General features: G+C 39.8%; 2 protein-coding genes, 3 long non-coding RNA genes and 1 pseudogene across 13 annotated transcripts; 4 read left to right on the plus strand and 2 right to left on the minus strand.

Moving 5' to 3' along the window:
• Positions 1 to 362: 362 nt before the first annotated feature.
• Positions 363 to 152,018, minus strand: LOC105492971 (uncharacterized). Of its 4 annotated transcripts, XR_011610763.1 has the most exons (7): positions 150,595 to 152,018; positions 149,489 to 149,605; positions 135,525 to 135,639; positions 134,694 to 134,800; positions 8,445 to 8,651; positions 5,734 to 5,818; positions 363 to 3,504 (listed from the first exon to the last, which is right to left on the minus strand). It is a non-coding gene; the product is annotated as an uncharacterized lncRNA (long non-coding RNA). The 4 variants fall into 4 exon arrangements; XR_011610768.1 differs by lacking the exons at positions 363 to 3,504; positions 5,734 to 5,818 and adding an exon at positions 6,539 to 7,859; XR_011610761.1 differs by lacking the exons at positions 363 to 3,504; positions 5,734 to 5,818 and having other exon boundaries at positions 6,539 to 8,651.
• On the plus strand, positions 12,856 to 25,685 carry LOC105492973 (uncharacterized). The gene is made up of 3 exons (XR_011610738.1): positions 12,856 to 13,029; positions 15,872 to 16,016; positions 25,501 to 25,685. It is a non-coding gene; the product is annotated as an uncharacterized lncRNA (long non-coding RNA).
• On the plus strand, positions 74,006 to 81,409 carry LOC105492976 (uncharacterized). The gene is made up of 3 exons (XR_003020738.2): positions 74,006 to 74,157; positions 79,252 to 79,643; positions 80,918 to 81,409. It is a non-coding gene; the product is annotated as an uncharacterized lncRNA (long non-coding RNA).
• Positions 103,141 to 104,456, plus strand: LOC105492975 (large ribosomal subunit protein uL4 pseudogene; annotated as a pseudogene).
• Positions 152,019 to 153,117: 1,099 nt separating the features above from the next.
• On the plus strand, positions 153,118 to 168,275 carry LOC105492978 (pogo transposable element derived with KRAB domain). 4 transcript variants are annotated; one of them, XM_071074948.1, is made up of 6 exons: positions 153,118 to 153,288; positions 154,627 to 154,760; positions 160,406 to 160,532; positions 161,285 to 161,383; positions 162,713 to 164,116; positions 166,386 to 166,607. In XM_071074948.1, exons 2-6 carry the CDS (start codon positions 154,629 to 154,631, stop codon positions 166,442 to 166,444), a joined length of 1,821 nt encoding a protein of 606 aa, XP_070931049.1. In that variant the 5' UTR covers positions 153,118 to 153,288; positions 154,627 to 154,628; the 3' UTR covers positions 166,445 to 166,607. The 4 variants fall into 4 exon arrangements, with proteins under 4 accessions (XP_070931049.1, XP_070931054.1, XP_011758670.1 ...); XM_071074953.1 differs by having other exon boundaries at positions 153,133 to 153,288; positions 162,713 to 164,198; positions 166,386 to 168,275; XM_011760368.3 differs by lacking the exon at positions 153,118 to 153,288 and adding an exon at positions 153,326 to 153,450 and having other exon boundaries at positions 162,713 to 164,198.
• On the minus strand, positions 161,249 to 190,013 carry LOC105492977 (transcriptional adaptor 1). 3 transcript variants are annotated; one of them, XR_011610753.1, is made up of 11 exons: positions 189,881 to 190,013; positions 183,474 to 183,565; positions 183,152 to 183,217; positions 177,825 to 177,922; positions 176,203 to 176,412; positions 174,163 to 174,314; positions 172,067 to 172,229; positions 169,980 to 170,116; positions 164,978 to 165,123; positions 163,381 to 164,100; positions 161,249 to 162,484 (listed from the first exon to the last, which is right to left on the minus strand). XR_011610753.1 is itself a non-coding variant. In XM_071074957.1 (9 exons), exons 1-8 carry the CDS (start codon positions 189,952 to 189,954, stop codon positions 170,012 to 170,014), a joined length of 960 nt encoding a protein of 319 aa, XP_070931058.1. In that variant the 5' UTR covers positions 189,955 to 190,013; the 3' UTR covers positions 164,086 to 164,100; positions 169,980 to 170,011. The 3 variants fall into 3 exon arrangements, 2 of the variants coding, with proteins under 2 accessions (XP_070931058.1, XP_011758666.1); XM_071074957.1 differs by lacking the exons at positions 161,249 to 162,484; positions 164,978 to 165,123 and having other exon boundaries at positions 164,086 to 164,100; XM_011760364.2 differs by lacking the exons at positions 161,249 to 162,484; positions 163,381 to 164,100; positions 164,978 to 165,123; positions 169,980 to 170,116 and adding an exon at positions 170,599 to 171,664.
• Positions 190,014 to 225,978: the final 35,965 nt, after the last annotated feature.

The raw sequence follows: 225,978 nt of genomic DNA on the forward strand, positions 1-225,978 counted from the left end.
ACGCTCGGCTAATTTTTTGTATTTTTAGTAGAGATGGGGTTTCACCATGTTAACCAAGATGGCCTCGATCTTCTGACCTTGTGATCCTCCCGCCTTGTCCTCTCAAAGTGCTGGGATTACAGGTGTGTGCCACCGCGCCTGGCCAGTACAATGTCATTTTTAATCTCAAACAGTTACAATCTATTTTAGTCTAGGCAGATGGCTCTTTTGTCAGTACAACTCTGTCACAACTTCAGCTATCTATTTCGTTCCAGACAACTCCAAGTACCAATAGCCATAGCCACAGCCTTCTTTTTACATGCTTCCTAAAGTTGCTGCATTTCTTTGGCTTCTCATAACTGTGCTTCTCCACCTTGACACACACACACACAAACACACACACACACACACACACACACACACACACACCCCTACCTCCTGTTTTGCTACTTTTCTCCCTGAATCCTGCCTTGAATCAATTGCATGTTCTTTGGCCTTTTCAGATATTAGTGGGAGAGAACACCTTGAGTTATTTTGCTCAACCAAAAGGATTTCCTGGCATCGCTGCCTTCTCTAGACTTGGACACCTTAGTCTACTCTAAGGCTTTAACAATGAGTAGGTTGGCTGTACCCTTAGTTTGATTCTGTTCCTAAGGCTAAATTTTAATCAACCATTGTCACTGAAAGGTCTTCCCAGTTTCATATTTTACTTATTGGGTTCAGAAGCCGTTGCCTCTTCCAATCCTGTAAGCTCGCGAAGTTTTAAATTATCTTTATTTCTTTTGTTCTTGCTTGCAAACTGGCCAACTCTCATTTGTGCTTATTTCTTTCTTACAGTATTGAACCAACTAACAGCAACCAACATACACTCCTCACATTGTTTTCCAACCTCTTTCTCTAGAGTCTAGAGCAAGGGTCAGCAAACTTTGCGTGCAAAGGTTGAGACAGTGAATATTTTTGCTTTGTGGGCTATATAGTCCTGCAGCAAGTATTCAACTCTGCCAATGTAGCACAAAAGCAGCCATAGACCATGTTTTTTTTAAATGAACATGGCTGGGTTCTAGTACAATCTTATTTATGATCACTGTAATTTGAATTTCATATAATTTGTTCATGTCATGAAATAGCATTCTTTTGATTTTTTCAAGCATTGAAAAATTTAAAAATCATTCTATGATGCAGAATTATTTGAACTCCCTGATGATGATGACATAGGGTAGCTTACAGAATACTTCTGAAAACTTCAACCAATAAAACCAAAACCAATATATACAACTTTCTAAATGCCAGATAAGAGGTAAGCAAAGAAAGCCCTGTTCATTTAGCTAAGGAAAAAGATGGATACATTAAAATATGGAAACAATAAAACACAATGACAGAAATGAAGTCCAAACATCACTTATGAAAATAATTGCCAACTAGTAAAGCTCTCTAATGGGTTGAATACGACAAAGTCTATGTAGAAGAAAAAACAAAGTGGCACAAATGGTTATACCAGAGATTGGCAAACTATAGCCCACAGACCAAATCCAGCCCAGCCTGTTTCTTGATTCTATAAATCAAGTTTTATTGGAACATGGCCATGCCCATTTGTTCACAGATTTTTTGTGGCTGTTTTCAACCTATAGCAGCAGATTTGAGCAGTTGAGACAAAGACTATATGGCCCACAGAGCCTGAAATATTTATTTGGCTTTAAAAAAAAAAAGTTTACTGATCCCTAGGTTGGACAATAAAAAATAAACTAAGATATGTAATAGAAACAGGAATTAAATATTTTTAATAAAGTGGAATGAATTGTCAACCTTCATTAAGTGGATAGAAAATTGCTGAGTGTTAAGGGTAAAATGAGCTCAGAGTAGAACAACCCACATTTTTCAATTTTATTGTAAGCTGCACTATAAACTCCTCAAGGTACAGATTTATTTAATTTCCCAAATCATAATTCTTTCTTTACCAACAATAAAGGTTAAATATCAGTCTTTCTTTCCATCCAAACTAATTTTTCAGTCTCTAATTTACTTCTTTTCAGAGAGTGGTGTTTGAGTGAAACCAGCAACACAACTGAGGGCATATGAAAAATTTTAGGAAATTATTTATAGTACACATTTACAACATACATGAGAACTCTTAACAATTTCATTAAGCAAAATGCTTTCAATATAATGTATTCAAAAATAGGCAAATGTACTGTTTCTCTATATTGATTCTTATGTTGGATTAAACTTTTTAAACTGCAATCTGAAAACATCCCAGCTCACCTATGTGCAATGTGTACTCATCTCTTTGAATGGCCTGGGGGATTCTATCCCAGTTTGAAAGGAATTCTCCACCTGAGCTGGGGTGGGCTTATTTGCCAGGAGCCAAGCCACTCCTGCTGTAGAAGAAACCCATTCCTTCAACTCTTCTGCTTTTTTTAAATCAAAACAAAGAGCCCATGTCTCCATTACATATCTCTTAATTCACTAATTTATTTTGGACCACCTATAAAAGACAATGTATACTTCCATGAGTCCTCCAGGCAACTGATGTCATGGAATAGTATCTTAATGCAGAATATACTATCCCAACACTCCTAGGACAATTTATTTACTTGGAATAGGCATGACTGTGCCACATCCCCATTCTCCTTCCTATTCATTTATCTCACAGATAATTATTGCGTGCCCACTGTGTTAGGGTTCTTTGGAGAAACAGAACCAATAGGAGATACATAGATAGATATTATACAATATTGTGGGGACTACCAAGTCTTAAATTTGCAGGTCGGGCTGGTTGGCTAGAGACACAGAGAAGAACTGATGTTGCAGTCTTGAGTCTGGAGGCAAATGCCTTCCTTCTCAGGCCGCTCTGTCTTTTTCCCTTAAGGCCTTCAACTTATTGGATGAGGCCCACTCATTTTATGAAGAGTTATCCGCTTTATTCAAAGTCACTGATTTAAATGTTAACGACCTTTTTAAAAAATACCTTCACAGCAACCTCAAAATTGGTATTTGACCATAGACACCCCAGCCTAGGCAAATTGACATATAAAATTAACTATGACACCCAACTGTGTTCCAGGCACTGAGGATACAGTGGTAGATAAGGCTGCCAGACCCATGGTCTCAAGTAACACACACAATACAAGTTCATAGAGCAAAACTGAATTAGTATAAAATACACAGAGGAATAATACATGTGCAGACATTAAATGTGGGGAGAGCATAACAACCTGGTGAGTGCAGTTAGGCAAACTTGGCCTTGTTGTCGGTCACTGATGGGGGACAGGTGTGCTCTCCCAGGGCTCAGCTCTTACATCTCCCCCAGGAAGTACATCACCGTAGGACTCAGCAACATTCCCCATGGGTCATCTTTACTGTGTGTGCTGCTCATTTGGACAAGCAAGGGTTGGCTCTCCCACACAGAGTACATGCAGCCTTAGAAGCACGTAGGGGAAAAATGTTCAGCAGAGGAGCTTTTATGTTCTTTCTGCTTCTACTGATGCTCTTCACTTTTCTCCTACTTTAATCTTTTTGCAAGACTCACTGAGAAAATAGACCAAAATATACACCCCTGTGAATGTGTCATTCAATTTAGTTACCAAGACTTGACTGACATTTCCCCGATGACAGGCCCAGAAAATTTCAATTTTGCCCTGAGTTGCATATTGTCTATTTTTCTTCACCACGGTCAACCTTAAGACTTTGCATCACTACCAGTCCCTTTTACAAAACACGTTGGTCCCATTTGACCCAAAAGTGTTCTTTGTAATGATATAATCTCCTCAAGCCCTTCCTGGATATATCATAATATGCTTATGATCTAGAAGGAGATAGGAATGCTATGTTAACCAACAGTTGAACAACTGTTAAGAAATTACTCAAATATCGAGAGTAACAGGCTACTGGGAGGTTTGAGAGAAAGGGTTTGTCAGGATAATCTGATTTTATTGGAACTCTACAAGCTCCGCAGCTGGGAAGAGGTGACTCACCAAACGGGGTCAGCTGTTTTAAATTCCAGGCACTTTAAGCTGAGCTTTGCTTTCTGTCTTCTATTGTTTCTCCTATAATCATATACTTTCTCTTCTAATGTTAAATTATTGGGTTTTAAACTTTATTCCATATTGATTTTGCCTGCTGTCCCTCAGTTCCAGTCTCTAGTCTCCAACCCCAACCTGGTAACTTCTCTCTGACCCCTAATGTCTTCCATTGTTTCAATTTTGTTTTTCTTCACTAGGGACCATATCTGACTCACTTAAATACAGTAGTTCAACACAAAGAACCCAAGTTCCTGCTGTTGCCAAATATCTTTCAAGGACAAAACCCCAGTCATTGTAGATAAATGAGAAGAAAGAGAGATCATTTATAATGAGTTTAAAATAAAAGATCTGATTCTGTCTCATACCATATGCTTGTCATTACATTAGGCAAACTCTATTTAAATCATAAAATTGTTTTATGTGCTTAATTCTGTAACATTTCCCTCCTCATATGACCATCATCTTAATGATATTTAATTAGCATGATACTTTGGCACCTTTGTAAATTTGGGCATTACACATTATTATCCAAGTAATGAAGAAGTCAGGGGAAAAGTCAACAGAGAAAAATTGCACAGGAGTCCCTAAAGAAATTCTCACATCATGTTACAGGTCAGACTGTATTATAAAGGTACATGGCTTGCAACTAGCTGCAGTATTCAGTATACAGAGGTACTTTTAAAAGGACAGATAGACATTATTGGAATTAAATCTTAAAAAAAAAAACTGAAATTATAAGAGCTACCTATCTCCAAGGACCAGGTTACTGAAAGAGCTCACTAGTAGAAAGTTTCAATTTACTTTTTCTTTTTTTTTTTTTTTTTTTTTTGAGACGGAGTCTTGCTCTGTCACCCAGGCTGGAGTGCAGTGGCCGGATCTCAGCTCACTGCAAGCTCCTCCTCTCGGGTTCACGCCATTCTCCTGCCTCAGCCTCCCCAGTAGCTGGGACTACAGGCACCCGCCACTTCGCCCGGCTAGTTTTTTGTATTTTTTTAGTAGAGACGGGGTTTCACCGTGTTAGCCAGGATGGTCTCGATCTCCCGACCTCATGATCCGCCCGTCTCGGCCTCACAAAGTGCTGGGATTACAGGCTTGAGCCACCGCGCCCGGCCTCAATTTACTTTTTCTCAGCAAGATAAAAGCACCTATTTAAACTATTAAATTGGGGGATCAAAATAGAAAGAAAGATTCCTGGATGGATCATTTCTAATGCTGAGAACATAGCGTTTTAAGTTGTTTCTTCCATAATGAAAATTGTTCAAACATTGGGATTATATCGTCTGCTTCTTTCTTTCTTGCAGTTTTCTTTATATTGTTCATTTGTATCCTTCTTTGTATTGATTAATTTCTATTTTTCATGGTACTTTGTTGCTAGCCCCCTGTCAGAAGGCATTCATTAAACAATGAATGAATGGGTATAAAAATGAGGAGAGACGGTGACTTCAAGGAGTGGAGCAGACCTTTCCAGCCAGCCTTGAACTAGACACAGATGACCATAGTCATGTTGTCATCACGTGTTTCCTTGTTTGCTAATGAGATAAGAAGGAGCTCTAAAGAATGTTCTCATATGCATTGTCCATAGGATTAAAATAAAGGAAGTAATGTTGGTTGTGATCGAGAGCCAGAAGAGTAGCTTAGCTGTTTGTTCAGCTACTGTTGCTGATATATAATACAATTGGATGTTGTGGAAAACATTGCTTGTTTCTATAGAATCTTATTGAAAAAAACTGCTGACCTGTGACCAGGCTTCATTTCAGAGGATTATGTGCATTATCTGCCACGAAATTTCCTCAGGCATCCTTATAACTGAGTTTCTGTTACTGGAAAGTAGACGTACAAAGGATTAGAACATTTTATCTGTATTTTCTCCTTTTCCCAGGTATTCAGAGGAACACATAAGCTTTGCAGACCATTAACTTATTTTGTTTTTTATAACATAAGTTTGGAGTGAAAAATGGTAATAAGTAATGAAGATTAAGAAAACAAATTAACTTACTTGACTATAGTAACCATTTCACTATGTATGTGTACTTCAAAACATCATGTTGTAGGCCTTAAATATATTTTTAAAAGGAAAAAAAATTTAATAATAAGGCAGACATACTTCACACCCACCGGTTACACTCTCAATCTCCCTTACTTTTTCTTTTTTTTCACCTTTCTACATGCTATTTACTTTAATCTTTCTTTTTTCTTTCTTTTTTTTTTTTTTTGAGATGGAGTCTTGCTCTATTGTCCAGGCTGGAGTGCAGTGGTGCAGTCTCAGCTCACCACAACCTCGGCCTCCCAGGTTCAAGCGATTCTCCTGCCTCAGCCTCCCTAGTAGCTGGAATTACAGGTGCTCACCACTGCATCCAGCTAATTTTTGTATTTTTTTAGTAGAGACGGGGTATCACCATATTGGCCAGGCTGGTGTTGAACTGCTGACCTCAGGTGATCCGCCCACCTTGGCCTCCCAAAGTGCTGGGATTACAGGTGTGAGCCACAATGCCTGGCCAATCATTGTTATAACGATTGACAGTCCATCTCCTTCTGCTAGAATGTAAGCTGCAAAAGGGCACGCCCCTTTGCTTGCATTACTGATTGTATTCCAGGTGCCTACAATATACACCATTTACTCATGTAATCGATTTCACATAGTAATTCTGCAATGAACACAAAGAATTTTTAAATTGGGATTTTTATTTTACATAATATATGAGTTCTACAAACAGTTCTCATAACCAAGGGGTGGCAGACTTTTTCTGTAAAGGACCAGGCAATAAGTATTTCAGGCTTTGCAAGCTCTAAGGTTTCTGTCACAAATATTCAGCTCTGCTGTTGTAGTGCAAAAGCAGTCATAGGTGACACGTAAAAATATGAACATTGCTGTGTTCCAATACAACTTATCTATAGGTGCTGACATTTGAATTTCATTTAATTTTCAGTGTCATGAAATATTCTTCCCCACCCCATCTATTTAGAATGTAAAAACCATTCTTAGCTTGTGGGCTAGATTCGGCTCATGGGCCTTAGTTTGACAACTTCTGATATAAACCATCCTTCACAAATCAAATCATCCTGTAAGTGAAAAGGGGAGGCTTTAGGAGGAGTTGTTGAGGGTAGGGCATCGTGGAATATGCCTCATTGCCTCTCCACGCTGACCTAACAGGAGAACTTGGCAAATCTGATGAGCTCACATTTTTTTTTCACTCCTTAATGGGGAAGATGAAGGGCTCATAATAGGAACCACAGAAATGTCAACAAGGACTTCCTTGTAACTTGTGCTTGCATTATTATTATCATCAATCAAGGGTTTCTTGGCAATAATCTTTTTTAAGCCACATGTCCTTGTGAAGTTTAGTTTCGATGAACTGGAATGATATAATCTATAAACCCATAGAACTCAGCCCAGGCAAGCTGCCACAGGCCACAATATGCCGAGAACAAATGAGCTAGTGAGAGTGCCATAGCCAAGCCCTCCACATCCCTTAGGGTGACCACAAATGTCCTGTGACCTTTTGACACAGGACCTATGTCAACATTAACCCATATATTAAATACAGTAAAGCTGAATGCAATTCTTGCATTTCAAACAAAAATATGGCAGAAGGGTAATATTTTCTTCCTGCACCTCAATGGAAGGTTTAGTCCCTGACCTCCCTTATAAGATCACTAATCTGGTATATGACTAGCTAACGGAGCATAAGTAAAGCCACACCTACATAAAACCAGAGACAATACCCTATTTCAAACTACAGTAATTATTTAGAACATGCTAGATCCACTTTCTTGTTTCACCTCCTTCCTCCCTTCCCTGCTCAGCAGTAGCATTGAATGGTGTCACTCACAGAGCAGCTCTTCTCAGGTCCTCAGTTGATCCTGGTGGGGAAGAAGTGCACTAAAGCCTCACTGTCATCAATGGGTGACATATGGAATGGGTCAGTTTTCCATCTTTACTGTGCCAAACTTTCGTCATCTCCATGCTCTCCTAGTCCCATTCACATCCTTACTTCTCTAAGATCAATGAGATCCCTGCTCTTCTGCAGCATCAGCTTAGCAATATATTTACTCCAGATCCAGACCAATCTTTACTCCCCTCTTAAGTACTGCTGGAGAGAAACTACATCTATGGGATATTGATGCATCTGCAATGCTCCAGTTTCCACCTTCAATGCTGCATGGCAATTCATGCATTCATTCAATAAACATGTACCAGTGCCTACTCCTTGCCAGTCCTGCCTACTGGGAATACATCAGCAGGCAAAATGGACAACCATGGAGTTTACATTATAGTAATAAGAGGCCAACATGGAACTGAATAAAATAATAAAATATAGAGTATTTTTAAAGCTGACAATGGTATAGGGACAGATCGAGTGAATTAAGGAGGATCAGAAGTGATAGAGCAGGCAGGATGAGCAGGGATGCTACAGTTTTAGACAGGGCCCTCATGATGGGACTCACCAGGGATTTTGTATTATCCCATTTTCAGGCCCCTCTCACATTCCTCTCAGTGGTTGCCTCCAGTCTTCTAGCTTTCCTGAAATCCCACAATGAGCTGGGCATGGTGGTTCGTGCCTGTAATCCTAGCATTTTTGGAGGCCAAGGCTGGAGGATCACTTCAGCCCAGGAGTTTGAGATCAACCTTGGCAGCATAGCAAGATGCCGTCTCTACAAAAAAAAAAAAAGAAAAATTAGTTATGCATAGGGGTGCACACCTGTAGTCCTACCTACTCAGAAGGCTGAGGTAGGAGGACTGCTTGAGCCCAGAAGTTTGAGGTTACAGTGAGCTATGATCATGCTACTGCTCGCCAGCCTGGGTGACAGAGCCAGACCTTGTCTGTAAAAAACAAACAAGCAAACAAGCAAACAAACAAATACCCTTGCTGAGAACCCATCCACAGCTCCCATCTCTTTCAGAACACCACTTTGCCTCCTACATCATTAAGAAAATTGAGGCAATCAACTATGAGCCGACTCAAACTCCTGTATCATCTACCGTTGCATCAAACTTCCCTCCAGTTTGGGAGGAGACCCTTCTCAAGGTCAAGGCCAGCATCCCCATTAGGAGCCTTGGAATCCATTTCCTCCTCCTCCTTCTCTGGGTTCCACCACAATTATGCCTCCTCCCTAATATCTTCAACGTGACCCGCTTTCTTAATAATTCTCCCTCAGGCTGTGAAGAAAATCAAGCAAGAATCAACCATTCTGTCTTTACCTTGCAAACCTTTTTGCCTGTTATCTGATTTCACCCTTTTCTATTCAAACAAGCTTTTGTATTCCCAGAACCTTGGTCTCACTTTTCTTTCACACTTAAAAACAACCACAGAAACTTGACTTCTCTTGCCCATTTCTTTGTTTGAACTACTTATGCTAGCGTTTAAATGAAACCAAAAAGCTATTTCCCTAATTCAGACCCTGGACTGGCTACATAATTTGCAGGATTCAGTGCAAAATAGAAATGAAGGACTTTTTGCCTAAAACTCATTAAGAATTTAAAGACGTTAATGGCAGAGCAGTGCCAAGTGCCAGGTCCTGAGAGCAGGGCCCTGGGACAGCACACGTCACACACCCATGGAGCAGATTCTGGTCAGACCTTTCTACTGGACTCCTTGCTGTTTATAACAACACAGACCACCACTGCAATACAATTTTTTCCCTTCTGACTCCCAGAGGCAGAACAGTGCATTATTTAGAGCAGGGGTCTCCAGCCTTTTTGGCACTAGGGACCAGTCTCGTGGAAGACAACTTTTCCACTGACTGGTGGGGATTGGGGGATGGTTTTGGGATGATTCAAGAACATTGCATTTATTGTGCACTTTATTTCTATTATTATTACATTGTAATATATTATCAAATAATTATACAACTCGCCATAATGTAGAATCAGTGGGAGCCCTGAGCTTGTTTTCCTGCAACTAGATGGTCCCATCTAGGGGTGATGACAGACAGTGACAGATCATCAGGCATTAGATTCTCATAAGGAACATGCAACCTAGATCCCTCACATGTACAGTTCACAATAGGGTTCAAGCTCTTAGGAGAATCTAATGCTGCTGCTGATCTGACAGGAGGCGGAGCTCAGGAGGTAAGGTGAGTGATAAGGAGTGGCTGTAAATACTGACAAAGCTTTGCCAGCTTGCCCGCCACTCACCTCCTGCTGGCCCAGGGGCGTGAGGAACCCTGCTGTATGAGAGGATGTAAATATATAAGAAATATAAAAATACAGAAAATTATTTACAAAATACAGGGAAATAAAACGTGCCCCAGATACAGATATAGCACAGAGGAGAGTGCTGAGCAAGTGATCTTGGAGAAGACTTTCCTAAGTGGGGAGGCACAAGTGGTGGCGGTGGTAGTGAAGGTGAACTGGGGCCAGAGAGAAGGAATCAGGATAGCGCAGCAGATGTGGCAACAGTTCTCAAATCTGCACTACGTCACTATTTCTTTGAATGTTTCCTGTGAGATTAAGTGCTTAATTCATAGTTTATTTTCCTTAATACAAACCTTTAGCCCGATTCTGCCCTGTGAAGTCAACCATGATACTGCGTTTAGAAAATATTGACAGCTTCCAAATTTCCACAACTGTGTCGGACTCACTAATACCAAGCAGTCAGGAAAGATAAACAAGGATCCCTGTTTGTCTATGAACCATCACAAAAAGATAAACTTCATTCAACTGAGAGCAGAGTCGACGGTGCATTTACTCTTAGCATTTCAGACATAGAGAAATACATTTCTCTGCCAAACCAAGGACTTTAAAGTCAAATTTGACTTCTCTTCCAACTTAAAGTTAGTTTTATTGCATTGCATATTTCAGAAACAAGAGTTTTTGTAAATGCTTTCAGGAAAAAAAAAAAAAAGTTTATCAGTAGTAACTGCATGGTTCTCTCTTTTTCCATACCTACATCCAAAAGAATAGTGTGAGGTATCAGGATAAGAAAAGCAGGTATGAGAGATGATGTTTACTTTCAATAGGACGGGGGGCCAGGGAGAAGCCATAGGTGTAAGATTCCATGCTTTTCTGTGATTTATAATTTAGGTGTAGATATGGCTCAAAGGCATGAAGAGAGAGTTCGCTCCATGGATCTTTTTGGAAGGAGAAAAACAACACTGAGAAGAAAATGAAACATTTTAGATGTACAGGAAACTGTCGTTTGAAAATTTCTGTGAATTGAATAAACCAGTGATGTCCTTCATCTCCCACAAATTCTGAAGCACAGAACAGAAATATAGTTTAAGAAAGCATGTAGTCAGACGCTTGCAGCAATGGAATGCTAAGTTTTACATTACTTGGTAAAATTAGAATATATGTTCAAAGAGCTTCTGTTCATTTGAATTTTTTTCTGTTTGCTTTCACATTTCTGATTTTATCAGTTAATCATATGTTGAGATTTTTTTCCCATTACAAAATTTTCATTCTGCTGTTGTATGTCATAGAGTGTTGACTGATAAAAGGATATCCTGTTATATGATGCTGTTACAAAATGCCTCTATACAGAACCAGTGAAGATTAGCAGGAAGGAAGAGAAGGTTATAGTGATAGGCAGAATTCTAAGATGACCCTAGTGACCCCTGCCCTTTATTTCCCTTCTCTGGAGTGTGGGTGGAGCTTGTGGCTATGATAGGAGCTCACTTCCAAGGGCAATTCAACAAATATTTATTTAGCACGCAGAATAGGTACCATGTCACAACTTGTATTAAGAGAACAGTTAGGCAGGGCTCAGTGACTCACACCTGTAATTCCAGTTCTTTGGGAGGCCAAGGCAGGCGGATCACTTGAGGTCAGGAGCTCCAGACCAGCCTGGCCAACATGGTGATACCCCATCTCTCCTAAAAATACAAAAATTAGCCGGGCATGGTGGCGAGTGCCTGTAATCCTAGCTACTCGGGAGACTAAGGCAGGAGAATCACTTGAACCCAGGAGGCGGAAGTTGCAGTGAGCCAAGATCGCACCACTGCACTCCAGTCTGGGTGGCAGAGTGAGACTCTATCTCAAAAACAACAACAGCAACAACAACAACAAATAAAAACCAGTTAAATGAATTGAGGAAATTTCTTTGGTGAAAGAGAAGGCTAGATAAGATGACAATTGTCTCAAAGTCATCATACGGAAAACAGAGTAGAAGCACAGAACAAGGACTATTGTATATAAGATAAGTAGGTATTCATGTAAGGTAAGAAATAACTTTCTAATGGCCAGAGCTTTTTGAAAATGAAATATACTGTCTATGAAATAGCAGCAGCCTCATCATTGTGTGTGGTCAAGACTTGATAAACAGAAGTGAGCTGTACTGTAAAGAGGATTCCTAAGTTTGTTAAAAAGTTGGACTAGATGACTTTTAAATTTCCCTTTCAACTCAAAGATGTGGGTCTAAAATTCTTCCTACGTTATAAGTGACAGCCCAAAAGCCAGTTATTTAATAACAATCATTTTATTTGTTTTATATATATGTATTTTGTATAGAAAGGTATAAAGATTAAAAACACCATCACCCATAGTTGTATCACCCAAGTGTTATTAGTAACAATCTGATATATTTCTTTCTGTAATTTTTATCTTATTTTGTTTTCTCATAAAAGTTATATGCATTAAATGGACATTTTCATTGTCTACACTATAATTTTTCTTAATATTAAATTATCTAAAATGATACAAAGGTTTTGACTTCTGACTAGTGAATTAATGACATTGTTTATTTCCCAGAATATTTGTTATACTTTTCCCAGCCAATGAAAATGATTTCATTTCAAAGGTCTTTAAAATGTGTCAATTAGCATTAAAATGTATTGCAGACCAATATTAGTAGGTGAATTATAAATACCATCACATTAGACATGGTCCCAGCCCATCCCTAAAAGGCTCATGGCAATTTTAAATCCAAATTGTAAGACTTATGGGAAGGGATTATACATTAACTAATCTGATAACTTATAAATATCTTCAAGTTGCTGTGGAATGACTCTGTTTTCAAGAAGACAGAGGGAGCCAATACATCTACTTTCATTAAGAAGCTGAAATTAAATTTGAATTTCCTTCTTTCCAAAGGTTGGTCTCTTATGTTTGCCTTATACTATATATTGTCTTGTTGGGGGGAACCATGGGGATAGGCATTAACATATTTTATCTAATTATAATTACTTGGTGTAGTATTCTGATTGCCCAACTACGTTAGCAAGTAAAAGAAAAGTAGGGAAGTTTAGAAATTAATTAATTCTCTCAAATTGTATTCTGTAGATATTTGTTAGCTATAAGTCTCAAATTTCTAGGTGCTTATTACTCAATCAAGATAAGACAGGATAATAACTAATAAAATGATGTGTGAAATGCAGTGATAGAGATGTATGCAAAGCACTGTATGGTCATGAAGATGGTTGGGCTTAATGATGCCTGAGAAGTTTGGGGAAGGTTTTACATAGGAGATAACTAATAGAAATGGGAGGTCCTTTCTGCAGTGTAAATAGCATTTTCAACAAATGACATTTTCATGAAGAAAGGGCACGAGTTTACAAAGTCACTACAAATGATTCAGCAAGGTTGAAACACTGTTTACCTGTTGAAGGGGGCTAGCCCCTCCACACTTGTGGGTATTTCTAGTCAGGCGGGACGAGAAACTGAGAAAAGAAATAAGACACAGAGACAAAGTATAGAGAAAAAAAAGTAGGCCCAGGGGACCGGCGCTCAGCATACAGAGGACCCGCACTGGCACCGGTCTCTGAGTTCCCTCAGTATTTATTGATTACTATTTTCACTATCCCAGCAAGAGGAATTCGGCAGGAGAACAGGGAGACAGTGGGAAGAAGGTCAGCAAGAAAACATGTGAGCAAAGGAATCTGTGTCACAAATAAGTTCAAGGGAAGGTACTATGCCTGGATGTGCACCTAGGCCAGATTTGTGCTTCTCTCCACCCAAACATCTCAGTGGAGTGAAGAGTAACAGAGGAGCACTGCTGCCAGCATGTTTCACCTCCCGCCACAGGGCGGTTTTTCTCCTATCTCAGAACTGAACAAATGTACAATCGGGTTTTATACCAAGACATTCCGTTCCCAGGGACAGGCAGGAGACAGAGGCCTTCCTCTTATCTCAACTGCAAGAGGCCTTCCTCTTTTACTAGTCCTCCTCAGCACAGACCCTTCACAGTTGTCGGGCTAGGGGACGGTACCCCTGGTTTATTGAGAATGGAGAATGGCGATGACTTTTACCAAGCATACTGCCTGTAAACATATGGTTAATAAGGCACATCCTGCACAGCCATAGATCCCTTAAACCTTGATGCCATACAACACATGGTTCTGTGAGCTCAAGGTTGGGGCAAAGTTACAGATTAACAGCATCTCAGGGCAAAACAATTGTTCAGGGTACAGATCAAAATGGAGTTTCTTATGTCTTCCTTTTCTCAATAGACACAGTAACGGTCTGATCTCTGCTTCTTTTCCCTACAGCATGTATCTTAAACTCAGCAGTTACAGTGTAGTGTCTTCAACTTTATCTGCACCACCCTCTTCTCCCCTTAGATTGAGGCCTTGAAGTCTAGAACCCCGTCATATTCTTCTCTGTGGCCTGAGCAACAAGCTAGTACCTGGTCCACAGTTAAGAATCAATAAGTGTTTGTTGAACAAATAAATAAGGAGTAAATGAATGAATGTACAATCTATGGCTTAGAAATACTAAGTTTTGGTATTTTTATAATAATTTTGAGTTTATATTTATAGTTTTTAAGAAATTTCTTTTATTTTAGTCAGTTTTTATCAGATCATTAAATAAGAGAGAAAAAATCAATATGTTGGATTTACTTTACTTTCATAGGCTTTTCTACAGTGTAATTAATAGTCATTGTGTCTACTTTCTCTGGTCTTATTTTCTTCTCAAACTATTGTAAGATGACTTCTACCCTCCTACTCCACTGAAACTTCTCTCTCTCTCCCTCTGTCTCTTTCTTTTTAGAGACAGGGTCTCATTCTATTGCCCAGGCTGGAGTGCAGTGGTACAATCATGGTTCAATGTAGCCTCAAACTCCTGGGCTCAAGCTATCCTACCACCTCAACCTCCCAAGCAGCTAGGACTACAGATGTGCACCACTAGGCCCAGCTAAATTTAAAAATGTTTTTGAGAGATGGGGTCTCTCTATGTTGCTCAGGCTGGTCTTGAACACCTGGCCTCAAGTGATCCTCTCACCTAGGCCTCCAAAAGTATTGAAATTATAGGCATGAGCCACCACACTGAGCCCACTGAAACTTCTCTAGCAAGGATCACAAATGGACACAACCTTGGTACATCTAATGGATGTCCTTATCTCATTGAACTTCTTATGTTCCTCCACATTTCTCTGCATTTATCACTTCTGCCTTCACTCATGCTGTCTCTGCTGTCTGGAATGTTACACGATCCATACACATGCACATACACGCACACGTGCGAGCATACACACACAGACGCGCGAAAGTGTGCACACGCGTGCGCGCACGCACACGCACACACCCCTCCCTTCCTGGCCTCTTACCTAGCTGATTCCTAGTCATTCATCCTTAGGTTTTTGTGCCTGTGTCACTTCCGCAGCAGGTCAGGTATTCCTTCCTTGTGCTGCCTGCTCATAGCACACAGGGTATGATGCTACTATTACATTTATCACGTAGCCTGGGAATTATATGTTTGCATTTCTCTCTGTGACTATACTGAGAAATTTGGTGGGGGGAAGGAATATTTCTTTCTGTATACTTTTGTATCCCTTATACCTCTCATAGTCCCTGATTGGTAATCAACATACTGGTGTTCTCATTGTTAATAAGAATAGTGAAAACTTAGGGCAACAGACTGAAGGTCTTTGTGACAAGTAATTTTTGTTTAAATGGGATGGATGACAGTGACAGAGCTCTAAATTTCTACTAACCAGCTGAGACACGATGGCAAAGAAGCAGATTGCTGTGATTGGAGCTGTAATTAGCGAACTGGGTGCCATTAAGTGCTGCTTAGATGAAGATCTGGAGCCCACCTGCTTTGAAAGATATGATGATATTGGAGGTCTCTGGAAATTTCAAGTAAGTTTAGATTTCATTTGGTTTTAATCATGTAACTTTAAAAAAAAAAGCTAGAACAATTTGATGCTGGTTTCCTCAGAGGAAACATATAGCACATCACATTTTAGGAATTACGTAATGACTCTAATATTCTTGCTTATATTACGGATTAACGGAGGAATTATATGAATATATGTCAATTTCAGATTAAGCCATGAAATTTATCAGATTCTCTTCAGGGTAGCTGAGATTCCATGTGGTCATCAAAAATATTAGAAAGATATAGTGGTTGAGGATCCTTTCAACTGATCAGATGATATTGTGCCCAAAGTTAGAGATGTCACACCATTTTTTCCCCTGACTTAGCATGGGTATACAGTAGGGTAGGATGGTCTATTGCTGGGCTTCTCCCACGTAATCTCATATTCTCTTCTGTGGTCACACCTGCTGACTGGCCATTGCATGGTATCTTCTCTTGTCAATCAGAGGGCAATGACTTTTTATTTCTCTCAGTTCTTGGTAGCAGGAGATTTATTGCCGTGAGGAATTCAAACTTGGTGCCAAACGTTGAATAGGCTTAAGTTCCTGGGTGGTCTCATCTTCTTTTGGTGCTTCATTCTGCCATCCTTGGAAGTGCCCTTGAAGTCCAACACTTCTGATCAGTATTTTCCAGTTCTGATAATCCCAGAGAGCCACTCTGCTCACCAGTCATGGCTTGCTTTCTCATGGGTGTGCGTGAATGAGCAGATTTCCTTCTCTTGCTCCTGGCTCTTGTGCCCACCCAGACCATGTTTCAAGAGCCAGAACCCTCTCCATCCAGAATATGGAGAGTGGGCTTGAGGCAAAGTTATCAACAATGCTGCCCCACAGGGACTTTCCTCAGGTGCCACTGGAGCAAATCAGTGCCCAATCAGCATTCAGATAGACCCTCCAACCTGCTGTTAGGGTCATTCAGATATTCTTCCATAACCTGTGGATTTTCCTGTGTACAGTTTTAATTGACCTTCAGTTCTAAATGTCCTATAATACCCATTTTGTTTCTTCTTTAAGAGTGCATTCATTCAACAAATATTTTTGGGGCCCTACTCTGTGTCAGGAACTTTTCTAGGAGCCAGGAAATATATTAGTAAACATGAATACAAAAATCCTTGCCCTTAAAAAGTTTACATTCTAATAGGAAAGGATAATTAAATTAAAAAGTAGTATGGTTAATGCTGGTAAGGATAATAGAGAAAAATAAACCAGGAAATGAGAGTTTGATGAATATAAATTAAATATGTGCTCATGAAAAGCCTCAAAATGATTTTTGACAAGGAATTGAAATGTAAGAAAGAAAGCTGAGAAGAGATCTGGGGGAAGGGATTGAGAGGAATCTTTAAGTGCAGAGCTGTGAGGTGGGAGCATGCCTTGCATGTTAGGGAAGAACCAGAGAGCCGATGGGGCTAGACTGTAGTGGCCCAGAGGAAGAAGTCTAGGAGGTGGTCAGAGGGGAATGGGAGCCCAGATCATATTAGCATTTAGACGCCATGATAAGGACTTTGACTTCCATATAGATTAAAACCATGAGATGGTTTTAAACAAAGGAGTAATGTTCTATGGCTTGTGTATTAACTATAAAAGGCAACCCTGATTGCTCTATTGAGAATAGAACAAAGAAATGCTAAGAAATTTGTCCAGTTTGAAAGCTACTCAGTAATGTTCCAGTGGGAGATCACAGCAAACTGCACCAGGTTTCTAGATACACAGATTTTTAAAAAATATGTTATAATTTCTTATATGTTGACTTTTTCTATTTCTTTTTGAATTCACGTCATATATTTAAAAAGGTTTGTGTCTATTTTATCTTCTTAGTGGATAGTTCCTTTTATCCATACAAAACACCTTTTTGTTCCTTTTACCTTTAATTATGTTGTGTTGGTATTAATCATGTATGCATGAATTTAAAATTAAAATATTACTAAAGTAGATATCTTTTTGTTATACCTTGATAAGCATATTTTTTCCATCACTTAATTTTCTGTTTTTTGTTTGTTTGTTTGTTTGTTTGTTTTTTGAGACAGAGTCTCGCTCTGTTGCCCAGGCTGGAGTGCAGTGGTGTGATCTCAGCTCACTGCAAGCTCTGCCTCCTGGGCTCACGCCATTCTCCTGCCTCAGCCTCCTGAGCAGCTGGGACCACAGGCGCTTGCCACCATGCCTGGCCAATTTTTTTGTATTTTTAGTAGAGACAGAGTTTCACCGTGTTCTCGATTTCCTGACCTTGTGATCCACTCACCTCGACCTCCCAAAGTGCTGGGATTACAGGCGTGAGCCATTGTGCCCGGCCAATTCCATCACTTAATTTTCAATTTTACTTCATTTTATTTTAGGTTTGCCTGCATAAAACCTGGTTTTACTTTATTGTTCAATGTAAAACCTTCTATTTTTCTTATTTTAAAAATTGTGCTGAGGTGTAATGTATGCATTAAAATACATAAAGTAAGCTGATCTTATGTGTACAGCTTGATAATTGTTATATATTTATATATCTATACAACTACTGCTTAAGCAAGATATAGACTATGTTCAGAATCTTAAAATAGTCCCGTGTGTTTCTTCACTATTTTGATGCTTATCACCATTAATTACTCCTGATTATCTTTGAAACAATGCATTTATATTATTTTTTGTATTTTTTGACTTTTAATTTATGTAGTTGAGATTTATTCAAATCATGGATGTAGCAGTAGTTTATTTTTTATTTACCATTAATGTGTAGTATTCCAGTATATGAAAATACTGCAATTTATTCACTTAGTCTCCTGTTGATAAAATTTTGTGTCTGGTTTCTTTCACCCATCATTTGTGTATGTCAAATGCATTCATTATATGAGAATAGCTTTAATTCGTCTAAAAATTTTAATTGTTGCACAGTATTCCATTGTTTGAATATACCACAATGTATTTAGTCTTTCTTTTTTTGTCGAAATTTGGGTTGTTTTTACTATTTGGCAATTGTGAAAATTCTTGCACATGCCTTTTGGTGGATATAAATTTATTTCTTTTGGGAACATTCCTAGCAGTAAAATACCGATTCAAAGTTTAAGCATCAGTAGATATTGCCAAGCAGTGTTCTAAAATGAATGTATCAATTCACATTTCCACCAATAATGTATGAGAGTTCCACTTGCTCTACATCCTTCCAAATGCTTAGTATTATTAGTCTTTTTATTTTGACCATTCTGGTGGATATGGAGTGGTATTGATTATAGTTTTGCTTTGTGTTTCCCTCATGGGTACAGATGCTGAACATCTTGTAATATGCTTATTGGCATAGATATTCTCATTTGTTAAAAATTTGTTCAAGTCTTCTGTCCATTGTCAATCTAGTTTGTCTATCTTTTTTCTTTAGTAAGAATTTTTTTTATATATTTTGTATATGAGTCTTTTGTTGCATACATTTGTTGTGAGTATATTCTGGTATGTGGTATGTGTTTTTACTATCATAAAGATAGCATACCTTTCGACAGAGACTCATGATTTTAATGAAGCCCACTTTATCAAGGTTTTTAATGGTTTGTAATTCTTTGTGTCACAGATAAGAAACTTTTATTTATCCCAAAGTCCTGAAGATGGTTCCTTGTATTTTCTTCAGAACCTTTATTGCTGTACCTTTAATGTTTAGATTTATGATCCATTTTGATTTACATTTTGTGTATGGTGAGATATAAGGATCCTGTTCATTTTTCTCATATACAGATATCCAGTGGATATAGCACCATTTATTGAAAAGATCATTATTTCCCCCATTGAGTTACAATAGTGCCTTTTATTTATTCATTCATTTTTGGAAATTTGGTGACTATTTATGTGGAGTTTTTTCTTAGTGTGTATCACTGGTCCATATTTCTATCCATACATCATTGCTGTATCTTTATAGTAAAGTTTGGCATTTTTGTTTTTCTTCCTAAGTATTTTCTTTAATTTTCAAGGATGTCTACATTTTAATGTAAGTTTTAGAATTAGCTGTCAATTTTCGCAAAAATATCTGCCAGAATATTATTTGGGATTGCATTGGCTTTATGGCTATAGTTGGAAAGGATTAAATTTTTAATAATACTGAGTCATCTCATTTATGTAATAGTATGTCTATTTATTTATTACTTTTTCACTTCTCTCAGCAATCATGTAGAAGCCTTGCATATCTTTTCTTAGATTATTCTTAAGTATTTGATGTTTTTTATGCTGTTGTAAATAATAGCTGTTGTGAAAGTTCCACTTTTCAATTTGTTGCTAGTAGATAAAACCATTAATTTTTATGTGAGCTTTGTATCCAGCAACACTGCTAAATTTTGTAATGCTTTGAATGTAGATTATTTTGGATTTGCTATGTACATAATCATGACTTCTATGCTTAATAACAGTTTTACTTCTCACTTTCCAATATTTATGACTTTTGTTTCTTTTTGTTCCTTATTGCATTAGCTGGGTCCTTAAGAATAATGTTGCATAAAAGTGCTAATAGAAGATATCTTTTTATTCTTCCCAACCTCACCTAAAAGAAAAACTGCTCAATATTTTACCAGTAAGCACGATGTTAGCTAAGATTTTTTGTAGATTAAGAAAATTTCCATCTATAAATAGTTTGTGGAGAGTTTTTTAAAGTCACAAACATACGTTAACATTTATAAAATGATTTTTCTGCATCACCTGAGATCAACATCTCAATAATTAGCATTGCTATGTTAGTGCAACACATTTTATAGATTAATATTCAGATGATAAAATAAATTTTTGTTTTCAGAAAAACCTACTTGGTCATTTGAAAATATTTTTAGTCATTGCTAGATTAGATTCACAATTTTTTTCTGATATTTTTAACTTGCTAAAATATAATTTTCATCAATGTTTGTGAGACCTTATATTATAATTTTCCCCTCTTATAATGTCTATCTCAGGTTTGATATCAAGGTTATTCTAACTCAAGATTATGAAATGAGTTCAGTAGTGTTTCTGTTTCTTCTATTTTCTTAAATAATTTCTGTGCAATTGGTATTATTTTATTTTCTTTAAATGTTCAGAAGAATTCAACAGTGAAACCATCTGAGCCAGTTTTCTTTGTAAGAAGCTTTTTAATGACAAATTCAACAGATATAAGGATTTCAATTTTTCTTTTTCTTTTCATGTCAGATTGGTAAGTATTGTTTTTCAAGGAATTTGTCCTTTTTTCTAAGTCAACAGTTTAAGGGGTATTATTCATAATAACCTCTTTAAATATTTTTTACTATGTTTAGATTCTATAGTGTTATTTTATTTTTATTCCTAATATTGACAATTTATGTTTTCTCTTTTTGGGGATAATCTTGCTAGGGATTTATTAATTTTCTTAATCCTCTAAAATAACAAACATTATCATGCTGTGTACTGTTCATTTAATTTGTATTTCAATGATTTCAGCTTATATTTTTATTATTTTCTTTTTCTTCATTTTTGTGTTTATTTTATTGTTCATCTAGGTTGTTTTTTAAAAAAAATATTTTGGATTCAGCAGTACATGTGCATGTTTGTTACAGAGGTAAATTGCATGTCACAGGGATTTGGTAGACAGATTATTTCTTTTACTCATGGCAAAGGGTGAAGCAGGAGCAAGCCTCCCACATGGTGGGAGCGGGAGCAAGAGAGAGAAGGAGGTTCCACACACTTTTAAACAGCCAGATCTCCTTAGAACTTACTCACTATTGCAAGGACAGCACCAGGGAGATGGTGCTCAACCATTCATAAGAAATCTACCCTCATGGTCCTGGACCCCACTTCCAATACTGGGGATTGCAATTCAACATGAGATTTGTGTGGGGACAGATATACAAACTATAGTAGATTTTTCTCCATCCCTTTACTTTGAGCCTATGGGTGTCATTGCTTATGAAATGGATGAAGACAGCATACAATTGGGTCTTGCTTCTTTATCCAAGATGCATGCCACTCTGTGCCTTTTAATTGGAGCATTTAATCCACTTACATTCAAGGTTAACATTGATACGTACAGATTTGGTCCTGTTGTCAATGAGCTATTAGATGATTATTATGCAGACTTGATTGTATTGTTGCTTTATAGTATCAATGGTCTATGTACTTAAGTGTGTTTTGTGGTAACCATTAACAGTATCTCCTTTCCATAATTAACACTCCCTAAAGGATCTCTTGTAAGAGAAGTCTGGTGGTAACAAAATCCCCTGGCATTTACTTCTCTGAAAAAGATCTCATTTCTCATTCACTTATGAAGCTTAATTTGGCTAGATATGAAATTCTTGGTTGGAATTTGTTTTCTTTTCTTTAAGAACGCTGAATATAAGGCCAGGCACGGTGGCTCACTCCTGTAATCCCAGCGCTTTGGGAGGCTGAGGCAGGTGGATCACCTGAGGTCAGGAGTTTGAGACAAGCCTGGCCAACATGGTGAAGCCCCATCTCTACTAAAAATCTAAAACTTAGCTGGGCATGATTGCACATACTTGTAATCCCAGCTACTCATGAGGCTAAGGCAGGAGAATCACTTGAACCTGGGAGGTGGAAATTGCACTCCAGCCTGGGCAACAGAGCAAGGTTCTGTCTCAAAAAAAAAAAAAAAAAAAAAAAAAAAAAAAGAATGCTGTATACAGGCCTCCAATCTCTTCTGGATTGTAGGGTTTCTGCTGAAGTGTCCACTGTTAGCTTGATAAGGTTTCCTTTGTAGGTGACCTATCCCTTCTCTCTAGCTGCCTTTAACATTTTTTTCTTTCATTTCATCCTTTGAGAATCTAATGACTATGTGTCTTTGGGATGGTGGTCTTGTATAGTATCTTACAGGGACTCTCTGCATTTCCTGAATTTGAATGTTAGCCTCTCTAGCAAGGTTGGAGAAATTTTCATGAAGGATATCCTCAAATGCTTTCTAAGTTGCTTGTTTTCTCTCCCTCTCTTTCAGGGATTCCAGTGAGTCATAGATTTGGTCTGTTTACATAATCCCATATTTCTAGAAGGTTTTGTTCTTTTATTTTTGTTCTTTTTTCTTTATTTTTTTCTGACTGTGTTCATTGATCTTCAAGCTCCGAGATTCTTTCCTTAGCTTGGTCTATCTGTTAATACTTGCAATTGTATTATGAAATTCTTGAAGTGAGTTTTCAGCTCTGTCCAAACAGTTTTGTTCTTTCTTAAAATGACCATTTTGTCTTTCAGCTCCTGTATCATTTTATTGTATTTCTTAGATTTCTTAGATTGGGTTTTGACTTTCTTCTGAATCTCAATGATTTTTGTTTCTTCCACATTCTGAATTCTAGGTCTGTCATTTTTACCTATTTTAGCTTGGTTAAGAACCATTGCTGGGAAACTAATGTGGTTCTTTGGAGGAAAGAAGGCACACTGCTTTTTGAGTTGCCAAAATTCTTGTGCTGGTCTTTTCTTATCTGTGTGGGTTGATATTGCTTCAGTCTTTGAAGCTGCTGTCCTTTGGGTGAGGTTTTTTGCTTTAATCTTCTTTGATGCCCTTGGGAATTTGATTGTGGGATAAGATGGGTTCAGTTGACTGGCTTCATTTCTAAAAGATTTTAGGGACCCAAAACTCAGCTCAGTATTCCAGACTGTGTCCTCTAACTGGGGGACTGGTACCAGCCCCAGCTTTGTTCTCTGATGTTAGGATCCTGCTGCACTGGAGGGGCCAAGGTGCTCCTGGTCCACTGGCCATAACACTCCAATGGGGGAGTGTGGGTCAAAGTACCTCTTCAAGGTGGGGCAGTAGGATCCATGCTCACTTGCATGTGCTAGCCAGCTGCAGCAGCGCATCAGCTGGGGAGGGTGCTGGAAGGGGAGCGGTTGCCGTCATCTGTGCTAGCACTACCTACTACCAGCAGCGGTCGCAGCAGTAGAGGCGTGGCACTCATAAAAACAGGATTGCCAGTGCCCATGAGCACATCCATCCTGCAGGGGTGACCTGGTGGGGTGTCAGCGAGGAGGGGGATGGGAGGTGTGGCCTGGCATCATGGGGTGGGGTGTTAGCAGGGATGGGGTAGTGGGGTGCACTTGTGTGTTGGTGGGGGAAGGCTGGCTCTCTGCTGGAATTCTTCTATAGTTAAATGCAGGCAGCCCAAGAAGGAGCTATGATTAAAGCACTGGGAAGCACCCCAGCTGGGCATCCATGGTTGCACTGCCAGCGGGTGTAGCCAGGCTGGGGCCCCAGGTGAGGCCAGCAGACAGGGGTACACAGATCAGACTGTCTTCATCCCACAGGCAAGACCACCCTGCTTTGTCCAGGTCCAAAGTCACCCTAAAGCTAAAGTCTCCTAGAGGAACATAGTTGAGCCTTGGGAGATGGGTGCTCCAGCCATGCTCCACTATACCTAACCCTCTGAGCTCCACATGTGCTTGAGTCCTGCCCCACCAACTCTGTATATGAGTTTCTTCATGAGTTTCTCCTAGAAAAACTTTGTATATTAGTTTCTCCATTTGATTCTGTTAATTTTTACTTTACATATTTTGAAATTATGTTATTAGGTGCATTTGAATTTAAGATTTTAATATCTTCCTGTAGAATTGACATTTATATTATTATTTCTTTCTCTTTATGTCTAATAGTTCCACGATATCTAATTTGTCTAATGTAGCCACTCCAGTTGCCTTTTGTCTCTTGTAAATAAAATAAAGAGGTTTTGTCTGGTATTTTATTTTTTGTTTTAATTGGAGTGCTTACATATAATAAAGCATGAATATATTGGGTTTTAATTTACTATCTGGTATGCTTTTGATTTGTTTTATATCCTTCTTGTTTCTTTACTCTTGATTTCCTTCTTTCTTTTGGTTTTACTCATTTTTTATTTTTTTGTACATTAATTATTTAGATATCCATTTTTGAATTATCCTTTTTAATTTTAATGCATATCCTTGTCTTATTGCTTTCTACCTGAAGAAGGCAAAGATCTTATAACAGTTTAGCCCCGTTTTCTGACCCTTGTGTTATTATGTATTTTACTTGAATATTTTATAAACTCTACAAGATATTACTATTACTAATGTTTTAGTCAATATTTTTATGTTTATCCACATATTCATGATTCCTAGGGTTTTCATTTCTTCCAGTATTTCATGGTTCCATCTTTGTTTATTCCCATTTAGCCTGAGGAACTTCCTTGCATGTGTCTCATAGTGTGGGATTGCTGGCAACAAATTCTCTCAGTTTTTGTTTGTCTGAATGCAGGTTTATTTCACTTTCATTTTTGATGGGTATTTTCACTGGTATTGAAGTTTATTTCAGTATTTTAAAGATAACATTCCAGTCTTCCTGACTTCTGTCATTTCTATTGAGCAATCAGACATAAGCCTATTGTTGACTCAGAGTAACTTCTTTCTCTAGTAGATATGGACAGAAGAGAGAAAATGTTCATGGAAAAGTAAAAGGCAATGTTCTTTATTATTCCCAATTACTTTTCTTCTCTAAAATATTTCATTTAGATTCTCTTGTTATTGTAAAGTTTATTTTATTAAGAGAATCTTTCTCCTGTAGAAAAATACTTCAGAGAAAATGCCTAGTATTTACAAGTAATCTGTGACCATCAATACTTCCAAGGAGATGATGTGCTTCAGTGACTTCCGTGTCCCTGATAATTTTCCCAAGTACATGCACAGCTCCAAACTCAGGACTACTTCAGGATGCATGCCACACACTTTGGCCTCCTCGATTACATTGGTTTTAAGGTAAAATCTAAGTAAATCATTGCATAGTCAATGTGTGTGTGTGTGTGTGTGTGTGTGTCTGCGTGTGCATGTATGTGTGCAGACACACTCAATTGTACACACATGAGCTATATTTGGCATCTTCTGGTACGATCAGAGAAAGAGATCATCAGTGAGCTTCCACCCTAGAAAATCACCCCTTATAAAGAAGTAATGTTTTGAATATTTCACTTGAATATAAGGTTGAAGAATTTTGCCCAACAGAACCTATTCTAATAAGACTTTGGTGTGGCATTGTAAGGGTCCTTTCTGTCAGCCTTAAATTCAACTGTTGAAGGACTTAGAATAGTGGCAGTAGTAATTGAGCCATATTATATTGTGTGTATGTAGAATAAGAATGAAGGGAAGGTCATATAAGCAACACAAGGAAGACTTTTTTCAGATCCATGTAGTTCCCATAATCTACCACCATGACCCCCAACTCACACTTAAAAATCCATCTCTATAGTCATGGTGGAATATTAATTCCTATCTGAAACTCAAAAGCCAAGTGCAGGGAAACTGAATAAGTTTGTGCTAAAATATGAAAAATATAAGGAATATTAGTCTCTTGCATGTGGAAGTCATCCTGGAAGGATATTTCTCTTGCAGCTTCAGTCACTCCTCTGTTTTTTCACTGTTAAGTATTAACTATTTCTATTTCTATGGAAAATTGGATTTTTAAATAAAATACCTGTAATATCTTGAAAATGCACACACGGCAAAGGCAGTCACTGTGGGAGTGGGAACTAAAGTGAGAGCAAATGCCTCTGATGAAGATAGAAGAGTCTCAGATAAGTTGTATTACTCAGACTCATGGGGTTTGGGGGAGGAGGGATTAAAACTGAGAACTGTGATAGTGATTCACCTATGTTTTGCCCTTGTTCTCAGACCAAAGTGCAAAGTGTGAGGAAGCACCCAGATTTTTCTGTCAATGGACAATGAGATGTTGTTGTGGAGACTGAAGAGAAGCAAGAGACTTTGGTCTTTGATGGGGTCTTAGTCTGCAGTGTACACCACACAGATCCCTACTTACCACTTCAGTCCTTCCCAGGTATGTTACTAAGAATCTGTTTGGTAAAAGAGTACTTTCCAGATATCCCACAGAGCAAAATGATTGAGCACGAACTTTATTACTAGTCTCTGGTCACATTCAATAACAAACAACTAAATACCCAATATTTATGTTAACAGGACAATACTAGACAACAAAAATAGGCAAACACACATCTGTTTTTTACTTTCTATAGTTTTAAATAGCTTCTAATTAATGATAACAATTAGCCCTGGCCCACTTTCAACTGGTTTTAGTTTTGTGTCCATTCATCTGATCTCACTTCCTTTCAGAGAAAGTGGAATTACTAAAAATAAGGGGCAAATGGCAAGCAAAGCAAGCAAAAAGCTGGCAAATCCACAAACTTAAAAATTTTAGAGTATGGGACAAAATTTTAAATAACATTCATTTATCACTGGTTTTCATTGCTTGATAAAAACACACTAGCAGCTTACTGTTTGGTAAATTCCTTTGAATTCCGTTTGGTAAAATGGTGCCCATCTCAAATGAGACTATTACTTGAAAACAAAACAAAACAAAAAAGCTTCCCTATCCCCTCTAACTAAAGCCTCTCCCTTTACTTCTGATCCTTTTCCCCTCCCTTTACATCAATTGCTATCAGAAGTCAATCAAGAAATACTCGATATCTCAGTGCCTTTCCATGATGTCTAACAAGCCATCATAAGAAATTCTTTGGTGGTTGAGGCAAACTGAAAATAGAAGAGTCCTAGATGAAAATCAAAGGACTTAAACTTGAATTTTGGTTGTCCAACTGACTAGCTGAGTCATGTATGACAAATACCTGACCTTTCTGTGTTTGCACACCAACACAAACATTTGTAAAATAAAAAGACCTGATTTTCTAAAGGTTAAAATGCAATGTAGTCTGGAAATTATTATATAATTATAACAAAATATATAGATTATATTAATAACTGTAATATACGTATCAGCTTCTTTTTGACTTGCTTCCTGGCTGAGAGACACACCCTACAGAGACACTTTTGGGACATATATATATTTTAATAAGTGTCAGGGGACAGAGATACAAACATGCCTAGAGCGAGACAATGTATGAGAATGCCAGACACAGATTACGGCTGTTCTGAAGCTCTCAGCAGAGCCAGGGACCACATGAGGGCATTAGGCACTTGGAAGGAAGAGAAGATGTCAAGTTGATGAAGAAAGGCCCTATACTTCCTCAGAAAATAATGAAACAAAACAAAACAACAACCAGTTTCCAGCTTCATCATTTTGCCTAAGAATGCAGAGGACAATGTAATCATGAATAAATTAGATCATAGTGAAATTGTTGTGAAACTTTCAATTTGGAATAGGTCCAAGACAGATAGATCTACTATTTGCTAAATACTTTATATGGCCACTAGTCTATATTTAGCGTGTGTGGGTTGTAAGTCTGAGTTTACTCCCTGCTTTCCTAAGCTCTGTGAAATATAAAATTACATTTTTAGGACATAGGGTGATGTTCCATATAGCTAACCCAGACTCAAAGTCTTGCTCTTCCAGATGAACCAGAATATAACTTTCTATGTGTTGAGTTAGCAATGTGAAAAATACCCCTAATAATGAGAAATGTTCTTCCGTCACAGGCATTGAGAAGTTTGAAGGCTGTTATTTCCATAGTCGGGAATACAAAAGTCCTGAGGACTTTTCAGGGGAAAGAATCATAGTGATTGGCACCGGAAATTCTGGAGTGGATGTTGTGGTGGAGCTCAGTTGTGTAGCAAAACAGGTTTGTTTGTTTTGAACAACTTCACTAATGGAAACACAACTTTCACTAATGGAAATCTCTGCATTTATAGGTGCCATTCAGAATGTAGGTTTAGTCTGTGAAGGACCAGAGAAGAAAGTGAAATCTATGGACCCTGGCCTCAAGGTGTTTACATTCATGGGGCGCAGAGGATAAATGCAAAATAAATCCTTCATATTCACAGTGGAAAAATACATGTAAACAAATTACTATTAATTGAGCCAATTCAGTAAAATATTAGCATAGATTAAAGAAAATGTTAGATAATTAATCTGACTGTTTTACTACCACAGCAGTGCTTTGGTCCTGAAACAGACTTCAAATAGTAGTAAAGATAAGAAATTGCAAATCTATCTGGAATCAGTAGATTTTGGTGGTAGAATTAAATAATAGAAAACAGAGAAGAGTTAATGATGATGATAAATATATAATTCTCTTTAACTAAAGTGTTATACTCTAATGATGAGGAAAGATAAAATATTAAATTTTGCTTTAGACATAGTTTATTTCATGCAAAACCAAGTTATCTAAGACTTTCATTTATGCTTGATTATTCAATATTATTTCTTCTCTTAAAAAATTAATAACACTCAGAGTTTGTTAAAAAAATGAGATAACTTTCACATTCAGGATCATTGGCCACATTTAATAAAGCCTTAATTAATAAAGCACCCTACCTATGAGGATATTCAGATATCCTGATTTTCATTACTTATTTGTCTTTATTTGTTATCATTAATCATTAGTTTTTAGAAGAAATTACTAAGTGAATTACTAAAAGTTTAGTTTATTTTTAAAAATTTAATAAGCATTTAAAAAGGTAAATGTTTGGTCACTAGCGCCCATCTAATCTATTTTGTACTTCACAGATTTGACCAGGAGGAACTGAGATTCAACATCCTCAAGACTGCAAAAGCACCTATAATCAAACAACTTAATATATTTCCTAATTTTATCAGCATGCAGACAAGTTTACAAATACATTATAGAAAGATTTGAAGAGTGATTCTGGTTACGTTCAGTTAAGCAGGATGCTAATCCTGAACGATCTGATGTATTAAAGTTTTTAATGTTTGTATCTTTGTTTTGATGCATACAATATAGTGGAAGTCTATAGTAGTTAATATGATGATAATCGCTTCTAAATTTAAATCCTTATTTATATATGAAGCATAGCTATGTCTATGTCCAAGAAAGAATTTTAAAATAGTAAATCAGAAACTTGTAAACTAGTGAATACAATTTTCTATTTTTCATTCAGAAATTTGTTGTCATAGACACAGCCTTTAACTGGAAATCAGTAGACAGGTCTGGTCAAGCACAGCATAGCAACCACTGTGTAGTATTTTACTACCTAATCCTTAGTAGCCAACACTGTTAAATCTGCGCAATGAGTAGCATACGAATAAAAATAATATCATGTAAAATGTTCTCTCTCTCTCTCTCCTTCACTGGTTTGCTCTATCTCTGCCTCCCTCAGGTATTCTTCAGTACTAGACGTGGATCATGGATTTTATACCATGTTTGGGATAATGGGTATCCCATGGATAATTCACTTTTCACTCGGTTCAATAGTTTTCTCCAGAAAATATTAACTACAACACAAATAAATAACCAGCTAGAGAATGACTACACTGAACTGGAAGTTAAGACTGCCACCCAGTCATTTTGGCTTCTCATATATCTATGCCAACAGGCTACAAAGCGAGTTAAAGTGTTGGCTGGAGTGATTGATCCAAACCTCCAAAAAGAAATTGGAGTTAAGAAAGAGTATGTCTGGATTATAGGAGATCCCTTAGGGAATCTCTTAGTATTACTATGCCCTGTGATTAAAGTGAAAGGAAAATCACAACAACCCAATCCAGGCAAGACTACAAATGGTCCAAATTCTTCAGGAAAGGTTTGGGTCACCCTACCAGGTAAAGAACCATGGCCAGCTGAGGTGCTTGCTGAAGGCAAAGGAAATACAGAACGGGTTGCAGAAGATAGCTGTAAATACTACCTATGACCACACAACCAGTTACAGAAATGAGAACTGTAATTGTCATGAGCATTTTCTCCCTCTTTTGTTAAGAATACATTTTTATGTATTGCATATATACATATTTTAAGCAAATATCTTTGTTTCATTCGTCTTTTGTCTTTATGATATGATTTATTGATTTTATATCAGTATTTAAGCATTGTTAATTTTACTTCATAGTATTTAAGTTATGTGATATCAGAAGAAGAGTAAATACACCCAGGAACTTTACTTCCTCTTTTGGCAAAGGTATTAGGACATTTTTGGCTGTGCACAGGATAGTTGTATCATGTTAGGCTGAAATATTACTTTTTTATTGCCTTTTTTGGAGATTAAATATGGTTTAAGGAGATCTGTATAGGTGCCAAGTGGACAATGGAAGGACTTGTAATGATTGATTTCAAATGTGAACTTGACTAAATTAAGTAATACCTAGAGAGCTGATAAAGCATTGTTTCTGGATGTGTCTGTGGAAATGTTTCCATAGAGGCTTGGTATGTGAGTCGGTGGCCTGAGTGGGGAAGATCCACCCTCAGTGAGGGTGGCCCCCACCCAATTGCCTATAGCTCAACTAGACAAAAGGCAGAGGAAAGGCGAATTCTTTTCTCTCTCTCTCCTAGAGCCGGAACACACTTCTTATGCCCTTGGATATCAGAAGTCCAGGTTCTCCAGCTTTTGGACTCCAGGACTTACACGAGCAGACCCTCACCAGGTTCGCAGGCCTTAGAGTAATACCATTGGTTTTTTGGGTTTTGAGGCTTTCAGACTTACACTGAACAATGCTACCAGCATCCCAGGGTCTCCATCTTGCAGATGGCCTGTTGTGGAACTTCTCAGCCTCCACAGTCAGGTGAGCCAATTTCCCTAATAAATATCCTCTCATACACCTATCTATACCTATATCTACCTATATCTATATATGTGCATATCTCCTGTTGGTTCTGTCTCTTTGGAGAATCCTAATAAACAGAGAAAGGAACACGTCACCTAGGTAATGAGAGCAGTGCTTTGTCATCACAGATTCCTGACAAAATTTGTCAAGGGAGCTTCTCTTATGCTAAAGAACCCCAAAGGGTGGAATTGGAGACAGATCTCCTTCAGAAATGATTTATAACAGTTAAGTAGAAACAGTCTACCTTTATCTGTTGTGATCATGTTCCAAGAAAAAAGGTTGGGTTCTTCTAGGAGCAGGTACAAAGATCCTACCCTTCCATAAAAAAACAGTGGCTGGTTAAGTAAAAAAGAGGACTGAGGATGGGAAGGCACTGGCAACACCAAGGTTCCTCAGGATGTCGAGAGGGCACCTTGGGGGCATCACAGAGAAGAGGCCAGAAAAGAGAGGAGACTGTCTCCTGCAACATAATCACTTGGTACATAAGCAACCCAACCTGAGGGGCTTGGGACAGGAAAATCCACAGCAGCACAGCTGCACCCCACAAGAATCCAGGAAGGGGATGATTCCCCCTCCTCAAAGACAGTAAGTTAGATGACCCTTCCTCTGTGACATTAGAAGACTGTGGTTAGTCAGCTGGGTCTATTGAATTTTCCGCCTTCTTCCATCTTCTGCTCCATAAACACTTATTGCATTGGTTTAACCACTCTTCCAACAGCAACAATATATCCTGAAATTTCAGTAAAAGCTTTGGGAAAGTAAGAATTTTTTACTAATAGTAGAAATCTGGAAAAATCTAAAATGTGCAATATAATATAAATTTTTCCACCATTAAAATGTATTAATTCATTTAATAAATATTTTTTAGTACCTGTATACAGTTGTCCTTCAGTATTCTCAGGAGGTTGGTTCTAGAACTCTCTCAGATACCAAAATTCTGGGATGCTCAAGTTTCTTATACAAAATGGCATGGTATTTGTATATAACGTATATACATCCTCCCATGTACATCCTTCCGTATATTTTAAATCATCTCTAGATTGCTTATAATACCTAATACAGGGTAAATGCAATGTAAATAGTTGTACTGTATTGTGTATTATTTGTATTATTTTTTATTGTTGTATTGTTATTTTCATTTTTTTCTGAATATTTTTGATCCATTGTTTATCGAATCCACAGATGTGGTACCCATGGTTACAGAAAGCCAACTGTGTATGGAAATATATTCACAAAATTGTTAGATGAAAAAGTAGGTTAGATGCTATAAGTAGTACATTAAATTTTAAAATACATATAGATTGATAGATATAAGTAGGTATACAGAGAAAGAGAGAGAAGGAGAGAGAGATGAAATCCAAAACTATGTATACTGTATAATCTCTGGGTTGATGAAAGAAGCAATTTTTATTTTTTTTCAATTTGACATTTTATGATTTTCTAAATTTGCAAGTATGTATTAACTGTGGGATAGAAAAAAAATGGAAAACATTCCTGAGTCCATTGTAATAGTTCATGAGCTATAATAACTGTGTGTGAATAGGTAGTGTTCTAGATATCAAATGGATATAAAATTTAAGACAGTAGGAGTTTGTTTTACACCGATTAAATTACTTATTAGCTCCTTTTATAAATAAACATAGAATATCTACATTAGAAAAGAAAATAAAACTTCCTTGAAGAAAATGTGTGTAAAACTGCTATGGATGTGAAGGTACCAGCAATATAAATATATATTTCTCACTGTTTCTAACTAAGTACAAAATGGGCACAGAAGAAAGGTGAACATTAAAACATAGCATCAGTTTTATTGCCAAAAGGACAAGGCCTTCCCAATCAAGCTGGATTGGAGAATGTGACTCATCCCCATAACTAGAATAAGATTCCTATTTCTTCTCCCCCAAACCCAGACTTTGGAAGCTGCCTGGAAGAATAAATTCTTTAGAGTGCTCATCTCTAGCCAGGTGCATGGAGGACCACAAGTGTACTTCACACCCTTGAAGGGCAGAAGAAAGAGGCTAGGTGAGAGGGGGCAGTGCTTCAGCTTTGCTTCAGGTCATCCAACAGACAGCAAATCCTGCCACCTTGCCCATCAGAGAAGCCATTCGTCCTCCCACTAAGAGAAGTGAATCAGGGTACAGAGGAAGGAAAAACCAGAAATAATACCTCCAAAATGCACCCCTGCTGGGGGCTAAAGCAGGAATCCCTTCATTAAAACAACACTGAGTTAAGAGGGGCTTGACCTTACGAGTACCAAGGCCATGTCTCTGTCATTGAGTTTCTGTGCTATCCTTTGGCACTATGATGAGGACTCAAAGATAATGATGATGTCCTTATCTTCACAACGTCACTATCAAGTTGAAGAAGAAATATGGCACACCTGAAAGAATGCAATATTATAGAAAACTATGGTAAGTTTTAAATTGTGTGCTGCCAAGTATGAATAGGTAAAAGAAGGTCAAAAAGAGTTAAAATGGTCAAGAAAAACTTCAGAGACAATAGAAAATCTGACCTTCAGCAACATTTCTCTCAATTGACAGAAATGAGTCTTGACAAATAGATGTAATTGGGTATATGTGGAAAAGAAAAGACTTTCTGAACAGAAGGAATAACAGGGAGGAAGATACTAAAATGCAAAGGTCACATTGTGTTGGGTAGTATAAGGGTGACATGCAAGATGGCAGGGTGATGTCAAAGAATGAGCACTAAGATCAAGTAATAGGGTGAATCCAGATTTACCAAGAGCCTTGAAAGCCAGGTAGAGATGTTTAGCTTTGATGCAACAAGAAATGAGTACACTCTCTAAGAAACTGCTCCCTACAGTCATCAAAACCAAGAGCCCTAAAATATTTCTGTCAATATACTAAATGGGAAGACAAGAGAAATTGTTGTTTAACAAGTCTGATATTTTCCGTTTCTGGACTGCCATACAGCAGTGATAAAATATAATTAATCTAATTTAATTAGGTTGAAATAGAGTATGCCTTATAGAGGCCAGCTTCTATTCTGATTTTGAATTAGGACCCAACACAACATTCCTATGTACATTTCTGGCCAACCTTGAGCATTTCTTAGTTATTAGTAAGCAGGCTATACTAGAGATGCTTTTATTATATAAAAATTATATTCTAATAAAATTTAATAGAGTGTAAAAAATCTGAGATATAGCTGCAATAAAAGATTTTGGATCAGCTGAAATTCATGCAAATTTCGTCTTGATTAAACGAGGCAAATATTTTAGGATTTTAATAAAATGACCAAAGGCCTGGTCTCTAAATATATGCATTCCAAAATAATATAAGCTAGACTAGAAGCCAGCAAACCTCCATCAAGGGAAATAATGATCATGCTAAAATAAATGGGGGCACTGACAGGGCAATAAACCTTGATCTTGTCTGCCAAAACAAAACTGAATGTCTTCTTTATTCAAGCGACCATGCAAGACAAAAAAAAAATTGCAGTGATTGGCGCTGGGGTCAGCGGATTAGGTGCCATTAAGAGCTGCTTTGAGGAGGGACTCGAGCCTGTATGTTCTGAAAAAAACAATGACATTGGAGGACTGTGGAGATACAAGGTAATTAATAAACATTCTCATAAACTCTGATGTATCTGTGTACTATGAGAGAAGTGTTTTCTTTCTAACTAGGAAATGGAACTCTGATGATATATAACTTAGATATTCTTTAAGTGTTCTTTTCGAAGTGGTGCTATCTTATGTTCATATAAACCTGGAATTTTTTGAAGTGCTTACACAAACCTATTCACTTTTATCCCCCCAACAACCCCATATGGAATACTTGGGGTATCAGTATGCAAATTTTACAGATGAGGAAGTTGACACTCAGAAAGTCTGTGTAGTTATCCAGCCTCTGGTACACTTGGTAATAAGACCAGATCTGAATTCTGGTTCTGACATTTTCCTCTCTACCATAGAATCATCCTCTTTATGTTGCTTTGTGTTGTTTAATGTATGCTGAAAAACTACCTTTACCAAGAAAGGTGTGTGTAATCATGATTACACTCATGCATAGCTTAAAGCAATAGGTTTTTATATCACGGATAGCATCCAAGATGAATAGAAGTAAGTGTACTCTTAAAAATAATATCTTCATCGTTTATGCAGCCAACAGACACATGAAAAAATGCTCATCATCAATGGTCATCAGAGAAATACAAATCAAAACCACAAGGAGAGAGCATCTCACGCCAGTTAGAATGGCGATCATTAAAAAGTCAGGAAACAACAGATGCTGGAGAGGATGTGGAGAAATAGGGACACTTTTACACTGTTGGTGGGAGTGTAAACTAGTTCAACCATTGTGGAAGACAGTGTGGTGATTCCTCAAGTATCTAGAACTAGAAATACCATTTGACCCAGCCATCCCATTACTGGGTATATACCCAAAGGATTATAAATCATGCTACTCTAAAGACATATGCACTTGTATGTTTATTGCGGTACTATTCACAATAGCAAAGACTTGGAACCAACCCAAATGTCCACCAGTGATAGACGGGATTAAGAAAATGTGGTACATATACACCATGGAATACTATATAGCCATAAAAAAGGATGAGTTCACGTCCTTTGCAGGGACATGGATGAAGCTGGAAACCATCATTCTCAGCAAACTATTACAAGGACAGAAAACCAAACACCACATGTTCTCACTCATAGGTGGGAATTGAACAATGAGAACACTTGGACACAGGAAGGGGAACATCACACACCAGGTCCTATTGTTGGGAGGGGGAGGGGGGAGGGATAGCATTAGGAGAAATACCTAATGTAAATGACGAGTTGATGGGTGCAGCAAACCAACATGGCACATGTATACCTATGTATTAAACCTGCACATTGTGCACATGTACCCTAGAACTTAAAGTATAATAATAATAATAAAAGAAAGTAAGTCTTCTTGAAGTATAATTCATCTTTTTTAAAAAGCAGCCTTTTTTCTCTTAAGTATTCAACATATTTATCTAATACTTTTTGTTTTTAATCCCTTAACATTTTAATATACATCACATTTGCATGATTTTTTTTCTCTCAGCTCTCATAATGCTTTTTTCCAGGGGGCTTCTCTTAATCCAAATTCTTTTAGTTGTGATGTCTTTTTTACCCTTTGGAAATTTCTCTTCTCAACCCCTTTTGGTCTGTTTTAATTTTGTTTGTTATGCTGCATTTTAGTATCTATAATCTTCCTTCCATTATAATATAATTACTGGTATTAATTTGGGTCTGTCATTATAAGCAAAATTCTGAACGATAAAGAGTTCCCTTTATAGAGAAATGAGTCCAATGCCTCCGTCCTTCCCATTGGGCAATATTACAGTAAACTGACTGTCAAGTACATTTTTTCAAGGAAAAATAAGCCTAAAACCACCTGTCTGATCATACCTAACACATTCTTTGTTGTGCTGCTGAATCCTGACAGCCATGGGTTTGTTGATTCCCACAGGAAACACCTGAAAGCGGAAGACCTGGGATATACAAATCTATGACCTGCAACACTTCCAAGGAGATGACAACCTTCAGCGACTACCCTTTCCCTGATCCTTATCCCAACTATTTGCACAATTCCAAAATGATGGAGTATCTCAGGATGTACACCAGGCACTTTCACCTTATTAAGCACATCCAGTTTCTGGTAAAGAATGAAAAGCATGCTCATCACCTACAGATTGTTGAAGGCAAATCTTGTGTAAGCCAGAGAAAGCTAAGGCGTATTTTCAATTTGCATTTTCCATTACGATTCAGAGAGAAATAGCATGTTTTCTATTAGTCTCAAGACTAGTGAATCTAATATTAGTTTTGCCCACCAGAGGAAAAGCATTGTCTCATTATTTGAACCTGAAATCTCGTTTTCAATTAATTTTATTAAAGAGAGAACATAAATTATAGGGGAAGATTACCGTGTTTTGTTCTCTAAGGTACCTTGATGTCTGGAAAGGGATCATTTTAGGACATTTATGTGAACAAAATTCCTAAAGATCCGGAAACTCTGAATATAAAAGGCACCACCTATTTTATTTGTTAAGACAGAGAATTGGGGGAAAAAAAATGGAAGACTGAGAACAATGCTCTAAAACCAAGGCTATCTTTCTTTGTTCCCAGTCAAAGGTGTGCAGAGTGAGGAAGCACCCTGATTTTTCATCCTGTGGCCAGTGGGATGTTGTGGTAGAAACTGATGGAAAGCAAACCTGTGTCTTTGATGGGATCGTGATTTGCAGTGGCTATTACAATTAAAAGTGTTTGCCCTTAAAGGATTTCCCAGGTATTTAAAGGATCAGTGTACAAGAAAAATATGTGCATTCTAATCATAATATCTGCAGTATTACAGCATTGGACAGAACTGTTTACATGGTACAGTGGGGATATAAAAAAAAAGAGGGTGTAGCAACTTTCTGGAATAGCCAGGAAAGATCTGATAATAGAAATATAACACTTGAACTAGAAACTAAGAGTTCCTCAGGCAAGCCAAGGTCTCAGAGCAGGCATTCCGGGGAAAGGAAGCGGTACATGAAGAGTAATACCCTGTGAAATAGTCACAGGAACTCGGGGAACGACACCCACCTGATGCTCCTGGAGCAGGTGAGTGTGCAGGGAGAGACATGTAGGAGTCAATAAAAGACCACTGAAGTGTGTGTGTTTGTGTGTTTGTGTTTATGTTTGGAGGGGCGGGTACGTGATCGTACTTTTATTTTGTAAAGATCAGTCTTGCAGTGATGTGGAATATTAATTGATACGGAAGAGGGAGGCAAAGCAGGAACATCAATAAAGAGGGTTTTGTAATAGTCCATTAAAGAGATGGTGAAAGCCTGTAGTAAAGTAAGGGTAGTAGGACTCAAAAAGGAGGAGAAAAATTCAGGAAATATTTTGGAGGTCATTACAAGACTCAATGGATGTTAAAATATGCCGCAAATAATTTTTTATTTAATATTTTTGAGATTTGGCTTTATTTTTGAAATATTACTTAATATTTTCAAAAAATAATCAATTTTTTTAGATTGAGTCTTGCTCTCTCGCCCAGGCTGGAGTGCAATGGGGCAATCTCAGCTCACTGCAACCTCTGCCTCCTCGGTTCAAGCGATTGTCCTGCCTCAGCCTCCTGAGTAGCTGGAATTACAGGCACGTGCCACCACACCTGGCCAATTTTTGTATTTTTAGTACAGACAGGGTTTCATCATGTTGATCAGGCTGGTCTCGAACTCCTGATCTCATGATCTGCCCCCCTCAGCCTCCCAAAGTGTTGGGATTACAAGCGTAAGCCACCACACCCAGCCAAATTTTTAAAAGATGTTTTGAAATTTCTGTTACTCTAGACTTGCACCATCTTAGTCACTGCTAGCAAGATATTGCTACTGAGCATTTGCAATGTGGCTAATATGAACTGAGAAGTAATTTTAGTGTAAAATACACACCAGCTTTTGAAGACATAGTAAAAATGTATAAAGTATGTCAATAATGCCCTTGTAAGCAGGACAATGGCCATGGAAGTTCGAATCCACTAAAAAGTGTGTAACTACTCACCTGCCTAAAAATATTAATTGGTAATAAAATATAAAAATTTTAAAATTAAAAAAACCTTTTTATATTGATTATATACTGATAACAGATTATGTTGGGTTAAAAAAATATATTATTAAAGTTAATATTTTTTCTACTTTTTTCATATTACTACTAGAAAATTTAAAACTGCATACATGGTTGAATTATATTTCTTTTAGACAACACTGCTCTATGTTACTCAGTATCTTTAGATATTTTTGACATCTATTTATGGAGTCACAAAAATAGAAGAACAGTTCCTCATGAATCAGTAGAGAGTAAGAAAAAGACAAACCCTCCTAAAGTGACAAGTCATCATATTGAGCAAATTTAAAACTGGATTTTTAAAAGGAAACATTAATATGCTTTGATTTTTTGTCTTAGCCATATCATCACTGCCATTAGATATTTCTTTCCTTAGATAATCACATCTTGCAACATTGGCAGCAACTGACCAACCAACACAGAAGAGGATTTAAGTAACATATACTTCAAGTTTAGAAATAAATTTTCTAAAACAGCCTTTCCTATTTCTGTTTGTGATTTGAGAGATTCTACCCTTTCCTTATAGGGATCAAGAACTTCCAAGGTCCATATCTCCACACCTGAGCATACAAGCATCACAACAATTTTGTGTGGAAGACAGCAGTTGTGGTTGGCATCGGGAATTCTGGAGCAGATGTGGCTGGCGAGATCAGTTACATTGCTGAACAGGTTTGACATTCTAAACTGATTCTGTTCTTTGGTGTAACCTTATACCTGCAAAGCATGGACCATGGTGAGTCTAGGCTTTTGTTATTGCTTTAGCAGTAGCATCCCAACCTTGACTGCTGCTCTCCAACCTGGTAATAGCACTTTCTTCTTCTGATTATATATGAGTGAAAGAATGGAGAAAACCAAAATAATAGTACCCTCCCATGCCATAATGCACTGAAATCATGAAAGATATCTATCAAACTAGAGTCAGATAGCTTTGGAATTATCGAGGTATAGCTACGCTATGCTAGTGAGATGGAAGCTTTCAAACTGAAATGAATTTTACAGAAAATTCCAAAATTTTCACACTGGAAATAAAGTTTAAACAGAGAAAAATATACACAAGCGCGAGTAAAAATACACTGCTGATACATGAGAAAGTTGCTAGAAATAGGGTGGAAATTTTGTGAATTTCCTAAAAAAAATTTCTAAAAAAAATGAAGAGTAGGAAAAAATGAACTATTTTTTTCTCTACAGGGAATGTTTTTGACCCCTAAAGAGCATGGAGAGATTACTTTTCAAAACTCAAAATTAAGTTTCATTTTTGATTTAAGATTTTCAGGAAGAAGACACAAGATTTCCACTACTTAGAGTCTTCTGTATGGATGAAATTCAGTCAACCATTCTGAGTGCTATCTTACCCCTGCCAAGCATTGTATGCAAGATACAACGATAAATGAGTTATAATCTCTGAGATTAAAGACCTCACAAGCTAGTGATTTTATTTTCATTAAAAACTCTATAGACTTTTAAAATCTCAGTTAAATAATTCAAAATAGAGAATTTACAAAATGGATCTTCTATTTTTCATGGACTTCATACTTTTCATGTTAAATTTTCCATTTGTAAATGTGAAAAAAATTCAAGATGTGCATTTTCACATTGCATTTTTGGTTTTTGTGTGTGTGGTTTTGTTGTTGTTGTTTGTTTGTTTTCTTAATAGAGGCATGATCGCTCTCTGTCACCCAGGCTAGAATGCAGTGGCACTATTGTAGCTCACTGCAATCTTGAACTCCTGGGCTCAGGCGATCCTACTGCCTCAGCCCCACGAAGCGCTAAGATTACAGGCATGAGCCACCATGCCCAGCCTGTATTTTTGTTGTTATCCCAGTCTTTGCATTCATATATTTTCCATCAGTCTAAATTGTAGAATGATAGAAATGAGAAGGAGCCTGGATACTAACTTGTAGCTCTCAACATAATAAATCATTCATGTTAACCTTTTTTTCCACATTCTGAGACCTACGAAATTCCAGACATCTAGCAGGGCCATAAGTAAACATTAAAATAGAAACAAAAAATAAACAGATGAATTAAAATGACTTTAAATAATTGGACCTGGACCTGAGAAATGTATAAAGTGAGAGAGAAGGAAGAGAATCCGGAAGGGGGGATGAGATGATATGGGAAGTTAACCATATTCCCTTGACAGTTTAGAAAAAAATGCATCTGAGCTTCTGAGATAAAAGTAATAAGAAATAAAATGGTAATTTGGCAAGAACTTCTTTCCTACAGGTCTTCCTCAGTACAAGACGAGGTGCATGGATATGGAACTGGGTTTGGGATAATGGAAATCCTTTGATATCACAGTCTTCACTTGTTACAATACAATAATGGAAAAAATTTTCCCCACATTCATGATCAACAAATGGGTAGAAAATAAATTAAATGCAAGGTTTAACCATGACAATTATGGACTACAGCCTCAACACAGGTAAGGTGTAGGGTTTAAAACAAATAAATAATATTTTAAAGCTACTAGACCAAGCAGAATCTATAAGCTATATTTAAGAAATAAGAATTAAAAGGTACCATTCTAATACTTGGTAGCATTTAGTTGGATAGAGAGTATTCAAGTTATTTCCTTCCTACTAATAGCTCATGGTCATTCTACTAAGGTTCTGCTAAGAAACAGATGTGGGGGGTTGGTGGTAGGGGAGTAGAAACAAACTTTAATACTTGTTTTATTTGAGACTCACACCATCTAACTCTGCCACCCTCTATTTCCTCTTTTGCTATCATCTATTAACCACTTCCTGTTCACTCCCAGATTCAAAACTGTGATTGCTCTGGAGGCCCTGACTGTCACCCTCAAACCTACTGTCAACCAGGACAATTTCAATGCCTGTATGTATGACTACCCAATACCCATGCAGTGCAGCCCCTTGACTTCCTCAATTGCCCTGGTCTCCTGTCGTACTTCACTTGAGCCATCCATACCCATGGCCATCCTGGAACGTATCACCCAGAACTGCAGTGCATCCGGATGCCATTCCAGGGCCCATTCTGTGATTGCAGCCTCTTCCTTTTACGCTGTCACCCCACTACATGCTAGCTAGTTCTCTGACCTTATCCAGTCCTCTCATCTCATGTCTTCCTCCTCTTGTTCTTTCATTTCTGTTACCATTTTTCTTCTATTTTCTTTCTTGCTCCCTTTTCCCCACTTGCCCCTCAAAACTTGGTGTTATCCATGTATCTATTCTTGGTCCTCTTCCCTTTTCTTCCTACACAGCTTCCTTTATTTAAAAAAAAAAAAAAACCTAGAGATAAAAGATAAAAGCTTGAAGTAAAGCAGTGAAAATTAAAAAATAATAGTATTAAGAAGTATCTGGATGAAAAAGCATACATAGCTTTATGACTAACTGATGTAGGATGTGTGACTCCAGGTTCTTCCCTGAGGAAAAAGTATTCAGAAGATGAAAGATGTGTATTAATAGTAAAGTAGAACTGAAAATATGGCTTCCTACTACTAATTTATAGTTCAAGTACTAAATTACAATTACCAAAGGTCTGTGTGTCACTGAACGTAAGTTTTTCCAATGAAGATTCACTCTTAAAATCATGCGGCTGCACCGTGTAGGCCCTTGAAAAATATTAATGACTGACTGGTGTTGATATTTACATTATATTGAGTGAAACTACATATATTAAGAATCAAAAAGCTTTATTCCTGGAAAAAAATACTATTAGTTAAAAATATATTTAGCTAAAAATAATCGGGTGTATTATCACCTGATTATCACAATCTGATCTGATTGTTATATTATTATTATTACCATTTTATAGATTAGGAAACTGAGACTGAAATGTTATGAGACTTTTCCAAGTTCTCACAACTCGTAAGTGACAGGACCAGTATTAGTCTAGTTCTGACTCTGAAAATCAAGTTTGTAACCAATAAACTATATCACCTTTTCAGGAATGCCAATATAGAATATAAAAAATTGGGAGGCTGAGGTGGGAGAATTACTTGAACCCAGGGGGTGTAAAACGAAAAAGAAGAAGAAAAATCAGGATCAAGTTTGATAGAATTGCATTGTAGTTTCTGATAACCAGAGTAAATTGATTAAGTCATCTGGAGAAGTTTCCCACAGATTCCTAAATAATTTTTATCAAGTTCTCCATGATCTGATTAATGAGAAGTCAGAATTGTATCTAATCAGGATACATCACCAGACAGTTCTTTCCTGATGAGTCAAAATGTGATAGAAAATAGTAGATACCTTCACTGAATCCTCTACATTTGAGACACAAAATTGTCAATTAGACAAGTCAAGAAGTTAAAAGATGTACTGCTGTACACTGAGGCCAGAGTTCATATCCAAGTGGCTTATGTTGTTTCTACATCTTACATCGTTCACATTCTAAAGCCATGTGGTTATTCCCTTAGTGAAGTCATTTCTAATAATAACACATTTTATTCTCATTTAAAAATATCTACAGTGTATCACTACTTTAGGTAGATATGTTGGTTTCCATATATATATATATATATATATATATATATATACACACACACACACACACACACACACATATACACATATTGCCCCTCTTTCTTCTAGCCACTCTGACTAGTGTAAGATGGAATCTCATTGTGGTTCTGATGTACATTTCACTAATGATTAATAATGATGAGCATTTTTTCATACATTTGTTGGCTGCATGTATGTCTTTTTAACTTTTATTTTAAGTTCAGGAGTACATATGCAGGTTTGTTACATAGGCAAACTTGTGTCATGGGTGTTTGTTTTACAGATTATTCCATCACCCAGGTATTAAGCCTCATACTCATTCGTTATTTCTCCTGATCCTCTCCCTCCTCCCACCCTCCACCCTTTTATCAGCCCAAGTGTGTGTTGTTCCCCTCTACATGTCCATGTGTTCTCATCATTTAACTCCCACTTATAAGTGAGAACATGAAGGATTTGGTTTTCTGTTCTTGTATCAGTTTGCTGAGGATGATGGACTCCAGCTCCAACCATGTCTCTGCGAAGGACATGATTTCATTCTTTTTAATGGCTGCATAGCATTTCATGGTGTATATATACCACATTTTCTTTATCCAGTCCATCATTGATGGCATTTCCGTTGATTCAATGTCTTTGCTATTGTGAACAGTGCTGCAATGAACATATGCATACATGTGTCTTTAAAACAGAATGATTCACATTCCTTTGGGTATATGCTCAGTAATGGGATTGCTGGATCAAATGGTATTTCTTTCTTAAGGTCTTTGAGGAATCACCACATTTCTTCCACAATGGTTGAACTAATTTACACTCCCACCAACAGTGTATAAGCCTTCCTTTTTCTCCACAACCTTGCCAGCATGTTATTTTTTGATAACATGTGATATGGTGGCTGATTGTGGTTTTGATTTGCATTTCACTAATTATCAGTGATGCTGAAGTTTTTTTCATATGATTGTTGGCCACGTGTATGTCTTCTTTTGAAAAGTGTCTGTTCATGTCCTTTGCCCATTTTTATGAGGTTGTTGGATTTTTCCCCTGTAAATTTGAGGGCATTATATAATGATAAAGGGTTCAATTCAATAAGAATATCTAATTATTCTAAATATATGTGATATATGCAGAACTTTCCACCCAAAAACAACAGAATATACATTCTTCTTATTACTACATGGCACATAATCTAAAATCAATCACATAATCAATAATAAAACACTTCTCAGCAAATATCTTATTTGCTCATATCCTTTGCCTTCATTTTAATGGGGTTGCTTTTTGCTTGTTGATTTGTTTAAGTTCCTTATAGACTCTGGTTATTAGACTTTTGTCAGATGCATAGTTTTTGAAAATTTTCTCTCATTCTGTAGATTGTCTGTTTACTTATTGATAGTTTATCTTGCTGTGCAGAAGCTCTTTAGTTTAAGTAGGTCCTACTAGTCAATTTTTTGTTTTTGTTAAAATTGCTTTTGAGGACTTAGCCACAAATATTTTGCCAAGGCCGATATTGAGAAGGGTATTTCTTGGGTTTTCTTCTAGGACTTTTAGTTTGAGGTCTTACATTTAAGTCTTTAATCCATCTTGAGTTAATTTTTGTACATAATGATAGGTAGGTTTAAATCTTCTCCATATGGCTAGCCAGCTATCCCAGCACCATTTGTTAAATAGGAAGTTCTTTCCCCATTACTTATTTTTGTAACTTTGTCAAAGATCAGATGGCTGTAGGTGTGTGGCTTTATTTCTGGGTTCTCTATGCTGTTCCATTGGTCTATGTGTCTGTTTTTGTACCCGTACCATGCTGTTTTGGTTACTGTAGCCTTGTAGTATAGTTTCAAGTCAGGTAATGTAATGTCTCCAGCTTTGTTCTTTTTGCTTAGGTAATATGTCTTTAAAACCATATTATCTTTTTAAAATAAACAGGCAATATATTTTAAAACATGTTTTAAAACATTTTAAAACAAAATGTTTTAAATATTTTAAAGATATAAGTTTAAGGAGGAGGAAGAGATATAGAGGAAGAGGGAGCATGAAATGTTCCAGTTATTCTAGGTTAAAACTCCAGAATTACATTTTTGAAAAATCTATAACTTTGCTGTGGTGCTATCACTTTGATCTTTGACTTCTGTGTCCAAAGGGCCAGTGGTTTGAAATTGGACTAGTCCCACTTTTTCTTCTAAGGTAGAACCCACTTTTAAAAAGCAGCTCCAAATAATTAGAACCATTTAATAGTAAACTGAATAGTTTCACAGTGGCAGCCATAGATGGAGATAGAACAATGTCAAAAGAAACCATGCATGATGCTGGTCTACTGCACCATGAGGAAGCCTCCACTAGAGGCATGCTTCCACCTTTGCATTCTATTTGGGAGTGTTGATTTTGACTTTCACTGGGGTCTCTCCTCTCTTCATCAAGCAGAGTAAAGGTTCTTCATGCATCTGATGTCTCTTTCATTCCCTGACTATTGGTTCCCACATGTGTGACAGCAGTTTTGGGTAAATGCATCTGCTCTGCAAACCTAAAGTCTCCCTTGGTGGGTCTCCTTAGGTTCAAGACTTAGGAAGAAGTATTAAAAAGCCCAACTGCAGCTGCATATCAAAGCCACAATCTATCTTAAACTTTATCAGAAATAAAGTTGGTGTTTTCATTACCATACGCCTGACTTCTGTGTCTTAATTCTGACTTGTTTCTGAACTCAGAAGGGATTTAAGGGCTGTGAGCAATTATTACCCCAAATGCCAAAACAAAACACTGTTATGAGAAATTTTGGAGATGGAAGAACAAGGCTACGAACACGGGGGAAATCAGGACTATTGTGGAACCAAAAGAGGTAGAAAAAAAGAAAATCTATGGGGGAGAAAAGTGAAATACCAAATGAAGAGCTATAAGAACACCAAGTAAGATCCTACAACCTCACCCTCGCTTCCACTCTGATCCACAGCACCTTAATAGTCTCTCATGAAGAATGGGAAGAATTGGAGACTCCTCACTACTAGATAACAACTTAGAGGATCTTGATGCAGAAGCATTAAATTCTAACTTTATTTCTGTAGGAGTTCTACCAGCATCCCCTTTTTGAGGATAGGGGATAAAGTTTACAAGACCGAAGTTTACATAATATCTCAGCTACCCTTAAGGATTTCTAGGTGAGAAAAAGTGAGATTCTGTTCATTATTCCTAAACACTTTATAAATTAAGATTTATGAAACTATGTTTTTCCTATTCGCTAGAATGTTTTCACTAGAAATCTGTGACTATGACAATATTTCAAGATCTGTATTACTAAATTTCAACCTCAGTGGGAGATTGGCATCCACAATCTCCAAATAATGGAAGGTGTGAAGATGTTAACAGAATTTAATTATCAATTTTTCTCAAAGCAAGACAAAGCTATCTACACAAAGCCAGGTCATAGTACAGATATCCCAAGAGTCAGCACTCTAAACTGTAAGCCCACTGAGGAACAAGACTGTCACCTGTATCTTAAGCTTCTCTTCTAAGTAAAGCTGTGGACTGGAGTTCTTGCTTGTCTCCTTGTTCCATTACCTAAGTACATTCATTTTCACACTTCTATTCCAACTGGGGCCTCTTTTACTTTTTCCCTGACCTCTCCAGTAAAAGTCCCCTCCTTTTCCTTTTCATTCACTTCCATTAATTATAGCCTAGGCAAAAATTTCAAAGAGTTTTAGATTGACTACTTATCCAATCAACTAACACACACACTCTGTTGCTAAGTTATAATTTAAGAAATAGGTCAGAAACTGATTCAGAATAACAGAACACCTTTTTTTATGACTTTGATGTGGTTAACCTCATAAAAGAAAATTCAGCAGAGACTTAGCAGCCTAAGCCTAAGGCATTTCCGTCTTAAGTATATATTAGTATATATTACATTTATATTAGCTTCCTAAGTATACGTGTTTATTAGCAACTATTTTTCAGAAATTATCCTTTTATTAAAAGTTCACATCATTCTAAATACTTTTTTTCTAAACTTTCTTCAGAAAATAAATTTAAACTGTTGAAAATTCTAAAAATTCAAATTTTAACAGCTGCCCCAGGATTTGCTTCTTTAATAGTATTAATGATTCTCATCATTTTGGAGATAATTAACTATCAAAATTTATGCTCATGGGCTTGAGGCAATTTGAGTCTATAACAATATTACTATAACTTTGTTACAAGGTGAAATATGAGAAAAATAATGTGGTATAATGCAGCAAATAACAATTTGTGGAAATTTTTCACTGAATTAGCTGATCATTTCACCATTCTGCACATTCAGTTGGCAGGTTCTTTAGTGTATGCATTGGTTGGTTGTATAGGTACTCAATGATGAAAACTACTTAAGAAGTGGCAGAATCTAAGTATCTATAAAATACTTGATCTACCAAGATCTTAAGAGACTCTTGGAGATTTATTCTAGGGTTTGGGGTGGTCCTCTATTTTCATATTTGTATAAACTTGACGTAACTACCTGGATGCTTCCTGTTTTTTATTTATACAAAAGGCAGGACAGTTTTGTTTCTAAGAGCTTGTGTTCTAGAGCCAGGCAGCTTGAGTTCAAATCCTGGCTCTCCCATTTGCCAGCTCTGTGATTGTAGGCAAGTTATTCGCTCTTGTTATGTTCAGTTTCCTCGTCTATAAAATGTGAGTGATAATATAGTCCCTACCTCACATTAAATAAGTTGAAGATGTTTAAAATAGTACCTGCCACAGCATGAGCACTCAAAAAGGTGGTTATGTTAATAAATGTTAGCTGTTAACATGTCAAGCTGTTAGGTGTCAATCACATTTATGTGGCTCATTTGTGATCCTGATTCCATATTCTCTAGTGTAAAGAAAATGTATAAGAAACCAAGATAGCTTTGGGAGGCCGAGACGGGCGGATCACAAGGTCAGGAGATCGAGACCATCCTGGCTAACACAGTGAAACCCCGTCTCTACTAAAAAATACAAAAAGCTAGCCAGGCTAGGTGGCGGGTGCCTGTAGTCCCAGCTACTCAGGAGGCTGAGGCAGGAGAATGGCGTAAACCTGGGAGGCGGAGCTTGCAGTGAGCCGAGATCCGGCCACTGCACGCCAGCCTGGGCGACAGAGCGAGACTCCGTCTCAAAAAAAAAAAAAAAAAAAAGAAAGAAAGAAACCAAGATAGATATCTTTGCAGTTGGCAAGCTCATTTGTGTTTCCAACTGATATTATGTCATAATACCTTGAGAATGTCTACATTATTTCTTCTTCCAATGTGGTATTATACCATACATACTCTTGTGATTTGCTTATAAATTATTTAAGCAAACCACCAATATTGGACATTTCTGTGGTTCTGAAAAATCGCCTATTATTTTCCTGACATTAGACCATGTTTTTCTTCATTTGATGGTGTCAGATTCTCTTCTAAGAACAGAAGATGAAGGGCAGATTGATTTACTCAGCTTTTAATTAATTTCCTAGTTTCTAGTTATCATTCATGTATTTCAGCTCTATTTTGTCACATTTTTCCTACTTCTAACACCTGATCCTTTGATAAACTGAATCTGTAAAGCACATAAAAAACTACACTGTCAATACTTCTTCCTAGTTTTGCTGAACCTGCGGAGCTTTATTTGTGGATACAACACCTCTCAGAATGCCATCCTCATTCCCAAACACTCCCTTCCTTCAACACCCCACCACCACTAGACTGAGTCCACCATTCTCTGAGAACTGTTATTTATGAATCCGTGTAGAAAAAGGAGAAGGCTGCCCCAAAAAGCATCACAAAGTTATGGCCGGTAGAGCTTCAGGGTCTCCAAGCCAGGAGAGCAAATGGGAAAAGGGCTGCATACTAGCCAGCCAAATGTCTTCTTTTTTTTTTTTTTTTTGAGACTGAGTCTCACTCTGTTGCCCTGGCAGGCTGGAGTGCAGTGATGCAATCTCAGCTCACTGCAACGCCCACCTCCTGGGTTCAAGTGATTCTCATGCCTCAGCTTCCAAAGTAGCTGGGATTACAGGCATGTGTCACGACACCCAGCTAATTTTTGTATTTTTCATAGAAACGAGGTTTCACCATGTTGACCAGGCTGATCCCAGCACTTTGGGAAGCAAGGCAGGCAGATCACAGGAGGTCAGGAGTTCAAGACCAAATGCCATCTTTAAAATAAAAACCTACCATGCTATTTGATTAACCATTAGTATCCCTTCTTCCTTCATATTTTTTATTTTAAATTCCTTTTGGATGTCTTTATTCATCCAAAAAAGGTGATATTTAATATTTAAATGTTGTAGCAAAAATACATGCAGTATATGATATATCCTAAATCACTTTCAGCTGCCCTATTTGGACCTTCTAGGATAAAGTTTTAATATCATCATACTTAACTCTTCGTTCAAATTCAGTCCCCAAAAATGTAAGCAGTGGGAGAGGTCTAGACACATACTGTTGCTGAAAGCCTCAGGCTCCAAAGTCAGACTGACATGGGTTCAAATCCCAGTCCTTCCTCTTACTGCTAAGTAACGAGGGACAAATTGCCTCACCCAAATGAGTCTCTGTGTCTCATCTGTGACATGGATAATAGTCCCTACCCCACAGAGGAGTTGCAAAGAGTAAATGAATAAAGCATGAGTGGTATGTCTCAGCACTGCACCTTATAAGTGCTAGATATCATGATTACTATCATTCTCTGTTGCATTCTCATTCTCCTAAGGAAGTCAAAGTGCAAGTTAGAGCCGGGTGCTGTGGCTTTTTCCTGTAGTCCCAGTGATACGGGAGGCTGAGGTGACAGATCTCTGGAGCCCAAGAGATTGAGGCTTTAGTGAGTCATGATTGCGTCACTGCACTCCAGCCTGGGTAACAAAGAGAGACCCTGTCAAAAAAAATAGTGCAAGTTGGATCTCAATCTTTGAAAAATGGCAGGCACAGAGATATTGAGCCAGCCCAGGCAACAAAAGCCCCCCCGCAGTCATGTAATGTGCCTGAATGTTTATTCAAGCCAAGACCAGGAAATCTCCAAAGCAAATATTTCTAAACTTCCTAAACTCTCTACATTTTCAACTCTTAGAGAAATTAGTGTATGTACACATTAGCGTATACAATATTCTGAATTGAAGTGCCCCTCAGTATTTGTAGCTCTCCAGCACACTAAATATGCCCACCAAGAAAATGTTAATTTTGATGATAAATTAATTTATAAAAGTGAAACAAAATTTGTCAAACTGACCCTAGAAATAAAAATTGTATTAGAAATGAGGATGTGGCTCAAAGTCCTCAAACATCTTTTTTATTCCAAAGGCACTTGGGCAGCTGCAACCTGTGAAGATGGACTAAAGAATATTCTGCTGTACTTGGTTTTCTCGATGTCTCTGACACTATAGGGTGAGGAAGTGACCCAAGGTATTTGTAGAGCCAGGGCTAGATGTGAATTCTAGGATCTGTCCTTTCTGGATGAATAAACTATTTGACTCTATCAGAAACCCCCAAATAAGTACACACAATAAGATTAGCATTTCTGAGCATGGTTTGGTCCACTTCAGAGAGACCCCCTCAGAACAAATGAATCCTTTTACAGGGAATAAAAAAGCCTTGACAGTCTCTCTTTTCTCAGACAACACCCAGCAAAGAAATGCACCCATTGAAGTCTTGACTAACATTCCTGATTAAATCACTCCCAATGGGCAGGCCGATCCCCGAGGGGAATAAATAAGTAAGAAAACACATTACAAGCTTAGTGTTTTTGACATGTGGCTTTTCCCGAATCTTTAAAGGAATCGATTTCAAAATAATGACACCTATAAATGTGAAACTATTTGAAACACGAACTAATTATTCTATATAATGCCTTTAGATGCCAGGAAGCATTAATATCGCTACTTGTTTGAGAGATGAACACATATACACATATGTGAAGCTGGCTGCCCTAAGGCACCACAGTGAATAGGGATTAAGACCCAGGAACATCCAGAGTAGATTGTACGGGTCAAATTACACAGCTGTTACAGAAAAGGAGTCCCTATCCAGACCCCCAGAGAGAGTTCTCGGATCTCATGCAAGAAAGAATTCAGGGCGAGGCCATGGAGAAAAGTGAAAGCAAGTTTATTAAGAAAGTAAAGGAATAAAAGAATGGCTACTCCATAGAGCAGCCCCGTCGCCTGCTGGTTGCCCATTTTTATGGTTATTTCTTGATGATATGCTAAACAAGGGGTGGATTATTCTTGCCTCCCCTTTTTAGACCATGTATCGTAACTTCCTGACGTTGCCATGGCATCTGTAAACTGTCATGGCATAAACTGTTATGGTGGGAGTATAGCAGTGAGGACAACCAGAGAGGTCACTCTCGCGGCTATTTTGGTTTTGGTAGGATTTAGCCAGCTTCTTTACTGCAACATGTTTTATCAGCAAGGTCTTTACGACCTGTATCTTGTGCTGACCTCCTGTCTCATCCTGTGACTTACAATGCCTTAACTGCCTGAGAATGCAGCCCAGTAGGTCTCAGCCTCATTTTAACCAGTGCCTATTCAAGATGGAGTTGCTCTGGTTCACACACCTCTGACACAGCTGCCCTATCTCTGTTTCCAAAGGCTTGAAGGAAACTCCAGTCAATCAGGAAATGTGTCTATGTAGCCCTAGTGCTGCAGGAGATGGGAGACCTGCTGGCCCGCACTGTTCACCATACAGTCGCTTCCCACTCATACGATGACCCTTCAAAGACTGGGAGTCACAGGTTTAGTTTTTCCAGTTTTTCGGAATTCAAGTGGGTATCACAATGGCTTATCACCTTGGTACCCCTGCTGTGTAAAATTCAAAACATAACAGATCCTTATATTCTCAGAAAATCCTCCCCTTAGGGAATCCTTCCCTATCGGTTAGACATGCTGTTTAATCAGCAGACAAAACCAGTTGAACCATGAACCTATTCTGACCCCCAAGGAAGCACCACTTTTCTAATACTGTGCTAGCAGTATTTTCCACTTACACAATTTCCTTCATTTATTTATTTACTCATCACTGCAGCAAGCATTTCCTGAGCTCCAGACACTGTTCTAGGCACTAGAGATATAGCGGTAAACAAGAAAGTCAAAATCTCTTCCTGTGAGCTACACACTCCAGGGGGAGAAAATTACTCAACAGATAAAGAAACAATATCATGGAGGACGAAAGACTAATAAGAAAAATAAAGCAAGATAAGAGACTAGAAGGTGACCTGGAATGGGGATAAAGAGGACTTCTTTTTTAAAAAGATTGGTTAGGGAAAAACTTTGAGGGAGAACATTTGAGCAGAGACCTTAATGAAGTGAGGGAGATAATGACTGTCAGCAACTTGGTGGAAAGCTTTTCTGATTCTTTTTTATGCATATGAATACACAAACTGTTTTCTCACAAAAATTGGATCATATTATAACAATTTTGTTGTAAACTTCCATAATTTATTTCAGTAATCCACCAACTGTTGGGGATTTAGTTTGTCTCAACATACTTGAATTTGTAAGAAGAATCAACTGAAAATTAATAATAGATAATAAAGACTTTAATAACTGAAGAGGCTGAAGGCTGGAAAAATAGATGATACATCCAAAGATGACTGTCATGTTGACTAGTAATTGTAGCCAATTACTGTACTTCATCCAGAACACTAATTTACAGTAACTGTGGATTCTGCTACTGTTTCCCACACCTGTAAGTGCCACCATCACCTCTATCATCTCTCATTAATGGAGAACCTACGATCCACTCCAACATGCATGAAGTAATTCAAAGCCTATTGTTCTCAGAACCAGGAAACAAGAAAGAACATATGAGCAGAAAACATTATCTGGCTTCTCTCCTTGAGCAGACAAATTCCTTGCTGATAATGAAAGACACCTGGAAACTTCCTAACCTTATGAGATTCCACCACCATCTGATTTCTGCCTTCATGGGTTATCCCATGTTCCATCTACTCTCTTCCAAACAATTAACTGCTTATCTGCATCCCAGACTTAAGATTTTAAGAAGATGAACTAGACACATGGCACAAGAAGTTCTGAATTTCCAAGGGGACACAATCTGCTCTCCTGCTTAGTACAATGATGAGGATATGAGTTGGAAGAAGAGTCATGGGGCCCAGCCACTGTATTCTCCCTTAAGGAATCAGGTCTTTTAAAGAAAGCCTAGGCTCTACTGCTCCCACTATAGAAAGCCTACAGAAAGAGGAATAGTACTTCCTGCTCAGAGCTTTAAGTGAACCAACTCACTAGGCAATTGACCTAACCTCTCACCTCCCCCCACTTGCCAGTCCTTACTACTATACTTATTTTTTTGACCTGTATTTAAGGACCCTAGCCCACTTCTGTGATTGCCTTTTGTCCCCTCTTATTTGAGCCTAAACTGGCTGCCCAGGACTTGGCTGGCTCAATGCTGGTAAAATCTGGCAGTCTGCCAAGTCAACAGTGGCAGGGTAATAGCTACTATTGGGCTTCCCTGCCTCAAGATGGGAGGCAAAATATAGGAAGACTGCAGGAAGCAACAGGTCCTTCTGCAAGCAGGAGACCTCTAAAAGACAGAGGCACAGAAGTCAGGATAGGGGCTGTTGGGGCTTGGGGGCAGGGCCACGATACATCTAGTTTTACTAGATGCCACAGCAATGTGTCATTATGATAAAAAAACAAAACAAAACAAAACAAAAAACCAGTACTGAGGAAAGTTCTTGCTTAGGGTCTAGTAAAGAGCTCACATGGATGGGCACTGACATGATTCTCACCATATAGTAATCCATCAGTTAGTGCTTCTCTATGAGAATATATGACTTTTCTCTAAAAGAATTGACACACTACTCTCAAAAAGTAATATAAGCGCATTCTATATCAGCTAGATGACCAGAGACCAAATTTGTTTATGTTAATGACTGCATCACTGCTAACAGGCGTAGGTTTTTAATTGTCTCAGAACAAATGATAAGAATTTAATATGTAAGTGGTGAGCAACAAAGAGAAGGCTAAACAAAGTGTTCGTAACAGTGCAAAGAGAGAAAAGTTGTCAAGACAGAGATGACCTCTCTCACCACTTCTATTCAACATAGTGTTGGAAGTTCCAGCTAGGGCAATCAGGCAAGAGAAAGAAACAAAGGGTATTCAAATAGGAAGAGAGGAAGTCAAATTCTCCCTGTTTGCAGATGACATGATTGTATATTTAGAAAATCCCATTTTCTCAACCCAAAATCTCCTTCAACTGATAAGCAACTTCAGCAAAGTCTCAGGATTCAAAATCAATGTGCAAAAATCACAAGCATTCTTACACACCAATAACAAACAAAGAGCCAAATCATGAGTGAACTCCCATTCACAATTGCTACAAAGAGAATAAAATACCTAGGAATCCAACTTACAAGGCATGTGAAGGAACTCTTCAAAGAGAACTACAAACCACTGCTCAATGAAATAAAAGAGGACACAAACAAATGGAAGAATAGTCCATGTTCATGGATAGGAAGAATCAATATCATGAAAATGGCCATACTGCCCGAGGTAATTTATACATTCAATGCCATCCCCATCAAGTTACCAATGACATTCTTCACAGAATTGGAAAAAACTACTTTAAAGTTCATATGGAACCAAAAAAGAGTCTGTATTGCCAAGACAATCCCAAGCAAAAAGAACAAAGCTTGAGTCATCACACTACCTGACTTCAAACTATACTACAAGGCTACAGTAACCAAAACAGCATGGTACTGGTACCAAAACAGAGATAAAGACCAATGGAACAGAACAGAGCCCTCAGAAATAACACCACACATCTACAACCATCTGATCTTTGACAAACCTGACAAAAAGAAATGGGGAAAGGATTCCGTATTTAATAAATGGTGCTGGGAAACTGGCTAGCCATATGTAGAAAGCTGAAACTGGATCCCTTCCTTATAGCTTATACAAAAATAAATTCAAGATGGATTAAAGACTTAAATGTTAGACCTAAAATCATAAAAACCGTAGAAGAAAACCTAGGTAATACCATTCAGGACATAGGCATGGGCAAAGGCCTCATGACTAAAACACCAAAAGCAATGGCAACAAAAGCCAAAATAGACAAATAGGATCTCATTAAATGAAAGAGCTTCTGCATCACAAAAGAAACTACCATCAGAGTGAACAGGCAACCTACAGAATGGGAGAAAAATTTTGCAATCTACCCATCTGACAAAGGGCTCATATCCAGAATCTACAAAGAACTTAAACAAATTTACAAGAAAAAATCAAACAACCCCATCAAAAAGTGGGCAAAGGATATGAACGGACACTTCTCAAAAGAAGACATTCATACAGCCAACAGACACATGAAAAAATGCTCATCATCACTGGCCATCAGAGAAATGCAAATCAAAACCACAATGAGATACCATCTCACACCAGTTAGAATGGCGATCATTAAAAAGTCAGGAAACAACAAGTGCTGGAGAGGATGTGGAGAAATAGGAACGCTCTTACACTGTTGGCGGGAGTGTAAATTAGTTCAACCATTGTGGAAGACAGTGTGGTGATTCCTCAAGGATCTAGAACTAGTAATACCATTTGACCCAGCCATCCCATTACTGGATATATACCCAAAGGATTATAAACCATGCTACTACAAAGACACATGCACACATATGTTTATTGCACACTATTCACAATAGCAAAGACTTGGAACCAACCCAAATGTCCATCAGAGAGAGACTGGATTAAGAAAATGTGGCACATATACACCATGGAATACTATGCAGCCATAAAAAAGGATGAGTTCATGTCCTTTTTAGGGACATGGATGAAGCTGGAAACCAATGTTCTGAGCAAACTATCGCAAGGACAGAAAACCAAACACTGTGTGTTCTCACTCATAGGTGGGAACTGAACAATGAGAACACTTGGATGCAGGGCGGGGAACATCACACACCGGGGCCTGTCGTGGAGTGGGAGGAGGGGGGAGGGATAGCATTAGGAGAAATACCTAATGTACATACTGAGTTAATGGGTGCAGCACATCAACATGGCACATGTGTACATATGTAACAAACCTGCACATTGTGCACATGTACCCTAAAACTTGAAGTATAATAATAAAAAATGAGAGAGAGAAAGAAAAGTTGTGTAAAAAAAGAAAATCAACTCATCACACAGCACATATTCATGAAGTCACATTGATGCCAAGAGAACAGGAGTAGTTTGATACCATGGTCATATTGCGAGCAGCTTTATACTTTCATCAAACTGGCATCTATTAGTTAAATTAATGTTAGGAGTTTGTTTTCACTTAAATTTAAAATTTGTTATGTAAGAGTTATCATTATAAGAAATTTTAACTGGTTTTAATGTCCGTACATAAGTAACCGGATAATTAAAATAATTTAAGTAAACATCAGAGATTCTCAAGAATTATTTTTCACTTACAGAAAGCTCATTAATATTATTTATTGCAGCACTGTTTATAATTGCAAAGCATCAGACATATGCCAAATTCCAAATATCTATCTATAGCATACTGATTAAATAACTATGGTGCAGCCACACAGTGGAATATGATACAACTGCCAAAAAAAAAAAATAAGATAACATGAAGCAATCTCTAAGATATTTGTTCAGTAGAAAAAAGTACAGAATAGTGTAAATAGTATACTGCCTTAGGAGTAGAAAAGGTAAGAATAAGAGTCTACGTTTATTTTTGTTTGCATTTACATTTTTAAAAAGCACTACAAGGACACTCAATAAACTATTAAAAGTGGATATCAATGAAACCAGACAGGAGGACTTCTCACTGTGTTTCTGGTTATATCATGTCCATTTTTGAACCATACAAAATTGATATACTGAAAAACTAAAACTAAATCTATAAACAAAAAATAAAACTAGTGCATCTATTTGTTAGCCAAGATTAAGAAACACTCAGTAAATTGTTGGAGTGAGTATGTAGATTAAGGTGTTTTAGAAGTTCAAGAAAAAAGCACATTTATAGATTCACATATTAAAGCCACCAAAGTCTATTGAGGATCCTGGGCTGTCTCATTCATGAATAGCTCATTCATGACCCTGGATGAAGTTTAAACTCCGGTTTGAATGCACTGGTTTCAGTGCAACATGCTGCCTGACAAGTTACCTCAGTAGGGTCCATTTCAGCCACTAGGTAAACTGCGTTAATGCTAGATACTGTGATAGACATCGCCTGCGACTGTTTTGGGGAGTTACGCAGACTGCATTCAAGTATTTCCTTTGTTGTATCTTGATGTCTTTAGTTTCGGATTTTAGGAGCAAACTTCAAAGAGCAGGTTTTTTTGTTTCGTTTTGTTTTGTTTTTTGTCTTTCTCCAGATATCCAAGGAGTGCCCTTGCATCTCTGCAGTAATGACCCCACACAACTCAGGAGAAGAGTAACAACGACAGCCAATCATTGGGAAAAGAAAGTTAGTGGTAGAAAGGAAGAGAAGATAACCACTGGAGTGGCTTTGACCCCAAAGCAAAGCTTCCACTGGAAACTTGAAGACATCCTCTCAGCATACTCCCCACCCCAGCTGTGGAGAGCAAGGAAGGCTATTCAGGGCAATAGAACATTAGTAGGTGAGATCAGAGTCTGAGGGGAGTAGGTTTGCATCGTGGCTCTACTACTTTCTAGCAGAGTAACATTGTGCTACTCATTTAACTTCTCTGGGCTTATGTTTGCTTACTAGGAGAACAGGGACTATCACCATACAGTCCTCATAAGGCTGTTGTGGGAATAAATCATCTGCGTCAAATACTGAGCACAGCAATAACCAGCACAGATAAATGTCAGCAGCTGTTAATGTGTGATTGACAAAATCATTAGTAGAATTATTCTTTAAACACCTAAATTAAGACAAAGTTGTTTAAAATATGTGTATTACTTTGCAAAACCCAGCATACTCTGACTGAAAGCCAGAATATAGCAGCATTCTGTAGAGGGTGTTCCATACCTACCCCAAACTCCAGACCATGACTGTGGTCATCAAGTCGGTGTTCACTGGCCCAGGTATTTGACTGCATCAATGTCACATGAGTTCTTTGTGAGACAACAGAGGGGTTAGCTGCAACTGATAGAATCTTCACTTTGGGATAAGAACTATCTATGGTTTATTATACAGTTAAACCAAGCATGAATGCCATATTTTCCAGGTCGGCTGTTGTACAGAGCTAAATTCAGCAAAAAAGAGGGCATTTCTGATGAGTATGCAGGACTAATATGCCAGGCACAATCTAGCCTCAAGGACTGGCTCCAGAAACTGGAAAACTGCTTGAAACCCAGGCAGGACCCTCTCCCTCTCAGGTCTCTGTTCTGACAGCTGCTTCCTTCTCTGCTTTCTGCATAGAGCAGCTTCCTCTGCTCCCAGCCTACAAGGTAGAATATGGTTGCTCATAGCTTCCCAGCATAAGTGCATAAGTTGCAGGTCCAACACATGAGGGAAGTTAAATGTTCCTCAGTTTCTGTTCTAAATTCCCAGTGAAGGGTCTGTAATTGACTCACCTGGGTCAAATTCTCATCTCTAAAGCAAGCAACTATGGCTTTCTGCAGAGGGCAGACTTGTTTCATACTTACATGGCTGCTGGAAACCCACTCCTTGACCTGAGAGGGGCCAGTTAAGATAATTGCTAAGATCTGAACAGATGTCTCCAAAAATGCTCACAGTAAATCATCTAGAGGGGCTCTGATTTTCATGCAGCACAGAGAGACAAAAACCAAGTTTCTTCTGTGAAATCTTAGAAATATTACTTCTTTATAAACAGATTACAATACATTCTTGGTCTATTTTTGTTTTCTCAAAAGATAAGTGCTGAGTCTTCTTTAACTCCATTTATAATCATCTTACTTGAAAGTTTTCTGCTATTCCACGTATTTCCTTGGGGATGGCTTTCTCTTCCCCTGCATGGCCCTGAGGCTACCTCTATCTCCCCTGAGCTCTGTCCCAGCTACCTCTGCCTTCTCCAGATACCACTTTGTTCTCTCTTCTGCCCCTGGCTCCCAGGGTAGCTTCCTGATTGGACCTGAAATACAAATGATGCCTTTTCACTTCCTCTGTAACACCCACACATGGTACAGTTAGTCCACTCCTCACTCCATTACCTATGTGTACTGCAGATGCTTCAAATTAAAGAAATGATGGTCCTCATCTTAAAATCTTCTCAATCACCTTCATGTCAGGATGACAGCAAACACAACAAAGAACATGATGTTGGAAGCATATTCTTAGGCTTATGGAATTTTTGAATTTGGCTATTTCTATGCCATGGACTAAAGAAACTTAAAAACTGAGAACAGGGGCAAGGTGATGTTTTACACAGCAATTTCAGAATATTTTACTATATTTTCCAATTTGAACTACTGTAGGAGTGATAGGTTCTGACCAAGTAGCAGTGATTCACTAGATGACAACTAGATGGGCAAACTCCATACTTAGCATAGGTGTCCCCTCCCCTTGGCATTACTGCACATACCATCTTTAGAATTCTAGAACAGTATCTTGCAGTGTATTGTCATTGTCTGTTTGCTACTATCCATTAAAGGGCAGAGACCATGTCTTTTCCTCTTTTTATCTTCACCACCTAGAAAAATAAGCGTCATACAGTAGGAGCTCTATAAACATTTATTTGATGAATGAAAAAAAAAAGCAATAAGAATTCCAAACACAAAGGAATTTTGTAAGAAGCAGATTACAACTAATACGCAGATGAAAGTAAAGTGAATCCCACTGAGGAAAATAAGGTACATTTGAGATACATTTTTTAAAATGCTACCTCAGCCATGTATAATTGATGAATATTGAGTGCTCTCTGACAGATAGGTAGGGCCATGTAACTGCTTCAAAACAATGAAGTCACGTAGGTGTTTTTATAATGTGACAAGAATATTTATTTTCATTGCTGACAAGTATTTACATTTTTCCACCATGAGGTTAACCTAATCTTGTACCTTGTCATTTTCTCTCTCCTACAGAGGTAAATCCTCTGTCTATAAATGTATACAACCATAATCCCTTGAGCCATGCAAAGACAGCGTGCCAGTTTTCACTGTGTAACATCTACTTAGTAGCTCAAGGGGTAGCTGACAAAGAAGTAATTAAGAAAAAACAGATTTCACAAGCCAATAAAAATTCTCCCCTTAGCGCAGCTTGAGAACTACAAAGGTAGGACTTAAATCTAGAGATAAACATTAGATAATTAGCTCCTAAGCCCTTTCAAAATGAAGATTTCTCTAAAAATTGAGCTTAAAGCCACTCTATATAATTAATGTCAGTTAAATCTAGCAACCTTTTTCTAAGCTTTTGTAATTTTAGAAAAGCTGGCATTAGATGACCAAAAAATACAAAATATATTTACTTTTAAGGAAAGAAAAATAGAGCAATTTGAGCTATGTGAACTATACAAAATGTACCAGGCCTAGAGAAACATGAGTATGGGACTTCATTCGGGCATCCCCCCACCCATGTCCAGAGGCAAATGTTAAAAGGCATTTTTGTTCCTGACTAGTAACGACGACGATAAAAAAAAAGCATTTTTGTTCCTCACTCATTATCATCATGTTTCTAGAATTTGTGATAGAAAGAACAATGTATAGCCAATTGATAGCTTATGTTATTTTAACGTAAATTCCTGGTAAACAATGTAGAAACTGCTTTTTCTTTTTTCCTTAAAAGCCCACTGTGACTGCTGCTAATCAAAGAATGGACTAAGGGCAACTTGAATGTATGCTCTTGGGTGACCATCCTCAAGCTTTGGCCTCAAATAAACTCTGCTTAATTATATTTTCTGAATTTCATTATTTAAGGTTGACACCTTTAAAGTACTGAATTCTTTCAATATATGTGATTGTGAGCCTACATTCCAGACACTATCCTTAGCCCTGGAGTTACAAAGGTGAATAAGACATGGCCTCTGCTCTCAAGAAGCTTGCAGTCTAGGGCAAATGAGCTTGTAATTCCATTTTTATAATAATTATTCAAAATTGAGGAACCCTGGATTGTCATAAACCTCTGGAAGTGTATTCCCTAGATCCTAACAGGTCTCATCTAAACTAGTTCCGATGACTGCACATGCTTATTTCTCTTGTTGAGAACTTAGAAAAATATAGTAAATCCCTACTGTTAATGATAGAGACAGGAGATAGCCAAGGGTCCCCAGTGAAACCCCACCTTCAAGCCTAAAACAGCCTGAAGGCTGAAAAACTGGACTGCTGGTCCTGGATGAAGCCCGTCCTTTCAGAAGGCTTCTTTCTGAATAATGCCCACCTGTGCACTGGGAGAATGGGGTGGAGCCTCAGCAAGTTCATGCCGTTTGCAGTGAGGAGGAGCCTGGCCTCCCCAGTTCCTGAGTGGGATGACCTGGGATTCAATCTGTAAGGCAGGAGACCTGCTAGCAGGAATTTCTCTCACTTTGCTGAGAGTTACTTTTCCTTTTTCCTTTTTGCCCAATAAATTCCACTCCTCACCCTTCTGTGTGTCTGTGAGCCTAATCTATCCCAGTCATGTGACAAGAACTTGGTTTTAGCTGAACTAAGGAGAAAGTTCTGCAACATTAATTTTATGTGCCTTTAATAATCAATAAAAGCCATCAAAAAGAAAAATAGCATCTAGTAGATGTTCAGTATAAACATAATCAAACATTCACTAGTCTGTTAGCAAATGATTAAAAGTGTTTATATTAGTAGTCAAATGATAACTTTTCTCTAAAATTTTCTCAGAAAGCTTACAAAATCTGTGGGATCTTTGAAGCCTAGATCCCACATCCCATCATGGGAAGATGATTTGCGATCTGAATCATTTTTCTTTGCAGGATGTTTTGTGTCTGTAGCCATATTTTGGTATTCAGAGACAAATCAAATGCCTAGCTCATAGTTTCTTTATTAACTGCAATGTCCCACTGCCTAATGAAAGATTCAGGTAACTTTAGCAGATGAGAGTTTATTTTTAAGCCACTTCTGCTGTTTTCTTACTCTCAAAGTGAAAAGTATTCCCCTCAAATAAACAAGATGAAAAGAGAGTCTTTCTTAACAGTACAAACGCACAGTTGCACTAGTTTTGGAACTTTAGTAAAGTTGAAGACTACCTATTTCGACGATTTCTCTCAATATAACAGAAGACCAGCAGTTCCGCTGCTTTGACAGGCAAAGCAAAATGGTGCTGTCTAAGCAGTACTTACACTTCATCTTCTGGTCTTTCTCCTTTTCCCAAGTCCTGGCTTTCCCTGAGAGAGAGAACTGACAGTGCAGTAATTTAAAGGTTACAAAGTGAAGAAAGAGCTTGAAAGTGCAATTTTACTCTTTTTTTAAAATTTTTATTTATTTTTATTATTATACTTTAAGATCTGGGGTACATGTGCACAACGTGCAGGCTTGTTACATATGTATACATGTGCCATGTTGGTGTGCTGCACCCATTAACTCGTCATTTACATGAGGTATATCTCCTAATGCTATCCCTCTCCCCTACCCCCTCCCCACAACAGGCCCCGGTGTGTGATGTTCCCCTTCCTGTGTCCAAGTGATCTCATTGTTCAATTCCCACCTATGAGTGAGAACATGCGGTATTTAGTTTTCTGTTCTTGCAATAGTTTGCTGAGAATGATGGTTTCCAGCTGCATCCATGTCCCTACAAAGGACACAAACGCATCCTTTTTTTATGGCTGCATAGTATTCCATGGTGTATATGCACCACATTTTCTTAATGCAGTCTGTCACTGATGGACATTTGGGTTGATTCCAAGTCTTTGCTATTGTGAATAGTGCTGCAATAAACATATGTGTGCATGTGTCTTTATAGAAGCATGACTTATAATCCTTTGGGTATATCCCCAGTAATGGGATGGTTGGGTCAAATGGTATTTCTAGTTCTAGATCCTTGAGGAATCACCACACTGTTTTCCACAACGGTTGAACTAGTTTACAGTCCCATCAACAGCGTAAAAGTGTTCCTATTTCTCCACATCCTCTCCAGCACTTGTTGTTTCCTGATTTTTTAATGATTGCCATTCTAACTGGTGTGAGATGGTACCTCATTGTGGTTTTGATTTGCATTTCTCTGATGGCCAGTGATGATGAGCATTTTTTCATGTGTCTGTTGGCTGTATGAATGTCTTCTTTTGAGAAGTGTCTGTTCATATCCTTTGCCCACTTTTTGATGGGGTTGTATTTTTCTTGTAAATTTGTTTGAGTTCTTTATAGGTTCTGGATATGAGCCCTTTGTCAGATGAGTAGATTGCAAAAATTTTCTCCCATTCTGTAGGTTGCCTGTTCACTCTGATGGTAGTTTCTTTTGCTGTGCAGAAGCTCTTTAGTTTAATGAGATCCCATTTGTCTATTTTGGCTTTTGTTGCCATTGCTTTTGGTGTTTTAGACATGAAGTCCTTGCCCATGCCTATGTCCTGAATGGTATTACCTAGGTTTTCTTCTACGGTTTTTATGGTTTTAGGTCTAACATTTAAGTCTCGAATCCATGTTGAATTAATTTTTGGTCTTGACTCTTTATGCAATTTGCCAATGTGTGTCTTTTAATTGGACATTTTAGTCCATTTACATTTAAGGTTAATATTGTTATGTGTGAACTTGATCCTGTCATTATGATATTAGCTGGTTATTTTGCTCATTAGTTGATGCAGTTTCTTCCTAGCATCGATGGACTTTACATTTTGGCATGTTTTTGCAATGGCTGGTACCGGTTGTTCCTTTCCATGTTTAGTGCTTCCTTCAGGATCTCTTGTAGGGCAGGCCTGGTGGTGACAAAATCTCTAAGCATTTGCTTGTCTGTAAAGGATTTTATTTCTCCTTCACTTATGAAACTTAGTTTGGTTGGATATGAAATTCTGGGTTTAAAATTCTTTTCTTTAAGAATGTTGAATATTGGCCCCCACTCTCTTCTGGCTTGTAGAGTTTCTGCCAAGAGATCTGCTGTTAGTCTGATGGGCTTCCCTTTGTGGGTAACCTGACCTTTCTCTCTGGCTGCCCTTAACATTTTTTCCTTCATTTCAACTTTGGTGAATCCGACAATTATGTGTCTTGGAGTTGCTCTTCTCGAGGAGTATCTTTGTGGTGTTCTCCGTATTTCCTGAATTTGAATGTTGGCCTGCCTTACTAGGTTGGGGAAGTTCTCCTGGATGATATCCTGCAGAGTGTTTTCCAACTTGGTTCCATTTTCCCCGTCACTTTCAGTCACACCAATCAGACGTAGATTTGGTCTTTTCACATAATCTCATATTTCTTGGAGGCTTTGTTCATTTATTTTTACTCTTTTTTCTCTACACTTCTCTCCTCACTTCATTTCATTCATTTGATCTTCAATCATTGATACTCTTTCTTCCAGTTGGTCAAGTCGGTTACTGAAGCTTGTGCATTTGTCACGTAGTTCTCGTGTCATGGTTTTCATCTCTATCAGTTCTTTTAAGGTCTTCTCTGCATTGATTATTCTAGTTATCCATTCATCCACTCTTTTTTCAAGGTTTTTAGTTTCTTTGTGCTAGTTAAGTAGTTCCTCCTTTAGCTCTGAGAAGTTTGATCGACTGAAGCCTTCTTCTCTCAACTCGTCAAAGTCATTCTCCGTCCAGCTTTGTTCCATTGCTGGCGATGAGTTGCGTTCCTTTGGAGGGGGAGATGCGCTCTGATTTTTTGAATTTCCAACTTTTCTGCACTGCTTTTTCCCCATGTTTGTGGTTTTATCTGCCTTTGGTCTTTGATGATGGTGACGTACTGATGGGGTTTTGGTGTGGGTGTCCTTTCTGTTTGTTATTTTTCCTTCTAACAGTCAGAACCCTCAGCTGCAGGTCTGCTGGAGTTTGCTTGAGGTCCACTCCAGACCCTGTTTGCCTGGGTATCAGCAGCGGAGGCTGCAGAAGATAGAATATTGCTGAACTGAAAGTGTTGCTGTCTGATTCTTGCTCTGGATGCTTCATCTCAGGGTGTACGCAGCCTGTGTGAGGTGTGATGTGTCAGTCTGCACCTCAGTTGAAAATGCAGAAATCACCCATCTTCTGTGTAACTCACTCTGGGAGCTGGAGACTGGAGCTATTCCTACTCGGCCATCTTGGGTGTCACCTCGCAATTTCACTCCTGACTCTTAAGAAACTTAGGAAAATACAGGTTAAAAAAAATTTTGGAAACGTTTCAATGTGGCCACTAGTAGATCTACGACTTCCTCCTAAATGACATCATATATTGGCAAGGATGCGAAGAAGGGGGAACACATACACTGTTGCTGAAAATGTAAATTAGCACGATCATTATGGAAAACAATTCCTCAACAAACTTCAAATAGAACAACCATATGATCCAGCAATCTCACTACTGGGTATATATCCAAAGGAAAGGAAATCAGTATGTCAAAGAGATATCTGCATTCCGTGTTTACTGCAGCACTATTCACAAGAGCCAAGACATGCAATCAACCAAAGTGTCCATCAACAGATGAATGTCTAATGAAAACATGGTGTATACATATATATGTATAATTGTGTGTATACATATGTGTATATATGTGTGTGTTTCATATATATAATGTATATGTATATGGGGTGGAGAATAGGTATATACGGGGTGGAAAGGAAAAAGAAGCCAATGTGAGTGTATTAGTACTGCCAAAGGAAACAGGTTTGATTTGTCTGAATAAGGACAAGAATTCATGTATTCATAGGTGAGGTTTATAGATACAAAGATACAGCTAAATAGGAGGATTATTGTTTACATATGTCAAAATATTATACTGTACCCCATAAATAAGTACAATTATTATGTATCGGTTAAAAATAATAAAATCAAAACATAGAATATAAAGCAAAATAAGAAAAATTATTACACAAGGGAAGAAATATAAAATGATACAAGAAACACAAATTATGTAAATTAGAGAAATTAATTAAGCTTCCATCCACATAAAAAAAGTCTCTCATCTTGAGTTATAATACAAAATCTAACCTCAGACTGTTTAAAGGAAACATACATAAAATAAACTGTCCATGATCTATCAAACAAGTGTCAAAAATATCAAGGTTTACTCTATTAAATCAGACAAAGAATTTAAGGCAAAATATTAAACAGTTTCTATGGACTAAATAGTATAATCCAAATCGATTGAGTTGGAGTTTACTCAAAAGCAGAGCCTGAGAAAAGAATGTGTATGCAGGTAATTAATTTGGGAGGTGATTCTAGGGAACAAAAGTAATAGAACAGAAAAAGTGGGTGAGGAAGGAGAAAGAAGCCAATGTAACTATGTATTATTGCTGCCAAGGGAAATAGTGGTTCGATTTGTCCATATAAGGACGAGAAACGGGAAATTTATTCATCGGCTCCCAATTGTTATTAGCGGAGGGTTGCCCGTAACGGTTTTTATTCCTAAGTACTTCCAAACTGCATGTGTGTATGGGCTGAGTGGGCTCACACAAGAGTCCTAAGCTTTGAAGAAGTCCCTGAACATAAAGTGAAAGACTTGATGGATGAGCTTAAGGCACACACTGTTAGCCTGAGATAAGATGAAGCCCTCACAAAACTGTCCATTACAGCTGTGACTGGAATTAGAGATAAAGCATAGAGGTTATGATTCAGAGCAACAGAGAAGTCTGATAGGACAGGGTTCTCTGAATAGGTGATGTTTGAGCGGGGACTTAAAGAAATGGAGGAATTGAGTTGTGTGAATATTTAGGGGAAGAAAAACCCAGGCAGAAGGAACACAAGGATGAATTTTTAATGATGATGAAAAGCCTTTAAAGAGTTTGAACAGAAGAATGCACTGACTCTCATTTTGAAACAATCATTTTTGCATTTTTGTATAGGTAATGGAGAGAGTGGGAAAAGAATGGAGGTGAAAAAGAATCATAGAGAGCCTAAAATAACTATACTTAAAATGAGTAAAGAGAAAAAAGGAGACAGGAATCTGTATAAAAGAATGAGATACTATTTTTAAAAAATCACACATTTGAAAACTCATCAAAAAATAAGATTATGGTAATTGAAATTGAGAAATTGGCTTAAATAGCAATTTGACACACTGACAGACAGAAATAGAAAACTGAAAGATATGTCTGAGGAAATAATTCAAAATGCAGTATGAGAACATACAGATTTAAAAAACAGGAAAGAGAAACTAAAGGACAGAATGAGTGAAATGAAAAGGTCCAATATAGAGTTCTAGAGAGAAAAAGAGAACAAAAATATCTGAGAAGAAAATGACTGAGAATATTCCATACTTGATAAATGATGTCAGACTAGACTCAAATTGTGTGCCATATGCAAATTAATTAAATTCATATAATTCATTGTATTACCCAAATAAAACAGAAAACCTCCTAATTATTTCAATAGATGCAGAAAAATCATTTCCTAAAATTCAACATCCATTTATTAATTTTAAAAAACCTTGGCAAACAAAAAGTAAAAGGGAATCTCCTCTAAAATGGGCAATAAATGAGAAAAATATCCAGCTAAGTTTTTGTTAAATAATGCAATATGGAACATTTTCTTCTTGGCTTGGTAATAATGCAAGAATTGACACTAACCCACCTCTGTTCAGCATTGCACTAGAGATCCTAGCAAGTTAAACAAGGCAAGGAAAAATAAGAAAGACATAAATATCTGAGACAAGGAAAAATACTTTTATTATCAAATATAATTGTATTAATAAAAAATCCAAAAAACATTTAAACTACTGGAAATAATAAGTGATTTTAGGAATATTGCTCGCTTGAAGATTATGTTACTCAGGGTTCCTCAGAGAGACAGAACCAATAGGAGAAGGATAGATAGACACACAGACAGATAAGATTTATAAGGGAATTGACTCATGTAATCATGTAGAGTCTCAGAAGTCCCACAAGAGACCATCTGCAAGCTAGAGACCTTGAAGTATGGGTAGACTGGCTAAGTTCAATTCCAAAAGCTTCATACTAAGGGAGCTGGTTGTGTATGTTCAGTACAAAGCCAAAGGACTAGAACCTGGGGGGCCACTGGTGTAAGTCTTTAATCTAAAGGCCAGACAGCTTGAAGTTCTAATGTCTAAGAATAGGTGAAGAAGAGTGTTTCAGCTTCAGGAAAAAGAGAGAGAAAAAAGAAATCACCTTTCCTCTGAATTTTTGCTCTATTCAGGCCCCCCAACCTATTGGATGATGCCTGCCCAACTGAGGGAGGAGAATTCTATAATGAGAGAATTCTATAAACAGTAAGGGAAAAGCATCAAGTAACATAAAGGGAATCTCCATTAGACTATCAGCAGATTTCCCAGCAGAAGCTTTGCAGACTGGAAGGGAATGGACTGTATTCAAAGTGTCAGTCAAGAACACTATACCCGGCAAAGCCATCCCTCAGAAATGGAGGAGAAAGAAAGTCCTTCATAGACAAGCAAAGGCTGAGGGAAATTATCATCACTAGAGCAGCCTTACAGAAATACTTAAAGGAGCACTGCAACTGAAATTAAAAGAGTAATAATTGCTATCATAAATACACACACATGACACTATAAAACTCACTAGTAGAGGCTGGGAATGGTGGTTCATGCCTGTAATCCCAACACTTTGGCAGGCTAAGGCAGGCAGATCACAAGGTCAGGAGTTCGAGACCAGCCTGGCCAGCATGGTGAAACCCTATCTCTACTAAAAATACAAAAAATTAGCTGGGCACAGTGGCGCATGCCTGTAGTCCCAGCTACTCAGGACAATTGCTTGAACCCAGCAGGCAGAGGTTGCAGTGAGCTGAGATCATGCCACTGCACTCTAGCCTGGGTGACAGAGTAAGACTCCATCTCAAAAAAAAAAAAAAAAAGAAAAGAAAAAAAAACTCACTATTAGAGGTAAATTCATAATCAAAATCAGAATACTCCAAAACTGTACATGTGCTCTGTAAATATTTCTAATCCCTAGCATAAAGGCCAAAAGTAAAAACAGAAAAAAAAAAAATAAATAAATAAGTAAATAACTACACCTACGGTTAGTTGTTAAGTAACTCGCAATATACAAAGATGTAAATTAAGGCAACAAAAATATAAATTGTGGGGCAAGATAATAAAAGTCTACAGTATTTTTATGCAACCAAAGTTAAGTTGTTGTCAGCTTAAAATAGTCTATTAAAACCACAATTTTTTTATATTAGCCCCATGCTAACCACAAAGAAAGAAATTGCAGCTGACACACAAACAAAAGTAAGAAAGAAATTAAAGCTTAGCACCACAGAAAACCACCATACCACAAAGGTAAATAAGAGAGGAGGGAAAGAACAAAGGATCTACAAATCAACAAGAAAACAATTAATAAAATGGCAGGAGTAAGTCCTTGCCTATCAGTAATCATCTTATATGTAAATGAATTCAATTCTCCAATTAAAATATATAAACCACATGAATCGATCAAAAATAAGACCCAACCATATGCTGCCTACAAGAGACTCCACTTTATCTGTAAGGACATGTAGTTATTTACTGTAAACCAAAACTAGATTGTAAGGTTTAATGAATAGGAAGATATTCCATGCAAACTGAAATCAAAAGTGAGTAGAAGTAGCTATGCTTATGTCAGATTAAAAAAGGATCTTACAATCTATTTTTGGTTTACAGTCAAAAATTATTTTAAAACCCCAAAAGGTCACTATACAATGTTAAAGGGAAATAACAAGAGAAAATAATAAGAGAAATAATTCAGGAAGAGGATGTAATAAATAAATAAATAAATGTATATATATATACACACACACACACACACACACACACATACACACATCTAATATAGGAGCACCCAAATATATACAGCAAATATTATTAGATCTAAAGGAAGAGATAGACTTCAATGCAATAGTAGGGAACTTCAACAACCCACTTTTAGCAATGAACAGATCATCCAGACAAAATAAACAAACATCACATTTAAACTAGACCAGGCCAGGTGCAGTGGCTCACACCTGTAATCCCACCACATTGGGAGACCAAGGCGAGTGAATCGCTTGAGCTCAGGAGTTTGAGACCAGCCAGGCCAACATGGTGAAACTCCATCTCTACTAAAAATACAAAAATTAGCCAGACGTGGTGGCACACCCCTGTAGTCTCAGCTACTTGGGAGGCTGAGGCAGGAGGATCACTTGAACCTGGAAGGTGGAGGTTGCAGTGAGCCAAGATCCTGCCACTGCACTCCAACCTGGGTGACAAAGCGAGACTGTCTAATAAGTAAATAAATATAAAAAGATAAACTAGACCAAATGAACCTTACAGACATTTACAAAACATTAAATCCAACAGTTGCAGAATGTACCTTCTTCTCAAATGCACATGGAGTGTTCTTCGGGACAGATCATATGTTAAGCCTCAAAGCAAATCTTAATAAGTGTAAGAAGATAGGGATCTTATCACATGTGTTTTCTGATCACATTGGTATAAAACTAGAAATCAATTAAAAGAGGAACATCAGAAACTGTACAAATACATGGAAATTCAACAACATGTTCTCAATAATCAAAAGATCAATAACAATATTAAAATGGAAAGTTTTTAATTTCTTGAGGTAAACAAGAAAGGAAAAATAACATACCAAAACCTATGGAATACAGCAAAAATAGTTATTAGAGGAGGGTTTATTGCAATAAATGCCTACATCAAAAAAGGAAAAATACCTCAATTTAAAAACCTAATGTAGGCCATGATAAAGACTTCATGATAAAAGCTTCAAAAGCAATTGCAAAAAAAAACCCCAAAAACTGATAAGTAGGAACTAAGTAAACTGAAGAGCTTCTGCACAGCAAAAAATAAAATAAAAATAAACAGACAACCTACAGAATGGGAGAAAATATTTGCAAACTCTGCATCTCACAATGGTCTAATATCCAGAATCTTTAAGGAACTTAAACAGATTTACAAGCAGAGAACTAATAACTCCATTTAAAAAAGGGATAAATGACACGAACAGACACTTCTCAAAAAAAGACATACATACAACATAAAACCAATAAGGATCCCATTTTTTTTCTACAAATGCTTTCGTTTTAACAGCAGACATCTCACAAGCTGAGAATTCAACTTTAGTTGTAATTCTCAGGAAATATCTCCTTCATTTACATAAAGCGTACACCAAGTAACCAATGGAAACCTCTAGAGTGTATTTAAACCCCAGAAAATTCAGTAATGGAATTCTTGAGCCCCTATGCTTGGGCCCGCTCCCACACTGTGGAATGGTTTGTGTTTGACTTAGCAATTTCAGCCTTATGGCTACAGGAGAGATTCTTCTCTAGGGCATACGTAGAAGCTCTTACACTGTCTATATGGAGATGAAGACAGGAATTCGAATCCCTGAACTCAAACTTTTCTTTCATTGCTTTGTCCAGCAACATTAGAAGAAACCAACCAACATCATTATATTCCCTGGTTTTACACAAATGTTTGAAAGTGTCATATACAGAATTACCAAGTTCCTTGCCTTTTGTAAATAACTGATTTACATATCCAATGCAAATATTTTGTGTATTTCTATAAACATTTCACACCATGGACTATGAGAGTACAGAGTGCTTTCTATATATTAGAAGTAGTGGCCGGGCAGTGGCTCATGCCCGTAATCGTAGCACTTTGGAAAGCTGAGTCAGGTGGATTGCTTGAGCTCAGGAGTTCAAAACCAGCTTGAGCAATGTGATGAAACCTCATCTCTACCAAAAACACAAAAATTAGCCAGGCATGGTGGTGCATGCCTGTGGTCCCAGCTACGTGGGAGGCTGAGGTGGGAGGATCACTTGAGCTTAGGAAGTTGAGGCTGCAGTGAGCTGAGACTGTGCCACTGCACTCCAGCCTGGGCAACAGAGACATTGCTTCAAAAAGAAAGGTAGTGTTCTGAGCATTTTCAGGTCTAATCAGATTAGAAAGAAAATTCCAGAAACCCCAAAACCAATTATGAAAATGCATCTTCAAAATTCTTTTCCCCAAGAGCCATTCCTGGTACCAAAATCTTTATTAGTCAGGGTTCTTCAGAGAGACAGAGCTAATAGGATATAGATAGATGGATGGATGAATAGTAGGTAGGTAGGTAGACAGATAGATAGATAGATAGATAGATAGATAGATAGATAGATAGATAGGCACATAGATACATAGATAGATACATAGTTACATAGATAGATGAGAGGATTTATTAGAGAAATTGGTTCATGCAATTATGAAGGATTAGAAGTCCCACAACAGGTTGTCCGTAAGCTGGAGATCCTGAGATGCTGGTAGTGTGTCTCAGCTCAAGTTCCAAAACCTCAGAGACAGGGGAGCTGATGGTGTAACTCTCAGCCCAAGGCCCAAAACCTGAGAACACAAGGTGTTACTGTGAAACCATCCTCAGAAAATTAATAAAAAGAAATTGTTAGGACTTTAACAAAGGCAACAGCTTTGCATAGAAGCATTGCGAAGCATTAACCAGCTTGCCCTATAGCCCCTTCCCCGACAGGAGAATAGGACCTGGAGACAGGAAACCTAAGGACTTCCTAGAACTAAATCAAATGGAAACACTTCAGCTATGACAGGAAATATCCCCTGTATTTACACAGCGTGCACACCAAGTAACCAATGGAAATCTCTAGAGGGTATTTAAATCCCAGAAAATTCAGTAATGGGACCCTTGAGGCTCCATGCTTGGGTCCACTCCCACCCTGTGGAATGTATGTTTGTTTTAAATAAATCTTTGCTTCTGTTGCTTCATTCTCTCCTGCTTTGTTTGTAGGTTTTGTCCAATTCTTTGTTCAAGATGCCAAGAACCTGGACACACCTGCACCAGTAATGTATTTTGGCAAACCAGCCAGGAGGTAAGCCCAAAGTTTAGGATTTGTTTTTCTCATTTTCCTTTCTGCTTCATACAGGAGAATCTCTCCCTCTCTCTCTCCTTTGCTTTCAAACTTAGGACCCTTGGTGGGCAGCAGCTAAATACAGAGGGAATGGCAGATTTCTGGCCAGGGCCACTCTGAAGGACTATTTTTAATGTTTTCCGTTTGTGGTCCCTGATCCCTACATGTGGCACAGCTCAGAGTGAACTCACACGTTTTAAGTGATGTAAACCTTTTCTTATGCTAAATTCTTCCCTTAACCAACTCAATTGGCTAAGGACAAAGGAAACCTACCCAGCCTCCAGTTCCTATCATTAGTTCATGGCTATCACTAGTGGAATGGGAAGCATGGGAAAGCATGGTCTTATCAAATTATAAGGATGCTGGAAGTTGAGGCCTTCGTCCAGGGACAAAACGAAAGCTCATAGTAGGTCATTGCCTCTGGAAGGAAAGTGGCACTGGTGCCCACTTAAAGTCAGATTGGACCGCAAAGGGGGACACCCCAGTGGATCCTCTGGACCTCAACCTTTCCAAAGGGGATGCCCTTGACAGATGTTCTGTGGTCTAGTACTAAACCGTTCTTAGAGTTTTCTCTCACAGTTGCAATACTGTTTGGCTCCAATATTGTTTGGAATCTGGAGTTTGCTGTTAAATGAGAAAGTGGAATGGAGTTGTATGCATTCAGGCTTTTGTGCTGCTGTTCTCAGCAGGGGGCCTGGTTAATGTGTGATGCTCTCCTTTGGTGCTGTTTGGCTCCAGTGTTCTTTGGAGTCTGGGGAGGTTTGTCCTTTAAAAATCAAACTGCCATGGAAACTGCTTTACCTGAAATTTTGGTTCACAGCCTTCCTTGCATAATCTATTGGGGCAAACAAAGTAAAACCAGCAAAATGGCATTGCTATCTCATGGCTAGGATTCCAAGGTAAAAGTTATTGAATCTTCATTCGTGTGTGTATATACATGTCTACATGTGTTTATTTGTATGGATACTTATTGTTATATGTTGTGTCTACCAAATTGGCTTATAAGTAAGAGTGCTCATAAATTAAGTAAATTAAGCAATTTTCAAGTTCACATGACTTAAGTATAACTTTACTAAACAAGCTGATTTTAAAATTATTGGTAAAATAAAAATGGAAATGCTTTCAGAATTGTCAGCATACATTTTTGTCTGGATTTTATATTTGTCTCTGCTAGATATTTTAAGATATCAGGGTTTGGCAAAGAAGGTTATAAAACTACAAACCCAGCCAAAACAAAATGATCTTGGTTTGCATGCCTCTTTTTGACAAATGAGAATAATTTAATGTTTGCTAAATCTTCTGAGTTATTGGCAAAATTACCCATGTATTTAACTTTGAGACTGTTACTTAGGTTTAGGTGAGCACCTGATGTTCATTGGTATTAAAAACGTGGTTAACAAGGAAATAACTAATTTTAAATTCTAGTGTCTAATGTCTCAGTTTACAGAAGTAATCTAGATAAACTGCTAAAAGTAAAAGAATTGAGTACAGTGAATGGAACAAATATTTTATGTAAATTTTTTGTGTAAATTAAAATCTTAAAATTATTTTTGATGCTCATTTAATATCTGGATCATTTCCAATTAAAAAAGAGTTATGATATGAGGAAATATGTTTCTAAAAATTGTGGAATTGTTCTTATCTATACATGCCCATATGTGATAGTTCAGGACTTCTGGCTTCTTATGGTTTCATTAAAGTTTTAGGTTACTAAGGATAAGAATTCTAGCTTATGCATAATTCTGTATACAAAATGTGTCAGAAAGTGTTGTGTTATTAGTGAGAAAAAGAATACTTTTGCCTAATTCAGAAGTTACCTAAAAGTTAGTTCAAATCACAGATTTGAAAAGGTTATTTTTGAACAATGTAGTAAGGAACCAGTAAGTAGGGGATGACAATGTGGAAAAGTTTAGATAATAAAATATTCTTTAAAACCTGATAGAGAATTGAATATATTTGCTTAATTAACATTTTCATAGTTAAGGGTTTTAGTCTTGATTAAAGTAAAATGAGAAATATTATAAAGAAATGTATTGGCAGTTTGGCAATCCTTTTTTTAAATGTAGTTAAGCATGAATCCAGATTTAGTGTGGAGCCAAATTTCACATACATGCTCGCATTACTTTACACTATGTTCATAGTTTCGTGTGGATAGTGCTGGCACCAGCATGCTTATTGGTCATGTGCCCAGAGTGAATTTCTTGATTGTACAAGATGTATGGTAATATTGGTAGGCTTAAGGCTATTGAATTGTGTATCAGGAATGAAACATTCACTCTGTGGATTTTTGGGATAACACTCTAACCTCCAGTGTAGATTGACTAGGAAAAGCTTAAGGTTGGTTTCCTGTTTGTTTTTGTTTTTAATTTTCATTCATTTGCTGTTTATTCTCCTTTGGGCTTTGCATATGTATGTATATATACAAAACCATGATTTTTTTTTTTAGGTTCTAATGGAAGGCTTTTATTTGGTTCTGTGAATAGTTATTTTGTCTCCTATGCATTTCTAGCAGGTCACCATTTGTTCTATTTATTAGGAATCCTTAGGCTACCTTTGTCAGGCCTGCAGGAATTAATGGAGCATGGAGCACACCAGCTTTTTAACTTTTTGGAGTTTAAGCTTCCTGATATGTTAGGTGTGTTGAGTATACTTTTGTAAATAGAATTTGAGTCATCTCTCTCTCTCTCTCTCTCTCTCTCTCTCTAATTTCTCCAAAATTTGTAAACTATTTGTGAACGTTCTTAATTCATAGTAATGTGTTTGTTTGCATACAGCCAAGCAAGGCTGCTAGGTCTGCTCAGGAGGAAAGAACCCAGAAATGCAACATGCTGGCAAAAGGGTAAAAATTTCTTACCATTCAGACTCTGGCCTCTCTCTCTCTCTGTGTAAACTTGTTAAATGAATGGTAAAAGTCACTGTTTACCTCCTCTGTAAAATTTGTATTAATACAAAAAAGAATTCTGAGGCTAGTCTTAAACTGTAGTGAATCTGGTGTGCTTTGTGTGTCTTTCTGTATTATTCTGTCAGACAGGGGGTACCTTAGGATGAAATGTGTACCTAGGACCCCATAGGTCCCCTGTTCAAGACAGCTCAGCAAACTTGTCAGTCATGTCCTTGGGGGCTTGACCTTGTAACCATGTGGCCATTCTTTCTCTTTTCACAATGGTGTCCCAGGTTTAGGGTTTAATTCCTGGCTTAGGGAATGAGTCCTTTGTCATCTGTCTGTCTGTGTTTTTATATGTGTTGTATATATAATATAAAAGAGGTTTAATTAATTGGTTTAAAAATAAGAGCTTAAATCAAATATTTTGTCAGAAAAGTAAAAAGTGTAATGTCTTTTAATTAGTTCATGTTACTTAAATAATCTTTGGGAAATAAGACAGTTTTAAAGATTATTGGTAAAATAAAAATATCTTCAAAATGCAAACATTTGGTCTAAATTATGCAGGTCAGATATTAGGTTTGTTAAATGCTTTAAGGTCATATACTGCTTCTTTGACTTTTAAAATTTGTTCAGTTTATTTGAGCAATTGATTCTAGATAAGACCTGGGGACATGTGAAATTAGCCACATCCCCTAACTATGCAAAGAAAGTTATAAAGAAAAGATATTTTATATAAGATAGGATTTTGTATGGTAAATTATTGTCCTAAAGTAAAATAACTGGATGTTTCAAATGGGAGATGTTTAGGACAACCCAGAAAGTCCAAGCATGTTATAGATGGTCTGTGTAAGTTGTGAAATTATTTATAAAAGAGAATTTATGCAAGAAATGCTGTACAATTTAAAGGAGATTAGGCCTCCTAAATGCTTCATAAAATGTCACTACTTGCCTGCTTTACAGCTGAGTAAGGCCTGGGACACATGGAGTTAGATACTGGAAAGAGATAGACCTTATCTGAACTTCTGTCTGGGTCCTAGGCTCCACACCTAGCACATAATTAAAATCCTGAACTTACCAAGGTTTTCACCCAAAGTAAAAGTCGCTAAGAGTTAACATTGTAACATGTAACTGAGATTACTGAAGAAACAGTTTTACATGAACAGTGTGTTAGCATAGTCAAATATGTTTTTGGTAAAAGATTATAAGATTGGGAATATGGATTTATTTTTTGCCTAAATGGTTAAAGGATTGTTTTAAGTTAGGCTAAAGCTAAATGTTTGAACAAACTGTGGAAGGTTTGTAAAAAAAAAATAAAATCTCATGAAAAATTCTGTGTGTGAACATATTGACTAAATTTAAGGGGGCATTTGCTGGTTTTTCCATAAATTAAACATTGAAATAAAAGCACAAGCAGGGTTTTCTTAAAGCATTGATGTGCTCTTTAACAAATATTTGCAAAGGGTTATAAAAGGTTTATGAGAATCTCACCTTGTGGTCAAACTGATTAAGATTGGAAAGATTTGTCTATAAAGTTTTATTTAAAAATTGGGGTTAACATTAATAGTATACTAATGCAAGAGCAAAATTTAGTTTTCTCTCTTAAACAAGATTTTCATGTAATATTAAAAGATAATGGCTGAGTGTGGTGGCTCACACCTGTCATCCCAACATTTTGGGAGGCCAAGGTGGGAGGATCAACTGAGGTCAGGAGTTTGAGACCAGCCTGGCCAACATGGTGAAATCCTCTCTCTACTGTACCAAAATTAGCCAGGTGTGGTGGTACGTGCCTGCAATCCCAGCTACATGGGAATCTGAGGCAGGAGAATTGCTGGAACCTGGGAGGCAGAGGTTGCAGTGAGCCAAGATTGCGCCACTGTACTCCATTTTGAGCAACAAGAGTGAGACTGTCTCAAAAAAAAAAAAGATAATTAAAGATTTTTGTTTGCCCTTTGAATAAAACTACTGAAATAAAGAAGGGAAAGACAAGAGACAGATTGTTTGGAAAGCCTTCCATTTATCAATGAGTAAAGGTTTTTGCCTTTAAAAAAATTTTTTTTGAGTCATTATTTGGCTAAATGAATGACTTGTAACCTGGAATTTTATTTCATAATATCAAGTGTTTTAAACCTTTAACATATTTGATAGGCTTCCCAAAATCAAAATTGCCTTTTTCTGACTTCTACCTTTGAGATGCTACAGAAGGCCCCTGAAGCTTCCAAAAGAGAGGTAAACAGAATTATTTGACATGTTGAGTTACATGAGAAGCACTGTCAAAAGTAGTTTTTAAAAACGTTTAATCTTCAGGTTAGGTTTTAGTGAATGATATTAATATATGTTACAAAATTGTATAGAATTTCTAAAATTTTAATATGTCTGATTATATGCTATCAATCATAATTATGGATATTATGTTAAATTATTGTAAACCACAGAAATAACCAAATTTCCTTGTCAATTGTATTTTTAACTATTTAAAGTCATTTCTACAGTTAATTACTTAATACTGATGCAGTTTCTGAAAATTTCACAAGCACAAAAATCCTAGAATATGGTGTCTTTGAGAAGGTTCAGTAAAGGAAGAAAAGAACCCTAAAAAGCACTCTTGAATACAAGTTTCTAATAACTTTTTAATCATATCATTTGAACTGGGTAAGAATTCCTGGAACCTTAATGAAAAGAGTAACTGGGTTATAAAGCTGCTAACCTAAGTAGAGCAAAAATTAATTAAATAACAAGAAAATACTTTGCCAGATTTTCATGCTAAATCAGCTGATACTTAAATTGTTTAGATACACAATTTGAATGAACTTCATGGTCTAAGAGTCAAATTACCTTTTTTAACCCATCAGTTACCAGTACTATGCACCTAATTTGGAGAAACGACTGGTATTCAAGAGGATGTAAGTCTAATGTTAATTAAGCATTGACTCATGAAGAACCATGTTGGCCACCTTGTCCTTCCTGAGTCCTTAAAGCTTTTATTATTAAAAGTTCTGCATTCTGTCACTCATTATGGAAAAGATAAAATGATACAAATTGAATATATTGGTGTGGTGACTTATAAATTGCTAAAATAGTTTATAACCAATGTTTCATCCCATATTCCTAGGAAAACAATTAAAGCTTCAGATATATGTGATCACCTGATGGACCACTCAAATATTTTATAAAGGGATTTTATTCAATTTTTACCTTCAATGCATGTTTTCTGGTTATATAAATGCTCTCCCACACAAGAGGGCTGATGTTATAACACTAAGTTATTATGCCACAGTGCATTTTCATCTGGTAAAGAAAGCTTTTTATGATTCACTGAAGACAATCAAGCCTTTCACAATCTAGAACCCAAAAATTGGATCTTCTGAGAACATCAGAGAAAGACTGTCCTTGCCATCCACATTGCAGCCAAAGTTTGGAAACTTGAACTTTGGGTTCATAATCTCACAACTGAGAAGTGTCCCTCCACACTCATGGAACTGTACACCCGTTGGAACCCTTAAGGTAAAACTAACCAGGGAAGTCCCTCCTCAGAAGAAAACATCCTTGATGTGAACAGCTTTTCCCAAGATCATGGATCAAGGCTTCTACTATCATGAGACACTTACCTATGAATATTTTTTCTTGTTTATGTTTCTATGAACAATAGAAATGAAAAAGAGATCTGTTGTGTGCACTTACGAGGTATATTTTTTATTTGTGAAGGATTTTGCAGGCAGCCTTATACATGGATAAACTTATACTTTGATAGATAAAAGATGAAGGTCCAGTATAAGTCAGAAACTTCAATGGTGCATATGTTGCTTCATAATCAGTTAGAAACAGAACATTGGTTCACCCCTCTTAACCCACATTATGGGTTAAAGAGAACATTGCCAGGAGGCCTTCACTCTTATAGAAGGGCATCATTTGTTAGGACCTTTTTCCATGGTTTGGAGTAAACAAGTCAATGATTAGAATGTATCCCTCATAATGGGCTCTATAGCAGATTCTACTGTAAAGGCTATGGTTACACAACAGACTTTAAAGTTCTTTTGAAAGTTATGCTAAATAATAGAACTGGCTAAACAGAAAAGTGTCTGGAGAAAACAGCAGATATTATAGAGATTCAGTTGTAGCAGATTAACAAAGAGACTGCTTAGTTAAGCAAGTAGACTCTTTAGCTCATTCTTTGATCTCTTTGATTTTAGGATGTTTGGTTTATGGGGGCCCTGGGTAAGGAGCATACTATCTCCAAGAGGACAGTCATTATATAGTCATATTATAGTCATAATAATAGTCTCCCTGGCATGCTGTATTCTCCCAAAGGCTTTAAATGTTTGCATGCAGCCATCTCTAAGATGTCAAATGGTCTCTCTTCAACTGGAGTGACAAGAGCTGAAAGAAGTGTGAGACCATGAGAACACTGTAACCTATGAATGACATACTGAGACCAGAAACCCAAAATGATGGTAACTGAGAGTAGTGCTAAGGCTCTAAGTTTTGGTCATACTCTCCCTATATGAGGACCTGATCAAAAAGGGAGAATTAAATATATATATATATATATGGTAGGCCATTGTTTTGGACTGAGCTCATGCACTAGCCCCAACAGACCAAACCAAACCAAAATGGAGTTGCTTGTGCTAAGACTTTAAGGAAACACACAGCTCCTAGAACAGACCAGGTTTTCTTTTTCTTTTGCAAATCTCTATAATAAACATTCCTGATAGCATAGGTATCCACACCCTGAAATTCCATTAAATCTTTTAACCAAATTCATTTTATCTCATCTAGAGACCGTCAAGCTTCATATGATCATGCGACAGGGGTTCCAGCCAGTTCCAGGTAAAGACACCACCCCTGGCCATCATGGAGCTACCCTGCCTTCACTAGACAGAGCATGGCAAGAGTTCTGTGATCTCCAATAGGTAGTGACTATGCCCCAAGCCAGCATGAAGCAGTCACAGAAGAAAGAGCACCAGATCCGCCACCTCCCATAAAGATTTATGGAGATTACATCTTTCAGGGGGGAAATGAGGAAGGAGAATAGGGCCTGGAGACAGGGAACCTAAAGACTTCCTAGAATGAAATCAAATGGAAACACATCAGCTATTTCAGGAAATATCCTCTTTATTTACATAGGGCATATACCAAGTTACCAATGGAAATGTCTAGAGGGTATTTAAACCCCAGAAAATACAGTAACAGAGCTCTTGAGCCCCTATGCTCAGGCCCATTCCCACCCTATGGAATGTACTTTCATTTACAATAAATCTCTGTTTTTGTTGCTTTATTCTTTTCTTGCCTTTTTTGTGCATGTGGTACAATTCTTTGTCAAGATGTCAAGAACTTGGACACACTCTACTGGTGGCACTTCTTTATCATTTCTTACTGCTTAAAAGTCACATACTCCTTGTCACTAGGTTCTAACTTCCCTTAAATGTTTCCACAGATAGCATCTTTAATGTTAAGAAACCTCAACTTTTCCATGTGAGATATTTTTCAGATTCTGTATTCCAATGGGTCCACCAACACCAGCCAGTTTGAAAATCCTCTCTGAGGAACTGACTCAGTGCAAGAATGCAGTTTCTATATCTTTATGATTTCCTCCCCCATTCCCCAACCAATCACCTCCTTTGCCCTCTACCCATTGAAATTATCTTAAAAACTCCAGTTCAAAACCCCTCAGGGTGGCAGATTTGAGGTTTCCTCTCATATCCTCATTTGGCTTCCCTATGATTATTAAACTCTTTCTCTGCTTCAACCCCTGCTATTTCAGTGTAATGGTATGTTATTGTGCAATGGGTAATCGAACCTGGTGATCTTATAACAGCTGGCATACGACTTGGAGTTCAAAGGCTAAACAGCCTGGAGTTTGGATGTGCAAGGGCAGAAGAAATGTGTTCCAGCACCAGGAGAATGAGCGAGAGGAAACTGTCTTTCCTTTTCTGTTCTATTCAGGCCCCCAACTGATTAGATGGTGCCCACCCACATTGAGAACAGATCTTCCCCACTCAAACCCCAACTCACTAATCAATCTCCTTGAGAGACACCATTACATGTGCACCAAAAAATAATGCTTTGCCAGTTCTCTAGGTCTTCTTTAATCCAGTCAAGTTGACACCTGAAACTAACCATCACAAAGGTCAAAAATTAAAAGTTTATTGTATTAAAATTATATATCATATATATTTTAAATTGTCAATAGGCAAGTTAAAAATCACGTATTAAACATCTCATTTACCTTTACCTTAAAAAACTTATGTATAAATGTAGAAGGATTAATAGTATTCAAAATTCACTACTTCCTAACCACCATAGTAATAATTTATTCAGGCAAGAATCAAAGTCGAGGAATGAAAGTACAATAAAGAATGATATATTCACGAAGTAAATGTATTGTTTCAAAGTATTTCTCCACAAAATACTTACCAGTTACAAAGGGAGAAATGGTAACTCTACAGTGGGGAATCTTTGTAGATATCAAAGCAACCTAGTTATCAAATTAATATGTGATAATAATAGAACCAATTGGTATGTTTTGCCTCCTGATGTGATATGCTCAAAAATAATCTAAAATTATTTTGATGGTATTTGCAAGTATGCATAATCTGAATCTAATCACGCTAAACATCAGGGAACTCAAATGGAGGGACAATATACACATAACTACACAGTGTTCTTTAAAAATGGAAAGGTCATAAAAGGGAAAGACTAAGGAATTGTTCCAGAGTAAAGGAACAGATTAAAGGCAATTGTTAAAGACAATGAGTCATCCCTTTAAAAAGGACTAATAAAAATTTAAAATATTAGCAAACTGCTTAAGAAGAGAAAGCACAAATAGCTAACATGAAGAATGAAAAATTGGACTTAAATCAGAAAAAGACAAAACACTTTACAAGAGAAGATATCCAAAATGGTACTTAACATCATTAGTCAGCAGGTATACGCAAATTAAAGCCAAATAAAATACTATTATACATCCTGAATGGCTATTATGGAAAAATGAAAAATGACAAGTGCTGATGAAAATATAGAACAATGAGAACTCCCAAATACTGCCACTGGGAAGATAAATTGATACAGCCACTTTGAAAAACTGGCAGTATTTCTAAACATGAAGAAATATATACTTGCAAATCAGAAATTTTACTCATAGGCATATAGCCAAAAGAAGTATATAAATCACATATTGACCAAAGACATGTAGTAGAATGTTCAGAGAAACTTTTCATAACATTTGTCATTTAAAAATTCAATGTAGAACAAATAATAAAATTGTCACATAGTCACGTACTGCCAATACTATACTACAGCAATAATAATTGATGATCTACAATTACACACACACAAAACAAAATGTTGAATGAAAGAAGTGTGAAACAAAATTAAATTTTGGGGCCCCAAACTCATTTAGCTAAAAGGAAGAGTCAAGCTAGGAGCTGGGTTATGCAAACCTGCATCCCGCTTTTGCTTCCTAAATAAGACAACTACAAGATGAAAGGCTACACACCTCCCCCATATTTTGCTCAAAATGAAATTCCTAGCGAGCTGTCAAAATTTCACCAAGGCAATGCAAATCGACAGCTTATCTTTATAGGTGCAGTCACCCATGGGCCACCAAAATAAATTCTTATCTGATTGTTCCCCTGCCCCATTATGTCTATATCTTTTTTTTTTTTTTTAATTGAGACAGAGTCTTGCTCTGTCACCCAGGCTGGAGTGCAGTGGTGCAATCTTGGCTCACTGCATCCTCCACCTCTGGGTCAAGCAGTTCTCCCACCTCAGCCTCCCGAGTATCTGGGATTACAGGTGTCCACCAACACATCCAGCTAATTTTTTGTATTTTTAGTAGAGATGGGGTTTCGCCATGTTGGTCAGGCTGGTCTTGAACTCCTGACCTCAAGTGATCCACCCGCCTTGGTTTTCCAAAGTGTTGGGGTTACAGATGTGAGCCACCACACCCAACCTGATCTATGTTATCTTATGTAAACTGTAGATTCACTGAGCCAGAACAAAGGCATAAATGACATTTTTCCCTACCTGACTCTTGCATGAAAATTGTGTGCTTCTCAATATCCCACCCTTTCCTCTTTAAATTTGGAGCCCTCAAAATCATCTGCAGAGAAAGGCATAGACCTGTCTCTGGGTTTGTCCTTAACTTTGGCAAATAAATCTCCTAAAATGATTAAGATTTGTCTCATTATTTTTCTAGATTGACAGAAGCTAGACACAAGTGTATATATATCACACACACACACACATATATATATCATTTTTACATTTCTATACACAGCTTAAACTGATCTACATTGTTGGAAGTCCAGATATTAGTTATCCTTGATGAAAGGTGGTAATTGCAAGGGAGGACATGGAATATTATTAACGTTCTGCTTCTTGATCTGGGTTTTGGTAACACAGGTATGTTTCTTTACAAAAATTTATTGAGTTATGTATATTTTTTCTGCATGTATATTTTACTTCAATTGAAGTTTTTAAAATTATATTTATTTTACTTATCAGATTTTCAAGATAAAAAATTTAATAATACACTGGTCTACCAAGGATACAGAAAAATAAGCATCCTTATGCTTGTCGGCATGGGGGTAATGTGGTACAACTTTGGTATAAAGAGTGTTAACAGGGGGGTGCCAAGATGGCTGACTAGAAGCAGCTAGTGCATACCTCTCTCAGGGGGTAATGTGGTACAACTTTGGTATAAAGAGTGTTAACAGAGAGGAGTGCCAAGATGGCTGACTAGAAGCAGCTAGTGCATACCACTTGACACAGTGGCAAGTAAACACTAGTTCTTCAAGTGGTTCATCCAGAAGGTCACATTGGGATTCATCCGGGAAGCATGGCAAACCATGGAAAGCAGAGAGGAGTGAAGCAGGACAGCCACCCCTGCTGGATTGGCACAGAACCAGAGGAGGCGCCCTACCATGGGAAAAGGGTGAGTGAGAGCCCCTGAGGAACTACATCTCCACCATGGACCTTTTCAATCATGAACACAGGAGATCTCCCTTGACCCTCCTGGACCTCCACACCAACATGGAGAGCTGCCTGGAGTCTGGACAGAGCCATGACTCAGGCCCATGTTGAGCCCCACAGGCCTTGGATCCCTGAATACCTAAATGCCAGCTGCTGTAGCCTCACCAACAAGGGAGGCCAGACTCCTTTGTACACCCCTAGTATAGGGGCCACATCCACAGTGCTGAGGAGTAAATGGACTTTAGGCCCCGCCTCTGCTGTACCTTACTGGGCAACGCCCTCTGGCCTGGTTCCCCAGCACAGCCACCCTACCCTAGCCTGATCACTGTGGCAAATCAAGGCTCTCCATTTCTCTAGGACATAGGTCCCAGAGGAAACAAACAGGCCCACTGTAATTTCCACTATCACAATTCCTGTCCCTGCTGCCCTCAGGATGGGGAGGAAGCGAAGAGCCTGAGAACTTTCATGGACCTCCAACATGCCACAGCTGCCATACAAAAAGGCAGCCAAACTGTCTTCCATGTAGGTCCCTCCTCTACTACCCCTCCCAGCTTGGGACCCCAGCACAGCCACCCCACCACTGCCTATTCACTTCAGTTGGTGGTGGCTTGTCATTTCCCCAGGATGGAGCTTTCAGAGAGCACTGACTGGACTTCTGCCATTGCCACCGTTGTGGTACCAACCCTTGCTTCCCTGGGCTGGAGAGGGAATAAAGAGCCTGATTGCTTTGCTTGCATGTCCAACAAGCCACAGCTGCCCTATGGAGAGCCAGCCAGATGTCTTCCTCACAGGCCCCTACTCCCTCTGCTTTTCATCAAGCAAGGCCAGCTTAGGCCTGCAGTGCTGTTGCTCCACGCCCAGTTTATCATTCCAGTTGGTTATGGCTCTGTGTTTCTCTGGAGTGGAGCCCCCAAAGGCAATTAACAGCCCTCTGACATCACCACCACTGTGGGTCCCACTCCTGCTATCCCCAAGCTGGTGAGGGAACTAAAAAAACCTGAACTTGTCCCAGAGCTGTGGTGTATAGCTTGGGAGTGCTAAGCAGGGATCTGTGATTAGCACTGAAGCAGGAGAGGAGCCCACACTCTCAGGCACTGAGAGAGGTGAGTCACGCAGGCTTGTAGGATAATACAGGAGCAAGACAAGCCTCCCTCTGCAGGGCCAGCCTGGAAAGTGTTGGCCTGTCTCCCTGCTGTGTCTTCTGCTTGAGGGAGCCCCATGGCCTGGAACATCTAAAATAGAAATGCAGACACAGTGCCAAAGACCAGAAGGGGCTTCTCGAAGGCCCAGCAGCAGACCTGGTGAGGGGGTCACCTTTCTCCCCACTGCACTGTGCAGAAGGGCTGCAAATGCCAGGAAATACAAAGGAGCCATGCAGCTAAGTAAGAGCCTCTCTCTCGCCATTACTGTTAAGCACCATCTACTGGACCACAGGCCAAACTACAACACCAAAAATATTTTGCTAACGTATCCTGTGAAACCAAGGGCAAGAATTCAGTCACAACTAAAGATCCTGCACAGAGCCTTGACCCTCTGAAAACATCCAGAAACAAAGCCAACTGACTATATTCAACTTATTCCACAGTTAAGGAAACACCCACCAACCCTCCCAGATGAGAAAGGATTAGTGCAAGAACTCTGGCAATCCAAAAAGCCACAGCATCCTCTTACTTCCAAACAATCCACTAGCTCCCCAGCAATGATTCTTAGCCAGTTGGAAATTACTGAAATAACAAGCAGAATTCAGAATCTAGATGGTAAGACAGCTCATGGAGATTCAGGAGAAAGTGGAAACTCAATCTAAGGAATTCAAGGAATCGAGGAAAATTATTCAAGAGCTGAAAGATGAAATCATCATTTTAACAAAGAACAAAACTGAACTTTTAGAGATCAAAAATTTACTACAAGGACATTATAATACAATTGGAAATATAAAGAGGAGAATAGACCAAGCTGAGGAAAGAATCTCAGAGCTCAAAGACCAGTTTTTCTAATCAACTCAGTTAGATAAAAATAAAGAAAAAAGAATTTTTTAAATGAACAAACGTCCAATAAATATGGAATTATGCAGAGACAAAATTTATGACTCATTGACATTCCCGAGAGACAAGAAGAGAGAATAAACAATTTGGAAAATATATTTGAGGATATAGTCCATAAAAATTTCCCTAATCTTTCTATAAAGGTTGACATGCAAATCCAAGAAATACAGAGAACCCTGGCTAGATTCTATACAATATGACCATCCCCAAGGCACTTAGTCATCAGATTCACCAAACTCAATGCAAAACAAAAAACAAAACAAACAAACAAACAAAAATCTTAAAGGCAGATAGATGGATCAAGACACATATGGAAGGAGCCCCATCTGTAGCAGTCTGTATACTAACAGCAGACTTCTCACCAGAAACCTTACAAGCCAGAAGAGGTTTCCTTCTATTTTTAGTTTCCTTAAAGAAAAGAAATCCCAACCAAGAATTTCATATCCCACCAAACTAAGCTTCATAAGTGAAGGAGAAATAAAATCCTTCTCAGACAAGCAAATGCCCAGGGAATTCATTTCAACTAGACCAGCCTTACAAGAGGTCCTTAAGGGAGTGCTAAACATGGAATTGAAAGGACAGCACCTGCTAGCACATAAACACACTTAAGCACACACCCCAAGGAGACTATAAAGCAATCACAATCAAATATATACAACAACCAGCTAACATAATGATGACAGGATTAAAATCTCACATATCAATACTAACACTAAATATAAATGGGCTAAGCACCACACTTAAAAGGCATAAAGTAGCAAGCTGGATAAAAATATAAAATGCAACCATCTGTTGTTTTCAAGAGACCCATCTCACATGCAATGCCACGCACATATAATCTCAGCCCACAGACTTAAACTAAAGGGATGGAGAAAGATATATCACGTAAATGAAAAACAAAAACGAGCAGGAGTCACTATTCTTATATCAGATAAAACAAATTTTAAACCAATAAAAATTAAAAAGGACAAAGAAGGGCATTACATAATGGTAAAGAGTACAATCCAACAAGAAGACTTAACTATCATAAGTACACACCCAACATTCGTGCACCAAGATTTGTAAAACAAGTTATTCTTGGCCTACAAACAGACTTAGTCAACCACACAGTAATAGTGGGCCACTTCGATACTTCACTGACAGCATTAGACCAAGCACTGAAGCAGAAAGCTAACAAAGAAACTCTGGACTTAAACTCAACACTTGATTAACTGGACCTATAAACATCTATAGACCACTCCACACAGCAATCACAGAAAATGCATTCTTTTTATCTGCACATGGAACATATTCTAAGATCAACAACTTGATTGGTCATAAAGCAAGTCTCAATACATTTTAAAAAATTGAAATCATACTAAGCACATTCTCAGACAGCAGTGCAAATAAAAATAGAAATTCATACCAAGAATATCTCTCAAAACTACACAAAAACATGGAAATTAAACATCATGGTCTTGACTAACTCCTGGGTGAAAATAAAAATTAAGGCAGAAATCAAAAAATTATATGAAATTAATAAAAATAGGAATACAACATGTCAAAATCTCTGAGATACAACTAAAGCAATGTTTAGAGGAAAGTTTATAACATTTAACTCCTTCATCAAGAAGGCAGGAAGTTGGATTAACATTAAACTCCTTCATCAAGAAGGCAGGAAGTTGGATTAACATTAAACTCCTTCATCAAGAAGGCAGGAAGTTGAATTAACAATCTAACTTTGCACCTAAAGGAAGAAAGAAAAAAGGAACAAACCAACCCCAAAAGATCAAGGAAACCGAGAGTTTCTTCTTAAAAAAAAAAAAAAAAAAGATTAATACACCCCCCAGCTAGATTAACAAACAAAAAAAGAGAGATCTAAGTAAGTTCAATCAGAAATGACAAAGATGCCATTCCAACCGATCCCACAGAATTTACAAAAGAACCTCAAAGAATACTCTGAACAACTCTATGCATAAAAATTAGAAAATCTAGAGGAGATGGATAAATTTCTGGAAATACACAATCTCTCAAAATTGAATCAAGAAGGGATTGAGACCTGAATACACCAATATCAAGCTCTGAAATGAAATCAGTAATTTAAAAATCCTACCAACTATAAAAAGCCCTGGACCAGATGAATTCACAGCTGAATTCTACCAGACACACAAAGAGAAACTGGTATCACTCCTACTGAAAGTATGCCAAAGAATTTAAGAGGGGTGGGGTTCCTTCCTAATTCATTCTATGAAGCCAGCATCAGCCTAATACTAAAATCTGGCAGAGACACAGTGAAAAAAGAAAACTTCCAGCCAATATGCCTGATGAACATAGATGCAAAATTTCTCAACAAAATACTAGCAAATGGAATTCAACAGTACATCAAAAGTTGCTACGCCACAATCAAGTAGGCTTTATTCATGGGATTCAAGATTGGTTCAACATATGCAAATCAACAAATGTGATTCACCACAGCAACAGAATTAGAATAAAAAACCATATGATTATCTCAATACATGCAGAAAACGCTTTTGATAAAATTGAATATCCCTTCATGATAAAAACCCTCAACAGATTAGACATCAAAGAAACATGACTCAAAATAATAAGAACCATCTATGATGAACTCACAGCCAACATCACACTGAATGGGCAAAAGCTGGAACCATTCCCCTCGAGAATTAAAACAAAACAAGGATGGCCATTCTCACCATTCCTATTCAACATGGTACTGAAAGTCCTAGCCAGAGCAATCAGGTGAGAGAAAGAAATAAAAGGATCTAAATAGGAAAAGAAGAAGTCAAACTACCTCTCTTTGCTGAAATATAATTCTATACCTAGAAAACCCTAAAGACTGCCAAAAGACTACTAGAACTGATAAACAATTTCAATAAGATTTCAGTATACAAAATCAATGTACAAAAATCAGTGGCATTTCTATACACCAATAATGTCTAAGCTGAGAGTCAAATAAAAAATGCAATCCCATTTACAATAGCCACAATGAAAATGAAATACCCTTGAATATAGCTATCCAAGGAGGTGAAAGATCTCTACAAGAAGAACCATATAACATTGCTAAAAGAAATCAGAGATGACAAAAATAAATGGAAAAACCTTTCATGTTCAGGGATTGGAACAGTCAAAATCATTAAAATGGCCATATTACCCAAAGCAATTTACAGATTCAGCAGTATTCCTCTCAAACCACCAATGCCATTCTTCAAAGAATCGGTAAAAACGATACTAAAATTCATATGTAACCAACAAAGAGCCTGAATAGCCAAAGCAATTCTAAGCAAAAAGAAAAAAAAAAAAGAAGAAGTATCACATTACCTGACTTTAAACTATACTATAAAACTATGGTAACTTAAACAGCATGATACTGGTACAAAAACAGACACATAGAGCAATGGAACAGAATAGAAAACCCAGAAATAAAGCCACACACAACCATCTGATCTTCAACAAGACCAACAAGAATAAGCAATGAGAAAAGGAGTCCCTTTTCAATACACGATGCTCGGATAACTGGCTAGCCATATGCAGAAGAATAAAACTGGACCTTACCTTTCACCATATACAAAAATTTAACTCAAGATGGATTAAAAATTTAAATGTAAGATCTCAAACTCTAAGAATCCTAGAAGAAAATTCAGGAAATACCCTTAGCAATACTGGCCTTGGCAAAGAATTTATGACTAAGTCCCTAAAAGCAATTGCAACAAAAACAAAAATTGAAAAGTGGGACCTAATTAAACTAAAGAGCTTTTGCACAGCAAAAAAAAAAAAAAAAACTATCAATAGAATAAGTAGACAATATACAGAATGGGAGGAAATATTTACAAACTGTGGATGACAAAGGTCTAATATCCATCTATAAAGAACTTAAGTAAACAAGCATAAAACAAAGAATCTCATTTAAAAATAGTCAAGAGATGTGAACAGGCACTTCTCAAAAGACAGACACTTTGTGGTTGGACACGGTGCTTCACACCTATAATCCCAGAACTTTGGGAGGCTGAGGTGGATGGATCACTTGAGGTCAAGAGTTCAAGAATAGCCTGGCCCGCCGGGCGCGGTGGCTCAAGCCTGTAATCCCAGCACTTTGGGAGGCCGAGGCGGGCGGATCACAAGGTCAGGAGATCGAGACCACAGTGAAACCCCGTCTCTACTAAAAATACAAAAAATTAGCCGGGCGCGGTGGCGGGCGCCTGTAGTCCTAGCTACTCAGGAGGCTGAGGCAGGAGAATGGCGTGAACCCAGGAGGCGGAGCTTGCAGTGAGCCGAGATCGCGCCACTGCACTCCAGCCTGGGCAACAGCGTGAGACTCCGTCTCAAAAAAAAAAAAAAGAATAGCCTGGCCAACATAGCAAAACCCCATCTCTACTAAAAATACAAACATTAGCTGGGTGTGGTGGCATGCACCTGTAATCCCACCTACTGGGGAGGCTGAGGCAGAAAAATCCCTCGAAGCTGGGAGGCAGAGGTTGTAGTGAGCCAAGCTCATGCCACTGCACTCCAGCCTGGGTGACAGAGTAAAACTCCATCTAAAAACAAAACAAAATAAAAAACAGACAGACACTTCTCAAAAACATACATGCAGCCAACAAACATGAAAAAATGCTCATCATCACTAATCATCAGAGAATGCACAGTGAGATACCATCTCACACCAGTCAGAATGGCTATTATTAAAAAGTCAAAAAACAACAGATGCTGGTGAGGCTGTGGAGAAAAGGAAACACTTATACACTGTTGGTGGGAATGTAAATTAGTTCAGCCACTGTGGAAAGCGATTTGGAGATTTCTCAAATAACTCAAAACAGAACTAGTATTCGATCCAGAAATCCCATTACTGGGTATATATCTGAAGGACAATAGATCCTTAGACCAAAAAGACACATGCACACTGATGTTCATCACCATGCTATTCACAATAGCAAAAACATGGAATCAACCTAGGTGCCCATCAATGGTCAATTGAATAAAGAAAATGTGTTACATATACACTATGGAATACTATACAGCCATAAAAAGAATGAAATCATGTCCTTTGCATCAATATGAATGGAGCTGGAGGCCATTATCCTAAGTAAACTAATGCAAGAACAGAAAACCAAATACCACATATTCTCACTTATAAATGGGAGCTCAACATTGAGCACACGTGGACATAAAAATGGTAGCAACAGACACTGCAAACTATTATGGCAGGGCAGAGGAGAAGGATCCATTTGGTTTGAAAAACTACCTATTCAGTACTATGCTTACTATCTGGGTGCAATATATCCATGTAACAAACATGCATATGTTTCCCCTGTATGTAAAATAAAAGTTGAAATTAAAAAAAAAAAAAATTTTAGCAAGATTTGTTCAGAAAAATGCCCTTCAACCCAGTAATCTAATTCTAGGAATTTACCTGAAAATACACTTTGGCAAAATTGTTCCCTAAAAGGGTAGTTACCTATGCATTGTTTGTGAGAGTAAAAATCTGGAAACAAATAGTCCATAACAAAGAATTTATTGACAAATGAAACTATCTCTTTAGCTGGCTATTGTATGGTACGAGTAGAAATCAGGTTGTTCTTTTGCACCAACGACCCTTCAAATACATCCTGTCAGCTAGAACTTAGATAAAAATCTCAGACAACTCTCAGAGATTTTCTAGTCACTCTCAAGTATTCATACACAGATTTATTCTCCAGGTGCTACAAACTTCCAGACCAGTCTAATATGAAAGCTTTAAGCAATCACTCAGTTTTAAGTTCTCCAAGGTGAGCTTCTTTCTGAAGTCTACCACATTTGTCTAGAAGAGTGAAACTCCCTCACATTTTCAACTCCAAAAGATATCAATAAGTGAAAACAGTAATACGCTATGTGTATAGTATGCTAAAATGTGTAAGGAACAAAAGGAATACATCAACTTATATATGCATATTCATTACCCAAGAAACAAATCACAATGATTGTCTCGGAATAAAAGAACCAGGTGGCTTACTTTTAAAGTGATGTAATTCTATACCTTCTAAATTTTTATCATGTTTTTCCAGTGCCTATTCAAATAATAATAATGAAATAAAAAGGAGGTCCAAAAAACATTGTCAGGTGAAAACAACATAACACTGTAACCTCATTTTTATAAGCCATATTTGAGCTGGTGATAAACAGGATTTTGATTTTAGTTTTATGTAGTTTTATGTTTTATAAATTATTGTATTATTTTAGTTTTTCAATTACATTTACATGTACTGCTTAAAAGTTCTGTAAGGATATTAGAAAATAAGTAACCTCTAAGGTCACAGCCCTTGGCTTGCTCTGATCTAATGAAGAAAGAAAAACCACTCAAGCAAATAGATACATATTTAGGAGAAACAACACAAAATGTAAATATCCACAGCTGATAATGTATATAACGTGTATTTGTTAAATAATTTAGTGTAAGGAAGCCTATCTTAGGTTTTAGCTAATGAGATGCAGATATTGAATGAGCAAGGGGGCCTGATCATAAGCAACAGATGTAGTTATTGTATTTTAATTTAATGAGCCTTAGAATGGCTGTGATGAAGACTAGAGAAGGGTGATCCTTTACAGGAGTCATGACTTCGGAGTCCTAAAATAGCATTTGTAAAAGGCAAACCCTTGCTCTAACCTATAGTACTTTAGGAAACATTGTCCTTGTACAGCCACGAGATTCTTTGGCATGACAGTATTTCAAGTCTGCCTCAATTTTTTTACCTAAACTTAACAAAGTCATAAGAAATACCTTTCTACAGCAGATCACTGCACAAACTTTTTCCAATTCTAGCCCCTCCTACACAGCCCCGAGCAACTCACAACCAATTCCAAAGGGTGTAGGTGTAGGCAAGACAGGAAAAGAACATAATCAGCAAAGACTAGTCAGCACCATTATATCATTACATCCATCACTCTTAAAGGGTTTGGTTGTTGTTGTTGCTTCTCAGAATAATATGTTAGCATTATAAATTAATTCTACTTTTTTCTACTATTTTCTAATTCACTATTTTCATGATTAGTACATTATTTCTTTAAAAACTTACAGTCTTTTGTTCACTAATATATTAGTCATATTAATTGTAGATAAATTTCATTTCATTCTTGCTTCTGTATTGTCTGTTTTTAAATTTTTCTTGTTTTAATCAGTTTAAGTCCACTGATTATGGCCTCCTTGCTTATTTTAAATCTGCAAGCTCAAACCATGTGTATAAACAGGCCTATGGGCTGAGTCCTGGCCCTGTTCTGGGGAGTTAGATGCCGGGCACTGTCCTGTGCACTCTAGTATCACAGTGAGCAAGCCAGAGTGGCTCCCACTTCTACAAAGTCACAATCTGGAGGGAGAAAAGAAACTAAATACAGAAATCTTTACAAATGCCAAAGCTGCAAAACACAAACATTCCTATTTATGGAAAATATAAATGTAGACTCTAAATGAGACATTAAATAAAGTATTGGATGTTCAATAATGAAGTTCCTCTACACGAAGTAGGAGAAAACATAAACACAATTGAGAGAAAAAGATGTAAGAACATATACAGAAAAGATCAAAAAGCTGTCCGACTACCCTTTCATATTAATGTACTTAAAATTTAAGTTTTAAAAGTTATCGCAAGAAAAACTAAAACATGTGACAAGGTAAGTAACCAAAAATTAAATTGGAAAAGGTGTCAAATAATTTTTTTTTAAAAATCTCTGGGTTCAGATGACCGTACAGCTGTTAAACTCTTTTAAACACTTGGAGATGCTGATTTCAATATTAATTGTGACCAAATGTATTTTAAATGTACAAATATTTGACTTCTACATAAAGAAAATGATATAACTTCTTCAAGAAACCTAAAGGAAGGTAAGAATATGAATGCTACAAAGTAAGAATATCTTTTAATAGATGTTCCAAACCCAAGATTTGTTCCACTTGCCCTCCTAGGCAGGCTGAAGAAGTGAAACATTCAACCTCTTCCCCACCAACCTGCTGTGCTTTCTGTTAGAAATAGCATAGATTTTAGCTGTGGTAGATTTATAGCATCGTTGTGGTTCTGAGCAGTATTCTTGCTGCAAGTAAAGGAAGTTATTGGTGCCTTCTCTGAGATCAGCAGCTCAGGAGTGGACCACGGAATCACCTTTTGTGAGAGCACCCCTCTTGTCCTTCCACCCCGCACTCTTAAGGCTGCGCTGGCCTGGGTTGACTTGTAGCCTCTGGAAAGGATGGGAAGTTGGCTGGCAGTTCTCAGTCATGCTAAGGGCAAGGAAGATAAATAATTTTTAATAGGACTGTAGTATATTCAGAGTATGGAATATTATCCAGTGCTAAAGAGGAGCTATCAAGCTATGAAAGGCATAGAAAAACTTAAATGAATACTACTAAATAACGGAAGCCAATATAAAAAGGCTACATACTGCATGATTACAACTATATGACATTCTAGACAAAGCAAAACTATGAATACGTAAAAACATCAGTGGTTGCCAGGGGTTAAGGGCCAGGGAGGGATGAATAGTCAGAGCACAGAGGATTTTTAGAGCAATGAAACTATTTTATACGATACTATAATGATGGACACATGTCATTATGACTTTGTGCAAACCCATTGAATGTACAATATCAAGAGTGAATCCTAATGTAAACTATGAACTTTGGGTAATAATATGTCAATATAGGTTCATCAATTATAACAAATATACCACTCTGATGGGAATAAGGGAAGCTATGCCTGTGTGGGGGCAGAAGAGCTACAGAAATTCTCTGTTTCTCCTACTCAGTTTTGCTGTGAACCTAAAACTATTCTTAAAAATAGTCTATTTAATTATATGTATATTATATATAATATGTATTATTTAAATAATAAATATATATTATTTATATTTAAATATTTGATATGAATATTATTTAAATATATAATGTATTGTTATATAGGAAGTAAATGTATCTTAATATAATTACATTAAATATAAGTACATTAAATATAATATAAATTTTAAATATAAATATGCACATTAATATAAATATGTAATATATGTAAATTATATATATATTTGTTGAATGAATGAACCTGAGAAAATGTGGTCAACCAAAAACTATAAAATTAGTATGCTTACTAACCACAATTTGTTTTTACTTTTTGCCTTTTCACTATTGCTGCTCCCGTCAATAAAGACCAGAGTCTTTGTAGGAGCAGATTTGGCCCTGAAATCCAAGTCACAAAATCATGTCTGCAGGACTGGTCCTCTCTTTTTTTATAAATAATCCCACAGAGCTTTAATTCAATTATCTGTTCAAGTACTCTTACACATACCAATTAACATTGTTCTTCTATGTTAATGGTGGTCCCTGCTAAGTGCCGGTAATTATTTTTTGTCCCCAGATACCAATTATTATTTTAAATCTAAAAATTCATAAGAATTTGGGACATGAGTGCCCCAAGAAAACTTTATTTCCTCTAGTTCTGATGCTCTTTCCTTGAGTCATAGTATCCTTGAATGATTTTACATACACACAGGCGCACATACACACACACACACACACACCCCCCCCCAACATGTGACAACCAGCACTTGGGTCATTTCTGCCCTCCTTAGTTTCAGAGGAGGGTAAAGTTGTGATAGCTGCTTGTTCATTTTCCACATTGGCAGTACTGTTGAAGTTTATCCTGAAGAAACAAATTGCATCACAGTCCTATCAAAATCCTTTTCCTTCCCTGCCGTTAGCATCACAGAACTGCCAGCCAATTTCCCATGCTTCCCAGGGGTTACAAGCCAACTCAGGCCAGTCTAGTCTTTAGAGCATGAGGTGAAAGGACAAGGGGATACTCTCACAAAAAGTGATTCCATGGTCCACTCCTGAGCTGCTGTACTCAGAGAAGGCACCAATGACTTGTTTTTCTATTCTTGTGGCAAGAATACTGCTCAGGACCACACTGATGCTACAATCTATGCTCATTCTAACAGAAAACACAGCACGCTGGTGGGAAAGAGGTGGAATGTTTCATCTCTTCAGCATGCCTAGGAGGGAAAATAGAACAAAGTCCACCTTATTACTAGAAATAAATATTTTGCAAACACACAATAAAACTTATGGGGAGTAAAGCATTAAAATTCTATGGAGGGAAGATTCTCCCTTTCCTTGGAAGCAATCCAATCAGTGTGGAATGACAGAAATAAACACGAATTATATTTCCAGCCCTGCCTGTCAGCCACAAAATCCTGTGACTTTAGGCAAGAGCAAGGTGACCAGGACTTGTGAGGGCCTATATACACCAGGCAAACTGTGAGGCAGATGTTATGCACATTCCCCAGAATGATAAACTGTGACTCAAAGAAGTTCATTCACTTACCTAACATCGCATAGCTAGTGGGTGGTTTAAAAAAAAAAAGAAATCAAATTCAGTTCTATCTACCTTCAAGCCTATGGTTTTTTAGTGCAACACACTAAACTTCCCAAGGCTTCAGTCGCCTCACCTAAGCTCTCTTCCACCTCAAAAGTTCTACGTAAAGAAGATATAATATAAATTCTCAGTAACAGTACTTTTTATACAAAATAGAGATTTACGTTATTTAAAAATCCTTATTACTCCTCTGAATAAACTGTAAATATTTTTTAATTCCATACTTTTATTTTATCTTAGATGCAAAAGTATACATATCATAAAATACGAGTAGATTCTCTCAGGTGCTAGGTTTACCCAGAATAGAGTTGAAACCAAGATGACAATTTCTTTTTTTGAAATCAGTGTTAACCATTAGCTTCTTTGCTTGGGACATCCCTATAAAGCATTGTTACCATTCACAGCAAAAATGGAATGGAATTTGGAAAGTCATCCACACTCAGAGAAATTGCATCATCAGACCTGTGCAACTATTCTCAGAACTTTCTTAAGTCAAAATTGCCACTGTTTCCATCTTTCTCTGCCACCCTATCCTCCTGCCATTGTGTTAGTTATTGAATTAGAAAGGTAAATGAAAGTGAAAAGCTTCTATTCACTGTAAGATTTATAATTTTGTTCTTTATTCATGTAATAAGTTTCATGTAAAAATCCTGTAACTGAAAACCATACACCACATGTTCCCACTTATAAGAGGGAGCTAAACATTGAGTACACATGGTCACAAAGAACGGAACAATAAACACCAGGGCCTAATTGAGAGAGGAGGGTCAGAGGAGGATGAGGTTCGAAAAACTGCCTATGGGGTACTATGCTCAAAACTGTCTACCATGATGAAATAATCTGTACACCAAAACCACATGATGCACAATTTACTGATGTAACAAAACTGCACATGCACCCTTGAACCTAAAATAACATTTGGAGATAAATTATTTTAATCTTGTAATTATAATTTTAAAATTTACATCAAAGCTGGATGTGGTGGCTCATACCTGTAATCCTAGCACTTTGAGAGGCTGAAGCAGGTGGATCACTTGAGCTCAGGAGTTTAAGACTAGCTTGGGCAACATGGCGAAACCCCATTCCTACAAAAAATACAAAAATTAGCTGTGTGGCATGCACCTGTAGTCCCAACTACTTGGGAGGCTAATGTGGGTGGATCCCTTGAACCTGGGAGGCAGAGGTTGCAGTGAAACAAGATTGCACCGTTGCACTCCAGCCTGAGCAACAGAGCATGACTCTGTCTCAAAAATGTACATATTGAGATAATTTATTTTTATAATATTTAAGTTTATAATAGATATGTATAAATCACCCTTCACAAATCAAATTATACTATAAATGAAATTGGATAGCCACTGATGGACTTAGGAGACGTCTGCTGAGGGTAGGGTATACAGGTATATAGCATCCCAGTGCCTCCCTGTGCTGTCCAAACTGTGCAAATATGATGAACTTATCATTATTTTTCAAGCCTTAATGGCATGATTGAAGAGCTCGTAATAAGGAATTAGAGAAGTATCAGCTCAGACTTTCTTGTTAACTTGTGTTTGCATTATTAATATTATCATCAATCAAGGATTTCCTGGCAGTGATCTTTTTTAAGCCACATGTCCTTTTTGTGAAGGTTAGTTTCATTGAATTGAAATGATATAATCTGTAAACCCATGGAACCCAGCCTAGGCAGGCTGCCATAGGCCACAGTATGCCAAGAGCAAATAACATAAGTGAGGGTGCCACAGCCAAGCCTTCCACATCCTTTGGGGTCACCACAAATGGCCTGTGCCTCAGACCTTCTGCCACAGGACTTATGTCAATATCAACTCACATATTAAACACAATAAAGTTTAATGCAAGTCTTACATTTAGAACAAAAATATGGTAGAAGGATAATATTTTCTTCTTGCTCCTCAGTGGATGGTTTAACTCACTGACTCCTCTTATAAGATCACTAATCTGGTATATGACTAGCTAACGGAGCATAAGTAAAACCATTCCTACATAAAACCAGAGACAATTATTCATTTCAAACTACCCTAATTACTTAGAATGTGCTAGATCCACTTTCCTGTTTCACCTCATTCCTCCCTTCCCTGCTCAGCGGTAGTCACCCACAGAGCAACTCTTCTCAGGTCTTCAGTTGATCACGATGGGGAAGAAGTGTACCAAAGCCCCACTGGCATCAGTGGGTGGTGTCTGGAATGTATTGTTTATGCATCTGGACTGCAATGGCTTTTAGTCATCTCTATGCTCTCCCAGTTCCATTCACCCCCATACCTGCCTAAGATCAATGAGTGCGTGTAGATATCCACACCTCTTGCAGCCTGCTCTTTGGCAGCATCCACTTTGCAACATATTTGTCCAAGATTTAGATCGATCTCCACCTCCCATCTTAAATACTGCTGGAGTAAAACCACACCTCTGGGATACTGATGCATCTGCAAATCTCCAGTTTCCACCTTCAATGTTGCTTGGCAATTCATACATTCATTCAATAATGTATGTAGGAAGGTATGTATGAATGTATGAACCAGTGTTGTAATGTCATCAAGATGGCTGACTAGAGGTGCCCAATGCATATCTCCTCTACAAAGAAGAACCAAAACAACAAATAAATAACTGTACTTCGAGTAGAGTGTCTAAGGGAGAGCACTGGAATTCTGCAAGGAAAAGATGAAAACCCTCTGAAACATGGGAATTTGAGATAGCAGCATGAAGAAGGAAGTAAAGTGACAAGGTGGGATTGGCTTGGAACTAAGAGACACTTCCTATTATAGGGGAAAGGTAAGCAGGCAGTCCCAGAAGTCCCCATTACTAACATGAATGCCTGCAATTCTAACTACAGGAGAACTTCACAATTCTCTTAGGCCTTGAGCCAGTTTAGGGAACTGCATGGAAGCAACACAGCTATATTACTTCAGTGAAGGAACTCACACTGGATCGCTTTGGGACCAGTGCTGCTGTGCCATGGTGCCATTTTGAAAACAGAGCCATTGCTTGAGTGCATCCTGCCTTGATGCTCAAATCTCCTGCACCTCCACATCATGGGACCTGCTGTCATCCTACCATATCCATACAAAAAGATGCAATGCCATGACCCCAGCTTCACCCAGCAGTACAGATGTGACACTAGCACCTAAACTCACACAGTGCCCTAAACCTCATGGGACAGCCAGTCCAGCACAGTGGGGAGGCTGTCTGTCCCCAAGACCAGGGGAGCCAATGCATACACTCCCCAGGGCCTGAAACCTACTTGCCTAGTGCCCATCACTGTAAGCAACCTTGTCCCCTTCACCACCAGAGCCACTGCGTACTGCATGTGCCCCAGAAACCAGGGACCAGGCTGCCCAGCTCCTGCCACCACCAGTGACGCCACACCCTTGACTTAAGGAGCTGCTACACCTAGCAACACTCACTCCCCTCAAGGCGTGAGAAATAGCCTTTCCAGTGGCTCCCATCTGCAGTAAAGGCATACCACTGCCTCCACAAACACCCAGTCTTGGCCACTGAGGCACTCACAGATACTGCTGGCATTGATTACAGTCAAAAAAAAATTACATGATTACAGTACTGTGCTCACCCATAAGCAAAGCCAAAATACTTCACCCAACTGATACTATAGGATGCATTTACAGGAAAAAAAAAAAAAAAGTCTTTCCTTATGAAATCTACTAGATAAAATTGGAAGAGGTAACTGTTTCAGCAGACACCATGATTTCAATGTAGGGACCCATAAAACATGGGAACATGACACCTCCAAAGGAACACAATAATTCTCCAGTAACAGACTTCAAAGCAAAGAAAATCTATGAAATGCATGAAAAGGAATTCAAAATAGTAATCTTAGGAAAACTAAGCAAGATACAAGAGAATAAAGATAAAAAATTCAATGAAATCAGGAAAACAATTCATGATTTTAATGACAAATTCAGCAAAGAACTAGATATGAAAAGACCCAAACAAAAATTTTGGAGTTGAAGAATTCAATGAATAAAATAAAAAATACAGTTGAGTGCAACAACAAAGTCAAGCAGAAGAAAGATTTAGGATGTGAAGACAGGTCTTCTGAAATAAGCCAGTCAGACAAAAAATAAAGGATAAAAAATAATGAAGGAAGTCTATGAGACTAACCGAACACGATTAAGTGAACAAATACTTGCATTATAAGAATTCTAGAAAAAGAAGAAATGAAAAAAGGCATAGAAAATCTATTTAATGAATTAATAAGTGACGACTTTTCAAGTTTTGGGAAAGGTATGGGTATCCAGATTCAGGAAGCTTAAAGGTCCCAAATAGATTCAACCCAAAAAAGATCCTGTCCAAGAAACATTACAGTCAAACTGTCAAAAGTCAAAGACAACAAGGGAATTGTAAAATTTATCACAAGGAAAAGATGTCAAGTTCCATAGGAGGGAATCCTCATTAGACTAACATCAGATTTTTCAGCAGAAATCTTAAAGACCAGGAGAGAATGAGATGATATTTTCAAAGTGCTAAAAGAGAAACAACAGCAAAGAATACTATACCCAGCAAAGTTTGTCTTTCCTAGACAAAAACAAAAAAAAAACCCAGGAAATTCATCACCACTAGACTGGCCCCACAAGAAATACTTAAGGGAGGCCTACATCTAGAAGTAAAAGGATGATGACTACCATTATAAAACATGCAAAAGTATAAAACTCGGTAGCAGAAAGATACAGAAATTTGAAAAAAAGAAAAAGGAGTAGACTTTTGTCACTACAAAAATACCACCAAACTATAAAAATAAACAATAAAAGAGGAAGAAACAAAGGATATGCAAGATATCCTGAAACAACTAAGAAAATGACTGGAGTAAGTTCTCATGTATCAATAACCTTCAATGAAAACTGATTAAATTCCCCAATTAAAAGATATAAACTGGCCGAATAGATAAAAAAGCAAGACCCGAATATATGCTGCCTATAAGAAACTCACTTTGTCTAAAAAGATATACACAGACTGAAAGTGGAGGAATGGAAAAAGATATTCCACCCAAACAAAAATCAAAAATGAGCAGGGGTAGCTATTCTTATATCAGATAAAATAGACTTTAAGTAAAAAACTGTAAAAAGAGACAAAGATGTTATTACATAGTGATAAAAGGATCTATTCAGCAAGAGGATATAACAATTATAAGTTTGTATCCATCCAACACTGAAGCACCCAAATATGTAAAGCAAATATTATTAGTTCTAAATGGAGATATAAACTTCAGTACAAAAATACTTGGAGAGTTTGACATTGCACTCTTGGCATTGGACAAATCATCCAGACAGAAAGTCAGCAAAGAAATATGAGATTTAAATTGCACTATAGACCACATGGACCAAATAGCATTTACAAAACATTTTATCCAATACCTGTAGAATACACATTCCTCTCATCAACACATGGTACATTCTTCATGAAAATCCATGTGTTAGGCCACAAAGCAAGTGTCAAAAAAATTTTTAATCAAAATCATATCAAGTATGTTTTCTGACAACATTTGTATAAAACTAGAAATCAATAACAAGAGTAATTTTGGAAACTGTACAAATATTTGGAAATTAAACAACAGGTAGTCCTTTTCCTGTGGCAGCTGCTGGGCTGAGAGGAACATGACTGTCTCCTCTCTCCGCCATGACGTGTGCTCACTCACTGATGTCGGTGTACTCCAAAAAGTGGGAGTCATCTGGCAAAAATGTTACTTTGCCTGTTGTATTCAAGGCTCCTATTTGACAAGATATTGTGAACTTTGTTCACACCGACTTGCACAAAAACAACAGACAGCTCTATGCTGTCAGTGAATTAGCAGGTCATCAGACCAGTGCTGAGTCTTGGGGTACTGGCAGAGCTGTGGCTCAAATTCCCAGAGTTCAAGGTGGTGGGACTCACCAATCTGGCCAGGGTGCTTCTGGAAACATGTGTTGTGGAGGCAGAATGTTTGCACCAACCAAAACCTGATGCCATTAGCATCATAGAGTGAACACAACCCAAAAACTATATGCCATCTGTTCTGCCCTGGCTGCCTCAGCCTTACCAGTATGGTCATGTCTAAAGGTTATCATATTGAGGAAGTTCATGAACTTCCTTTGGTAGTCGAAGATAAAGTTGAAGGCTACAAGAAGATCAAGGAGGCTGTTTTGCTTCTTAAGAAACTTAAAGCCTGGAATGATATCAAAAAGGTCTATGCCTCTCAGCAAATGAGAGCTGGCAACAGCAAAATGAGAAACCGTCACCAAATCCAGAGCAGGGACCCCTGCATCATCTATAATGAGGATAATGGTATCATCAAGGCCTTCAGAAGCATCCCTGGAATTACTTTGCTTAATGTAAGCAAACTGAACATTTTGAAGCTTGCTCCTGGTGGGCATATGGGACATTTCTGCATTTGGACCAAAAGTGCTTTCCAGAAGTTAGATGAATTATATGGCACTTGGCATTAAGCTGCTTTCCTCAAGAGTAACTACAATCTTCCCATGCACAAGATGATCAATACAGATGTTAGCAGAATCTTGAAAAGCCCAGAGATCCAAAGAGCCCTTTGAGCACCACACAACGAGATTCATCAGAGTCCTAAAGAAGAACTTAACTGAAAAACCTGAGAACCACATTGAAGCTATACTCATACACAAAGACCATGAGCCAGAAAGCCATTCTTCACCAGGCCAGGAATCACAAGCTCTGGGTGGATAAGGCAGTAGCAGCAGCTACAGCATTAGAAGCCAAATCAGATGAGAAGCAGGTTGCAGGAAAGAAGCCTGTGGTAGGTAAGAAAAGAAAGAAGGCTGCTGTTGGTGTTAAGAAGCAGAAGAAGCCACTGGTGGGGAAAAAGGGCAGCAGCTACCAAGAAACCAGCCCCTGAAAAGAAGCCAGGAGAAAAGAAACCTACTACAGAGGAAAAGAAGCCTGCTGCATAAACTCTTTAAATTTGATTATTCCATAAAGGTCAAATGATTTTCGACAACTTCTTTTGAATAAAGATCTGATCAAAGAGGCAGTGAGAAAACAAAAAGGTATATAAATAAATTAAAAAGAAAATCCAAAAATGTATTGAAAGAAGTGAAAATAGAAACACAATATACTAAAACATATGGGATACAGCAAAAGCAGTTATTCTAAGAGGAAAGTTTATAGCAATGAACACCTACATGAAAAATATATATTTCAAATAAAAAATCTAACTATGTATCTCAAGGAAGCAGAAAGGCAAAACAGACTGAACCCAAAATTAACAGAAGGAAAGAAAGTATAAAGATCAAGTCAGAAATAAACAATATAGAAACAAAAAACATACAATCAACAAAATGAAGGGCTTTTTTTTGAAAAGATAAATCAATTTGCAAACCACTAGCTACACTGATGAAGAAAAAAGATACAAGACCAAAATAAATAAAATCAAAAGTGAAAAAGGATACATTACAGCTGATACCACAGAAACATAAAGAATTATTAGAGATTATTACAAATAACTATATGCCAGGAAACTGGAAAAGCTAGAGGAAATGGATAAATTCCTCGACATATACAACCTACCAAAATTGAACTAGGAAGAAATAGAAAACCCGAACAGACCAATAACAAACAATAAGATTGAATCACTAATAAAAAGCTTCCAAACAAATAAAAGCCCAAGATCTGATAACTTCACTGACGAAGTCCATCAAAATTTTAAAGGACACAAATTTCAAAAACTTGAAAAACTGGGAATTCTTCTAAATTCGTTGTACCAGGCCAGCATGATTCTGATACTAAAACCAAATAAAAACACAGAAAAAAATCACAGGTCAATATCCCTGATGAACATAGATGAAACATCGTCAACAAAATACTAGCAAGCTGAATCCAGTGGCATACTGTGGGACTCAACAAATGACCTTTAACTAAATGGAAAGCCTAGCAGTTTCCATAGTGTCTGGTATACTTAGACATGAAATAATAATACTTTCCTTTCTTTGTTAAGACCTCAGCTTGAATACAAAGTAATAGATAAATCAAAGTGATCTATCATTTACATGTTAGCATAAAGAATAATGTGACCATAGGGTGTACTAGAAGGAATTATTATTAAAGAAAGAAGGATACAAGAAGGGGACATTAAAAACAAACTAAGCATATGTGTCCTTGCTCTATTAGAGTGTTATAGCAGCCAGCACACATCAGAGCCTGTCTTGAGTGTCTGTCTGCATCCTAGCCATTTAGTTTGCTAAATATCATATGGTAGACATTTTTTATATATCAAAGGCTCCTAAGGGTCCTGACATTTATATTACTCAAAGTAATGGATTGTCCCTATGACTTCTATATGTTTCTGGGCTCCAGCTGGCTGGTGCAGGAACAGCTGGCCTGCACAGTGCAGGAGCTGCCCTCATTTGTGTGCTTTTCTATGTCTGTACAAACCCAATGACTGAAAGCCTCAACCAGTGGCTTTTCAGAAAGGGGAAAGATCAACATAATTAAATACAAACACACACACACACACACAAATATACATATATAATTCTCATAAGGTGTGCATAAATGTATATATGTGATTAAGTATATCTTAATTTCTAATGCATAAGTGAAAGACTATCTGTAGAGATTATTAAAAGGCTCTGGGTTCTAAAAATTAATAAGATCTAGAGATTTCTATTTCTAACAACTGTAGACTGAGCTAAGATGAGTAACCACTCACTCCCTTCAAAAAATAAAAATAAAAAGGGAATTCAAATGCAGATGAGAAATTTCTAGTTCAGAAATGAAGAGGGAACTTAAAGCCAGAGCAGCCCATTCATGATCCAATATCGAGAAGACCAGAGGAGATACAGGGCTGAACAGATCCTACAGACCATCGGTTGGAGTTTTACAACCAAACTAGATGCAAGTACCACATGACATGAAGATGTCAGAGTATGACCACTGCCTACATCCAGAGTATTAAGAAAGATACCCTCTGAGTAAAACAGCAACTAGAATAATTCTGCCCTGTGCCCTAAAGAAGCACCAGAGGAGGCCTATATTTTCTTAGGTCTCTGAGTGATAGGCTTCCATGAAAGATAGAAACACCAGGCATATGGCACACATGGGTTTGGAGTTTAAATTTATACCATGTGCATGTTGTATAAATTCCTAAAACAAAAAATTAAAAGACCACAAACATGCTAGAGTACATAGCAAAAGCAGATGTAAAACTGCTCTTCTGTACTTCAGGTTGCAGTATAGACTCCCACAGGTAAGGAAAAATAATTACTGAAGATGAGATCATAACAAATAAATTACAAACCACATACATGAAAATGATACAAAATGAGACAGCATCAGCAGTCACACACACACACACACACACACAAAACAGGATGAATAGCTCTCCAAATATTGGGTTAACAGACAAATCTCTAATGCAAGAAAATTGAATAAAAAGAGCATTCTCAAAGAATATATAAAGTTTTTAATTATTAAAGATATAGAAGAAACCTAAGTCATAAGGAAATGACTGTGAAAAAAAGAATCTCTACATATGAAAAAGATAGTCATAAAAATTAGACTAAATGTAGCTGAAAAAAGATATAGAGGACTGGAAGATACATCAGCAGAGATTACACAGAATGAAACATATAGAGATAAAATAATGAAAAATACTTTTTGTAAGATGTTAGCATTTAAACACACAGACCAGTGTCACTATAAAGCAACCACACAAACAAGCCAACATATTAACCAGCTAACAACACAATGACAGGATCAAATCCACACATATCAGTACCAACCTTGAACATAAATAGGCTAAATGCCCCCACTTAAAAGGCACAGAGTGGTAAGCTGGATAAAAAAGCAAGACCCAATGGTATGCTGTCTTCAAGAGACCTATCTCACATGCAATAACACATATAGGCTCAGAATAAAGGGATGGAGGAAAAGCTACCAAGCAAATGGAAAACAGAAAAAAGCAGGGTTTGCAATCCTAATTTCAGACAAAACAGACTTCAAACCAACAAATATAAAAAAAGACAAAGAAGGGCAATACCTAATGGTAAAAGATTCAATTCAGCAAGAAGACCAACTATCTTAAATATATATGATCCCAACATAGGAACACCCAGATTCATAAAGCAACTTCTTAGAGACAAAGAGACATTGACTTCCATGCAATAATAGTGGGAGACTTCAACATTTCACTGGCAGTATTAGACAGATCACTGAGGCAAAAAATTACAAAGATATTCAGGACCTGAACTGAACATTAGACCAAATGGATCTGATAGACCTCTACAGAAATCTCCATCTGAAAACAATAGAATATACATTATTCTCATCACCACATGGCACATACTCTAAAATTGATCACATAATTGGACATAAAACAATCCTCAACAAATGCAAAAGAACTGGAATCATACCAAACACACTCTCAGACCACAGCACAATAAAAACAGAAGTGAAGGCTAAGAAAAATTGCTGAAAACCATATAATTGCTTGGAAATATAAACAGCATGCTCATGCAGGACTTTTGGGTAAATAATGAAATTAAGGTAGAAGTCAAGAAGTTCTTTGAAACTAATGAGAACAAAGATAAAACATAACAGAATATCTGGAACACAGACAAGGCAGTGTTGAAAGGGAAATTCATAGCACTAAATGCCCATATCAAAAAGTTAGAAAGATCTCAAACTAATAACCTAACATCACAACTGAAAGAATTGGAGAAGCAAGAACAAATCAACTCCAGAGCTAGCAAAAGACAGGATATAAGCAAAATCAGGGCTGAGCTGAATGAAGGAGATTGAGACATGAAAAACTATTCAAAAGATCAACGAATCTAGTTGTTTTTTTTAAAAAAAAATAATAAGCTGCTAGCTAGCCTACTAAAGAAGAAAAGAGAGAAGATCCAAATAATCACAATTAGAAATGACAAAGGGAGTGTTACCATTGACCCCACAGAAATAAAAATAAACAACAGAAATAAATACAAATACTTCTATGCACACAAAATAGAAAACCTAGCAGGGATGGCTGAATTCCTGGACATATCCACCCTCCCAAAACTGAACCAGGAAGAAACTAATTCCCTGAACAGACCCCTATAATAAGCTCTGAAACTGAAACAGTAATAAATAGCCTATGAACCAAAAAAGCTCAGGAACTGATGGATTCACAGCCAAATTCTACCAGATTTACAAAAAAGAGCTGGTGCCACTCCTATCGAAACTATTCCCAAAAATTGAGGAGAAGAGATTCCACCCCAACTCACTCTGCATCATACTGATACCAAAACCTAGCAGAGACACAACAAAAAAAGAAAACTTCAAGCCAATATCCTTGATGAACATTGATGTAAAAGTCCTCAACAAATACTTCCAAACTGAATCCAGCAGCACATCAAAAAGCTAATCCACCACAATTGAGTAGGCTTCATCCTCAGGACACAGGTTAGTTCAACATACGCAAATCAGAAAATGTGATTCATCACATAAATAGAACTAAAGATAAATACCACATGATTATCTCAATAGACACAGAAAAAGTTTTCAATAAAAATTCAACACCACTTCATGTTAAAATCTCTGAATAAACTAGGAATTGAAGGAACATGCCTCAAAATAATAAGAGCCATCTATGAGAAACCCACCACCACCATTATACTGAATGGGCAAAAGCTGGAAGCATTCTCCTTGAAAACCAGCATAATACAAGGATACCCTCTCTCCACTCCTATTCAACATAGTATTGGAAGTCTTTGACAGAGCAATCAGGCAAGAGAAAGAAATAAAGGGAATTCAAATAGGAAGAGAGGAAGTCAAACCATCTTTGCTTGCAGGCAACAGGATTCTATATCTAGAAAATCATAGTAGCACTCCCAAAACTTCTTCACCTGATAAACAACTTCAGCAAAGTTTTAGGATACAAAATCAATGTACAAAAATCACTAGCTTTCCTATACACCAAAAACAGCCAGTCAAGAGCCAAATCAGAAAGACAATCACATTCCCAATTGCCACAAAAAGAATAAAATACCTAGGAATACAGATAACCAGGGAAGTGAAAGATCTTTACAACAAAAATTACAAAATGCTGCTCAAATAAATCAGAGAAGACACAAACAAATGGAAAAACATCCCATGATCATGAATAGGAAGAATTGATATCATTAAAATGGCCATACTGCCCAAAGCAATTTACAGATTTAATGCTATTCCTATGAAACTACCAAGAACATTCTTCACAGAACTAAAGAAAACTATTTTAAAATTCATATGGAACCAAAATAGCGCCCAAATAGCCAAGACAATCCTAAGCAAAAAGAACAAAGCTGAAGGAATCATGTTACCAAACTTTAAAGTATACTACAGGGCTACAGTAACCAAAACAGCATGGTACTGGTACAAAAGCAGACACGTAGACCAATAGAACAGAATGGGGAGCCCAGAAACAAGGTTGCCCACCTATGATCATCTTATCCACAACAAAACTGACAAAAACAAGCAATAGGAAAAAAAACTCCCTATTTAATAAATGGTGCTGGGATAACTGGCTAGCCATATACAGAAAAATGAAGCCGGATACCTTCCATGCATATACAAAAATCAACTCAAGATGGATTAAAGTCTTAAATGTAAAACACAAAACTATAGAAACCCTGGAAGACAACCTAGGCAATACCATCTACACATAAGGGCAGGCAAAGATTTTGTGACAAAGACACCAAAAGCAATTGCAACAAAAGCAAAAATTGACAACTAATTAAACTTAAGAGCTTCTGCAAAGCAAAAGAAACTATCAACAGAGTAAACACACAACCTACAGAATGTGAGAAAATATTTTCAAAGTATGCAAATGATGTTGCGGAAAGTCAGGGACCCCGAAGGGGGGGACCAGCTGAAGCCATGGCAGAAGAACATAAATTGTGAAGATTTCATGAACATTTATTAGTTCCCCAAATTAATACTTTTATAATTTCTTATGCCTATCTTTACTGCAATCTCTGAACATAAATTGTGAAGACTTCATGGACATTTATCACTTCCCCAATCAATACTCTTGTGATTTCCTATGCCTGTCTTTACTTTAATCTCTTAATCCTGTCATCTTAAGCTGAGGATGTATGTCGCCTCAGGACCCTGTTATGACTGCATTAACTGCACAAAATTGTTTGTAGAGCATGTGTGTTTGAACAATATGAAATATGGGCACCTTAAGAACAGGATAACAGCAATTTTCAGGGAACAAGGGAGATAACCTTAAAGTCTGGCTGCCTGAGGGCCGGCCAGGACAGAGTCATATTTCTCTTATTACCAAAAACGGGTAAGAGAAGTATCGCTGAATTCTTTCCCTAGTAAGGAATATTAATAATTAACAGCCCTGGGAAAAGAATGCATTCCCAGGGGAGGCCTCTGAAATGACCACCCTGGGAGTGTCTGCCTTTATGCAGATGTAGATAGGGATGAAACACACCCTAGTCTCCTGCAGCGCCCCCAGGCTTCCTAGGATCAGGAAATTCCAGGCTGGCAAATTCTAGTCAGACTGGTTCTCTGCTCTTGAACCCTGACAATGCGTGCACAGCAAGACATGGAAGTTCGTTCATTAGTGATTTAACTTTTGCCCTGACCTTCTGCCTTGTGATCTTTTGTCACCCTTGAAGCATGTGATCTCTGTGACCCACACCCTATTCGTGCACTCCATCCCCCTTGAAAATTGCCAATAAAAACTTGCTGGTTTTACGGCTGGGTGCTCCTGTATTGGGTGCATATATATTTAGGATAGTTAGCTCTTCCTGTTGAATTGATCCCTTTACCATTATGTAATGGCCTTCTTTGTCTCTTTTGATCTTTGATGGCTTAAAGTCTTTTTTATCAGAGACTAGTATTGCAACCCCTGCTTTTTTTTGTTCTCCATTTGCTTGGTAGATCTTCCTCCATCCCTTTATTTTGAGCCTATGTATGTCTCTGCATGTGAGATGGGTCTCCTGAATACAGCAGACTGATGGGTCTTGACTCTTTATCCAGTTTGCCAGTCTGTGTCTTTTAATTGGAGCATTTAGTCCATTTACATTTAAGGTTAATATTGTTATGTGTGAACTTGATCCTGCCATTATGACACTAACTGGTTATTTTGCTCATCAGTTGATGCAGTTTCTTCCTAGCCTCGATGGTCTTTACATTTTGGCGTGTTTTTGCAGTGGCTGGTACCAGTTGTTCCTTTCCATGTTTAGTGCTTCCTTCAGGCAAGGAAGGCAGGCCTGGTGGTGACAAAATCTCTAAGCATTTGCTTATCTGTAAAGTATTTTATTTCTCCTTCACTTATGAAACTTAGTTTAGTCGGATATGAAATTCTGGGTTTAAAATTCTTTTCTTTAAGAATGTTGAGGCCGGGCGCGGTGGCTCACGCCTGTAATCCCAGCACTTTGGGAGGCCGAGGCGGGCGGATCACAAGGTCAGGAGATCGAGACCACGGTGAAACCCCGTCTCTACTAAAAATACAAAAAATTAGCCGGGCGCGGTTGTGGGCGCCTGTAGTCCCAGCGACTCGGGAGGCTGAGGCAGGAGAATGGCATGAACCCAGGAGGCGGAGCTTGCAGTGAGCCAAGATCGCGCCACTGCACTCCAGCCTGGGCTGGGCGACAGAGCGAGACTCCGTCTCAAAAAAAAAAAAAAGAATATTGAATATTGGCCCCCACTCTCTTCTGGCTTGTAGAGTTTCTGCCGAGAGATCTGCTGTTAGTCTGATGGGCTTCCCTTTGTGGGTAATCCGACCTTTCTCTCTGGCTGCCCTTAAGATTTTTTCCTTCATTTCAACTTTGGTGAATCTGGCAATTATGTGTCTTGGAGTTGCTCTTCTCGAGGAGTATCTTTGTGGCGTTCTCTGTATTTCCTGAATTTGAATGTTGGCCTGCCTTACTAGGTTGGAGAAGTTCTCCTGGATGATATCCTGAAGAGTGTTTTCCAACTTGGTTCCATTTTCCCCCTCACTTTCAGGCACCCCAATCAGATGTAGATTTGGTCTTTTTACATAATCCCATACTTCTTGCAGGCTTTGTTCATTTCTTTTTCTTCTTTTTTCTTTAGATTTCTCTCCTCGCTTCATTTCATTCACTTGATCCTCAATCGCTGATACTCTTTCTTCCAGTTGATCAAGTCGGTTACTGAAGCTTGTGCATTTGTCACGTATTTCTCATGTCATGGTTTTCATCTCTGTCAGTTCGTTTATGGCCTTCTCTGCATTAATTATACTGGTTGTCAATTCTTCCACTCTTTTTTCAAGATTTTTAGTTTCTTTGCGCTGGGTACGTAATTCTTCCTTTAGCTCTGAGAAGTTTGATGGACTGAAGCCTTCTTCTCTCATCTCATCAAAGTCATTCTCTGTCCAGCTTTGCTGGCAATGAGCTGTGTTCCTTTGTAGGGGAAGATGTGCTCTTATTTTTTGAATTTCCAGCTTTTCTGCCCTGCTTTTTCCCCATCTTTGTGGTTTTATCTGCCTCTGGTCTTTGATGATGGTGACGTACTGATGGAGTTTTGGTGTGGGTGTCCTTCCTGTTTGTTAGTTTTCCTTCTAACAGTCAGGACCCTCAGCTGTAGGTCTGTTGGAGATTGCTTGAAGTCCACTCCAGACCCTGTTTGCCTGGGTGTCGGCAGCAGAGGCTGCAGAAGATAGAATACTGCTGAACAGTGAGTGTACCTGTCTGATTCTTGCTTTGGAAGCTTCCTCTCAGGGGTGTACTCCACCGTGTGAGGTGTGGGGTGTCGGTCTGCCCCTAGTGGAGGATGTCTCACAGTTAGGCTACTCAGGGGTCAGGGACCCACTTGAGCAGGCAGTCTGTCCATTCTCAGATCTCAACCTCCGTGTTGGGAGATCCACTGCTCTCTTCAAAGCTGTCAGACAGAGTCGTTTGCATCTGCAGAGGTTTCTGCTGCTTTTTGTTGTTGTTGTTGTTTAGCTGTGCCCTGTCCCCAGAAGTGAAGTCTACAGAGACTGGCAGGCCTCCTTGAGCTGCTGTGAGCTCCACCCAGTTGGATCTTCCCAGGGCTTTGTTTACCTACTTAAGCCTCAGCAATGACGGGCGCCCCTCCCCCAGCCTCGTTGCTGCCTTGTCCTTAGATTGCAGACTGCTGTGCTAGCAATGAGGAAGGCTCCGTGGGCATGGGACCCTCCCGGCCAGGTGTGGGATATAATCTCCTGGTGTGCCCGTTTGCTTCAAGCGCAGTATTGGAGTGGGAGTTACCCGATTTTCCAGGTGTTGTGTGTCTCAGTTCCCCTGGCTAGGAAAAGGGATTCCCTTCCCCCTTGCACTTCCCAGGTGAGGTGATGCCTCGCCCTGCTTCAGCTCTCACTGGTCGTGCTGCAGCAGCTGACCAGCACCGATTGTCCGGCACTCCCTAGTGAGATGAACCCAGTACCTCAGTTGAAAATGCAGAAATCACCTGTCTTCTGTGTCGCTCGCGCTGGGAGTTGGAGACTGGAGCTGTTCCTATTCAGCCATCTTGCTCCGCCCCCCCATCTCATAAAGGACCTCTTCAAGGAGAACTACAAACCACTGCTCAGTGAAATAAAAGAGGACATAAACAAATGGAAGAACATACTATGCTCATGGATAGGAAGAATCAATATCATGAAAATGGCCATACTGCCCAAGGTAATTTATAGATTCAATGCCATCCCCATCAAGCTACCAATGACTTTCTTCACAGAATTGGAAAAAACTGCTTTAAAGTTCATATGGAACCAAAAAAGAGCCCGCATTTCCAAGACAATCCTAAGTCAAAAGAACAAAGCTGGAGGCATCACGCTACCTGACTTCAAACTATACTACAAGGCTACAGTAACCAAAACAGCATGGTACTGGTACCAAAACAGAGATATAGACCAATGGAACAGAACAGAGTCCTCAGAAATAATACCACACATCTACAGCCATCTGATCTTTGACAAACCTGAGAGAAACAAGAAATGGGGAAAGGATTCCCTATTTAATAAATGGTGCTGGGAAAATTGGCTAGCCATAAGTAGAAAACTGAAACTGGATCCTTTCCTTACTCCTTATACGAAAATTAATTCAAGATGGATTAGAGACTTAAATGTTAGACCTAATACCATAAAAACCCTAGAAGAAAACCTAGGTAATACCATTCAGGACATAGGCATGGGCAAGGACTTCATGTCTAAAACACCAAAAGCAACGGCAACAAAAGCCAAAATTGACAAATGGGATCTAATTAAACTAAAGAGCTTCTGCACAGCAAAAGAAACTACCATCAGAGTGAACAGGCAACCTACAGAATGGGAGAAAATTTTTGCAATCTACTCATCTGACAAAGGGCTAATATCCAGAACTTACAAAGAACTCAAACAAATTTACAAGAAAAAAACAACCCCATCAAAAAGTGGGCAAAGGATATGAACAGACATTTCCCAAAAGGAGACATTCATACAGCCAACAGACACATGAAAAAATGCTCATCATCACTGGCCATCAGAGAAATGCAAATCAAAACCACAATGAGATACCATCTCACACCAGTTAGAATGGCAATCATTAAAAAGTCAGGAAACAACAAGTGCTGGAGAGGACATGGAGAAATAGGAACACTTTTACACTGTTGGTGGGACTGTAAACTAGTTCAACCATTATGGAAAAAAGTATGGCGATTCCTCAAGGATCTAGAACTAGAAGTACCATATGACCCAGCCATCCCATTACTGGGTATATACCCAAAGGATTATAAATCATGCTGCTATAAAGACACATGCACACATATGTGTATTGTGGCACTATTCACAATAGCAAAGACTTGGAATCAACCCAAATGTCCATCAGTGACAGACTGGATTAAGAAAATGTGGCACATATGCACCATGGAATACTATGCAGCCATAAAAAAGGATGAGTTTGTGTCCTTTGTAGGGACATGGATGCAACTGGAAACCATCATTCTCAGCAAACTATCACAAGAACAGAAAACCAAACATCGCATGTTCTCACTCATAGGTGGGAACTGAACAATGAGATCACTTGGACTTGGGAAGGGGAACATCACACACCGGGGCCTATCATGGGGAGGGGGCAGGGAGGAGGGATTGCATTGGGAGTTATACCTGATGTAAATGACGAGTTGATGGGTGCTGACGAGTTGATGGGTGCAGCACAGCAACATGGCACAAGTATACATACGTAATAAACCTGCACGTTATGCACATGTACCCTAGAACTTAAAGTATAATAATAAAAAAAAAAAAAAAGCTTAAGGGCAGGAATGAAAGGAAGTAAAGTACACGTGGAAAAGGGCCAAGTGGGTGACTTGAAAGACAAGTGTGCAGTTTGACCTTTCGACTTGGGGTTTTATATGATGGCATGCTTCTGGGATCTTGTGTTACTTCTCCCCTTTCTTCTACCCTTGGGATGGGCTGTCCGAATGCACAGTGGCCTGCCAGCACTTGGAAGGTGAGCACGTACAGTGTGTTTATTGGAGGTGTGTGCATGCTTACCTGAGGCATTCTTCCCTTACCAGTCTGAATGTTCCTAGAAGGTCATATACCAGTCTAACATCACCATTTTGCCTCTTAATGCACATGTGTAAGCCCATTGGCCCAGCTCCTGAGATCTTATCAGGAAGCTACTGATCACCAGTTTCAGGTTTTTCTATCTATTGGGAAACTGCCTCTCCCTGGCACTGACTACATCCAATTATTATTTTAGAGAGACAGCTTAACAAAGACCTGATCATCACCCGATGGTCACCTGACATTCCTGATGAGGGTGTTGGGTGGCCCTCTCCTACCTGGCTCATGTCTGACTAGCTATCTACTGTAACCCTCCTTCCAAGTGCCTATCTCTGGTCTTAGCTGGAGGCCTACTTCCCAGGCTGGGCAACGGCCACCTTGCAGGCTGCAATCTTTTCTAAGGAATAAAGTTTCCTCCTCTCTTTTTCTAAATTTATACACTATCATTTTCTTCTAAGTTAATGGTTCCGTGATGCCTCTGTTCTCAAGTGACTTTCTATGTGGAAAGTTTTCAAAGGCTTTGGAAAATGTTGGTAAATTACATTTCATGACATCACAATGCGAAGAAAGAACAAAAACTTCTGGACACATAGAGCTATTAATCAATGACTAGGAAGGACAATGACAAAGGTGACTGGACCATTAGAAAGGGGGTCTTTTGAGCTCCAATTCTAGGTGCTACTCACTTTAATAACTCTACAACTTCAACTTCAGAGTTTTACACTTCAGATGGGAACAGTTTGACAAGTTCAAGCTGATTGCAATACCCTACAGGATGAATATTTATAATGAAATATTGTTTAATTCCTTCTCAATTTCCCTCACTGCAAAAATTATGATCAGTAAAAGCATTTTTGTTAATGATCTCAGATTTCTACTAGATGAAAATCGAGGCTCATTTTTATATAACAGACATTCCATCTTAGAACTTCCTTCTTTTTTATAATCATCTAAATCCAAGTTTCTGCCTTTGGGAATTTGGTAATGGATGTTCTGTGTCTATTTGGCATTTTCTTTTTAAATTTAGGAGATTACTTTGTTTCCTTTCTAGCCTTGATTTGTTTTGTTGTGTAGTGATTTGCTATTAATATTTAAGCCTATTCTTAAGAGGCTATCCCTAATGAGTAGCATTTTTCACAAAACAAATTACCTCTTGGCTATTTATTGCATGTAGAAAAGGTATAAATTATATAAATTATCTGGAATGATATTTTAAAACTAAACCTTTAGCCATCTAGTAAACGGCAACACTTCTCTCCTTATTTTAAATATCAGTGGTTCTTAACTCCCATAATACTCTTAAAATTATTGAAAACCCCCTCCAAAAACTCTTCTTTTTGTGAGTTATGTCTATTGTTATTTATCACATTAGGAATTAAAACTAAAACATCTTAAAATATTTATTTACTGTTCATTTAAAAATAACAGTAATAAACCCAATGTCTATTAACATAACCTGTTTATGAAAAAGTTTATATTTTCATAACAAAGACATTTTAATGAAAAAAGTGGCATTGTTTTGTATTTTGCAAATCTCTTTAATGCCTGGCTTGATAGAAGACAGCTGGATTCTAATATCTGCTTCTACATTTAATCTGCTTAAATATGTTATTTTGATTGACATTTATGAAGGAAATACAACCTCACTCAGATGTAGTTGGAAAAGGGAGTCATGTTTTAGTAGACTTTATAGATAATCATGGATATTTATCTTTGACAATAAAACAAAATTAAACAAGTGGTAGTTTCTTAAAGGTTAGCTACAGCATGGAACCTGGAATTGTATTTATAGTCTACTACAACAAAATTGATTGATCTATCTTGCACTTTGAACATACATTCTAACCATTCAAAATTCTGCAACATCATACATTGGTCATTTAGAAAGCATTAGTTTCCTGAGTTATGAAGGTTTTCCAAATGTTGACACTATAATATTATACAATATCAGAGGATCACATTGCTCAGCAGTAAAGCCTTTATGTATTGGGGAGCTATCAAGCTTGGACTAGCAGATACAAGTTTTTTTACATTCTAATTTTCACTTGAGTGCTTTACTTTATTATTGATGACAAATGCTGTCAGTTGCTTTCCTTGAATTGACAGGCTTACTTCATTCATTTTTCGGAAAATGTCTGCCTAATGCCCGAATCAGAATAACCAGAGTTTGTGTAAGAGTCATTTTTTTTCCAAGTAAAAAATGGTATTCCACGGGAAAAGCCACTAGTTCAGTTTATAACTTAAACAATTGCATAAGTGCTTTTTCCTGGAGATAGACATCGTATTTCAGAATGTAGCAGAGTGCTGTATGCACACTTCTCTTTCTATTACACAGAATGTTAAAAGACTCAAGGGTCAAGATTTAATAAAAACTAATACTTCATCAAGGACACGGTTAGGTGAAACTGACTTTTTTAACGCAAATGCATGGATGAGGAATTAAATGACTACTCACATGGTGTGGTGCCACTGCTTTGATTTGTCTTGAGGCACCCACCATTGCTTTTGTATCATCAGTGCAAATGTCAACACAGTGAAAAAAGCAAATAAAGATGATATTATGATGAAAATAGTTTTCCCCTCACAGACTTTCTGAAAGCGTCTCCGAGACCTGCAGAGATCTGCAGATCAGACTTTAAGAACTGCTGCTCTACATAGTGGTCAGTTTCGTCCTAACTTCTAAGGCTTCGATTTAAAACCTGCTAAAACTTCAGCAGCATGGCCTCATGAAGATAAGGAAAGGAAGCCAGAACTGAGAGGTTAAAAACGACAAGAAAATCAGCCCCATTAGACAAACACCCCTTCAACAAAGTGAAATCTAGTCAGGTGAAAGTTCAAGTCAGCCTAGCGGTAAGGATGGCAGCACTGTTATTTGAGGTAGGAATATCTTTATTTATGTGATCTAAAAAAGACCACTGCCACTGGCTGGGGGACAGAGGATAAGAAGTTATCCCCCAGAGATGCCATTTGGCAAGAGCTAACTAGGGTAATAAGTCCCCACTTGGATAGGTTGAAGTCAAACATAGAGTTCATTCCTAGTAGTATAATTGCACATAAATAATGTGCTAATCAGCAAACTGAGGCAGATGCCTAAAAATCATAGAGGGAACCAACTGGGGCAGGATGTTGGTCTCAAGGAAGAGAGAGAGGTTAAACAAATGCAAATCAAATAGTATACAGGTTCCAAAGGCATACAACCAAGTATATCAGGTCTTTGATCTACAGTAATAAGATTAATACCAGACTATAACAGCTGGCCTCTCAGGCTAATCATAAACCTTATTCCTTCATAAGCTGTAGTCTTGAAACTAGGGGTGACAGAGTTTGCAGATGTAAAGTTTTAACAGCTCAGTCAGCAAGGTTGTCAAGGCGGCAAAAATAGACTTGCTTACCTAAACCAATGCAAATTATTTTATTTTGGTAATCTTAGTAATCTGATAAACAATTATCATTATTAGAATGAAGATATATAAAGCAGTGGTTTTCAAGTCGTAATCTTCATGGTCCTAGGAGTTAGAGAGGAGAGGTTATCACTGTAGAAAAGCCAGGCAAGCAGGCCTCCCTCACCTCCAATTTGACCAGCGAAGCTCCACTGCTATCTGTTATTATATATCAAACTTCTGAGTAAGAATTCACTTGCAGTAATAGTCATATATATGAATATTAACATTTTTCTCATATATACTATTTGTTATATTATATATATTTCCATATAATATATAATTATGTATTATTTATAATATATAGTACATATATAATATTAAATGTACATTTATATTATATATAATGATTGATATATTACTAATTTGTATATTTACATATATATTAAAAACACAAGTTTAGAGCATCAAATTAGACATTATTTCTTTTGGAACAGTGCAAAAACATATACTAAAGTATATGAGCAAGGGTCATATGAAAAGTCATGTACCAGGGTCAATGCTTACTGTCTTTAAAAGTCATTATGAACTTTTGCTTCCAGGTGGGATACACAAATATCCACAGTTCATCACTCCCACATCAACAACTAGGAAAAAAATAGACAAGTCACAAAAATCTTAAAGACATTGAAGAGCTTGAAAACAAAGGGTTCTAAACGAATTACAATTCCAGAGTTGAAAGAGCCCTTTTTAGGTGAACAGAAATCATCAGCCTTTTCTCCCCTGGAGACATTTGCTGGCATGACAGACTAGACTATAGAGAGATCTCAGATACACAGCTAGTTTTGCCCATGATTCATATATTGAGTACTGAAGTGGCACAGGAGGTTGAGGCGAGGGGAGGGCGTCGGACCTGAAGGGCAGAATGAGATCTCGTGTAGACTCATGTTGCCTGTAATCCCAGCACTTTGGGAGGCTGAGGCAGGAGGATGGCTTGAACCTAGGAGTTTGAGACCAGCCTGCACAACACAGTAAGACACCATCTCTACAAAAAATGAGCCAGGTGTGGTGGTGCACATGTGTGGTCCCAGCTTCTTGAGAGGCTGATGCAGGAGGACTACTTGAGCCCAGGAAGTCAAACTGTGATTGTGCCACTGCGCTCCAACCTGTGTGATAGAGCAAGACTATTTCTAAAAAATAATAATAAAAATAAATAAATAATTTTTAGAAAGAAAACGAATTGCAAAGCGGCAGAACATGTTACATGACAGAAAAGACAGAAAAATAATATATATATATATTATTATAATGCCACTAATAGTAACTACCAGAGGTACTATTCCCTGTGCTGAGCATTTCACACAAATATTTCATCTAGCCCTCACAGTCATCTGATAGATAAGTATTCCTATCTCTATTATATTATTGATAAGAAAATCAAGACTTTTAGTAAAGAGCAGAGTCAGCTCTAGAATCTGAGTTGCCTGACAATAAAACTCAAGTTTTTAAACATTCTGCTGTTAGGCCTCTCTTTGGATTACAAAGCAAAACCAAGACTATAGACAACCCCAGCTACAAAGTGATGATTTTACTTTGGGAAATTTCCATTACTATGAGAAAGGGTCAGTGATATGCTCAGCTTACTAGTTGTAGAATATAATGAAAGACTCAAGACTATTATATACATATTGTCTTAGCTTATTTGCACTGCTGTAACAAAATAGCACATACTGGGTAATTTACGAAGAACAGAAATTTATTTCTCTCACAGTTCTGGGGAATGGAAAGTCCAAGATCAAGTCATTGGCACGTTCAGGTGTCTGGCAAGGGCTACTCTCCACTTCCAAGATGGAGCCTTGATTCTGCATCCTTCAGAGTATAAGAATGCTGTGTCTTCACATGGTGGATGGCAGAAGACAAAGCTATCCAAAAGCTGCATGAAGCCTCTTTTATAAGGGCCTTAATCCCATTCATGACAGAGGAACCCTCATGGTCTAATCACCTCTTAAAGGCCCCACCTCTTAATACTCTTATCACATTGGCAACACTTGAATTTTGGAAGGGATACATTCAAGCCATAATGCATACATATAGATGTGTGTGTGTGTTTCTGTGCCTGTATATAGCACACATATATTACATACATATATATGTATGTAAATATAAACTAGTAAACAGAAATATAAATATAATACAAGTGATTACATATACTTATACATGTATGTGTAAAAGTTTGTATATATCTATATATCTATTGATCCCTCTATGTCTCAACCTATCTATCTATCCATTATATCAGGGCCTGATATTTGAAAGAATCTTTATTTTGAAACAACTACATAGATATAAATAATATTGTTTTCACTTAAATAATGCTTAATTTTTTTAATTAGAAGAGGTTTTGGAATTCAGTCATAGAAAACAATAAATTAGTTCAATTTAAAATCAGAAAGTTTCTAAACTCAGAAATTTTGTGTCTGGATACATACTATTACTGTATTACTGTTCTTTAAGTTTAGGAATGTATAATAGACTATGTATATAGCTTAATCTGTTTCTTACTTTCAAAAATTTACTTAGATGTTATACAGTCTAGAGAATACAGTTTGCACAACTGTTTGCCTCTTTTCTCTGGAAGTGAAAATTGCTAGTATAGAATATTTCCTCATTATTACTGGTAGAAGGTACAAATACCTGTAGTGGTGAGTTGATTATAAAATTGAATGGTATATAAAGTGAATATAGAAATATTCAGGAACAGTTCAAGTATTCCTGATTCCAGGATTCTAAAGAAATATGTCAAAATATTTCATCATTATAAACAACGGTGCATTCTCTAAACTGATGAGATGAGAGAGGAGTTTGTGACACAAACATAAATAGCACAGAATCCAAAATCTGTTTGTACATCCTTGTCTTAGAATTTTCTCTAACAGATCTAACTTGTCAAAAATGTTTAGCTTTAGCAAATAAGACAAATGTCATAGATCACATGTGAGCATCTATATCCCCAAAAACAAAGGCAATCATGGCTAGAAGAGGGAAGACAACCTGGGACTAAATTTTGTCAAGGTGAATTGTCTGAGAAAGGCCTAAGAGTTGGCCAGGTATCTTCTAATAACATATAATCAAACCACATTCTTAAAATAAAACACTTTACAGAAGAAAGAAAAAAATGTACTGGCTGTGTCTAAGTTATTCTGTGCATATATTTAATGACACTTTATTTTTTACAGAAGGTTTATCAGTATTACATATTTCAATAAACATGTTTCAAGGGTCTTGAAAAACTTCACCAAAGCCTGGAGTAAGGAATAATTCAGAATCAGAATAGCTAAACTGAACTTTTGGTGTTGAGGTAGGAGGCGGGACTCAACTCTGGAGGTGAGGCTCAGATACTGGACAAATTGAGGACTAGCTAAAAAAGGTTCAGGGCTGAAGTAGCTTTGGAAAGGACAACTCCCACCAGTGTGCCAAGTCAGTTCATCATTGCCATGACAACACTCAGAACTTACTGCCCCTTTCCATGGCAACAACCTGACAATCTGGAAATTACCACCCTCATTCTAGAAATTTCTGCATAAACTACCACTTTATTTGCATATAATTGAAAGTAGGTGTAAATATTAGCGCAGCATTGCCTCTGAGTTGCTACTCTGGGTACACTGCCTATAGGGTGGACTTGTTCCTCAAGGAGCAGTACCTCTGCTGCTTCTGTACAGTTGCTGCTTTGATAAAAGTTGCTGTTTAATAGCACTGGCTCCTTCTTAAATTCTTTTCTGGGAAAAGCAAAGAATCCTCCTGGGCTAAGCCCCAATTTGAGGGCTTGCCTGTCGTGCATCAGTGTCATCTTCTAAATCTCAAATTATTTGCAAATGGTGCATCTGTGAGTTACTCTTAAAGAGCCAAGCAGCCCTTGTGTTAGTTCAAATCCCTAAGTGTGTTAAGTCTTGCATGTGCCTAACACTGTATTAAATTCATTGGGGGATACGACTGAAGTCTATGACAAATTCTCTGGTCCCAAGGAATTTACCTTCTCATTATGAAATTGAAATATTCATACCTGGCCATACTGCCCAAGGCAATTTACAGAGTCAACGCTATTTCCATCAAGCTTCCAATGTCACTTTTTGCAGAACTAGAGAAGAACTATTTTAAAATTCATATGAAACCCAAAAAGGGCTCAAGTAGCCAAAGCAATCCTAAGCAAAAAGAACAAAGCCAGAGGCATCACATTACCTGACTTCAAACTATACTAGAAGGCTACAGTAACCAAAACAGCATGGTACTGGTACAAAAACAGACACACAGACCAATGAATGGAACAGAATAGAGAACCCAGAAATAAAGCCACACACCTACAGCCATCTAATCTTTGACAAAGTCAACAAAAACAAACAATAGGGAAAGGAGTCCCTATTCAATAAATGCTGCTGGGATAGCTGGCTAGCCATATGCAGTAGAATGAAACTGGATACCTACCTTTCACCATATTTTTTAAAAAAAACAAAACAAAACCCAAGGTGGATTAAAGATTTAAATGTAAGACCTCAAACTATAAGAATTCTAGAATAAAACCTAGGAAACATCACTCTGGACATTGGTCTTACAAATCATTTTATGACTAAGTCTTCAAAAGCAATTGCAACAAAAAAAAATTGACAAGTAGGTCCTAATTAAACTAAAGAGCTTCTGCACAGCAAAAGAAACCATCAACAGAGTAAAGAGATAATCTACAGGATGGGAGAAAATATTCACAAACTATACATGTGACAAAGATCAAATATTCAGAATCTGTAAGGAACTTAATTCAACAAGCAAAAATAACCTCTCTGGAAAATGAGCAAAAGACATGAACAGATGCTACTTATTTAATTTAGTTTTATTTTAAGTTCTGAGATACGTGTCCAGGACGTGTAGGTTTGTTACATAGGTAAGCATATGCCATGGTGACTTGCTGCACCTGTCAACCTGTTACCTAGGTATTAAGCCCAGTATGCATTAGTTATTTATCCTGATGCTCTCCCTACCCCCACACCCCACTGACAGGCCCCAGTGGGTGTTGTTCCCTTCCCTATGTCCATGTATTCTCATTGTTCAGCTTCCATTTATAAGTGAGGACATGGACTGTTTGGTTTTCTGTTCCTGAATTAGTTTGCTGAGGACAATGGCTTCTGGCTCCATCCATATCCTTGCAAAGGACATGATTTCCTTCCTTTTTATGGCTGCGTAGTATTCCATGGTATATAGGTACCAAATTTTCTTTATCCAGTCTATCATTGATGCACATTTGGGTTCATTCCATGTCTTTGCTATTGTTTCAGTGAACATACACATGCATATATCTTTATAATAGAATGATTTCTATTCCTTCGGGTTTATACTCAGTAATGGGATTGCTGGATCAAATGGTATTTCTGGTTCTAGGTCTTTGAGGAATGGCCACACTGTCTTCCACAATGGTTGAACTAATTTACATTCCCACCAACAGTGTAAAAGCATTCCTATTTCTCCACAGCCTCTCCAGCATCTGTTGTTTCTTGACTTTTTAATAATCACCATTCTGACTAGTGTGAGATGATATCCCATTGTGATTTTGATTTGTATTTCTCTAATGCTCAGTGATGTTGAGCTTTTTTTCATATGTTTATTGCCCACATAGGTGTCTTCTTTTGAGAAATGCCTGTTCATATCCTTTGCCCAGTTTTTAATGGGGTTGTTGTTTTCTTGTAAATTTGTTTAAGTTCCTTGTAGATTCTGGATATAAGACCTTTGTCAGATGGATAGATCGCAAAAATTTTCCCCCATTCTGTAGGTTGTGAACAGATGCTTCTTAAAAGAAGACACGTGGCTGGGTGTGGTTGCTCACGCCTGCAATCCTAGCACTTTGGGAGGCCGAGGCGGGTGGATCATGAGGTCAGGAGTTCGAGACCAGCCTGGCCAACATGGTGAAACCCATCTCTACTAAAAATACAAAAATTAGCCAGGTGTGGTGGCAGGTGCCTGTAATCCCAGCTACTTGGGAGGCTGAGGCAAGAGAATTGCTTGAACCTGGGAGGCGAGGTTGCAGTGAGCTGAGACCACACCGTCGCACTCCAGCCTGGGCAACAGAACAAGACTCTGTCTCAGAAAAAAAAAAAAAAAGAAGACACACAAGCAACCAACAAACATATGAAAAAAATGCTCAATCATGAGAGAAATGCAAATCAAAACTACAATAAGATACCATCTTACACCAGTCAGAATAGCTACTATTCAAAAATCTAAAAACAACAGATACTGGCAAGGCTACAGGGAGCATGGAACACTTATACAGAGGGAATGAAAATTAGTTCAGCCACTGTGAAAAGCAGTTTGGAGATTTCTCAGAAAAACTTAAAAGAGAGCTACTATTTGACCCAGTAATCCCATTACTGAGTATATATGCAAAGAAAATCCTTCTGCCAAAAAGACACTTCATCACAATACTATTCACAATAGCAAAGACATGGAATCAACCTAGGTGCCCATCAATGGTGAATTGCATAATGAAAATGTGGTACATATACACCATGGAATACAATGCAGCCACAGAAAAGAATGAAATCATGTCCTTTGCAGCAGCATGGATGCAGCTGGAAGCTATTATCCTAGGCAAATTAACACAGGAACAGAAAACCAACCACCACATGTTCTCTCTTACAAAAGAGGAGCTAAACAATGGTTACTCAGGGACATAAAGATGACAACAACAGACGATGGGCACTACTAGAGGGAGAGCGAGGGAAGAGGACAAGGGTTGAAAAACTAACTATTGGATGTTATGCTCAGTACCTAGGTGACAAGATCAGTCATACCCCAAACCTCAGCATCATGCAATATACCCAAGTAACAAACCTCCACATGTACCCTGTGAATCTAAAATAAAAGATGAAAGTATTAAAAAAGGAAAAGTACAAAAGAAGTACTTTTATCTCAAAAAAGCAGCATTGCCTTTTAGCTTTTAGGGATAAAAGTACTTCTTTTATAGTTTTCTACAAAAGATCTAGAATATCACTTTTGCTGGCTGCTTGTTTGTGAAGATTAGATGCCTGTAGGTGTGTGGCTTTATTTCTGGGTTCTCTATTCTGTTCCATTGGTCTGTATGTTTGTTTTTGTACCAGTACCATGTTATTTTGTTTACCGTAGCCTTACAGTATAGTTTGAAGTCAGGTAATGTGATGCTTCTGGCTTTGTTCTTTTTGCTTAGGATTGCTTTGGCTATTTGTGATCTTTTTTTTTTTTTTAGAAGAGTTTCATATATCAAAGTTAAAAAAATTAAGAATTTTTATATTATGTTATACATGTTAACAGGAAAGTCATCATCATCATCATAATGTATCTACTTTTCTTGAAAAATCAAAAATACTCATAACTAAAATAGAGAACAAAATAAGACTGTAAAATGTTAAGACATGTAATAATTATGATAGAGAGCTAAATTTTAAGTGGATCTCAAAGGAAGGATAGAATTTTGGTAAGTGAAGATTGAGGAAAGGGCACTCATTTTTCTAGCAGTTCGTATTTCATCACCTTCTAAAGATGGAAATGAGAAAACTATATTTGGGGTCAGCAAGAAGATTGGCCTGTTTGTAAAACTGATTGATATGAGGAGCAAAGGGATTGGGAAATGCATTCATAATTTTGGGTGTCTACTATGGCATGACAGTATTACTAGTAGATATGGATATGGAAGTAGATATGGACAGAGTTATAGATATAGATTCTCATTTAGGCCTTGCAGCAGCCTTTTGTAGTAAAATTAGTATTTCCCCCATTTGCACCTACAAAACTATAACTTGCCTGAAGCTACACAGCTAATAAGTGGTGGTGGGGCCAGGATTCAAACTCAGGTTGTTGTTTGTTTTTAATCATCCAGCCCAAAATGTCAACCAGGTCCTTTTAACTGTAAAACTACCTGTGTTACAAGGCCTGGATAGGCATGGAAGGTAAAATCAGGTTGAGCCTTAGAAATTATAGTGTTATCTCTTTCACAATCCCAGATCAGGGCAAACAGAACAGAACTGGGAGCTCCAGCACTCTCTGTGATGCTCTGAGAGACTTCTTCATCTCCCATGGAAGCACGTGCACTGGCTGTGGTCAGCAGTGCACAAAGCAGTTCAGGTGCCCTTGACCCTGAGTACCTTAGCTAAAACAGAAGCTAGCCAGAGATTAGCATTTAGCCACAGATTGCTTTACAAGATAGCATAATAAAGAGCTGAGTTCTAACAACTATATAAACAAACTAGAATCTTGCATTAATCCACTTTACAGGAGAAAAAAAAGCTAATAGCATCTGGTGGCTAAAAACATTTGGCGTAATCTCCTCATGGACTCGTTATCTCCTTTGCCTAACAGCTGCTGGTAATAATTGACTAGAATTTTTTGGCAAATACAGAATCTGAGTACTTTATGTCTAACTACACCATTATGTTACCACCTAGTGGTTAAATATAAACTAACTTTCCACACTAATGTTATGAGGGAATAAGATCATATGCCCCTGATGTCCTTCCCACCACACCGTTTTATTAAATTGAAATCATATCAGAGTCCATTCTCTCTGATGATCAGAAAACACCCCAGGGTTTGCACCTGCTGAACTCTAAGCTCTATGAAGGAGGAGTGTATCTATAGGCATTTAACAAATATGTGTTGAATGAATAAATGAGCTTTCATTTTTCTTTTCAGAACTTGCACTTCTCTGAACCAGCTATAAAAGAGATAGTTTCTCATATGTGTAAAATAATAACAGGTAAATGTCTCTTAAGTATATCCTCAGGGATCATAGAGTTACCAGATGAAAACTGAGGTGGTTTCTGATTTTATCATATAGATGCTATCAATCCCTTAGTTAATTATATTGAAGAACTAAGATGCTCTTAGCACTGTGCTAAAAGATGTAAGGGAAATAAAATTCCTTGTTCCTATTATCAAGCTTACCAGGAAGATATAATATACCTAAACCAAAGAATAATGTAAACATTTTATATAACTAAACAGAAGATGGAGAGTGGTGTAGATAATAAATATTTTAGGAAGAGATAATGATGGAGAGGAATGATGAAAAAAACCTCCAGGAATGTGGTAGACTACAGTTCTCTGCTCCCACCCTTGTAAGAGTATTATACAGCCCTTCCCTTGCCTTGGCTCCTCCTGGGTGAAGTATGCTTCCACGCTCCAGGGTCAAGCTTGGCCAGGTGACTTGCTCTCGATAATGGAATGTGAGTGGAATGTATACACTGTAAGCAGCCAGAAATTCTAAATGCACATGCTTGATTCTTTTGGCCTTTGCATTCCTGTCCTCTGTTATGAGAAAAATATGTCCTAGACATACCACAGAAGCTGCCTTAATGAGCTAGAAATTATCAGATCCACTGAGTCAGAAGGTTAAAAGAGCATGATGGAAAGAAAACATTTTGGACCATGCCTGAGTAGGTCAGGAGATCACAAATAAGTTGCATGGTCCAGACTCCAATGTCACTTATTTCTAATGCATAGACATCTTTCATTCAACTTACTTCATCAGGGGCCCTACAATCAACTGACGGAGGAAGAAAATCTCGGGCCTGGTTCATAGACTGATTGCCTTGATATGTTGGTACAAGCGGAAGATAAACGATGTAAATGATCTGGAAGGACAGTGAGGAAGTGAAACCTTCCCAGTGGGCAGAACTTTAAACAGCATACTTGGTTATTTCTCTCGTACAAAAGGAAAAATGAGATGCACTAGGACTCCTGTGCAATGGACAATGGATTAACTAGTTGATCAGGGTGCTGGAAAAAGCAAGATTGACAGATTGGAGGGAAGAGGGAATAGGGAAGAGGCATGTGAATGGGCCCATTGGAGTGACCACAAAGTGCTTAGATCTGTGTCTCACACTGATGTCCAAGAGGGAGTCATCCACCACTAACCTGGCAGAGATCCTTCTTCCTTGACCAGGCTGCTTCCTTGACCACCACTTTGCTTGTGCATGGGTCCATGGTGGCCATGATATCAGTGACAAATGCTATGCAAAGGCCCAACAGCATGGGCTTCCTCTCGCTAAAGCGGATCTAGCTCCTGCCACTGTTAAGTGTTCAATGTGCCAGTAGCAGAGACCAATACTGAGCTTTGATATGGTATCATTTCTCATGGAGGCTGGCCAGTCACTGTGTGGCAAGTTGATTACATCAGATTTCTTCCAACATAGAGGAGGCAGCAATTTGTCCTTACTAAACTGAAACCTATTCTGGATGCAATTTGCCTTCCTTGCCACAGTTCCTCTCCAGGGCTTTACGGAACTCCTGATTTACCGACATGGGGTCTTGCACAGCATCACTGCAGACCAAGGGAATTCACATTACCACTAACCAGCTGTATGACTGCAGACAAGTTATTCACTCTAAGCCTCAATTGCCTCATCTATAAAATGAACAATTTAATAGTAATGTTATGGGATCTTTGGGGGTGTCAATATTCTGGCCAGAAACTTCTGTGACCACAACACGGTTGCCCGAGTTTTTGTCCTGCGTCCAAGAAGAATGAGGTACAAAGACAAGTAAAGGGTGAACAAGATGAAGATGAGGAAGATGAGCTCCTCTCTGTAGGCAGGTCATCCAGCAAGTGTTCAGGTCTCAGCAGAGGAAATCATGGAGAGGATAGCTCTTCTCTGCAACTGATCATCCCAATATCTGCAGCCCTCAGCTGAGAAGAGACCCTGAAGAGAGAGAGGTGGGCTGCTCTTGCAGGCAGGACATCTCTGCAGCTCTCAGAGAGAGGGTAGCTCTTCTCTGATGCTGGTCATCCCATCATCTCTAGCTATCAGCAGAGACGGTACTCCTTTCTGCAGCTGGTCGTCTTGTCCTCTCTCTGCCCTCTTCATCCTCTGGCCATCCTCTGCCCTGCTCTGGCTGAGCCCTGAGCTTTTATGGACCTCAGAGGGAAGTGAATGCCAGTTGGTCCATGGGTGGCCATGGGCTGGCAGAAGAGGATCCATGAGTCCCCACTCCAGTCCAGAGGACTGGAAGCCCAGGCACCAGCCTTCAGGCCCTCCCTAGCCTGAAAGTGGAGCCTTACTGGGACCCACCCACTTCCACTCAGGAATCTGTCTGCCTCCCACTGCCATTCATGCCCTTGGGGCTCAGTCCCAACTCTGCTCTGAGATTGGAGTGGCTGCTGGTAGAGAAGAGGCAGCACTAGGCAGCAGGAGCAGACATTTCTGAGCCAGCAGGGGAAGGTGGGCCATTCCTGGCCTGAGGATGCAGGCTACAGAGACACCCAGGTGCTGTACCTGGGGAGCTCCTGCCCCTGCCCTGCCAACTAGGAAGGGTCAGGGCTCCCGCTTGTCCCCAGCTCCTGCCTGCTCCATGGAGTGGGAGGGCCGGGTCTGCAGCCGAGGGTCAGGCAATTGCAGCTGCACCCCGGAGGGCAGATCCTGCCTGCTCCCAGCCTGCCCCAAGAGCACAGGGAGGCTCGGATCCACAGCCTCAGTATGGACCGCTGTAGCCCTACCCAAGAGGGCATGGCTTCTGCCTGCTCCGTAGCCTGTGTCTGCGGCCTTTTTTTGGGAGGCTGCAGCAGCACACAGGGAGCTCCTGCCCCAACTCAGAAAAGGCAGGGATCCCACAAGCTCTGTGGAGTGTACAGCCCCTGTGCAGTTAGTGTGATGACAGCAGCCACTGGCATCAGTAATTTTACTGATTATAATTTATATAAAGACATTAACATAAAAGTCCACAGTGAATTTCAGTTCTATCTCCTATCTTCATGGTTTATTTGGTCTCCCCAGCATAAGCTGGGGGAAAAAAGTGTGGTGGAAAACAGTGCCTGAAACCCAATCAATGTTAGGGGTGTGGTTTCAGAGACTCCTTGAAGTTACATGAAGACTAATACCAAACACTGCACTAATAACCTGGCATTCCACTGTCAGGGGCTCTCTCCCTTCAGCTTGAGGCTAATCTGGGAGGAATCCACTTTGCTGCAAATATTTGTTTTAATTAACCCAAAAAAAGTTACTACTGTATATAATATTATGTAGTGTGATCAAGTAGTTGTAATCTTTAAGACAGGAAATCAACATGGTGATCTGCTCCATTTTCTCCCTGAGGAGGAAAAAAAATGAGAGAAGCTTCCAAGGAAGGTCAGTTAAAGGAGATATGAAAAGCCATTTAATTGCACACTTAAAATGGGTGAATTTATGGTATATGAATTATATCTCAATAAAGCTTTTAAAAAAACTATTGAGAAAATATGTGAGGGAGAAAAAAAAAGGAGCTATGAAGACAACGACAGATCTTAAGAAATGCTTCTAGATTATCACTAACCTAACAACTTTAATGGAATTAAATTGTATCATTTTCTCTTCTCTCTTCAATTTTGAACGACTGAATAAAAGTCTTTTTATTGCCTTGCCTAGCAAACCTATCCACATTGGTAACTCCAACACCCATTTTTAATAAATATCCGGTACCTGATTCTCTCAGTTGTTCTCCAGTCATGAACCTGCTCATGAGGGCCAGTTGTTAAATTTTAAGGCCTTTTGTTAAACACAGCCATCAGTAAAAATCAAACTAAACTTAAAATTAAATAAGTTAAATTAAATACATAGGTGATAAATACCTCAAAGTTATCCCTTCCCCTATTACTTTACTACCATTATTATTATCTATGCTCTGAAGTGTATTTATATCTTTTGAGGTTATTTATGTCTATTTGGAGAGAAAAAGACCATCCTGTGCAAGAGTCAGGAATGGCAAGAGAAATAGGAAGAAAGGAGGAGGCTGTCTGCCACTGTTAGCTACTAGTATTGTTATCACTGCTGCTGCTGGTGCTACCCGGAGACACAGAGCCCCACAGTGTACAACCTATGACACCCTTAGCAGTTGGCACCCTTCTAAGAGTTCATCCCAGAAGATCTTGCACACCATGGCCCAAGAAAGCCTGGTCACCAACAAACTCAGAATTCCACAAGGCTCAGCATTTCCAACAAGCTCAGAATTTCCACAAGGTTCTCCTCTGCAGTTTTTCCTTATCTTTTATTTCTCCTTCCAAAGATAGCAATAACGTTTTGCAGCCCCTTAGAATGTGTTGTGCTCATCTATTGTAGATGGCAATTGTTTGTCCACCAGCTTGGTTCTCTCCTCTAAGAGAGACTGAGTTCCAGTAGAATCTGTCTGTATTAGTCTATTCTTGCACTGCTATAAAGAAATACCTCAAACTGGGTACTTTATTTAAAAAAAAAAAAAAAAAAAAAAAAAAAGAGGTTTAATTGGCTTATGGTTCCACAGGTTGGACAGGAAGCATGACAGCATTTGCTCCTGGGGAGGCCTCAGGAAGCTTTTACTCATGATGGAAGGCAAAGTGGGAGCAGGCATCTTCACATGGCCAGAGCAGGGGGAAGAGAGAGAGGGGGCAGGAGCAACACATTTTTATTATAAACAACCAGATCTCATGATAACTCACTCACCATCATGAGAACAGCACTGAAGGGATGGTGCTAACCCATTCATCAGAATTCTATTCCCATTAACCAATCACCTCGCAACAGGCCCCACTTCCAACACTGAGGATTACAATTGAACATGCAATTTGGGTGGGGACACGGATCCAAACCATATCATTCTGCCCCTGGCCCCCCGCAAATCTCATGTCCTTCTCACATTGCAAAATACAATCATGCCTTCCTAACAATCCCCCAAAATAACTCATTCTAGCCTTAATTCAAAAGTCCAAAGTTCCATCTGAGGCAAGGCAAGTCCCTTCTGTCTATGAGCCTAGCCTGTAAAATGAAAAATAAGTTAGTTACTCCCAAGAAACAATAGGAGCACAATTATTAGGTAAATACTCTCATTCCAAAAGGAAGAAATCACCCAAAAGAAAGGGGCTACAGGCCCCATGCAAGTCTAAAACCTAGCAGGGTAGTCATTAAATCTTAAAGCTCCAAATATAATCTCCTTTGACTCCATGTCTCATATCCAGGGAACATTGGTGTGAGGGGTGGGCTCCTAAAGCCTTTAGACAGTTCCACCCATGTGGCTTTGCACGGTTTGGCCCACACAGCTGCTCTTATGGGCTGGTGTTTTCCAGGCAGAGGGTGCAAGCTATTGGTGGATCTACCATTCTGGGATCTGGAGGACAGTGGTCCTCTTCTCACAAATATTTTAGGCAGTGCTCCAGTGGGGACTCTGTGTGGGGGCTCCAATCCTAGATTTCCCTTCTGCACTGCCCTAGGAGAAGTTCTCCATGAGGGCTCTGCCACTGCAGCAAGATTCTGTCTAGACATCCAGGCTTTTCATCCTCTGAAATCTAGGCAGAAGCTTGCAAGCCTCAGCTCTTACACTGTATGCACCCACAGGCTTAACACCATGTGGAAGCTGCCAAGGCTTATGGCTTATACCCTCTGAAGCAGCAGCCTGAGCTGTACCTGGGCTCCTTTTATCCATAGCTGGAGCTGGAGCTGCCTGGATACAGAGAACAGCGTCCTGAGGCTCTGCAGAGCACTGGCACCTTGGGCCTGGCCCTAGAAACCATTCTTCCTCCTAGGCCTCAGGCCTGTGATGGGAGGGGCTGCCACAAAGTTCTCTGAAATGCCTTGGAGGCCTTTCCCATTGTCTTGACTATTAGCACTTGGCTGTTTTTATCCTCATGAAAATTTCTACAGCTGGCTTGAATTCCTCCCCAGAAAATGGGCTTTTCTTTTCTACCACAAGATCTGGCTCCAAATTTTCCAAACTTTTACACATTGCTTCCCTTTTAAATATAACTTCCAGTTTGAGATCATTTCTTTGTTCATGCATATGAACATACGTTGTTAGAAGCAGCCAGGCCACATCTTGAATGCTTTGCTGCTTAGAAATTTTTTCTACCAGATACCCTAAATCATCACTCTCAAGTTCAAAGTACCACAGATCCCCAGGGCAGGGACACAATGCCTCCAAGTTCTTTGCTAAAGCATAACAAATATGACCTTTACTCCAGTTCCAAATAAGTTTCTCACCTCCATCTGAGATCTCATCAGCCTGGACTTTTTATCCATATTACTATCAGCATTTTGGTCAAAACAATCTGCCAAGTCTCTAGGAAGTTCCAAACTTTCCCTCATCTCACTGTCTTCTTCTGAGCCTGTCACACTCTTCCAACCTCTGCCCCTTACCCAGTTCCAAAGTCACTTCCACATTTTCAAGTATCTTTACAGCAATGCCCCACTCCTCAGTACCAATTTTCTGTATTAGTCCATTCTGGCATTGCTGTAAAGAACTGCCTGAGACTGGATAAGTCATAAAGAAAAGAGGTTTCATTGGCTCACAGTTCTGCAGGCTGTACAGAAAACGTGGCAGCATCTGCTTCTGGGAAGGCCTCAGGAAACTTTTACTCAGGGCAGAAGGCAAAGTGGAAGCAGACATCTTCATATGGCTGGAGCAGAAGGAAGAGAAACAAGAGGAAGGTGCTACACACTTTTAAATAACCAGATCTCATGAGAACTCACTCAGTCACTGTCATGGTGGTGTCACTCAGTCACACCACCGAGGAGATGGTGCCAAACCATTCATGAGAACCCTATCCCCATGATCCAGTCTCCTCCCACCAGACCCCACCTCCAACACTGGGGATGACAATCAAGCATGAGATTTGGGTGGGGACACAGATCCAAACAGTATCTCTATCCAACTTGCATTTTTTTTCTTTTACTAATCTAATAATTCTAATGGATGTAATAGATCACATGTTATGATACCATTGCTTGGCTATTTTTGTTAGTTAACAATAAATATCTTTAAGCTTTTATCCTATTGTAAACCTTCTGAAGTTTCCATAAATTATAAATGTAATTATCACACAAAATGGCCTCTTTCCTTCAGGTTCTCTTGAAATCCTTTTGGTCTCACCTATACTACTTCCCCCTTTAGGATCCTCTAACCTCTGAAACTTTTTGTAAATCTAAAGGCTTTTGAAGAATAATATGAGGCATATTCATTAACTCCTTCTCTTCTTTCTACTTATTTCAACTCTGCACCCACCTCCTGCTCCAGGAAGCCTCCCCTAATCACTTTAGCTCCATCTTGAGCCACCTGTGGGAAATGGAGTGAAGTGGTTAAAGGAAACGTTTTGGTCTTTGGTTTGTTTAGGGCTCACACACCAGGCATAGAGACTTCTCTTCTGTGGGAGGCACCTCTTTCCTCTTGGTGGGTATAGAGTTGAATAGATAATTACTTTTAAGGACACGTTCGCCAATTTCCATAATCAATATGTGTCTAAAAAGATAAAAGCAGCAAAAATCAGGAATAAATATAAAAAATAGTTTTAAATTTTTAAATTTATGAAGTGAATATATATTCCATTAAGGTAGTCCATTGTTAAGTGTTTCTAATGCCCACAGTACCTTTGTCCTGTCTCTGTCTTCTTTTTTTTTATTTTTCCACTGTGTGTCCTTTGTGCTCCAGATACTATGGGAGGCATTTGGCACAGATTGGCTGATTTCTTTCTCACTAAAGCAGGAAGTGAGGTTACAAAGGTGGGGGTAATTTCCCCAAGGCCAAAAAAGCTTATCAGTAGCAAAGTTGGTAGTATACCCTTGATGTGTCTCATTCCAAAACCCAGGCTTTTTGTAATATTATTAATATGCGTTTTTACTAATACGATTCTTATTACTTCTAATAATCCCACCTGATTATTCAACATCCTCATAGCATTTTTTTTCTAGGGGTGCTACAAAGAACAAGTAGGAACTGAATTCCTTCAGAGGTTGCTTCCTAGCTTATTATCGTGAATTTTACCTCAGTATCTATTTCTTGGTGTAATTTAGATACACCTTCCTCCCCTCCCGCGCCCGCTTGGTTCAGAGCTCCTGCCCTACCCAAAATGGACAGCAAGAGGGGGCGCTCAGCCTTCAGCCCTCCCTCACTCTGCAGGGTGTGTGGTTGTAGGGTTTGATGCTATCCTTTCTTGGGTTTCCAAAGCACCTTTCTCAAAAGGAAAGTTTAAGGAGAAGGGGAAAGTGGGAAGAAGTAGAAAAGATTGAAGAGACGCTCCAGAGAGAAAAGTGTCATCGTCACTTAGGCTTGGTGTGGGGAGCACGGAAATAGCACGAATGAAAAATAACAGTGTGGCCAAAGGGGTAGTGGCATTGTTTGGTGCCGGCGGGGACGCCTCTATTTTCCACATCCGCCTTTTAATATTTGATGTTATCATGAGAAGGGCGCTTCATCGACATAAACCTCAGTCTTCTCATCTGTAAAACAGTAGAATAATACCTGCCCTGCCGATTTCATGGGAGTATTGCAAGGATCAAATAAAACAATGAGAGTGAACATGCCCTGAAGTGTCAAATCTTGTGTAGGTCTGGACTGCCGATATCAATATGGAGAGGCGGGCGGCATGGAGGGGAGCTAAGGAAGGTAATAGGCAACATATACTGAGTGTTAACCTTGTGCCAGGCCATGATTCAAGAGCTCCAGGTGTACTGAGAAACCTAAGATGGTAACAGCCTAAGAGGGTCAGAGACAAGAACTATGAACCCTCTGCCTTGCTGAGTCACCCAGATGGAAGCAGTGACTGACGTTTTTTTTTTTTTTTTTTTTTTCTTTTTCTTTTTTTGAGACAGAGTTTTGCTTTCGTTGCCCAGGCTGGAGTGCAATGCAATGGCGCGATCTCGGCTCCTCAGCAACCTCCGCCTCCCAGGTTCAAGCGATTCTTCTGCCTCAGCCTTCCTGAGTAGCTGGGATTACAGGCATGCACCGCCACACCCTGCTAATTTGGATTTTTAGTAGAGACAAGGTTTCTCCATGTTGGTCCGGCCAGTCTCGAACTCCTGACCTCAGGTGATCCACCCACCTTGGCCTCCCAAAGTGCTGGGATTACAGGCGTGAGCCACCAGGCCCGGCCGTGACCAACATTTTTAATAAAAGAAAAAGAAAAAATAGCTGTCTTTGAAGATGAATAAACTCAGTCCTGCCACTAACTGCATCAATCTATTATTACATATTTCTAAGTTTTGCTTTTCTTTCAGTAAAATGGGAATAACAATACCCACAGTGACGTAAAAATTATATGAGATAATGCAGTTCCTTCCTCATTTTTCCCATCTTCTTTTTGCTCTGGTAGTTTCTCACCATTGATAGAGCAGAAAACACAGTGGTAGGGGCTCCAGCCCCTACAACCGCATTCTATGGAGGACCATGTCCAGACACAGAGCCACAATCCCGTGAGATCTAACGGTTAGGACCAGTTCCACAGCATGCTCATTTCCCTGCCTACATGGATTTCCGAGCATGATAGTACCTTGCACACACCTCAAAACAAAAACTCCTTAATCAAGAAAATGTTTTAAATGAAAGATGAATGACTACATTAGGAGACTGCATATTCTCATACTGGACACCATTCACAATTGTCTGAAAATCTTGGTTTCAAATAAGCTGCCTTACTATTTATCCATCATCAACTTGGAATGTGTCAAATTGAGTGTTCTCATTGTGGGGTTAAAAATAAGGTCACACTGCTTTTTATAATTAGAAATCTCTTCTTTTAAAAAAAAAATTCTAACTTATTAAGTAGAATTTTAGATTAATTTGGTCTACATTACGGTTAAGAAAAATTATCCAAAACTTCCGAATTAGGCAGAAGGAAAACTGCATGCCCTTTCAATGTGAGACTGAAACTTTGTTTAACAGGCTTACCCCAAAATGACTTGATTCTCTAGTAGACATACCTTTGTTTAACTTGCTATTTGTTACTGATTGGGGCCCGGATACTGTGAGGTTAGATGGTAACTTGTAGATTTTCATTAGGTAGCAATGCAAACAATTCCTGTACTATAGAAAAGAGAACCACAAAGTTGTGGTTTTATTGGCCAGTATGATATTAACCCAGGTTTGCATATAACCTGGCATTCAACATTCTTTCCTCAGTGCCTAAAACTTCTTCAAATGATCTTGACACCAGCTTTACCATCTTGCTGATCCCCTTATCAACAAGCTTAATAAATCTTTGATGTATGTTCATTCTATTTTTGTGTGAGTGTATATTTTGTTTTGTTTTGTTTTGTTTTGTTTTGTTTTGTTTTGTTTTGAGACAGGTCTTGCTCTGTGGCCCACGCTAGAGTGCAGTGGCACACTCTTGGCTCACTGCAACCTTAGCCTCCCGGGCTCAAGCAATTCTCCTGCCTCAGCCTCCTGAGTGAGTAGCTGGAACTACAGACAGGCATCACCACGCCCGGCTAATTTTTGTATTTTTAGTAGAGATGGGGTTTTACCATGTTGGCCAGGCTAGTCTTGAACTCCCGGCCTCAAGTGATCCACCTGCTTCGGCCTCCCAAAGTGCTGGGATTACAGGTGTGAGCCACTGCACCCAGTCAAGTATGAGCACATTTTTCATTTTTAAAGAATTATTCTTTGACATTCCTTTCCCTCCCCTATTTTCTACCACTGCATCAGTGAATGATAGGATAATAAAATTCCTGATTGTATATCACAGACCAGAAGTGGCTGCAATAAACAAACAGTCTGATTCTGTAACCACTGCCAGGAAAAATAATTAGCTATTCTGTACTAAAATGAAATGTATTATCTTTAGGACAAACAATCTCCATAATCTAATATGTATACATCAAATAACTACTTTCTGAAGGTCATCTCGTCCTGTTCCTGAAGGTATGTTTTGCAGATTTACATTCTAGTATAAATACCAGGAGGCAGAGTTACTTGTGATTTCTTCATCTATTGAGCATTAATTTCTTGTGGGCATCCTATTTGCCACAGACTACTCTCGCTGCCAGGGTTGCAGCAATTAACACAGTAGACCAAGTCCTTCTACCCATAGAGCTTACATTCCAGTCAAGAAAAATATAATAAAATAAACAAGTACATGTAAAGGATCTCAGATGGTGTTAAGTACAATGGAGAAAATGAAGTGGAACGTACGAGGTAGAGAATGTGGGACATGGGAAAGCAACTACTTTATAAAGAGTAATCATGGAGGGCCTTATCTGGATGGGGACATTGGAACGGAGAAGGTGAGAGTGTTCCAAGGGAAAGGAACAGCAAATTCCAAGGCTCAGAGGAAGAAGGGATGGAAGGCCTTAATAGACACACTAATAGCTGTGAATTGTATTATGCTGATTAGAGAGATTTGAGCAGAGGAAGGACCTCGCCTTTTTAAAACATTCTGGCTACTGTGTTGAGAACAGGCTCTAGGGGAGAAAGGTAGAAGCCAAGTGACCAGCTATGAGGTCATTGTCAGTGGCCTAGTGAGAGGTGATGGCAGTTTACTTAAGGATGGGGATGGTAGAGGAGGACAGACTCTGCATATATTTTGAAGACAAAACCTACAGGATTCATAATGGCTGAAAGGATAAAGAAAGGAATTAAGAATAACAGCCAGATCAATTGAAATTATAGAGCTGTTACTTAATAGAATGGGAAGACTATAGGAGAATAACTTGGGAGTAGTGTCAGGATTTCATGTTTGGACAGATTTAGTTTGACGTACCTATTAGACATTCAAATAGAAATTTCTGGCAGGCAGTTGGATATATGAGTCTGCAGTTCAGAGGAGAGGTCCAAACTGGAACATCAATCAATGTGGGTCTTGTTTCAAATGTGGGTATGTAAAGCCAGGAGAACAGATGAAATAAGGAAATGAGTATAGAAACAGAAGTCTAAGAAACGAGCCCTGAGGCATTCAAATGGTCAGCTATGGGAAAAGAGGACAACAAAGAAAACTAAGAAGAAGCAATAAGATAAAAACAAAGCAGTGATATCCTGGAAGTCAAATAAAGACAAGGTTTCAAAAAGTAAGTCATGATACACGTACTCAAATAGATACTTGTATTCCAACCTTCATAGCAGCATTATTCACAATAGCCAAAGAGTGGAAACAACTCAAATGTCCATCAACAGGTGAATGGATAAACAAAATGCAGAATATACATACAATGGAACATTATTCAGCCTTAAAAAGGAAGGAAATTCTGACACATGCTTCAACATGGATGGAACTCAAAGACATTGTGTTAAGTGAAATAAGCTAAACACAAAATGACACATATTGTATGACTGTATGTATATGAGGTACTAGAATAGGCAAATTTACAGAGCTAGAACTAATAATGGTGTTGCCTGTGGATGGGGAATGGAGGAATAAGAAGTTATTGTTTAATGGATAGAGTTTGATGCAATAAAAAAGTTCTGGAAATGGACAGTGGCAATGAGTACACTAAATGTAAAAATATACTTAATGCTACTGAATTCTACACTTAAAAATGATTTCAGTGGTTAATTGTGTGTTATTTGTGTGTATATTTTACCATAATTACAATAAATATATATACAAGGTTATATATAGGCATGCTATGATCAACTTTATCAAATGCTGCTGGAAATAACCAGCTCCCAGCCCACCTGCTGTCTGACTGCAGCTGCATAAATGATCCCAAGCAAAACTAGTAGATATACCACATAGCTGAGCCCAATGTGAATTGCTGACCCCCAGAATGAGCAATAAGATGATTGCTTTAAGTCATTAGATTTTGGGGTGCTTTTTAATGCAGCAATAAACAACTGATATGCTTGACTTCAACATGGATGGAACTCAAAGATATTGTGTTAAGTGAAATAAACTAAACACAAAATGACAAATATTGTATCACTGTATGTATATGAGGTACTAGAATAGGCAAATTTACAGAGCTAGAACTAATAATGGTGTTGCCTGCGGATGGGGAATGGAGGAATAAGAAATTATTGTTTAATAACTTAATCAGTTTTATGTTACTATAACAGAATAACTGAGACTGGGTAATTTTAAAAGAAAGGAGGTTTATTTAGCTTACAGTTCTGCAGGCTAGGAAGTCCAAGTTTGCGCAGCTCATTTGGTCAGGGCACCATGCTACTTCAAGTCATGGAGCAAGAAAAGGGGAAGCTGGGAATGCACAAAGGAACTGTAAACCAGAAATAAAATTATACATCCCTCACTGACTAAATGGACCCCCCTCTTGGCCAAGGGCACTTGAAAGAAACCTGAAAAACTAGTTCAGACTATAATGGGAAGGAGGGATGGGACAGGCCTCATTATACACTACTCCCTTTGGAGTTTAGGCACAACTGGACAGCATTAATATTAAAATAGAGATCACAAGACTGAAAAACAGATTCTTTGCACAATAAGGTTCCAAATTCCAACCTGACTCTGGAATAGCATCACATGACACATAGTTAGCCCTGAAGAAAATCTAAATATTTTACACCAAAATACAGTCTTCTAACATATTTTGAAATGGTCCTACAAGGCTGTCTTTTGTGGGGGAAAATTTGCATTCTGTAGAGAATCCCCTTCCCTTACGGAGTCTTTTCTGGATAATCTAACACCTTTTAAGTTCCAATAAGAGATATTTACCATATATTCTCTCTGCAGCCTGGAGGTTTCATTTGTGTGACAAGAATCTTGGCTTCTACAGCTCTCCTTATCTTAACTCAAGCATTTCTTTTTGCTAACTTCAACTCTTCAGGCAAAGCCCCTTTCAACCAATCACCAATTAGGAAATTTTTGAAACCACCTGATATGGTTTGGTTCTGTGTCCCCCCTCAAACCTCATCTTGAGTTGTACCCCCATAATTCCCACATTTTGTGAGAGGGAACCAGTGGGAGAGAATTGCATCATGGGGGTGGTTTCCCCCATACTATTCTCTTAGTAGTGAATAAGTCCCACAAGATCTGATTTTATCAGGGGTTTCCACTTTTGCAGCTTCCTCATTTTTCTCTTGCTGCCACCCTGTAAGAAGTGCGTTTTGGGCCAGGCACAGTGGCTCATGCCTGTAATGCCAGCACTTTGGAAGGCCGAGGCAGTGGATCACCCAAAGTCAGAAATTCGAGACCAGCCTGACCAACACGGAAAAACCCCGTCTCTACTAAAAATACAAAATTAGCCGAACATGGTGGTGCATGCCTATAATTCCAGCTACTCAGGAGGCTGAGGCAGGAGAATCGCTTGAACCCAGGAGGCAGACATTGCAGTAAGCCGAGATTGTGCCATAGCACCCCAGCCTGAGCAACAAGAGCAAAACTCTGTCTCAAAAAAAAAAAAAAAAAAATGAAGTGCCTTTTGCCTCCTGCTGTGATTCTGCGGCCTTCCCTGCCATGTGGAACTGTAAGTTCAATTAAACCTCTTTTACTTCCCTTTCTCAGATATGTCTTTATCAGTAGCATGAAAACAAACTAATACAGTAAATTAGTACCAGGACTAGGGTGTTGTAAAAAGATACCCAAAAATGTGGAAGCAACTTTGGAACTTGGTAACAGGCAGAGGTTGGAACAGTTTGGAGGGCTCAGAAGAAGACATGAAAATGAGGGAAAATTTGGAACCTCCTAGAGATTTGTTGAATGGCTTTGACAAAAATGCTTATAGTAATATGAACAATAACGTTCAGGCTGAGGTGGCCTCAGATGGAGATGAGGAACTTATTGGGAACTGGAGCAAAGATAACTGTTGTTTTGTTTTAGCAAAGAGACTGGTGACATTTTGCCACTGCCCTAGAGATTTGTGGAACTTTGAACTTGAGAGAGATGATTTAGGGTATCTCATGGAAGAAATTTATAAACAGCAAGGTATTCAGGAGGTAACTTGGGTGCTGTTAAAAGCATTCCATTTTAAAAGGAAAACAGAGCATAAACGTTTGGAAAATTTGCAGCCTGATAATGCAGTAGAAAAGAAAAACCCATTTTCTAAGGAGAAATTCAAGCTGGCTGCAGAAATTTGCATACATAACAAGGAGCCAAATGTTAATCCCCAAGATAATGGGGAAAATGTTTCTAGGGCATGTCATAGGTCTTCATGGCAGCACCTCCCATCACAGACCTGGAAGCCTAGGAAGAAAAAATGGTTTCATGGGTGGCCCCAGGGTTCCCATGGTGTGTACAGTCTAGGAACTTGGTGCCCTGCATCCCAGTCACTCCAACCATTGCTAAAAGCGGCTAAGGTACAGCTCAGTCCATGGCTTCAGAGGGTGCAAGCCCCAGTTCTTGGCAGCTTCCACATGGTGTTGAGCCTGCAGGTGTACAGAAGTGAAGAATTGAGGTTTGGGAACCTCCACCTAGATTTCAGAAATGTATGGAAACTCCTGGATGCCCAGGCAAAAGTTTCCTGTGGGGGCAGGGCCCTCATGGACAACCTCTGCTAGGGCAGTGCAGAAGGGAAATGTGGGGTCAGAGCCCACACACAGAGTCCCTACTGGGTACCACCTAGTGGAGCTGTGAGAAGAGGGCCACTGTCCTCCAGATCCCAGAATGGTAGAAGCACCAACAGCTTGCACTGTGCACCTGGAAAAGCTGCAGACACTCAATGCCAGCCCGTGAAAGCAGCCAGGAGGGGGAGCTATACCCTGACAAACCACAGGAGTGGAGCTGCCCAAGACTATGGGAACCTACCTCTTGCATCAATGTGACCTGGATGTGAGACATGGAGTCAAAGGAGATCATTTCAGAGCTTTAAACTTTGACTGCCCCACTGGATTTTGGACTTGCATGGGCCCTATAACCCCTTTGTTTTGGCCAATTTCTCCCATCAGGAATGACTGTATTTACCCAATACCTGTACCCTTACTGTATCTAGGAAGTAACTAGCTTGCTTTGGATTTTACAGACTTATAGGCAGAAGGGACTTGCCCTGTCTCAGATGAGACTTTGGACTGTGAACTTTTGGGTTAATGCTGAAATGAGTTAAGGCTTGGAGGACTGTTTGGAAGGCATGATTGGTTTTGAAATGTGAGGACATGAGATTTGGAAGGGCCAAGGACAGAACGATATGGTTTGGCTCTATGTCCTGACTCAAGTCTATCAGGGGAAACCCCACCCCCGATATTTATCCTGGGTTCTTTTCTGTTTCCCTAAGCATCTTGGCTGGTTTGAGAAATACAGGGAAAGAGTACAAGAGAGGAAAATTTTAAAGCTGGGTGTCCAGGGGAGACATCACACGTCGGCAGGTTCTGTGATGCTCCCTGGGCTGTAAAACCAGCAAGTTTTTATTAGCGATTTTCAAAAGGGGAGGGAGTGCACAAACAGAGTGTAGGTCACAGAGATCACATACTTCCCAAGGTAATAAAATATCACAAAGTAAGTGGAGGCAGGGCGAGATCACAGGACCACAGGATGGGGCTAAATTAAAATTGCTATTGAAGTTTCAGGCACGCATTGTCATTGATAACATCTTATCAGGAGACACAGTTTGAGAGCAGGCAACCTGTCTGACCAAAATTTATTAGGCTGGAATTTCCTCATCCTAATAAGCCCGGGAACACTACAGGAGACCAGGGCTTATTTCATCCCTTCTGCTTCGACCGTAAAAGGCGGCCACCTCAAGGGGGCTATCTATAGACCTACCCTCAGGGCACATTCTCTTTCTCAGGGATGTTCCTTGCTGAGAAAAAGAATTCAGCAGTATTTCTCCTATTTGCCTTTGAAACAAGAGAAATATGGCTCTGTTCCATCCGGCTCAAGGCAGTCAGAAGTCTTCTCTCTCTTGCTCCCTGAACATTGCTGTTATCCTGTTCTTTTTTCAAGATGCCCAGATTTCATATTGTTCAAACACACATGCTCTACAAACAATTTGTGCAGTTAACGCAATCATCACAGGGTCCTGAGGTGACATATATCCTCCCTAGCTTACAAAGAAGATGATAGGATTAAAAGATTAAAGTAAAGACAGGCATAGGAAATCACAAGGGTATTGACTGGGGAAGTGATAAGTGTTCATGAAATCTTCACAATTTATGTTCAGAGACTGCAGTAAAGACAGGTGTAAGAAATTATAAAAGTATTAATTTGGGGAACTAATAAATGTCCATGAAATCTTCACAATTTATGTTCTTCTGCCGTGGCTTCAGCTGGTCCCTCTGTTCGGGGTCCCCGACTTCCCGCAACAAAGTCTTGTCTTGAATTGTATTCCCATAATTCCCATGTATTGTGGGAGAGACCCAGTGGGAGATAATTGAATCCTGGTGGTAGTTTCCTCCATATTTTTCTTGTAGTAGTGAATAAGTCTCACAAGACGTGATGGTTTTATCAGGAGTTTCCACTTTTGCATCTTCCTAATTTTTCTCTTGCCACCACCATGCAAGAAGTGTCTTTTGCTTCGGGCCATGATTCTGAGGCCTCCCTAGCCATGTGGAACTGTTCGTCCAATTAAACCTCTTTCTCTTCCCAGTCTCAGGTATGTCTTTATCAGCAGCATGAAAACAGACTAATACACCACCTAAGACCTGGAAGCCCCCGACACTTTGAGAAGTCCTGCCTTTGTGGGCTGAACCAACGTATACCTTCCATGTACTGATTTACGTCTTTGCCTATAGCTTCTGTCCCAAGCTGTAACCCAACCTTGGGCACATGTTCTCAGGGCCTCCTGAGGCTGTGTTACAGGCCATGGTCCTTAACCTTGGCAAAACTAATCGCTAAATTAATCTGACTGTCTCAGATACTTTTTGGTTTACTCTGTTAAATCTGCTCTCTTCCTGCCAGAGTCAGAACTCACTCACTCCCTTGAACATCATTAATCTTTCATGAAGGTGGATACCTCAAGACCCAAACTTCTCTCAACACAATCACATTGTCAGGGACAAGCCACATCCAAACCATAGCAGATAAGAAATTATATTCATGGGACTATTACTCTTCTATAACTTCTACAAGACAACTTGTTACAGTAGGTAGCTAGCAAAGCATGAGCAGGGCAGGACAGGGCTCCCCCAACCCACCAGGAATGTCAGGCAACCATCAGGTGATAGTCCGGCAGTTGTCACACTGCCTCTCTAAAATGATAATTGGCAAGCCCACTTGCCCAGTTCCTGAGATCTTACTGGAAGCTGCCGATTACCAATTTCATGTATTTTATCTATTGGCAAACTGCCTCTCCCTGGTGCTGGCTGTGACCAGAGCATGTGCATTAAGAGGCAAAATGGTGGAGTATGACCTTCCAGGGGCATTCCACTGGAAAGGGGAAGAAAGCCTCAGGTGAGCATGCATACAACTCCAGTATGCACAGCATACATGCTCTCCTTCCAAGCACAAGCAGAGCACCACACATGCTGGCAGCTCACCCTAAGGGAAGAATGAAGGGAAAGGGGTGCAAGATGCCTGAAGCAGGCCAGTATATAAAATCCTAGGTTCAACGTTAAACCAAGCACTTGACCTCCAAGATGCCCACTTGGGTCTCTTTCAAGTATACTTTCCTTTCTTTCCTGCTCCAAAACTTTTTAGTAAACTTCAACTCCTACTCTGAAACTTGCTTTGGTCTCTTTTTTCTGCCTATGTCCCTCTGTCAAATTCTTTCTTCCGAGGAGGCAAGAATTGAGGTTGCTGCAACCCATATGCATATGCTGCCAATAACTGGGATATTCACCACTGCTAACAAACTCTTAACATATGCTTAAAATTTTTCCAGATCAAAATTATTTTACCATGCTTGAGGTTTAGAACTTTAGGGATTCCACCAAACATGTGCTGAAACTGATCTAAAATTACTTATGAAGAAAAGTCTGGCTTTGTCTACAGATGCCTTTTTATCCAGGCCACTTATTTTTTTGTAATTTTGTAGTTAGATATCAACTCTTCCTCTGCTGAAGTGGATTCCAAAGCACTTAGAATCTTCCAGTGGGCAATATAAGACACCAGCATTTCACTCTCTCATTAGAGAAGTGTCTCCTTTCTAGCTCCTAGCAAAAGCTAGGCTGGGAGCAATGACATTTAGAGAAGACTAAACAATAAGTAAGCTCCCATTTACCCCTCCAAAATCTCTAAATTCATTCCTTCAGTGAAAATTTGGACACCTAATGGATAAATATTACAGTTCATATATTTATCACCTTACTTAGTTATCTTCACTGAGCCACAGGTTGATGTCATTCCCTCAGCTTTTGCTAAGAAACAACCATATTCATCAGTTATATGCGTGTGATGAGAATTTCAAGTGATTTTCATTCTCTTCCATGAGTAAAAGAATTTTTTTCTAATAAGAGAAGCAGTTTCCAGTCCAAATATATAAAGAATTTAGAACTAGTAACTCCCATCCTCATAAGAAAAAAATGCTGAACAAACTGAAAATTCACATTTTTTTAGATCTATCAGAAAATGGAGGTCACAGGGCAAGTTGCCACCTCAATAAATGGAGAGATGGGGGAAGACAGAGAATCACGGCTTACAGGTGCAGAAGCCACTGCTGGAGCCAATACGATAGGAACACTTGTCAGAGGCTCAATGTGGACCTGCAGGCAAGGTAACCTCTCCCCACCAGGGGAGGGGCAATTGCAGTGGAGCCCCCACACATTCAAATTTTACCTCCAGAAGCTCCATCAGGTTCTCAAGGTTAAAATCAGAGAAAGTTCCTCTAATGTTTCTGGCACGGGGAACGGGACAAGTAATCCTTTTGAAACAATCCCAGAGCATTCTGTTCTCAACAAAAGCCTGCCTTCAAGGGAAACTATTTTATCAGAGCCTAACCAACAAGGGTTTTACCAGAGTCTACCAGACTTGGGGAAGGGAAATGCCCAAATCCAGCCTGCTCTTCCTGTCTCACTTAAGGGGGAATGGGAAGACCCGAGAAGCACCTGTGAAGGTCCTAGCCCAGGGACACAGGCTTGCTAAGACTGAGACCTAATCTTAGGATCAAAGAATGCTTCTTCTCCCTCCAAATCCTAACACCACATCAATCAGGCACCTGTCTAGTAACAGGGGCTTACAGATAAAAGAAATGCAAGCCTCAGACTGTTTTTAGGAGTCTACAGAAATCCAAAGATGACAGTGCAGATGAAAGCACAGGTATGAGAGGAAATTTTAGACTCCAACACTACAAGCACAGCAAACAATAAACCCAGCCTAAGTTCCAGCTAGATATATATGAAACCTCACACTGAAGGCCTTTTCATCTCAGTTCCTTTTACCTGATAGATCTTGTCTGGTTTTCAACAACAACAAAAAAATGACAAGGCATTGTAAAGGGCAAAAAAAAAAAAAAAAAGGCAAACAAAAACACAGTCTGAAAAGATAAAGCAAGCATTAGAACCAGACTCAGATATGGCAGATAGTTGTATATTATGAAAATTGAGATTTAAAATAACTATGATTAATATGCTTAGGGCTCTAATGGAAAAAGTAAACAACATGGAAGAACAAACGGGTAATGTCAGCAGGGAGATGGAAGTTGAAAGAAAGAGGAAATTCTGGAAATAAAAACTATCATAACAGAAATAAAGAATGTTTTAATGGGCTCATTAGTGTACTGGACACAGGCAAGGAAAGAATCAGTGAACTTGAAGATATGTCAAAAGAAACTTCCCAAACTGAAAATTTTAAAAAAAAAAAAAAGAAAAGAAAAAAAAATACCAGAACTACGGGAAAATTATAAAAGGTTTATAATATACACATAACAGAAATATCAGAAGGAAAAGACAGAAAGAGAGAAACAGAAAAAAATATCTGAAGTAATAATAGCTGAGAATTTTCCATAATTAGCAATTGACACCAAACCAAACAGATCCAGGAAACTCAGAGAACACCAAGCAGAATAAATATAAAAAAGTTTACACCTAGAAATATCATACCTGTGATGGCTAATTTTCTATGTCAACTTGACTAGGCTAAGAGATGCTCAGATAACTGGTAAAACATTATTTATGGGTATTCCTGTGAGGGTATTTTTGGAATAGATTAGTATTTGAATTCACCCTCACCAACATAGGCAGGCATCAACCAATCCACTAAGGGCCTGAATAGAACAAAAAGGTTTCATTGGGCTGGGTGTCCATCTTCTCTTGCTCTCAGACATTGGAGCTTCTGGTTCTCAGGCCTTCAGATTATAACAGGTTGAATTATAACACCAGCTTTCCTGCCTCTCCAAATTGCAGACAGCACACTGTGAGACTCAGCCTCCATAATCATATGAGCCAATTCCCTTCTTCTTCTTTCTTCTTCTTCTATATAGAGATACACTCCCCTTCTATATAGAGATACACACACATTTTCCAGCCTTTTCTCATACAGGTGTGACCATGTAACTGATCCCAACCAATGGAATGTGATAAAAGAGACAAGCTTTACTGTAGGGGCAAGAAAAGGGTGTACCTTTTTCATTTTCTCTCCCCTTCACTCTGGCAGATGGAGAAAACCACAGGCCCGAGATGGTGGCAAAGCCAAAAGACGGAAGGAACACGGATCCTAAATCACGGCATCAGGAGTCACCTGTGGACAGAAACACGCTGGACTATGACATCAGTGGAAATCACACTTCTGTTGTGTTTGTGCCTTTATGCATTTGGGGTCTGTTTATTACAGTAGCTATAATAGTATGACCCTGAGTGTTTTGATTCCCTTCCTCTTCTAGAGAAACCACTGAGTGTTCCTTAACTCTCTGAGGTGTTCTAACAACACACCTCCTCTCCAAGAACTTCTAAGTCCTTCCAAGGAACTCCCCAGAGCAGGATTTTCCTTACCATTTTATCAGGATGTACCGGGAATAACTTCTGGCTTTATTGGGTAATATTTTTGAAAAATGATAGGGTCTCACTATGTTGCTCAGGCTGGTTTTGAACTCCTGGCCTCAAGCAATCTTCCTACAGCCTCCTGAGCAGCTGGGATTACAGATACAAGCCGGCATGCCTGGCTTGTTATGGGGTAATTTCTAGGGCTAGGGTTCATATCTTGCTCTTTCTCTTAAGTGCCAGAATCCCAGGGAAGAGAAAGATATAGTCAGCAGTGATGCTCCTTCCCCATTTGGTTCTCTCCTCCTTTCCTCCCCATCTAGGATCCCTTTGTCCGCATACCTGAGGATATCTACCACAAAATGGTCAATTCTCCTTCTCCTGCTTCAGAGCAACTCCTTGAGGGCCAAGGTTGGGAGCCCTAAGGCCAAGGTTGCCTCTTGTCATCATCTCAATAAGCTACACCCTCAAAATTGCTCTATAAGAAGGCACCCCAGAACTCAGTAGCTTAAAACAACACTAATCTCTTCTAATGGTCACTGGTATTCATGTTAGCAAGGATAGCTCTGTAACACATGCCTCCTTCTAATGCCCAAGTTGGAGGGTCAGTGACTACTTAAGCATGCTTTTGTCATAGCAGAGATCAAAAGCTCCCAGAGGTGCAAGGAGAAACATCTGAGGCCTCTTAGGACCTCTACTCAGGACTCACACACAGTCACTTCACCCCACATTCCATTGGCTGAAACTCACCATAGAAGCAGGCCAAGTGAAGGGGCACTGAAGTACATTCTGCACATCCCACGGCAAAGGTGTGCCTTATAACACTACCACAGGGACACAAAGTACCAAGACTATTAATTCAATCTACAGCAGTACCCGAGGAATAGAGGTATGTGGGCCAGTAGCTATGTTGACCCGGCCATGGGGCCTCTGCTGAAGGAAATCAGAAATGTGTATTCACCAGGGAACACTACAGTTAGAAATGAGTATTTTGTAAAATTTGAGGCTCTTTGGAACTCCTATGGTTTGTGTACTGTAATAATTCAATAGGAGGAAGGATGAGGTCAGACCAACAGCATCATTAAAGAACTATTATGTTGATTAAATGAATGTTCAGCTGATATTAGCCACCAACTAAGAGAAACCCATCCTACTGAATTACCAGAGTAATGCACTGTCTCAAAGACTGGCTTCGATCACTCCCCATTCAGACTCAGATAAAGTCTTATGGACAATGGGAACAATAATAGAGCTGAGAGAATGTTAGGACAATGCATGGTTCAACTCTCTTTTTGCAGATGAAACACCAGCAGAAAGAAGCACAATGACTTAGAAAACCACTTAAACATGAGTCTGCAGTGTATTGTGCCTAAGCCAGCACCTTGCTCCTAGGGTAAGTCTTGTTAGCAATTACAGACCCGTAAAAAGATGGATCCTCTGACAGTAATTGAGATCATAGGACTGTGGGTTCAAAGTCAAGAATTCGGGTGGGTCACTGTTAGTTTCTTCTTGGGGACACCTAATCCAAGCCCATGAGAACATTAGGGCTCTCAAAGACTAAAACTCTAACATAGTAGGGGTGTGTGTGTGTGTGTGTGTGTGTGTGTGTCTATCTCATAACTGTATTAATTTCTTTTCTAAGATGCTGGGGTGCCAGCAACATCCCTAGTACCCTTCCCACTTCCAAATACCCTCCTCAATTTCTATTTGAATCTGCCATTTCCTCAGAAAAATTAAGAGGCCAATGTCAATCAATTCAAACTAAGATGTCACTCCTGTTCTACAAATACTTACTTTATACACAAAAATAATTGTTCATTAAAACAAAAAAAAAATAAATTCTAGCCTCCCTCCCAATATTTGAACGATCTTTTCCACCCACAGATTAGATCTTCTATGGTCTTGGGCTGTCAGCCGTGATTGCACTTCAAAGATGTGTATGTCATGTCATGCTACATTTTATGTATTAAAAGCACAGTGCACAGTGACCTCTCCCATGACAAAGAGAAGTAAAATTCACATATAAGTAGTAGTGGTCATGAAAACTTGGAAAGACAGGTCTTTTCCAACAGATACTCAGGTCTCAGGGACAATCTAAAGAGTTTGAAGGACTCTTTTCTTTACCAAAGTTTTATCAGGCTTAAGCCCTCTTCTTCAGCAGGCCTCCACCCTGGTCCCCCGACCACTCACCGCCTCCTCCAACACCCCCCCATCCCCCCGCCCCGCCCCGCGCCGAACCGAACCTGTGGCTTGCCCAGCTCTGTTTTAGCAAGAATCCTGCTAAGTCAGGCTAGAGAGAAATCACCACCCTTGATATCTGATCACCATGGATATCTGATCAAATTTCTCCTTCCCCCACCCTTGATATCTGATCGCCCTAGCCTGCCTTCAGCAAGAATCCCTCTAGGTGCTTGATGTCTCGTCTCAGTAATTTTCCATCTACTGACCCCTTCATTCTGCTCCTTGGCTATACATCCCCAGCATTCCGTGTCAGACCTCATCTCTCCCTAGTGTGATCATCTTTACACCTATAGCAATAACCCTGTATAAAGTCTTCCTTACTGTTTTAACAAGAGTCAGAATAATTTTTTCTTCAACAAGTTCTCAACAAAAACCCAAACCCAGAATCATTTTCTGGAATGAAAAGGGCTTCAGGGCTTCTTGGGTCACTTTTGTTGTATTGTCCACAGGGCTGAGAGTAAACAACGCCTTTGGACGTTTTGGAGAAGAAAGGTCCTTCTATACACCTACTTCGTCCAAGGGATTACATGCTTGGGATTCAACCAACAGCTACAAAAATCAGGAAGTTCCTTCTCCATGTATATGACGAAGTTCTAGACAGAAGCCTGCTGCCAGAATACTAATATTCTTCCTCAAAGACCCCTCCTCATGCCCCTACACTCTCTTGCCAGTCTAGCCTTTCATTCCCTGAAACACGGCGAGAGCGCCTGGAGAGCTCGTCCAAGCAAGTGCAACCCGCTGGTGACTGCAAATGAGCACATGGTACTGTGCGCCCACGCTACGCTCAGTTAAAATCCGGGCTCTTCCTGCCTCGTCCACGCCGAGGTCACACGCAGCACTGAAAGCGGCCTGCAGCTGGTGGGGCAGGAGAAGGCCGAGGGCACGGCTGCCCAGGCCCGCGAGGGACTGCCCGGGCGGCGCGCGGACCGGCCGGAAGCCGCGCCGAGAGGAGGGCCCCGGAGCTCGCGCGGACGCCGTCCCCCGGCGCCGCCGAGGCCTGCTGACATCAGCCGCGCTCCTCCCCTCGCCTCCCAACACCCTCAGCTCCGGGCCGGACCCTCCCTCCTCCCACCACGTGTCCTCCCCGCTCCCTCCCGAGGGGCCGCGCGCACGGGAGGACGGAGAGGCGGAAAGGATGGCGCTGTGACAGCCGGGCCGGAGCCCTCGCGTCCCCACCCCGCGCCCTGGCCGCTGGGCCCGGCGGTGAGTGCGCGCGGGCGGGGGCGGCGGCGGCGCGGCCCCTCCCCCGGGTCCCGGGCGGCTGGGCCGCGGCGGGGCGGGGGCGCCGAGGCTGCGCCGCCGCCGCCGCCTTTGTTGCGGGCCCGCCGGGGGAGGCGGGCGGCGCCGGCTCTCGCCGCCCGGCAGGTGCGCTGGGGCCGGGAGGGGGCCCGGCGGGGAGGCGGGCCGGGCGGAGGGGGCGGCGGAAGCGCTCCCGGCGCGGGGCCGCGGAGAAAGGGAAATGGGGCAAGATGGCTGGAGAAATCCGAACGCGCCCGGGGGCGCGGCGGCGGTGGCGCAGGCGGGGCAGGGCGGGCGGCGGCTCTGGTTGCGGCACCTTAGCGCGGGGCGGCGGCCCCTCCCACCTCTGCCCCGGAGCCGGCCGGGAGACCGCGGCCAAGTTCGGGTCCCAGCTGCAGGCATCTGAAGCCTAGACCCATCCGTGCCGCGTTCGCCCATCTTTTTTGGAAATATCGAAGGAACCGACTTTGAACTCCGGAGGGATCGTTTCTTTGGAGGTCCCCCGATGCAGCCCTGAAGATGCACCCGCACTCCACACCTAGGAATTGCCCGCGCCCGTAGAGGGCAGGAGCGCGGCCCTTTGTACTGGCCAAGAGTCAGCGAATAGGGAATTTGCAGCCCAGAGGCAATGGGTCATTTCCCTGTCGGGGTGGGCCACAGCAGATTTCTGCACCTTTTTGGGTATCCAGGCATACCCCTCGGTATGTTTCACTGACTCCTGGGTTTGCAAAGTCCCTTAAGGTAGAATGACCCTATTTTCTGAACCAGCTCGTGGACAGAACCTTTGAATTTGGAAAATCCAGGCGATGGGCCTACTGAGCCAACCGCTCCGCCCATGGCTTCTAGCACCCATTCCAGTTGAGTAAGTGTCCAATCTGTGTTCAGACACCTTCACTGATAGGAAATCAGCACCCTTCCCCTGCCTCTGATTCCTGTTTGGGTGGCACTGGCTGCGAGAAAGTATTGCCTTTCTCACTGCTTAAAACCTTTTCCAGGAATATTTACCCACTGGCCAGCCTCAGTTCTGCCCTCTGGTCTCTACAAACCAGTCTGGGTTCTCTTCCCCAGATAGCTTTTTAAATATTTGAAGGCAGCCAGATGCGTTATCTACCCATAGCCTCTCTTATCACAATTAAACATGTCACCCTGTAGCTTCCTGGCCGACTCTGTTTCCTTACTTCCCTCCAGAGGGAACAGTGCTTGGGGCTAAAGAGGTTTGTATGTGGCTCAGCGTCCCCCATCATAGGCTTTGGGGAGGTCACAGTGACACCTGGTTTTTCTGAACCTGAATCTTGCTTGCAGAGATGGAGTCCACAGCGTACCCTCTCAATTTGACCCTGAAAGAAGAGGAAGAGGAAGAAGAGATTCGGAGCCGGGAACTGGAGGACGGCCCAGCAGACATGCAGAAAGTACGAATCTGCTCTGAGGGCGGATGGGTAAGTAAGAAGGTGTGGAGTCCACACAGCCAGCAGAAGCAGGCCTGAGAGCCCAGCTTGCTTTAAGTCTCCTCCTCAGACAGACGTGGGAAGTAAAAATAGCCCAGCCCGGTGTGTTTGCATTCCTGAGAAAACAGCTCTGTGGCTTTAAAAGGCAGTGCAAAGAATGGAGGAGGTGGTTATGGAAACAGTCCCTCAGCCATGTAGCTTGTCATCGTTCGATTGGAAGTCCTAGAAGCCAAGACCTGTCTCTCTCGTTCACCCACTTCTCCTGCACTGTGTTTGATGCCAGGCACATTGTAGGTACCAAGTAAATGTTGGTTGACTTACTGCTGGTTGAAGGGAACCATTTTAAATAAGACTCGAGTCATTGGGTTGACATGAGAGGTTAGGCTAGTTGATTCTGTGTGAGCAACCTCTTACCACAGTTCACACAGGAGAGCTGCCTGTCCAGCTGACCTGGATAGAAATGGTGGGCAGCAGGGAATACAGAGATTCAGGGTATACACACAGGATAGTATGATAGAGGTCAGTTTATACAAATGCAAATGCAGTAGATATTTATAGTTACAGATAGTTATTCACAGTAGTTACTGGACTTCGTGGTAATTAGGCATGAATAGTAAACATTTTAAATAAGCAACAAATTGACATTCCTTTTCTCTGCTTATTTTCTGTTGTGTATAAACATTGTCAGTATACATAATATCCTTTGCTTCCATGAAGAGCCCCTATCCATACAAGCATGGTACTTCTAAATTGTTCCCTACCACATGAGGGAACTGGGATGCAGAAAGATTATTTGCCTTGCCCTAAGGATACACATGAACACTGACATTTGTTCTTCAAAACAGGTCTCCTGAGCTGCACCCTTAAAAGTAATACATTTTACCATATGTATGCTATACCTTAATTTTTTTAAAAAAAAAGCAGTGCAAGCACAGGCTCTCAGTTTGCCAGTCTAGCTGTGGATGCTGCGCTGCCTTTGTCTCATCAGTGTTCTTTGCCCAACACATCCTTCTTCCCAATTCTGATCCAAGCAGGCGTCAGGTCCATGTAGCCTGGAACAAGACCTCAAGGCAGTCGAAACTCAGGGCTTTGAGGCTCAATTGGTCAACCCAGAACATCTAAATGGAGAGCCTTGGAGAACAGGTGCAATAAAAGTGAATGTGTTGGGACAGTGAGGAATGAGCAAGATGAAGACCAACCATGCTTGGGTAGGGAAAGAAGGAAGTAACCAGAGGGGCTGGAGGAGGGACTCCAGCAGCTGGTGGTGCTGGGGATTGGGCATTTGTGGCCTCCAGGCAATCGGCCATCCATCCACGTTACCAAGCACAGTGTTGGGCGTAAAGAGGGTCTTTTTTCCTGATGTAATTTCCAGTCTTGTGAGCAAGACAGGGAAGTAAACATAAGTAATAGTAAGCACAGTCTGCAGAGTGCAGTGGTGGAAGGTTGCAGGGATGCATCAGGAGCCAAGAGGGGGCATGCCTCATTCAGGCTGAGAACTCCAGGGCTTCCTGGACAAGGCCTAATCTTGAGCAGTGAGCAATTTTGCCCCCACCCCTGGACATTTGGCAACATCTGGAAACACTACCCCCTTTCCCCACCCCTGGATATTTGGCAATATCTGGAAACACTTTTCGTTGTCTGACTTGATAGGGGTGCACTGGGGACTGGGAGATCCTCCTGGCACCTAGTGGGTAGAAGGGGTGCTGCTAGACATCTACAGTGCACAGGATGCCCCCCCCCCACCTGCCACCCACACACATACACACACACAATAAAGAAGTAACTGGCCCAAAACATTGTGCTGAGGTTGAGAAACCCTGCTCTAGAGCATTAAATTAGAAGAGTCTGTTTTAAAAATACGTATTTTGGTTATAGAGAATTATGTTAGGGTGATCAGTGAAAGGTTTTCAAGCATAAGAACTATGATAATATATTAGGATAAAATTCCATAGACTTGAAATAGAAATACAATTTTAAGTAGGAAAAATAAAAAATGTACTTTGAACTGAGTCTTAGTCATGATGGAATCAGCCAAGGTAAAGGGAAGGGGGTTACACTCCAGGCAAGAGGACAGCACAGGCAGAAGCACTGGGGAGAGGAGCTTGTGTGCAGTTAGTTAGGAGCAGCTCCTGCAGCTGGAACCTGAAACTCATGGCAGGGAGAGGAAGGGGATCAGGCATAGGAGGCGAGGCCAGGCCAGGGGCCAGAGCCAGCCAGGAGGACATGGAGTGCTACGCTGGTGAGTTTGAGCTTTCTCCTTAGCTCTGTGGAATGAGGCCTTAGCCCATCTTTCTAAGGGAGGCCTCAGGCTCTCTACAGCCACCATGCTAAGGCCTGTGTGGCCTGCTAAGAAAGCAAAGCTTTGGCATCAGACTTTCTAGCTCTGTAACCTTGAACAAGTTACTTAAACACTGTTGTTTTATGGGTAACGTAAAAGTGAGGTAGTGATCCCCATGTCCCTAGTTCAGAGGATTCAGTGAGAGAATATATTTATGTGATTGAGTATCCTATACAGTGCTTGGCACATAGCAGGCACTCCATCAGTGGATCAGTACAAACTCACTCCCCTGAGATCCCTGCATCTTTGCTGGGTGGCTGCAACGCTTTAGTGAGGCTGTGCAAGGTGTAAGCACTTTACAACATTTACCCTTTGAGATAGCGTTGGAATGCCAGCTTCCTTAGCAGAGCAAGGCAGTGCACACAAGCTAGAGGAAGAACACTTATCCAGGGAGCCCTTGATCTTCTGAGGAAAGGGAGGAGGGCAGGGATTGAGGGTCCCTACCTGCAAGGCCAAGAAGGGGTGTCTAGAGGTGGTACACAGACTGCCTGACTTCTCAGTTTTGCCCAGGGTCGGCCCTGTTTACCTTCTGCTGTGTTCAGCCAGATAAAAGGCCTCTGTGGAGCGAGGGGAGGCCTGCGCAGCAGGGCCTGGCTGAAGGATCACTCCATTCTCACAGAGGCTTGCTGTGAGGAGAATTTCTAAGCCACTGCACTGTGCCTCTGGAGCATAATGTGGGCTTGTTTGAAGATCCTCCGTGGCTCAGTCATCAATAGGAGGAGATGAATCCTGCACCAGCCCCCAGCTTTCTTCCTGCAGCTTCAGGGCTCCTGGTACCTGATGTTTTTACCAGGCCTAGAATATGTTACTCCCCTAAGAGTATTGATGGCCCCTCTGAAATGACAGGCATAGCCAGTCCTGTTCCCATTTTATCAGCAAAGGGAAAGGGACTATAAATAGGTATGGCCTAGATCTGGAACTTCCCAGGGAGAAAAAAAGGCCAAAGAGACAGTTCTTTAAAAGCCTGGGAAGTGGGAAAGGAGCGGGGTGGAAAATTCCTGGGCTGACTGGCTTTCCAGGGCAAGGAAGTCTGAGGAAAGCCTGGAGACAAATCCGTCTTACCTCCTTGTATTTCCCACTTAAGAGATTTTTGTCCATTCTTACTCCAAAGAGTAGGCTCGGTTTTGTGACAGATAAAATGTAATGATTCTCTGAAACAGTTCCAAGTGGAACAAGAGAAGGGAAATCCAGAGAAGATTTGCCTAGATCGTATATTCAAAAACACATTTTTCAGTGACTACTAGCTACAGGAAGTGTCCTGGGCTTAGGGAGGCAAAAAGGAGTAAGTACAGGTCCTGCCTTCAACAAGCTCAGATTCTAACAGAGGGAGCAGCCAAACCAACCGAAAGAGTTCTGCAGTGTGATGAGTGCCCCGGGAGTGTGGAGCCCAGGGCATCACAGGGATGTTTGGGTGTGCTCACAGCATGGGACAGAGCGGGCTTCCTGGGGAGCAGGGATTTGGGGCCGAGTCCTGGAAGATGGGTGGGTGTCCGCCAGACCAAGAAAGGGGAGGCCCTCCAAGGCCAGGGGAGAATATGGGCCAAGGTGTAGGGGGCATCGGGGAATGGTTGTTCAGGGAACTGCACACAGCTGAATACAAGCGGAGCACAGAGCTGGGGAGAGTTGAGGGTTGGTCATCAGGGAGGCAGCTGTGCTCAGTATTGCTGGATCCTTGGGGTCACGCAGTGCTGGGTCCAAGCCGCAACCCCACCACTTATTGGCGATGACATTAGCCTGGAAATGAGACCTCTCTAAGCCCATATTCTCCTTGATTAAGTAGGGGCACAGTGGCTCACGCCTGTAATCCCAGCACTTTGGGAGGCCGAGGTGGGTGAATCACCTGAGGTTGGGAGTTTGAGACCAGCCTGGCCAACATGGTGCAACCCCATCTCTACTAAAAATACAAAAATGATTACAGGGGCACGCATGGCGGCGTGCGACTGTAATCCCAGCTACTAGGGAGGCTGAGGCAGGAGAATGGCTTGAACTCAGGAGGCAGAGGTTGCAGTGAGCCAAGATCGTGCCACTGCACTCCAGCCTGGGCAACAGAGCAAGATTCCATCTCAAAAAAAAAAAAAAGGCATATCTGCTCCTCCACAGGCCCGTTGCGGGGAATAAATGAAGCAGTTACAGGCCCTTTCCTAGTACGTGCTTCCTATGTGTGAGGTGCTGTGGAAGGTGGGGAGAGAACAAGGGGGCTTCCTTGGGTCAGGGAGGAAAGGCCAATGTGACCGATGGCCTGAGCCCTGAAGTGGCCACAGGCTGTATAGTGTATGGACACTAATTTTCTAAACTGAGGAAAAACAATATCATCATCACCTAGACCCAAGATACAGCTTTGGGAAATAGCTTCGAAGGCAAGAATACAAAATAACCAGACTGAAACAAGCTGTCCAGTGCCTTCTTACCACTAAATAGGATGAGCTTTGGAGTAGGATTTTTAATGACTGAAATAAGAAACACAGTTAAAAAGAGGAGGGTGGTTTGGGTGGCTTGGATGCCTTGGGCTACTGAGGAGCCCCCTGGTACTGGGGCCAGGAAGCAGAGGAACAGGGGAGGGATGGAGTCTTTTGGGCTTTCTGCCTACCTGGTCTAGGATCAAAGTGAATGAGTTTGCTCTGGCGTCTCATTACGTATATTAAGCTCTAATTAGCCCTTCTTTCTTACTCTTCATGCTCCTGTGGATTGGAAAGGCCAAGTAGGGCCCCTTCTCTCAGTGGCTGTACTCTGGGCAGCTTTGGGTCCCAAGTCTAACACTTTGGTTGGTACCCTTGGAAATGCAGTGCCCTGGAAACCCACAAAGATCCCATGGAGGGCAGTGATCCTATTCAGATTTACAAACCCAACTCACCCCGCCCAGGGCCGAGGGTCTTTTTCTGGGGTGGGAGGGAATTGGGGGTGAGTGTGTTGGTGGGACACTTTGTCTGGGTGTGGGTGGCTTAAGTCTTGGGTCAGAGGTGAGCCGTGAGCAGCTCTCACCACAGCGCAGGAGGGTACAATGTCCCGGTATCCCCCAGCCAGTGATCATGATTGGGAGTTTTCTTCTCAGGGTGCTGCTTACCTTATCTGAACGGGGGGTGGCAGCCGCGGTGGTGTGCACAGAAGGACTGTGCTCTTGCCCTCGCTGGCCTCCAGCAGCTGTATGAATGTGGACAGTCCATTTTCCCCTGCGTCAGGGTCCCTCGCCTGACCTGTGAGAGGACGGGCTGTCCCAGGCTGTCTGTAAGGTCCTGTGCGCTCTGAAAGTCTGTCTGCTTGTGCCTGTTCGTCAGTGTGAAAGAGCTGTTCACTCTTCTAGGTACCGGCCCTATTTGATGAGGTGGCCATATATTTTTCCGACGAGGAGTGGGAAGTTTTGACGGAGCAACAAAAGGCCCTCTACCGGGAAGTCATGAGGATGAATTATGAGACTGTCCTGTCCCTGGGTAAAGCTTTGTTTTCCTTGGTCTCCTGGAAGCTCTGAGCCCAGAGAATTGTTTCCATGCCTCTCTTCTCTGGTATATCCAACATCCCTCTCTCCTGAACTTAGACTCTGCCTTCTCAATGTCTGTGCCCATTTAATTTCCAATTTTTGATTTGGGCAGAATATAAATATTGTGCCATCCTACTCAGCAACCCGTGCTGCCTCAGAACTGCCCCCATTCAACCCAGGCATTCACATTTAAGGAAAAAAAACTATATAACCTTAGAAATGTCACCATGGATCTGGGCCTGTGCCTCACTGTTCCTTACGAGAGAAGGCAGGCATTGATGTTACCCTGCCAGCCTCAGAAGTTTGGGGACATATCCTCCCAAAGACTGTTTGCTCCTCTCCCCAGCCCCCGCCCCAAATTGGTATCACACATCTTATCAGCAGAGTGTAACCATTTGAAGAGATTTCCCAGTTTGCTCATACAGGTACCAAAATGTTAATTGGATCAGCAGCTGCATTCACCCTCTTGCCTGCTAAGTGCAGTTCTTTTATTATTGGTGCCAATACCATCCCTCATTAGGAGAGATCTACCCATTCCCTTGGACAGACCTATTTTCCATTATCTTTTTTCTTTAAGTATCCCTGAGCCTTTTTCCCCTTGTTTTTCACAAAGAAGGGGAGAGTGGCTCTTAAGTATTTTAAAGAGTTGGTAGTGCTCCAGGACAGTAATACACAGCTGTTACCTATTTTATTTCCTATCAACAGAATTCCCATTCCCTAAGCCAGACATGATCACCCGGTTGGAAGGGGAGGAGGAGTCTCAGAATTCTGACGAGTGGCAGCTCCACGGAGGCACCTCTGCAGGTACTACAAGTAAAGCAGTTCAGCGTCCATCCAGCTGGGAACATTGTGAAGTGGGATTTTCAGTGTACATTCCACGGGGTATTTAAGAGGTAGAAGGATTATGGGCTTTGGAGTTTTGAAATCTCCCTCTTTGCAGTGCTAAATGTGTGACCTTAGGCAACTGCTTTTACCTCACAGCTTCCATTCTTCCTCTATCAGCTCTGAGTAACAAGACTCGATGTATGACCTTCTATGTGGATGAAGCAAAATGAGGCTTGTGCAGTGTTTGGTCCAGTGCACCTTCTAGCTGAACAGGGCTACCTCAGTAGTGTACCATGTGCCTCTGCAAACTAAGAATAGTGAGAGGAAGCACACTTCCTGAGTTACCTGGCTTCCTGTCCATTTCATACTGGATAGAAAAAGCATTAGCAGTCATAGTATACATTTGAGCAAATGTATCTAAGAAGTACCCAGTCCTTTGTCAAGAAAAATGGTTATTGAGGCCGCAGTTGAATAGATATAGCATTGCTTCCAGACTGCCAAAATAGTTTTGTCTTTTCTCCAGAGGAGTTTAAAATGCCATATTTCACTGACTCTGAGACATGTTTTTCCCCCATTGCTTTACTGTCTCTGAAATTGAGAATGCCTCTTAAAATCAGTGGCACATCGTAGCTTAATTAGTAGTGTTTTCTTTCTTAATGGCACATAATGATGCATCCTACAACTGATGGCATTTTAGTTTGGGTGAGATAGGGTAATTTCCCCAAGTCATACTCAACTTCTGTGACCACCTCCTAAATATAAAGTGAAACCCGGTTCCACTGTTAATGTGCAAGAACTAATTTTCTGCCTTATAAGCTTAACTTTGCTAAGTGTGGTTTTTGCTATAGGTTTTCTTGGTTCTAAAGGGATATGAATCAGGCCATGATGCGTCTCTGTAATATTATATGGTAATATGGTTTACATTTGGCTTCTCATTCACATAAAAAGTATTTTGACGCAAACATGGCCCCCAAATTATTTGGTCCAAGCTTGGTGCCTCTGTTCAATTCCCAGCTCTGCCACTTTCTGGCTTGGCTCCCTTGGTGTATTATGTAACCTCTGTAGCCTCCCCTTCTTCATCTGCAAAGAAGGAACAGTGATATTTAGAGTTACTAAGAGAACTAGGTGTGGGTAGTCCATATAAATTGTCATATGGATAAGGACTTAGGCAATGTTACCTGTTACTAAAGTTACTACTTTTGGTGAACCTCAGAGTAAGGTATTCTTAGCATTTCAACCCCCAAAAATCAGGGTATAAGCCATTTTACTTACTGGCATTATTTTTGCCCCTCACTATTTGTCTCCCAGAAAATGAAGAATCTGACGTAAAGCCTCCAGACTGGCCACACCCAATGAATGCTACCTCCCAGTTTCCTCAGCCTCAGCACTTTGATAGCTTTGGCCTCCGTCTGCCTCGGGATATCACAGAGCTGCCCGAGTGGAGTGAGGGGTACCCCTTCTACATGGCCATGGGCTTCCCAGGGTATGACCTCTCGGCTGACGACCTAGCTGGGAAGTTTCAGTTCAGCCGGGGCATGCGGCGCAGTTACGACGCAGGGTTCAAGCTGATGGTGGTGGAATATGCCGAGAGTACCAACAACTGCCAGGCTGCCAAGCAGTTTGGAGTATTGGAAAAAAACGTTCGAGACTGGCGCAAAGTGAAGCCACAGCTTCAAAACGCCCACGCCATGCGGCGAGCATTCCGAGGCCCCAAGAACGGGAGGTTTGCTCTGGTGGACCAGCGTGTGGCCGAATATGTCAGATACATGCAGGCCAAAGGGGACCCCATCACCCGCGAGGCGATGCAGCTGAAAGCTCTCGAAATCGCCCAGGAAATGAACATTCCAGAGAAAGGGTTCAAGGCAAGCTTAGGTTGGTGTCGAAGAATGATGAGAAGGTATGACCTGTCTCTGAGGCATAAAGTGCCCGTGCCCCAGCACCTGCCGGAAGACCTGACTGAGAAACTCGTCACTTACCAACGCAGTGTCCTGGCTCTGCGCAGGGCGCATGACTATGAGGTAGCTCAGATGGGGAATGCAGATGAGACGCCCATTTGTTTAGAGGTGCCATCACGGGTAACTGTTGATAACCAGGGCGAAAAGCCTGTCTTGGTCAAGACACCAGGCAGGGAAAAACTGAAAATCACAGCAATGCTTGGTGTCTTGGCTGATGGGAGGAAGTTACCTCCATACATCATCTTGAGGGGAACGTATATCCCCCCGGGGAAGTTTCCCAGTGGGATGGAAATCCGCTGCCACCGGTATGGGTGGATGACTGAAGACTTGATGCAGGACTGGTTGGAAGTGGTGTGGAGACGGAGGACAGGAGCGGTGCCCAAGCAGCGAGGGATGCTGATCTTGAATGGCTTCCGGGGCCATGCCACAGATTCCGTGAAGAACTCCATGGAAAGCATGAACACTGACATGGTGATCATCCCAGGGGGTCTGACCTCACAGCTTCAGGTGCTGGACGTCGTGGTCTACAAGCCACTGAATGACAGCGTGCGGGCCCAGTACTCCAACTGGCTTCTGGCTGGGAACCTGGCTCTGAGCCCAACCGGGAATGCTAAGAAGCCGCCCCTGGGCCTCTTTCTGGAGTGGGTCATGGTCGCGTGGAATAGCATCTCAAGTGAGTCCATCGTCCAGGGGTTCAAGAAGTGCCATATCTCCAGCAACTTGGAGGAGGAAGACGACGTCCTGTGGGAAATCGAGAGTGAGTTGCCAGGAGGAGGAGAACCACCAAAAGAATGTGACACCGAAAGCATGGCTGAGGGCAACTGAAGGGAAAGGGAAAGGTAACCACTCAGGAGTAGATACTCAGTGCCTTTGCTGATTGACATGCCCTTCTCTCTTTCCACTATTTTTCTGTTTTTAAGTTTACTTAAGAGCCTACAGTGCAGTAGTATAGATCAGGGGTCTCCAGCTCCCAGGCCACAGACCATACCAGTCCATGGCCTGTCAGGAACTGGGCTGAACAGCAGGAGGTGAGCGGCATTACCACCTGAGCTCCACCTCCTTTCACATCAACAGCGGCATTAGATTCTCATAGGAGCACGAACCCTGTTGTGAACTGCGCATGCAAGGGATCTAGTTTGCATGCTCCTTATGAGAATCTAATGCCTGATGTTGTGAGGCAGAACAGTTTCATCCCAAAACTATCCTGCTGCCCCCCATCCCGCACGCCCTGGGTCCATGCAAAAATTGTCTTCCATGAAACCAGTCCCTGGTGCCAAAAAAAGTTGGGGACTGCTGGTATAGATAACAGACCGTTAGCATTTTCTCCTTTATATGGAACATTTATTGTTTGATTTACTTTGTTTCTATTTTGCTCTGTGGCCTGGACCCAGAAACACTTGTATAATAGGTGAAATGAACAAAGAACGAGCTGCCAGAACATCTGAGAGCTGTAAAGTTGAAATTATTTGAGCCCAAAGAAGCATAGTCTGGCATTGTTCAGTTCACACAAAATTTTGTCTGAAAAGCCAACTTTTTTCTTTCCCTTTTAAATTATGCTGAACATTTAGGGCCAGTATGTGTAACTGTGTAACTGACATGCTGGGACAGTTGTACTCACTTTTGCTGGCCTGTAGGACCATGACATAGGGAGACCATTAAGTGTGCCTTCAGTACAGTGTCCTCTGGGCCTCGGGTCTCAGTCCTGGAGCTGTCTACACAGTATGCCACCAGCGAATAAGAATAATAGCGTCTGCTTGCTTTTCCCTAGGGAATTCAGGGTTTTTGTTTTTTTTTTTAAAAAAAAAATCTTAGTCTCATTATGACCTTCACATGGGCTATTACAATAATTTCCTGTAGTCAGCAGATGTCTGAAGGAAGGTATTTTTAAACTGAATCTTTACACCAAAAAAAGAAAACAGGGTGCATATCTAGGACTCTAAGTGAGTAAAGTTTGAGGGCTGAAGACAATAGGCCTGGAATTTTCCGGGTTGAGTACACAAGAAGAGCAGCTTTCAAAGGAAAGTAGGAATGGAGGCCTGAGACAATAGTGAAATGACCCCACCCACCTACACCTCCAGAAAGGAGGAGGATGAGCATGTACAGCAAGGGGGACACCCACAAAGAACAAACAATTCATTTACCTCTTTGTTCTTATCTCCCTAATTATAAATTAATTTGATCCTCTAGACAGTGTTTTATATGAAGGAAGAAGCCACCTCTTTCCCAGAGGACCTGAAACCATCAGCCATCTTCACACATTCTTTTTCTTTTAATTAGGTGTTTCCATCTTCCTTGCTTTTTTCTCCAAATGAAATGCTAATGGGAGCCTTCTTTTACCCACTTCAGCTATATAAGTCTGTATGTGTTTCAAAGAGTGACTTACGTCTCCTTCCTTGTCCCCAAATTAAATTGTACTCATATTGCTGAATCCCACTGTAATTCTGGGATCCCTGGAATTGTAATAGAGCAAGGATAAGTTCTTACTATTACATTCAAAATCATCAAAATTGCTTTTTTCCCCCCTTGTGTCCTCCATGTTTTGAGAAACCCCATGAATCCTGCCTCCCTTTTCTGCTGACCCTTATATTGCCTGCGTTGGACTTCAAACTGAATTACACTGAGTTTCCATCTTTTCCTCATTTACCTTTCGCTTTTCCCTCTCCTTGTTAGATAACATTTTTGTGCACTTTTAATTTCCTAAGCTCCTTACCACCTCAGGGACATGATTAAACACTTCCAGAAGAGGAAAGGAGAAAAAGCTATGCTGAGTTGCATTTACGAATGTTGGCCTCTAATATTGGTCATGCGCTTTTGCTCTTCTAGACTGCCACCATTCTCTCTGCAGCTCCTGAGGAGGTGATGGGAGTAGACAGATCCACAGTGAACAAGAGATTTGGGAGACCAAGTTGGCATAAAACTGCCTCTTGTCATCCATTTGGAAATCTGACTGGTGGAATTATTATGTCTGTTAAAAGTTATACCAAAAAGCCAAGGGTTAATTCATTTAGGTTCTCTCTGTTTTCCAGCAAATGGAACTCTGATTGAAACAGCTGGAGAGGAAAATCCTCAAGAAGATTATTCCTGAAAGTGTGGATGCGCTGAATGCACAGGGAACATCAGGAAAAGGCCACGGGGCTCTGAACAGCCCGGATTCAGACAGCAGCCTATACATCCATCCCAGGACACAGACCAGCCTCTCCCCACACCATAAAAGGTATCAGAAAAGTCTAGGACCTATCATTTCATCAGAGACATGCTCAGAAAAGAAACTGCTTCTGCCCCATTTCTTGTTTTGGAGATTACTCCATCTGTCCATCAAAAGAAACCTGTAAATATGAACGAACAAAGGTTATTTCCTGGAGGAAAGACAATTTGTTCAACACCAACAAGGGACTCATCATATGGGCACAACTCTGGTGTCCTTCTATGGAGAAAACCTCGAGTAAAGTTTTATTCTGCCTTTGAAAATGCTTCCAAAAGTAGACCCTGTCCCCACACAGGTCAAGACTACAGAGAAGGCTTTGTAGAAATGTGTCACTTACGTACACCTGCTACTTACACATTTCCTCTTTTGGAAAAATGAGATATTTAGGATAACAAGAAAATTAAGACATACTGGCCTGGTGCCAGCAGATGGCTCTTCTATAGACAAATTAGGTTAGTCTGGAAGATATAGGTTAAAATAAACTATGCTGTTTTATTTATCTTCCCAACCTGATTGGCAGCTAGACTTTTTTTAGGGTCTCATTTAGTGGCCCTGTTTTTTTCATTATTATATTTAATGATAGGGCAGGATTTCGTATGCAAGCTCTTGTTTCTCAGGCTGCCTGCAGAAGTCACTATAAATTATCTGCTGTCTACATGGTACAAGGCCCATTGACTCATTTGATGCTTGTTTTGTTAATTTCTTTAATATTTTTATCACAGGGGCAGTGGGAGGGCTTGGGCTTTTAGCCACAGCTGTTTTAAGACTTCTGCTCTCCTGCCCTGCAGGAATAGGTGGGAGGTCATTGAATTTTTACACTATAGTAATTTGCATTCCCACATAAGTTTGAGTGTTACAAAAACATTCCTTTAAAGCGATCTGTGCTACAAAAAATATGCCAGGGCTTCACAGACAAAGCCATTGCTAGAAATGTCATTCCAATGATCAAATCTGGAAACAGGCTGCCATAACCACTTTTCCTTCCTGTAGACTCAGCTCACCTGTATATTAAACTGTTCTTGGCATCTTGAAACACCTATTTCTACTCAGGTACTCATTTTCCTATTAGTGATTCACCTTTCTGATCCTTTTAAACCAGTTTTCCCCTAAGGGGGGAAATTTTACTTAACCTCTAGTATCTGAACAACTGTCAATATTTGAATTGTTTCCCCATTTGCTTTTACCTGTACTGTATTCTTGGTCATCTCAAATGGCATCTAAACCCAGCTACTTTGCATTCCAGAAGTTTCCATTCCCTCCAATTCCACCTAATTTTTCATCTGTCCTAGTTACTGGCTCTTTCTTCTTCATGTCTTATTTCTCTTGCTTTGGGAGCTTAAAAGATTTTACAAGACCTAATTTTGGGCTCCTTCCTTGGAGCCACCATTACCCCGCCGAGAAGAGTGGAAAATGGGTTCAACTCCTGTTTCACTCCACCAACACCTCCGTGAGTCTCATCATCGGCTGCGCGATGATGCCTTACAGGTTGCATAGCACTGGAACTTTCCTAGAGTAACGGCTCTGCTGCCAGGGTTTCTCTGGGCTCATTCTTCCACTGACTTAATTATGATCTATGCCTAACAGAGCCCCAGTACAACTATTTTGCAGAATGGCTGTTACCCTAGAATTACTATAGCACATATTGAGACATAGTTGTACTCCCTAGTAGATAGGAACTGACCCCAACAATAAACTTTGATAATAAAGACAACAGGCTATGGTGGTTTTATTTCTTTACCTATTAGCATTATGAAAAGTTACATTCAAGCTGTTGGCTGCACCTTATTCTCCATCCAATTTGGTACCAATATATTACATCTTTGAATCAAAAAGTGTTCATGAGATGCAGTATAAGTAATACTGGTATCTGTGAAGACACAGAGAAGAATATGCAGTGGGGCAAGTTTGGCATAGCTTTTTTTCTCAGTCATGTTTTGTATGCTCTCAGCAATGGTACATTACCAAAATCACATGAAAGAAATCCCATAAAGGGATCTGAATTTTAAATGAAAGTATGATGAACCCATAAGTCTTAATTATGCACTTTTAGTAAAATTCGTCCTGACAATTTATAGTGCCCATAAAGTGGTACTCGATTCTCCAGGAATAATCTGGCAGTGTTATTTTTCCTTTTTAACCCATCAGCATTAAATGCTGAGCCACTCTCCAAGTCTGACCCCTAGACTAAGCTTCCGTACTCTTCCTCCCAGAGGCATTTTGGGATGAGTCAAAGGCATGGTAGGACACTGGCATTTACCTGTGGTCATCACTTCAGGCAATGGAAAGGAAAAGTGTTTGAGTAACTCTGTCCCTGGTTGATCAGAGAAGTGGGTGATAAAGATGATAAGAACGTGCTAAATAACAAACCTGCACACTTGTACCTCTGAACTTAAAAGGTTTTTAACTCAGAACAACAACAAAAGAACATGCTACACAAGTCCTCCCACCTGCCTGGTAAAGTACAGCCAGCCTTATCACACCTGGTTTTGCACAGTGATAAATTCCTGCAGGAAAAAAGTTTTATTCTAAGTCTGAAATTATATGGTTTCTAACAGCTTTTTCCTTGTTAATTATTTTTCTACATGATGCTTAATAATAAGCTTTTGTTTCTTAACCTAATTAGAGAAGAGATTGCACTCAGAGTCCCCAAAGCTGGCAATAGTGTTACAGATGGAACCAGCCTTTGGTGGACAGAGTTCAGATGTTTCAAGAGGCTCTTGTGAAAATGCTAAGTATTACTGTTTCTACCTTCCTGCCCTGCACTTTACCCCATCTCCCTCTTTAGAAAATGATTTCATAGGAAAACTGGCATGAAGAACAGATAGTAGAGTGTAGACCTGAAATACATGAGGCAAAGGGAGTCCTCCAGCATTCTATGGTCCTGCCAGGTGGGTAGGTGACTAGGAATTCAGGCCAGGTCATAGAGAGTAGTGGGAAGTTTTCCTGTTTGCAGTTTCCTCTGTGCTGTACATACAGCCATACAGCCTATGGAACCTGACATTGCAGTGGACAGCAGGACATGGTCAAGGCTCCTGGCTGCCTCTCCATCTATGGAACTATGAAATTTCACACATACTCCGTAGGCAGCATTAAGGCCCAGGTATATAAGCAGTCCAAACCAAAACTATATTGGAGTATTAGTTCAAATTCTTCCAAGCCCTTAAAGTTCTTAGGTAGTTTCTCACCCAAAACTAATGGCTTGTGCCAAGAACTGAAACTAAGCGAATGATTTTTTTTTCCAAGCCTTAATCTATACATAAGAAATTACATACCTGGCCAGGTGCAGTAGTTCTGGCCTGTAATCCTAACACTCTAAGAGGCCAAGGCAGATTGCTTGAGCTTAGGAGTTCACAACCAGCCTGGACAACATGATAAAACCCTGTCTTTAGAAAAAAAAAAAAAAGTTTGTAATTACCCGGGCATGGTGGTGCGAATCTGTAGTCCCAGCTACATAGAAGGTTGAGATGGGAGAATCACCTGAGCCCAGAGGTCAGGGCTGCAATGAGCCGTGATCACACCACAGCACTCCAGCTGGGGTGACAGAGTGAGACCCTATCTCAAAAAGAAAGAAAAGAAATGGCATACCTTAATTGGAATCTGCTTTTTAATCTTTCTCATCTAGTACATTATTTTGAGAAGTCTCTGCCAAGCCCTCATAAAGCAGACAATTTTCATATTTCTGTAGAAGGCAATATTCCTTATAATGTTTAATAAACAACAAAGTTTTCTCCCAAAAGGTTTATTTGTCACATTTAAAGTACAAAATCAAATACACAGATCCAGATATGTGAACCATATATACATATCTATACAGCCATTATTTAGACCGAGACAAACCTATCTATACATTCTAATTTATCTATCAACACTATCCCTTAAGTAAAAAGCAACATATCTCTTAAAGTAGGTTTGTTATCAGTAACACTGTCGAATGTAAATTATTTTCACTTTATCACTTGAAACGGTAGAAACAGGTACCTCCTAGAAACTGGGGAATTACCAAGCATATCAAGCATATATCCAATTTGTATAGATTTCTTTTTTTTTTTTTTTTTTTTTTTTTTTTTTGAGACGGAGTCTCGCTCTGTCGCCCAGGCTGGAGTGCAGTGGCCAGATCTCAGCTCACTGCAAGCTCCGCCTCCCGGGTTCATGCCATTCTCCTGCCTCAGCCTCCCGAGTAGTTGGGACTACAGGCGCCCGCCACCGTATAGGAATAATTAACCAAAGAAACTGCCAATCAAAGTTTTTGGGCCTATTTAACAAAACTTGAGTCATGGGAAGGCGTAAAGTTAATTAACTGCATTACAAGAGTATTGTTTTGACTTTGGTTTTAAATGCAAAGAGGGACTTTATTTTGTTTAGTATACACAGAGCATTTCCATGTCATATTTCCTGTGGAGTTATAGTGATAAATTTCTCAGGGGCTATCTATAGCTATTAAAAATTAAACTGGTCACTAAAGGAGGTATCTGATTGTTAACACTGTAGGTTATTTCAACCAAAATGCAAGAACACACTCTTTAGGAGAAAGGCAGAAATTTTAGACTACTAGATACAGAATGTATGACGTCACTGAACACACAGATATCCTGCTGATCAGGGGGATTAAGTTATAACAGCTTCTTTGTTTTACGATGTCATCTATCTTACATGCAAACCACAGGACACTAAGCCTCAGGTACCTAAATATCTCCATTTCAGGCACAGGATTTCGTTAGTGCCTGCTCCCACAACTGGGAACATACACACATATAGAAATATGGGTCATTACCAAAGATTTATATTAATGGCTTCACAATAGCAACACAAAATGTACTCAATGTCACATTTCCATAGGAAAGGTTATATATACACTATACACTTCAGCCTTGAAATGTGGACCCCAAAAACATTCAATTTGCAGTAATCAATGAATTTGGTGAGGGTCCCACACCCTCAAATCCTAATTTAGCACAGCAAAAGCCCCTCCTTGGCTGCCAAGCGCTGGCGGTGAACTTTGTCTTGCTGCAGCTCTTCATGATTTGGATGCCAGAGTTTCGTGATGATCCTTTCAATATTAAGGGCATAGACAGTATGTGTAGGAATGACTTCCCTGTGTACCTGGGATTAAAAAATTAACGCGTCTCCAATTATACTTCAGTAGACTTGTTTTTCTGACATACAGAAGGGTTTAGATCAACAAAATGTACACACATCTATAAACTTTCAGTCAGACACTAAAATGAATCACCAATTGAATAATAATAAGATAAGGAAATAAGCTTCTGAAACAGGAATAGGAGAACGAGGGATTTTTTTTTCTTTTCTTTCTTTATTGGGGAGATAGAAGATGGGCTCAGGATTTGAAAAATGAGGCTAGTATTAATAATGGCTTTTATAACAGACAAAACTGAAAAACACAAAGCCAAGAAGTGGAAAAAAAACAGTGAGTACCTTTGTAGACTTAAAGACTCTTTTAACCTATCCATAAATCTAGGTAAACTTTAAGGAGCCAAGACTTACCTGCAAAGCTTCAAAAAGGTCATACATGTTCACCGGAGGCAAAGATGCAGGCAGTGTGTCTCCAGAGCACGCCAGCAGGAGTGCAGCCTGCTGCTCGGCATCATCAGGGGGTGGGTGAGAAGCTGGATTCTGACCAGCACAGGGAGCGGTAAAAGCTGGAGGGCTGAAAATACAAATTTCAGAAATATTCCCAGCATGGAGACAACCAAACAACAAGGACAGGAGTGGCCTGCTAGAATCTTATTAAAAATATATTTAATTGAATTAGAAATCCATTCACTGTCTACTCCTGTAGATATGAATAGTCTGTAATTTTAATGTGTAAAGGCTGGAAATAAAACATAATGCAACTACATTTACCCTCCTTCTTCCACAATGGTAAAATACTTACTTAGCTCAGGATACTGAACCAAAATTGTTTCCTACCCTTAAAGAGCTTCTAGTTGAAAAAACTAATAGACCTTAACTACAGGAATATAACATTAAAAACAGAGGGAGGTGAATGGTACTGGAGACAACTCGTTCTAAAATAAATGAGAAGAAAAGAAGACATAGCACAGAAGCAACAGGCAAAAATGGAGAGTGGGGAAAATTAATTCGGAACCTGCCAATTTCCCAAAATAGAGGAAGATACAAACTGAGAAATCAGACATGGGTTTTACTTCATAACCCAGTAGGAGATAACCTACACAATGCTGAGGACATATCAAGAGGTAAAACAAAAGAGTAAAGCAGTAACTCAGAGGAAAGCACAGTGGAACGTTAGCGTGGGACTGAAGCATCAGACAAAAGCAGCCCTGTTAGAGTAACAAGTGGCCAATAGAGAGGCAAAAGCCCTCAGAGACCAGCCAGCAGGGCAGAGAGGGCTTGGGAGTCCCGCCAGGGCCAGACGCTGCTCCCAACATCACCCACTACAAGGAGCCACTTTTGGGGATTTGTTTTTTTCTAGAGAAGAATGATCCCAAACAGATACGCTTGGATGGGATTCAGACAATAAATCACCACATATGGCAATCTAAACAGTGAACCCAATTTAAGATGGGTTAAAATAGGCCCATGACCCCTGTAAAGGTCTTCAGAGTCATGAAATGGGCACTGGCACAAACTCCCACATGTGGTATCAACCTTTTCTCTATCCAACTCTCTTAGCTTTTCACCTACACCTCCTGCCTTCCCTTCCTGTCACTTCACCAATCACCCTGCCAGCCTTCCCAGTCATACATACTTTTTTCTCTGAACTTGCAAGTCCCAGTTATCTCTGTACCTCTCTTCTCCCAAACTAACCAGATATGCAAAGTCCAGCAAATCCCCAGAAATTCAAGTCACTTCAGTAACCATAAAGAAAATTATATTATTGTTTTTTTTTTTATTTCTCAAAGGTTTAAAATTCAGACTGAATTCCCTTTGGGGAAAGTGGAGGACAAAGGGAGATGGAAGGATAAGAAAGACAACACAGGGATGAAAGTAATCCAGGCTGTTTCACAAAGGGGTGACTCAGGACACACAGACATCCTGAAGCCCTCAATGGGAAGAGGACACAGGAATCCCAGAGGTGAGCTGAGAGGCCACGTCTGCACAGCAGGAGGCCAAAAGCAATGTGATGACACCAGGCACAGGCCACTATCTTGAGCTCTGCCTACAAGAGCCAGATGAGGGCCTGGAGTAACACCTACCACTCCTCCTCCTCCTACCACCAAGACACCCAGTTGTGACCCAACAATCACAGGCCCTGCCTCTAACTGAAAGCAGGCTCACTTCCCCACTGGGCAGGTGATGCCCCTCAGGAACCCTCAGGATGCACTGCCTATGCACTACTCCATTCCCCCTAAGAAAGTTGGGGAGGGGGGATGGGGGGACAAGCACATTAAACCCACATGCAGCAGCCAAACTCTGCAACCTCACTTCTCATAAAAGGAGTACCAAAATAATTCACTAGATCTCAAGCAAATATCAGACTTAAAAAAATAAAATTGTACTCCTATTAAAGGTACTTTAAACCTACGAAAACACAATTATTTAACAATTAATTATTTACACATAAGAAGAGTATAAACAACTACCAAAGATGGAAGAAAATCACAAGAAACTTCATTTACCTTTCTATTAAGTTGTTGTAAGCTACTACACTATTCTTCAGGTATGGCTGCGGGGTCACATTACTGCCAAAGGCATATTTAAAATGGCCATCTCGTAACCGATAAGCTTTCCTTCTTGACACAACTGATGTCAGTATATCTTTCAGGTGATTCTATAAAAATAAGAAAAGAAAAATAGCATGATAGCCTCTTTAAAAGAAAATCATAAAACTTCCATTGACCAAAAAACATTTATTGGCATTTAGACGGAGATGCACAATAGGTTAGTATATGCTAGAACCAAATGAACGTTCATATGAAGAGCCACAGAGCCACACCAAAGAGCAGGAGGGTATGGGAAAGAGGGGGACATGCTTATTGTCATTAATAGTTCTCTTTAAGATGGGCTTGCTATACATGAAATTTGACAAGTCTTTACATCTCTAAATTGGCTCTTCTCTCTCAAAAATGATTTTTAGATGGCTTTAAAAGAAGTACACAAAAATGACTTTTTGAGATGGAGTCTTGCTTTATTGCCCAGGCTGGAGTGCAGTAGCACAACCCCGGCTCACTGCAACCTCCGCCTCCCAGGTTCGAGCAATTCTCCTGCTTCAGCCTCCTGAGTAGTTGGGATTACAGATGCCCGCCACCAGGTCCGGCTAATTTTTGTATTTTTAGTAGAGGCGAGGTTTCACCATGTTGGCCAGGCTGGTCTCGAACTCCTGACCTTGGGTGATCCACCCACCTTAGCCTCCCAAAGTGCTGGGATTACAGGCGTGAGCAAAAATGACTTTTTAAAAAGAGACAAACTATGCTGAAACTTTAAAATAGGACAAAAAGTTTTAAGATCTGATATTATTGGAACCAAAATCCTTGCGTGAAAAGAACCTTGGCTCTCTCAAAAGCCACATAAACAACAGATATATAGGAAATAAGCACAAAATAAATTAGGTACTTGATTTCTCTTCACTTTCATGAGAGCCAAGTACACAAGAAAAGGTTCAGGAAGCCTGTGAAAATAGTGACAGAACTCGTCCCAGGCTACCATTATAGGGTACCATTGTAGGGGAGCCAGGATCAGGCAGGGTGCTTCAATTATACCAAGGAAAATCCACTTATATCAAGACGTTATTGTACTATTTAAGTTGGTTTGCGCACCAACTTATATATTAATGTTTATAACTTATATTAATGTTTATAACTTCATGAGACAGCTGTTATTATTTTTGAGGTAGAGATGAAGAAAATAGGGCTCAGAGAATTAAAAATCCAATGTCACCTGACTGTACCCATGCACTATAGACCTCCACGTCAAATTAGTTTTGTCAACTAACTAAATGAATAAGATGAATAGACGAATGAAATCATGTGCAGAGATAAGAATCCTGCTGTTCAGATGCCAAGACTAATACTTTTCGGTGCTGTATCACAGCAAAAACAAGTGACTATAATCTTTAGGATTCTCAATTTCATTTCTTTCCTTAAAAACTGTTCCCCTGTTGACAAAACATCAGATCAACCGGAAGAGTTATGCCATAAATAACCTTTCTGAAAAGCTTAGTCTATTACCTGAAGACAATTATTTGGATTGTAATGAGTTTCTCCTCTTAAAAGAAAACAACTTCCAGCCAGGTGTGGTCCGGCTCACACGTGTAAATCCTAGCACTTTGGGAGGCCAAGGCGGGAAGACCACTTGAGCCCATGAATTCGAGACCAGCTAGACGACATAGAGAGACCCCCATCCCTACAAAAATTTGTTTAAAAAATTAGCTGAGTATGGTGGCGCAAGTCTGTAGTCTCAGCTCTTGAGAGGCTGAGGCAGGAGGATCGCTTGAGCCCAGGATTTCCAGGTTGCAGTGAGCCATGATCGTGCCACTGCACTCCAGCCTGGAGACAGTGACGCTGTCTCAAAAAAAAAAAAAAACCAGAAAACTTCAACAATGACAATTCTGTGAAATCAGAGTGACATTTGGATTCTTTTCTTGCAATACCGACTTTAAACAACACAAACAAGCCTATCACATTCAACCTGTAAGATTATTTCTGCCAACACAAACCAACCTCCACAGCATAGACAACAGCTGAAACTGCCTCCTCGGTGACATTGTCCAGCCCATGCTCATAAGCAGTCACGATCATTCTCCCTTCAAGCTGGCCTCGAGTGGGAAGCATCATTGTGTGGGAACAAAGTTTCAAGTCGTCATCATCTTGGGGATCCTTTGCCACAAATTGCTGAGCTCCTGAGAGAGGATTTTGAGGCTGGAATCTATGCTATGAGTAAGAAAAACTTTTAAAAATTACTCATCACAGTGGCAAACAAGACACAAAAGTTAACTCCTGTATTGAAGTTGAGATCCTACAAATTAATGCCACCAAAACTATACCACAGGAGTTAAGGGGAAAAAAAGTTAATTCATGCACAAATAATCACAAATTCACATCCAATACAAGGTAATAATGAAGACATGGATTAAGGGGAATAATGATAGTTTGCATAGTAGTTTATTCTATTCAATTAATACCTTGGTGATGACAGAATGTATGGCACTGTGTTAAAAATAACTGACGGAGAAGGAGAAGTATAGAACTATATTCAAACAAGTCAGAGCATTTTAAATCTAACCGTAAGTAGGTTCTAAAAGTACAAACATATAATGAATGATTGAATTAAATCTTAAAAAGCCTAGCTAACCAATATGGCAGATCTAGTAACAAATATTCCAAGATAATGCTATGTAGTGTTAACTATTTAATTGCTGTTATTTTCTACTTAGAATTCTCAACACAGAACCTAAGATACAGTCATGACTATTTATCTCAGTCTTTTTCATTAATAAAATCTCAGCCTTCCCCTGGGAGATTCTGATAGCCCATTCATATTCTCCATCACCACTGGGAGATATGCCCCGGTAGCTTTTGCTTAAGGCCAATATAAAAGATTTTGCAGTGAAGATGTTTTGTCCCTGTTTGAAATTGGTATTATGAAACCAACACAGTTATTTTTCCATTTTCCAAGCACAAAACTACTTTATATTGAACATGTCTTTTTAAATCAGACATGTCTCTCTAGAGATCCCGATGCCCTCTAGATTCTTACTGATATAAAGCATAGAGTCAAGGTGAGAATAAGTAATTGTCTATTGATGCGAATCAATAAAGCTATCAATACCCCATAAACCTACAAAAGGGTTACTTTGGGGAAGTTTCTTTTCCCTAAATATATACTGGAAAAAGCAATTTGTTTTAAAATGCTTCCAAATTTTATAGCCAAATGCCTTCATGACATCTCTATTAGTCCCCAAAAGGCTCAGGGCCCAGCTGGGGATCACCAAGATCCCACCAAAGGCCTGCACGCTGCCTGAGCCCTTGGGACAGATGTCTTCACCCAAGAAACATTATTCATTCAAGAAAAATATTTAAGAGGAGAGACAAAGGCATTGTTTTGAATAACTGAAAAATCATTAGGTACTAATGATAACATTAATATTTAAGCAACAAACAAGAACTATAAAAATTCAGACACCTAGAACTCACAATCCTTGAAACCCTTTTCTTCCCAAATCATACTCCCTTTTTTTCAACTCTGCTACCAGTATTTTAATATTCATTTAAAAACTAAAGCTAGTCCCAACACGCCAGTACTTCAATCAGTCATTATCAAGATCTATTAAGGAACAACCTACATCAAATTTCTGACGAACAGAAGAAAGCTTTTTCTTTCCTTTGGGTTTTCCAGGTTTTGCTGCGGAACCCCCTGGCCAGGGCAAAGATCCAGCACCATCTAGGAGACAGAAATATATAACCATAAGTAAAAATAAGGACAACTGATAACTGCTAAGTTTGTTTTCATTTGGGGTAAAAAGCATGGAATGCTCATGAAATGCAAATAAATAATGAATGCTTAAATCAAAATCTTCTCTTTCTACTTCTCTAAATAAAATCATCAATCCTCTCAAATCACATTTTTTTTTCCTAGCTGCAACTAAAATTTTTTTAGGAAGACAAATTTTTTTGTATTTTTAATTACTGTTTATTGGGTGTTTTGTTTATTAGCAGTAGTAGTATTACAGACTAGACCAGCAAATTCTGGTCTAAGATGATGAACTTAGCACATGTATTTATCTCCTCTACCAAGATGCTACAAAATATGAAAGTAAGGAAGGTAAATGGCACACTTGCACAACAGAGATTAAAATGGAAAATGAGTGGCAGACACGATGAGATGTCAACACATTTCTAGGATGGACTAAAAGGGTGCAGACTCACGAAGCAGACCCATGGAAGCTGTAACCTAGGCTAGGCAAGGAAGGTGGCAAGTGAGGCAGAAGCACGTCAACCTGCCTGGTAGAAACCCACAACCTGGATTGGGAGAATGTGAGTGAGTGGAAACGAGGAGGGATCTGTAAGGCTAAAAACAAAATTAATGGAATGTCTATATCCTTAAATCATCCACACAAACCCATTCACTCACCCTCAAAAGTGGGTTCAGTGCAAAATCAAAGTGCTGGGCCTCGTGTTCAAAAATTAAGGATTTCAAGATAATGATGGTACAAACCCAAGTGCAGGGCCCTTCTGTGCAACTGCAGGTCACAGGCCCATGAAGGCTCATTCCCATGCACAGATGACACAGAGCAGGGTATTTGTAATAGCTGGGGCAGGGGGTTAGAAGGAAGGTGGGGAGGGAATAAGGACTCTTCTCTAGTTAAACTGAACACAATTTCTGGGATTTACTAAGGTAGTTGGTATGGATGTCGGTACCCTACAGCAAAGCTCTCTGCATACGGGAATTTGGGAGACCCCAGTTTAACAGTAGGCTTCCTGTCAGCTCACTCTAAAGCAAAGTCTCTAGGCAGTTTTATGCTTCATTCTTAAAACATGAAAAGGACAACAATGAATCACCAGATATTTGACAATATTCTTTCACATGACAAGAAAGAGCAAGCTAAAAAAACAAAAACAAAAACAAAACAATAGAGGTCCTAGACAGGAAATGCAAAAGAATTCTGATAAAATTTCCAACTGGTATCTGCAGAAAACTTTGAGAACATGTTTATCCATGAAACAAGATGCTATCAAAATTGCTGAATTAAAGAATGCATTCAACAGAAAGGCCAAAAGAGTTGAGGAAATCTCAAACACAGAGCAATAAGACAGAGATGTTAAAATCAGTAAATCCAGAAACAAATTTAAGCAACTATGAGGGCTATAGAAGTCCCACCAGAAGAACAAAAAAACAAAAAGTAGTTGCCTTTGGAAATAGGTCTGGGGTGGGAAAAAGCTTTTATCGTAAAACCTTCTGTGCTACTGATGTTTTTTTAAACCATGAATATATATTGTTTAATGTTAAAAAAAAAAAAAAAAAGAATACAACCTCACTATAGTACACTTAAAACAAAAAAAAGTTTAAGAAAGAAAAAAATCACCCATAATCATAGTAAAATGTTCCTGCAATTTTGATATTTTTGGAAAGAAACGTTTTTAAAGCTTTCAAAAAAAAATATTCCAGATTCCTCAGCTTAAAAAGAACTGTTTGGGAAGTCAGGTTCCTCTTATCTTTGGCATGCACAGATCTCACTTGATAAGGTCAGTCAATCTTAGATGATTTTCCCAAGAAATCTCTTCCTGATAAATGAAACTGGATGCTAAGTGATGATAGGAAAGTAGGCTGAACATGCAGATGATGATGCAAAGGAGCAGGCCTGCAAACTCAGAGTTTACCAGCTGCTGCTGTATGGCCAAGCAAAGCATGGTAAGGCCTAACCATGACAAAACGGAAGGCTTTTTAGTAGCACTTAGATTTCAGTTTTGATCCAGCACATCCAGGATTAAGGCAAGTTTTTATTTTCTTTTGTTTTATCTTCTCTGAAGTTTGTGTCTTTATCTATAAAAACAGGCTAACACCTACCCTGCAGAATTGTTGTGAGGATTAAAGACAATGCATATAAGTGTCTAGTATGCTGCACTCAACAAATATTATTATTAATATCATCTTTCCTGACAAGTTTAGAAAACTAGAAAACAACCCATCCAAAACTGTGAGGTACAAAGAACTATATTTTACTTTTAATAGAAATCTTCTCTTTGTTGCTAACAAATATTAATTTCATTTTGAGAAATTTGGGGTGTTCAATGGAAGAATACATTCTCAAAATCCAAATGCTTCTTCATTTAAAATAACTATTAACAAGCATTCAGAATATCAAAGGTTTTTATCTAATTAAAATCAGCCACCTATACTTACGAATACCACTTCAACACTTGTTTGGCAATTTTTATTTATTCTTTTAATTTAATTCACTTTCTTTTTTGAGACAGAGTATTAGTCTGTTGCCCAGGCTGGAGTGCAGTGGCACAACCTTGGCTCACTGCAACCTCCGCCTCCCGGGTTCAAGCGATTCTCCTGCCTCAGTCTCCCTACTACGTGGGATTATAGGTGCCTGCCACCACGCCCAGCTAATTTTTGTACTTTTAGTAGAGAAGTGGTTTCACCATGTTGGCCAGGCTGGTCTTGAACTCCTGACCTCAGGTGATACACCCACCTTGGCCTCCCAAAGTGTTGGGATTACAGGCTTGAGCCACCGAGCCTGGCTGGCATTTTTTATTTTTAAAATCACTTTTTTGTAAGTTCATAATCCTACAGGGTAGATATTGCTGTACTTATTTTATAAATGTGAAAGTTGAGAACACCCAAGTAACTGTATTATGTAAGCTAGTGGCAAAACCTACAATTGAACCTAAGTCTCTTGACTCTTATCAACCAGGGTTTTTATTTCTGATCACTCCATTTATCTTTTGCATACGTGGCCATTTACAATATGCTTCCCTAAAAAGTAAGATGTAATCCTCACAATATTGGCTTTTCTGATCAAATTAAATTTTATACAACAAAGTAGATTATGATTTAACTTTGGACACAAAAGAGGAATGGCTAAAATCTACTTGTATATAAATTAACTAACACATCAAAAATCTGACACGGTGTAAGAATGTGCGGTGATGAGTGTGGTAAGGGGAGGGAAGCAGTCACTGCTCTCTAATACAACTCCACAAGCAAGTGGTCACAGTTTACTACACATTAACGACTTCTTTGAGGGTCAACGAATGAGGTGTTAGGAGATCTTACATGAATTCTTTTTTTTTTTTTTTTTTTTTGAACACAGTTTCACTCTGTCACCCAGGCTGAAGTGCCGTGGCACAATCTTTACTCGCTGTAACCTCTGCCTCCCAGGTTCAAGCGATTCTCGTGCCCAGCCTCCTGAACAGCTGGGACTACAAGTGTTAACCACCACACCTGCTAATTTTCTTTTTTGTATTATTAGCAGAGTAGGGGATTTCACCATCTTAGCTAGGCTGGTCTTCAACTCCTGACCTCAAGTGATCCGCCCACCTTAGCCTCCCAAAGTGCTGTGAATACAGGCATGAGCCACCATGCCCTGGCTGTGAGTTCTTTATCATACAGTAGAAGTAAACAGAGAGAGAGGATAAAAATTCCAGGCATTTATAGATAAAACATAAGCTTTCAGTATATGATTATCAGAATCACCCTAAGACCTTAAAAAATTTCCATTTAATCTACAACAGGAGTTGGTAAGCACAATTCTAATGGTAACTTTTGTAGTCTTATGAATAGATATAAATTGCAATTTAGAAACAAAAAAACTACTGAATAAATCATTTGGCCTAATTTTTTTTAAAAAGTCCAGGATGACTTTTATCATGAGGAAAGTTTTCAATGTATTTAATTACTTGTTTCTGACTGATTAAACTAAGATGGTTGAAAGAGGTGACTTATAGCTTAATCTTCTCTTCAGGTTAAAGTGACAGGTTTCGTTTCTACCTACCCCCTCAACATGCTACTATCCCCTGCCTCTTGTTCTCTGCCAATAATCTGCCAAACACAGGAGCTGAAGCTTGACCTTTCAGGTGCTATCTTGCTTAAGAACATAGTGGAAGTCCAGGTTCCCAACATATGCTGGGTTCCTCCACCTCCTGAAAGCTACGGACACCTTTCAAGTTAGGTATCCCTTAGGTACAGGACACCTAACACCAACTGCCCTCTCTTCATCCCCCTTACCTTCTTCATCCAGACTTCCCATCCTCTTCCTCACTTCTCATTTACTTACGTAATCTAAAATGTAGCTGAGTGGGGAGTCAATACCAAAAGGCAATATGATATAAGTACAGGGACATGGCCTGCTTTACAAAGGCTCTGCATATTTGGACAGTCCCTGCTTCGGTGCTCACCCTGAGCCCTCTTGTTCCAGGGCTATCTCCTCACTTGCCTTCTGGCTCTCCCATGCCCTTTTCTGAAGGACACCACCATTTCCCCCATTGAGCAAACTGGCCTGTGGGGGAGGGTGGCACACACAGCAGCCTTGCCCAGCTCTCCCATCACAACATGCCCGGACCCAGGGGTCCACGGGGGCTAGGACTTGGACATGCCAAAGATTACACAATACCACCTAGGGAGAAAGCGTTTGTGACAATGAACATTCAGAGAGCCCTTCCTTCTGGGTGTCAGAAAAGAGAAGCCCCACATCTGGCTTGGCTGAAAAACACTTTATTGATGTAGGAGCTGGCATCATAAGACGAAGATTATAGACGAAATGTTGGTGTTGTACTATTCAGTTTTGGCAAAGAAAAGTTTGGTGTCAAAAATGGTGATCACATTGCATAGCTCATTTGTGAACAGATTTTTTCTCCAGAAATAGAAGTTCAAGCTTTGGATGACACTGAAAAGGGTTCTGGAGGTTTGGGTTCCACTGGAAAGAATTAAAATGTATGCCAAGAATCAAAAACGAGAAATCATACCTTTTTCTCAAAAATAAAGAGTTTTTGCTTTTAAAAAAGAAAAAGATTCTGTAAAAGAATTTGTATCTACCTAATAAAATGTTTCTTCTGAGCAGTTCAAAAACATCTGCTTTACAAACACTAGCTGTGTCTATTAGAGAAAGCTAAAGTCTAGTGCTTTGCTGACTGACACACACTGGAAGTATTTCCACTCCCTTACCTGGTGTAGAAACCAAAATCTGACAACGCGTGAGAATGGCCAGGAGGAAATCATTGTGAGAATGGACTGAAAAAGGGAAGACAGTGACAATCAAATTCAAACATTTTCAACACAAGGAAACCACAACTTTGGTCTAGCTTGTCAGGATTTTGGATAGCTCCTATTCTGCCATGCTTTATACTTAATTTTAAATATCCACATGATTCAGATAACCTTATACACCACAAAACCCAAATTTTACTTTTTAAAAAGGGAAAAGACTTTACCACAAATCTAGGAAAATTATAGAATAGTAAAATAACTCCGCAGATAATTATTTTACCATTATCCTGCGTGAGAAGTCTATGAGCTTCAAGGTCAAACTCCTCTTTGCTGATTTTCTGCTTGAACCACAGCTTTAGGTTAGCCCAGTATCTGTAGAGGCAGAAACAATATTAAGAACCACAGATTTGGCTGCTTCCAGTTTGTTTTCAATTGGTGTTTTTTTTTTTAGAGACAGGGTTTTATTTTGTCACTCAGGCTGGAGTGCAGGGGAACAATCAGGGCTCTGAACTTCTGGCTTTAAGCTACCCTCTCACCTCAGCCTCCTGAGTAGCTGGGGCTACAGCACGAACAGATCTTGCTTCTTCCCCAAGTTCAGCATACATGCTCCAACTCTCAGGAAAGGAAATTCTGCATTCCCTGGCTCTGTGGGCTGAATTGTGTCCCCCCACAAAAGTCCTATGTTAAAGCCTTAACCCTAGTACTTCAGAATGTGACTGTATTTGGAGATTGGGCCTTTAAATAGTAATTTAAATGAGGCCATTAGGGTCGGCCCTAATCCAATATGATTGGTGCCTAAGATAAGAAGAGGCAATTAGGACACAGACACATTCACATACAAAGAAATAACCATGTGAACACACAACAAGAAGGCTGTCATCTATAGGAGAGAGGCCTCCTGCCAAAATCTTGATCACAGACTTCCAGCCTACAGAACTGTGAGAAAATAATTTCTGTTGTTTAAGCGAACCAGTCTGTGGTACTTTGTTACGGCAGCCCTAGCAAACTAATACACCTAGGAATCAGAATACCAACAAAGAAAGGAAAATCCTCCCTAAAAGGGGACTGGCCAGCGCAGTGGCTTATGCCTGTAATCTCAGCACTTTGGGAGGTCAAGGCAGGCAGAATGCTTGAACCCAGGAGTTCGAGATTAGCCTGGGCAACATGACGGAACCCCCTTCTACAAAAAATACAAAACTTAGCTGTGCATGGTGGTGCATGCCTGTAGTCCCTGCTACCTGGGAGACTGAAGTGGAGGGACTGATTGAGCCCAGGAGGTCAGGGCTGCGGTGAGCCATGATCACACCACTACACTCCAGCCTGGGTGACAGAGCAAGACCTTGTCTCAAAACAAATAAAAGGGAATTGGCAGGTAGTCACAGAATTGGGCTCGTGATTCACTTAGCCCAACACTATAGCTATACCTTTGTTTCTCACTGTCACCTTTCTAACAGACCTACTCTCCAGAATCCTGCATTTCAGATTCACATTTCAAAGTGTGTGTGTTTAACAGAGAGGGGAGTAGTCATTTATATTTGTTTTAGGTGACATCCTTCCCTTCAGATAAACTCAACTTTCAATCTAACTGGCTGGAAAAAAAAAAAAAAAATTGGGTTTCTAAACATCTCAGCACAAAGAAAATGCCTGGGGATATGAGAAACTTGGTAGTTTTTAAAGTGAAAATCAACACCTAATAATAAAAATTACTAGGTAACTGGTAGAAAAAAAAATGACTTAACCTTTTACACTTTAACAAGAGTGTTAGAAATTAGAGTAAAATATGTCACTTTTCACATCACATCCACAACCCTTGTTTTGGTACTTAAGGAAGCTGCTTCTTGTTTATGGAATGGGATGAAAAATTACTCAGTACTTGAGTTCCTAACAGGAAAAAAAAAAAAAAAAAAAAAAAACAGATTTCTAAATGGGATGATTTAATATTTTCACTGCCATATTATGCCCATGGCAGGACTCCCCCTGTGTGTGGATTAGCTTCACGTCATCTTAGTATCTCTGTATGTAATTGACTATGATCATATGTAGTTGCATGCAAAGCTTTGGGTTCATGTTTGTTGTTGTGTTGTTTTTCAGGAGAAAACCTATCGCTTTTATGGGGTCTTAAGTGGCCCAAAACCCATGACACTGCCATCTTTCAGGCCCATTTCACTCAACAACAAAACACGTGCCGATCTAGAGCTTGGTACCCTTTCCACTTGATAGCTGCACATTCATTAGTCAATCGATTAACAGCAACTTCCCAACAGTGGACACTTTTATACATTTTTTAAAGGACAGGAATAATAATGAAATAAATAAAATAAAGTTCCACAGAAAAACAAAGGTCTTTTCCTATCCCATCCTATTCAACAACAACAACAAAAAAATAGTAACCTAGAGAAAAACTCTATTATTTAAAAGTCCTATGTCAGTATTTTATAAGAAGCAGATATATATTTGGAATGAATGAACTTGTTCCAGAACTAAAACAAGGCTCTACCATGGAGCTCTGTCAAAATAATGCAAACTATTTTCTCCAGTGGCAAACATTTTAGCCCAAAGAGCTAGAACTAGCTACCAAAAGTTAAAAGACTTGCTCTCCAATCCTGGTCCCTGTGTTAACTCACTGTATAGCCACAGACAAATGACTGTTTCCCTCAACAATACTGCTATAGTTTGGACATTTGACCAAACCTCATGATGACATTTAATCCTCAATGGTGGGGGTGGAACCTAATGGGAGGTGTTTGGGTTATGGGAGAGGATTCCTCACCAGTGGCTTGGTGTGATCTTTCCTAGTGGTAATGAGTGAGAGCTCGCTCACACTGTGAGTTCCTGCAAGAGATTCTCCAAGCGCTGGTTGTTAAAAAAGAGCCTGACACCTTCCCCATCTCTTGCTTCCTCTCACAAACTGATCTGCAGGCCGGGCGCAGTGACTCACGCCTATAATCCCAGCACTTTGGGAGGCCAAGGCAGGTGGATCACCTGAGGTCAGGAGTTCAAGATCAGCCTGACCAATATAATGAAACCCCGCTTCTACTAAAAATACAAAAATTAGCCAGGTGTGGTGGAATGTGCCTGTAATCCCAGCTACTTGGGAGACTGAGGCAGGATAATCGTTTGAACCCGGGAGGCAGAGGTTTCAGTGAGTCCAGATTGTGCCATTGCATTCCATCCTGGGCAACAAGAGCGAAACTGTCTCCAAAAAAAAAAAAGAAAAAAAAAGTGATCTGTACATGAGGGTTCCCCTTCACCTTCCATCATGAGTGAAGCTGCCTGAGGCCCTCACCAGAAGATGCTGGTGCCATGCTTTTGGTACAGTCTGCAGATCTGTGAGCCAAATTAACTTCTTTATAAATTACCCAGCCTCAACTATTCCTTTATAGCAACACAAATGGATTAAGGACAAATACCAAAAAACGAAGTCAATCAATCCCTGTGAAGGTGAGGACAATGGGTAGAAGTGTAAGTAGGTCAGACTACGAAGCACTGGATATATCTAAAGAATATTAAATAACATATGATCATGGCCAGACGCAGTGACTCACACCTGTAATCCCAGCACTTTGGAAGGCCAAGGCGGGTGGATCACGTGAGGTCAGGAGTTCAAGACCAGCCTGGCCAACATGGCGAAACTCTGTCTCTATTAAAAATACAAAAATTAGCCAGACATGGTGGTGGGCACCTGTAATTCCAGCTACTCAGGAGGCTGATGCAGGACAATCACTTGAGCCCAGAAGGTGGAGGTTGCAGTGAGCCAAGATCGCGCCACTGTACTCCAGCCTGGGCAACAAAGTGAGACTCTGTCTCAAAATAAATAAATACATACATAAAGAAATAACATATGATCAAATCGATAACAGAAACGAGGCACCTATTTGAACTTGGCATTCTACCGGCTACCATACAAAGTGAGTTGTCTAGCAAAGCTATGTCTTCCTGGAAGCAGCTTGGGCACACAACTCAACCAGTCAGACATGCAGGATGTTCAGACCACTGGATACATAGCAAATAGCTCATGTCCAGCCTCTGTGCATAACCTTGTATGTTTTGCCTACTGCCAAGGACCACACTTAAATAGGCTATGCAAACCACAGCAAATTGCTCATGGAGGAAATATAATAAATGACTGTACAGTACAGCAGTGTTACTATTTAACCAAGAGGTACTTTTTAAGGAGAAGGGAAAAGAACAATGAGAGAATGGAAAAACAAATTTAGAACTATACCATACCATTAACTGTTTCAGGCATAAAAACTTCTTTTGATTGCATTTTAGTGGGGATTCATGCTCCAGATGTACCAAATTTAGCTTCAGCATCAGTATTTGACCAACATCACATAGTCGGTTTTGGCCTTTAAAACCTAAATAAGGAATGCTAACTTCAAAAACACTTTTGGCAGCCCTGAACCTGTAACTGATGAGTATGGGATGACAGAGGTCACCATTGCATCTAATCAGGGTTAAAGGCAATCATACACAAACCAGGTCCTTCAGATTTATTTTGGTATGTAAACATTCACTTTCAAATATTTGTAAACACTGTAGATAGAACAAAGTGAAATGCCTCTTACGTGCTTAAAAATGTAAATTTTGGCTGGGCGCTGTGGCTCACATCGGTAATCCCAGCACTTTGGGAGGCCTAGGCAGGTGGATCACAAGGTCAGGAGTTCAAGACCAGCCTGGCCAAGATGGTGACACCCGGTCTCTACTAAAAATACAAACATTAGCCGGGCATGGTGGCGGGTGCCTGTAATCCTAGCTACTCAGGAGGCTGAGGCAGAGAATTGCTTGAACCCAGGAGGTGGAGGTTGCAGTGAGCGAAGATCATGCCACTGCACTCCAGCCAGGACGACAGAACGAGACTCTATCTCAAAAAAAAAAGGTAAATTTTATCAGTCGGTATTACAAAAGTAAAAACCTATAGTAATTAGGGTGAAAGCTGTCAATTTTACCTATTAAAATAAGTAAGAATATTTAATTCAATAAGCACAGTGAACATGAATATTAAAAGATAACTTTCGGGGAGCATTATAGTCGGGTGTGGTGGCTCATGCCTGTAATCCCAGAACTTTAGGAGGCCAACGCGGGAGGATTGCTTGAGGCCAGGATTTGAGGTCAGCCTGGGCAACACAGCAAAACTCTGCCTCTGAAAAAAAAACTTTAGCCAGGATTGGTGGGGCGTGCCTATAGTCCCAGTTATAGGCTCACGGCACGGGAGGATCTCTTGAGCTCAGGAGATCAACGTTGCTGTGAACTGTGTGATCAGGCCACTGTACTTCGGTCTCTGCCACAGAGCAAGACCCCAATCCAAAAAAAAAAAAAAAAAAGTGGAACATGTCTCTGGGAGTAAATAAATGTTCACCAAAAATTAATTATGCTAAAATAACAGTTTAGATTTTAATTCTAGTCTTTTTATAGTTTCCATTACTATCTTATTAGGATGAAAAGTAGACTGTCAACTCTGCCACCCCAAAATTTCACATGAAGGAAAAACTACAAAATTCATGGATGACATCCAAGGTAAGTAATTTCAACCCAGTAATAATAAAGAACAGAGAAGGATGAAAAGAAAGTATTGGAGAAAAATTAAGTATTCCCAAATTGCTCCTCCACCAACATCATTTAAAAGTATGCATCCATTGAGTCATGCAAATGTGTAGAATACCACAGAAGCCATCTAGCAGCAAAAACACAGGCACTATAATTTTAAACGTTTACATTTGCTTTCTACATTTTTGAAAAATAAAGTTGTAATAACAACGTTTTGAAAATTTCCAAACTCTTCCTTGTATCCCAGAGGTTCCTTTTACGCTGTTTGGCTTTGGCCTTGGCTGGATACTGATTTTACCCTTGGCCATTCTGAATCTAACCCGACTGTGCACTAAGTCCCCTGCCATAACCTGGATGAAGGTCTGGCTGGGCGTCTCTGGGATCCTTCACAGCCCCTCTAAGAAATCAGTCGAGAATCAAAAGCGTGGGTCCCAATCCTGACAGTGACTTTTGAAGTTATTTATCTGCACTAGGTGTCTCAGTCTTCTCATCTGTCAAATGGGAATAACAAGTGTACCTACCTCACATCTGTTGTAAGGATTAGATAATATATTTAGTGAGTTCAAAATGTTTAAATGTCCGCTACTGCTATCATCACTATAATTGTAGTGTTCAATGACTATGATTTCACTAGAGGGTCCGTCTGCCTTACGAAATTGCTGTCAAAAGAGCTTACCGATAATCCCTAGCAGATCACACGAGCTCAACAGGCCTTCACCTCCAGGAAGCCCTCCTGGGATGGGCCGCCCTGAGCGATGCCCTCTGGCTGGGCGCACAGGGCCCGGTTCACTCCGCCCAAGTCAGCCTCCCGCATCCCGCAGGCCCGCGCTGGGGCCCGCACCTGCTCAGCAGGCCCTTGAGTGCGAAGTGCGCTTCTCCCGCCCCACCCAGGGCAGAGAGTCCCGAACAAAGGCGCCCGCCGGGGTCTCCCGGGTGCCCAGGAGGCTCGGTCCCTCCAGGGCGGTGAGTTCAGGTGGCCGCCCCGCCCCGGCCGGAGAAACCCCGAAGACCCACCGCCGCGGACTCAAGGCTGCACAGGCCCCCGGGCGGTGCGGGCGTCTCCGGGGCGGGCGGGCAGCCCGAGGCCAGGAGAGCACCCGCGTGTTGGCCTGGACGCTGCGCTGGGGCAGCTCTTACTGTTTCACGTTGTCCCCCAGGGCCTCGCTCAAGTTCTTCTTGGCCGCCTCCAGCTCGCTCACAAAGGTCGCCATTGCTCCGCGCGTCTCAGCCCGACCGCAGACCGCCCGGCCACCGCGATCAACAACCAAAAAACCAACGCGGCGGAAGGCCTCGGCTCTGAAAGCTAAGCCTGCCGCCGTCAGCCCCGCCCCCAATCTCTCAGAAGTCGTTTGTTTGGTTTTCGGCTCCGCCCGCCTTTTTGTAGGGAAGGTGCCCAGCCAAACTCTGCTCTCTTCCTCCCGCCCCTCGAGTCACGTGATCCGCTTCACCTTGTAGCGCGCCCAACCTAAAGCCGCGCGCCCCGCCTCGGCTGCAGCGTTGCTGGCAGGCTGGCGGGTCCCAAGCCCTTTCATTCTGGTACCGCTGGGGCAATTCCGAATTCAGCCTGCTGTCCTTCTGCCTGGAGGAGTACCTTACCGTTCCATTTCAAAAAGTAGATGCAGTATCAGTTTTACTCTTTCCTTGCCTTATTTTTCCCCGAGCACTAATCGTCTCATATGACATTTAGTTGATTTATCTTGTAAAAGTTATGGCTCGAGGACAGGAGTTGTGTTTTATTCACTATTGCCCGCAGTTCCTAGAGCAGCGACTGGCACATAGTGGATGCTTAGTAAGTATTTGAGTAAATGAGGTAATTATGTAAAATTTGGAAAATACACAGAAGGATAAAGATAAAAAGAAAGAAAAAGTGTTTTACCACTCCCGGACAAACACTTGGATTTCTCCTTTACTTCTCACACCCCCGTGACTTAAAATACTCTGTTCAATTTTGCACGTTTTTAAACTTAAGGATTTGTCTGTAGTATTATGTTGTCTTTATAATAATTTTAATGACAACATATTAAATACCCCCACAGATGGAAAGTACACAATAACTTGTTTCCCAATTGTTAGACTGTTTCCATTTTTTTTTCTGTTAAAAGCAATACTGTAATACTGCTTTCGAAGCATATAGCATAATGAAGCAAAACTTCTTTATGCGTAAAACTTTTCCTCCTTTAGGATTATTACCTTAGCATAGAGTCCAACAAATAGAATTACTGGATCAAATGATAGGAATATTTATAAATGCCTTGGTGTATATTGTCAAATTGCCTCCCAAAGATTTTAAAATAATCCTAGATAGCTTTTAAATCTTGTGCGATTTCTCCAAAGAAGTCCCCTTAAATTCATTCATTCAACTTCCTCACTGCCCAACCTAAACCCACAAGCCCTGTCCTGGCTGCAGTGCCAGCAGGGCACCTTCTCTTCACTTGAATTCATACAGTGAGCTCCTATTATGTGTCTGGAACTCTTTGGGTACTGGAGATGTACAGGTGAAAGGAGATAGAAAGATCAGGCAAAGTTTCCTCTCTGTGTCAAAACTCCGGGTAAATTTTGACACATTTTAAAAATATCCACTTAAGTTTTCCATGGCTCCCCACTCTCTGCTGAACAGATTCCAGACTCCAGCATTCAAATGTTCTCATGAACTGAACTCACTCTACCTGTGTACCTCACACACCACTGGCCTTCCCTCTTAACCCCCACACTTGCACTCAGCATTCTAATTAACTTGACTTTAACAAATCACATAGCTCTGTCCCTTTACACGTATCTCCTCTCTGCTGGTTTTCAGACACCATCTTTAAGAACTGTAACACCATGTTTAAGAACTTTAAGAGACACTGCAAGGGTCCGCAGCTTCATTCTTGAAGTCAGCGAGACCAAGAACCCGCCGGAAGAAACCAATTCTGGACACAATATTATAAATGAATACCAAGCCGGGGGTGGTGGCACATGCCTGTAGTCCCACCTACTGGGGAGGCTGAAGTGAGAGGATTGCTTGGGCCCAGGAGTTCAAGTCTGCAGTGCGCTATGAGAGCACCACTGCACTCCAGCTTAGGCAACAGAGTGAGACCATGACTTTAAAAAACAAATTTTTTTGAAAGGAAATGAATATTAAAACCACTTGTAATTTGGAAGGTTACTTTAAAGAAACTAATTCTAAACCTTTTACTTATAGCAGTATTTGTACAATGCATAGTGCAACTAATAAATAGCTTCAGAGAATGTGTGTCAAAATGCTTTATAAAGAGCAAGGAACTTGACAAATGTTTAGTCTAGTTTTTTTTCCCTTCTATTTTTTGGGTAATCCAGCTGGTTACAAGCTGGTTTGAGAGTAACTAGTAGAGTTAACTCAATAGGTTGCTGAGAACAGACGTCTGAGGATCCAAACTTACCTAACATCTAAGTATTTATGAATATTTCTCCAAGTATATGGATTATGTGTATAAATATTTACATATGTAGTCTCCATTTACATAAAATAAAGTTTCCTTTATCTTATCCATATCTTTTTTCCATTTCATTAGATAGATACCTGAAGGTTGGTGGTATTATTCATATATACTGCCTGTTTCTCTACAACTTTTTTCCTTCATAAATATAATTGTGTACAAACAAGGAAAACCCTCTAAACGGTGTATTCTCATAGATAGTTTACTTACATATTTATGAGAGCCTGGCCTGTACCTCCTTAATTTTTCCCATTCTTATTCTGTATTTTATTAAGCACTAGTCTTTTAACATTAGGATTTCTTTTTTTATTGTGGTGAGAACACATAACACATGATCTTCCCATTTAACCTTTTTTTTTTTTTTTTTTTGAGACAGAATCTTGCTCTGTCGCCCAAGCTGGAGTGCAATGGCGCGATCTCGGCTCATTACAACCTCTGCCTCCTGGGTTCAAGAGATTCTTCTGCCTCAGCCTCCCGAGTAGCTGAGATTACAGGCACGTGTTACCACGCCCAGCTAACTTTTTTTGTATTTTCAATAGAGACGGGGTTTCACCGTATTAGCCAGGATGGTCTTAATCTGTTGACCTCATGATCTGCCCACCTCGGCCTCCCAAAGTGCTGGGATTACAGGCATGAGCCCCCATGACAAGCCCCCCTTTTAACAAATTTTTAAGTGCACAATACATTATTATTGACTACAGATACTGTGTTGCACAGCAGATCTCTAGAGTCTATTCATGTTGCTTGACTAAAAGTTTATGATTAGCGACTCCTCATTTCCCCTCTCAACAGTCTCTGGTAACCACCATCCCACTCTTTGAGTCTATAAATTCGACTATTTTAGATACCCACATAAGTGGAGTCATGCAGCAGTATTTGTCTTTCTGTGACTAGCTTATTTCATTTAACATAATGTTCTCAAGGTTCATCCATGTTGTCACATATTGCAGAATTTCCTTCCTTTTTAAGGCTAATAGTATTCCATTGTGTACACACACACACACACACACACACACACACACACACACCCCACATTTTCTTTATCCATTCATCTGTCGATGAACATTTTGGTTATTTCCACATCTTGGCTATTGTGAATAGTGCTGCAATGAACATAGGAATGCTAATATTTCTTTGAGATCCTCATTTTAATTCTTTTTGATAAATGCCTAGAAGTGGGATTGCTAGATCAGATGGTAATTCTATTTTTAATTTTTTGAGGAACCTCTACACTGTGTTCCATAGTGGCTGCACCATTTCGCATTTCTGCCAACAGTGTACAAGGATTTCAATTTCTCTCCATCGTCGCCAACACTTATCTTTTGGATTGACTTTAGAATTTGACGTTGAAGGGTTGAAGGAGTTCTGAGATGTTCCAGCTCTGGAGATTATATAGTTATTATTCTGTCTTAATCCAATATATGATATTTAGATTTAGTTTATTTAGCTTTTTAAATAAATCATAGACTCCTTCTTTACATGGCCAGGGCCTAGCATAGCAAAAATATTTGATTGACTTTCTTACTCCACTTACCCATTACCATTGACTCATTAGCACTGTCAGCAAATGTGTGAGTTATTTCCATTTCAGACATCAGCAGCTCTGCTTTCCTAGAAGGACTCTTACAGTTCAGCTTTAAAATATTATTAATCATATATTCAATTTTCTTGTTGAACTTATAACATTTGCTGTAGTTTGTAATACTTATATGTATGCTATGCTGTGGTACATAAGGTACATGCATATGGTAACTATACATATGGTACCTATACATATGGTTATACTATGGTACATGGTGGCTCAAACTCAACATAAATGTTTGTTGGAATTAAATATTTTAGAAAATTCTATGTAATGTTTTCCTCCTCTATATCTGCATCAGTCTACAGATTTTAATATAGTTAAAGGTTATAAACATGGGATATATTAGGCCCTAGTAAAATTTATGGTTGAAAATAAGTTGAGAGTTATCTTGCCCTGATACCACATCTATTTATTTTATGCCTGATGGAAGGAGGTAAAGAGGTTCTTAATTCTTTTTCTTTCAATGCCATGGGATCTCACTGCCAGTCCGGTGATGCCTTTGGAGTCCTTCTAAGAATAATGTTTTAATGCATAAATAACATAGCATTACATTTAAAACAATTTTATTGAACACAGTTCTATCATGGGCCTTTTTGGGGCCCATGGGCCCCAGCTTAAGACACTCTTAAGTTTTACAGGTACTTGTCTTAATCCATTCAGACATCTACAACAAAATACCACAGTCTAGGTGGCTTAAACAATTGAAACATCATCTCACAGTTGTGGAGGCTGGAAGTTTCATGTTTGGAAAGGTTTGGAAAAGAACCCCTTCAGACTTCTGTAACCACGTAGCCAAATAAAATTTGGAAATTTTGAAGCCTTTGACCACTACTCAGAATGTGGATAAGAGCTTCTCCACAGTGCTAAAAAATATGTTTGTATCGTGATGAAGGTAAAGCATTGGAGAGATCTTTGGCGCTCTGGGCAGGTAGAGATTCTAAACTGATGCACTGTCACTGAAGTTGCTACTAACATAGCAAGACTATGCTCGATGAAGAGTAGGCTACTGACATCACCCTCTGGAAGGAGGAAAAGCCACAAGTGCTGATCCAGAAAGATGAATTGCTGTCTGGTGTTGCCCTGAAAAATCTGAGCCCAGGGAAGGAAATTGATACATGAATTTCAGAAGATTTGGCCAGGTTTGTTGGTAGAAATGTAGGAGGTGGTTCACTGTCTGGAATTACAGTCACAATTATACCAAACAGCATTCTCTATCCTTGAGAGCCAGGACTTTCCCCAAAGTAACGCGTTCAGTCTTGCATCTTTTGTGAGCTTTATGCCTAATTTCTTTTACAAATGTTGTTCTCATGAAGACATTTTTTTTTTTAAAGACAAGGTTTAGCTCTGTCATCCAGGTTGGAATGCAGTAGCGCAGTCTCAGCTCACTGCAACCTCCCTCTCCCAGGCTCAAGTGATCCTCCCACTTCAGCCTCCATCCAGCGTAGCTGGGACTACAGGTGCCCACCAGCGTGCTTAGGCAATTTTTAAATTATTTTGTTGAGATGAGGTTTCCCTATACTGCCCAGGATAGTCTTGAACTCCTGAGCTCAAACAATCCTCCCACCTCGGACTCCCTAAGTGGTGGGAATACAGGCATAAGCCACAATGCCCAGCCTCCTATTATGCTGTCTAATTTGGTTTGTTGGGACTTCGGAATGCAATGGAGGCAAAATAGCATAGTGTTAAAGTGCAAACTACAGAGCTAGTTTGCCTGAGGTTTCAATCCTGGCTTCTTCTAATTTAGCTGTGTGACTCTGAGCAAGTTACTTAATCACTGTGCCTCAGTTTCCACATCTGCAGTGTAGGAACAGTAATGCTACTTACTTCAGGGTTCTTGTAAAAATTAAATTATTGTAACATGTAAGAGTACATGAAAGCCTTGGCATAGTGCCAGATATGTAGTAACAGTCAATATTTCATAGCTATTATTATGCCTATCTTGTGTATACTGACATTGCTAAACTCCTTTATTATTTCTAATAGTTTACCTGCAGATTTTTTTTAGATATTCTATGTGGATAATCATATTGTCTACAGATTAGGAAAACCTTGCTTTTTTCTTTCCAACCCTTAGGTCTCTTTTTTCATTTTTTGGTTTTTCTGTTGGCTAGACCAGCTTTGTCCAATAGAACTTTCTACAATGATAGAAATGTCATATAGCTGGGTTCTCCAATACGGCAGCCATATATGGCTATTTAGCACTTGAGATACAGTTAGTGAGACTCAGGAAGTGAATTTTTAATTAAATTTAAATTTAAATAACCACCTGTGGCTAGTGGCAATAGTATTAAACAGCTCAAGACTAGAATTTCCATTGCAGTGCCGAGCACCTGGCTTTCATGGCACTCCTTCTCACATTTCACCAGGAAGTATGATATTTGTTGTACATTTGGAAAGACACCCTTTATTCCCAGTTTGCCAAGAAACAGAACCAATAGAAAAAAAATGTATGTGTGTGTGTGTTTATTATCGCTCACGTGATTATGGAAGCTAAGAAGTCCCACCATCTGCCATCTGCAAGCTAGAGAACCAGGAAAGCTGGTGGTGTAATTTAGTCCTAGTCCAAAGGCCCGAGGAATGGAGGAGATTGCGGGGAGGCGAAGACACCGATGTAAGTCCTGCACTCCTGAGGCTAAGGAGCAGGAAGCCCCAAACCATGGGCAGTGGGCAGAAGCAGACGATGTCTCAGCTCAAGAGAGAGAATTGGCCTTTCCTCTTTCTTTTTGTTCTATTCAAGCCCTCAACAGATTGGATAATGCCCACTCACACTGGACAGGAAGGACATCACGCACTTTCAGGCCGGCTGGTTCGGTCGTGGCCTCGTTGACTTAAGCTGACTCTCAAGGGCCATCACCCAGGCACCTGCCCAGGTGCGTCCTAGGCTCTCTCAAGTTCAAGAACTCACCTGCTCTGGCGGCGCGGGCGGCCCTTGTCCCTCAGGAAGGACTTTACCTGCGGTCACCCAACTCTAGGCGCTCACGGCCTCTCAGCTTGAAAACCCTGCCTCCTGCAGAAAGCGGGTGTAGGAGGGTTAGTTGGCTTTACACTTACTCTACTGTAAGTGCCCCTGTCCAGGAGGGCGGCACGGTGCTGCGCTGAGCCCTAAAGCGGCTGTTGGCAGAGAAACGAAGCGAGAATGCAGAGCTGGCCCCCTGGCACGAGCGAAACGTCCCTGCAGCAGCACCGCTTGCCTTCGCTAGAGGAAGAAGGGACGACCCGGCGCGCAGCACCACCTCGGCCGTTGGAGTCTGCCCGGCTGCCACCAGGGGGTGATGCGCCCTCACCTTTCCTTCAGGATGCCGGGGATGCCAAGGAGGGCAGTGGGTCTCCACGTCCCAGCCTGGAGCCTCGGCCCCGGATGATACCCTTGGCCACCAGCAGCAGGTCTCTGGTGGCCACCTGACGCTTGCGCATTCCTTCTACGGACCCTGGGAAGTCCTACCCCTTGGACTCATAAAACGTCTTGGTTGTCCAAAGGTGCGACTTTCAGACCCTCCAATAATGGCAGGGATGGACTCAAAATCATTGCCATATTACAGGCATGGTTGTTACCTACAGGAAGAAATTGACGAATTGTCACATTTGGGGACAGCCTGGGAGCTGCGGACCAAAGGGGCCTGAGAGTAGTTGAGTGTAAAGGCGGGGCTTACAGAGGCCACCTGTAGTTTACCCTCTCCCCGCTCCCACCCCCGACCTTGGGTCCTGAATGAGGAAGAGAGTAGAGTGTAACCCATTGTGAGCTCTTTCTCATCAGGCTCTAGGAAATAACAACAGCTGAAATGTACAAGCTACCTGCTAGGAAGTGGGTCTACTACATTACCTCCTTTAGCCCAAACCATAATCCAATGAGGTTTGAATTGCTGCTATCCCCAGGCCATAAGTGAGGGAGCTGAGACTCTGGAAAGTTCAGTTGCCCTAGGTTACACAGGAAGTGGCAGAGTTAAGACTTGAACCTAGATCTCACTGACACCAGAGTCCATTTTGCCACAATAATCACAAAAATATGTTAACTCCAGTGAGCACTTACTGTCTGCCAAGCATTGTACTGAATATGTTTTCTGGCAGTGTTTTACAATCCTCGCCACATCCCTCACAAGGTAGGTACTATTATTGTTATTCCCATTTTACAGGGAGATAAACTAAGTTAGAGAGAGTTAAGAAACTTGCTCACAGTTACACATCTAGTAAACTTGCCCACAGTTACACATCTAGTAACATCTAGTAGAATTGGACATAAGCCCAGAAAGCCCCATTCCAGAACTCATACACTAGCTACCATGTTCTACTGCTTAAGTGCCCCTGTCCATTTCTTCCCAGAGATTTCATCTGAGACAAGCTGGAAGGGACTGAAAACTCCTTGATGCCCTCCAACCAATGTAGCTGATGCCATCCTTTCAACCATCCACATTCTACTACACCTCCCTGCAGCTCCATGATTTCTGCACACTGTGGGGACGGGGCTCATGCATGCCCTGCACCCACATTTTGAGAGACCCTCCCCTCTACAGGCTGCACTGTCCTCATTAGATGCACATCAGATAGGTAAGAGATTTAGGCAGAATAATCTTTTTTGTTTTCTTTCTCTTCCTCCCTCTCCTTCCCCTCCTCCTCCTCTCCTTGCTCTGTCACCTGGTTAATTTTATTTTTTATAGAGATGAATTTTTTTTTTTGGGAGACAGGGTCTTGCTCTGTTGCCCAGGCTGGAGTACAATAGAACAATCATGGCTCACTGCATCCGTCTACCTCCCAGACTCAAGTGATCCTCTCACCTCAGCCTCCCAAGCAGCTGAGACTACAGGTGTGTACCACCATGCCCGGTTCTTTTTTTTTTTTTTTTTTTGTAGAGATGAGGGGACTTTCTATGTTGCCCAGGATAGTCTTGAACTCCTAGGCTCAAGCAATTGGCCAACCTCAGCCTCCCAAAGCGCTGGGATTATGGGTGTAAGGCACTGTGCCCAGCCCTTTCATTTTAAATTACAAATATATGACACCTGAGTTTATTGCTTTCCCCAAGTTGCCAATTGTTTTGTAGAGTACAAACCTAGAAAATAGTATCTGAATAGTTGACCCCAGTTCAGGAAGATGAGGCAGGTCTCACCCAGGCTTCTTTGGACATGAAACTAGGACTACTGCAATTTCCATATGTTATTTAAAATGGACTTTGTGGAACTGTACCTTTATGGTAGATCCTAACCCAGATGACTTTGCTCTGTTTCCTAGTAGGATTTCGGGGCTTGCAACTTCAAACAAAAAATTCCAGAAGTGAGCCCTTTGCTACTTCTGCATTATTAGAATCTGTTGGAAGCCTGTGATGTTCCATTTGCCTGTGAAGTGGGTGATGGCTGGTGTAAACCAGGATCTTGAAATTTGGCTGCTTCCATGGCAGTGATTTCAACCTGAGGGATGCCTAGCCAATACAAAATAGTAAATGATGGTCACTACTAGATATAATGGACTGCTGGGTAGCCTCAAACCTCAAAGTAGTTGTATTACTTTAGGCCTGCATGACAGGTTTTTGCAGAATGCCGATAATAGGAGCCTCAACATTTCCCACTATGTGCAGAAAAGAGGACACTGGAAAGAAGGAACTGTCTGTGTATGTTCTAATGCCCAGCAGAGCCAGCTTCTGACCAGATAATAATGTTAGGAAACATTTATGAAATACTTAACATGTCCACATAAATTAATGTCTAGTCTATTCCAACAATTTCCATGTCATGTAGGGGATAGCGTGGAACCAACCAGGCCAGGACAATGGAATCCATTCCATCTGGTTGCTATGGAAAGCCCAAGGGGGACTACAGAAAACATGCAGTGTCACCCATAATTTCTGGAGCCTGATATAACCAAAGGAGATTACTGGACTTTGCTTGCTTGAACAGATTATCTATTTAATTCACCCTACAATAGCTTTCATAAGAGCAGTGGTTCTCGACTTTGGTGTTAGAATCACTTGGGAGAATTTTTAGAAACTCCATACCCTGGCTATTCCCCAGAAAGATTAAATTAGAATGTCTGGGGGAATGGAACCCAGGTGTCAGTATTTTTCAAAGCTCTCCAGAGATTCCAATGTGCAACCATTCCTCATAGTTTTCCCCCTAAACCCTATTTAATAAGGGATAGGGCACCTATGTGATAGGCTAATAGGTGCAGGGCACCTACGACATCAGCCAGGGCAGAGGACCCCTGTGGGCTGGGAACCCCAGACATTCCTGGAGAGCCCAAATGTTAAGTATGCTGAATTAAAGGAGGCAAATTCCAAGATGTTTGCTATGGCTGAAAGCAAGAAACCAATTTTACAGAATCATTTTATAAAAAGTTATAGATTCTTGTTGAGGGCATTCCAGGATGGAGGTAAACTGGCCTCAGTCACATGAAGGTGGTTGAGCCTGGGCCTTGTTCCCCAAAGCAGTCTCATCTGGTAACCAGCTATAAGTTTCCCTTTGGCTATCCTGAAGCTTTAAGAAAATTCACACCTGGCTGGGCGCGGTGGCTCACACCTGTAATCCCAGCACTTTGGGGGGCTGGGTCGGGTGGATCACGAGGTCAAGTGTTCGAGACCAACTTGACCAACATAGCAAAATCCCACCTCTACTAAAAAAAAAAAAGAAAAATACAAAAATTAGCTGGGCGTGGTGGCGCACACCTGTAATCACAGCTACTCAGGAGGCTGAGTCAGGTGAATTGCTTGAACCAGGGAGGCAGAGGTTGCAGCGAGCCAAGATCACGCCACTGCACTCTAGCCTGGGTGACAGAGTGAGACTCTGTCTCAAAAAAAAAAAAAAAAGGAAAAAGAAAAAGAAAATTCACACCTAATGTGACAGTCTACTTTGAGCTTGGGGGATTAGGGAAGAGTCTGAAGGTGAACAGATAAAAGAGAAGCAGTCACCATGTTTAAGCCTAGGCCTACATGGTGGCTGGACACTGCAGGACGGGGTTGGCAGTGGCGTGAGCAGTGACCAGAGCCAGGCAGTGGCAGAAACACAGTGCTGTTACAGACTGACTTAAAGCCTGTGTGAACCCCTTCAGCTGCCACGACCGCCGAAGTTCCCAGTGCCCCTGAAAGTGAGGCTGGAAGTTCTGTGTGCAGAGGGAGGGGCGAAGAGACATTATTATTTGGACATAATGATGAATGTGACCTTAGCTGTACTCATAAGCAAGTCACGTTTGCCACATATTGTCAGTAATCAAATAATTCAATCCCTAATCAAATTCCCCATTAAAACCAAGTCTCACTCCCAAATACATGTGTTTCTCTTGAGCCGTGTTGGACAGAGGTCTTCATGGTTGCTGCAGGGAAGAAATGTACGAGTAGTCTCTCCAAACAACCAAGCAGCCTGGGGATCAGAGGTCCAGGACACTGGGCCATATATGTAATGTGTGTTATATTGGATGCTAACGTCTTTCAATGAAAGGCTGTTCCCTATTTGGTGCAGTCATGAGCAGAAATGACCAAATAAAGCTTGCGCTTGTCTTAATCTATGTTATTTATGAATTATTTTGTCTCTAGTCTCCTCAAACAGAACAGTGGGAAAAAGCAAGACACTAACCTCGATTTGGCAAGTAATAGTGTCATTTTGAAACATCTGTAACATACCTGTTTACCTTTTTCAAAATTTTCACTGACAAAATCACACTATCCCTCTAGTCATAATCTGAAGCACTGTGTCTCCATAGTGATGATTCAGGCTCCTGTTGCCATGGTGATCATCTATGGGCTAAAACACTTCCATCAGTTCTTCCCCTCATTCTCATTACCATTGTCAGTTTCTCAATCCAGGCCTTTATTATGTCTTTGGGATCTAGCATTGGGCCTGACAAATAATAGGTGGTCAATGTATTGAATGAATAGCCCAACCAAGATAATTAAAATACGTCTTACCTCATCTTTCTGTCTCTAGGCTTCGTCCTGTGGGTTATTATGCCTTATCTTTTCATTTCATTTCATTCATCTGTTTTCATTTACTGGCACTTTTACAGAAGGAACACTTGCTCATTTTAGAAAATTCAAACAATTTTAGATACCTACAAAGTTAAAAGTAAACATTCCTCTCCACCAAAATAAATTCCAGCTGGATCAATGATTTAAACATAAAAAAAATGATAAAAGTTCCAAAAGAATTTATAATCTGTGGTGAGAAAGGCTGCTTTAAATAAGAACAAAATCCGGAAGCCAAAAAGAAACAAAATTAACATGTTCAACCATATAAACATTTCAAAACGCTGTATGAGAAAAAAATGGCATAAACAGTCAAAAGATTAATAACAAACTGGAAAAATGTGTTTGCAGAACAAATGGTAAAAAGTTAAACTTCCTCAATTACCAAAGAACTTTTACAAGTCAGTATGAAAAAGATGACCAACCCAGGAGGAAAATGGTCAAAGGTTACTAATGTTTGCAGAAAAAGGAATGCAACTGGTCAGAAAACAAATAACACATTAATGTCTTATAATTAAATAAATACAAATAAACAACAATGAATAAATAAGATTTTTTTTCACCTCTCTGGCAAATATAGATGTTTAAGGACACCTAGTGCTGCAAACCTAAAGGGAAAATGAACACTTTCCTAAGTCATTGGTGGAAATGTGCATTGGTGCGTTCTTTCTGGAGGACAATTTGACAATATCTTTCAGAATTTAAAATGCACATCTCCTTTCACTGGTAATCCCTCTGCCAGAAATTTACACAACAGATATAGTTGCAAATGTTTAGCAAAATGTATGTACAAGAATATTTATTGCTAATTGTTTTGCAACAGCAAAAGACTGGAAACACCCAGTATTCATACGTGGGGGCAAGTTAACTAAATAGCAGTAAACCTGTATGATGGAATAAGGATGCTTCTGTGAAAAGACTGAGGTAGTTCTGTGACCTCAAGAGTCAAAAGAATAAGTTGTAGTACAACATGTAACATTTTTATAAGAACAGACAGATGCATATATGGTGTGAATAAAGAATAAGTTGTAGTATAACATGTAACATTTTTATAAGAACAGACAGATGCATATATGGTGTGAACAAAGAATAAGTTGTAGTACAACATGTAACATTTTTATAAGAACAGACAGATGCATATATGGTGTGAACATATGCATTAAGAGTTTTTAGAATAAATTACAGTTATCTGTGGTATGGAGACTGGTATGAAGATAAGGAAAAAACCTTTTACTTTCATTTTGTATCTTTTGCTCATTAAATTTTTCATCTTACAGGGAGCCAAGTTATGAGGATGCAAACGCATAAGAATGATACAATGGACTTTGGGGACTTGGGGTTGGGAAGAGGGGAGGTGGGTGAGGGATAAAAGATCACACTTTGGGTACAGTGTATACTGTTAAGGTGATGGGTGCAGCAAAATCTCAGAAAATCCCACTAAAGAACTTATTCATGTAACCAAACACCACCTGTTCCCCAAAAACCTATTGAAATAAAAAAATTATTTTTCATTTGATACATGTTTCATGTATGACATTTAAAAGAACTGTCACCAGGGGTCTCCTTTACTTCCCTCAACTGCAATGCCCAAAGATATATTTTACATTCAGTTTTTTCTATATGTATATAAGAAAGATGCAAATATGTATCTTTGAATATGCATAATTATCATCTTTGTTGTTAAAAAATGGGGATTATATATAGTTCTGAAATTTGCTTTTCCAAATTTTTATATTATTCACATCTTTCCATTTAAGAATACACTGCATAAAATTCTACAGTAAGAATATGCTGTAACTTATTTACCCATTCTTATATTATAATGTTATTTCTTTTTTTGTGACCTTGACAATTCTGCAATGACCATAATTTTACATAATTAATTTTTGTATGCATGTATTTTTGTAGGACTGATTCCCTAAAGTGGAATTCTAGGTAAAAACAGAGATGACTGAAGCACAGGAGGTCACAAGAAACCTCCTGCATGCAGGTCATTTAAAATCTCTGCTATTATCGTGTCTCTTAACCTTCCATTGGACAACACGAGTCACGTAGGTGGTGAATTACACTCTGCCCACAATGTAGCAACAGCAAGGACAGAGACAGAAGGAAGATTTGGGGATATATAATAAAGTTTGCCATATTGCCAGGATGTGTGTATTTTTGGTTTTGTCTTTTTCTTTAATGACATTAATTTCTTGAGCAGATGCTGCCAATGTCCCACTTATATCCCCCTCACATTCACCTCTGCAAGCCAATGCTGTCACGACGAATATCCAAAAGTTCTGCCTGAGATCTTTTCTTCAGCCTGGCAAAAACGATAAGCCAGAAGTTCTGGAGAGTCATGCCCTCTGAAGCAGTTCTCAACCGAAGATGGGCAAGGAGTTGAGGAATAACTAGTCCAGACTCCTCACTTCTCAACTCAGGTGAAGGAGGCATTCCTATATAGCCTCCCATATTCACCCATCTGGATTGAGCTCCAGTTGCAGGAAATTCTAACTGCCTTAACGATGTATTCTTTTTTTTTTTTTTTTTTTTTTTTGAGATGGAGTCTCGCTTTGTCGCCCAGACTGGAGTGCAGTGGCCGGATCTCGGATCACTGCAACCTCCGCCTCCCGGGTTCCCGCCATTCTCCTGCCTCAGCCTCCCGAGTAGCTGGGACTACAGGCGCCCGCCACCTCACCCGGCTAGCTTTTTTGTATTTTTTAGTAGAGACGGGGTTTCACCGTGTTAGCCAGGATGGTCTCGATCTCCTGACCTCGTGATCCGCCCATCTCGGCCTCCCAACGTGCTGGGATTACAGGCTTGAGCCACCGCGCCCGGCCAACGATGTATTCTTTATTGACGTCCTTTCTTTCCCTGTCTCACTTTCCCAGGACCAGCCCTCTCCAATAAACTACTTTCCTCAAATCCTTATTTCAGGGTATGCCTTTTGGGGAACCCAAACCAAGACTGTCTTACTCCAAATATTCATAAATTAATCCTTTGTGTGTTAAGAGTTTGGTGTAAAGATATGTAGAACATATCTATGGATTCTAATTTAGTATATCAACATTAAAGTACAAAATCAATAGCTTTTTTAAAAATCCTAGATATATATATGACCTAGATTTTTTTCTTGATATGACATTAAATTCAGAGTCTTTACCTCACAATGACTGTTACTTCTTATTTTCCCACTAAATTCTAACAAGTGAACTCTGAGAAATGCTCAGAAAAAGTGAATCAATTATAAGATGATTCTTCTTCAAAGAAAAATACAAAAATCACTCTATCTTCCTGCCTAGCTTGCATCTTTATGAACTCCATGTCCAGGCTCGCTTTCACTTCTTCTCAGTTATTTTCCAGGAACACAAATTTATTCTTATGCTATTATTGTTATTATTATCATTTCTGAGATGGAGTCTCGCTCTGTCACCCAGGCTAGAGTGCAATGGCGCGATCTCGGCTCACTGCAACCTCTGCCTCCCAGGTTCAAGTGATTCTCCTGCCTCAGGCTCCTGAGTAGCTGGGATTACAGGCATGCACCACCATGCCTAGCTAATTTTTGTATTTTTAGTAGAGATGGGGTTTCACCATGTTGGTCAGGCTGGTCTCAAACTCCTGACCTCAGGTGATTCACTGCCTTGGCCTCCCAAATTGCTGGGATTACAGGCATGAGCCACTGCACCCAGCCTATTATTTTTGACTAGAAGCATACTTAATAATTTAACCTCTTGTCACAGGGTCTCTGTGACACTCAGAGTCTAGCTAATAAAGGGAAACTATTCCTATTCCTATGGCAAAAGGGACAAAGAGAGGAGTGTTACTCATGAGAATTGAATTATGGAAGAGATACCACTCCTCTAGATGTCTCTGCTTTTATCAGAGATATGACATCAGGACAGATGTAGTGGGTTAAATTGTGGCCCCCAAAAGATATGTCCAAGTCCTTACCCTTGGTACCTGTAAATTTGACCTTATTTGGAAATAGGGTCTTTGTAAATGTATTTAAGCATCTCAAGATGAGATCATCCTGGATTTAGGATGGGCTTAACGGGTCATCCTGCATTTAAGGTGGACACCAACTACTGGTGTCCTTATAAGAGAAAGGAGGAGATTTGAGACACAGAAAGATATAAGGTAAAAAGTCATGTGAACATAAAGGCAGAGATTGGGGAGATGTGCCTACAAACTAAGGAATGCCAAGGATCGTCAGCAGTCATGAGAAGCTAGGGGAGAGGCGTGGAAGGGATGGTCTCTAAGAGCCTTCAAGAGGAACCAGCCCTGTTGGCACCTTGATTTTGGACTTCTGGTCTTCAAAACTGTGTGAGACAATAAATTTCAGTTACTTTAAGCTACCCAGTTTGTGGCAATTTGTTATGACAGCCCTAGGGAACTAGTACAGCAGGGAAGGTATGGAGAAGAAATACCCTGGCCTCTTTCTCCCCCTGCCCACTGATCTCCTTCCAGCGCTTTCCACTGGCCAAACTGAAATGGCAAGAGAGCACAAAAGAGGCAGTCTGCAGAGCACAGCATGCAGTAGATCTAGAGAGGAGCAACTGAGAATCCCAGCACCATAATGAAATAAAAATTATTGTAAACAATAACTATTTTAAACAAGGTAATAAATGAAAGTATATGAGAAACAACGGCTGAATTACTTCACCTAGACAACCAAGGCTAAAAATAATTCATTTGCTAAGGGGCTTTGTTAAATAACAGAAGTAAAAGAGAGCATTGAGATCATCCAACCCAAGTCCTTTTCATTCTGTTCATCAAAAACAGGCTTGCAGAAATTGGTGACTTGTGCACCTTCACTCAGTAGGTAAGGAAAGGAGTTGGGCCTGAAACAAGATCCGCCCAAATCTCCATTGGTTTCCCCTTGGCTGATGTGTTATTTTCCTCATCTAGAGAGATTTCTTTCCATCAAGAACTCCATCCTAGCGTTTTTACTTTCTCCATTTTTATGCAATTTACAGAAACAGAAACTGTCCTTTTCAGATGGGCTTTCAAGCAGAGTCCAACATACTACAGGAAGAAATTGCCCCATCTTCCCTGGAGAAAATGCCAATTGCAGCACCAGGCACCACTGATTTCCTGCAGAACTGTACTATGAGGTGTCCAGAGGTATGGATGGAGTCAGCATGCTTTAAGACAGCTAACTAGCTGTTCACACCCTGATTCACTGTTTGAGCACATGTGCATTAACAGGTGCCAGGCCTTGCACCAGACAATGAAGGTGCAGCACTGAAACCAAACACAGTCCTTGCCCTCAAGGGGCTTACAGTCTAGCAGAGAAGATTAATGAACAAATGTGTGAATTTGGGGTTGGCAGGTGCAGGGAGTACCTACCTCACCCACCTTGGGATTCAGAGAGGCTTCTGAGCCATGGAGTGTGTAGGAAACTACTTTTTCCTCAAGCACCACAGAAGCTCATGAACAGATGTCTCCTCATTCGATGGTGTTGATTTTTTAAATACAATTTATTTTTAGAACAATTTGGGGTTCACAGCAAAATTGAGCAGAAAGTATAGAGATTTCACACTTATCCCCTTCCCCCTTGATAAGCTCCCTATCAACATCCCCTGTCAGAGTGGTTCATTGTTACAGTGAACCTATGCTGATGTATCATTATCACCCAAAGTTCAGTTTACATTAGGCTTCCCTCTTGATGTTCGTTCTATGAGTTTTGACAAATGTATAATGACATGTATTCACCATTAAAGTATAATACAGAATACTTTCACTGCCCTAAACATCCTCTGTGTTCCACCTATCACCCCTTCCTCCCCACTAACCCCTGGCAACCACTGGTCTTTTTCCTGTCTCCACAGTTTTACCTTTTCCAGAATGTCAAATAGTTGGGAACCTACAGTATATAGCCCTTTTCAGATTGGCTTCTTTCACTTAGTAATATGCATTTAAATTTCCTGCACATCTTTCCATGACTTGATAACTAATTTGTTTTTAGCATTGAGTAATATTCCATTGTCTGGATATCCCACAATTTATCCATTTACCTACTGAAGGGACCTTTTTTACTTCCAAATTTTGGCAATAAGGTTTCTATAAACATTCATGTGCAGATTTTTGTGTGGACACGTTTTCAACTCATTTGGGTAAATGCCAAAGAATGTGATTGCTAGATCATATGGTAAGAGTATGCTTAGTCTTGTAGGAAACCGCCAAACTGCCTCCAAAGTAGCTTACTATGGTCTCTTTCCGAAATGACTTAATCTTGTACCCAGCAGTACCTGGGTATACACGAGGTATGCTTTCAGCAACTCCACCCAAAAACCTCCCTGCTGGCCAGGTTCTTCCTTCTAGTTGTAAGATGCCTCTCCCTCTGTCCTTTATATGTCCTTCTTAGTCTAAGTCAGATTGTAAACCCCTATACAATTGGTAACTGTTTTTATTGTCATCGATTATGTATACCTTGAATAGGAACAAACATTCTAGGAATGTTTTAATAAAGCAAAATGCAGTGAAGGTTAAGGGAAAGAAGAAGCAGCGTACACAGTTGATCTATGAACTTCCTGTCCCAGGAGTATTTGCTGTATGCAGGGGGAGAGATTTGTCCTGTTTAATCTAATAAGTGGGGAAGGAGCTAACAGCCACCAGGCGTTGAACTAGAACTGGGGATACAGAGGTGAGAAACTGTGTCCTTGAGAAGCTCGGCACTCAGGCATGTACAAACACAATTTCAATATCATATAAGTACTATAATTGCAAAAACCATTTTTCCTTTATTTTCAGTAGTCTACCTAGTTGTCAGTAGAGGTGTCAAATCATGTGTTGCAATCTTTGATGCAGAAAATATAGTTTACTCCAAAAGGGGTATTAAAGCACCACAGAAGTGCAGAGGCTTAGAGGAACCTCAGTCTGGAGTGCCTGAGATATCTTCACTGAGGAGGCAAAATCAGGGCTTAACACTGTAGGGGATGAAAGAATATATTTTCTTCCCATCTTAGATTTATGGCCAAGGCCCCTATAATGAAAGACAGGTTTATAAGAGAAAAGCATATACATTTATTTAATATATTTAGGGACATGGGAGGCTTTGGAAATGAAGACCCAAAGAAACAGGTAGACTTATATATTATTATGTTTAGGTTTGATAAATCATGGACAGTCATAGAAAAATACAATGGGAGGACAAAAGAGTATAATCTAATGCCAATAAACTGCAGGGAACTTAGCAAACCCTGTTTGTTCAGATTCTTCTCTGTGTTCCCATGTCTTCAGAGATAACCATACTCCATTTCTTTTGGTGTTCCCATGTCTTCATAGATAAGCATACTCCATTCTTCTCCATGTTCCCATGTCTTCAGAGATAAGAATGTTCCTTTATCTTCAGAGATAAGGAAGGGCATCTCTCGAATGAGGGTCTTATGTCCTGCTTCAGGGCAGAAGAGTGATGGGGAGGTGAGGGTAGCTTCTGCTTCTGCTGTTTTCTGAAATGCCAAGATGCCACATTTTCTGGTAGCACGTCCTGAACTCCATCAATGTTCAACAATGTATGTCACTTTTTCTGGCTCTGTTACTGAGAGAAAGAACTTTTAAGGCAGACAAGTCAGCGTGGACAAAGGTGTAGAAGTGGGAAGTAGAATGGTCTGTTTTGAGGAAGAGCAGATGGTTTGGTGTGGCGAGAGAAGAAGGTGCTGGTGCTGCTGCTCTTGGCAGGAGGGTTGGGATGGCAGGAGATGGGACACAGGTGGACAGGAGTCAGCATATGAAGGAGTTGGATGCCACAAGCTGGAAGTCTTCTTTGTACTGTAGGCTTGTGCTGTTGAACAAGACAGTCAGTGGCTCTCAAGTAGGTAAAATGTGGCTTCTACAACTAAGCGGAAGAATTTTAATTTTATTTAATTCTATTCATGTAAAGTTAAAAATGGAAAAAATATATATATCATGTTGAAATATTTTAGAAATTTTGGATCAAATAAATTATATTACTAAAATTAACTTCGTCTACTTTTTTTTTTTTTTTTTTTTTGAGATGGAGTCTCACTCTTGTTGCCCAGGCTAGAGTGCAATGGCACGATCTCAGCTCACTGCAACCTCTGCCTTCTGGGTTCAAGTGGTTCTCCTGTCTCAGCCTCCTGAGTAGCCGGGATTACAGGCACATGCCACCACGCCCAGCTAACTTTTTATTTTTAGTAGAGATGGGGTTTCACTATGTTGGCCAGGCTGGTCTCAAACTCCTGACCTTAGGCTATCCACCCGCCTCAGCCTCACAAAGTGCTGGGATTACAGGCATGAGCCACCATGCCCAGCCTACTTTTTTCACTTTAAAAAAATTAGGCTCCCAGAAACTTTGAAATTACATATGCAGCTTACATTATGTTTCTATTGGACATTGCTGCTATAGGCAATTGGGAACCATTGAGAGTTTTTGTGCAGGACAAGAATATGATCATGTTGGGGCTTTAGAATAACAACTCTGATAGCAGAGTAAAGGATGACTTGGTGGGAAGGTACAACTAGCAGTAAGGTGACCAGTTAAGAGGCTATTGCTGTAGTCCACATTAGAGCTAATATAGACCTACACAGTGGCAGTAGGGATAGAACAGAGGAGCTGTATTTAAAAGATATTTAGGAGGGGAAGTTGGCATGGTTTGGTAATGGGTTGGCTGTGGGTGTGTGTTGTATATTAAAGAATTTGTCTGGTCTTTATCTCTGGTTCCTGGGAGGTAACCTCTAAACTTTGGGATTTCTTGAGTAACAGGAGTGTCTTTATTATTTATTCTGGGCTTCCTGGACCACCCCTAATTTATGCTAATAAGGTGATTCATGGTGTGCCACTAGATGATTTCAGGATGGGGGCTGGCCATGCCAGAAAGATTAACTATGTGATTGAAAGGTTGGAGTTTTGAGCCAAGTAAAACCGACTGGACCTCCCAACCTTAGGGAGGGGAGGAGTGGGGACTTGGAGATCAAGTTCAATCACATGGACAATGGTTCAATCAATCATGCCTATTTAATGACACCCCAATAAAAACTCTGGAAAACAGTGCTCAGGTGAGCCTCCTCATTGGTAATATACATCAATGTCCTGAGAGAGTGACACATTCTGAGGACAGAGAAACTTCACATTTGGGACCTCCTCAGACTTTGTCCTATGCATCTTTCTTTTGGCTAGCCCTGATTTGTACCTTGATAATAAAATTGTAATTGGAAGCATAATGTTTTCCTGAGTTCCATAAGTTGTTCTAGTAAAGTATCAAACCTGAAGTCATCATGGGAAACTCCAAAATTTGTAGCCAGTTGGTCAAAAGTGCAGGTGGCCTGGGAACCCTTGAGCTTGCAGCTGGCATCTGAGGTAAGGGCAGTCTTGTGGTGGAATGTGCCCTTAACCTGTGACATTTGAACTCATTCTGGGTAGCTAGCATCAGGGTTGCAGTGCACAATGAAAGAAAACAAGTTAACAATGACTCCATAGTTTCTAGATTAAACAGTATAAGACACCCATAGGACATGAAGTCTAGTTGGGGCACGAATTTGGTGTTATGCCTGTTGATTTTGAAGAGTCTATTGTCTTCAGGATTGAGATGTCTAGAAAGCAGTGCAGGTGGAATTCAGGAGAGAGTCCAGGCTGGAGACAAAGATTTAGAAGTGTTCCATATACAGGATGTTGAAATAGAAATATTTCTGCCTCAGGGTTCCCTAAAGCCCCTAGATCCCCACATCCACTTTCCTCCGACTCTGCAGATCATTCTGTGTCTTTGTCTTTTCTACCAAAACTCCACCCCAAAGCTATTCTTTTCTCTTCATGGTCTTCCTACCCTGGCCCAAAGTAGCTCCCAGAACTCTTCCAGCCTATGTCCAGCCAAAGGTCCAGAATGGCTGGATAACCAGGTGACTCAAAGCACACCCTCCCACCTGGTGTGTAATGTATCTTCTGCTCTCACCAGTTTTTCATCTGACAATCTTTCCACCTCTTCTGGATAAGGAGGACACACTCTGAAACTTTGCATGCTATTTCTCTTATCACGTGTACATGATATAACATAATGAGATCACTTACTTTTCTTAATGCCAAAGACATTCATTTTTTTTTCCTAACAAATATTTGGGTCCCTAGTATGTACTTAGTGTTAAGGATACAAAGACAAAAAGGAGGCCAGATGCAGTAGCTGACACCTGTAATCTCAGCACTTTGGGAGGCCAAGGCAGGTAGATTGCTTGAAGCCAGGAGCTCAAAGACCAGCCTGTACAACATAGGGAGATCCCATTAAAAAAAAAAAATAGCCAGACATGGGGGCACATACCTGTAGTCCCAACAACTTGGGAGGCTGAGGTGGGAGAATCCCTTGAGCCTGGGAGGTCAAGTCTGCAGTGAGCCATGATTGCCCCACTGCATTTCAGCCTGGATGACAGAGCAAGACCCTGTCTCAAAAAACCAATAATTATGATAATAACAAAAAGATGAAAAAGACATGATTGGCTGGGTGCAATGGCTCACACCTGTAATCCCAGCACTTTGGGAGGCCGAGGCAGGCAGATCACCTGAGGTCTAGGAGTTCGAGACCAGTCTGACCAATATGGTGAAACCCCATCTCTACTAAAAATACAAAAATTGGCCGGGCATGGTGGCGGGCACCTGTAGTCCCAGCTACTCAGGAGGCTGAGACAGGAGAATTGATTGAATCTGGGAGGCAGAAGTTGCAGTGAGCCAAGATCATGCCACTGCACTCCAGCCTGGGTGACAGAATGAGACTCCGTCTGAAAAAAACAAAAAACAAAAAAAGAAAGAAAGAAAGAAAGAAAGAAAAAAGAAAAGAAAAAGAAAAAGATATGATTGTTGTCCTCAAGGAGTTTACAGTCTGGGGGAATTTGAACATGCACATGCTAACCAAATTCTTTTGATTATGTGATTGTGTAAGTTGTAATTGAGGAGCTAACCTATTTCACTTTACAAGCTGACAGGAGTTAGCAGATTCAAGATGAGCCATGGACCTTTTTGCTGTCCTCTCAAGAACTTGTTCATAGAAAAAGCTGGATTTCAGAATATCAAATATTTCTTCATGTTTTACAGCTAAGTTGACATCAAACATTCAAGCATTTAGATCTGCTTTTAAAATCATTTCAAAATATGTATATATTAGCTTTTTTCAATACAGCCACTCTTCTCCTTGCTCTGGTACTTATATGAATATCCACAAGAGGGTAGGGGAAGATGAAGAATTATTCTGGGGCAAGCTCCATGAGAGCAGAATGCAAACAGATCTGTGAGAGTTCCAAAGATGGCTACATAGGTCAAAGGACAATGCAAGGATTGGCTCTACTCTCTTGATACTTTGAATCATTTAAAATCCAGTACAATTGACATCATCTGGGAGGCTGTTAGAAATGCAGAATCTCAGGCCTCACCCAAATTGTGCTGAATCCTAATTTGCATTTTCAGTAAGACACCCAGGTCATTCAAATGTCAGTATATATCTCTCTCCAAAGTTCCACACTCAGGTCAGCCTCCCAGCCTCTCTTCTCTCTATTGCTACCCTTTCATGCTCCCCATGGCAGCCTCCTTCTCTCTGTTGCTCTCCTTTCATGCCCACCATGGCAGCCTCCTTCTCTCTATTGCCATCTTTCATGCCCTTCACCCCAGGGCTGCCTCACCCATAATCCTCTTCAAAAACTCTGAGTTGCTAATGTCTGCCCCTTTTCCATTTCCCACTATTCTCTTGCTCTCTGATTTCTTTTCTCCAAGCATCCTGCCCCCACATATAAAACCTTTCATCTCATTGCACACACTTTGAGATTGCCATAGATAACAAATACAACAGATATTGAAAAGGTAAAATCAACAGGACTCAGTAAGTGCTTGGATAATTATAATATCCTCTAATATTTGTTTCTTTCTATGAAGCAGATATGGTTGTTATCCATATTCAAAGATGGGTAAACTACAGCTCAGAAAGGTTACATAACTTGTTTAATTCACAGACCCGGAAAGTGGCAAAGATGGGATTTGAATTCAGGCGGTCTGACCCTGGGACCGGGACATTTGACTCCTGTACTGGGTGAGAAAGTAAGAGAAGTCTGTAATGATTCCTAGGACTTACATTAATTAACTGCAGTTGATGAGGCCACCAACAGAAGTAGAAAAAAAATAGATGAAAGGGTGGACCTTTTGTTTAGTGGGGTGGTATGGGTAGTTCAAAGTTACTGTTACTTTTAGGTTAAAACTCCAGTTTATTTCTAAGGTTAAATGAAAAATTGCTTGCTTTGGATTTTCCCACCTTCTTCATTCTACTTTTGTAACTATTTACTGTGATGTTTAAAATCCCTAGACCAAGCTCTTCCTGAAGGAATACGAGATGATTGGTGGAGCACACCAAAAGCACACTCAAAAGCAGCAGCAGAGCCCCAATAGCTTTATAGCCTTGTCTGGTCTCTTTGGTCACCTTCCATTTTTAGCAATCAGTTGGTGGCCTGGAAGTACAGTCTGGGGCTACAAGGGGCTCATACTCTGTATATCTAATGCAAACTAATTGAGCAGTGCCCCAAATGCTCCACGTTCCCCGAGTTTCTCAGGTTCTTGACAGCAACACTGGTGATTGAAAATAAACTCTGCTCCCTTCCTCCTGGGGGAAAACACATGGCCGGATCCACATCAACCTTAGAATCACTGGGTACCTCAGGGTTATTACAAATGTTAACTAAGAACTTCTCCTACAGCTCGTCTCCATGGCCAACTATGAACAGCTTTTGAACAAGTTTCTTATTCATAGAATGACAACCAAGAAAGCCCCCCAACCAGAGAATCTGTCTGCCTGGAGAGCAGGTGAGGCTTTGACACCTAGGCATTATTCTTGCTGGTCCTCTCCTCTTCCCTCCCTCATCCTGAACCAAGGTTCCTTTTGCCCTCAACGGCACTGTCCCAATTTGTTCTATATTCAAGGCCTGATTTCTCAAATGGTATAGACGTGACTTATAAAAGGGAGACAGTTTTAGAATCCTCTGTGATCACTCTGTCACAGGCCAAAAGACTGGATTTCTAAAACACAAAAACCAGGGCCAGCAGGGTTTTATTTTGCTGCCTTCTTCCCCAGTTCCCCACAGGGCTGCTTAGACTCATTGGTTGCAGACAGTTATCTGTGTTAACAAAATACAGCCACTGACATTCACATTACCTCATCCATGCAGCCGTTTTGTCATATGGATCCCTTTGATATTAGGAGTGACCTTCCCCCTTGCTGCCAGAGAGATTTTAGTGGGAGTGCAGTGGCGTGATCTCAGCTCACTGCAACCTCCGCCTCCCAGGTTCAGGCAATTCTCCCGCCTCAGCCTCCCAAGTAGCAGGGATTACAGTCATGTGCCACCACACCCAGCCAATTTTTTATTTTTAGTAGATACGAGGTTTCTCCATGTTGGTTAGGCCGGTCTCAAACTCCCGACCTCAGGTGATTCACCTGCCTTGGCCTCCCAAAATGCTGGGATTACAGGCATGAGCCACCAGGCCCAGCCAGTTTCTTTCTTTTGACAGATGCAAAAATCCCTCTTTTTCTGTGAGATCCTGGACCTCCTCTGTCTGCCAAGGCTGCACATATCTCTCTCCCCACTTTACAGATTAGGAAGAAGAAACAAAGAACTAAAGTGCATAACGTAAACTCCTAATCAATCCTTCTTCCAGTCCTTCCCAACAGAACCTGAATTTGCCTGGGTGTCATATACTGTCCTCTATGCATCAGCTATGACTCAGAGAGCAGTAACTCCAAGCCTATTCCTTATTCATCTAAGCCAATCAGAGGGCAGTAACTCCAAGTCTATTCCCTATTCATCTAAGCCAATCAGAACATGACAAGCTAAGTCAGAAAGTTCGGGCTACGAAGACTTGTATTATATAATAAGAGAAATGACTTCTCTCTTCCTTGTTGGAGGTGAGTGAGAAAACACGTTGTCTCAGTCACCGACCACAAGAGGAACCAGCTTTAGAATGAAGCTTAAACTTGAATGGCAAAGAGTAGAGTTAAAAAGAAGATGTTGGTAACATATTTAAATTTTGGAACAACCAATTATTGTAGCCTGTTCTACATTTTGTAGGCTAATAAATGTCCTTATTGTTTTTGCCAGTTTATGTCAAGTTTTCTGAGGTTTGTTTGTTTTGTAGTCAAAGCATCCTATCCTACCCTGCACTTCAGTTTTGTCCACCTCAAGAAATTCCACTGCTGTTTCATTAGTTATTCAAGTCAGAGACCTAGGAATCATATTTTTTTTCCTTTTCATTCACTGTCTCCAAAATTGAATAAATCAACCAGCCTATTTGCTGTACCTCCAAAACACATTCATAATCTATCCTGTATATCTTTCTCCACTGCCATCGTCTTATTCCACTGTCCCTCACATAAAATCTGCATTCGCCCTCCAACAGTTCTCATTTCTTCCACTCTCATCTTCCTGTAATCTGTTCTCTACACAGAAGTCAGAATGATCTTTTTCGAACGTAGGTCACGTCATTCATCTGTTTGAAACTTTCTAATGGTTTCCAACTTAGAAAAAGTCCACATTTCTCACTGATTTAATTACAGTAAAGACTATATCGCTATAATAAAGATCTCAAAATAGAGTGGCTTAAATAAGAGAGAAGTATATTTCTCCTTCACTTAGTCCAGCCAGGCAGGCCAGTTCTCCATGAGCTCATCTGGGAGCCAGGTTCCTCCCATCTTGTTGCTCCACCATGCCTAAGGCCAGTACTTTGTCCTTATTTGCATGGTTGGGCACTCAAGGGAAGGAAGTTAAAGGCAAGTAATTTCCCTGCAGTCAAGTAAGGTGGGTGTTGCACATATCTCTTCTGATCACATTCCTTTGGCAAGAACTCTAGTCACATGGCCACAATTCACAATAAGGAAGGCAGGGAAATTTAGTCTCTGGTTAGCTATCCAGATAAGAGTCTTTTTCCAAGGATGAAAAAGAGAAGAGATTTGGGGAGGATGCCTAGCAGTCTGGCATCTTTATAATGGCCTTCTCAGCCTAAATGATCTAGATGATGTTGGGGGCCCCTGTAGCCTCTCACACAACAGCTCCTACGTCCTTCCTTGTTCACTGATTTTGAACCACGATGGCTTCCCTTCTGTTCCTCAAACATTCTGAAATCATGCCTACCTCAAGCACTGTTCCCTTGTTCTCCCTTTCCTTGGAACTCTGCCCGATGGTCCTCTCAATCTCGGTTTTTTTCTTATCCTTCAAGTAACAGCTTGAAAATGTCCCATCCTTTGAGAGGCCTTCTCTGACCACCCTTCTAATATTTTCCTCCTCTTAACAGTCAATGTCCATGATCCTGAGTTATTTTCAACACTGATCATTTTATGAAATCATTTGATTATTTGTGTATTGCCTGTCTCCCTCGCTGGAGTTTGAGCTCCATAAGGGTAGGCGATCTTATTTGTCTTAATCTTATTCACTGCTGTAAGCTCAATGCCAAACCATTGTATAGACATGATTAGCGCCCAACAAATACTCTGAAAAATAAGTTGAATAAAAGGATAAGAGTATCCTTAGCAATGTCTCCCCATCTTGTCCTTGTGCAATTATCTTTCAGATCAAAATGTGAGATTTTGCATTTATCCCTTCTCATTTCATCTTGTTAGATCTGGCCCATTGCCCTGGTCTATAGATCTCTCTTGGGTGTGACTCTGAACCTGCCCTCTGCCAGTGGATCTGCAGGCCCTTCTCACCACTGCATGTTAGTAAGCAGGCAGCCACATTGCTTGCACTGTATCAATTAACACTCAGAGTCCCACACTTCTTTAATCCATACTTCCTGTTCATTGCACCCCCTTTTCATATGAGCTTCTACAATCTCCATAGTTGTTTACAAAGCGAGAACTGAGTGCCATGGGGAATAATGAACAAGGATTCAGGAGATCTGGATGCTAGCTCCAATTCCACTGCTGTTTGTTGTTTTCTAAACCACCTTGAGAAGTCATTCTCCTCTTTGTGGTCTTAACTATTCCCTTTGTAAAATAGAGAAAATCATGCCTGTTTTGCTTTACTCAGAGGATCAGATAACAATGTACATAAATATGTACATTTTAAATTGTGGAACAATTTAAAATTCTGTTGGAGTAGAGGGTAGTATTCCAGGACAGCCAGGGCCAGATCACAGGAGTCAGAGAGAGTCTGTGCAACATGGGGAGATTGTGGGGTCCAGAGGCCGTTCTCTGGAGCACATCTTCCAAAACCCCGCTTCATTGTACACAGTAGGGCATCTTGTATTTTCTTCCCCTGGTTTTCATGCCAAGCATGGAGACACCTCCTCAAAAAAACTGCAAAAGAAAAAATCCCTTTGTGCTAGGTAACAAGATAAAGGCCTTACTCAGAAGGGAGACTTTTAAATATTGTTATAACCACGGTAACCTATGGCCCTATATTGCACATACTAAAGTCTCTCAAAAATCCCAAAGGGGATTGTATTCGTAATAAAAATTTAAAAACTTTAAAAGCTTCTTTTTATCTCTCTCTCAAAATCTCATATAAATACTGGCTATACCCAAAATCTACTTTTTTTCCTCTCCAAACTCTCCTAGCCCATCCTGGCCATGATCTCTTTTATCTTCTTCTCTCCCATGATCAGCTGGTTCCATGTAAATCAATTGAGCTGAGCCAGGTTCCACTGGATTCTTTCCTTGTGAACCCATTATATCGTTTAATACCACAACATTGCAGAAGCTGAGCCAGCTGTTCAGCATTTGATGTGCACTGAAGGAGGAAGAGTTTGAGGAGTGCTCATAACATTTACATTTTCTACCTATCACACTGATCTGTTACCTTTTAAACTAAATGAAACTGAGGCTCAGATATGGTGGAGAGGGAGCACACCCAGGGTCTACCCGAGATTAAGTAGCTTTCTCTAGTAGTTCAGTGACTTACCCTCCCCTCTACCTCGACAGGATGTTTTCCAGGCCCCCATGAGTTGTCCAACCCTGATGTCTCTAACTTATACACATAGCTTACATAGCTTATACTTTTTTATGGTTCTCTAGAGCTTGGGAATAGTAATTGTGTGTGCTGATAAAAACACACACAAACAGCTTTTGAACTGGTTGCCTCCTTCATGTCCCAGCCACAGCATCATTTAGAACCTCTAGAGCTACGAATAAATCATCATTTGGAGTGAGCAGCCAAGGCTGGAAACTGATAGAGGGCCTCTGGTGTTTCTACTTCCAAAATCTGTGGCCGTACTATCTCAGAATCTCTTTTGCCCATGGCTTACAAGTGAAAACAATCCTCATCGCCTGCCTTCCTCACTCCTCCAGGTTTTTACGTGAAAGGAAACAGTTTTTTGGCAAGTCCCTTTGAAAAGTTTTCAAACCTCTGTTCTAGGGGATGGCTAAGCTGAAAGCCTTAAAGTGACTGAGATCATTTGTACTGGCCAAGATGTGACCTGGATGTAGAAGTGTTTGCGCTTATTCAACCTGCACGGGAGTGCCTGCTCTGCAGCCTTCCTGAGGTCAGAGCTCTCAGGATATCATCAAATGATCTCATTTTGGTTCAGTTAAGCTCACACTACAAGACCTACTGTGTGCCACATACCACAGTGGTATGACGGATACAAAAAAAAAAAAAAATACTTTCAAAGAACTTGCATTCCAGTGGGTAACCAGACACAAAAACAGATCATTCTGTGTTCATGCATTGAACATGGTGACAGGGCGAACACTGCAGAGGAAGCATGGACCTGGGGCTCTTAGCTCAGCCTGGTGGGAGTGGGGCTTCTTAAAAGATGCAACATCCAAGCTGAATCTTAAAATGTATGTAAGAAAGCGCTCAGAGAGGGGGAGGAAGGTATTCTGGAATAAAGGAACAGAGGCACAGAACAACACAGTGTAGTCAAGCTCTACAAATGTTTCTGCATATTACAGCACAGCAAAGAAGTAGAAAAGAAGAGAAGTAGAGGTAGAGACTGGCAATGAAGCTGTGATGGCAGAAAGGGGTGGGATCATAAAGAGCTTTGCGTGTTCTAAGGCACCTGACACTATGTGAAAAAGACTATGGAGAGCCAGAAGGGTTTTAAGCAGAAAGTGGCAAAGTCAGTCTTGCCAGGTATCTTAATTTCAACGGAACCACTTGCTATTTGAGTTTTCTGCTTAGGAAACATTTGGAGGTCTGGAAAATTTCGTGACTGAGAGTCCTTATCAAGATATGATGTGGCCATCCTGGCTAACCCGGTGAAACCCCGTCTCTACTAAAAAATACAAAAAACTAGCCGGGCGAGGTGGCGGGCGCCTGTAGTCCCAGCTACTCGGGAGGCTGAGGCAGGAGAATGGCGTGAACCCAGGAGGCGGAGCTTGCAGTGAGCTGAGATCTGGCCACTGCACTCCAGCCTGGGTGACAGAGCGAGACCCCGTCTCAAAAAAAAAAAAAAAAAAAAAAAAAAGATATGACGTGGCTGTATGTGAGAGTTCAGGTGTATCCTCAGGCTCACCCTCACGAATGAACTGTGTGATGCGCTAGTGTTTTGCCTGGACCTAGGGGGCCCAGCCACCCATCAGTTCAGGGCCTCCATGGCATGCAGCCCAGTGCCCATTTCTCCTGTCCTCTGTGCAGGTCAGCACTGCCCACTGCCAGACTGCCCTCTACCAAAAACCAGGGTTAAGTAGCTCCCTTTCACCACTTACAATTCTTACAGCGCAAGTCTTTAGGTCAATTTTTTCTTTCTGATACTGTGAGGATAATTTGGCAGCATTATCAAAGCTGCTGGTCTCCTTAAGTCAAGAATTTAAATCATTCCATTTAGTTCTGAACTTCCTTGAGAGAAAGAGAGAAAAAAAAATGTGTTGATGAGTTCCTTAGAATGAGAAATATATTTGCTGTGATGAACAGCTCTTTGCCAGTTCTTGAAGACGTTTCTCTCTGAAGCACTGAAAATGTACACAAGAGCCCTCAAGTGTCTGGAGAAGAGGTTTCCTTTAGAAAATTCCCCACGGCCTACTGTGAGTAACCTGAGTTTGGATCACTGTGAAAATCCACCTCCATGTGATAGAGTTATTTATATCTCAAGAATCACCATGGAACAATGAGCACTCTCCAAGTTCTCTTCATGGAGGCCTGTTGTTCATTTCTTTTGAGGGAACATCTCTTAATAAATGGAGTCTCCCCACTCCAGAATCTGTTGCTCTAAATTTGCTAAAACATTTTCAATATTTTGTCGAATTCCTGTATTAAATTCTGGAATGGAAAGAAAGTTTAATATCATGGGTAATCAGTAATCAGAGGAATGTGAGATATTGGTTGTTTGGAAGCAATTAGTAAGTTTTTTTAAGAAAATGTATTTTAAAAGTCATATAATCTAATGTAAAAATTATATATATTTTGAGTGACACAGTCCTATTCTTCCATGACCAATGCTGTATATACATAAAGGCTATGAGTTAAATGGGAGCTCACCAAAGAACAACCAACTCCCAAAATGCAGGGTTTCTGATAACCATGTTAGAGAAGGCTGCTTTGGTCTGAAGCTGAGATGCAAAGAAAGGACTCTGCCCAAGTCACATGTTCTCCTTCACATGAGAGAAGGAAGCACAAACATCCTGGCCATCCCTGAGAACAGGAAGTGAAAGGTGTAGGACCAGAAAAGAGAATGTGGGGTGCGTAAACACTTACTTCACACTGTGAAATGTGGCATGATGAACTTCAGACACTCAAGGAATCCAGGTATTCTCCTTTCCTGCTTATACAGAAAAGAAGGAAGAGGTGGATAGTTGTCTTAGTCACTTTAGGCTGCTGTAACAAAAATACCATAGACTAGGTGGCTTAAACATCAGAAATTTATTTCTCACAGTTCTAGAATCTGGGAAGTCCAAGCTCAATGCACCAATACATTCAGATCCTGGTGAAGGTCTTTTTCCTGGTTTGCAGACAGATGTCTTGCTGTATCCTCACATGGCAGAGAAAGAGAGGAAGTATTCTCTCTCCTGTCTCTTCTTATAAGGACACTAATTCCATCATAAGAGCTCCACCCTCCTGACTTAATCACCTCCCAAAGTCCTCATACCCAAATACCATCACATTCGGGATTAGGGTTTTGACATAAAAATTTGGGGAAGACACAAACACTCAGTCCATAGAAACAGAGAAGCAAAATGTCCCGTTCTATGGAACTTCCAGAGGAAGGCAGAAGCACCTTGCCCAGCATCAAGTATTTTTCTTGAAACTGTCTAGAACCTCTAACAAAAAAAGTAGAAGGTGAATAATTAGGAGACAACAGGAAGTAGGAGAGAAGAAATGAGGGTACCAGAAGAATACAGGAAGATGACAGATTCTAATGAAGGCAGTGACACAGAGATGGCTTTCTAAATTCAGAATGAGACAAGTATAACCAAGGATATTCACTGGTGTGTGGAAGGCTCTGGTAGGATTTGTCACTGAACTGTGGTGAAAACAGCCTCCCTGAAGCCTTGAGTAGGAATAATATGTGTGAGGGAATTGGCAACAAAAGGAAGCCAGAAGGGCTGGTTGTTCAGGGCTCTGTGGCTGCAGATAAAGAATCTTTTTGGATGCAGTAGCAGATAGCTGTTGGTATTGTGTATGTGTTTTGTCTACCCAGCATTGCTATTCCCACTTCTTCTGTTAATAACACCTCTCTTCTCTGTTTGGAGAAATCTTCCTATCCCACTATCCAGTCCATCGCAGTCTCACCTTCCTGGTCATAAACAGACTTGCCACATCTCTGGCCACATGATTAGCTCAGATATGGGCACATGACTCAATATGAGTTGACCATAGTCTTTCTCCAGGATTGTTCTCATGAGTAAGGTCTTTTGCCTGCTTGGTCAAATGAGCTGGAAAGTTGTGACTCTCAGACTGCTAGTGGCTATATTTGTGCCTTTTGGAGTAAGTCTATCCTCACTGAGAAAACGTATTGATGTAAAAATACAAGTAGGTGTGGATGATGGGAATCTTACTACATTGAGACCCAGGTTTGTTCTCAGTTCCTACAGCTCTTCTTCCAGCCTGTGAGCTACTCCTGGATCTCCCTAATAGATGAGCTCCATCTCTCCTTTTCTTGTTAAGCTAGTCTGAGTCATCTTCCTATCATTTGCAACCAAACATTTTAGGTGCCTAAGTCATACCAGTAACACGAAGAGGCTGGGAGGGTGGGGTTGGGTATTAATGTCCATTATAATTTAATTACATTCAGTTGAACAAAGGGTTTTTCTAAAAACAATGTTAATAGAAAGTGACATATATATGTGTGTGTAGACATGTGTGTGTGTGTGTGTTGTGTGTGTGTGTGTGTGTGTGTGTGTGTATCCCTCTAGCTTTGCTCTACTGGACATTAACATCTCAGGGAAAGAAAAAGAACCAGAAAAAGTCCACTGTGGCTATGCTTCTACACAAAATTTGTAACAAAACATGAGAAAATATCTCCAGAGAGCAAGGATTGTTTTCTTTAAAAAGTAAAGTGTTTTAACATAAGACTCTGGAATTTTCTCCTCTGCTTGTTTTTTAGAGACAGTGAGAGAACAAGAGACAGAGAGATTGATTCATCTCTGTACAGCAGAAGAATGGGGAATGGACTATTTAGGTCCTTTGGTTGTACAGTTTGATGACATAGTTTTTGCTTGTTAAAGAGAAACTGACTTCACCATAATTCTGCAGAATCAGCGTCTTGACCTGACTTCAGAAAGCAATTGTAATTCAATGGTGTTAAAAGCACACTTTAAAATAGCTTTAAGTTACAAAAGGCATGTACCTGAATCTCACTTGATCCCAAGCAAAAACCTCATGGTTTTCCCCACATTATACCCACAGAAGCCTGCCTCAAAAACATAATATGGCAAGTTCTAAACTTGCAAAGTGTAAGAAAAACATATCACTTTTAAAGAAAGAACTCCTAATTCACTTAATTTGTTTTCAAAAAACAAATTCATATATAAAAATTCATATATAGCCTTAAAATAAGCTATATAAATTCATATGTAGCTTTTCAAAACCACATCCCTTAACTAATGTCAGGCACACCTCCACCCAATACTGGAAGGTTAGCAATAGTCATTCTCTTGGACGTGTGCCACTAGATGGCGTGTCAGACTAACTCACCTCTGAGCGACTTCCTAGCTACTTCTACACCTCATGCCGTTTTTTGGTGAGTCATCTTAGGCCACCTGATAAGCATTCAGGAAATGCTTATAACCAATTCAGCAGAAAATATAATTTTCACCTAAGTGGTGTGATGAGTATGATTAGGATGTCTCTGCCAAGATTTTCTAAGAGAACCTGAAATTAGCCTACTTCTTATTTCTTGAAATGAAAACCTATAAAAATTGGATTAGAATTAGATAATCATAGGGAAAAATGAATTATTTGTTTTGCCTAATTTTAATCCGTCCTATGAGTCTAGTCCTTCCTTGCTTTTTTTTTTTTTTTTTTTTTTTGGTCTTTAAATTTTTACCTTTGTGTGGAGGATGGGGTCTTGCTATACTGCTCAGGCAGGTCTTAAACTCCTGGCTCAAGCTATCTTCCTACCTTTGTCTCCCTAACTGTTGGGATTTCAGGTGTGAGCCACAGTGCTCAGCCTTCCTTGCCTCTTGAATGAAATCTATATCTATAATTTGGCCACTCTTAACAATTAAGAGCCTTCTGTTCACTTTTAAACCCTAAAATAGTCTATGTCTATAATTAAGACAGCTATTCTCTTATATTATCAAACTCCAAAGAATATGTAAAGTTAAAGCCTCTTGCCCTCCCCATCTTAAGTTTTTGTTTGCGGTCTAGAGGTTGCATTAGAAAGAAATGCATGTATGTGTGCCTTTTCCATTTTTTCCCATTTAGCACACTTATTTCTCCTTTACTCAATCATTCATTCTTCCTGGGTCCCCCAGGGTTGCTGTGTATCTATAGAGTCATTATGGAGAAATGGAAGGCAGATAAGGAGCAGGAAAGGTTTTTCTTGACGGCACAATGTAATATGGCATTGCACCACATATGAGCTTACAATAAAAAGCTATAAAACCCATAAACAAAAAACTGTGAATGAAAGTTAGCAGAAGTAACAAACTCTAAAATTAGACCCATAAAGACTGTAGATATTGGAATTACTGGATGTAAAATTTTAAGTTAGTATCTTTAAGATATTCAGATAAATAAGGGGCATTGTTAAAAAAAAAAAAAAAGAGTAAGCCACAGACACTATCAACAGGGACTATGCAGATTTGAAAAAGAACTAAATTCCTAGAAATGAAATATATATTAATTAAAATTAAGACTCAAAGAAAGGAGATTAGAGGTAGCTGAAAAGAAAATTAGTGAGCTGGAAGATAAACCTGAAGAAATTTACCTGAATAGGGAACAGAAGACACAAAGAAAGGAAATACTAAATATAGATTAAACAATATGGGGCATAGAATGAAAAAAAATCTAACGCTTAATTGGAATTCTCAAGAGAGAGTTTAAAAAGAAGAGGAAATATTTGATGTGTTAATAGCTGAGAGTTTTCCATATTTAATGGGAAATCCAATCCACCGATTTAGGAAACACCACAAATCCTAATCTAGATAAATAAAAAGAAATCCACACCTGGTCACATGTTAATTAAACCGAAGAACACTACAGACAAAAAAAAAAAATCTTTAAAACAGCCAGAGAGATAAGACAGATTAGGAAGGATAATTAAACTGGTAATTAATTGACTTCTCAAAAGCAAAAATAAAAGTCAGAAGGGAGTGTAATACTAACTTCAATATCCTGAAAGAAAATAACTATCAATCTAGAATCATAACCAGTGAAATTATCTTTCAAGAACGAGAATGAAATAAAGACTTTTAAATCAACAAAGACTGATGAGTATCCTACCAACAAATCATTACTGAAGTAAACTTCCTTCAGAAAGAAAATATTTCAAAAGGAAGATCTGAAATATAGGAAAAAAAGATACGCAGAAAAAACATGTGGGTGATTCTAAACAAATACTTTATAAATAAAAACAAAAATATTTTATAAAGCTGAAAAACCAAGATGGAATTAAAACATTAGACAAAATAATACAAAATCCAGAGGAGGTAATCAGACTTAAACTGTTTTAGAGTCTGTCTTTAAGTTAAATCTACATGTTAACATTTTTAAGTTAACTACTTAAAGAAAAAAATTGAGCCCAGATGCTTCAAGCAAAAACAGATTTTCTGCTTGACAAGGTCCCTAAAATCTGGAATTCCCTTGAGAGGGCTTAGCCATCCAAAACAGGATTAATAGTTCTCTGAGATATTTATCAATTCTTTTGCTAACAAAGGTAGTTTTAATTACCTCCTCTTAATTATGGTGCTGTGGAATT

Source organism: Macaca nemestrina, chromosome 1, assembly GCF_043159975.1.
Source record: "Macaca nemestrina isolate mMacNem1 chromosome 1, mMacNem.hap1, whole genome shotgun sequence".
Classification (NCBI taxonomy): domain Eukaryota; kingdom Metazoa; phylum Chordata; class Mammalia; order Primates; family Cercopithecidae; genus Macaca; species Macaca nemestrina.

What these genes read in the sequence shown, in the direction of transcription:
- LOC105492977 (XM_011760364.2), bottom strand. Translation starts at nt 189,954, where the DNA reads ATGGCGACCTTTGTGAGCGAGCTGGAGGCGGCCAAGAAGAACTTGAGC. An exon ending in CTGGGGGACAACGTGAAACA is followed by an intron (nt 183,566 to 189,880) that starts GTAAGAGCTGCC and finishes CTGCCTCTACAG; the next exon opens with ATACTGGGCTAACCTAAAGC. An exon ending in GATTTTGGTTTCTACACCAG is followed by an intron (nt 177,923 to 183,151) that starts GTAAGGGAGTGG and finishes TCTGTCTCCTAG; the next exon opens with ATGGTGCTGGATCTTTGCCC.
- LOC105492978 (XM_071074953.1), top strand. Translation starts at nt 154,629, where the DNA reads ATGGAGTCCACAGCGTACCCTCTCAATTTGACCCTGAAAGAAGAGGAA. An exon ending in TCTGCTCTGAGGGCGGATGG is followed by an intron (nt 154,761 to 160,405) that starts GTAAGTAAGAAG and finishes TCACTCTTCTAG; the next exon opens with GTACCGGCCCTATTTGATGA. An exon ending in TGAGACTGTCCTGTCCCTGG is followed by an intron (nt 160,533 to 161,284) that starts GTAAAGCTTTGT and finishes TCCTATCAACAG; the next exon opens with AATTCCCATTCCCTAAGCCA.